A 288,358-nucleotide genomic window follows, 5' to 3' on the forward strand; every position below is an offset into this window, starting at 1 on the left:
AGCATAATTTCACTGTTCCCAACATAATGTATATTATGAGGATACTGCATGTCACAAGGAATTTTGTGACCCATGAGAAGAATGGGTCAAACATAAGCTCTTTTTTAGGGTTACAGAACTCATAGGTGACTTGCAATATTATTTTCCTGTAAGACAGGGGATACCGTATTACTTCTGATACATGGTAACGCACATTCTGCCTAATATTATCGAACAAAGGAATATTTGAAATGCCAACTCTGTGCTGCGACATCCCTTTCACGCTGACAGCAGGTGTTGTGGTATCACAAGTGGACTCTAAAAGGCTATTAACAGGAAAATAACAATGTCATTTTATAAGTCACAACTGGGTAATATTGAGATTAGTGACGTATGTGGTTATTGTAGTCTTAGATTTATTATAGGAAGGTTAATCAGGCATGTTTATGATTTTCTTTCAGGTCTTTGAACTTTCAGGAGAGAAGAGAGGCGTCAGTGACCTACAAACAAGGCATTTTGCATAGTGCTAGGAAAGTGCATTTGATAAGGACGCTGAAACAGAAGTTATTTCTAATTTACGAAATAAAGGTATTCTCTCTATTAGAAGTTACTGAACGATGTCTTGTTCATTTAAAAACTAAACCCACAAATGAAGATCTTACACTTTTTTCCTGAAAACTGAGGAAGTGGCAGTAGAGGATAGTTTATGGGAGGAGCCCACATCTAGAAAAGGCGCTACAGTGTACAGATCCTCACTCACTGACCATGACTTTATACAGATATAATTTTGGTTATGGAATTAAACATTAACGTGCTTCCTTGACAACTTAACTATGGAGGCTTCAACTAGCAACATAGACACTGGCTGGCAACTCTTTTATTTTATGTGTATTGGCAACTTTTGTTCTTCTAACAAGCACACAACACAATCAAGAGATGGAAACGGTGTTAACAAAACGTTCGGGGTTAATTTCAGCAAACTACAAGGTGCACGGACGAAGAATGAGACAATATCAATCAAAAACGTGAGGAGAAATCACACTGACAGAACGTCTGCATGGTGCCCCTCAACAGAACCAAGTAGCTATCTGCCATCCTAAAACAGCCCCCGAAAGCAATGTGCATGTCACACCTCACCACTGTTGCTTGTACTATCGAGATGACATAGGGGAGGGCAGGGAAGTAACATATGGGGTGCAAACAGGAGAAGCACATAGGTGAGTGTAGCAGGGAGGGGGCGGGCGACCGAGAGCAGCGAAGAGGGAAAGAAGTACAGGAGGGAGTCTGCCCGAAAAAAATATGCATTCTTATGGAGTTCTCAACACAAAACAGGAGTAGGGTGCCAGGTCTAAAAAAAAGAGGGGGGAAGGAGGAGACAGACTGGAAACACATGCATGCACACTAATGGAGTGTTGGGAGCAAGTACCAATGTGAGGTGGGGAGACAGTCTGCAAAAACACACACATACTCTTTAGGAGGGCTAAAGCACAAGCGCTGTGGAGAGAGCAGTAGACAAAGGGAGTGGGAGGGTGGAAGAAATAGTACCTAAAACACATCAGGAGCAGCGGACAAGCACAGATTAAGTTGAATCAATCTGTGCTTGGTCCCTGCTCCACACCAAGCGTCAGAAGTGATGTTTTGGCTGCACTGTCCAATTAGGATGGCTTTAAAGAAGAGTGGTGTGATGCCAACTAATGGAAAAGCAATGGGCGGGCTCCAAGCCCATTCTGTATACAACAGGCTTGACCCTAAAAATGATATCTTGCTTATGATTGCCATTGATCCATGTCCTGTATCAATCTTGTGGCCTAACACAAAGGAATACCACAGAATTCAGTGAACAACAAGAGCAGCTGATGACATTTTAAAGTAGTGGGATGTAAATACCTAATCCAGATTAGCATGCAAGCGAGCTACAACTATTTAAAGCAGAGTTTGAGGGTTCCCTTTGTAGGAGGCTGGCCTGATTTGTAGTGGGCACCAAAGGTACTTACACCTTATACCAGGTTTTGTCATCCCTTATTAGTGAAATGTAGTCAGTGTCTAGCAGCCAGGATGTCTAGACGTAGCTGTAGTCAAAGCAGCCAAGGCTGGACTAGGAGACATGCAAAGCTCATACAATACCACTGTAGTCACACAGTACTCACACACATGAAAGACAATACTCAGTGTTACCAAAAATAAAGGTACTTTATTTTAGTGACACAAGGCAAAAAATACTTTGGAGACTATACTCCCTTAGGAGGTAAGTAAATTACACAATATATACACTAGTAATAAAAAAAAACAGGCACGTAAACAGTCAGAAAATAGTGCAAACAGTGAAAATCACAATAGATTGCAATGGGCCTAGGGGGAACACAAACCATATACTAAAAAAGTGGAATGCAAAAGTCAGTTTCCTACCTAGGCATGTGTAGTGTGTAGAGGGGCACCAAGAGTGTAAGAAAACACAAAGGGTAAGTAAAATATCCCACCCCAGAGCCCAGGAAAGCAGGAGTAAAACACAGCAAGTTTTCTCAAATATACTAGAAGTTGTGATAGGAGACAGTGCAAGAACCAGAAGAGACTGCAAGACACCAACAAGGGGACCAAGTCCAAGAAGCACTGAAGAGTCCAGGGAGAACAGGAACCCCTGCTAACCCTGATGAAGGTGCAAAAGAAAAACCACCGGTGAGACAAAGTCAGTATTGCACCAAAGAAGATAGATGCGGGTTCCTGGTTGGTGCGGAAGATGTCCCACGCTGGATGAATGTGTGCGTTACTGGATTCTGCCAACAAGCCTTTGTAAATGCAAAGCTTGCAGTTAGCAGAAAATGGCGCTGCCCGGGACCAAGAGGGACCTGGTGGCCTCTACCCAGGAGGAGGAGGCTTAGGGGGCTCTCAGCAACTCAGAGAGCCCTCAGAAGACCAGGCAGCGTGCACAGGAGTCACACAGCACGGGGACAAAAGAAGGTGCAAATGGAGGCCCATACAGCACAACACAAAGGATTCCCACACCACCGGAGAACCACTCAGGAAGCTGTGTATCGCAGGATGGTTGCACACAAGCCTTAGCAACTGCAAGTCATGTGGTGCTCGGGGTACTGTCTTGAGTGGGAAGGCAAGCTCTTGCCTCCACCAAATTTGGACAGCTGGACGTTGGGACTGTCGGCGTCACTTTAGTCCACCACCCGTGTCACTGGATCCACGTCTGTCATCTGGAGAGGGGACCCACGCCACCGGTCGTCGCTGCAGAGAGGTGGCTGCTGAAGTAGGGAAGTGACTCCGTCACTCCATGGGAGATTCTTTCAGTTCTTCTGCTGCAGGCTGAAGACAGGCAGTCCTAGGAGGATGCACAACCTGGAAACTGTTGCAGTTGCTGGCAGGAGCTGAAGATACAATGATGCCGAAGTCATCTGAGCTTCTTTGTTGCAGTTCTGTAGAGTTCCTGGAGCAGTCAGCGGTTGGTCTGTCGGTAGAAGATGAAGTAAAGGATGCAGAGGATTCCTGCTGGAATCTTGCAATCCGAATCTGAAGAAACACCCAAAGGAGAGAACCTAAATAGCCCTGAGAGGGGGATTGGTCACCTAACCAGGTAAGCACCTATCAGGAGGGGTCCCTGGCGGCATCTGCTGGCACTGACCACTCAGATGCTCCCAGAGTTCCCTGACCATCCTGAAAACAAGATGGCAGAGCTCAGGGACTCTCTAGAGGAGCTCTGGGCGCCACCCCTGGGGTGTTGATGGACAGGCGAGTGGGCACTCTCCTTTCCTTTGTCCAGTTTTGCGCCAGAGCAGGGGTTGGAGGTCCCTGAACTGGTGAAGACTGGATTATGCAAGGAGGGCACCATCTGTGCCCTTCAAAGCATTTCAAGAGGCTCTGGGAGGATACTTCTCCCATGCCTGTAACACCTATTTCCAAAGGGAGAGGGTGTAACGACCCTCTCCTAAAGGAAATGCATTGTTCTGCCTTCCTGGGATTGAGCTGCTCAAGCCCCAAGAGGGCAGAAGCCTTTCTGTGAGGTGGCAGCAGCTGGGGCTGCAGTGAAAACCTCAGAAGGCTGGTATGGCAGTACAGGGGTCCACTGTGGAGCCCACAGAGTGCATGGGATTGTGCAACCAATACTGGAATCAGAATTGGGGTACAATTTACAGTTGTAAGACACCTTACTTGGCCATATTCAGAGTTACCATTGTGAAGCTGTACATAGGTATTGACCTATATGCAGTGCACACTTAAAATGGCGTCCCCGCACTCACAAAGTCTGGGAAAATGGGCCTGGACGACGTGGGGGCACCTCTGCTAGTGCAGGGGTGCCCTCACACACAGGTACTTTGCACCCAGCCTACAGGGTTAGAAGATCTGATATATAGGGTACTTATAACTGATCTGGTGCTGTGAAATAGTGCATGCGCTATTTCACACAGGCTGCAATGGCAGTCCTGTGGAAGCCTTTGTCTGGGCTCCTTATGGGTGGAAAAAGAAATGCTGCAGCCCATAAGGATCCCCTGGAACCCCAATGCCCTGGGTACCTATGTGCCATATACTAGGGACTTATAAGGGGGGGACCAGTATGCCAATTTGGAGTGAAATACTGAGTCACCAGTGTGTAGTAGCAAATTTCGAGACAGAGAGAGCATGAACACTGGAGTTCTGATTATCAGGACTCCAGTGACAATTTAGAAAACAGTGAAACACACTGACAAGCAGGCCATAAACCATAAGCACCGGGGTCCTGACTGCAGGATCCCAATGAAATAGTCAAAAACGCACTGCCATCCGGCAGAAATTGGGGGTAACATGCCAAAAAGAGGGTACTTTCCTACACCCTTTCAACAAATATTTTAAAAATACGGATCAATTAGTGCATTCAGCACTACGTTTTCCCAAATTGGCTGAAAAGCTGCAGCTATAATAGGCAATTATTGTGGAGTACTCCAGATATAGTACTTATGTACCGCAGAAGCACCATGATGGAAACCGCTTCATCACACCAGTGAATCATAAAAGCCAAAAGAAAGCAAGTTGTTTTCCTCAAGTCTTCACTTCATTCACCCTCTTCTGCTAGACTAAACGCCTTGGTTTGTTAGTTGGTTCAGGAATCTATCCTGTTAGTTTTAGTGACGTCACTTCCGCCAGTCCTGTTGCTGGTGCAGTTGAAAAATCATTAACACCGACAAGCTGGTTCAATCTGAATGAATCCAAACTAGAGAAAATGCGTTTGGTATTGTACACCCGAATTTAACCTGATTTTAAATATTCATTTTATATCTATTCTCATTGATGAGGCATGCCCCACGGAGTATCCCCTGTACTGGGATACACTTCACAAACAAAAACCGAGCTGTCCCATGAGGATCGACTGTCCTTCAGTGCACTGCTCATAGCAATCCAGTGCTTGAATTACTCTCCAGTCCCAAATATGTATTATTCAATGCAACGTTCTTGCCACCCATATCATTTTTTACTCTTAAATAGTCACATTTTCCAGTTATTATCAATATCGTATTGTGATTCTCATCCGTGATGTCATGCACGACTTCAGTCATTGCACTTACACAAAGCAGAACCACCGCTGAGGATCCCGTGGCGTGAGACATTCTGAACTAGCAGCTTTTAATTAGTTATGTTGATCATTTATTAATTCCTGTGTTTCATTCGCAGTCTGTTTCTTAGCTTAGGTAACACCCCCAGATCAATGATCCATGGGTCCAAAATGCACTGGGATCGAGATAAATAGAATGATTGATGTCACACCTCATGTATAAGATATTGTAATTGCAGGACTTGACAACTAGATTATTACTACTACTAGGTAGTAGTGGAATGAACACATATTTTGTGTGCATCCGCAAGCCAATACCGCTTGACCTATTATTTTTTTTCAATTGAGTAAAATTAAGGGCCTTATTTAGATTTTGGCGGATGGGCTACTCTGTCCAACTCTGCTGGATACCCTGTTCACTATGGTATAAGTGCCATAGGCTATAATGCACATGTAATATGGCAGAAGGGGCATTTGCCACATTTGTGATGGAGTATCCCATCCTCCAAACTTAAAATAAGGCCCTAAAACCCAAATACACCCTGTTACTTCAAATGACAGGTTAACCCCCCTCACCTCCCCCCCATCCTGGATCTGCTTGGCTGGTAAGCATGGAACCTCAGTGTCCACTGAAACAGCAAAGTTTGTCATTAGTGGGGGCTGCAAGCTAAAAATACTGTCAGTCACTCCATGCACTCAGCAGATAAATTAGGATTTGTTTTTGGATTCTAGTGCTTCCTAACCTAAGTTTTCAATTACTTGATAATGGTCCTCACCACTGACATGTGTTGTACCCAAGGCTCCCAAGCTCCCATGCTTCCACATCACCCCGGTATTTTATCTCCAGATCTAGAGCAGAACATGATGACACTCCTAAATACTGTGCTGCATTGAAATGTAAAAGAATAGATCTTCATGGTTGTATTTTAGTTCAGTGCCCGGATGTGCTGTTTAGCATTAGCCACAAAGATACTTTGCGTTTAATTTGGCTGTGCAAGCGATGATTACAAAAGTCTGCGTCTCTAAACATTTATTGATCCACTTGCAAAAGTGATACACCCAGCAGCCTGTCTGACTGAATTAAAAACCCAATAAAGTTGTTGCATTTTTTCCTCCTGCTTTGGCTGCATTGGTTGTGGTCAGCAGAGAGGTCCTGGACTGCTCACACTGCTAAGTGTATGCTAGGGCTGCTTGTTGCAGGCCGTCTGTATTAGCCAATACAGCTGCTGAATTTTACAGTGAAGATCACCACCAGGATTGGCTACCTGACCCTGGGCACCGCAATTTTGTGCCACACAGGAGAACTGTAGACCACGGGCTGTGTTCTTCAGCTCTGTGATGGAGCAGTGCTTGCTTCACATGCCATGAGTTTTAAAGTACGCGTGTACAGCAGGCTGAACAACCATTACTTTAAATTCAGGCTACATCCAGCATGGCCCGTTGGGGTGTGGAAGGCACGTCTTCCACCCTAAGCTGAGTTAGAAGCAGAATCTCAAGACTATTGCAGAGGTCAGGTGCACACATAGCAGCTCAAACCAGCAATCATCATGAAATGTTCATTCTTCTGAAAGCACAGTGCCGTGCCTGCTGAGTGGGTCATTGCCCATACGCCCATATGAAGGAGATGCCACAGAAAGGAGGCACATAGCTCAGAACTATTTTTAACAGTCTTCACTCCTCCCACAAATTGGTGTGACCCAATGAGTATTTCAATGTCTACGTAACCTTCAATGAAGGCTATCTCTCTTGCAACAATCTTACAAAATCAGTTTCAATATTGAGCAGCTTGAGTATTGAATTCTGTATGCACTCACTGCTATAAAAAAGCTCTCTACAAACACCAAAGAACACATATCGGACAGCCCACCCATACCCCCGACTACATCAATTATTTCAGTCCTACCAACCAGTCACACGCATAAGGTTGTTCTTCATGACAACATTGTCCAGAGTCTAAACTTTGAAACACCCTACCCCCACATTACAGACTTGAAGGAAACCTACTCAAACGGTTTAGAAGACCGAAGAACCATATTGTGAGAAATTGGGTTACTGGTTGAGGGGTATGAAACTATTCTCAAGCAACCAACAAGATCCTAGTCAGTGTGAACCACAAAAAGTCACTAAATAAACCTGTGTTAAACCCTCTGGTAGGCTGGCACAAAAGCAGTCTGGCTTAACTTAGAGGCAATGTGTAAACTATTTATACAGCAATCAAATAGCAACAAAATGAAAACACGTCAAGAAAAATCCCACACCAATCTAGAAAAATAGACAATTTTAATAAATAAAATGACAAAAATCAGTATAACCAGAGAAAAGCAATTTCCAAGTCTTAGGTAAAAGCAGAGCTAGAAAACCTCAAAACATTAAGGGCCGTATTTATACTTTTTGGCGCACAACTGCGCCAACGCAGTTGTGCGTCAAAAAATTTAACGACGACTAACGCCATTCCAAAGCGCCATGCGGGCGCCTTATTTATGGAATGACGTTAGCCAACGGAGCTGCCTGGTGTGCGTAAAAAAAAATGACTTACACCAGGCAGCGCCGGCGTAGGGGAAAATGGAGCTTGGGCGCCAAAAAATGGGGCAAGTCAGGCTGAGGCAAAATTTTCGCCTCAACCCGATTAGCGCCATTTTTTTTGACTCCCAACCCCCATTGAAATGACTCCTGTCTTAGCAAAGACAGGAGTCATGCCCCCTTGCCCAATGGCCATGCCCAGGGGACTTATGTCCCCTGGGCATGGTCATTGGGCATAGTGGCATGTAGGGGGGCACAAATCAGGCCCCCGTATGCCACCAAAAAAATAAAAATAAAATACTTACCTGAACTTACCTTAAGTTCCCTGGGATGGGTCCCTCCATCCTTGTGTGTCCTCCTGGGGTGGGCAAGGGTGGCAGGGGGTGTCCCTGGGGGCATGGGAGGGCACCTCTGGGCTCCTTCCGAGCCCACAGGTCCCTTAACGCCTGCCCTGACGAGGCGTTAAAAAATGACGCTAAAACGGCTGGACGTCATTTTTTTTGGACCCGCCCACTCCCGGGCGTAATTTTTGCCCGGGAGTGTAAATACGGCGCACATGCCTCGGAGTCATTTTTTAGACGGGAACGCCTACACCTTGCATATCATTAACGTAAGGAAGGTGTCCACACAAAAAAATGACGCAAACTCCAAGATCTTTGGCGCTAGACGGGTCTAACGCCAAAGTATAAATATGGAGTTAGTTTTGCGTCGGAATTGCGTAAAAAAAAAACGACGCAATTCCGGCGCAAACAGAGTATAAATATGCCCCTAAATGTTGTTATCTGGTTATGTGTACTGGGACAAAATCATAAGTTCAAGGTCCCCACAATGGAGTTCGGACCACTGGGCAGTGTACCTGCTTGTACCTTCAGTGATCAAATAAAGAAGGGGCACCCTGTATTCCAATGGAACTAGGGTATGAAGACCATCAATAAAGTGACAATTCAAATTTGAGAATCCTACTTTGATTTGCTTCATTTAAGGGTTCCCCTGTTCTAAATTACTGTCCTGTTAGTTAAGACTATTTTGTTTTATGCACTCTGTACATTTTCTGCACAATTTTGTCACTTACTTTCACCTTCACTGATCTGTCATACGTATCACCTTTTGAAGGACTATAAATGTCACTGTAATGATGTGATTTATCAAATCATTAAATTGAAGCAATTTCAATATCTTTTGTTGTGGTAGCAGGGTCCTTCGAATTGGACTTCCCTGCCAATATGTAAAATTTCTTCTGAATGATTGCCTCTGGAACATATGTTGAGTTTATGTACTTGGACTGAGTTGCATGTTTCTGTGTTGCACTGCGTCAAGTTGTGCCCATTCCAATGGGGCAGCCTTTAGGAGCTGCAAGGTACTCAATTGTGTTATGTAGCATGGCGTCAGATCCGGTGAGGCCACCTATCAGGAGCAGAAAGGTGCTGCAATGTGAGGTCCTGTGTCGTGATGCGTTGTGTTGCATTGTTTACATGAGGCAGCTGATCAGCAGCTGCGTAGTGCTGCGATGCAAGGCCCTGCATCAAAATGCATTGCACTGCACAGTTCCCATGGGGCCACAGATCAGGAGCTGCACGGTGCTATGATGAGAGGTCTTGCGTTCCGCTGCATTGAGTTGCTTCACGCTGCAGTTCTGAGGAAATCCACAGTTGGGCCAGGAGCAGTACACTCTGATGCCAGCCAAAGGTCTAGGACCTCGGGGGCACCTCTTGGGAATTCGGACTTACTTCAGCAGAGGTCAGAAGCTGGGAAAAGGTAGGTCCAGTTGAGTCTGGACAGCTGGGCAGATGCATAACAAGTCTTTTAGGTCAGTTAGCACTTGGAGCCACTCTGATGATTGTGGGTTCAAGGAGCAGGTCCAGTCTTCCTTTCTCAGGTAGCAGGCCAGTCCGTCTTGCAGCAGGGCACTCCTTCCAGCAGCAGGGCAGGAGAACAATCATTCTTCTGAGTCTTTCAAAGGTCCAGACGTGATCTGAAGAGTTGGTCTGAGAGTCCAATAGGGGAGTGGAAGATTCTCCTGAGTGTTCCAAAGGTCCAGAAGTGATCTGAATAGTTGGTCTGAGGGACCAACATCCGAGTGGAAGAAACTTCTAGACTTACCCCTACATCTGTGTCTGGAACTTCTTTCCTTCCCCCAACCTGGCTCCAAGGAGTTTGAAGTGACAGGAGACCAGTGTGAAGTTGCTTGTAAGTGTGCTGAGGCAGCCCCTTTGAAGTGCAAGTGTAGTAGATGACAGGTCCGCCCTCCCTTCAGTCAGAATGGCCCATCCTGTTGGCACCCACTCCCCCTTTCAGATACTATCTGGGAGAACTACACAAGGCCAGCTAAACCTAGTAATGTGACCCAGCTTACAGGCTGCAGGCACCAAATGGTTAGGACAAAAACAATTCCAACTTCTTAATAATGGCATTTTAAGAATTCTGGCTTAAAAGTTGACTTTACCCTTAAATAGGGCTTTAAATTAAAATTCATTTGAGACCTTACTTAATAGTCCCACCGGTTCCCAATCAAAAGTTATCACTTATTATATGTAATGAAGTAGTCCAATGTTATCCTATCAGAGAGGTATGCCTTGCAGGAGTGTAAAACAAATTTATGAGTTTTTCACAACCAGGACATGTAAACTGAAAAGTATATAGCCAACATTTTAAATACACTACACTTTGCTCTAAGGGCTGTTTAGGGGCTAACATAGGAGTGACATATGTATTAAGAAGAGTTTTTGAGGCCTACCGAAAGACTTATTTTTCTCACGTTGAAAAGGCAGTTTAAAACTACACACAGTTTGCAATGGCAGTTCTGAGAAATGTTAGGTGGCAAAATGAGTGCTACAGGCTCAATAGTAACATTTAATTTCCAGGCCCTGGATACATGCAGTACCAGTCTACTACAGACTTATAATTAAATGAAATGTACCAATTAGGTGTAAGTCAACTGTACCATGTTTTAGGGGAGAGAGAACAAGCACGTCACACTGGTTAGCAGTGGTAAAGTGCACAGAGTCCTTAAAGCCAACTAAAACAGGTTCAGAAAACAGAAGGGGTGAAGGCAAAATGTTTGGAGGTGATCCTGCAGAGGGCCAAGCCCAACACACATCTTCTCAACATATGACCTGAAAATGGGCCTGTCATTCTCCTCGACAAAGTCAGCATCCTGACTCAGGACGACATTGACTACATGACTGTGTTTATTCTATTCTCATTTCCCTGGACAAACACTCATCTCAGCTGCTGCCCAAAAGGATACATAGAGCTCCCTGTGGTAACTCAGCATGTGCCAAGGAGCACACATTCAGAAAGTTATGATGTAGTTTGAGTTCCGTGCATTTTCTTATTAGTACAACTAGTATCTTATGTCACGATTTGGAGAGAGTGGTGGTGGATTGCGAATGCGTGGGACAGTGGCGAGGGCAAGGTCAGCAGAGCGAAGCATTTCGGGGCGGGGTGTAGAAGGAGAGCTGTCTGTTGAGTTATTCTGGTCTGGTTTTGTGCAGTGCCTTGTGAGTGTGGATAATGAGTTTGAAGGTGGTTCTCTTGTTGAGCGGGAGCCAATATAGGTCTCTTAGGTGGGCTGTGATGTGGCAGTGGCGGAGGATGTCCAGGATGAGGCATCCCGAGAAGTTCTGGATGCGTTGCAGTCTTTTCTGGAGTTTGGCCGTGGTTCCTGCGTGGAGGGCATTGCAGTAGTCCAGTTTGCTGCTTACGAGGGCTTGGGTGACTGTTCTTCTGGTTTCAGTGGGGATCCATTTGTAGATCTTCCAAAGCATGCGGAGGGTTTTGAAGCAGGAGGAGGAGATGGTGTTGACTTGCTGGGTCATAGATAGTAAAGAGTCCAGGATGAATCCCAGGTTGTGTGCGTGGTCGGTGGGTGTCGGTGCGGTTCCCAGTGTGGCAAGCCACCAGGAGTCGTCCCATGCAGAGGGGGTGGAGCCAAAGATGAGGACCTCAGTCTTGTCGGAATTCATTTTCAGGCAGCTGTTCTTCATCCATTCGGCGATGGCCTGCATACCTTCGTGGAGGTTGGTCTTGGCGGTGTCCTTGGTGAAGGAGAGGATCAGCTGGGTATGCCCAGACGTGGGTCCCAGGCTCACTATGCCACTGGATTCAAGCTAGCCTGGCTGATGAAGGGTGATACCCTGCAACCGGTCCCAGGATGCTTGCTTCCGGGCCAGGGAGGACCTGGCCTGGCAGTTTGGGCTGGACTGTTCCCATGGGGAACAGGGTCAAGACTGATTTGCATATGGCTGGGTTCAAACTGGGGTGGCATGATGAGCAAAATAATTGATGGATTAAACCCAGATCTGTGACTGGGGGGGTGAATGATGGATTGGTTCTGCATTCCGTCCATCATTTATGTTTGTTTGCTTTTGTCACCATAAGTGCGCCGGATATGCCCAGACGTGGGTCCCTGGCTCACTATGCCACTGCATTCAAGCTAGCCTGGCTGATGAAGGGTGATACCCTGAAACCAGTCCCAGGATGCTTGTTTCCGGGCCAGGGAGGATCTAGCCTGGCAGTTTGGGCTGGACTGTTCCCATGGGGAACAGGGTCAAGACTGATTTGCATATGGCTGGGTCCAAACTGGGGTGGCATGATGAGCAAAATAATGGATGGATGGATTAAACCCAAATCTGTGTCTGGGAGCGAATGTTGATTGGTTCTGCATTCCGTCCATCATTTGTGTTTGTTTACTTTTAACAAGTTGGCATTTTCTTGCCTAAGCCATTTGGTACCTGCAGCCTGTCTCAGAGTCACAGGAATGGGTGTGGGTGACAGTTGGGCTTTGTGTATTCCTCCTAGACAGACACCCACAATGAGGAGCTTAGATGTGACTGGATGGGCCAATGCTGGCAGGATGGGAGGAAAGAGTTGGACCCAGCCCCACTTACACTTGAATAGGCTGTGTCCTGTCTCCACACAAGGGGGTGCATACCCCATGTAGTTAGTCTTGAGCCAGGGCCATGAAGGCAGGGCACCAGTGCACTTCAAATGCATGCCTCTAGAAGGTTCTCCCCACTTCAAAGGTACAACTGTGTATATATACTGGACCTCAGACACCACCACTTCAGTATACTTTTGGACCTGTGGATACTCTGCCAGGAAGAAGGACTTCTGTGCGGCTATATGGGCTGTCACTCTGCTGTACTGGTGCTCTGAAGGAACTGCTGCCCTCTTGCCTGGGGGAGAAGGACTGGACCTGCATCTCATGAACTCACAACCCAGAGTGACTTCAAAGGCTAATTGGTTGGCCTCCTGATCTGAACACTCAGGCTTTCAACTACTTTGTACTTGCACCTCGACTCTTCCATCTGTGAGTCTACCCTGCCAAGTGGTGCCACGCCAGTCATTGACCCTTGGAAGTTGGCTTAAAGTGCTCTGCCAGATCCTGTGGATCCAGCAGAAAAGATGCATCTCCTCTGCTGCTTGGCGCAAACCCATGCAGAACCAACATATCTCCACTGCAGCAGAAATTGGACCCGTCACGTAGGCAAGCATTGCCGCCACAGTCCATTAGAACCACCACTGCGCAAAGCATCATTCATGCAGGTGCTCACATCCCTCGTTGACAACAGCCTTGATGATTATGCCAGACTCAGCATCTCAGCCTCACAGCTCTTCGGAACCGACGTGTTACCCCAACTGCGCACTGCATCCTCAACGCCAGTCTTTGCATCACAAGTGCAGGCCCACGCATCACAGCCTTGCTGCATCTCAGAACCAAAGCATCACTTATGGTGTATTACTCATCCTTAAGTGGATCCTTGCAACGCTCGCAAGCCTAGCTAGGTCCCTGTAGCCAGCCCATGCTCCACTGCAGTGGACATGAACTTGTGACTGTGTCCGGTACAGTGCAACCAGAAATCCATAGCTGGGGCTGTGTGCTTTTTTTCTATTTTTCTCAAATATTTCTGGTTCACTCGAGTGGATTTTTGTTGTTTTGGTCTTCATATAATTATCAAAGAGAGTTCTATTTTACTAACTAATGTGGGTTTCTATCTGTCTGGTGATTTCACATATATATATGTGTATATATATATATATATATATTTATATATACATATAATGTGCAAAACCATAGAAATTCAGCAGTTATAGTTAGAGTTATTTCAAGTAACTATAATTTGGGCCCTAAGGTAGCTATCACTCATGCCCCTGCCATGCACAGTTTTCTCCTCCAAATATTTACTGCAAATATTACATTGATATTATCAATGATGTTATCAAAGATGTTATGAGCATTGCAATATGTGGGGTATTTAGCAGTGCATGGTAAGGACACGAGTTATAGCCACCTTAGGGCACAAGTTATTGTTTCTTGAAATAACTAACTATAACTGATTAATATCTATGGTTTTGTCCTTTTAAAATATGAGTCTAACTATAACGTCCCTGTAACCGTTGTTTTTTTAAGTGAATTTCTATGTTTTTTTTATGTAAAGTAAATTTAATTACTGTACATTAATCCAACCACCTGGAGGGCCTGCAACCAACCCCCATAACCACCAAATTCTGCGCTACACACAGCCTTTGGTCGTGCCTGGAGGAGGGAGGGGTTGGCCACAGGGCCGGCTCGCAGGCCAGGCCTTGCAGCCAACCACCTATAACCACCCAACCCCTATAACCCATCAACCCAGAGCCGCAAAAGGGGTTGGCTCGCAGCAGCAGTTGTCAAGAAACAACCCACTCGTCACAGTCACTACTTGAGATATTGCGCACAAAGAAAGCAAGAATGCAAACGCCTCCATCAAAGTTCATAGGTAACTTTTCAAGGTGAAAATAAAAGAAAAAAACCTTGCTTTGCCTTGCCCACACAGCAGAAATTAGGAAGATTACTACTTTATAGAAGTGGACCTTGAACTCGGGCACCCGCTTTGTTTATATCTGTAGAACCCCCCTATTATGATAAAAATATTTTGCCCCGGGGAGCTGGTTGTTCCTGGGGCATGGAGTAAAAGTTAATCCTGCAGAGGTGGTAGTCCCCCAGGTCTGGAGGGGGTCCACAGGAACCCCCCCATTATTTTAAAAGTATTTTGCCCCGGGGGAGGTGGCATCCCCGTGGCCCTCTGCATATTTTATAATGATCTGAGGAGGTGGTGGTCCCTGGGGCTCATGAAAGCCCTAGTAAGGGGGGCCCAGTGCGCTCCCTCTTTCTTAACCTCCTTGAAAAGCCTCCGGGACCTGGACCACCAGCAACAAAATAGAGAAATGCAGGAGACCCTTTTTTTCCCTAAATCAATACATGTAATACCACTCCCCTGTATGCAATTCCACTATATGCCACTCCACTTTACCCCACTCCTCTCAAGTGTACTCCACTCAATGACACTGTACGCCACTGAAAGACAGTCTACGTCCCTCTACTACACTATATTCCACTCTACACTATTCTACTGTATGTCATTCCACTCAACCACACTCCAGTCTAGGCTGCTGCACTCTATGCCATTCCACTGTACGCTATTTCACTGTATGCTGTTCCACAGTATCGCACTCTAGTCTACAGTATTCCACTGTATTCTACTACACTACCTCACTCTATTGTATGCCACCCCACTCTGCATCACTCCAGTCCATACCATGTATGCAGCTCCACTTTGCGCTTCTCCACTGTAAGTTATTACTCTCTACCCTAATCCACTCTACGCTATTCCACTGTACGCCACTCCCTATACACCACTCCACTGTACGCAACTACACTCTACACCACGCGACACTTAGCTATTTAACTCAACCCCACTCCATGCTGTTCCAGTCTACACCATTCCCAGCTGTGCTACTCCACTGTACGCCACTTAACTCTAAGCTGTTTCAGTGTATGCTGTACCACTGTATTCCACTGCATTGTACGCTATTCCACTGTATTCCACTCCACTCTGTTATTCAACTCCATGCCACTCTATTGTACTTTACTCTATGACACTGTACTCCATTCAATGAGTCATGCCCCTCCACTCTAGCACACTATACTCCCCTCTAATGCACTTCACTGAACAACAATGTACTCCTGGTAATGCGTCTCTACAGCACTCCACTTTTCTCATTGCCATTGTACGACACTCATCTCCTTTCTATTACAATCTACACAACTCCCTCCGTCACTCCATCCAACTTTACTATACTCTACTTTATGAGACACTACTCCACTATCTGCCACTCCACTGTACACTACTCGATGCCACTCAATTCCATGACAGTCTATGCCACTACTCTAACCATAATATACCACACTCCGTGGCACTCCACTCTATAACACTTTACCACATTCGACAACATGTCTGTCTACTCAACTGCACTACACCACTCCACTCTACAACACTTTACTGCATTATATACTAAGCCAGTCAACTCCACTCTATTCTGCAACATTCTACTCCACGCTATGCTATGCCCCTCCATTGGACTCCACTCTGTTCCACTGCATGACACTTTATTTCTCAGTCAATGGCACTATATGACACTTCACTCTACACCCTTTCACTCTACCACACTCTACTCCACTCTATAAGACTCTACTACACTCTGTGCAACTATACCACATTGAACTCCACTCTATGCCCCTACACTCCAGTGTACAAAACTCTACTCCACTCTATATCACTCCACTGCACAAAACACCACTCCAATTTAAGAATTTTTACTCAACTCTACACCTCTCCACTCTACTGCAATCCATGCCACTGTATTATAGAGCATGCCACTACAATTTATTACACTTTAGTCCACTCTACGCTATGCCACCACACTACACTATACGACACTCTCCTCCACTCTACAGTGCTCAACTTAATACTCCACTCTGCGACACTGGATTCTACAAGCTGAAACATTTTTATAAATAAAAACATTAACATTCAATGAAAAAAGCATAGTTATAGTTAGGAAAGCTTTAGTTATTCTTTCTATGCAAACAAAAATTAAACTACACAAACAGACATTTTTAAGATATAGTTATACCATAAATGTATAATTTATGCACCACCTTTAAATTACTTTAATTTTATACAAACCAACCTTAAGCTACACAAACAACAAACATTCTAAATTAATATCGGTCCCTTAAATTTATAATTCAAGCAACACCTTTAAATTATGATAACTCACTCGCACACCTTCATACGCAGTCTTAAGTTTGGTAGCCACACTACAACTATAACTCGCCACTCTACCATGCACTGTGTTCTCACTAATGATGCGATTTGCGATGTCAAGGTTTTATTGAAAGTGCTATGATTTCAGATGGTATAGCTAGTGTAATATGAAAGGGTATAGGCAGTGCATGGAGAAGGCACAAGTTATAATTATTGACGTTGTCTACCAAGTTTGATATACTGTGTTTGGATGTACACAAATTTTAGTAATTTCAAGATGTTGCGTAAATTATAAATAACGGTGGGCATCTAACGACTGTGACTATGTGCCACTACACCTGCTGCACTAATGACAGCCAGGTCTGTCCTGGATTGTTTAATTCCTTTTGTACATTTCATTTCTCGTGATCATCAAAAACAATTGCTGTCATAATAATGGATCATAATTTCATAAATCCAAAAGCTTTTGCTGACAAGCTCAGTGCCTCGCAGGCCTGCCAGGACAAGTAGCAAACCGGGAGGTGATGGGGAGGAGAAAACATAATTGAAGAAGATTAGATGTGACGTCTATCACCTATATGTTGTCAGTTGCAAATCCATTTCTAGACGCACCTGGACACAACATAAAGGCTCCGACTTGGAATGGCCATAGGTAGATATTAAGAACCCACAGAAACAAGACAACAGGAATGCACCAAACCCTATGTACTGTAAGATAGTTTATGACAACAACTAGGGAATTAATCAAAACCATGTAAACCATGTTACCATGCAAATCCTGCAATTGATTGTTGTGAAGATGAACGATAGAGGCTTTTTGACAACACTTGTACCTTGCTGTACAGCAACTCTGTGAAAATTTCAACAGTGTTTTTGAATATTAGAAAGAATCCACTGTGGCTGTTGTTAAGTTGCACAATAGTGGTATGATGCAGTCCTTGTATCTATAAATCGTATTTCACAGAAATGTTTTGGATTATTTACTTTAAAAAATATATATATATATATATATATGGAACATGTCACTTACCCAGTGTACACCTGTTTGTGGCATGTTGCGCTGCAGATTCACATGCTGTGCACTGTTCCTGCCATCTAGTGTTGGGCTCGGAGTGTTACAAGTTGTTTTTCTTCGAAGAAGTCTTTTCGAGTCACGGGACAGAGTGACTCCTCCCTTTCGGCTCCATTGCGCATGGGGCATCGACTCCATCTTAAATTGTTTTCCCTGCATAGGGTGAGGTAGGAGTGGTAGAATGACGATACTAAAGATGTCCATGCAATGGAATAGATATGTATGTACATAGTTTGTGGTAAAGGAATATTTATTTACATATATACAATTTAAATGCAACTTATACGGCTACAAGCTCCCGGGGAGGTGGGGGGGTGCGCTTGTGAATCTGCGGCGCAACATGCCACGAACAGATGTACACTGGGTAAGTGACATTTTCCATTCAATGGCATGTGTGGCTGCAGATACACATGCTGTGCATAGACTACAAAGCAGGTTTCCTCCCGAAAGCGGTGGTCAGCCTGTAGGAGTTGAAGTTGTTTTAACTAATGTTCTTAGTACAGCCTGTCCTACTGTGGCTTGTTGTGTTGCTAACACATCTACACAGTAATGTTTGGTAAAGGTATGAGGTGTAGACCAAGTGGCTGCCTTACAAATCTCTGTCATTGGTATATTACCTAGAAAGGCCATTGTTGCTCCTTTCTTTCTAGTGGAGTGTGCCTTCGGTGTAATGGGCAAGTCTCTTTTAGCTTTGAGGTAACAGGTCTGAATGCATTTGACTATCCATCTGGCTATGCCCTGTTTGGATATAGGGTTACCAGCATGGGGTTTTTGGAAACCAACGAACATTTGCTTAGTTTTACGAAATGATTTTGTTCTGTCTATGTAATACATTAGAGCTCTTTTTATGTCTAATGTATGCAGTGCTTTTCCTGCTACCGAGTCTGGTTGTGGGAAGAAGACTGGGAGCTCTACTATTTTGTTTAGATGAAACAGTGAAATGACTTTTGGTAAAACGTTTGGGTTTGTACGGAGAACCACTTTATGTTTGTGTATTTGTATAAAGGGTTCTTCAATAGTATAGTAAACGCCTGTATTTTGCTAACTCTTCGTAGCGAAGTGATGGCTATTAGAAAAGCTAACTTCCAAGTTAAGAATTGGATTTGGCAAGAATGCATGGGTTCAAAAGGTGGGCCATGAGTTGTGTAGGTACAATATTAAGATTCCACGAGGGTACTGGTGGGGTCCTTGGAGGTATGATCCTTTTTAGTCCTTCCATAAAGGCTTTAATAACTGGGATTCTAAAAAGTGACTTTGTATGTTTAATCTGCAGGTAAGCAGAGATTGCAGTGAGATGAATTTTGATGGAAGAAAAAGCGAGATTTGCTTTTTGTAGGTGTAGTAAATAACTCACAATGTTTTGTATGGAGGCATCTAACGGTGTGATTTGGTTTGCTTGGCAGTAGAAAACAAACCTTTTCCATTTACTAGCATAACAATGTCTTGTTGTCAGTTTTCTTGCCTGTTTAATGACTTCCATACACTCATTTCAAAGGTTTAGATAGCCAAACTCTAAGACTTCAGGAGCCAGATTGCTAGGTTGAGCGATGCTGGATTGGGGTGTCTGATCTGTTGTTTGTGTTGTGTTAACAGATCTGGTCTGTTTGGGAGTTTGATGTGAGGTACTACTGAGAAGTCCAACAGTGTGGTGTACCACGGTTGGCGAGCCCACGTTGGTGCTATGAGTGTTAGTTTGAGTTTGTTTTGCCTCATTTTGTCGACTAGGAAAGGAATGAGTGGAAGAGGGGGAAAAGCGTAAGCAAATATTCCTGACTAACTAATCCATAGAGCATTGCCCTTGGACGGAGGGTGTGGGTACCTGGATGCAAAGTTTTGGCATTTCGCGTTTTGTTTTGTTGCAAACAGATCTAGGTCTGGTGTCCCCCAGCGGTAGAAGTAATCTTGTAGAATCTGGGGATGTATTTCCCACTCGTGAGTTTGTTGGTGATCTCGACTGAGATTGTCGGCTAACTGATTGTGAATGCCTGGTATATATTGTGCTATGAGGCGAATGTTGTGAATTGCCCAATGCCAAATTGTTTGTGCTAGGAGGCATAGTTGTGACGAGTGTGTCCCCCCCGTTTGTTTAGATAGTACATTGTTGTCATATTGTCTGTTTTGACAAGAATGTGTTTGTGGACTAGAAGGGGTTGAAAAGCTTTTAGTGCTAGGGAGACCACTAGTAGTTCCAAGTGATTTATGTGAAGTTGTTTTTGTTGATTGTCCCATTCATATGTATATTGTGATTGTTGAGGTGTGCTCCCCACCCAATCATGGAAGCGTCTGTTGTAATAATGGCGTGAGGCACTGGGGTCTTGAAATGACCGCCCTTTGTTTGAATTTACAGGGTTCCACCATTGAAGCGAAGAGTGTGTTTGGCGGTCTATCAACACTAGATCTTGAAGTTGACCTTGTGCCTGCGTCCATTGTTTTGCTAGGCACTGTTGTAAGGGCCGCATGTGTAGCCGTGCGTTTGGGATAATAGCGATGCATGAGGACATCATGCCTAGTAGTTTCATTACAAACCTGACTGCGTACTGTTGGTTTGGTTGTATGCTTGACAATATATTTTGAAATGATTGAACTCTTTGTGGGCTTGGAGTGGCAATTGCTCTTTGCATGTGGCTCCCAAGTATTGTTGCATTTGGGATGGTTGCAAGTGAGATTTTGGTAATTTATAGAAAACCCTAGTTTGTGTAGAGTATCTATTACATATTGCGTGTGACTTTGACACCGGTGTTGAGTGTTGGCTTTTATTAGCCAATCGTCGAGATACGGGAATATGTGCATGTGAAGTCTCCTTATATGAGCTGCTACTATAGTGAGTTATTTTGTAAATACTCTGGGCGCTGTTGTTATCCCGAAGGGCAATACTTTCAATTGGTAATGTTTGCCCTGTATGACGAATCTGAGGTATTTCCTGTGAGACGGATAGATGGGTATGTGGAAATACGCATCCTTTAAATCCAGTGTTGCCATGTATTCTTCCTGTTTTAGCAAGGGAACTATGTCTTGTAGTGTGACCATGTGGAAATGATCTGACTTGATGAAGAGGTTTAAAGTCCTGAGATCTAAAATTGGTCTTAGTGTTTTGTTGTCTTTTTTGGGAATAAGGAAATATAGGGAGTAAACCCCTGTTCCTTTTTGATGGTGTGGTACTAGTTCCATGGCTTGTTTTGTTAATAGTGCTTGCACCTATTTGTAGTAGGTCTAGATGCTGTGCTGACAGTTTGTGCGTCCTTGGGGGAACATCTGGAGGGAAATGTGTGAACTCTATGCAGTAACCATGTTGGATAATTGATAGAACCCATGTGTCCGTGGTTATGTCTGACCAATGTTTGTGGTATTTTGTTAATCTTCCCCCCACTGGTGATGTGTGTTGGGGAAGTGTGACATTGAAGTCACTGCTTGTTACTGGTGGTCTGCTTGGCAGGCTGAAATTTTCCCCTTGCTCTTGGGTATTGTCCCCTGAATGACCCACAAAACACCCCTCTCTGGTATTTTGACTGGTAGGTGGGTTTTGTTTGGGAGGTGGATGGCTCTGAGGGTTGCTGTCTAAACCCTCCCCTAAACTGTGGCTTCCTAAATGTTCCCCTATACTGGGAAGAGTAGAGCGCACCCATGGCTTTGGCGGTGTCTGTGTCCTTCATTTCTTCTATTGCAGTGTCCACCTCCGGCCCAAATAGTTGCTGCTGGTTGAACAGCATGTTTAACACCGCTTGCTGAATTTCTGGTTTGAAACCAGAACTGCGTAGCCATGCATGCCTCCTGATGGTAACCGCTGTGTTTACAGTTCTTGCTGCTGTATCGGCAGAGTCCAGTGCAGAACGGATTTGGTTGTTGGAGATGGCCTGACCCTCCTCCACCACCTGTTGAGCCCGTTTTTGATATTCTTTTGGTAAATGCTGAATAATATCATGCATTTCGTCCCAATGGGCTCAGTCGTAACGGGCGAGGATGGCCTGTGAATTGGCAATACGCCACTGGTTGGCCGCTTGCGACGCCACTCTTTTCCCCACTGCGTCAAATTTACGGCTTTCTTTATCAGGGGGTGGCGCATCCCCCGACGATTGTGAATTTGCCCGCTTCCTTGCGGCTCCCACTACAACAAAGTCCAGAGGGAGCTGCTGTGTAATGAAAACAGGGTCCGATAGGGGAGGTTTATATTTTTTCTCTACCGGCGGTGTAATGGCCCTTCCCTTGACCAGTTCTTGGAAGACCTGTTGTGCATGCTTAAGCATGCCTGGTAACATTGGCAGGCTTTGATATGACGCATGTGTGGACGCCAGTGTATTGAAAAGAAAGTCATCCTCCACTGGTTCTGAGTGCATAGTGACATTATGGAATGTCGCAGCCCTGGCTAGTACTTGTGTGTAGGATGTGCTATTCTCTGGAGGAGATGGCTTTGAAGGATAAGACTCAGGACTGTTGTCTGAAACTGGTGGGTCATAAATGTCCCAGGGATCCGCATCGTCCTGCGTCTGCACAGTATGTGTGGGTGACTGTGCAGTTGGTGTACCGACTGGTGACCTTGTCCCTTGTGTCGAGTGTGGTGGTGACATCTCTGGTGTGAAATGTGGAATTGGGGACCTTTCTCTAACCACCTTTGCTCTTGGCTGCTCAGTTTCAGTCTCTGCGTGAAAAGCCGATTTCCTTTTAAACTTGAGCGGAGGGATGGTTTGAATTTTTCCAGTGTCTTTCTGGATTTGTAACCTTGGTTGAGTTTTGTCAAGCTCCTCCACATCCAGCTCCTGCTCAAACCTGTTCCTCTCTTTAAGTTGTTGGGAGAGCCCATGTTCTTCTGTATAAGAAGTCTTTTTCAGCTCCGAAGCCGTTTTTTTCGGTACCGAAACACCCATGGTTACAGTTGGTCTTGGCTCCGAGAGGCTCTTTCGAGGCTTACTCGATTCGACCAATCGATGTCGACTCTTTTCGATGCCGGTTTCTCGACCCGAGTCGGAAGACTTCGGCACGATCTTGGCCTTTTTCGGTGCCAAAGATGTTATTTGGTCACCGCTTTTCTTGTGGGTCGAGCCATGGCCCTCAAGCAGTGGCGTCCCCGATGCTTTCTGTTTTTTCGACTGACTTTGGGGCTGGGTCGGGGCAGGCGTACTCACTTTTTGTCCTGCCGTCGGTGGTCGGTCTCCGTCGGAGTCATCCGATTCCGAACCCTGGATCGAGATGGCCACCTCTTCCTCCTCGATGTTAAGGTGTTGTGTCGATTTCAACGCCATCTGCAAGCGCCTTGCCCGTCAATCTCTCAAGGTCTTCTTCGACCGAAAAGCCTTGTAGGCCTCACAGGTTTCCTCTCTGTGATCCGGTGACAAACGCAGATTACAGACCCAATGCTGGTCTGTATAAGGATACTTGGCGTGGCACGTCAGACAGAAACGGAAGGGGGTCCGGTCCATGAGTCTTCGACGATGGGTATGGTCGGGCCGACCAGGCCTCGGTTGGGTGCGGAAGCCCCGAAGTGCCACCGAAGCGGTTGTCTAGTCTGTGCTGATGTATCTATAGAAAACCGGTCCCAAACACAACAATACCGATGTATTTTCGATGATTTGTTAAACTTTCCCTATTTGAATCACGGAGCGAAGAGGAACACGTCCGAACCCGATGGCGGAAAGAAAACAATCTAAGATGGAGTCGATGCCCATGCGCAATGGAGCTGAAAGGGAGGAGTCACTCGGTCCTGTGACTCGAAAAGACTTATTCGAAGAAAAACAACTTGTAACACTCTGAGCCCAACACTATATGGCAGGAACAGTGCACAGCATGTGTATCTGCAGCTACACATGCCATCGAACACATATATATATATATATATATATATATATATATATATATATATATATATATATATTTTCTCTAAATGTTTATTGTATTGTGTGTTACATACTTGGTTTACTATTTGCTAATAGTCACTTCCTTACCACAGTGTAAATGCCCTTGAGGCACTTATTTGTAACTGCTATAGGCAAATATTTAAAACCTAGAGGCAAGATGATGAGAATGCACATTAAAAACTTCGAAACCCTGTAAGGGGAAATTTCATGACTATTTCTGTAATTAGTTCAACACAAGGATCACTGCTTAGGATAATACCGGTCATACAGTTTAAATAGGAAAGGACCCATAACAAGGGAGAAGGCCTTTAATGACTCGCGATACATGAGGAATAAGGGCCATCAAGCTATTAGAACATCCCACCTACTGAAGGTAGAGCTTTCTGATTAAACAATGAGGTAATGAATCACAAACATCTGAATGACTATGCAGATCATACCAGACACTCTGGGCCCTCTAGCACTCCATTTTATTTAAGGGCGCTCCCAACATTTTTATGTTCTAGTTAAATATGGTTGACCATATCTGCTGTCAATAAAGGCCATTATCCTCTCTGCAGTTATGGCCCGTCAGGCAGAGGTGTATAAAGAGGTAAATCAGGGGCAGCTGCTGTCAATGGGAAGTGATGGGGCAGCGCAAGAGAGAATAAATAATAAATAAATAAAAATAAGACTACTCTCCTGCCACCGCATCGTTGGTCTTCTGCTCCTGGGTTGGTGCACATTGCACAGGCTTCCAGACTCCCCTACGCCAATCCAGATGTTGCTCTCATGCTGGTAATGCTATTATCCAGCATGAGGGAAGGCCGTGATGAGTCTGAACGAGCTGGTTTGCTGCTTGCTCAGGGACAGAACTGGCTGTTCCATCACTCCTCCTTGCTGCTGTCTGTCAGGATGGCCCCGCACTGCCCTAAGACTCAGCCGGTTCAGTGAAAAATAAAACAATAAAATTGTTTTATTACCATTTTATTTTTCATCTGCTGCTGGCTCTTAGCAGTGGGGCGTTGCTCCTCCTCCCTAACGGAGGAGCCACCGCAGAGGTAAATTACATCTCTTATTACACAGCAGGCAACCAACCAAACCAAACAAAGGGTGCAGGAGGAACTGGAGCTGTAACTCATCTGGAACTCTTAAAAAAACAGCTCAGCCCAGAGGTCACTCGCCTCTGCTTTTCTCACCATAGTGATCCCTGCTGTGCCCCTCTGTCTCTCTCTCTTTCATCAAATGAACTCTTGTTACATGGGGAGGAAGGGTTGATGCTGTCACAAGAGGTTATGTGAAGAGAGTAATTCAGACAGGGGCACCGTGGGTGGGCTCCATAGAAAGAGGCGTAGAAGCACATTTCTCAAGACCCCCCCATTGAGTTTTAGCTCCAACAACTGCTATGATGAGAGGGATGTAGGAGAAGGGCTTTTGAGGAGAATTCTTGGACCAAGCCATATCAAACATATTTGATACTAGAAACTGGATTATCACTCAGCAAGTCAATAATGGTACGTGAAGCCCACAAAGGGAGCATTCTGATTGGCTGACCAGCTCCCACGATTCCAATCCGATCTCGAATTACAATTCTGGCCCTAAGGGTTACATATATGACTTTAATTATTGTAAGTAAGTGTAAAAACAAAAAAAAAAAAACAGTAGTTCTTTCGTACAACTATTAAAAAAAAATTCTGCTGCAATATTACCCCTCAAGAATAGGACTAACTTGTAAGAAGGAAGATAAGTGAACATCAGTGCGAACTGCATTGGCTAATGAAGATCTCAACCCATTACAAAAGGTTCTTCACTCTTAATAAACTTTGATAAGAAGCCGCCCAACTTGAAGGATGGTATTTTTCAAATTATGCTCTCATTTGCATTTGAGAGTGAGTTGAACTACTCACACAGTTTTAATTTTCTGCGTTTATACACTTTATTACCTTCATGTCTTCATTTTTCTATGAAACATATTCAACTTAATCAAATGAAGCATTAAAAGAACTAAATTAATTCCTCCATAGCATTTGCCTATCTAGGCATTTTGCTAGTCATTAATTAACAGATTTTACTCCATCAATCTAAGATTACTGAATGTGCGTTCACAGTCCAAGCAAGTACCTGGAAATATGTTGTAGATACATCTGTATGGTCTCCATCAATAAAGACACACCACCAAGGTTACGCTAGTATTTACATTTTATTGTTTCAACGTACAAATGTAAGCCATACAACACAAGACATAGATCATAGAATACATTAAAAAGTGTTAAAATACACATTATGCAAGTTACCAAGTGTCCTATTGTTCTCATAATGGTAAAAAGTACCTGTTCAGGGTTTACAAAAAAACAAAAAATATTATAAACCATACACAATTTATACTCGCATTTTTATCTGAGATAACTGCCTGGTGAGATTCAGGATGTAGTGGCAGCATTGTCCATTTCCAGCTTCAGCGCCCTCTGTCTAGATGCCTCCTGCATGGGGACTCTTGTCCAGACTAGAAGGGACCTGGCTTGGTAGTTCAGGATGGACTGTTCCTATTGGAAAAAAACTACTCTGATTTGCCTATAGGCAGTCTCTGTTCGGAGTGGCATGAGCGGCAAGAAAAAAGGGAAAAACTGCTGGACTGGAAAGCGTCCCAAGTAATTGTCATTGGCTCAAATTCATTCAGCCACACACACTTTTCTCCAATGACTCAATGGATCTGAGATTCTAGCTATACACTTTCTCTCTGTCCATCAGTGTGTAACAGTCATGCTTGTCCATAACATGCTTGTACATCATCCACCAGATACTTTGCTTTACTTTATTACCACTTTTGAAGATAAAACGTCCAGCTTTCTTACTGATGAGTTACCAATGATCTTAGTAGTTATGAGCTTCCATCTTCATTGCAATGACAATAACGCACTCATCTTTTGGCTTGTGGAATGCCACATCTTATTCAGATATGCTATTTGCTCCTTTTGAAGGGCCTACTTCTATTACTGTATATTTCCTTTAATTTTATTAGATAAGTATTCAATTAAGTCCTTCATCCCACTGATTACTCACTGCTATACTTGCACAACTATTTTAACAGCAATTGCAAACCCAGTCTGTCTCGTTTTGCTAAGGCCATTTGGTCCCCACTATTGGCTTTGGCATCTGTGAATGGTTTTAAAATGCACATGAATTCAAGATGCCAATAATGGTGAATAGCCATTTTGAAGTCTATCTGCCATTCTTTCACGATAGCCACCATGTTGTGTGACACAGCATGATGGCCACCTTGAAAGTAGAAAAAGTAAGGTTTTCATACTTTCTAGATGGCTACCACGTTGTGTGACACAACATTGAGGCAATTTAGAAAATCAGATTTTCATACTTTCAAGATGAGCAACTTATTGCATGCCAACATGGTGTGGCCCACCATGGTGGTGATCTTCGAGACATGATACTTCCTACACATTCAAGACGGCACCATGCTGTATCATGCCACGGGTCATGCAATGTGGCATTTACCTTTAACATAGAAGAATTAGACTTTCAAAATGGCCAGCCACTGCTATTGATTTTGCCAATGTCTGCGCATTTTTAAAAGCATCTGTCATTGGCAAAGTCAATACCAGTGTCCACCAAGTAGTGGGAAAGGAGAGAAGTATGGTGAGGAAGCATGGGGGTGAGGGGAAGAGAAGAAAAGTTAGGGGTGGCCAGGGAGAACACAACACCAAACCGCAGCTGAGTAATTTACGTGTGAGTTGGTAGAAAGATATGAGGAGAGGAGGATGGGAGAGCAAGAGAGCACGGGAATGAGAAGGACATGCACTCCCACGGAGTGTTTTTTTATTTTTAAATAAAAGTAAAAACTAGTTGCCATGTCAGCAGCTGCAGGACACAAGTCAGAATCAAAATCAAGGGTAAAGAAGAAATGTTCCATGGGCGGGCTAAGCACAAGAATAAGGAGGAAAGCTATCCAATAAAAAGCAAGAAACTGAAGTAGACAAGAAAGCCATCCAGTCATAAGCAAGGGGACAATCCAAAGCCTACTCCCTGTAACATTACATGAAATGTTGTCAGCACCCGACAACTGAAGCTGTATGTAGCAAGACTAATAAAATGATAAGAAATTAGAAAAACATCACTCCTGATGTTACTCATCTTTTCATCCATCCTCTTGTCATGAATGATCCAAATGGAAGCTAATAAAACTACTGCAGATTGTTCCAGGCTAATTTACCTTACACATCCGACAATAATAATTAAATCTAACATTAAATCTATTCCTATAGTCTTGCTTTTACAATAACTCAACTGTTCAAACAAGCAAGCTGAAAGAGTCTTGAAAGCTGGATACAAAACTAGCTTCACCAGCTATTTTCATAATTGTAGAACTATTGCGTTTGATTCCTGTAATTTATCCTTCTCAACTATACCGTGAGGAACTATTTATGTATTTTAGAAGCAATAGGTCTGTCCCTCGAAAAAATATTACAACAGAGTACTTCATTTCTTTTACTCATTGCATGAATACTTCCTTACTTCCCTCCCCCAGTCACTTCCTTTGTTGGTCTTCCTCTGACCTACACAAGGCCACAATGCACTGTAAATGTTGTTTGGTCCAGAACTCATTGCCGATCCAGTTTATTCTTTAAATTGGCATTATCATGTTGACTTGTCTCAGCTTCCCGCTTAACACCTCACTCTACAGATATTAGCCCCGATCAACCTACAGGTGCTGCAGTAGACGCCTGTTGTACACCCTTCATCCAATACGAATTGCAGGTCAACCTCACTTCTTACTGTGATAGTTCAAATCCTTGAACAGCATGTTCTAGTTCTGTTCTTTCCTGGTAATAGCAGTGAAGTACACTTGAAGACAATAAGTGCCAGTTTTGCCCCAGCGGATTCACCACGGCAGTAGCAGCCACCGAGAACATTTGCATGGCGGCCAACTCCTGTAGTGTCAATACCTTGATTCTACTCAGTCTATCAGCATCTTTGACAAGGTTGACCACTGCGCCCTGCCGGAACATTACACAAGATCAGCCTAAGCAGTCAAGTGATCACTTGGTGAACCTCATTTCTCTCAAGTGGCACTCAAGGTACGGCTTTAGGGCATTCCACCTCCACTAGATTGGACATCTCATGTGGCGCCAACTAAGGCTCTGTGCCTTCACCGTAACTCTTTAATCTGTACATCAAGCCTCTCGCATCTCTCCCTGGGCTTCCAATTTATAACGATGATGGTGGTACCCAGCTCTTTTAGCCTTAGTGGTCATCCCTCTGAGGACGCTTCTCTTCAAAGATGCAAGATGGGAAGGACCCGGCTCAAACTGAGCACCACCCAGACAGAGGTTTTGATGGTGCACAGCAGCACACACCTCTTCGTACTGATTTCCGCATGCACACTTCAGATGTGAATGTTCATAAAATCACCTCCTGCGTACTTCTGAATGTTGTTCTGCAGCAGCTGTTCTCTTAGGTCTCCACATAGATTATGGCATATAGGGCCTCATTCTGACCCTGGCGGTCCTAAGCCGCCAGGGCCGCGGGCAACGGAAGCACCGCCAACAGGCTGGCGGTGCTTCAGTGCTCATTCTGACCGCGGTGGTAAAGCCGCGGTCAGAAAAGGGGATCCCGCCGGAATACCCCTGGCAGGGCTGAACCTCCATGGGGATTCCGACCCCCTTCCCGCCACCCTGTTTCTGTCAGTTTTTACCGCCAGGAACAGGATGGCGGGAACGGGTGTCGTGGGGCCCCTGCACTGCCCAGCCCCCTAACAGGGCCCCACCATGATTTTCACTGTCTGCCTAGCAGACAGTGAAAATCGCGACGGGTGCAACTGCACCCGTTGCACCCCTGCAACACCGCCGGCTCCATTCGGAGCCGGCTTCTATGTTGCAGGGGCTTTCCCGCTGGGCCGGCGGGCGCTCCTTTGGCGGGCGCCCGCCGGCCCAGCGGGAAAGCCAGAATGGCCGCCGCGGTCTTTTGACCGCGGAGCGGCCAAATGGCGGTGACCGCCGCCCGCCGCGGTCAGAATGACCGCCATAGTGTTACTAAGATTCAAAGTAACATTTTGTACATCGTCACAGTTCTTAAGATGCAGCTCTGTCTCAGTAGCGGAATTTCATCATTAATTGAGCAGGAACAAAAGTAGTTTCAGCCTTTTTTTTGTGATATAGGAAAAAAAAAATGTAACTCCCCCAGCTGAGCTGCAGAGTTGCTTCCAATGATAAGCATTGTTTTCCTAAAACTGGGCTCATCGGATCACCTAAATTCTAAAATGTTTATTATCGTTCCGCCCACAGGCCAGGTTACTACTCCTTTGTGGGCTCAAAAAGGCAACTTTACATTAATCATGGAAAATGCTAGAAATGTGTAGTCCGTTTCTGTCCTTTTTGTGCTCTCTGTCTTCTAAAGTCATCTTTTTTTAACTAAACCAAATTAAGACTAAATTCTATTTGAAGTGAAGTTTGAAAGTACAATGATGTACATAACACTAATGGCGACTCTATTAAGGACCTCTGAAGATATATATACTTTGCTGGACCCACTCAGTGAGATGTTTATGATGTGGTTACCAATAACTTCCACCACAAATCTTCTCCGTGACTTTCAATCAGGCTTTAGATCCCAGAGAGAAACTGAAACAGACCTTTGTCCCCGACACAGAGGATGTCTTCAATAATGTACATGTCTATGTTGAATCTTGACTCTTCTGAACCTGTTGGTACCCTTTGCTATGACTGGCCTTCTGGTGTATGGTGAATAAGATGTGTGTATATGACTGCATTTCCCTTTAGACACAGAGTAGATAAAGCCCTAAGCTTGGGTTGAGGATACTCCTGCTTTTATGGGTTGAGCACTCCCATCAAACTCCACTCATCAGGGAAAATCTGCCCTTTTCCTTCGAATGCTTCACAACTTATGAGGCAGAAAATGTGCCTCAGGGAGAGAGAGACAGAAGGGCAAATGAGAGGGCATGAAATTAGGGAACAGTCTGGGGCAATAAGGGGGCACAGATTGAAGAAAACAAGGACAGAAGACAATGCACTCAAACAAGAGTCAGAGGTAGAAAAGGGTCAAGGGGGTGGGCGAGAACAAGAGCATCACAGTGAAGGGGTGAAAAAGAACAGCAAGTCTCAGCGTGTGTGTAGAATGGGATAGTCTGCAAAGGCAGCTATTAGTAATGGTGGCCAGAGGTACAGGGACAATAATGTGTCCTTGATCTTGGCACTGGTGTGCTCCCTGCACACCAGTGCCAAGATCAAGGACACATTATTGTCATGGATGGTGCATAAAGGGGAGCCCACAGGGCAGCCTAGAACAGGAGCCCTAATCAGGGCAAAACCGGTCTTGGGTTGCTGGTGTTAAGTTGAGGGAGAACCTGGCCTGCCGGTTCAGGCTGGACTGTTCCTATTGGAGCAGGGTGAAGGCTGATTTGCATATAGCTGGGTCCAAACTGAGATGGCAATGGTGAGTGATAAAACAATGGACTGGGATGAGGCCTGAGTGATTATCAATGGCTGAGATTAATTTAAGCATTCCATCTGTCATGTGGATGTTGTAGAACAGGGACTCAGCAGCCTGGAAGAGGCCTCATAAGTTGCTAATAATAGTTTAAACTACTAACACAACATAGCACCCAACAGCCCTCAAGAAGTCCCCACATCCAGGCATGATCGGTTTCAGATTCTGCATTCTACACTAAGCCCAACCAGCACTGAACAAGAGTGTGGTGAGTGGATCAGCAGTGAGCCCAGATAGATATGAAGGACCTGTGGGAGGGATGTGGGTAAACCATAATGAATAGCCCAAAACGTCTTAAGAGTTCCACAAGGAAGAACCAAAGATAGTTAGCCAGTAGAGACACATCAGAAGGGGCATCACCAATGCCAACCGACACTCATGGCAATACAGACCTTCACTCATCACCAAAACCCAGTTCCTTCCTCTACAGCACCAAGCAGCCCCCATAAGCACAATACCCCACCAACAAACATCTGTAGACAGCTGAAGAAAAAACACACACACACAAAAAAAAAGACATCTTGCAGAAATGTGCCCAGCATGCACAAGCATCTTGCAGCATGACATGTGAGCGCAGTCTGTCAAAAACACAGGTCCAGGACTTCAGGCTATGAGAGGTTTGGTCAGAAGATCACAAAAACCCTGAGCCTGCCCATGTAAGTGCTGTGGTGTTGCTACATGCATCTCCCTATTATAGTGCCCAGCCATCATTCTCAAAGCCCAGGACATGGGGATAGTACCAAAAAGGCATAATCACATAACCTGGCCTTGCAGCTACTGGAGCGGAAGCATCCAAGGCATGATCAGCTATGACGGTAGGACAATACACTAAGCAGCCTATGCAACTGATCAGTAACTAAATCTGTTGCTCCAGAAGCAGGAAATAACATGCTAATGTATATACTTTAAGGATTTAACTAGGATGTCGACTACAGTAGGACCGTGCTCAGGGGCTGAAATACTACGCCCTATAAGAAACCACAATGCGAAGGACAATTAGATCTAGCAAGTCACACAAAATCAACTCCACAATACAGCTCCCCTACCAACTAACAAATAACAAAACAGAAGCACCCAGGGAAGGCCAGGGATTGTTCACCAGTGCTTGCATTGCCACTAGTTACATCCACTTAGAGAAAACACATATTTCATAAATATATCCCTGACAGTCCTTTTTATTTATAAGATTATTTCCAAAATACTCAAAATGTATCTTTATATTATTTAAAGCATACAACAAGTTTGCAGTAGTGTTGCAAATCTGAATTTATTAACATGTTAATAACTAGAATGTGCGTCAGAATAGCAATGCTGATCTTCCATTTGAAAAGTAGGCTCGCAGGTTGCAGTTAATTTCCGTGACCAATTTGCCATGCTAGGTGCGTGCGATTTTTGTGCTCAATGCATGTAATCTGCTCTATTATACCAGGGTGTTCTATTTGAGATAGTTGTCAAGACTTACTTCCCTCTCCCCATTTAAATGTCCAGTTGGCCGTCCTTTAGGGCCAAGAAAATAAAAGGTCTGAAGTTACTTTTAGCTACTTAGGTAGAACTGACCACTTCTTCAATAAAACAAGATGGATATGAAAGAGAAACAAAGGATGTTTTAGTGTGCAATATCTTGTACCAAATGTAAATCCACTGGTGATCAGAAAGAGGATAGAGTTCACAGAGGTCATATTCTGCTGGAGGTTCACTGAATCTCAATAACGTGATAGAGGTGTCGAAAATTTGTAGACCTTCAATGGGAGACCCTTCTTCGAACACAATTCCCAGCCCTCAGATAAATGCCCTCATGTGAACTGCATGATGATGCCTCAGGAGGAGACTGGCTGGGAAGCACAGGCTAGGGAGGACACTGGTGACAGATTACACAGGTTTCTTCCTGAAGCAATCCAGGACAGCGATAAGGAAACAGCAGGTTTATCTCAAGGTAATTATCTCAGCGGGTCATCTAGTTCAGGCCTAATCTCGATGGATGCAGGACTGTTACTGTGGACAAGATCTGCACCTGCTGTTCCATCCAACCATGAGTATGTACAGAGTCCATGAAAGGTGGCACCACAGAGGAACTATCCTATTAGGAACATTCTGCTCTGATAAGCAGAACCAATTTTCACAGAGTCCAGCAAATTCAAAACATGGTTTGAGTAGATAATGGTTAATACAAGCCTGATCATATTGACTGCAGAGGAACACTTCACCACCTCCTCTTTCCATGTACTCTCCAATTCATCTGCAAGCTCTTCTTCGCTCTCAAACTAGATGGACCTACCATGCTGGACAAGAGAGATGGAATCCTCACCACTGGTGGATAGTCAGTCTCAAAGTCTTTCAGACACAGGATTTGGATAGGAAGAGCAAAACGCGATACTTCACCAAATCATTTTGTTCCTTAGTGATTTTGGTTGTAATGGTCCATTGAAGAACTACTGAGTCTGCAGCAGGAGGACACTTTATAGTGAAGGAGTCATCTGAATAAAGCAGATCGCAAACCGCTGCGGACTATCAACATTTGCCACATGTAGTCAGACCACCATGAGAGAGGTACGTGTTCCATCCAGCCTGCTGTGGCGGCTCTCTCCAGCATGTTTTCTAAATCTAGTTTTATCAGAGTTGCTTACTGCTATGCTGGTAGTTGCATCCCTGGTGTCAACAGAACAACAAAAACTTGAACATTGCTAGTTTTATCCCACAGCCTGACTCCCACAGAATATCAGTGTCATACTGTAAAATTATTTTCTTTTCCAGATATGAGATGACCACAATGATTTCTGAGCTACGTCTTCTCAAGCACAGCCAGCAAACTTGACAAGAGAGTACACGAGCCACAGTTTTAATATTTTCAGACTGGGCCCAACAAGTCACATGAGTGCAGGTAAATTCAACTGACATGTTTTGATCTGGTAAAAACATGCCAATGAGATTTTGTAAAATGTTTCTAACGAGGTCATGGGGTCAGTGAGTCTTAAAGCTTGGAGGAGGTTGTATTAAGTTCAGATGGAAATGTTACTTACATCAGTCTGTGTTCACCGCCTTCTAAAGTTGGGTACATCTGCAGTAACAAACGTACACATGACCTACCTGGCCCACCACTTGGGTGGGCCTCGCCAAAAACATGCTGATTTGTAAAGAAAACAACATTGCAACTTGCAATTATTTTATTATTACAACTGTTTCATTTTTTAAGTGTTTATCATAGAAGGCACTTACAGAACAGAAACCAAAGAGGCAGCAAAGTGCACTCATATTGACACAAACAAGTACAAGACAAGAAGAGCACCCTTTTCTGTTAACAGTACATTATTTGAAAAACTACAGCTGACTTTTTTTTTTTTTTTAAACAGTTGGGAATTTTCCCCCATAAAAGATAAAAAAAAGTGCTCTACCTTTGAATTTAAAAAAGAAAGAAAACACACACATTAGTAAAAGGAATCACGAGTTAGTGGTTCTTTATCGACATTACGCCTTGCAATTACTGTATTGTAATAGGTCTTGGTACATTTCAGTGAGGTGAGCAGCCTCCCGCTGTCCCGAAAGCAAAGCACCATGGGTAGTCGAATAGTACTTCCTGTGAGTGGCCTCACCAGAAAACATCACCTGTAAAGGCTGTGTGGAAGAGAAAACAAAAGTTGTTATGTATAAATCAAATAGCTCTTTTTAAACATTTCAATAGTACATATTTGAACATTAATTATATGCTAAAGTACACCCTATTGTATTTAACAGGGATGCTACAAGACACAAAGTAGTGATGTGATAAAATAGAGGAACAGGGCCTAAGGCAGAGCTCCTTTGTAAGGTCAAAGAACTCCCAAGTGACTTGTAATATACTTTTTAAGTCGAGCGTAGCAGCGCACAAGCGCTTTTTCGACGTGTTGGTATGTATCTGGGCTTTTAATCACGCCCACCGCACGTGCCTCATCACTATCACTCGTTCGTGGGCTTGCCTTTCAAAAATCCTTTCTTTTCATTGGTAACTACTTTACGTTTGGTCCCTCCTTAGGCAGGTTTTGTTACCGCCGTGGGGACCAACCCTGTTACATGGATGATTGCACGTTTGCCGATAACTTTGACTGCGAGTTAACTTTTTCCTTTTGTGTGTCTCCTTCACGCTCACGGCGGTGCTTTGTATCTGTTTGCTTAGGTCAACTGTTTTACTTTTTATTTTCAGTTTGTGTGGCAAGAAAAGTCCAGTTAGTAATTTACAATGCTAATAGCTCTAACTTGAATAAACGGAGACCCATCGCATTTCAAATGCTTGTTAAGTATGGTACGGGTGTTAACTATTCGTATTAATGCATGGTCCCATCAGCCTTTCTTCCATTAAAACCTGGGTCGCTTGCACCTTCTAATCAAAGAGAGTGCAGTAATAATGTTCACCCTTTAGTATGAAAATAATAAACACATTCATAAGCAGCTTTGTGTCCTGTAAACACATACCCTTCAACAGTTTAACTTTGTCATTATCAAAGATAATTTTCTGCTTGTGAATGTGCGGATAACAAGAATTAGTTAACCTCAAACAATCACTTTGTGCACTCTATTTCCACTCTCAAACTGGAATGATGACATAGCCATGCTACCATTTTCCATCCCACACCCCCACTATGAAGAACATTTAATGCAGATATTATAGGAAAGCCACACTATTCCTTAATTTTTGTAGTGGGTGTAGCAATGCCCAAAAGGAAATAAGACACATGCGGGTTGATATTTTTTGTATGCAGCCATCACCAGCATCTGCTGGGACAGAACTTGTGTACTCAGTGGTTAACATTGTGACTGCGCCAATTTTGTGCTGAATCTCCGAGCGTAGCCTTCATCTGTTGATACCCAGCACCTCCCAAGCAAGATTGAAAATGTTCAGCCTCAAGTAAAATATATGGTGGTATGTTTTCTATGGTGCTCCCTTGTAGCCAGGGAAAGGGCTTTTATACATAGCTGAGTATTACAACTTTTGAAACTTAGCTATCGTTTTTCAGCAGAACAGAAATCTGTACAGGGAGCTATTTAACTGCTGTAGATACAGAATTCAGAACAGGATGTTTAAATTCTAATAAGTGCAAGAGCAATGAAAAATGGCTATCAATATCAACCGATTGGTGTTTTATAAAGCCCCGAATGTCATCTTGCAATAAATCGGAGCGCTGAAATACCTATAACCACAAAAAAATACATACTTTTAAAATAAGGGAAACTATGCAGCAGGTTTCGAGTGCTTGGGGAGGGGATATATTTGACTGCAGATCATTACATGGAGGCACTGCAATTTAAAAAAAAAAATGGATGTGCTTATATATAAATTTGTGCAATTTGTATTTTCTTTTTTCGTATTTTTGCTCTTTTGCGATGTAGGGATATAGCAACTATTAACATGAGCCGCTGCGGAGGCCAGGAATAGCATCTCATTACTTTTAATTTCCAGTATTTGGACCGTTGCTAAGCACAGCGACCCCGGCTCTCATTCACAGGTGGAAAGTGCTCAGTGAACTCAGTGTTTAAAGAAGGCTTCTGGCGAGGCACGCACAGAACACTTCATGTAATCCTAAAGGCTGGGCTGAGCCTCTTGAACCACACAATGCGAGGCGTTCACCAGACAGCCTGCTTCTCGAGAGAACTGCAAGAATACAGAGGATTTTGAAAGGAAAAGGTTGGTGTTGCTGAACCTGCACAGACAATGCAGCTTTGCATATCAAGTTACAAAAAAGGGTTTTTGCAAAACACTCTGTAGTTTTGAAACCTGAAAGCTCACAACTGTGATTGATGAACAACTTGCTTACCTTCAGTAACGCTTTATCTGGCTGAGACACAGTCTAGCGGCAGATTCCTTATCTTAGAATTCTCCCCCATGTGTCAAACTGGATGCGGAAATTTTTCCTGAGTAGTACCTCTGTGCATCGGTAGAGGGTGTTGTGCGACTCCGTAGCAATGTCGTCCCCAGATATGACATTGACTGAGTCCATATAATCCCTCCCCTGACATGCGGACATCAGTTTCTTCTGTGACTAGAACCCGCACAACAACACAGAACCACATACAAACTGGCAATGGAACAGTGCATACAGCATAAACGTGGATATAATTATGCTGTTATAACCACTAAACTAAAAAAAAAAAACAAAAAAAAAAATGCCCTGAAGCGAAACTGAAGCCAGATAACAGGTCGCAAAGCAGGGAGGATGGGTGGGTCGATAAGGAATCTGTGGCTACTCTGTGTCTCTACCAGATAAAGCATTCGCGGAGGTGATCTGATCGAGACAAGTAGACGCAGATTCTTTATCTTACAATTAGATACCACAGAAATGTCAAACCAGGAGGAGGGCTGCGAACACATTTCACCCAGTCTCACAACAAATGACCAGTCAACTAAGGAGTAGTAGACCGGCTATGAGAGAGACAAAAGGTGATCAGAAGTATGCAGCTTACTCACAAAGAGGCGATAACCCACATATCAGAAGAAGATATGAAAAGTCATGGATTTTTAAGAAACGTCCATGAAATGAAAATGGCGGTGGAGCAGTGACAGGTAAGGACATTAAGTGCTCCCAAGAAATAGCCAGATGAATAAGGAGCAACAGGGACTGAGAGAGATAGGAACGTAACACCTATCAAGGGAAGATCCCAAGAGTAATTAAGACGGGAAGCTACACAACGCTGCTTGCACCAGAATGGTTATTGAAAATTTGCAAGAAGTAGGAGCATCATGTTGAAAGGGATATGAGCCTGACAGAGGCTTGTTTGTGTCCAGGAACACCAAAGAGAAACAAAGCATAGACAGAAACAAAAATGTAAGGCACTTAGAACCAGCCAACAGAACACCCAAAAGGTGTACCAAGAGCACATTACTAATGGGAAGAGTAGGAGAACCAGAAAAATAACATCTGGGGAACCCATACAGAAGGTCAGATCTGTAAGAACATGGACATGTCCAAGCAGAAAGTGTCTAAGGACCTGCACCGGATCAGGACAACACGGATGTCATAAACGAAAACAGAACACCATAGTAGGGATGTAATTTAAACCCTCGATGGTAAATAGCATGACATCAAAGGTTCAAAACCTGAATATTGAGCTGTGAGAAAAGAAACAACAGGGTTGTGGAGGAGCGACTACAGAGGAGGAAAATGAAGAGAGGAAAAAAAGAAAACACCCTTCAAGACATAAAAATCAACCAAAGATGAAAGCAAGGCCACTAAATCAAAGAGTACAGGGTGGAAGAACCACACGCTCAGATAAACCAACAGATAGTGTGCAGTACAGTAAGAATAGAAACACCATGTAGAGTGACACCCTTTGAGAAGAGTCTAATCACTAAAAGGACATAAGCAACAAATGGAAGAAATCCATTGAAGAACGGAAGCAAAAGCGCTAATTCCCAAGGAAGAACCAGCTAAGAAAATAGCGATCCAAGTTTAGATCAACACGGAATACTGCTAAAAGGAGCATATAAAGGTTGATTCCCAGAATGGAATCTAGATACGAGATCTTAGAAACCTGTAAGCTCATAAAGAACCAGTCATGAAAGAATAGGTGTCGACAACACCCAAAATAGCACACTATACACCTCCCTCATGAAGGAAGGGAGCTAACTGCAAGATTAGGAAGCATGTCCACGGAAGAGGTGATATATGCTGGAAATGAAAAAAAGGGTCTGAAATCAAAGATGAAGGAGGGAAATGTCTTAGACATACTCGGAAGAACCCCCTCACTACTCATCCGTGAGCCTGGCCATGATGCCACAGGGGGGCGCCCCACGCATTTCCCCGTGAGGGACTGTGACCATGACCACTACTTCACCGTAAGTTTTCATATACAAAAGGAAAATATGACAGTAAAGATATCTACATGCAGAAAAATAGAACCATGCAGGGATTAGCCTCACAACCACTCTAAAAAAGGCAGAAGGAAGGTGAAAGTAGGGGCCTCAAGGGGCAACAGCCAGTGTTCTCAATAGAGGAGAAAAGATAGCCAGAAAAGAAGATCTGGGATAAAAGTATAACTCAATGAAAATTCCAGCGAAATGGTCAGAGCAAACCTTGTCCACAATAAGATGGAAAAGAACACATGCAAAAGCAATCCAGAGGACATTAGGAAATAAACTGCTCCCATAGGAGTACCAAGGATGTTCCCAATAGGGAACAAGAAGCAGGAAAGAGTACCTAAAAGCTTACACCAATTCCTCAGAAGAGCTGTAGCTGAACACAAATCTCCATAGAAATCATAGGAGATTCGAGGCGACGCCTCCCCTAAGTAGAATACTACAGAGAACACACCATAGGTGGAATGAGACTCAGACCTGGTCTGAAATAACAAAAAAAGAACCACCACATGAGGAACAACAGCAAAAAATGAACAATAATGTTATTAAAGGTATTGCAACCGCTGAACAGAAGTGGTCTGCACCACCAGAGCCAAATAATAGTGCCACTAAGCAAAATGTCCATGATGGAGGAGAACATGGTAATAACAAATGAACCTGCAAGGAGCAGGAAGTTCACATTAGATAGTAACTGACCAGAAAAACACACTATAGAATGATAGCACAACTGCTAAAAGTGGTGAACATTTACAGACACCTGGAAGAGGACCCTCATATCTCAGTGGGAGGGTGTGAGACCGGGAGCACTATGTCACAGTAAGTGCTCCTTAAAGAAGCTCCAGAAGAGGAAGAGGACCCGACTTTAGGTCCCACCGTTAGTATCCCTGAAGCGGTGTAAAGCCAAATCGCCATGCGCACTATAAAAGACTTGCCATCAAAGGGCGTATCAAGCAACAAATCTTGTACGGGTTCTGAGAAATTAGAAGAAAGTAACCAAGCCCTACGCCGTAGCACTACCAAAGAATCCATAGTCTGCCCAACAGAATTGTGGTATCAATACCACAGCGAACACCAAGTTTGGCAGCCTACAGACCATCCGTATCAAGGGCATGAGAGCAGTACTAGGCTCATCAGAGAGAGAAGGCAAAATATGCTCCACTGAGTCCCACAGAATGTGGGAGAAGCAAGCAAGTACACAATAAGAATTAGTGGAACACAAGGCCGAACTACAGGAGGTGAAAATCCTCCTACCAGAAGTGTCCAGCTGCCTGCCTGGCTTCTCGCTCTGGTGGTACAGGAGGAATCTGCGTAAGAATGTGTGCAGCCAAAGCAGTTTGCACCACAAACCTTTGAGCGATTGGGTGCCAGCAAAGGCATGACAGATCCTCTGGGGCTGTCCTGTGTCTGTGGGAGATAAAACGCTCTATAAGGGGACCAGAAACTGTCTGGGTCCAAACTCCCAAGAGGATATCATAAAGAGCCTCACAATAAGGAAGGACCAGCTCCACAGAAGACTAGTCAGGATTAAATATGCCAAGTAATGGATTCATGGACAATTGCACTGTAGGAAGCTGTAAGTGGGCACCTCCGAAACCAGTTTCAACACATCTGCAAAAGCAGAACTAGCCTCAGTAGCCAAGACCACTCGCATTGGCTAAATCAAGCAACCAATCTGAGTGTGAAAGCGGAATGGTGCACAAATGAAGATGGTTGGGAATGTCCAGGCCCCGTTAATGGAGGAACAAGAGGTGGCGTCCCAGTCAATGAAGGAACATTTGACTCCAAAGGCGCCCCTCCCGGCGTCTGTGTCAGCATCGAGAGGGAGAAACCTCGACTTCAGAAATGGTGTCGTCCGACTCCAAAGAAACAACAAAAGAGGCGTTAAGTGAAGTCGTATGCGAAGTTTTGGCATTTTGCGTTTGCTTGTTGCGAAAAGGTCTATGCCTGGTGTTCCCCACATTTGAAAGTACTGTTGAAGTACCTGAGAATGAATTTCTCATTCGTGTATTTGTTGCTGCGTCCTGCTTAATAGGTCTGCTAGCTGGTTGTGTATCCCTGGGATGCATTCCGCTAGCAAGTAAATCTGATTGCCCATTTCCATATTGTTTGGGCTAGAAGGGACAGTTGAGATGAATGTGTTCCTCCTTGTTTCTTCAGATAATACATTGTTGTCATATTGTCTGTTTTTATTAAGACTGTTTTGTGCTTGAGTAAAGGTTGAGAGGCTATTAGGGCGAGAAAAAACAGCTAACAATTCTAAACGGTTTATGTGAAAAATTAACTGCGTTGAATTCCATTCCCCTTGTATGGTTAGGTTGTTGAGGTGAGCTCCCCAATATGTCATTGACGCATCTGTTATTATGGTCTGAGGTGTTTTCCTGCTATTACAAACCTTAGGAATTTGCAATGAGCTGGATGTATGGGAATATGAAAGTAAGCATCTTTGAGATCTAAGGCAGTCATGTAATCTTGTTTTTGTAGTAGGCGAATTACGTCCTGCAATTACCATGTGAAAATGTTCTGACAGGATATATAGATTTAGAGGTCTGAGATCCTGAATGGGTCTGAGAGTACCATCCTTTTTTGGTATGAGGAAATATAGTGAATATACTTCTGTTCCCTGTTGTGATTTTGGGACTGTTTCTGTTGCTTCTTTTAGTAATAGATTGCACTTCTTGCTATAACAGAACGTTGTGTTCTGGGGGACAGTGTGAGAGCAGGGGGGAATGTTTGGAGGAGTAGAAATGAGTTCTAGGCAGTAACCATTGCAGATAATTGAAAGCACCCACTGATCTGTGTGATGTTTTGCCATTGAGAGTGTAATTGTTGCAGTCTGCCTCCCACAGGAGATGTGTGGGATTGTGGAATGTTGAGGAAGTCATTGCTTTGGGGGAGGGGTGACACTCTGAGGTTTGAAATTTGCCTCTGGCTCTAAAGTGTTGACCTCTGTGATCAAAATGATCCTCTTTGATGGTACTGCTGGGTTTGTTTTGACTGAGGTGGAAGCCTCGGTTTGGAGTTTGAAACCTCCCCTGAACTGCAGTTTACGAAAGGAACCCCGGCAAGGTGTGGTATATAAGGCTCCCGTGGCTTTTGCAGTGTGAGAGTCTTTCCCAAGTTTCTCAATAGTTGTGTCAACCTCAGGTCCAACTAGATGCTCCCTATCAAAGGGAATGTTAAGCACTGACTGCTGTATTTCTGGTTTAAACCCTGAAGATCTTAACCATGCATGCCTATGAATTGTTATGCTAGTGTTTATACTTCTAGCTGCAGTATCGGCTGCATCAAGAGCAGATCTGATTTGGTTATTGGAGATTGCTTGTCCCTCCTCAACAATTAGTTGTGCTCTCTTTTGATGCTCTTTTGGTAAATATTGCAAGAATTCTTGCATTTCGTCCCAGTGTGCCCTGTCATACCTTGCTGGCAAGGCTTGTGAATTGGCAATACGCCATCGGTTAGCTGCTTGTGTAGCTACCCATTTACCAGCTGCATCAAACTTTCTGCTTTCCTTGTCAGGGGGAGGGGTATCCCCTGAAGACTGGCTATTAGCTCGGAGCGAGAGGAAACACGTCCGAACCTGACAGCAGAAAGAAAACAATCTAACAAAGGAGTCAATGCCCATGTGCACTATGACCGAGAGGAGGAGTCACTCGATCCCGTGACTCGAAAAAAGACTTCTTCAAAGAAAAACAACTTGTGACACTCCGGGTCCAACACTAGATGGTGGAATGGTATGCATAGCATGTGTATCTGCAGCTACACATGCCATCGAACATAAAGTTACTCTAGCCAATGCCATTCGACAGGACATGGTGCCTTCAAATATCCTGGAGGTAAGTGCAGTTCTGTATTATGAAAGTCATTTGGTGCACGGTTTCCAAATTACTAAAGTTTGTGGTGTAAGGTAAAAGCTGAGCGCACCCGACGTGGGTTGCAGATGTATGCTACAAGGTAGATTGTGGCTTAAAGCCAAAGCCAGTTTTAAAGAAATGCACTAGATCAAAGCTCAAGTTGGAAATTAATATCCTGTTAACCTTTATGTTTTTTCATATATAAATGTATATGTTAAATACAGATTGGTAGTTGCGACACTAACTAAAAGATGTTGGAGAGTACTCAACTAGTCAGGGTAGAAAGTCTACAGAAAGAACCCTTGTTCAAAGACTGGTGAGGTAAAAATGGAATTCACAAGAGATAAAAAGATTTTCAAGAGTACGATGGTGAAGTGAAACAGTTGCAGCTTCTTGTGGAGTCATGTGTTACTGTCAAAACATTTGGATATTTACTTCAGATGTAGAAAGTAATTGACAAGGACCAAATCTCAGACTGAGAATACTGCCACAGAAACATATCCTCATTTCAATAACATTTTCATTGTTTTTTTTCCCTTAACTCCAACAAAACGCAACTGAGTATTGTCAAACAGCATCTGGATGGAAGGGATTCTAAATAGCCAATCTTTCCAAAGGTTTACTAAGGCAGGCTTTTAAAAAATAAAAATAAAATAGATTTAATACTTTATTATCTATGCATCAGAGTGGTGTCAAAATATTAGTGCCTCATTCAGCTCTATTGAAACAAGCGGAAAACTGAATATACTCTTTGTTGGTGCTCATAAAACCCAACTCAGCAATGACTTTGCCCTCATCTGGATCATGGACCTGAAAGCATATAACCAAGGCGCGTTGATACCCAATCAGGGCTGCTGAAAGGTCACTCAATAGAAATATCTGAGAAGAAGGGATTAAGCCTATGCAGCGTGACTGAAAATCCCAGAGCTTTAATGCACCAGTAGGTACACTGTAAAGTCCATGCTCGTCTTATGGTGCTCTACTTATCGAACTCCAAGGTGTGACATTCCAACTGGCATTGCTTCAATCTCCAAAGATCAAAACAAGAAAATATTACTACTTATAAGAGTTAGTATTTTATGGGGCTTGATATGGCAAAAAGCATCGTTAAAGCGTTGGACAGAAATTATATTTTTAGGCAATCTATTAAGTACTACATATTTAAAGAAGTTCTGCTTTGAGAGATAAATACTACTTGGGCCTCTAATATGAATCCTGCAGTATTTGCAGGGTGGTAATTCAGGCTGGTATGATCAGAGGATAACTAGTGATCTCTCCAAGTCTCAGTGGAATAGAATCTGCAGAAATCTGTGCTACTGGATCAATTTCCGTACGTAAATCAGTATTTCTAAGCCTTTCTCTTGGGACAGATTATTCCATCTTTGACCTGGATGATCTGTCTTCAGAAATCAATCTAGTATTTTCACGTGCATTAATACCACAAGAATCGTAATACTGATTTGGGTGGAAACTTTCATCCACCCCAAGGCAGTATTAAGAGCTCATGCGTAATGAGGGCCTTAGTGGACTTACAGGCCCTAGCAGCACCAGAAAACTGAACCAGGAAGTACTTACAGCGGTTTTGGAGCTTTCGGTATAAGGCAGTGGCTTCATGAGCGTCTCCACATCCACCCCGCTTGACCCAACTTGAGTATATGAATAGGACCCACGAAAATAGGGGTTACTGCCCCATGAAGACCGCAGGATCCTTCGCGGCTTTGGAATGTTTGGATTTCCTGTTAGAAAAAAAAATAGATAATTGAGTTAAGTCTATTGGAGCTAAACAAATGATTTACAATCTAGAACAAACTTTCCAAAAGCTACTAGACACGGCACAGACCTAGCGCCAGGAAGCTGCAGAGTGCTTGCAAAAAACATTTTAATTATGGCAGAAGCAACTCAAACACAAGGTGTTATTAGAACACTATGGGCCTGATTCTAACTTTGGAGGACGGTGTTAAACCGTCCCAAAAGTGGCGGATATACCACCGACCGTATTACGAGTCCATTATATCCTATGGAACTCGTAATACGGTAGGTGGTATATCCGCCACTTTTGGGACGGTTTAACACCGTCCTCCAAAGTTAGAATCAGGCCCTATATGTTATGCTGAATCCAGTTGAAACATACAAACCTGGTACATTACCACACCACACTGTACATATTTACATTATTCATGCAGCATTTGAGACCTAGCGAATAAAGGTGAACAACACAGGATTATCTTTACATTGGAGAGAATCGTAAAATATAGCGAATATGATATTCAATCATGGCTATAAAACATATGAATTTGGAAGAGCTCAAATACAAGCCCTACATAAATGTTTGATATTTGGAATTTTCTTAGTACGCATTTGCCTGTATTGTAACATCGTAGTGCTTTCTGTACGAGTAAGGACTGCATTTGTAAAGCTTAGCGGGAGATGGAGGTTGCTCTGAAATTGGAAAATAATTGTACAAATGGAAGTATTGGTCGTTATGGAAATTAGAGGACCTGAAAGTCTAGAAATACGATGGAGGGTCAGAAACTGAGGCCTGGCCTGAGAAAGTGTGGGATTTTAGTACAGCAAGAGAATCCCTATAGTGATTCATTCATTTATGGAAATGTTGGGAGTTCCACTGAAGACAATGGAGTGGACCAGGGCCATTATTGGCTGGTACAAGACTTCTGCTCCAATCTTTGGATTTCTGTTTCGAAGTTTTACATTTAGAACAATCTATTAGCAACACAAGCTAGACAAGTTGTTAATGCCCTCCCCCTTGTTAAAGGCCATAGTTTGTGGCTGGAAACTAACTCTGTTCTGCAGGCTTGAAAAATCATTATAGGCCACAGAAGCAGGCTATAGTGATTAAATGACAGCCATCTGCATAGGTGGAGACAACATATAAACTCTTTACCTAATAAATATTCACTAGGCACGTCAGCAGTATGTGCCTCCCGGACTTCGACCACAAGGCTAACATCTCTGCCCCAAACACATTACGTGAAAAGCCACCTCCATGCTGAAGCTTTAATCTATCAAAAGGATTAATGCAATGTAGGTACTGAAAGAGGGATTAGGGACTTTGAGTTTCTGGACTAGAAAAAAGTGTGCTGTGTTAATGTCCACTACAACATCGACGGTCACCCGAAAGGAGGGTAGAGGGATAAAACCGACAGCTATCGATTTAAATGTGTCTATTACTCAGGCAGGCTCAAGAAATCCTAAAATACCTTAAAATAAGATGCCTGTGCAAGAACAACCGGACATTACTCTATATATAGTATCTACAATGGTGTCATTCTGCCGAACAGCCATCCTGCATATTAAATGCTTTGCCTAAAGTTAGTTGGAATCGAATATTTCCAAAACGTCATCATTTATAATATGGTTATAATGACTGTTGTTAATGATTGCCTATCCCTTCTGGATAACAGCAAAGCGAATGCTCACTGCTGCCTAGAGGATTTATATGGAAAGAGAAGTAGGAGAACTACAAATCCCACCTCCAATAAAGCAGGGTTAGTCTGCAAGAAATTTGAATGAAGATGATGCAACCTGGATGGTAGTCGTCCATTGGATATCCAGCTGGGCTTACTTTCAGGAGCTTGGCATCTAGCAAGGCACAAGATTTGATGCAAGTAGGCTCTGAAGCCGAGTGGTATCTCAAGGACGTTTTGGTACTCCCACACCTCCAAAACTAAATTCAGGTGGTGACATGGGATTTACCCATCTTGGCCCACGTGGAGCCTTTTCATAAAAATAATAATGATTGTCTTCTTGGTTTTAAATTCATCACCGCTTTGATCTTGATGTGTTTTGTCTAAGACTGAGAATTCCTGGTCTTAAACACTTCAACAAGCATTCTTAAAACCTACTTTGTAAGTTGCCATTGGAGTTAACAGCATTGCCAATCTTTGCAGAAGATTTGATTAAACCACTTGAAGAACTTAGTTCACAAGAGACTCCTCTGGGTATCCTGAGGGACACGGAACAAGCCATAGTCTAGGAGAAAGCTAAAAAGGCCCCAGGACCAGATTGTGTGTCCTCCAACTTCTACTTCACTGAATGTAGACTACGCGCAAGAGTTGCGAACTGCATTTTTCAATTCTATTTTGTCCAGTGGGAAGAATGTTGAGGTTTGGTACTAGCAGTAGCAGCATAATCTTCGAGGGATGATGTGCTCTTGCTACAGTGCAGAAATGAGTTGTACAAAAAAAAGAGTTGAATCCATTTTTGTTTTGTTCGTTCTACCATCTACGGAGAGGATAACTGGTACCACCTTTAATGAGTAAAGCACCAGTCCCACTAGTGGAGTTTGCTTTTTTGTACACCGTACTGTTGAGGCTCTTCGGTATGCCAATGGAGATTTTTATGCAAAGCCAGAAGAGGTAATTTTTTTTTTTAGCAAACCTTGTTGTTAGTCACTGAGAAAGGATTCGAAACACAACTTATGTTCTTCTCTTATGCGTATGAGATTTAGATTCTTTTTATTTCCCTTTTTGTAAATGTCAGGAAATTACATTGCTTTCCAATGTTCCCAATCAGCAATTTAACTTCTGTCTTATCCTGGTATTTGATGATTCTGTAAGTGTGCTGTTTTTTTAATGTGCATACTAACAATAAAAGTTGATGAATAATAAAAACCAAGGAAACACTGGTGGGGCAGTCTTACTGTACTACAAGTTAACAGATTATCACCAAATTCGGAAACCTAGAGCACCAAAAGGGAGATAGCGATGGGAAGAACACCTCCACACCCATCACTGTCCCTGTGAGAGGTGATGTACTCCTGCAGCGGAGGTCAGAGCAGCCTTCTCACTGAGGCCCTTTACAGTGAGCATAGAGGCAGGTGGGACATCTTCCATCCACAAGACCATCACACTGGTACCCAGAACTGTGCCATTTACTTCATCAAGCCATATTCTTTCATGGAGACACAGCATTTACTAATTAATCGTCTTCCTCAACAAGGAACAGTTTCACACGTATATGAATTTTATTTAATACCCTAAAAGGGAATCACTAACCGGCTATAAGTACAGGACAGCAGATAAAAACCAAAGAAAAAAAACAGACAATTATTAATGCAGGCATTCAAAACCTAAGAGGCAGGCAATACTTACACAGAACACCAAACAGAAACTACTAAACAATGGAAGAGACATCACAGTTCTTACGGACTACATAACCTGTTTGCTACCCTGCCACATTATATGTGATGCATGCAGTGCACATTAAACAAATCACAGAGAACAGGAAACATAGGAGGATAAAAATATCAATAAAAATTATAACAAATATTGGGTACCCATGTCCCTTCCTCGTCACTGGACAGAGCAATCGCCCAATAGCGCACTAGTCCATAAATACTGTACGTTTTTAATATTAGTGTCTAAACGATTTTTTCTTTTTTTTTTTTAAACACCAGTTCACCACTTCCACAAAGGTAAAAAGAATTATAATAATTGTGACCTACACCAGCAGTCACCACTCACATCTTCTGTGAAACACCTGAATTTTAATGAAGTGACTGGTGAATGAAAGGTCCCGAAAGCTCAAGAATAAGCAGCTGTCCTGGGCACACTGCCAGGCAGCCAAAGATCCGAACTGGAAACTGGCCAGAAAACAAAATATTAACTTTAAGCTCAGTTTCCGCGAACAGTAAGATAAAGCATCAAGCAGAAAAGCTGCAGGTTTAAAATGACCTGGTACATGGTGTGTTCAGCACAAATTGATAAGCACGTGGAACGCCCAGTTGTAAAGCTGCTACCTGCCCCACTAATCAATCCCTTGTCCAATCAGGCTTCAGTGACACAGTGTACAGCGTCTGGCCGACCTGGTAACGTCATGGCCTAAAAGCGTGACGCAAAGGGGCGACGTCTGCACTGGCCGGATCCATGATGAACTCTCTAAAATACATGGATTCTGTATCCCCTGCGGCAGTCCCCAATTTCCTTTTTTCCAGTCAGCGGCGTGTGACGCACCCAGCCACTGATTATAAAGAAAATACTTCAGAACTCGACTATTATAAGTTATTACAGTCGAGTTCTGACCTCTCAATGCCTGCTGCCAGAGAGGCCAGGCGAGAGGCCGGTCAGGTCATGAAGCAGCTGTTTAAAGCAAATGGAAGTTGCTTTTTTTTTTTTTGATAGCTTACAATGACCGAGATAATATGTTTATTTTTGGCACTCCTTAAAGAAAAGCTAGACTCTTTCTGTATGTTTTACACATCCAGAGGTACTGCAGCTTTTATTTTTTTAAATTTCTGTATTTTTTTTTTTTAAAGAAAAAGAACTTGGATTGAAGTGTTTCTAATATGTTTGAAACAAAAATCTATCAAGATTTTGATGTTTAATTTTTTCACTAGAGGTTTTGTTTTTAATTCTTCATTTTTGCAAACATGCTCGCTCTTTCATATGAAAGTGCTACGCACCAAGGCTTTAAGTGGTTTGTGGGAAGGTGAGGGTGTGACCAAGTATTGCATAGGCTAAAGTATCCCCTGACGTCCATAAAGATACTTAAAGTCACATCAGAGTTCTATAACCTTAAAAAGGAATGTGCCCTTCGGCATAGTTCCTCTATATGGTTATGCAACTCCTCAATGACTTGAAATATCCCTATAATATATGGCAAGGGGTACCCCTTAGGTAATGGTTTCCGTGACGTCTCCCACAAAATGCCCAGCTAGATCCTCTTTAAGAAACTCAACTTGAGGATGCCATGTTTTTCTTTTTTAAACTATTTAGTATAAGATAAATACTTATAAAGAGCTGCAAGTAACTCCTACAAATTACTTCCTATCAAGTTAAGTGCAATATCTTCTCAGCCTACTACCTATGTTCCTCCATCATCTCTGGTGACCTCTGCTCAAGGTGACCAAGGTAAATATAATACCTATAAAATCAAGTTGGAACTCACAATTAAGTCCAATTACTTCCAAACCTGCAAGTCCCAGTAACCTCCAGTAAAGTAAGCACAGTGGCTACTGTCCCTGCTGTAGTAATGTGCGCTTTTTCTCTCTGAGTGCTTGCGTACCGAAGATTGTACGTCTGAACCACAACGTGGGCTACTCAGTCTCGTAATCACCAATGGTAAACAAAATGGATACAAACGGTTACCTGATGGTGCCAAGAGAAAATGAAAACATTCATGCATTGATGTGTTTGTTCCTAGCATTACCAGGCCAGGTCAGTATCACCTGCACCCCTTGGGCATCTGCTTCAACTAGCTAGGAGTTATCAGACACCAAAATGCTACTGAGATGACTCCTTGAAATCTAATCTCAAATCCGGTATCTTTGTGAAGGTGATTTATTGTAGGCCATGGATTCCACTGTACCTGTGACTTCTTATCTGATTTTATTTTCTAACATTTTCTTTGCCAATTTCCTCACAGGGTGGAGTGTCTGGAGAGTGGGCTCCGACCAGAAAACCTTGCAGGAGCCAACGGAGAAATGCCCTTCCTGGTAGTCAAGGCAGTAGTGCTTTGTGAACGTGTGCACAGAAACTCACATGGCAGTCTGGCAGATGTCGAAGACGGGCACTTCACATGCTTAGCAGTGTCGGTAGCATTAGACCTGGAGAACACTCGAAGTGCACTAGTGATACTGAGGGGGAACATGGAAAACTGAAAATGCTCCCGGTCTATTTTGAACCACAGTAACAGCTGAAGAACCGCAGGGCAGGTATACGAAAATATGCTTCCTGAAGGACCAAGACCACCATCCAGACCCCAAGGCCCTGGTAAGACAGAACCTGCCCAGTTTTATCATTCTGAGTTTGTTGTCCTTCCGTAGGAAGGCATTCAAAGGGTGAAGATATACGATACCCGATGGCCGCCATCCCTCTTCAACATGAGAACTGCTACGACAAGCTTCCAGATCCAGTCTGGCAGCAAGGGAATATTCCAAAGGTGAGGAATTTACAGCTGGAAATAGCCATCATAAAGCGGACTTCGGTATCCAGTCAGAAAATTGAAAGTGATTTCCCGGTAAAACAACGAGGAAAAATTCAAAGAACTGTTTTCCCAAATTAGGACGATTCAACATTTTGGTATGAGGGACAATCCTTCACAATTTTCTGTAAGGAAAAAAGTTTTGGTTTGTTTGGGTAAATAATTTTTTACGACAACAGATTTGGGTATCACATTAAATACCGAAGTGTGCCATTTGTTGTAGCTGTTGTTGTGGTTTGTATATGCACATTTGTATCATCATACCAGCGAAATGCAAACCATAAAGGCACCAACTCTCAGTTTGAAGTGCCTGCAAGAACTACATGTGAAATTCGTAAAATGGCTGAAAAGGAAAACGTCTACACCGATGCACGGTCTAGTTGCAAAATGGCCAAACATATTTCAAAATCTACCTGCTCTAAAGGAGGAAGAAGCGAGAAATGCTACAAATAGGCAATTGCTATGTCAACCCCTAAGGATGTTGCTATAGGTGAGTAGCTACCGAAACATTATATGGGTCATGTTCTAGGTTAGTTATAGTGTTGTGGGCAGTATCAGAAATCATTTTTATTCACATGATAAAAATGACAAAAATAGACATCTGACCAGATGGTAATAGCAGTGAACCGATAATAATGAAAAATGTATAGTAGGAAAACTTTGTTGTAAAACTTTGTTTCAATAATCGGGATAACACTGGAGATGATCACTTAAACAAGGTGATGGAGAGGAGGATAATAAGGCATAATTTCCAGAACTATTTCAGGGAAAACTATTGTGCCTAAAGAAATACATTCACAAATAAAACAGAAAATTAGATCTGTGCCAGTAGTAAGCAAGAGACCCAACATTCCAATTAATGTGGGAGAAGATGGAGGTAAAGAACAAGCAGGATTAAGGGGGAGAAGCCATATAATGGTTGACCCTAGTTATTGCTAAGACTCCAGGAGGCAGCATTTGATCATTTCTCCTACCTAATAATGGTGAAAAGGATTCTCTCCTTCACTGAATGGAAATATTCACAACCAATCATGTCAGAGCCCAGGGAGATTGGCCAGTGTAACCACTTTACTGAAGCATCCTGAGGTTCGCAACCCGATTAGATCCCCGCGTTCCATGTGGGTACTCTGCAGCACTGATGGGTATGCAAAGTGTGGCAGGGATCCTTTCACCTTGCCACTGGTGGATGTAACCACACAAATCGAGGGAACTTCATCGCTTGAGCCAATTTCAATCTTCAGGGATGCTGCAGAGCCCCCTGTTTACATCCTAATTCCATCTTATTAAATACACCGCCTCCAGCTGCAGACTCCCTTGCCTCCCTGTATAAACCCATTTCAAATACAGTCTGAGAGCAAACTGGCAAAATTTCACCATTCACAAAGACTAGTTTTTCCAGTAGATTTCTTCCAATAGTGAACACCACCAACAATAAAGCCAGTGGCTGCATGGGGTTGCTCCAATGCCACACCCTTCATGTGGGTGAACAGAGCCATTGCTGACAGGACAGGGGGGAGACTGACCCAAAGCCCCTCACCATGGATTTATTTCTTAGCTACAGACCGCTTTAATTCAATGAGTTTGATACTACAGATACAAAGCCACAGCAAAGTGTGGATGTTTATAGTATTGTAAAAAAAGAAAAAAAAGAAGAAGAAAAAAAAAAAAGAAGCCAAGACAGCTCCCTGGTTCACCGCAGAACTTCAGACCTCCAAACGAGAATGCCGGAAAACTGAGAGACCCTGGTGCCAGGAACCATCAGTGAGCAACTTCTCCGCCCTCAAATCAGCCATGTGCAAACACCACCAGCTCATCCGGACCACCAAATGATCCTTCTACAAAGAACGCATAGACAACAACGCACACAACAGCAAGGAACTTATTACCATCATCAAATAACTCACCAAACCCAAATCCTGCGCCATCGACCCTCCGCACTCGCAAGACCTCTGCAACTCCCTCTCCAGCTTCTTCCACCACAAGATCACAGACATACACGAAAGCTTCATATCGTCGCCACCCACCATCACCACCACTGACGCAGCCAACCCCACAGCACCCTGCCGCACCAACGTACTGAGCACCTGGACCCCCACCAACGATGAAGAAACCAGAAAAACCATGAGCTCCATCCACTCAGGCTCCCCGACAGAACCCTGCCCCCCCTCACCCCCAATCTTCAACAAGGCTAGTCAAATCATCGCTCCCCAACTCCAGGCCGTCATCAACACCTCCTTCGAGACCGCAACCTTCCCAGATATTTGGAAACAAGCCGAAGTCAACGCCCTGCTCAAAAAAGCCAAAGCAGACATCGAAGACCTCACAAACTTCTGACCTATCTCTCTACTCCCCTTCCCCGCGAAGGTCAGAGAAGATAGTCAACAAACAACTATCCCGCTTCCTGGAGGACAACAACATACTCAACTACCCCAGTCTGGATTCCGCAAAAACCACAGCACTGAGACCGTCCTCATCGCCTGCATTGACGACATCAGGACCAGACTTGACGAGGGTGAAACCGTTGCCCTCATCCTTCTAGACCTCTCTGCAGCATTCAACACCGTATGCCACCAAACCCTTCGCACACACCTCTTTGATGCCGTAATTCGCCACAAAGCCCTGGACTGGCTCACCCCCTTCCTCTCCGAAAGAACCCAAAGAATACGCCTCCCTCCATTCCAGTCTAAAGCCACCAAGACCATATGTGGAGTCCCAAGGATCCTCACTCAGCCCCACCCTCTTCAATATCTACATGGCTCCACTCGCCAGCATTGTCTGCCCCCACGGCCTCAACATCATTTCCTATGCCGACGACACCCAGCTCATCCTCTCCCCCATGAGGAACCCATCTACCGCCAAGAACAACCTCCATGCCAGACTCCTCACCATCGCTAACTGGATGACAGCAAGCCACCTCAAACTGAAGTCAGGAAAAACCGAGATCATCATCTTCTGACCCAACAAGACAGCATGGAACGAATCATGGTGGCCTGCCACCCTAGGACCACCCCAACATCCACCACCCACGCAATCTCGGCTTCATACTAGACTTGTCTCTCTCCATGACTCAGCAAGTCAACAACATATCATCCTCTTGCTTCAACACCCTCCGCATGCTACGCAAGACCTTCAAGTGGATTCCAAAGGAAACCAGAAGAACGGTCACCCACGCCCTCGTCAGCAGCAGACTGGATTACCGCAATGCCCTCTACGCAGGGACCACAGCCAAGCTTCAGAGAAAACTCAGGCGCATCCAGAACACCGCTGCACGTCTCATCCTCAACCTCCCTCGCCACAAGCACATATCCGCTCACCTCAGATCCCTACACTGGCAGCCCATCAACAAAAGGATCATCTTCAAAATCCTAATCCATGCTCACAAAACCCTCCACGACACCGGACCGGCCTACCTCAACGAGCGACTTAACTTTCACATCCCGACCCGCCAGCTCCGCTCCGCCGATCTCGCAACAGTCCCCCGCAGCCAACGCACCACCTCCGGCGACAGATCCTTCTCCCACCTCGCTGCCAAAACCTGAACTCCCTCCCCACCAACCTACGCAAGACCCAGGACCTCCTAACCTTCAGAAAGCACCTCAAAACATGGCTCTTCGAGCAGTAACATTCCCCCACCCACCCCCAGCGCCTTGAGACCCTACCGGGTGAGTGGCGCACTTAGGAAATTATTGATTGATTGATTGATTGATGGTATAAAGCATCAAAAGCAAAGTCATACCACCCAGTAAAGGAACCTGCCTTATTAGCAGAGACCACATGAGTGATGAAGCAGTTTAATATTAGAGTCTGAAGATAGATGTTTGAGCTTCAGTGTTATCAAGATCCACATCGTGACCCAGGCATCTCCACTTAAGCCAGCATTTTGGGTCACAAAGACATCTTTGTAAACATGGGCCAACAAGGTGTGAAGGAGTAAGAATATAAGCAGGGCAGTGACACACCTGCAGGCATTCTGAGATGGCCCCACACACACACACACACACACTAGGTGAACACAGAAGGATGGATTCACTCACAGGCTGGACAGTGCCACTTACATTTACTTTTAGCAAATGGACATGGAATATGGCTTGTCAGGCACAGCAGGAAGATTGTCTGTCACAGTCGCACGAGAGCACACATGGCCCAAAAACATTTGTTTCTTACAGTGTTAGATTACCTGTCACTTTTCTCTCCTGCTTAAGCCCCATTCTGGAAATGAGAGCCCTGCCTCACTAGCATCCAAAGCATTTTAACCAATCCATCATCGATTGACAAGGCATGGTATGGCATAAGCCATTCAGAAAATACAAGGTAATACTTTTGTAAAAATGTGCCTTTAAAACTCCGTTTAGCATCCTAACTCTGCTTCTTTAGATACTCTGCAAAAAATGACTAAAGTCATCTTCTATGGTGGCCAAAAGCACACCCTGCACCATCTGTGTGTTCTGTATGTTATATTAATACAATAACCTGAAGAACAGAACAGAGCACTCCGGAGCAGATGTACAGCTCAAGCAAGGGATCTGATTTAGAATAAGGATACCTCCCTCTCAGTTACAGGCGATGGCAGCTTTAATCGGACCAGAGTTTGTTTGCAGGAGGGTGGAAGTTTCATTAGAAATAAAGTAATTCGTGGTTCCACCACATCATATAAAACATTGCTAAAATTATCGTCTATTACATTCTCAAAGTCAACTAAAATAAATTGGTGAGGAGTTGCATGCCCAGGCCATGTGGTAGTCACGGTCCCATGCAATAACACCGGGAAGGATTCACTTAACCATTTTGGGGATTTAAAAAATGGATTTGAGATTCCAAAATGAAATTTCTGACTTCCTAAATTAAGTATTTTTTACAAACGCAAATCTACCTCCTCTTTTAGAAAATATATCTACTTGCTCAGCATAACTGAGGAAGGAAAGGGGACGGGAACATTGGGAAACCCCGAAACCAGAACTTTTGGGGTAGTCACAAATGTTTTAGCGATGTCCTCCACTGTAAAGCGCCAAAAAGTCTAGTCCTGCAAATGGGCATGCGATTTGAGTGTGCTTCCAGGGTGGAAAAGTTATGGGAACATCCAGTTATTTGCTGAAGATGCAGGGAAAATGTTTCCCTGCAGAAAAGAAAAGATACAAGATTACATAGATTTGATTCCAAGCTCGCTCATGAGGACTGTTCACCTAGGACAGGGTTCTGCAAAGTCGGTCCTGGAGAGCCGGGTCCATGCAAGATTTTTAGCATATCCACTTTTAGAAAAATTTAGATTTCTGAAGCATCTTTTTTCTAAATGTGGATATGCTAAAAATCTGGCATGGACCCGGCTCTCCAGGACCGACTTTGCAGAACCCTGGCCTAGGAACACTCTGCGCTAAGTGTGATTCAGTAGAAAAATCAACCATAAATTAAGATTTATTCAAACAATATCCAGCACAGGGTCTGCAGATGGGGTTTAGTTGAAACATACAATCAACACAATGTTCATGGTGACACACGTGAATAACTGGGTGAGGATATTCACACAAGAAAGATGAACAGGCAAAAGGGTTAAAAACTGTATAAACAAAACACTAAAACCGCAGCCAATGGTAGAAAACATTTCGTAAGCAGAAAACCGGTGCAGCCCGCTTTAAGCAGATGAACCAGAAAAGATCTGGTTGAAGCAGGAACCCTTGCAAACCGCAGACTGATGCGGAAACGTGTCCTGTGACTGCACCAGCAAAGACTGCAGGAGAGGCAGAAGTCACTTTCAGAACTATGAATCAGCTTCTAAGGTCTCTGATAAGAATGGGTGATGATCGTGGGTCACCATCCCTCACGTAACCCGAAGCACACCAAAATTTAAGAAAAACTACAGACACTGAGAAGGTAATTACCAGGGCTGTCTCTTCCTTGATTCTTCCAGAGTGCAAGCTGTCTGGTTGCGAAAGACCAACTGTGGGCTTATGAAGACCATAAAGGGGCTTGGAGTCCGGACCTTGCTTACCATTGGCTGGCTTTCCTGTCTCTCTCATTTTAGTGCTTCTTATTTGATGCCTTTTTTGTCAATATGGTGTTTTCCCCCTCCTATAGAGCATAGGCTCTATACCCGTTTCTTTCACTGGCTGTCTTCCTCTATGTCGTTTTGCTGCTCGCTTTTTCTTTTTGTTTAAGCGCTCAATGAAAGTGCATGTGTTTTCAGCTGTCTCCCTCGTGTGATTTTCTCTCCCCACTCTGACCATGTGCTTACCACCAACCCCCATCCACTGCATGTTGCTCTAGTTAGGCCATGTGCTTCTGTTCCTGCTCCATGTTGTTCTCTTTGGCCGGTGTTTTCTTGCCGCTCTGTTGCTTCACCCCAGTCCGCTCCCCAAGCCACTCATCCATTCTTTTTCTAAAAAAGCACTGTTGTGCTATATTTTTAAACAATGCTTTCACATTACTTTTAATGTACCCATCCATTTTGGATTGATAAACAGAAAGTGTCCTTTGTAGCTATGAGTATGCACGTTGAACACAACCATGCCCAAAATGACACAGCAACATCACTGCATTTTTTAATCCATGCTGCACAGCGGGTGCGATACTGTACAGCATGGCTAGAAAATATTAGAAACCCAACAAATCTTAGAAGGTGCGACCTATTGGCTTTGTCAATGTTGGTTAGGTGTGGAATGGCAGCACATCTGTCAGCAAGATATATTGTTACTGAGTCTTTAAACCATGCACACAGTAGGCTTTGACTCCACTCAACGGAGGATAACCCTCTTACGTCAAGGTAATGGGCATTTGGCATATCAGTTCGGTATATCAATCAGTCTTCTGGAAACGCTACCACTGGAACTCAAGAGGGAATATTTTACATCTGAAAAGCACACTCCACCACCACGCTGTTTGTTACATTCATTTTGTCCTTTTCCCATAGTTGTCAGAAAGCAATCCTTTTTTCTTATATTTTTATTAGTGGTGGCAAACCCAAAATGAGCGGCTTTGAAGCGATAAACAGCATTCGTGCATCTACACATGTGAGCAACATTTAGGAACGCCCGTCTGCATGCATGGCCATGCTAAAGCCAGGCCGTAGCTTGGACGCTTGTTGCTTGAGCGTTCTGGCATGATCATTAGAAAAGTTGCTTTCAAAAGTATCTTTTTCCCGGGGGAAAATATATTTTCACATGGAAAATTGAATTATGTCTGAACTGTCAAGGTGCAAAAGCGCTGGACACCCAAATAAAAGCTGGGCCTAGTCTCAGATACATGCTACAAGACGATCCAACCAGATTTTTCGCATGAATCGTAATATGTTGCATTCACATAGGATTGTGCAGATTCCCAAGTAAATACTATATCACCATAGCTGGTCACTGTATGCGAGGCAAACTGCAGAGATTATGAGGTGGGCGTTCAGTATGGTCCCATGGTGCATCAGGGACGCACTACCCCCAAAACGTTAATCAGATCACTCATCAAAATCCTGGACAGCTCCATCATTTGTGGGAGCATCAACATTCCCCTTCATGCAGCTCTACTTGGCTCTAGACCACATTATGATCTATTAATTCAGCAGGGACTAGTCAATATTTTGGCAACATGCGGAATATGACAACTATTGTACACTGAATGCCAACTAAAAGATGACATACCCCATAATCAGACCACTTAAATCAACAACTGACAGCCTGCAGTGTCTTGCATCCCCGGAGATGACCCTAGAAACCAGCAACAGCAGCTCTCACTTGCTCTAGGTATGTGTGGTCTTTCTTTTAATGGCCATGTCTTGTGCAATATGTTTTGATGCATAAACAGAACTCACTTTGATGTCAACTGGCCTCATTAGTAACACCTTCTGTAAGTCCAGCATCTTAGTCAACAATATGCAGAGGATTCGGTTTTAGTGATCATATTCCCTGCCTATAATTCAACTGCAGTAAAGAGCTACAGGCCTAGAAAGGTTCTATTTTACAGTGCACAGAAGGCCCACCTCCAGAAGTCTGCCTCTCGCAAAGCTGTAAAGAACAATGGAAGAGCCATTTAGATGCACAGAAGAGCAGCAAAAACTGGTGCCAAAAGATCTGATGTGTCAGGCACTGAAAACGTGTTCAATTTTAATATGCCCAAGTTACATATCTTATTAGTTTCTGGAATAATGGTGAAAGGCATGCCCACTGCGCAGAGCTGAAGGCCAGGCCCAAAGGATACTGGAAAGAAGGTACTGCTTATGGCATGTGTAAAGGCCAATAATTGTGGCCAGTGCCTACTAAGCATATATATCCCTGGCCTGTATGGGAGGAATGGGTATTTTGGCTACAGGGCTTATCTGAAGTTTATGTTGTGTGATTTCTGGGTGTGTTGAATGATTCTCCATCTAAAGCCTTTATCCTAAAAGCATGACTAATATCTGTAGAAGATTCAATTCCAGTTAAAGTCATTAAAATTGAACTATGAGAAGATTTGGTTGTCATGCATGGTCCCTCCTCTATCCAGATCTCTACTTCAAGGCTCCAATCTTGGCATGTCACACTCAGAGGAAGACAGTCTAAAACCAGGGTATGCTGAAATCGGGTATGACGTTTATACCAGGGGTAAATAAGCTAGTCTCTACCAGTTTTCTCATTCTCAGAACAATGAGTCAAGTTTTCAGTTTCTTCACATGGATGACTGAAGACTTGTTATTCACTCAACTATCTAGGTAAGGTTAGATTACGAAATACCCACATCTTCTGTGAGCAGGCTTCAGATCGTCCACAATGTGCCTGCCTACTGTTGGACCCGAGAATTATTAAATCAATGTCTTCTCATCTCACAAAACTGCACTCCCAGCAGCCAAGGGAATTTCTTGATCGACATATTATAGCCTTAGAACCCACCGTAGCGGGCTCTACCGGCTATTAAAGGCCTGCTCCTGCGTTAAATGCTCGAGCCGAAGGCGAGGGCATTTAACAAGGGAAAGGGCCTTTAATAGCCGGTAGAGCCCGCTACGTCGGGTTCTAAGGCTATTAGAACATTCTGCCACTCAGAGCAGAATGTTCTATTAAAAAAAAAAAAAATTGCTCACGGAGCCCGAGGGGATTAAAATCCCCTCGGGCCCCGTGAGGCTTTGTTCACAGCTGTTGCTGTGAACAAAGCCAACATTGGAATGTTGGCGCTGCAGGCTTTTACCGGCCAGTAAAAGCCCGCAGCACTCCATTGTTTTCAATGGAGCTGCCAACGTTCGAATGTTCTAATTACGAATCACATAGCCACCCATGTGGAGGCAAGAAAGAATCTTGTGTAGTAATTCCCCACATGCATCCTTAAATCCCCCGATAGGATTTAATCACAGTTCTGTATCCCAGACATTCTTGCTTGGGTTTAGGTTTGTGAAAATTACTCATCCTGTCTTTGTGCCTGAACCAAGGTCTGCCATAACTTTGCAAGAACTTCAAACCTATCTGTTCAGAATTTAAAATCTTCACTGTTCGTGCCAGGCAGTCACTGGTAACACTACACCCGTCAAATTTAAATTAATTAAATGCATTCACTGATCACCTTAAAGAACAAACTTCTCCAAGTTCTTATGCTCTAGCCACATTACATGGCACATATAATCAACTTGGCCTACGTATACCTTAGTAAATGGTTAAAAAAAAAAAAAAAATCCTCTTCCATTTACGAGAAAACATGTTAAATGGGTTAAAATCATGTGTATAGCTTGGATGTGCACGGGAAAAATATATTCACATTCCGCGAGTAGCTTGAAAGCATTATGTGGTGAATTCTCCAAAACATCATGACCAATTCAAATTCAGTTACTATCAGGTGAAAATGAACTAGCATTATCCAGTGTACAATCTCTGTAATGAATGTAGATTCAGACAAACTAGTGTAGAATCACTGACTAACAAATATCCATTGAAACCCACAAAGCACATCTGAACCTATCAATGTACAATCATAGTGTACGGTTTGAACAAAGAAAGCACGTTCACAAAAACAAATGCACATCGATGCAGTATCCACAAAACAGTCCATTTATAGGGCACAGCTTAAAATGTTCCAAATGAACCAACCATAAAAGAAGTCTTGTTTGTTCACAAAACAAAACTGCATGTTTGGTACCCGCTGCGAAACGAATATGGAAAAGTTATTCAGACTGAAAAACCCACGTACCTCTGTTTGTTTACTGTAATGCATTAAATATACGGTTTACAACAGGTTTTAAGATCTGGAATGACTGCAGACTAAAACCTTTGGAAAATAGCTCAAACTACCTGAAATGCAGCAGACAGTTGACCACTGAAAAAAAGAGGAAACAAACACATAACAGTGCTGTACAAAAACCTTAACTAGTTCTGAATGAACCTGCAGGGTTTATGACTCTGCACACATCAACACTGCTATCCAGTGCTAAAGTATTTGTGCTCTCCTCCTTAAACATTGTAAAATTGGCTTACATCCAATTGCTGTATTTATGTTTACTGGAGTGTCTAGTAAAGTTGTACTACATGTCCCCAAGGCCTGTAATGAAATACTACTAGTGAGCCTGCAGCACTGAGTGCGACATCCATTTAAGGTAGCCTTTTGAGCATGCCTCAGGTCTGCTACTGGAGTCTGTGTGCAGTTTTAAGCTGCCACTTCAACCTGGAAAATACACCTTTTGCCAGGCCTAAATGTTTATTTTTAATACATACAAGTACCCCTGGGGAAGGCCCTAAACGGCCATGAAGCAGAATGCGGTGTATTCGAAAATTTGGACATGTACTTTTAAGTTATGTCCTGGTACTGAAAAACTCTTACATTTGTTTTTCACAACTGCTAGACCTACCTCTCCCACAGGATAACATTGAATTCCCCTTTTATATTTATAAGTTATAACTATCAATTAGGAAAAGGTTAGAATATCAAGTTTGGTGTCTAAAGAACTGTAATTTAAAGTCCTCTTTAATAGTAAATGCAGTTTTAAGTCACAATTCTGAAAATGTCACTTTTATAAATTTACCATGTTCTTGCCCCTACCATTTGGTGCCTACAGCCTGTTTACTGGGTCACAAGGCTAGATGTAGCTGGCAGTTGTCTGAGAACAATACACAAAGGGTCTTGGTAGGACAGGCCATTTCTGACTTGATTGGGGGGGGGGGGGGGGGGGAGGGGTCGGCGGAAGCAGTCACCTACCACAATTGCCCATCAAAAAGGCTCTGCTGCCTAAGCACACTCACAAACGGCTTGAAACTGGTCTTTTGTGATCCCAGACAGTCTGGGGCAAGGGCAAAGAGGCATAGAATTCCAAGCTGAAATGGGGGTGGAAACCTCTAGAAGGTTATATGACTGAACAACGCATTCCGTTGCAATGCACGCTGTTACCACGCACTTGTTACAATGAGAATGCCATTTCCATGCACAGCCTTTACCATGCATGCTTTTACAACAATTACGTTGTAAAAGCATGTATGTTAAAAGGTACATCGTTGTATACTATGCAACCTACCTTAAACCCTTAAACAGTACGCGCCTACCCCCATCCTGAGCCCTAAAATTGTCCCCCCTGCCCCAAACCCAAAAACCGCCCTCCTCCTCGTCCCCGAAATCTGTATGATAGGGGCACTATAAAATATGAAATCAAGCAGAATACTTAAGTAAAGAAGAATTTTCACTGCGTGATATGGCTCTACTTAAAACAAAGGAAACTCTGTTGGGTATACTTAGGTCCAAATGGGAAAAGCTTAGTGCCTATGCGCATGTTAAAAAAAAATACAGAAATGTTACTGCTGGAGCACTCCCCAAAAAATTGTTGTGAGGAAGGAACTGATGACCGCACTGGAGGCCAAGCTTGCTCACGCTGTCTGAGCAGCTTATAAAGTCAATGTATTTTCTCACCACTTTTTACGTATTTTCCTGCCCCGACCTAAAACCAAGCCCTAAAACTGTCCCCCCACCCTGAACCCTAAAACTACCCCCACCCCTTTCCTAAAGCAGTAGCCTTCCACACCCAGGCCCAATCCCCATTATCGCTGAGGCGCAGTGCAGGTCATTCTAAAATTCAAATCCACCTCAAGCTCTAAAACTGTCACCCCTGCCCCCCCACTCTAAACCCTAAATCCGTACCCACCCCATCCCCTTTCCTAAAACAATAGCTTCCTCCTCCCCCACCCCTAGGCCCAATCCCCATTACCTCTGACGCGCTGCGCTGGTCGTTCTGAGGAAAAGGAAGGATCTCTCAGTTTTCTCTAATGAAGTTGATGGCCTTTATCATCATTACCACGCATAGCCCATATCATTACAAGATAATTTGTTGTAATATTAGGCGTGGTAAAGGATATTTATGGTAATGACGCATGCGTTGTAAAGCATGCATGATAAAGGCTAGTCGGGAAAACAGCAGCATTGTAATGGCTGTTTCCCCCTCTAGAACCTACTTCTAATTCACAGTGGTAATGAGGTATACACATTTGATCCTTAGACCCAAATCTTCAGTACACCTCTGGGCCTGTGAAAGACTCAAAGACTGCTGTGCTGCTCTGCAAGAAGGACTGTGACTCCGTTGCCCAGCTGCCCGAGTGAAGGACTGGACCAGCATCTTGATCCCAGGACAACCACAGTGACTCCAGGGGCCAGTTGGGTGGCCTCCTGATCAGAGGCTCAGAGACAGAACAGGATCCAACAACCTTTAACCCAGCACCTGGACTCTGCCAGCTGCAAGTAGTGTCTCTCCCACCCCGCAGTCTGGACCCTATAAAGTGTGCCTAAAAGTGCTTTGCAGGCCAAGCTGTAGTCCTGCGGACAGAACCGATGCAGCGCAATGCATCTCCTTGCAACTTTACTTCAAAATAACTGCTGCTCAAAGCATCCCCGATGCAGGACCTTGCATCGCAGTACTTCTGAACTACCGCTGTGCTATGCATCCTTGCTGCAGGATCTCGCAACGCTCCGCATGCAGGATTTAAGGTACTCTTGTTCAGCAGGCCTAACTTGGTCCCTGTATCCGGTCTGCCCCCATCACAGTCTTCCTAAACTTGAGAATTTGTCCTGGACTGGTGCGACCAGATGACCACAGTTGGTGCTTTGTGCTGCTGAGCACTATTTTTACCTATTCCTTTAAAATTGCATATCTTCGGTTCTGTTGATTGAATTTCTGTCATTTGTCTCAAATAATGTATTACATTTAACTATTCTTCTAAATTGGTGAAGGATTTTTGTTGGGTTTTCACTTTTCTTTACTGTTTCAAGTGATTCATGAGTACTTTACACATTGCCTTTAAGTTAAGCCTGACTACTTTGTGCCAAGCTACCATAGGGTTAAGCACAAGTTAGTTTGGGGTTTTGCTTGTTTTTCACCCTGAAAAAGATTGTGGTTTCTGTTTGAGTAGGGTTTGACCCACTCAACCAGTAACCCAATTTCCAACAGTTTCTATTAGTCAACACAGCAATACCCATTTTGAAAATCTGAGAAGGATAAAATGCTGAGATGCCTTTGCTGGAATTTTAAGTCACTGACCTGCATGTTCCATGGAGCTCTCTGAAGAAGCTACAATTTCGTGATATGTAATCATCTACATGTCCATGATGATCATGTCAATTAAGTTGCAAGATGTACAGAATGGTCTTTTTAACCTCACGTCAGGATTAGGCCTCTGAGAAAATTTCCATCACACTGTGATCCATGCAGTTTCGAGTTATGCAAATTAATTTAATTGTCTTAAATTGCAGTAGTGTGAAATGTCACACTTTAGCTGCAAGGTCTGGTTCGAGAAGAAAATGTCACAAGACATGTTCTCATTAAACATAATAGGTTTAAGCCCTGAAGCACCCAGGGCGAGTGTCAATCAGTGACACCTCGTCACAGAGTGGGGTGGGGTCAGCAGTCTCAGTGACCCCATCCCACTCTGTGACGAAGCTGGCACTGCCAGTGAGGGAAAGCAGCAGTCCCAACCCTCCTGGGCCTCCGAGCTGAAGGTAAGTGTGTGTATGTGTTTTTTCTAAATGAATGTTTGGTGCATGCGTGTATGTTGGAATGTTGATGACTGCTGTGAATGGATGTGCATGCATATGTGAATGAATGAGTGTGCTGCCCACCCGCACCCCCCCCTCCTAAAATTGCCAGCCGCCACTGTACTTTACCCATTCCAGTACTAGGTGTTTTGGTGTCTTAACACCAAAGTACTGGGGTTCTTGGCCTGCTAAAACAGAAAAGATGTTTGCCTCTGGATCTCAGCACTTGTTACTTATTTCTCAGTGTTTATACTCTACAGAAGTTCCTCTCTGAGGAACTGAATGTTCAGGGTCTTAGTGAAACTCAAAATGATTTCAAAAACCTATCTTTGGAAAAACAGCAACCTAGGACTCCTGATCCTGTTGCTCATCAGTGATGGATAATATCTCACCCTGCTTATCAAAGCTTTCGTTGATGCCAAATCATGTGTGTGACTTAGAGGTTTGACCTTAACTGGACTTGGGCCAAAGCCAAAATCCCCAGCCTTTGTCTTTCTCTGTCCTAAAGGTTTTCAGTTGGAATAGCTTAGAAGTCTGGCAAAAAAGTGTCATCAGTAACTTGTGAAAGATGCAAATTACAATCTGTTATCCACCCACAAGTATTCAGTGCCAACACGATGGACAGAGCCTCAATCATGTTCTGTTGATATTCAAGACTGAAGAAATGTTAGCACAGAACAGACAAAACAAAATGATGCAATTGATATACAGCGGGTGCCATGCAATATTTAAAGTTCACCAACGTGCTGCCAGCGCATTTTGGATTAAAGTACTTCCTACAAAATATAGGGAGCACTTTTGTCAGAAAAGTAAGTTTATGTCAAGACAGTTGCTTGGCATTATGTGTGTTTCTTAGATACCCATAACAAATAAGGAGACTTGTTTCTGAGTAATTGAAATGGAAGCCCTGATGCACAGGGAGTTTTCACCCTCCGCATAGTGGTCCATTGATTATTTTTCTGCCCAGCATTGCCATGCTCTCTTGGAGGTCCTAAACATGACAAATGTATGTCAGACTTCCTACCCACTTCTGACTTGGAGTGGCAACCTTGTGGCAGTCAAAGGTCTCCAAAGGCTGAGTCAGTTGACAACAGGGTAGTAAAAATCTCACTGTTCTCCAGACACTAAATCAGGTAGCAGCCGAATATTTTGTGGGGAGGGTGCCCTGCCAAATCACCCCAGCCCCAAACTTTAAATGACCCCCATAGTCTCTATTCATAGTCATATGACTTGCAAGACCTGAAATGCTTGAAGGTCCAGAAAACGAGTTGAAGTCACTGAGTCTTGCTCTTTGGCATCTTCAAGTGTTGGCACGGACATTCTATAAATTTATGACATGGAAGTACAATGGATTTATTTCTCAATCCCTTCCAGGGCAATGCTTCTAAATCCTGCCACATAAAAAGCTGTATGATGGCTGCACCGTGGACCTATGGTCGATGTCCTCAGGAGTTATACAGGCTTCGCTTATGATCAACACTCAAAACACTTCCTTTACATGCATTCCGGAGCACAAACACCGCAGACGGAATAATGCCAGCAAGTGAACTTAGAACAGCGTCATGCTGCAAAGTATGGGCTGCCACGTGTCCAATTGGGCACAGGAGTCCAACCCGAAACCATATTGGATAGGGGAAGGCATGAGGCCCATTGAGAAGAATGTGGAGTTACAAGGAGCCAGAAGAGACTGACCACCTTATTCCCACCCCCCATTTAGGAAAGTGGGTGGTAGAGGAGGCATTTTTGGAGGCAATAGGGGAAAATGAACTGGTAAACAATGGAAGACGTAGGTAGGTCACAGAGGAAGGCATGCGGCAGAAGACATGAAGACATGAGCGTTACTTTAAAAATACCAAGGAAAATTGGTAAACAGCGAGGAGCATCGATGATATAGGAGTGGAATGGACAGACCTACGAGGCGTGCTTAACAGACATGATTAGCTCTAAGAACAAAGGGCAGACATAGGGGAACTGACTGGAGGCTAACTGAGAAACATGGCGGTGAAATGGGACAATGTCAAAAAGAAGAATTAGACTTGTAGAGTTGCCAGTAAGAGAAATGTGCAGAAATCCATGATAATATTAAAAAAGCAGGACATTCAGAAGCTCGTGGTGAGAACCTTAGTGCAGGAGAACATACATAACAAGGAGACATTGCTTCTCAACACATCCACAGACAGGACACCAGTCAGAGTGGAGATTAGGAACACCACAAATAAAAACCAAGTCAATGGGTCTTCATTATCTATATACCTAGGTTCTAGAACAATATCCCCGTATCCATCAAGACTGCTCCGACCCTGCTCCAATTTAGAAAAGCGCTGAAGACTCAACTCTTCAAAGAACACTAGATAAACATGCAGTAACACGCCAGCTAACCCTCTTATTACATGTTTGCCTTTGGCTCTGTATTGCGCTCTTCTGCATTTCAGCTAGGCTCAGGATATATGGAAAATGTCACTTACCCAGAGTACATCTGTTCGTGGCATGTTCTGCTGCAGATTCACATGCTGTGCATTAGTCGTCCACCATCTAGTGTTAGGCTCTGAGTGTTACAAGTTGTTTTTCTTCGAAGAAGTCTGAGCCACGAGATCAAGTGGTGACTCCTCTTCGGTTCCATTCCGCATGGGCATCGACTCCATTGTTAGATTGTTTTCCAGCAGAAGGTAAAAGTAATAGTGTATATAGGTATAAAGTAAGAGATGTCCATGCTAATGTAAATGTTTATACATATGTACAAATGTTTGTAACTTAAACGACTACAGGCGTCCGGGGAGGAGGGAGGGTGCATGTGAATCTGCAGCAGAACATGCCACGAACAGATGTACGCTTGGTAAGTGACATTTTCCGTTCAATGGCATGTGTAGCTGCAGATAACACATGCTGTGCATAGACTACAAAGCAGTTTGTCCTCCCATAAATTAGCGGGGGTTAGCCTGTAGGAGTTGAAGTGGTTTGAAATAATGTTCTTGGAACAGCTTGACCTACACTGTGGCTTGCTGTTGTGATAATACGTCTACACAGTAGTGTAGAGTGAATGTATGTGGTGTTGACCATGTGGCTGCTTTACATATTTCAGCCATTGGTATATTACATAACCATTGTTGCACCATTTTTCCTCTTAGAGTGTGCTTTAGGAGTAACTAAAAGCTGTCTTAGTTTAATATAGCATGTTGTGATCCATTTTACAATTCATCATGCTAAACCTTGTTTTGATATTGGATTCCCTGTAGGAGGTTTTTGGAAAGCGACAAATTGTTGTTTAGTCTTTCTAAATGGTTTAGTTATGTCTATATAGTAAATTAAAGCTCTTTTGATGTCTAATGTATGTAGAGCTCTCTCTGCCACAGAATCTGGCAGTGGGAAGAAGCCAGGCAGTTCCACTGTGATATAAAATGGTGATACTACTTTAGGTAGAAATTTTGGATTTGTTCTTAGTACAACTTTATGTTTGTGTACTTGGAAGAAAGGTTCTTCAAGAGTAAAGGCTTGGATTTTACTTACTGTTCTAAAAGAAGTAATTGCCACTAGAAAGGCAACTTTCCATGTTAGAAATTGAATTTGGCAGGAGTGCATAGGCTCAAATGGTGGTCCCATGAGTCTAGTAAGCACTATATTTAGATTCCAAGAAGGAACTGGTGGTGTTCTGGGTGGTATGATGCATTTTAAACCTTCCATGAAAGCTTTAATGAAAGGAACTCTAAATAAAGAGCTATGTTGTATATTTTGTAAATATGCAGAAATTGCAGTAAGATTAATTTTAATTGAAGAGAATGCTAAATGAGATTTTTGTAAATGAAGTAAATAACATACAATATCCTGTATTGATGCTGTAAGAGGGTCTATATTTTTGGATTGACAGTAATATACAAATCTTTTCCATTTGTTTGCATAGCCCTGTCTAGTAGTGGGTTTTATTGCTTGCTTAATAACTTCCATACATTCTGATGGGAGTTGTAAATATACAAACTATCACCTCAGGAGCCAAATTGCTAGATTGAGTGTCTTGGGATTTGGATGTCTGATTTGACCTCTGTTTTGTGTCAACAGATCAGGTCTGGATGGCAGTTTGGAGTTTGGTACTACTGACAGATCTAATAACGTTGTGTACCACGGTTGGCGTGCCCATGTTGGTGCTATGAGTATCATGTTGAGTGAAGTTTGACGCAACTTGTTGACTAGAAACGGAAGGAGTGGGAGAGGGGGAAAAGCGTATGCAAATATCCCTGACCAAAAGATCCCTAGAGCATTGCCCTTGGGTAGGAGATGTGGGTGTCTGGATGCGAAGTTTTGGCATTTTGTGTTTTCGCTTGTTGCGAACAGGTCTATGTTTGGTGTTCCCCACTTTTGAAAGTACTTTTGAAGTACTTGAGGATACATTTCCCATTTGTGAGTTTGTTGGTGATTTCTGCTGAGGATATCTGCCAACTGATTGTCTATCCCTGGAATGTATTGTGCTAATAGACAAATTTGATTGTGGATTGCCCATTTCCAAATTATTTGTGCTAGAAGGGACAGTTCGGGTGAATGTGTCCCTCCTTGTTTGTTGTGATACTACATGGTTGTCATGTTGTCTGTTTTTATAAGAACATTCTTCTGTGTGAGAAGAGGTTGAAAAGCTTGGAGTGCTAGAAAGACAACTAATAACTCTAAGTGGTTTATGTGTAGCTGTTTGCGTTTGACGTCCCATTGCCCTTGAATGTTGTGATTGTTTAGGTAAGCTCCCCAACCAATCATTGATGCATCTGTTGTAATTATGGTCTGAGGCACAGGGTCTTCAAATGGCCACCCTTTGCTTAGATTTGTGGAATCCCACCACTGAAGGGACATGTATGTTTGGCGGTCTATCAACACTAGATCTTGAAGTTGACTGTGTGCCTGTGACCATAGTTGTACAAGGCACTGTTGTAAGGGGCGCATGTTTAGTCTTGCGTGTGGTACAATTGCAATACATGATGCCATCATTCCTAAACTTTTCATGACAAATCTGACCGTGTATTGTTGATTTGTTTGTGTGATTTTATACTGGAACGCTTGTATCGTTTGTGTATTTGGATATGCTAGAGCTTGCTGAGTGTTTGGTATTGCACCCAAATACGGTTATATTTGTGAGGGTTGAAGGTGTGATTTTTGGTAGTTTATTGAGAAGCCTAGTGTGTGTAAGGTTTGTATTACATAATGCGTATGATTTTGGCATTGTGTATGACTGTTTGATTTTATTAGCCAATCATCTAGATATGGAAAGACTTGTATATGTTGTCTTCTTAGGTAGGCTGCTACTACTGCCAAGCACTTTGTGAATACCCTCGGTGCCGTTGTTATTCCAAAGGGTAACACTTTGAATTGGTAGTGTTTTCCCTGAATGACAAACCTGAGATATATTTTCTGTGTGCAGGATGGATGGGTATGTGAAAATATGCATCCTTGAGGTCTAATGCTGTCATGAAGTCTTGTTTTTGTAATAGTGGGATGACATCCTGTAAAGTTACCATGTGGCAATGTTCTGACAGGATGTAAAGATTGAGAGGCCTGAGGTCTAATATTGGCCTGAGGGTTCCATCCTTTTTGGGAATTAGAAAATATAGTGAATAAACTCATGTTCCTATTTGAGACTGTGGAACCATTTCTATTGCTTGTTTGAGTAGTAGAGATTGGACCTCTTGTTGTAACAGAATAGTGTGTTCTGTGGATAGTTTGTGTGACCTTGGTGGAATATTTGGAGGCATGTTTATCAATTCTAGGCAATGGCCATTGCGGATAATTGACAGCACCCAGTTGTCTGTGGTAATATTTTGCCAATTTGTGTGGAACTGCTGTAGTCTTCCCACCCCCCCCCCCCCCACAGGAGAGGTGTGGAGTGGAAGGGAATGAGGGAAGTCACTGTTTTGGGTGCTGAGGAGGCTGCTTAGAAGCCTGAAAAATCCCCCTATTTCTGGGGTATTGTCCTCTATATGTGCCCCTAAAACTACCACGTTGGTATTGCAGTTGGTAGGTTGGCTTTGTCAGCGAGGTGGATGCCTCCAAAAGCTGTGTTCGGAAACCACCTCGAAACTGAGGTTTACGAAAGGACCCTCTATATGGTGCAGAGCAGAGTACACCCATTGCTTTTGCTGTGTCAGTCATTTTGCAATTGTTCTATGGCTGTGTCTTCTTCTGGACCAAAAAGATGTTTTTTTGTCAAACAGCATGTTCAACACAGCCTGCTGTAGTTCTGGCTTGAATCCAGAAGATTGGAGCCATGCATGTCTGCGTATAGTGACTGCAGTGTTGACACTCCTAGCAGCAGTATCTGCTGCATCTAGAGCAGATCTAATCTGATTGTTCGTAATGGCTTGCCCTTCCCTCCACTACTTGTTGTTCCCTTTTTTGGGTTCTTTGGGAAGATGCTGTATTATGTCTTGCATCTCGTCCCAATGGGCTCTGTCATAGTGAGCTAATAGTGCTTGTGAGTTGGCTATCCTCCACTGATTTGCTGCCTGGGACGCAACTCTTCCCTGCAGCATCAAATTTCCTGCTCTCTATCAGAAGGGGGTGCATCTCCTGATGACTGACTATTTGCTCTTTTCCTGGCAGCGCTAACTACCACAGAATCAGGAGGTACCCGATGGGTGATATAATCAGGGTCAGAGGATGCAGGTTTATATTTCTTCTCTATCGTAGGTCTTCTGATGTGTGCCTTAACTGGTTCAGTAAAGATCTGATATGTATGTTTTACCATGCCTGGGAGCATCGGGAGGCATTGATACCAAGAATGTGTTGAGGATAGAGTGTCAAATAAGAAATCCTCTTCTAGGGGCTCTGTATGCATGGTAACACCATGATATGCTGCAGCCCTAGCTATGACTTGATTATAGACAGTACTATCCTCTGGTGGTGATGGTTTAGAGGGATAGCTGTCTGGATCGTTACTTGGAATGGGATCAGGGTCATAAAGATCCCATGGATCCACATTGTCCTGTCGTGAATCGTAAGAATGAGTGGGTGACTGCACTGGTGTAGGGCTGGTAGGAGGAGAGGTAGGTAAGTGGGGAGAGTGAGGAGGAGAGTGAGGAGGAGAAGATTGAGGAGGTGGTGGTTTCTCCTTCTGTTTTGGCACTTTAGCTGGAGACTGCATAGTGTCCAATTCCTCCTGAAAAGCTACCTTCCTCTTTGTTTTTAAAGGAGGTGCTGCTAGAATTCTCCCTGTTTCCTTATGGATGTGGATCCTGGATTGCCTTTCATCCGTAATTTCTATAATTGGTTGTACCTCTAAGTCCTCTTCAGAGGTTTTGTGGCTTTCTTTAAGTCTCTTTGAAAGTCCATGCTCCTATGTGTAAGTTGGCCTTTTCGCCTCTGAAGCATGCTTTTTCGGGATTTAAAAAGATGAAGAGGACGAAGGTTTCAGCTCCGAAACTGGCTTTCTAATTTTCGACTCCGAAAAGTGGGGTTTAGTGGAGTCGGAAACAGATCTCTGTTGTTTCCAATGTTTTCGGAGGAGTGGCCTTTTTCAGTGCTGAACTGGGAGGTTGGTCACCGACAGTCTTTTTTTGGGCTGAGCCATGGCCTTACGACAGTGGCGTACCCAAGGCCTTGTGTTTCTGCTTTTGTCGGGGTGCAGGGGCAGACGTACTCACATGTTGTCCTGCTGTGACTGGTCTGTCTTCTTCAGATTCCTGCTTGGGCTCGGAATCTAGAACCAAGACTGCAGTCTGCACCAACTCTTTCTCTTCCACGTGGAGATGTTCCCCGCTTCTCAACGCCGTTTTGAGCCTTCTTGCTCTTCTGTCTCTAAGAGTCTTTTTTGATCGGAAGGATCTACATGCCTTGCAGTTTTCTTTCCGATGGACTGGGGAAAAGGCAGAGGTTGCAAACCAGATGCTGGTCTGTAAACGGGTACTTCGCATGGCACCAAGGACAGAATCTGAATGGAGTCCAGTCCACGAGGCTTATACGCAGTCGGCCTGAATAGGCCAGAGTTGGGCGTGCGCGCCCCGAAGGGCAAACAAAGTTGTTTTCCTGATGGTAGTGCTGTGTCGATGTAAGATTATGAACCCAATCGAAACAATACCGACGAAAAGAGAGTTTTCACAAGTTTTCCGAATCAAAATGTCAGAGCGGAAGGAAACACGTCCGAACCCGACGGCAGAAAGAAAACAATCTAACAATGGAGTCGATGCCCATGCGCAATGGAACCGAAGAGGAGGAGTCACTCGATCCCGTGACTCGAAAAGATTTCTTCGAAGAAAATCAACTTGTAACACTCCGAGCCCAACACTAGATGGTGGACTAATGCACAGCATAAGTACCTGCAGCTACACATGTGATCAAAGTACATATATAGAGACATACACACACACACCTCTAATGCACATACAAAGGCCAATTATCATATTAAGTGACAGTGCAAACAAATTATATGGTGCCAAGAACATACACTGTGTGACACGAACACATGCCAACTTAAACTCCTATTACGTGAGTAACAAGACCTTGCATTATACTGCAACAAACCTGGTGTAGCATTCCTCCAGTTTATTTTCTACATCCATGTTAAAATGCATATTTATTCAATACTACCTCCGGATATAAAGTACATGGCCATACATGTGGCAATGCCTGTGTTAGGAATCTATGTGCTTTTATATACATTAAGATACGTGCAAACAGTGCAGGGTGAGACAGAAGTTGTTTTACCTGTACACTTGATCTAAGATTTACTATTTTCATGATGCCACTTCCTGGTATGTCAAGAGTCATTTTATATCATTTCAAATGAATTCCCGGGTCACTGGTCACCCAATGACACTGGGGTCAAAAGTTGCAAAGACATGTCCTGTGAAGCCACGTGGATCAAAACTCATATAATGTCAATTCCTGTAGAGAAATGGTGTGCAATGTCACTTCCACCAACCCCTTGACTCCGCTGTGGATGACAAAATGATACCACTTTTGAAATATATCAGTCTGGAGTAAAGACTCACCGCCTGTGTGAAACACACCTAAGCAATGTACGCTTGTATAGCCAGTTGTCTAGGGGCATAAAATCAACTCGGCTTAAAAATATTAGAAAAAGAAGCTTGAGAGTATGCAACAATTAACATGGCACCCCTTTTTCATGGTGATGGGGGTGTCTTTCTCGAGGTCTGGGTTAAAAGGACTACAGGCTGATAAAATAGAGATCATTGAGCAACACCCAACCAGAGAGGGAAGAATGTTGAAGAACAGGATTTATATATTATTCTAGTCTTGTAACTGAGAGCCAAGTTTGTATCAATAGATATTGATGTACACTTTCCCATACTGCAAAATGGAAACACGGCCAATACCAACCTGTAAATCTACGCAGAAGTTCAGTGCAGGTCTCTGCAACAGTTTCATCATCATATTTCTCCATCATCAGAGCTTCTTCACCACAGATCCATCCACTCAGCACATAGCCATAGCGCTGGGGTGGAAACAGGACATCAAAGCTGCAAATCTTCCTATACCACATCTCTTCCGGATAAGTCAGACTCTCAATTTCAGCCTCATCCTCCCAGACAAACTGAATGCTGTTACACTCAGGACTCCAAAACGGCTCTTCAAACTCCAGAAATATCTTGTCGGTGGTACTAATTCCTAGTTTTTGAATGGCGACTACTTTATCCTCTGGGAGATCAGGATGGAACAAACTTTCATGATACTTCTTAAGGACCCCAAGGGAAACTGTCACAATGACATGGTCGGCAGGGATAAACTCATAGTCCTCACACTCAACAAACACTGGGTAGCCATCTTCTGCCTGGTCACTGTTATGGTCAGCCACCCTTTCGATGTCCTTGCTGATGGACCGATTCCAGTGAATGCATTTCACAGGTTTGCAGAACTGGACAACAGATTCTGGGACTGACCGGGCGAGTAGCTCCACAATCCTGATAAAGCCACAAGGAATGACGTGATGGGCGCCAGGAATTTCAGTCCACTCTCCGAACTCACTGAGGGACACTTCATCCATACTGTGTGAGCTGCTCTCGCAGCTCTCGACCTGGAGGAGAAAAAGAACCTGAGATTATGAAAATAAAACCAAACAAGAAAAAAAAAAGTACATTAACTGTAATAGACAAAAGAACATTTAGTAAAATGATTTTTTTTTAGCATTTGGCACAATATACTGTATTATTCTGATAAACAATACGACTTGTAGATACCCTTGTTTTCCCAAACTACTATATGCGGCAAAGGAGGATAGCATAGCATGTTTGGAAAGCAAATCTGCAAATGCACTATTTAATTCAGAATGAATAGGACATATTTCACTCAGTCAATATACCTATAATACCTTGTTGTTCTGAATGTAGTTACAAATTTCAACACTATACAAAGCAACTTTTAAGTCCAAAAACCTTCAAAAAGCAAGAAACTGGAAATGAGGAAAAAGTGGAAAGATAAAAAATGCCTGAGGCAAGTAAAAGGTTGACCCATTCCACAGCAGAACTGAAGTGATTAATCCTAAAACAACAATGCAGGCTTGAGGTGGGGAGATGGGAGATGGCTTGGGGCCACATAGCATTTGAGTCACAGGTTGTTCTTCCAGGAAACCCGAAATTGTGGTGAAAAACATGGACTGCAGGTAGAGACGATGCTAATCTGTTTCTTAGAATCCTGCAGCTCGGGTTGTGTTCTAAAGTTCTATTGAAAATTATGAAATAAGAAAATGTTTACGTGAAAAAGGAAGCTCTACTTTTTAAACCTGTTTAAAGCGTTTGTATTACTCGAGAAGCTTTTCTCTGCACTGAAAAAACTCTTACGCTGTTGTCCACAGTGTTTTGCTTTTAAACTAGGTGATAATGCATTTGTTTTGTGATTCAGATCTACATATATAACAAGAAATCAGATAGATACTTACTCTCTTTACCTCTCACAAAACTTCACCATTAAGTTAAGTCAGTGCGCAGTTTAGCAGTCAGATACGGGGAGGCGGCTCCATTTGGGTAGGGGTTCAGACTTCCATGCACAATTGTGGCTGTCCAAATAAGGTATAGGACCAGCATTCTGAGGAGCCTTGAGGAAAGACGTCTATTGCTTCAGAATTGTCTCATGAACACACCTCCCCCCACTCCCTTTTCAAATCAAAAACCATCAATAACTGGAGCACCCTTCAAAGGGAAGGTCTAGACAGCATGCCCTGGCCTCTCATCTGGTCTTATTTTGGAAACAGCTCAACTCGGTATAGTGTGATCTTTCATGGTGCACTTGATATCTGAAGGAAGGTCATTCAATGAAGATCAGATAGGAAGAAGGCCCACCTACTGGGTCCCTAAAGAGGAGTTCCTATTTTATCTGCTACCGAAGACCATTTTTTCCAGTGAAGGAGAAAACAAATTTGAGCTAGCACTCATTCTGTGGCTCAAGTTCAGTATGACCTTCCTAATCATCAAATCGGTCCTCATAAGACATGCATTTGGTATCACAACTTTGAAGGTTCTTCACTGTATCTCACTTTGAACATGCTCTACTAAAAACACAGGCAATACTCCGGATGCAGTAGGTTTCTCCTGCACAAATACACAAGGGGCTAACAGCCTAGTTGAGAATAGGTCTTAATGGAGGAATAAAATCACCTGAGAGGCGCAAGACCGCACCCCCTTACAGCGACTGCTATGTGTATCTGACAGAGCACTGAAAGGGCATTAGAGAAACTGCAGCTCAAATCTAAAAGTCATTTTCATTTAATATTTTTATTTCAAATGAGGACTGATTCCAAAAAGCTTTCGAACCAGATCACATTATGGGCAAGTAATGGTTTCAGTGCAAGTCCTCCAAATGTAGTAGGAAATCAAAGGAAGCGGATGTGTGTGCCTAATGCACTATATTAAACAGCAATGAGCACTTGCTAGCCTAGCTGTCCTCTTTTGTTAGCCTAACAGGATTTATTAAGAAAAGCAGAAAGAAATCTATGGCAGGAAACCGAAGTCGCAAACCAGGAAATGTGGAACAAAGCAGATGTCAGGATGGAGCATGGTGAGGAGGGGCTGCAATAACATATTCACTGCTGATGAGGCTCTACTGGCCAGGTCACAATGACCATCCCTGAAATAGCCTTTACAGTAAGATGCTTAAAGGTACATGAAGTACGACATCAAGCTTCGAGCACTACAGATGCGGCATGCAGATCTTCGAATGCCAGCAGAAATACCAAGGCATATGCTCTAAAACAGTGGTTCTCAACCTTTTCACTTCTAGGACCCCCACTTTATCATTACGGGAACCCCCACTGAATCATTTTGGAATCCTGGGACCCCCCACTATGTCATCAGTGAAAGCTGGGGACCTAATTTGTTAATATTTAATTTTCTAAGCAGTTGCAGACCCCCTGGGGAGGCTTCACGGACACCCAGTGGTCCCTGGACCACAGGTTGGGAACCACTGGTCCAAGCTATGTAAGGACATAAAAAAAGCAGGTTATTTATGTTTTGTTTTGTTTTTTTTAAAACACCCATTGAAGAAGGCGCGCCCTGCTCATGTTCGGGAGAGTATTTTGCAAAATTCGAATATAAGGACCATCTTACAATGGAAGCAGTCAGTTGCATCCATTTACTTCATCAGAAAGTGATATCACATTCGTTCCACTTCATGCAACATTTCAGATTTATTTATATAATGATTTCATAGCTATTATTTAAAACCATACTGCAAAATGTGAACAAAGAGCTGAGGGGACAATTGTTTCACAGCCAAATTATGAACAGCATACAGTGGATAAAAGTAATGTGAAAAATAGGTGGAAGATGCAGTTAGATCAAACAGCCATCATCAGAAAGTAGGACAATTACTCATACAGTTAAGTGTAACTTTCTCTTCTGTATTTAGTAAAAGTGGGGGATTAGTATCAGCCCAGAATTGCAGAATCAAGTGAATGAATACTGATTTCTACGTTACAGTATACCTCAAAAGGGCCACATACCTTCAGATATTGCTGGATCATGGCCAGTTTCAGCCTCTTTGTGGTCTCCGATTCGTCCGGGTCATCTTTGATGCGTTTGCGCACAACATCTCGCGTGAATACACCCACGCTATTCTGGCTCTCGGCATTGACTGGTTTACCATTTTGGAAGAATTCCTGTGTCAGGGAATAGACCTGAAAGACAGATCAGAGAAAATAGCTATTGATCACAGCGACTACCCAGACACCTGCACGAAAAGTGAAAACTTAGAGACATGAGGGGGCCATAAATCATAAAATATGGATGTGCAATTCATTTTTATAATGCATTCTAATCAGAAACAAATTATCACATGGCACTTGAGAACTAGTCATTGATTGAGAACATCATGCAAGGATGCAGGTGGAGCAGCAATGGTGAAAACACTAGATCACAGCCTGGAGGTCAAAAGTGTCGACTCTTTTGATATCGAGAAGTCTAATCAGGTTATTCTAGTCCTTGGTCGAGTAAGGTGGTGGTGGGATGATTCTTGCAAACATCTCTTCAAGCTGAAGGAGAAGATACTTTTGGGAGGCATGAGTACCTGACCACTAGTTGGTGTGGAAACACAAATGTGGAGAGACAGAAGAAAATGATCACAAGACGAAGGAAAGACAGAAGTCAGGGGTGCAATGGGTTTGATTTATTACCTTAAGGGGCTTCTTGACTGTAAAGAACACTAGTGGAGCACAAGAAGAGGCAGGATATCTGAAGCAAAAGACTAAGAAGGTTTGTAAATTATTTGATAATAGACAAATTGCTTTACACAGACCGAATGTGAAAAGAATGTTGATTTCAGCTCTTGAGATTTATGTAGGCAGGTGAATGGTCAGCCAGGTGAGACAGTCATATTCAAGGAAAGGGCAACACGTGAAATATACTCACGTGATGATGAAACGCATGGGATCAGAGAGGGGGGCTTGAGGTGTAACAAGAGACAGTGTGGTCAGAATTATTGTTGGACTTCTAGACTAAGGTGAGAAATGTCCAAAGGCAACTGATGTAGTCAGAGAGACAGCCTGTTTGGTTCTGCTTTGTTCTACCAGGCTGGGCTGATTTCATTTTTATGACTGATACAACAACAAAATAAAGCAATTTATCAATGACAAAAGATTGGTTTAACTTAATTATTACACCCCAAAATCTTTACTGGAGTAACATTCTCTCCTTACATTCGAGAAACTTTGTACAAACTGTTGCTTCGTACTAGACTTTGGACTGCTTCCCACAAACAGATTTGTGGAATGCATCATATTATGTTAATATATTAATAATAAAGAGCTATGCAGGCTTCTTGGTGCTAAAATGAGGCACAGAGCAGATTAGGGGATACGATCACAGTAAACATTATTGCGTACACAACCATGTTTTCGGACCTTCTGAAAGTGGAAAACATTGCATGTTTTGCACAATGTCATTGGAAGTGTGTTCCATAATTTACAGCTAAGACAAAAAAAACAACAAAAAAAAGGCCTGGCTCTGATGCGCACCCGACTGAACCTTGGCATCCCGAATAGCAGCGCATCCGTAGAATGAAGAACACGACTAGGTACATACCAAGTAAACTTCCTCCTGAAGTTGATAGATCTAGCCTCATAAAATGCTCTGAGAACAGGACAGTAAGGGATTTAAAGACTAACCCTCCTAGCTTCACTGGAAGCCAATGTAGAAAATCCAGTTAAACCGATGCAGAAGTGTGTTGAGATAAATCAAGGGGTAACTTGGCTGCTGTATTTTGAATGTGTTGAAGCATTTTCAGCAGCCCTGTAGATGTTACCGGGAAAAGAGCGCTACGATAGTCCTGGTAAATCAGAAGGGTGGTTTGGACCTCCACCGGATGTACAGTAAGTGGAAGGAGGGGAAAGATTTTCGTCATTACCCAGAGCAGCACGAAACAGGTGGAAGATAGAGGATTCGTCCATTTAAGAGATAAGTCATACTCTAGATAGAAGCCTAAATTCTTCACCGTAATGATCAGGCACGGATGATTAGACCAAGACAAAGGGAGAAACATCAGATGGGGGAAAGGATCGGCTACGTTGAGTGTTGTTGATCCACAAAACCTCAGTTTTGTTAAGAGTTCAATTTTGGTGCATTCTGCATCAGCCAGATGGTCAGCTGTCAACAGGCATTGATGGAAACTCTCTGCGGAAGGGTGGGGCTGAGGGGAGGGTGGGAGAATCCATGACGATGATTAGGTGAGCACTATATATATATATATATATATATATATATATATGGAAAATGTCACTTACCCAGTGTACATCTGTTCGTGGCATGAGACGCTGCAGATTCACATGCTTTGCACATCCCGCCATCTAGTGTTGGGCTCGGAGTGTTACAAGTTGTTTTTCTTCGAAGAAGTCTTTCAAGTCACGAGATCGAGGGACTCCTCCCCTTTCGGCTCCATTGCGCATGGGCGTCGACTCCATCTTAGATTGTTTTCCCCGCAGAGGGTGAGGTAGGAGTTGTGTATTATAGTAATAGTGCCCATGCAATGGAGTAAACATGTATGTACATAATTGTAGTTTAAAGAGATATATTTAAAAATTTACAAATGTTCAAGATCAACTTCGAAACGGCTACAGGGTCCCGGGGAGGCGGGTGGGCGCATGTGAATCTGCAGCGTCTCATGCCACGAACAGATGTACACTGGGTAAGTGACATTTTCCGTTCGATGGCATGCGTAGCTGCAGATACACATGCTGTGCATAGACTAGTAAGCAGTTATCTCCCCAAAAGCGGTGGTTCAGCTTGTAGGAGTTGAAGTTGTTTGAAACAAAGTTCGTAGTACTGCTTGTCCTACTGTGGCTTGTTGTGCTGTTAACACATCCACACAGTAGTGCTTGGTAAACGTATGAGGCGTAGACCATGTGGCTGCCTTACATATTTCAGTCATTGGAATGTTTCCTAGAAAGGCCATAGTAGCACCTTTCTTTCTGGTTGAGTGTGCCTTTGGTGTAATAGGCAGTTCTCTTTTTTCTTTGAGATAACAGGTTTGAATGCATTTAACTATCCATCTAGCAAGGCCTTGTTTGGAAATTGGATTTCCTGTATGAGGTTTTTGGAAAGCAACAAATAATTGTTTTGTTTTCCGAATTTGTTTTGTTCTGTCAATGTAGTACATTAACGCTCTTTTGATGTCTAATGTATGTAGTGCTCTCAACTACAGAATCTGGCTGTGGGAAGAACACTGGTAGTTCTACTGTTTGATTCAAGTGGAACGGTGATATGACTTTTGGTTAAAAAAAATGGGTTTGTCTGTAGAACTACTTTATGCTTGTGTATTTGAATAAATGATTCTTGTATGGTAAATGCTTGGATTTCACTAACTCTTCTTAGAGATGTGATGGCAATTAGAAACGCAACTTTCCATGTTAAATATTGCATTTCACATGAGTGCATGGGCTCAAAAGGTGGCCCCATGAGTCGTGTTAAGACAATGTTGAGGTTCCATGAAGGAACTGGTGGTGTTCTTGGTGGTATAATTCTTTTTAGGCCTTCCATAAAGGCTTTTATGACTGGTATCCTAAACAGTGAAGTAGAGTGGGTAATTTGCAGGTAAGCTGAAATTGCAGTAAGATGTATCTTAACCACTTCTGTGCCTTGGACGAGATGATCTCGTCCAAGGCTACAGTTCCCCTGTGCCTTTGACGAGATCATCTCGTCCATGGCACAGGGGAACTTGGGGGCGTGCTAGCGCGCCCCCGTGCACCCCCCTCCCCCCCCCATGTCGGGGATGGAAGGGGAAGACCTTCCCCTTCCACCCCCGACACCCCCCACCCCCCCCCTGTGATGTCAGCGCGCGAGCGCTGATTAGTCACAGGGGCCTCCCTCGTCGCGCTGGAAGCTCTGCTTCCAGCGCAATTGAAATCACTTGGGAGGCCCGGAGGGGCTTCAAAGGGAAGGAAAAGTATTTCCTTCCCTTTGAAGTCTCTCCGAGGGTTTCAAAAGCCGGATTGCTTGCCATCCGGCTTTTGAAACCCCACTAGACACCAGGGATTTTTTTTTTTTACTAATCTTCACATAAGGGAGCGACCCCTTGGGCAAGGGTCGCTCCCATGGGGGGCATTTTTTCAGGAAGGCCTTTTCTGGGGGGGCAGAAACCTCTAGGCACCAGGGACCATTTTTTTTTTTTGTTTAATGTTTCATTTTTTTTTTTTTAGGTGGGGAGCGACCCCTTAGGCAAATTTATTTTAGGGCATTTCTGCCCCCCCCCCCCCCCCCACCCCCACCCTCCCGGGTCCGGCTGAGCTAGAGGCCAAACTCCACAGGTAGGGACTTTGCAAAAAACACCTCTGTTTTCCACCTCTCGCGGGCGCTAGGCCTACCCACGCAAGTGAGGTATCATTTTTATCGGGAGACTTGGGGGAACGCTGGGTGGAAGGAAATTTGTGGCTCCTCTCAGATTCCAGAACTTTCTGCCACAGAAATGTGAGGAACATGTGTTTTTTTAGCCAAATTTTGAGGTTTGCAAAGGATTCTGGGTAACAGAACCTGGTCCGAGCCCCACAAGTCACCCCTCCTTGGATTCTCCTAGGTCTCTAGTTTTCAGAAATGCACAGGTTTGGTAGGTTTTCCTAGGTGCCGGCTGAGCTAGAGGCCAAAATCTACAGGTAGGCACTTCGCAAAAAACACCTCTGTTTTCTTCCAAAATTTTGGATGTGTCCACGTTGCGCTTTGGGGTGTTTCCTGTCGCGGGCGCTAGGCCTACCCACGCAAGTGAGGTATCATTTTTATCGGGAGACTTGGGGGAACGCTGGGTGGAAGGAAATTTGTGGCTCCTCTCAGATTCCAGAACTTTCTGCAAAAGAAATGTGAGGAACATGTGTTTTTTTAGCCAAATTTTGAGGTTTGCAAAGGATTCTGGGTAACAGAACCTGGTCCGAGCCCCACAAGTCACCCCTCCTTGGATTCCCCTAGGTCTCTAGTTTTCAGAAATGCACAGGTTTGGTAGGTTTTCCTAGGTGCCGGCTGAGCTAGAGGCCAAAATCTACAGGTAGGCACTTCGCAAAAAACACCTCTGTTTTCTTCCAAAATTTTGGATGTGTCCACGTTGCGCTTTGGGGTGTTTCCTGTCGCCGGCGCTAGGCCTACCCATGCAAGTGAGGTATCATTTTTATCGGGAGACTTGGGGGAACGCTGAGTGGAAGGAAATTTGTGGCTCCACTCCGATTCCAGAACTTTCTGCCACAGAAATGTGAGGAACATGTGTTTTTTTAGCCAAATTTTGAGGTTTGCAAAGGATTCTGGGTAACAGAACCTGGTCCGAGCCCCGCAAGTCACCCCTCCTTGGATTCCCCTCGGTCTCTAGTTTTCAGAAATGCACAGGTTTGGTAGGTTTCCCTAGGTGCCGGCTGAGCTAGAGGCCAAAACCTACAGGTAGGCACTTCACAAAAAACACCTCCGTTTTCTTCCAAAAATTTGGATGTGTCCACGTTGCGCTTTGGGGCGTTTCCTGTCGCGGGCGCTAGGCCTACCCACACAAGTGAGGTATCTTTTTTTATCGGGAGACTTGGGGGAACATAGATTAGCAAAACAAGTGTTATTGCCCCTTGTCTTTCTCTACATTTTTTCCTTCCAAATATAGGAGAGTGTGTAAAAAAGACATCTATTTGAGAAATGCCCTGTAATTCACATGCTAGTTTGGTCACTCCGGAATTCAGATATGTGCAAATAACCACTGCTCCTCAACACCTTATCTTGTGCCCTTTTTGGAAATACAAAGGTTTTCTTGATAGCAATTTTTTACTCTTTGTATTTCAGCAAATGAATTGCTGTATACCCGGTATAGAATGAAAACGCACATCAGGGTGCAGCTCATTTATTGGCTCTGGGTTCCTTGGGTTCTTGATGAACCTACAAGCCCTATATATCCCCGCAACCAGAGGAGTCCAGCAGACGTAACGGTATATTGCTTTCGATAATCTGACATTGCAGGGAAAAGTTACAGAGTAAAACGTAGAGAAACATTTATGTTTTTCACCTCAATTTCAATATTTTTCTTTTTCAGTTGTTATTTTCTGTAGGAAACCCTTGTAGGATCTACACAAATGACCCCTTGCTGAATTCAGACTTTTGTCTACTTTTCAGAAATGTTTGGGTTTCTGGGATCCAGCATTGGTTTCATGCCCATTTCTGTCACTGACTGGAAGGAGGCTGAAAGCACAAAAAATTGCAAAAATGGGGTATGTCCCAGTAAAATGCCAAAATTGTGTTGAAAAATTGGGTTTTCTGATTCAAGTCTGCCTGTTCCTGAAAGCTGGGAAGCTGCCGAGTTTAGCACCGCAAACCCTTTGTTGATGCCATTTTCAGGGGAAAAACCACAAGCCTTCTTCTGCAGCCACTTTTTCCATTTTTTTTGAAAAAAACGAAATTTTCACTGTATTTTGGCCAATTTCTTGGCCTCCTTCAAGGGAACCCACAAAGTCTGGGTATCTCTAGAATCCCTAGGATGTTGGAAAAAAAGGACGCAAATTTGGCTTGGTTAGCTTATGTGGACAAAAAGTTATGAGGGCCTAAGCGCGAACTGCCCCAAATAGGCAAAAAAAGGCCTGGCACAGGAGGGGGAAAAGGCCTGGCAGCGAAGGGGTTAATGGATGAAAAAGCTAGTTTTAACTTTTGCAAATGTAGCAAGTAGCTTACGATGTCTTTAGCAGATGCTAGCAGATGCGTGTAAGGGTTGTATTTGATTAATATGGCAATAATAAACAAACCTTTTCCACTTATTTGCATAGCAATGTCTAGTGGTTGGTTTTCTAGCTTGTTTTATGACTTCCATAAATTCCTGTGTAAGGTCTAAGTGTCCGAACTCTAAGACTTCAGGAGCCAAATTGCTAGATTCAGCGATGCTGGATTGGGGTGTCTGATCTGTTGATTGTGTTGCGTTAACAGATCTGGTCTGTTTGGTAGTTTGATATGAGGCACTACTGAGAGGTCTAGTAGTGTTGTGTACCAAGGTTGTCTTGCCCAAGTTGGTGCTATGAGTAGGAGTTTGAGTTTGTTTTGACTCAACTTGTTTACTAGATATGGAAGGAGTGGGAGAGGGGGAAAAGCGTATGCAAATATCCCTGACCAACTCATCCATAACGCATTGCCCAGGGACTGATCTTGTGGGTACCTGGATGCGAAGTTTCGGCATTTTGCGTTTTCTTTTGTTGCAAACAGGTCTATTTGTGGTGATCCTCAATTGTGGAAGTAAGTGTGTAGTACTTGGGGGTGAATCTCCCATTCATGGATTTGTTGGTGATCACGAGAGAGATTGTCTGCTAATTGATTCTGAATCCCTGGAATAAATTGTGCTATTAGACGAATGTGGTTGTGTATCGCCCAATGCCATATTTTTTGTGTCAGGAGACACAACTGTGTTGAGTGTGTTCCTCCCTGTTTGTTTAGGTAATACATTGTTGTCATGTTGTCTGTTTTGACAAGAATGTGTTTGGGGCTTATTATTGGTTGAAATGCTTTTAACGCTAGAAATACTGCCAATAGTCCTAAGTGATTTATGTGAAACTGTTTTTGCCGAGAGTCCCATTGTCCCTGAATGCTGTGTTGATTGAGGTGTGCTCTCCACCCTATCATGGAGGCATATGTAGTTATTACGTATTGAGGCACTGGGTCTTGAAAAGGCCGCCCTTGGTTTAAATTTATATTGTTCCACCATTGAAGCGAGGTGTATGTTTGGCGGTCTATCAACACTAGATCTAGAAGTTGACCCTGTGCTTGTGACCATTGTGATGCTAGGCACTGTTGTAAGGGCCACATGTTCAATCTTGCGTTTGGGACAATGGCTATGCATGAGGACATGATGCCTAGGAGTTTCATTACTATTTTGACTTGTATTCTTTGGTTTGGATACATGACCTGTATTACATTGTGAAATGCTTGTACTCTTTGTGGACTTGGAGTGGCAATCGCTTTTGCTGTGTCGATTGTTGCCCCTAAGTATTGCTGTGTTTGACACGGCTGAAGGTGTGACTTTGTGTAGTTGATTGAGAAACCTAGTTTGTGTAGGGTTTCTATGATGTACTTTGTGTGTTGTAAACACCGTTGTAGTGTGTTGGTTTTGATTAACCAATCGTCTAGGTACGGGAACACATGTATTTGCCGTCTTCTGATATGCGCAGCTACTACTGCCAGGCATTTTGTAAAAACTCTTGGTGCAGTTGTTATTCCGAATGGCAAAACCTTGAATTGGTAATGTACCCCTTGGAATACAAATCTTAGGTACTTTCTGTGTGTAGGATGTATTGGTATATGGAAATATGCATCCTTTAGGTCTAGTGTTGTCATGTAGTCTTGTTGCTTGAACAGTGGGATTACGTCTTGTAATGTCACCATATGAAAGTGGTCTGATTTGATGTAGGTATTTCATGTTCTGAGATCTAATATAGGTCTCAGTGTCTTGTCCTTTTTGGGTATGAGAACGTACAGAGAGTAAACTCCTGTTCCTTTCTGTTGAATTGGTACTAATTCTATTGCTCCTTTTTGTAGCAATGCCTGGACCTCTAGTCCTAGAAGATCCATGTGTTGTTCTGACATATTGTGTGTTTTCGGTGGAACGTTTGGAAGGAATTTGAGAAATTCTATGCAATAACCATGCTGGATAATTGCCAGTATCCAAATGTCTGTTGTTATCTCCTCCCAATGTTTGAAAAAATTGCTTAGTCTCCCCCCCACAGGTGTTATGTGTTAGGGATTTGTGACTTGGAAGTCACTGCTTATTTTGAGGAGCTTTGGAACTCCCCTCTATTCTTTTGGAATTTTCCCCCTCTATATTGCCCCCGAAAACTTCCCCGCTGATATTGACTTTGATAAGTGGGCCTTGTTTGTGAGGTTGTGGGTTCTGTAGCTTGTCCTCGAAACCCCCCTCTAAACTGTGTTTTGTGAAATGTGCCTCTGCTCTGTGGGGAGTAGAGTGCGCCCATGGCTTTGGCCATATCCGTGTCTTTTTTAAGTTTTTCTATAGCAGTGTCCACCTCCGGGCCAAACAACTGCTGCCAATTAAAAGGCATATTCAGCACAGCTTGTTGTATTTCCGGCTTGAATCCTGACGTACGCAACCATGCTTGTCTCCTTATTGTTACTGCAGTATTTACTGTCCTTGCAGCTGTATCGGCTGCATCCATTGCTGACCGTATCTGATTATTTGAGATACTTTGTCCTTCCACCACTTGTTGTGCCCTCTTTTGGAACTCTTTGGGTAAGTGTTCTATGAAATGCTGCATTTCGTCCCAATGAGCCCTATCGTATCTTGCCAGACGTGCTTGTGAGTTGGCAATGCGCCATTGGTTTGCTGCTTGTGCTGCAACCCTTTTTCCTGCAGCGTCAAATTTGTGACTCTCCTTGTCTGGAGGTGGTGCGTCTCCCGAGGAGTGAGAGTTTGCTCTCTTGCGAGCTGCCCCTACTACCACAGAGTCTGGTGTTAGTTGCTGCGTGATATACACAGGATCTGTAGGCGGTGGCTTGTACTTTTTCTCCACCCTTGGAGTTATGGCCCTGCCCTTCACAGGCTCCTGAAACACCTGTTTGGAGTGTTTCAGCATTCCCGGTAGCATAGGTAAGCTCTGGTATTGGCTAGGAGTGGAGGATAGTGTATTAAACAAAAAGTCATCCTCAATCGGTTCTGCATGCAAGGTGACATTATGAAAAGCTGCTGTCCTTGAGACCACCTGCGTGTAGGATGTACTGTCCTCAGGTGGGGACGGTCTCGCTGGCTAACAGTCTGGGCTGTTATCCGATACTGGCGCATCATAAAGGTCCCATGCGTCGGGATCGTCTTGACTTATTGCGGTATGCGTTGGGGATTGCATCAGTGGTGGAGTGTCTACCGGTGATGTGTGCATTGATGGTGGTGGAGATGGTGGCGGAGTTGTTTGTCTTGCCACCTTTGCCTGTGGCTGCTTGTCCTTTTCTTGAAAGGCAAGTCTTCTTTTCATTTTAATTGGGGGAAGAGTGCTTATCTTCCCTGTGTCCTTTTGAATGTGGAGCCTCCTTTGAGTGTAGTCTGGCTCCATTGATTCTAGTTCTTGCCCGAACTTATGTCCTTGCATTTGGGAGGACAATCCCTGTTCCTCTGTGTAGGAACCTGATTTCGGTTCCGATGCTGGATGTTTCGGAATGGAAACCTTTTTGGTAGCCTTTTTCGGCTCCGACGACACTTTCTTTAGTTTCGGCATCGTGATCTCTCGGTGCCGACCCATTTCGGTGCCGCGCTCTCGGTGCCGAACTTGCTCGGAGCCTCTGTCTCGGGCTCGAGATTGCTGTGTGCCGGTATCTCGACCGGAGTCGGATGACTTCGACACAAGCGTGCCCTTTTTCGGTGCCGATGGTCGGTCAACTATTTTACAGGTTAAGCCATGGCCTGTTGGCGGTGGCGTCCCCTGGGCTTTTGTGGTCTTCTCGTGAGTTTTATGTTTTGACGTCTTACTCACGGTTTTAGGCGTTTCTTCGGGATCAAGCTCATCCGAGTCAGACTCCTGGATGGAGAAGTTTTCCTCTTCCTCCTCCAAATGCCTTTGTCCTGTCGGCGCCGACGCCATTTGCAGTCTTCTTGCACTTTGCACTTCGGTCTCTTAATGTCTTCCTCGACCGAAACGCTCGACAGGCTTCACACGTCTCTTCTTTGTGTTCGGGAGACAAACACAAGTTACAGACCAGGTGCTGATCTGTATACGGATACTTGTGACATTTTGGGCAGAATCGGAATGGGGTCCGTTCCATCAGTCTTGAAGAGACACGTGGCCGGGCCGACCAGGCCCAGACGGGGGAAATCGAAAAAACCCCAAAGGGCCACCGGAGCTCTTCAAAAATCGGTGTCGATGTGTAGTAACTAGCCTGATACCGAACGCAAACAATACCGTCGATTTTTCCGAGATTCTAACTAACTTTCCGAACCGAAACACGGAGCGAAAAGGAACACGTCCGAACCCGATGGCGGAAAAAAAACAATCTAAGATGGAGTCGACGCCCATGCGCAATGGAGCCGAAAGGGGAGGAGTCCCTCGATCGCGTGACTCGAAAGACTTCTTCGAAGAAAAACAACTTGTAACACTCCGAGACCAACACTAGATGGCGGGATGTGCAAAGCATGTGTATCTGCAGCTACACATGCCATCGAACATATATATATATATAAATAAAATTCATACTGCTGAGGCCAAATGATCTGACCAATTTCGTCAATGGACGGATATAGATTGAGAAGGGTGGGATTCTGTGCCAATTCTCGAGGCATTCAGTGCCTTAAATTCCAACAAGAAAGAGGCCAGATGTACCTACCGCCTGACATCTGCCCTTCAAACAGAATTCACACAACTCCAATGCTGACCCACGGGCTCTGGCCTCAGAGAGTCCGGACCACAAGGTGGAACATTTAACTGTATCTGAAGTGGCAGACAAGTCCAGTAGCGCTAAGGCTACTGGATATCATGTGTCCGCTGACGTTCTGAGATTGTTAAGGACCACCATCAGCGAGGAATCTGTGTCCTTATAAATACATATTGTATGTGCTCTATTATCTCAAATTGCTCCAAGGAAGAGGAAATCACCTGGTTTAAACAATCCAAAAACTCTGATCGAGAAAGGCAGCAATGAAAGTTGGAAAGAACAGTTTGACCAGACGGACATCAACGGTTTTGCACACACCAAAGAGACATTCAGCCAACTCAAAGCTGGCCACTTTCCATAATTTAGGCGAAATGGGATCCATAGGAGAGCCAAGAATTATGGAGCATGTAGTTTCTATGAACTGTTCCAAGGAGAGATCAAGTACAGGTGATCTAGATAAGTAACTACTGAAAGATCTCCAGCAGACATGACCTGATCATTGTTCAGAGTCCCCAAATTGGTCATGCATGGAAGCGGAGAAATGTGGATTGCTAAGGGCCCGGTATCTGACACGGTGCTGAAGGTGCCAGTGAATTTCATACAGCAACAATGCATTATACAAAAAAGGGCAGCTCCTTGGTAGATAAGCCGATAGGGGATCAAGCAGTCAAAACTGAAAATATGGTTACTATGCATGTGTGACACACTATATCACTGCTGCACTTTGTCCTTTCTGTATTAATCATACATTCTTTTTAAATTCATATTAAGTCTGTACAATACAGGCGTCTTCTAAAAAAATAGTAGATTAAAGGTCCCAATTTATGGGACGGTAGAGTGATTTGCAGACTCCTAACAGCAAAGCAGGAAACAAGACCGAGCCAGTAATGCAGCGAGTGCCAGCAACAAACTGCAATGGCATGGATCCAAGAACTAGCGCTGGCATGCCTTGGCATTCACATCATGTTCTACTACCCTTCTAAAGGAGTGGGACATTACGGTGGGAAATAAAATTCAAAACATGCTACGAGTGGGCAGGAATAGAAAATGGAGTGTTTAGAAGACTCTTACGACTTTCTTTGTCAGTTTTACTTAAGCCTGCATGGCCACAATGCAGTACACATTAATGAAAGAAGTGGACTATATAGAAACTCAGATATTTGGTGACCGAGTGCACGGACTCTCAAAGTAACAGAGAAAACAATATCAAATGGTTTGGTTTGAAGAGATATTTTACATCTGAAATGCGCTATATTTACAGCCTAGGATTTAAAGAGTAATTTGTGAAATAATTATTGAATATCCGATTTTGACAAAGAGCAAAGTGAAGAGAATCCCAAGCAATACCACAAGTCTAAGGAACTCAATCAATGAGCCGGGAAGGCCAAATGTACTCCATTCTATGACTATAAATTTAGCAGACTGCAGATCAATCTGGTTTATTCCTAATGAAAAAGTTGAATTTGTCACCTTTTTTGCTCATTCAATCAGGAATTTGTAAAGCACACTACTCACCCGTGAGGGTCTCAAGGCGCTGAGGACGGGGGAAGGAGGGCGGGCTGCTACTGCTCGAACAGCCAGGTCTTGAGAAGTTTCCTGAAGGTGAGGAGGTCTTTGGTCTGGGGCAGGTGGGTGGGAAGAGTGTTCCATGTTTTGGCGGCGAGGTGCGAGAATGATCTACCGCCGGTTGTAGATCTGCGGACGCGTGGGACTGTTGCGAGGGCGGCGGAGTGGAGATGCCAGGTCAAAGGAACAAGGCCGGATTTTTGTTAGAACATGTGTTTGCCACATGCACAATTAATTGTGGCTGCACTGTCCTAAACTCCTCTATCAAGTCACAGAATTTATTATCTAGTTTTCTGCAAACCGTAGGCTTCAGGGGTGTGTGAAAAAGTAGCCTCTTTCTAGCCTTGTTACCCCCACTTTTGGCCTGTTTGTGAGTGTATGTCAGGGTGTTTTCACTGTCTCACTGGGATCCTGCTAGCCAGGGCCCAGTGCTCGTAGTGAAAACCCTATGTTGTCAGTATGTTTGTTATGTGTCACTGGGACCCTGCTGCCAGGACCCCAGTGCTCATAAGTTTGTGGCCTATATGTATGTGTTCCCTGTGTGATGCCTAACTGTCTCACGAAGGCTCTGCTAACCAGAACCTCAGTGGTTATGCTCTCTCTGGTTTCCAAATTTGTCACTAACAGGCTAGTGACTAAAATTACCAATTCACTTTGGTATACTGGTACACCCATATAATTCCCTTGTATATGGTACTGAGGTACCCAGGGTATTGGGGTTCCAGGAGATCCCTATGGGCTGCAGCATTTCTTTTGCCACCCATAGGGAGCTCTGACAATTCTTACACAGGCCTGCCAGTGCAGCCTGAGTGAAATAACGTCCACGTTATTTCACAGCCATTTACCACTGCACTTAAGTAACTTATAAGTCACCTATATGTCTAACCTTCACCTGGTGAAGGTTGGGTGCAAAGGTACTTAGTGTGTGGGCACCCTGGCACTAGCCAAGGTGCCCCCACATCGTTCAGGGCAAATTCCCCGGGCTTTGAGAGTGCAGGGACACCATTACACACATGCACTGTACATAGGTCACTACCTATGTACAGCGTCACAATGGTAACTCCGAACATGGCCATGTAACATGTCTAAGATCATGGAATTGTCCCCCCAATTGGGGGGACAATTCCATGATCCCCCGGGTCTCTAGCACAGAACCCAGGTACTGCCAAACTGCCTTTTCAGGGTTTGCACTGCAGCTGCTGCCAACCCCTCAGACAGGTTTCTGACCCCCCCTGGGGTCCAGGCAGCCCTGGCCCAGGAAGGCAGAACAAAGGATTTCCTCTGAGAGAGGGTGTTACACCCTCTCCCTTTGGAAATAGGTGTGATGGGCTGGGGAGGAGTGGCCTCCCCCAGCCTCTGGAAATGCTTTGATGGGCACAGATGGTGCCAATCTCTGCATAAGCCAGTCTACACCGGTTCAGGGATCCCCCAGCCCTGCTCTGGCGCGAAACTGGACAAAGGACAGAGGAGTGACCACTCCCCTGACCTGCACCTCCCAGGGGAGGTGCCTAGAGCTCCTCCAGTGTGTCCCAGACCACTGCCATCTTGGAAACAGAGGTGCTTGTGGCACACTGGACTCCTCTGAGTGGCCAGTGCCAGCAGGTGACGTCAGAGGCTCCTTCTGATAGGCTCTTACCTCTCTTGGTAGCCAATCCTCCTTCCTGGGTAGCCAAACCTCCTTTTCTGGCTATTTAGGGACTCTGCTTTGGGGATCTCACCAGATAACAAATGCAAGAGCTCACCAGAGTTCCTCTGCATCTCCCTCTTCACCTTCTGCCAAAGGATCGACCACTGACTGCTCAGGACGCCTGCAAAACCGCAACAAAGTAGCAAGACGACTACTAGCAACCTTGTATCGCTTTATCGACTGTTTCCAGGTGGTGCATGCTCTGGGGGTAGCCTGCCTCCTTTCTGCACCAGCTCTGAAGAAATCTCCCGTGGGTCGACGGAATCTTCCCCCTGCAACCGCAGGCAAGAAAAGACTGCATCACCTGTCCTCTGGGTCCCCTCTCAGCAGGACAAGCGTGGTCCCTGGAACTCAGCAACTCTGTCCAAGTGACTCCCACAGTCCAGTGACTCTTCAGTCCAAGTTTGGTGGAGGTAAGTCCTTGCCTCCCTACGCTAGACTGCATTGCTGGGTACCGCGTGATTTGCAACTGCTCCGGCTCCTGTGCACTCTTCCAGGATTTCCTTTGTGCACAGCCAAGCCTGGGTCCCCAACACTCTAACCTGCAGTGCACAACCTTCTGAGTTGTCCTCCGGTGTCGTGGGACTCCCTTTTGTGACTTCGGGTGGACTTCGGTTCACTTTTATTCTAAGTGCCTGTTCAGGTACTTCTGTGGGTGCTGCCTGCTTCTGTGAGGGCTCCCTGACTTGCTGGGCACCCCCTCTGTCTCCTCATCCAAGTGGCGACATCCTGGTCCATCCTGGGCCACAGCAGCATCCAAAAACCCTAACTGCGACCCTTGCAGCTAGCAAGGCTTGTTTGCGGTCTTTCTACGTGGGAACACCTCTGCAAGCTTCTTCCCCTTTGGAGGATGGATGTCCCGCATCGTGAAGTTCCTAGTCCTCTTCCACCAAGCTTCTTCCACCCGGTGGCAGCTTCCTTGCACCCTCAGCTGGCTGTCGCACTGTCGCGACTCTTGGACTTGGTCCCCTTGTCTTACAGGTACTCAGGTCCGGAAATCCACTATTGTTGCATTGCTGGTGTTTGTTCTCCTTGCAGAATCCCCCTATCATGACTTCTGTGCTCTCTGGGGGTAGTAGGTGCACTTTACACCTACCTTTCAGGGTCTTGGGGTGGGCTATTTTTCTAACCCTCACTGTTTTCTTACAGTCCCAGCGACCCTCTACAAGCTCACATAGGTTTGGGGTCCATTCGTGGTTCGCATTCCACTTTTGGACTATATGGTTTGTGTTGCCCCTATACCTATGTGCTCCTATTGCAATCTACTGTAACTTTACATTGCTTGCATTACTTCCTTTTGCTATTATCTGCATAATTTTGGTTTGTGTACATATATCTTGTGTATATTTGGCATCCTCATATTGAGGGTACTCACAGATACTTTTGGCATATTGTCATAAATATAAAGTACCTTTATTTTTAGTATATCTGTGTATTGTGTTTTCTTATGATATTGTGCATATGACACCAGTGGTATAGTAGGAGCTTTACATGTCTCCTAGTTCAGCCTAAACTGCTTTACCATAGCTACCTTCTATCAGCCTAAGCTGCTAGAAACACCTATTCTACACTAATAAGGGATAACTGGACCTGGCACAAGGTGTGAGTACCTCTGGAACCCACTACAAGCCAGGCCAGCCTCCTAATGTGGGGCTCTCTAGGGAGACCACCAGCTTCATGCACTGCCACATCAAAGTTACTTGCAAGAGTCCAAAAAGCTGGTACAGCTGCTAAATGTCTTCAATGGCCAGTGACAGTTCAAAACCTACTTACAACTGTGTAATAAATACTAACATTTTTAGCAGTTATAGAAATTACTTAAAAGTTTAAAAAGTGTTGTGACAGGACTTTGTATTAAGTTTTTCTTTGGGTTAATGTGCAATGAACCTCAAAAACACTGTTTTAATTTTAGGTACGGACTAATCTGCTTTCCAGTAATCTGGTCTTGATAAAATTATCCTGAATTGAGAACTATGAATCCGCATGTCACAAGGTTTGAATTCAACAGGGACAACACAGCCTCTCGTGCCACTGATTTGCATTAAATGGAAACTACATTTTACTAAGATACTTTTGAAGCCCCCCATCCTTCAGACAACAACCATTCTCCTGACAATATTCACCTCTATGGCACGAATCTACACAGTAATCACTCAACCACTGAGGAATCATAAAAGACTGACGTTTCAAGGAATGATGATTATGGCCCTCATTCCAACCCTGGGGCAACGTAAGCACCGCCAACAGGCTGGCGGTGCTTCCAGGGCAATTCTGACCGCGGCGGTAAAGCCGCGGTCACAAAAGGGGAACCGGCGGTTTCCCGCGGGTTTTCCCCTGGCCCAGGGAATCCTCCATGGCGGCGCTGCTTGCAGCGCCATGGGGATTCCGACCCCCTTCCCGCCAGCCTGTTCTAGGATGGCGGGAACGGGTGTCGTGGGGCCCCTGGGGGCCCCTGCACTGCCCATGCCACTGGCCCCATGAAGATTTTCACTGTCTGCTTTGCAGACAGTGAAAATCGCGACGGCTGCTACTGCACCCGTCGCACCCCTGCAACACCCGGATTCGGAGCCGGCTTCTATGTTGCAGGGGCTTTCCCGCTGGGCCGGCGGGCGGCCTTTTGGCAGTCGCCCGCCGGCCCAGCGGGAAAGCCAGAATGGCATCCGCGGTCTCTTGACCGCGGAGCGGCCATTTGGCGGTGACCGCATGGCAGGCGGCGACCGCCGCCCGCCGTGGTCAGAATGACCGCCTATGTGTCTCTATAGCAATTTATGAAGAGCTCAGCCGCATTAACACGAGTTGCACCCACAATTTTCCACCATGAAAATGTGTAAAAACGAGTTCGATGCTGCAGTGTTTCACTTCTTTGCCTGTAGAGGTTCCTCCTGTGTGAAACATTTGTGTTCACACAGATGTTCCAAGCTCAACAGCACTACCACACCACTGTAAACCGAATCTCAACAGTACATGCAATGAAAACAGGAAACGCCAGAACGAAAGTGTTGTCTGTACAAACACACGTCCTAGCGAACCACCACTGAAAGCAACAAGGAATAACAAATTTAAACTCGGTAAACGCCATTCCGGAGCTCGCACACCTCTCTTTCTAAACCAAGTGCAAAGCAACCCCATAGCCAAATCTGCAATTCCATTCTTTGAATGTCGTGTGCAGCACTGCAACAGGTTGCACATCAAACCTGAAAAGGACTAAATCACCCTGAAACATACCGCTTTCTAGACAGAACAAATGGTGTGAAAGTTTTATTTCTATGATTTAGACGTAAAATGTCTAGCTTCGTTTTGCAAGTTAGGGACTGATTGAGACTTTGGCAGACAGGTTACTCCGATGAGACTGTCCACCTCGCAGACGGGTGGGCTGTAAGCTTTTTATTGGCTCAGTCTCGGAAAGGCTAGCTCCGACTGCAGGACAAGGTAGGGTCCGTCACATTAAAGCCATCACACTGCACGCTCTATTTACAACAGACTTTTTTTATTTTTTATTTTAAAAACACACTGTTGGTCAGTGCCAGGCAACGGAATCTAAAAATTACCAGCACACGCTGGGGAAACTCCTACGGTGTGGGGTCAAGAGTTTATTTTTCATTCAATAAGTCAATTACCAGATTTATAAAGCATGGCTTATAACCCCACGGGGGTATCCAGGCACTGATGGTTGTCGCTCCGAACTGGTAGCTACTCCTCGAAGAGTCATGTTTTGAGCTTTCACCTTTAGTCAATGATGGTGTGTGCGTGGTCCGCCGGTGAGGGAGGAGGTCATTCTAGATCTTGGCAGCATGGTACGGGAAGGCGCGTCCTCTGCTGCGTCTGACTCTCTGGGCTTCAGCAAGGGTTATTGATCGGAGCTCCTTGGCTTGCTAGTCAAAGGAGAGTGGTTGATGAGGCTGGGTCCGAAGTTGTGGAGGGCTTTGGATGCGATGGCGAGGACCTTGAATTTGTACCTCTTAGGCACACGCAGCCAGTGGAGACCTCCGAGGTGGGGGGTGATGTAGGTCCACCTGAGGAGATTCAGGACACGCCTTGGGGCTGCGTTCTGAATGGTCTGGAGGCGGTGGAGGAGTTGGACAAGGAGTCCAACATAGAGGGCGTTTCCGTAGTCTAGTCTGCTGGTGATGATGGTTTGGGTTACTGTATTTCTAGTTTCAATGGGGATCCATTTGAAGATCTGACAGCATACGGAGGTTCTGGAAACAGGAAGAGGCAACTGCATTTAACTGTCGTTTGAAGGTGAATTTGTTGTCGATGATGATGCCAAGATTGCGGGTGTGGTCCATTGGGGTTGGGGGGGGGGGGGGGGGATGTCAGAGCATGGTGGGCCACCAAGAGTCGTCCCAGGGGGAGGAGCTGTTTCCGAAGATGATCACCTCTATCTTGTCCGTGTTCAGTTTCAGGCAGTTGGATTTCATCCATTCGGTGGGTGATGTGGCACCTGACGTTTCTGCAGTTGTATCTAGGGGAGGCGTCTTCTTCGGAGAGGGAGAGTACGAGTTAAGTGTCATCGACGTATAAGATGATGTTGAGTCTGTGGGAACATACAATCTCGGCAAGCTGCGTCACATAGGTGCTTTTCAGAAATAAACTTCCAAAACAGGAGTTTGTTACTGAAAAAGAAAAACATTCAAAATTTGTTGAATGGCCATCAAAACGGACAGCAGCCGTTCACCAATTTTTTTGTACTTTGAAAGGAATCACAGTGACAACAGTACTTTTCAGGGTACACAGATGACCCCTGAATCTGCAGTCAAGTAAACTGGATGGACGGGGGACATTGTGGATAATGGACGGAATGTCCTCTGCCACACTGATGGATGCTACTGTCCTTTACACACAAAATCAGGCTGTTAATTTACAAACACTAAAGAGGGTGGTTTCAAGTTTTAGGTATTCACTTGCGCTTAGTGTGAGTTTAAAAGAGGTGTTGCAGTTGTATTGTTTTTTTCCACAAATTCTAAGATTTGACATCCGCTTCTGGTTTGTAGGTTGCGGACGAAAACAATCCCTTCCTATAACACCCTACATAATAGTAAACGGCCCAGGACAACAACTGCTGCGGGCTGGCAGGTGAGCATAGTGAACAAAAGAGGTCATGGGGGGCCTATTTTGGGAGATGGAAATGAGTGCAAAAATTGCCTCTCACTCCCACACCTTATCAATTGTTTGGGTTAAGGGCATTTAGGCGATCACATCACAGGACTCAGAACTTGGAACCTCAATAATTGTTTAGCGTTCTGAAGCTTTTCTGCTCTATTTCTTTCCCTAATGTTCTTTCCTTTCCCTCCCACCTTTTTCTTTTTCCCAGTGCTCTTCACTTCTCTTGTACACTCGTTTTCCCTTCCCATAGGTTCTTTTCTCTTTTCCTAAACACCCCTTTTTTTCTTTTTCCTTTCCCTCTGCTCTTTTCTTTCTTCACTCTCCCCCAGCTCCTTTGTATAACTCCCCCTTTTTCTTTTCCCCCTCTCCTTTTCCCTCTACCACTTTCTCTCTACCCCCTACATACCCCTTCCCCTTCTTTTCCCTTCCCCCGCACCCCTTTTTTCTCCCGTTCTTCCCCTCCCTCCCCCACCATGTATTTTTTTTTGTAATTTCCCGGCAGCGCTCGCATAGTTGCAGGCTTCCAGACTCATGGGACCACAACTCCCATGAGTGTTAGCCATGTAGACATGTATGCACGACGCGTCCAGTGAGCGACAGACGTGCTGCTCGACAGGCACGTCCCAACGTTAACCAGTCGTTTTGCCAACCGGCTAATTGAGGGCCCTCACCTTTCTGGCCCACTATTGCAAACGGCTGGGGCAGGGACCTGATTAGGTTCCCATTCGGAATACTTCCTTTGGAGTAGTAAGTCCTCCGTGCTTCCTCACCCTGGGGGGCCTCATCAAGTAGACGATCCGGAACCTTTTTCACCACAGATGAGATATATGTTTTTCATGTAGTCTGTTACTCGTTTTTACTTTTTATTTCTTGTTATTTTCTTTTGTGTTTCCTTATTGTTTGTTATTGTACTCCTTCTGACATCCTTCCCCACAAATAAGTCTATTATGACTCCCAGGGGATATATATTTCTAGCTTCTTTCCTTCTGAACCCTTGTGACTATCCAGAGCACCCCTCCACTGTGTAAGGGGGTTTATCAACACCCCAGTTTGTTACACAGTCAATTCCTCTTTTTTTAAGTTGCAATTTGCCCTTCAGACAGAGTTGGGAACACTAGGCATTTATGACCTCGTGCTTTGATACCCTATTAGATCTGTCCCACTGCAATTTGACTCTCCGTGATTCTGACTTTTTATTCCCTCACAGAGTGTGACTACAAGGGGCATCCTCCCTTTTCCCAGACCAGGGGCTACTCGCCCTTCTCATATGGTAAGAGATTGAGCCCTTATGTGTTTTAGTAATTTAGGACAAACATGAGCAGTGTTTAGCACTTTTTCCACAGCAATGAGTAATTCCATGGTTGTGTGCTTCACCTTTAGCATGGTTTTTCACACCCTGTGTGCAGCGGTTTGCAGTGATTACTCTCACGCACCGTGTGTATGCTGTGTTTTCAATTTTAATTTATCCCACTATTTCTCTCCTTCATAGGCCTCCCATAACGGAGTTCATTCTCAGGTAGGCCCAGTGTGTATTATAAACGGTGCTGTTCACCTTTAGCTTAGAAAGGCACACCCTATATATAGGAGGGATCCCAGGCCCTGACCAATGCCCCAGACCAGTTCGGCTAGATGAGGGCAGAAACATGTTGGCCATTAGGATTAAGGCGACACCATGAACCATTATAGTCAATAGTGTCCCAATTGTGTTTTTAACCTTAGCAACAAACACCACTATTAAAGGTGTAAGGCACACTGGTGATTTGTTAGGTAATTTTAGTTCATATTTTCACTCAACTGGATCCCCACTTTATCCAGAAAGATACAATTTCAGCACTCCCTCAGAGTTCTTTCAATGATGAGGTTGAGTCCCCCTAGGTGGTATCATCCTACCGAGGTTGGGGATAGGTGGTCAAATGATGAAGCATGACACAATGTGTGTGAGACCACCTATTCCATAAGGGAAATACCCTCACCCCCACATAATACACGGCTACCACTACCACACCTCATGCCTAAAATGACATGATCTGATGACCAGCTGAACAGGCCAGACCTGTCTGTTCACCAAGTTCACTCAATATTAGTGACAACCTAACAAAGCAAGCTCATCGGGTGACAATGTATTGTCCTGAAATGATTATCATATCAGAGATTGAGCAGAGAGAAAAGGAAGGCCAGAGGAAATATAGGCAGGTCATTTGTTGGCTTTGTGGTCCTTTTATGGTACCTCAGGCAAGTCTTAAGGTTATTTGTTGATGCAGCTCAACCACTGGAGAGTAGGTGTAACATTCACGGATTATGACTTTGCAGCTCTGTCTATTCCAGCAAAATGATCTCTGCAAGAGAGCACTGCATCACCTGGTGGCACCCAGGCTCACCCATGCCTGCATCAGACCAAGATTTCAACCTTTGTGAAGAAGGATTCTTTGACACTAGCACTTGCGAGCACAAGAAAGCTACTAAAGTTTTAACTCACAGAAGGTTTGAGCTACTGCAGTCTATGTCACTGCTTAGAACATCACAAGTGCTACCCAGTTCCAGAGTGTTCTGCTCACTGAAGTTCCTCCTATTTTGAAGAGTGGTCCTCATCTTTATCATTATTCCTGCCAGTGGATATTCCTCTGCTTGAACTAAGTTTCCTAAATATTTATATGTCTAAGATTTCTATCTCAGTCCATGCACATTAACAGGTATCTCTTTATCTAATTCTTAATTTAAAGTTTGAAGAATACGATGTTAAGCAGTAGAAGAAATGAGTTGTTTTGAAACAAAGTTAATTTTGGGATCCTTCTCCTTTGTTACAACAGCAGAATATGGCACTAGCTGTAATATGAAGAATTCCCAGAGCATCAAATAAACTCAGATTACTAAATGCACTGATACCTATTGGACAGAACATCAGAAGGATTCCTTTTGCATGTGACCTTCTGCCAGTGATCTAGGCGAGATTATGAATGTCCTGGTCTGCACGATTTTGTTGAACCATATACCAGCATTAAATAGAAACATGCTGTGTTATAGCTAATGCCATTTGGAACGCCCTCCCCAGTTTACTCACAATTAGTTCTCATCACATACTCAGTTCAACGGTTCCTTCTCTTTTCCAGCCAACAATTTTTCAATACCCACCACACACACAAATCTACAAAAAAATGCATGAGTAATAGATGTATAAAGTGAGCAAAACCCACCTCGTTGTAGAGATCACTAAATTCTTCAACCAGATCTTTTGGGATCCTCTGACCACCATTGGTAAGATAGTGAGCCACTCCATTCTTGGAGTAAAGGCTGATGCGACCAGTACTTCTCTCTCCATCAGTCGTCTCTTCAAGTAAGCCATTGTCTTCTGCTAGATGATAGATGGGGTTGCCATTCGAACCATGGATCCACGTAGCTCCCAGTTCAAAAGTAGCGTGATCTTAAGAGAGAATAAAATCAATGAAAAAGTCACAACTTTCAAAATTCTCAGCATGACATTATGGCATCTATTAAGGTGGATAAGGCCATTTGTTAACACTGTACATGCGTACGTATGCAACTGGAATTTATGTTGCTCATTCTTTTTTAAGGTCACACTGGAATAAACAGATAGCTTAATCGCACTTTACAAGAATCTTCTAACAGAACTGCCACAACACACTTTCAGTAGGGAGGATTCTGGAAACTTGAGATTTCTGTAGAAGTTGGGGTTACACACTTTGGCCCTTATGATGAGTCTGGAGGTCCTGGGACTGCCAGACTCACGGTGGCGGTCGGACAGCAGCCAAAGCAGCGGTCCGGCCTCCACATTATGACCGTGACAGAGCAGCCACAGTCCAACCACCAGCACCTCCAGGTTGCCGCAGGTCGACAGCCTGGCAGTGCCGGCAGTCTTAATCAGCCAGGGCAGCACTACCCTGGGGATCACGAGTCCCCTCTCAGCTAGCATTTGCATGGCAGTTCCACCGCCATGCAAAGGCTGGCAGAGACAGGGGCCCCTGCACTGCCCATGCGCTTGGCATGGGTAGTGCAGAGGCCCCCATGGACAGCCCTGTCGCGCTTTTCACTGCCTGTAATTCAGGCAGTAAAAAGTGCACTTCAACATTGCTGCAGGCTCAATTACGAGCCGGCATCAATGTTGTGGCCTGTTTCCTGCTCATAAGAGGGCCAGCGGGCAGAAAACCGGAGTGGCGGTTTTCCGTCCTAAAGTGTTTGGCGGGCGGCCGGCCTTTATGTGTGGCATCTTGTGTTGCAAAGCTTATTCCTCCTTGGAACCAGCAATCTCTTGAGAGGTTCTGGGGCAGACTTTGCGTGCATGAGCACATGGAGTAGCCAACGATGGAGTATTGTAAACTGCTGCAGAGAATATGGGGGCTCTTATTTGGCTGCATTAGTTGTAAAGCACTTTATGTGCATAGGATTGTTCAGGACATTCATGACTCTAGCATGACTGGGAGTAGATAGGCCAGCATGAGGAATAGGGAGTCCTAGTCTGCTTTCCAGTCATTAGCGTAGCGGGGATGGTTTAATAGCTCTGAGACTGGAGATTTAATGCTGTGGTGGGTCAAGTTACACCTGGATCACAGAAAGGAGCGCAAGTCACCAATCAATTACCAACAAAAATATCTTGTTCTGTTTGAAACTCTATATAGCATCTGTTGTTTCAATAAACTCCATAAATACAAAAGGTTATTATTCACTTTAATGATACTGAAGGTGTGAATGGTCAAGTCTGCTTTATCGGTAATCTAACATGTGAAATTCTGATCACCACAGATGTCCCCGATTATACCAAACTCAAAATAAAATGAATCACCCTGACTGTCATGCATGGGCTGCCTTTTGATAAATTAAATTGTTTTTTTGAAAGCTACTACTTGGCCTTCTAAAGTGTGAGCTACTCACAGCCCAGAAGCCATCAGATTAGAAGAGGGGTGGGGGGGTTCAGAGGGGAATGGCATTTTAAGGCCACTTAAGACCACATATCATCAAACATGCATGGCCTGCACTTTGATAGCCTCTCCACTTATGTCCAACATGTTCTCAGGATAGACGGGCTGAAGTATTCCATTTAATTTATTGTAAGAAAGGAAGTCATTCATGCAATACTTGTAACGTTACTAAAACAACCTTTAAATACATGGTCTTAACATATCTCCAAATAATGAGAAGTCATACATTGTATTGTACATTTATCATCACCAGCCTGGTAAATTCCTTCCACCTCTAGGGGATCATTCAGTAGGTCCTTAAACATGCAATCCTCTACCCTGAAGAACCAGACCATGGACCAGATAATCCTTCCAAGTACAGGAGCATCTCTCAGGCCTTGACTCGCTAGCTACGGGGAGTCATTTTTGTATCAGGTCTGGTAGTTTTAGGACCTACTGGCCCTTTCTGGCCAGTTGAAAAGGAACAGGTGTTCTGTTCAGTCAAAGTGAAAAAGAGGTCTTTAAATCTTGTTCTTGTTACATTTGCTCTGTGTTCAGAGACAGAGGTCAAAAGTCAGTTTGTCTTTTTTCCATTCCAGAGTTCCAGGATTTTGTAAGGAGGCCTGTCTGACCTGCTGTAAAAAGTGTGAAATGAAAGGCTGTGTGGGTTTTTCTAGCACACATTTAAATAAATAATATAACTGTACACACATTTACAAATACATGTCAGTAGCTGTAAAAGACCATTTTGTTATTCTTCAGTGTGATGAAAAAAAATATTTAATAGGATGAAAACAAATAAGAACACTTTATTTGGTTATGTGTAAGTGATAAATAGGTTTCCTGAAACCCAGTTTTCACAGATCATTAATGCACTGCATAGTTTTATCAGTAAAGCTGCAAGTTAGTGAGAAGGTTTGTGGACATTTCTTGGAAATGTACTGTCTGTAAATGAGTTGTGCTACCACATCATGCTTTAGTAAAATATATTTATTAATAGTAACTGTTTAAATGTAAACTGGGAAAAAATTCTAACCTGATGGCAGCGCTTTTAGCAAATTAAGACAAGTCATGGATGTGTGTACCCTATTTGTGGGATAGCTTCTTATTATACATGGAGCAAACATTTTGTCTATTTAATCAAACAAAAGAGGTTTTTTGTACAACAGAAATGCTGAACTCACATATTTGAAGTTGCACTCATATGAAAATGAAGAAAAAAGTGACTAAGTAAAATATTTGCCTAGGGTCACACAATTTAAGACCCGTTTGCAGGTCAAGTACATTACAGTTAGGTCGATTAGATTATTCAAGTTACTCGACCTGTAGGTCTATTAACAATTTTATGATTTTTCAAGGTATGATCTCTAGTTTACACTGTGCAATTAAGGCAGTCAAAACAGTAGCCATTCACCAACTGTCTGCCCCCCCTAGAGACAAATCATCACCTCAATGACTTTCAATCAGGCTTCACACTACATTGCGGCACAAAGACCAATCTTCAGAAAAATCTAGGAAATATACCTCAACTCCAGTGGAAAGTGTCAACCCTGTGGATTTATCAGGTTGGACGGCTCAGCTGCCTTCAAGATCATTGATCGTCTTTTACTAAATCAGAAGATTGCCCACTTTGATCAACACTATAAAATATCTACATTTACATGGACAGCTCTGTCATCTTAGCCTAATTAGGTAATGACATGTAAGTGGATGACACACTGCTCCACTTTAAGCGTGTTGATGTACCCAGAAACTGCAAGAGCCTGTTCTACTGCCTTTAATTGGTTCACTAGTGAATGCAGAACAACTATGTCTCTACCTCAAAAGGGGTATAACTGCAATCATGCTCTTAAAACCCACCACCCTAAGAGGCGTTAAGCTTATCTCCACCTGAGGAAATTGGCTTTTCCTTGATCTACCTGGATAAAATGCAGAATTGGGAGTTCTCTTAAACAGTAATCTATTACAACCTCCAGTAGAAATGCAGTTTCCAAATCTCCGTTCCATCATCTGGGTCTTCCTAAATGGGTCCAGTTGTTGCTTCACTGCTCAGAGAAAATTCCGCTAATCCTTGACGTGGCCATGTCCTTACCAGATTATTGTAACAACAATTTACAAACATACATCTCTCTAAACCTCCAGATAGCCCCCATTGGTTTAAAACAACAAAACCACACCATCAGACCCCCAAAGTACCTCCTCTGGCTACCTGCAAAAGACTGGCTGTTAAACCTTTACCAAGTACATAAACTGCTCCTTGGTCCATCGCCAAACTACTGCGCTAAGCTCTGTTTCCCATACCTACTACCAGAAGCCTCATGTCCACAAAGCAGATATCTCCAGATTACCAGCTCTAGTAAATAGAGATATGAAGATTAACTTTATATGTTCTGTCTGGGTTCCTACTTGTGGAACTCTTTATCACTACATCGGAGGCTTGAGGTTGACTGTGCCAAGTTCAGAAAGTGTTTAAAGACTTGCCCCTTCGCCCTGTCATTTGGCTAATCCAATTCTTCCTTTCATGCCCCTAATAGCCACCATAGGTGTGAATTCAGACGTGCATGCCTTCACCACCACGGTCTCTCATAATATAGTTTTTTACGGTTGTCATTCTTTTGGGATAGAATCAATGATGGGCATTCCCGGGATGGTCCTCTAACTGAAAGGAATACCCAGTTCTTGAAAACTGGTATGCTCCTCCAACTGGATGCAGTGACTGATTCTTGAAAACGTGGTTCTCACCAATGGGTTCCACAAAAAGCTATCCTGTGAGCCGTATGTTTACATGTACTTCCCCCAAAGTGCTTTGAGACCACCATTGGTGGTTGGTAGTAAATAAAATAAAAAAATAAAAATAAAGTAATTGCCTATGGCATTAAAAGTCTGTTCAAGCACAGTTTGATGTATGTTAAACTGAAATGATGTTACATTATAACACATAAAACTGTGTATCATTTTTCTATTGGTTGTATGTACCCAAAGTGTTCCCAAAACCTAGACTCCCTTTATGGTTCAAAGGCTCTCATTGACTGAAGTCAAAGTGGTCTGTGACATTGTACTTGGCTGTGCTTCGTAATGTTTAGAAATGAGTCATATTGCACAGTGACTGGTAAATACAATGATTAGCAATAGATTATACTGGATTTTAACAGATTTTGTTACAGATAAATGTGAAATATATGTATTGATATGTGCATGTCAAAAGACTTTCCTTTTCATTAAGGATCCTGGGAGGGCACACTCTAAAGCATGAAACTTTTGGGAGTGGGTATTTATGCAGCTTTTCCCCGAAATGGCACCATAATGAAGGGGCAAAGGTTTCAAAGAAAAGACATCCTACTGACTGTTTTTTGCCACACAAATAACTGCTAGGCCTTGCAAATTTAACTCCATCTCAGTTGAGAGAGCTTTCAATTGTGAAACAATTTATAGTAAATATCTTTCAAACCACATCTGCCATATCTGTGCAAGCCAAGGCAGGGCTTTCTGTGGAGATGTGTAATGTTCTGACATCACAGTGTTACCTGCAAGAACACTACATCTATTAACTTATCAAGATTCAAAAGGCTAACATTTTATGCTGCATCAGCTCTTAATAGTCCCAAATGACAAACCACTCATGGGAAACATGTCCGCTGTGCTAACTGCAGCAGTGGTGCGGAACATGTCAACTAAATTAGATCACATTCACCCTCAAGTCCGCCTGCACTACTGCAAACAGGAACCGTGAAAAACTAGGTCGCTGAAATGCCTTCCGAAGAAAACTACTCGACTGCTCGCCTTCAGATCGCGCAGTCAGATGTGTGCAGTACTTCGGAGCATAAAACCAAAGTGTGATTGCTCAAAACCCAAGTGAATTATTAAAGAAGGGCTGGGATTTTAACTCCTTACAAATAGCAACCTGGTGTATTATTAAGTGAGGAGCAATAGTTCTTCCAGAGGCTGGGCTGCCTTGGAAGCAGCAAAGGGTTCATTCATCAGTATAACCCAAAGTACGGTCAATGTCACACAACCGAGCTCAGCACATGTACACTGAGCACCTTAAACATTTATACAAACATTCAACAATTACGCAGTCCAAAGGTTTCACTTGCTTCCATGCATCCTCCAAGTGCTTCTTGAGCGAAAGCTGCCAAAACATGTGTAGTCTGCACATGGTGAGCATTAATGGAACCCTCAGGAGGTATATGGTCCACTGGTGATGCATAGCATACCTAGTTAGAAGGTGTAAGCTAGTACACTGGGGCCAGCCAGTCTCCACCTTTACTTAGTCTGACAGGGTTCAAGGTAACATTTTGATTATTTCCTTTTCGAGATGCTCAGCCAATTAAGATGGGGTACAGGCCTCCATGTTAGAGTGGAGCATCAAAAGATTTCCTCCCCAGATTGCATGCACTCTAATGGGCCCTTTCTATGTGCAGACACCTGGACAATTAACTACAAGAGTCCCTCCAGACACTAAAAACAAAGAAAGAAAGAAGTGGGGAATGTTACTGTCCTCTGTGAGAAGCATACACCATCCATCTTGCAAACGGCCCTCTCACACAATAGCAAATATTTACTAATACTGATAGAAAACTGTAGTAAGTGCAGCAGCAAACCTTTAGAGGGCATATTTATCATTCAATGGCTTCGCCCTTGCGCCACTCACTGGGGCGGGGGCAAGGGCTATGCAACTACTAAGATTTATCAAGCCACGCAAGGCCACCTTGCGTGGCCCAGAGTGGCTTGATGAATTTGAGTAATGCAAGGTAGCATTAATCGCTGCATTGCAACACTCTGCCCCAGGGAGGAGTTCCATGGGTGGAGCGTGGGTGTTCCCATGCATCCGCCCATGGATTTAGCTGCATTCCCAGATTTAACATTACTGGTAGACCTGGGAATGCGTCAAAATGTTGTCTCCCCAGATGCGGCGTAACGAGGAGAAATATGTTTATTTCTCCCCATTTATCTCCTTCTTTCTGCATTCTGCAGCACACATGGAAAGAGGAAACTGCCCCAGAGGATTGTTCTTGTGCAGGAAGGTGACCGTTCTTGCACAAAAACAATCCGGTCTGGAATGCAGGCACCCTTGCGGTGCAACTGTAACTGTGTTGGCGATAGGAAGCCAAAAGGGTGCCAGCTCAAGAAAAGGACAGGGTGCCTGCAGTGGCGCTAGGCAGCACACTGTGCACCAATGAAGGGGAAAGACAGGAATACGCAGTATAATGTTAAATATGGCACATTCCTGCCCTTTCCCCATCATGCAGCGCAGCAAGGTGGCTTTTTTTTAATTTTTATGAATGTACCCATTATCATATATATGTCCCTTCTAATGCTTATTAAGTGTACTGCATGCTATTACAAAATGCGTACTTGCGTCACGCTATTACACAATATGTGCAAACAACGTCTGCACACATTACTTTTACTGTCCAAGCCTGCCCGAAGCTTCTGTATTTAATTTACACAGAAAGGCAGTATGTGTTGGACTTGGCCCTTTTCACAAGGTCATCCACCCCGTGTGGTTTCTGGATCATCGTGCGCCTGGATTTCGGACGCAAAACACCACTGGGCGTGTCCGGACCCGAGAGTGCTGATGGGTCGACGCACCGCTCTCCTGCAGAGAGAAGAAACAACGCATGCCGACCCGACTAAAGGAGTAACGCAAGGTCTCGCTTGTGAGTGATAGACGCATCACAAGCATTTTTGACGCACACTCGCCCGTGCAGGGTTATTTTTGATGCACCCAAGGTACATTTTCACACGAACAGCGTTAGTGTGTGTTTAAAATTACATGAAGACTCTTTTTGCATTTTTAGTGATAACGACTTGAATATTGTAGATTTTTGTGGTTTTGGTCTTGTTTTGTTTAGATAAATATTTTTTATTTTACTAAACCTGTGTTGTGCCATTTTATAGTGTTTTCATTAAGTTACTGTGTGTGCTGGTACAAATACTTTACATCTAGCACTCTGAAAGTTAAGCCTACTGCTCGTGCCGAGCTACCAAGGGGGTAAGCAGGGGTTAGCTGAGGGTGATTCTCTTTTAACTTGACTGGAGTGAGGGCCCTTGCTTGGACAGGGGGTAACCTGACTGCCAACCATAGACCCCATTTCTAACATTAGCCTATTTGGTTTCTCACTGCTGTGAGCACTGCCTTTGTCATAGGATTGCACGGGAAATGCCATACCTTATATCTGGGTGGTATTGTCTGATGTATGAGGGGTAGAGTAGGCATGCTTGGTATAGCTGTAATGGTAGTGAGAAATGTTGCTTACTGGTTCAGGTGGATTTTTTTATTACCATTGTAGAAATGGCATTTCTAGAAAGTGAGGATTTCTCTGTGCTTAAGACTCTGGTGTTTTGCAGCTTCACTCCAATCCACGTCTCGGGCAGAGTGACAGCTGGGCTTTGTGCATACTTTTCAGACCACCTATACACAGGGAGGTTGGAGGTGTCACAGAGGTGCATCTACATATTGAATGGTCTTCCTGGGCTGAGAGAAGGGAGAGGCGGGGCACACCTGCATTTGTAAAGACTGTGCCCTGGGCTCACACAAAGGGCTAGTTTACTCCCCACTAATGTATGCAGCCTGTGCGGAGGAGAGAGGGGACACTCCCATGACCAGTTGTAACTGGTCGGAACCTCTCTCCCCCTTTTGTGTAAAACATGAGGTAAAGACTGAGTATAGGTACAGGGAATGTTTTCCCCATCAAGACAGCACTTTTGGAACTGGGACCAAACTCCTGCCAGAGAGGCTACTGGACTGCACAAAGGACTCCTCTGGACTGCCCTTCTGGTTGTTGCCCTGCTGCCTGGCTTGTGTTAGGTGGCACAAAGGACCCATATAGATCGCTTTTCCTGGAGGGCTCCTGGCATACAGCCCCAATGATGCAAGAGGGGCAGCATCTGCATCGTGAGGAGGCAGGCAGGGTGCCAGAGCAATCTTTGGGTCTATTTTTGTGTTGGCGGTACCGGAGCAGGCAGAAGCTGTCGGATTCCTCCTACCCCCACCCCACAACCACATTGCCACAGTTCTCGAGGAATGTAGGGTTACCGTATTACCTGTAATGAGAACACAGGAGGCTCTTGTGGGGGAAAGCCTGCTGATGATCGGTGCAATGTTGGCTGTGGGATGGTGTTTTTATGATTTATTTGGTAAGCTATGTCCGAGGCACTCATGATAATGTCTCATCATTGTAGATAAAATGTGCTTTTTTGACATGGGCGTATCGGGAAATGTTTCACCTTGTGCATTCATAGTGATACCTAGGCATTCCTAATAGTATGATTACTGGGATGTGTATTTTTGTAACAATGACAACCTGACTACTGCCTATATTGCAGGACAACCAATAACCTACATGTCTTATGACTACTGTTGGCCTTACAGGGTAATAGTACCCGAGTAATGTTCTGAGAACTGCTTGTGTAGCAGGGCATTACTGATACTTGTTATATTTGGTCTAATGATGTTTTGTGCAATACAGTTATTGTTACATAACTTGGTGTTGTGCTTCCTTTGTGGTGGGGATAGTGTGTCACGAGTGTTGTGCAATCGATTTACGCATTGCCTCCGCGTTAGGCCTGACTGCTTGTGCCAAGCTACAAAAAAAGAGGGGAGGGTGCAGGGATTATCCACGGTGTGTAACCCCCTCGCCCTGAATAGAGTGAGTGGGTTCTGCCTGGCTTAGGTGCGTACCGTAGCCAACCAGAACCCCCATTTCTAGCAGGATGCAACTCTTCTCAGTTCTTCTATGGACCCCAAAAACAATAAGCGACCACTAGCCAGGGTTTAGGCAGATTTGTGACGATCTAAAGTTACCAAGTGTAATAATGAGGAACAGAAGTGGCATGCTTTCCAAAAATTGATAAGAATTTTTTTTAGAGATGACTACCAATTATCCATGTAAGGTAAGCTCAACTTGTAATTCATGTAGCCTAAACATGGTCACCTGTTAAAATTAGACTGAAAATGTTTACAGAACACAAGCTTGTAAAACAGCAGCACTTACCTAGTTTCACACTTTGCACTCTGCCTCCAATTCGGTCAGAAGCCTCGAGGATGGTTACATCCGTGAAACCGTTCTCTAGGAGGGTTTTCGTCGCCGAAAGGCCTGCGAGCCCAGCACCAATCACTACTATTCGAGGCTGCCGCTTTCTACGTAGGCCACTACTAAGAGGATCATCAGTGCTGTCTGAAGATATTTCACAACTTTGCATGCCGTCCAAGCTCTTTCTTTAAGGGATCTGTGAAGAGAAAGAAAACAAAACAAGGTCAAAGCATGAATCTCAAATGTCATTTGCAACAATCTATCCAAAGCACACAAGAGCAGACACCAGAGGCCATATTGCACAAAGTGCCCTGGGGGCACAACAGGCACGCACACCCACTTTTATTGTCCCTCAGGGCCCTTTGGTATTACAGAAGGGGGACGCAGGTGCTTGTGCAGCCCCTTCTATAATACTGATAGAGCTGGGATGTATGTGCATGAGTACTACCGTGTGTGGGCGTTCTTTGATTTACATCGGGGCATGGTCCCATGCAAATGAGGGAGTCTCTTGGCCTCTGCACTGTAACATTTTATGGATGCGGTCACAAAGGCAAAGTAGTACTGACAGTGTGCTACAAAAAAGGTAGCACACCCTCAGAGGGCAGCCCTTAGGACTGGGGAAATGAGGTCCCAGGGACCCCCACAGACACCATCCCCCAAAGATGCAGACTCTCACTGCACCCGTCTTCAAATTAATCTCTCTCTACCCTATTGGAAGTGCAGGCAGGTTGCTGCCAGCACAGTGAAACACTGAGCGGCTTGTAAACAGCTGCTCCATATTTCACCTGAATGCACTGCCCTCAGGGCAGCTGGAGTTCTCGATTGGCCTGAGGGCAGTGCATTTCACCATAATAGGGCGCATTTTCCATGTTTGCGCTTGGCTCACCGTTAGAAAGGTGCAACGTAGCACAAATGGGAAAAGTGAGTCCTGTTAGTCTGAAGATAAAAGCAACACCAAAACTTTATATCCTATATTTAGTTATTTTAATTGCTATGTATCAGTTATATGGGTATCTCAGTATGGTCAACCTGTATTCTTTAGAATAACATCCAAGCCATGATCCAAACCTGGGTACATGTACATTCAATAGTACCCTTTTGGTGTCCAACATATATGTTTGGGGCTTACATTATGAGCACGGTTGTGGCTGTAGCATCACAGTGATGCTGGCTATAGATATAAAGATCTGTACAAAAAAACATTTGTTGACACTCCACTAAATCAGAAATGTTCAGCTCTTCTCCTCAGCGTTATTTTCACGTATCTTTACTGTTAGGTGTGCTAATTCAGCTGCATCAGCTAGAGAGAACCATCTTTACAAATCCCAAAATACATTACGCAACAGTACCAACGCCTTCTGTATAGTCCACCACAACTATAGTGAAAGGTTAAAAAAAAAAAACTTAAGAAAACTGCGCTGGGGGACAGGATGCTCTTTTACAAACCGGGGCAGTGCCAACCAGGCAGACCTGCCTTCATCTTCGACCACATTTAATTGATGAAGTGAAAAGACTACTTTACGCGTGTAAGCTTAAGATCATGGTTAGTCAACTTCTAGTGTAATCCTGAACCCGATGTGTACGGGGCAGAGAGAATGACAACATTAATAAATCTTAGGGTAGCTCTGCGGTGTTGGAGATTCTTTACAATTTCAAAACACGAAGATTAACATAAAAAAGAGATATAGAAATGTAATGCAGCCATGTCGTACCGACGGCTAGGGAAGAAGTGAACAGATGTCTACTTTGGCCACTTAGGTTGTATGTACTTGCCGACAATCCCAAGGTTAGTCTGAACACAGAAATTTTATATTCTAGGTCGATAGGATTGTGGTGATGAGGGCACTGGTGGGGGAGATGAATATGTTATGATGGGTTGTTGGGAATTCTAGGTTTGTATGATTGGGCATTGTACCACTTTAGTGAGGACTAACCATTCACATCCTCTTAAATACACTAAAGAGATAAGCCTTCTGTACCACTAGAAGTGTGGGAGCTCTGGGTGGTAGGAATTTTGCAGATCCCCCAGATTCCAAACCTTTCCCTTGCAGAAAAGTGAGACAAATGTGTGACTTTAGCTGAAGTTTGACGTTTGTAGGGCATTCACTCAATACATACGACCCTGGACTTCCCTCAGTGTCTACCTTTCAGAAATATCTGGGTTTAGTAGGTCTCTTAGGTTGTGGCAGAGACCAGGCCGAAATTCTGCTGCTACCCACATGGCCAAAGCAATTTTCAAGGCTGAAGTTTGATGGGTCTATTGTATTTTAGTGCCTTTCCTGTCGGGTTGGGAGTAGGCCCAGCCAAACAAGTGGGGTATTATTTTTGTTTTATAAGGATAAGCATGCAAACACAAACTAGAACAACATTTGTTATTGTCAATTGAATCTCTTTCCATTCATTTCGGGCACCTCAATGTAAGCCAGAGCGCAAGAAAACTCATTTTGCATAATGCCCACTGAATCCCATGGTTCCCCCATTGGGAGTTATACAAATAACTTCACCTCAGTAATTTGGACAAATTGCAGAAATACATAGATTCCCTTCATACTCCTTTTCATTTATTAGATTTTACCAAGAGAACTGCTGCATGGTTGGCCAACTATCAATAACTATGGGAAGCTGCAACTCACTTGTTGGCTCTGGGTAGCGCATGTTTTGGGACAACCTATTTCCCTGTGCCAGAAGGGTATCTGTTTTCCCAGTTCATACTAGGAGACTCTACTAATCTTGGGTACCTATAAAATCCCAAAAATGTGGGGGAAAGACAAAGGCAAATTTGGCCTGGATATCATTTGCAAAAAAAAATAAAAAAATAAAAAATAAAAAAGTGATGGCGGATTAAGCGTAAGGCGCCCCAAACATCAACAAAAAGGAAAAAAAGCAAAGAAAGCAGATTTTTGGAGGACCATTATAGACACACAGGAGTATGTTCACCTCTGAGATGAGCCAGATGGTGTTCAGTAGGTTTGATTAGTTCTTCTTCGGGGGAATTCGTGTGGACGCTTCTGAAGAAGAGGAAGGTCAGTATTCTCCTTTTGGATGACCATATGCAACAGATGGATAAAGGGATGGCAAAGTGATTGTCCAGTACAGTTAGCGAAGGGCATGATTGACGGGGTGAGGTTGAGTATTTTGGTTGGTTCTATAAAGTGCCTTCGAAGGATGCTAATGTATGTAACTGGATTTTTTCATTGTCTTTGTGCTGGTGGATCTGGGCAAGGAGAAATCTAAAACCAGTGTAGCAGAACTGTGGAAGAGGGGAATCATAGCCGGTTTGGCAATGTTTACCTAATGCATTAACATTTTTGAAATAGAAATCCATGAACAAACTGTAGCGCAGCTCTTTGTTACACAAATGACGCAGCGCTTAAAACTGGTAATACTAGTAATGGAGATCAGTAAACAAGACAATCACCACAAGGCAAATCGCCGAAGAGGAGTGAAAGTTGAATTAAGAAGTAACATTGCGTGTTAAGCATAATGAAATGCAATAGGTGTGGATCTAACGAAAAGTGTGCAATAATATCATCATTTGAAGAGTTTTCTATTGGAGCAAAGTTAAAATAAATCTTAAACCCTATGATCACTTTGTAATATCTCTAACAGATCATTAACGCACAGTCCAGACATAATGTAGGAATCTTCAAGCACTAGTCCCACAGGCAATTGAAGTAATATAAAATTAAAATTGACTTTTTTTTTTTTAACATATATTAGTACATATATAATAAAAATAATTTTATATATATATATATATATATATATATATATTTATTCATATTCATGGAAATGTTTACAACCACAGAACCCTGCATCAACATGGTGATGAAGCACTGAACTTGTAATCGTGTCATGAGAAGCGTGATCAAATAGCTAGGTTAGCTATTCGCGAAGTAACTATTGAGTCTGCCGAAGACCTGCATGGCGCTCAAGCTGTTCCCTTTTTTCTGCCAAATACACTGAGCACCTGCCAGGAAACTGTGGTATGATGTAGTTTATGGCTGGTGTACATCACAGCAGGGAAAGCATTAAACAAATTAGGCTGGAATACAATCCACAAGGCCAACCAAGAGCCTAATGAGAAAGAACATACTGCCACTTCTACAACGGTAGTGTCGGTCAGGACAAGGATCCCGCGTACACGCCACGGCGATCTCAGAAACAGTTACCACCAAGAGCAGCGTAAACCTAGTGCAGAATACATTCTCTTTTAGGCTTGAAGGCAACCTACTTGAATATAAATGTGTGTAATTAAAAAGAAGAGTCAAATGTTTTAGAGTTGTGGTTCTTAACCTTTTGACCTTGTGGGCCCCCAGTAAACCATTATTTGAATCTGGTGAACCCTACTAAGTCATTATTGGAAGTCAGGGTCCCCAGCCTAAAGAATGTCTATGACTTGAACCTCAAAACAATACGCAAAAATACAAAAACAAGTATACATCAAACAAATGCTCAATTATTGAAACATTTTGTTTAATTCACAATTAAATGTAGAAAGTCTTCAAATTTTCAATTTTGCTTCTTTAATTGTATATGCTTTATTAATTTTACTTTTTTTTAAATATATATTATTTAATTTTGTAAAAACTGTTGTGGACCCACCCCTTTAGTAGGCCTTGCGAACCTCCAGGGGACATTGGACCACAGGTTAAGACCACTGTTACGGGGCATCTTGTAAAGCTTCCTCTTAAAGACAAACATTGGTCTTGGTCAACTTCAAACCGAGTAATGCACTTTGCTTTCCTAACCCACATAAAATATATTTTTTGAACCCTGCTAAAGTAGTGTAAGCGCTAGGCTGAAGGCGTTGGGCCGCAGATAGCACCATGAGCGAGTTAACATGACGCAGACAGGATCGGAGAGATATGTTATACTTGAGATACCCTTTGAGAAGAAGAAAGAGCATTTCTGCTAAGCACACTATATTCTTAAGCAGAGAACTTGCAAAACCACTAGTGTGACCACCCAGACTCCAGAGGTTGGACAACTAAGTCATGAACCACATCACAATATACACAGGCTTAGCAAGCATCAACCATGAACCTACTGGGTTAAGACATTCTCCTAAGAAAACAAAAGTTGTATATATATTATATATTTAGCGCATGTTTGTTTCAGCTGACAAATTAAGATAACATGCACGGCTCTCACTTGCCCACTATATTGAGCCCACTAACTGAGGTAGCCAATTTTCCCAGAAGCAGAGAACTCAAATGAAGATACATGCTCCAGTTTTCAAGCACACATCCAACTGGTTAATAACCTGGAGCTTCAGCAAGCCACAGCCAAAGGCACTGCCACAGTCCACTCAAGGGCAAACAAAGGCAATGCAATGAACAATTTTAGACGCCTCAGATGACAAGACAAGGCTATCCAGACGGCTGTTCCTTGATCTCTGCTGGAACTTTTGGATGCCACGTTGCCTCATTAGAATCGCTGAGCACTGGTGGAGACCAAGGATGAAGTAGAAACACGTTCAACATGGTACAGTCTATGTCTCTTCTAATAGTAATGGCAGAATCCATCCCTCTTGGATTTTACAGTGGAATAGCTCACTGGAACAACTGGATAATGGAGTGTAGTACGCGTGTGCACAGCACAGGGACAGCGGGGATTCAGGAGACTCTACCCAGGACACCCACAGCAGAAGGTGGTGCTCAAAGGACCCTTTGAACTGTGAGAGTGGGCACTAAGTCTACACCCTCGGTCATAAACCTGCAACGTGTGGCTGTGCCCAGAAGACTGAAGGGGCATAGAAGGTGGGCAAATGGAATGTTCACAGACCACAGATTGCTGTGTCAGGTGGTGGGAGGGGGCGCAGGGGAGGGCACCGCTTTAAGCCACATACTATGCTGAGGATATAAGTGCTGTAGCAATGGGCACCAGGTATGGTTAAAGCAAGCACCCTATGTCCAGTGCCTGGGGGAATGGCTGCAGGCAGTACCCAACCAATGCTTGAAGGGGCACTGGAGCGTCTAGGCATGCGCTAAAGTATGACAAACTCTCCAATCACCTAATACATAAAAAGGTGTACTTGTCTACTTATTCTAGATGATAAATCAGTGTAAATAAATAAGTTGTTGGCATTGTGGTTATGATGCAAAACGAAAAAAATACAAAACACTGTAATGGCCTGGAGCAGCAAAGGAGGCGTGTGATAGATTATTGTAAGAGGCGCCTAGGAGCTTGTAAACGTCACGAGCACCAGATGTCTGAGTAATCCTAAAACACCTTTAGTCTCACCGTCTCCTCAGATGACCTTGTGTTATCGCAGCAGCACATGTCGCAATAACCAACTCCCACACAATCTAGTTAATTGAGGAAGTCACCACTTTCAGATATGTAGTGCATTCCAAGCGTCAGCATTTGGCACTTGTTCAGATCTCAGGATCCAGCTCCCACTTGCACCGTTTCCTGTGCGGGAATCACACGTGTGAATGTGCATGTAGGCAGGAGTACAGATTTACAACGGTGGGCACGATCTATGGATAGAAGGCAACCTTTGGACTGTGTGGGACTTTTCACCTTCAGTGCTGTAACGTGTGTGGCTCTTTTAAACACTAGGAGGGAGGGAGCACACTGCCTCTCATCCCAGCACAGTGCAACCCATTGCATCCTCTACACTTAAATCACCAAAGTTGGTGCATAGTGTGGTTATCTCTAGACACGCATTTCAGGGTTTAGCCCTTCATCAGTAGAGATCCGAAGTAGTTGAGCACAGAGAAAAGCCATCTGGGGTTGCTGAAATAGTCTTCACAGTCACAGTACCACTCCAAAGGCACACAAGTGCATTCCAGGTAAGCTTGTCAGCTCATTGGCTCAAGGGAGCCTTTTAAACACACAGAGGGAGGAAGCACACTGCACTCATCCCAGCACAGTTCACCCCATTGCATCCTGGTACATGCAGTACGCTTACTTCAATGTTGCTATAGTTTTTCACCAAAGTTGGTGCAAATAGTACTGTTGTCTCTAGACACGCGTTTCATCAGTAGAGAACAGAAGTAGCAGAGAGCAGAGAAAAGTAATCTGGGGGTGCGGAAATGCTGCCCAAATCTTCACAGGTCACACATGTGTACTTCTGTCTAGAGTACAATATAAACTGCTCCTGGATATTTTTCCTATGCATCTCTCCAACCTGTTCTCAAACAGACTCTTTGTAAACTCTACTTCTACCAACAAACACCAGCGCAGCGCATGAAACGCTTAATAAACTACAATAAAAAGGAAAGGACAACCACAGCACTTTTCTCTGGGCTTTTTTTATTGTTGCTGTTTTATATACTGCAAACTTGACCCAAAGGCATCAGAGCACTTTACATGAGCGCCATTTATAAATTATTTTTGTTAGGCACAGGGAGTTTATGTGATTTGCCCAAGATCACAGGATGTTGAGGCGATGCGAAGACTTGAACCAGGTTCCCCAGCTCTGAAGTCAGTAGTCCTGGCCCTCACGGCAATTGGTGGGAGAATAGGTCAGGGTATGTCAATTTATGCCACCCAAACATTAAAGGCGAGACAAAAAAAAAAAAAAAAAAAACACATACACACAATACCAACTACAGCAGTATGTTTTTGTAGAGGTGAGCCCAAAACACGGGTCACAATTTGTGTACCCTTTTAACTCATTAGGGAGGTTCCTGCCATTGTAACTTGCAAAATGGGGAACATTCGTAAAGGAGCATCTTCTGGTAAGGTTTCATACTTTAGCCAGTGGCTTGTGTACACTGTCTCTTGCCAAGAATGAGTGTATTCAAGAGGATGCAAAGCTATTGTTGGCATGGCAGTGTGGGGCTGGGAGGTGGTAGGAAGAAATAAGTGCAAAAATACAGACACTGTCAATGCAAAACCATGAAGACATTCAATTCATGGTTGCCAGTGGGGATGTGCACACCCATCCATTCAGCCCTCCATCCACCCCTCCTCTAATCTTCAACCTAATATGTGGTTTAGTAAATACAGATGACCAATTAAAACCTCTTTGGTGCTTCGGTGTCATTGTAGATGATGGAACATCAAGGAAAAATGCACAGTTGCACCTCCAACTACACCAGCAATCTTTGTATCTTTGTATCCAAGTTGGTATTCTCATTTTAAAATAGTTCCACTTCACCTACAATTTCAGTGATGGGCAAAGTCACCCATTTATTATCACATCTAATACTGCATTTCACCAGTGAAAAAAGTCCACAATCTAGATTAGGGTGTAGAGTTCTCTTGGCCTATTACCATATCTAAAACACATCTCCAGCTCTTTCTAGGCTGTGATGTAGGACAACTATTAAAGTATTCACCTATGCATCAGTTTATTCTTGTCCAGCAGACACCCCCTGTATCTACTTCATATTACTTCTTAATCCTTCACAATTTTTTGTAAATACGGACAGCAGGTCTATTTAGGTCAGGCCTACTAGACAGCGCATGCGCAGTTTGTTGCAAGACATTGTGGTCTTACCAAGACCACACAGGGTCATACAGCCTGCCCCTTGCTGACCATGGCTGCCTTTCCTGTTCTATTTTACCTGCTTCTTATTCTTGTTTCAGTTGTTCGTGTTTGTCTCGCCCATGGAGCATAGACTCTTCACTGTCAGTTTTGATTGACTAGCTTCTATGCTTCTACTACTTGCTATTCAAATGCTACTTTTTCCTTCTAGGTTATGCGCTCCTTGGGAATGCATGCGATTTCCAGCTGTCTCCCCCACGTAGCACCCAATACTATGTTGCTGTCAGTCATGTGCTTTTCCTAGTTCCCTCGAAATTGCTTCACCTCACCCCAGCCCCAAATGCGGATTCCCCCGGCATAAAAAACAAAAACACAAAAAAAACAAACACACACACACACACACACTTGGGTCACTTATTTTTATTTACAAATCCCAATCAGAACAAAAAAAAAAAACTTGTAATTTTGCAAGTGTGTGCATGTTGAGTGGCTTTATAGGCAACTCAACTACACAATAATTTACTGAAAAAAGCTGACTGACGTCTCTTAAATTTCAGAGCATCCAGGGCAACCTGAAATATCACTCACCACTAGACACGAAAACCCTTCGTCTCAAAATTATGCTGGGGCATCCTGGGCTCTGAAGTGGTCCAACTTGTAATTTACTCATCATTCCACCGCCCTACCTCATCTCATCATTTACCAAGGATAGTCCTTCTGAGCTGCGGCACTCAATAGATTTCTGATTGGGGTCCCAAGGTCGGAGGCCCTGTGAGAAAGTAGCCTCTTTCTAGCCTTGTTACCCCCACTTTGGGCCTGTTTGTGAGTGTATGTCAGGGTGTTTTTACTGTCTCACTGGGATCCCGCCAGCCAGGGCCCAGTGCTCATAGTGAAAACCCTATGTTTTCAGTATGTTTGTTATGTGTCACTGGGACCCTGCTAGTCAGGACCCCAGTGCTCATAAGTTTGTGACCTATAGGTATGTGTTCCCTGTGTGATGCCTAACTGTCTCACTGAGGCTCTGCTAACCAGAACCTCAGTGGTTATGCTCTCTCATTTCTTTCAAATTGTCACTAACAGGCTAGTGACCAATTTTACCAATTTACATTGGCTTACTGGAACACCCTCATAATTCCCTAGTATATGGTACTGAGGTACCCAGGGTATTGGGGTTCCAGGAGATCCCTGTGGGCTGCAGCATTTCTTTTGCCACCCATAGGGAGCTCTGACAATTCTTACACAGGCCTGCCACTGCAGCCTGAGTGAAATAACGTCCACGTTATTTCACAGCCATTTTACACTGCACTTAAGTAACTTATAAGTCACCTATATGTCTAACCTTTACCTGGTAAAGGTTAGGTGCAAAGTTACTTAGTGTGAGGGCACCCTGGCACTAGCCAAGGTGCACCCACATTGTTCAGGGCCAATTGCCCGGACTTTGTGAGTGCGGGGACACCATTACACGCGTGCACTACATATAGGTCACTACCTATATGTAGCTTCACAATGGTAACTCCGAATATGGCCATGTAACATGTCTATGATCATGGAATTGCCCCCTCTATGCCATCCTGGCATAGTTGGCACAATCCCATGATCCCAGTGGTCTGTAGCACAGACCCTGGTACTGCCAAACTGCCTTTCCTGGGGTTTCACTGCAGCTGCTGTCAACCCCTCAGACAGGTTTCTGCCCTCCTGGGGTCAAGCCAGGCTTGTCCTAGGATGGCAGAACAAAGGACTTCCTCTGAGAGAGGGTGTTACAGCCTCTCCCTTTGGAAAATGGTGTGAAGGCAGGGGAGGAGTAGCCTCCCCCAGCCTCTGGAAATGCTTTCATGGGCACTTTTGGTGCCCATTTCTGCATAAGCCAGTCTACACCAGTTCAGGGACCCCTTAGCCCTGCTCTGGCGCGAAACTGGACAAAGGAAAGGGGAGTGACCACTCCCCTGACCTGCACCTCCCCTGGGAGGTGTCCAGAGCTCCTCCAGTGTGCTCCAGACCTCTGCCATCTTGGAAACAGAGGTGCTGCTGGCACACTGGACTGCTCTGAGTGGCCAGTGCCACCAGGTGACGTCAGAGACTCCTTCTGATAGGCTCCTTCAGGTGTTAGTAGCCTATCCTCTCTCCTAGGTAGCCAAACCCTCTTTTCTGGCTATTTAGGGTCTCTGTCTCTGGGGAAACTTTAGATAACGAATGCAAGAGCTCATCCGAGTTCCTCTGCATCTCTCTCTTCACCTTCTGCCAAGGAATCGACTGCTGACCGCGCTGGAAGCCTGCAAAACTGCAACATAGTAGCAAAGACGACTACTGCAACTCTGTAACGCTCATCCTGCGCCTTCTCGACTGTTTTCCTGGTGGTGCATGCTGTGGGGGTAGTCTGCCTCCTCTCTGCACTAGAAGCTCCGAAGAAATCTCCCGTGGGTCGACGGAATCTTCCCCCTGCAACCGCAGGCACCAAAAAGCTGCATTACCGGTCCCTTGGGTCTCCTCTCAGCACGACGAGCGAGGTCCCTCGAATCCAGCAACTGTGTCCAAGTGACCCCCACAGTCCAGTGACTCTTCAGTCCAAGTTTGGTGGAGGTAAGTCCTTGCCTCCCCACGCCAGACTGCAGTGCTGGGAACCGCGACTTATGCAGCTACTCCGGCCCCTGTGCACTTCCGGCGGAAATCCTTTGTGCACAGCCAAGCCTGGGTCCACGGCACTCTAACCTGCATTGCACGACTTTCTAAGTTGGTCTCCGGCGACGTGGGACTCCTTTGTGCAACTTCGGGTGAGCACCGTTTCACGCATCCTCGTAGTGCCTGTTTCTGGCACTTCTCCGGGTGCTACCTGCTGCTGAGAGGGCTCCTTGTCTTGCTCGACGTCCCCTCTACCTTCTGGCGCAATTTGCGACATCCTGGTCCCTCCTGGGCCACAGCAGCATCCAAAAACACTAACCGCACGATTTGCAGCTAGCAAGGCTTGTTGGCGGTCTTTCGGCGGGAAAACACTTCTGCACGACTCTCCACGGCGTGAGGGATCCGTCCTCCAAAGGGGAAGTCTCTAGCCCTTGTCGTTCCTGCAGAAACCTAAGCTTCTTCTGTCCAGTAGAAGCTTCTTTGCACCCACAGCTGGCATTTCCTGGGCATCTGCCCATCTCCGACTTGCTTGTGACTTTTGGACTTGGTCCCCTTGTTCCACAGGTACCCTCGACTGGAAATCCATCGTTGTTGCATTGCTGGTTTGTGTCTTTGCTGCAGAATTCCCCTATCACGACTTCTATGTCCTTTGGGGAACTTTAGTGCACTTTGCACTCACTTTTCAGGGTCTTGGGGTGGGCTATTTTTCTAACCCCTCACTATTTTTTAATAGTCCCAGCGACCCTCTACAAGGTCACATAGGATTGGGGTCCATTCGTGGTTCGCATTCCACTTTTGGAGTATATGGTTTGTGTTGCCCCTATCCCTATGTGTCCCCATTGCATCCTATTGTAACTATACATTGTTTGCACTGTTTTCTAAGACTATACTGCATATTTTTGGTATTGTGTACATATATCTTGTGTATATTTCCTATCCTCTCACTGAGGGTACACTCTGAGATACTTTGGCATATTGTCATAAAAATAAAGTACCTTTATTTTTAGTATAACTGTGTATTGTGTTTTCTTATGATATTGTGCAAGTGACACTTGTGGTACTGTAGGAGCTTCACTCGTCTCCTAGTTCAGCTTAAGCTGCTCTGCTAAGCTACCATTATCTATCAGCCTATGCTGCTAGACACCCTATACACTAATAAGGGATAACTGGGCCTGGTGCAAGGTGCAAGTACCCCTTGGTACTCACTACAAGCCAGTCCAGCCTCCTACAGGCCCCTAGTGGTCTCTTCCCCCAGTGGCAATTCGCAGCCATGAGAAGTTCGATTGCACTTTATCATGAGATTTACATGGCTTTGACGCCATATGTAATTAGCTAGAGGAAACAGCACCGACACAGACTACATCCACTCAGGCCTCTCTTCATCATTTCTGTGGATTACTAGTCTTCTAGGAGTCACTTGATGAAGACCATTCCACAGATGTCCTGATCTCAGCACTTGCTAAAGCAGTTCATTTCCATTTGTAGCCTGTGTGTAGCTTACTTCAGTATTTGGCAGGTCAGGAGTTGGTGGTGGCAATTCTGATCATTGTACAAACTTGAATCAATGTCTCGATTGGTGTCTATTTTGGTCTGACAGAAAATCAAGTGATTCATTTCCAGAGATTGTAGATTTCACAAACCTGCTTTTTATTAGACTAAACCTAAGACATCATGTTATCCAGCCACTTGAGATGAGTCACTGGCTCCCTGATCAAGTTTATAAAATCTAGGTAGAAACTGGAGGATTATAATCGGGACTGCTCATTTCATGGTCAAAAATCTACCATGCATCAGATAGCTATCCTGTGGTATGCTATTGTTTTACTCAAAGTGCAGCATATGCAAAACTATATATATTTTTTTTTTTCCCCCCAGTTGAAAATTATATATATTATTATTTTTTCTCCATTAAAAAAAGGTTAAGTGATGTTACAGTTGAGTGAAAAAGTAGTGTTAAAAAAGCCACTGAAATTCACCAATTACAGGTATCCCTAGTAACTATAACTCGTGCTCTAAGGTAACTATAACTCGTATACTCACCATGTACAGTCTTGTCATCAATAATGTAATTTCAAATGATGTTAATGTAATTTCAAATGTTGAAGTGATCTATGGGGATATAGAACATGTCAAGTGAGGTACTTAGCTGTGCATGGCGAAGGTGCAAGTTATAGTTACCTCAGAGCACATTGTGCCCCCTCCATGAGCATTTATGCCCCCGGTGATGCCATCCTACGGGGCCCACATCTATTTAGAGGAGAGAGGCACCCCCTCTCCAAGGCCACTATGCCCCAGGGACCCCATCACCTGGGGCCTCAGGAGCTCTTGGGAGGTGCCCTGGTACACATCCTGGGTGCTGCAGGAGCCAGCTTTACTCCTGGCCAATTGAGCAGCTGCTTCTGCTTGCACTTGCCAGGTGGGAGCAATGTGAATTTCCCAGCGCGCAAGAGCACAGGAGGAAAACAAAAGTCTACTCAGCCAAGCAGGAGCATTTTCAAAGCTCCAGCCAGGTGGAGGCACACATACTTATCCTGTGTGCAGGAAAACACTGTGTACCAGGGTGGGCTTCCCAGGATACAGTGTATGAGCCAGCACAGAAGGATGGAATCCCCAGGGGTTTTAAAGGCTCATGGAGAGGGCACATGCCCCTTCCCCTAAAAAAAAAAATGTAATTTGATCCTAGGGGATGGGGTCCTCGGGCCCATTGGTTGCTTGGGAACAGGGGGAGGGGGGCACAGGCCCCCCCCTCCCACTAATTCAGACTGAGGCATGGAGTCCCCGGAAACGAGACAGGCTTATTTTTTTCTTTTTTAAATGTACTGGCCTCGGGGGATGGGGTACCGAGGGGGTCATAATCTGCCAAGAGAGGCGGGCCATGTGCTCCCCCTCCTTTATTTTTAAAATCCGGACCCAGGGGATAGGGCTTTGGGAGGTGGTGGGCACATGTCCTGTCTTACTCTTTCACAGTGGCCCCAGGTCACCATTTTTTTTTTTTTTTAAACATGCTGTGAGACAATGGGACCCCCCACCACCACCCCACCTCCCCATGCCAGGGCCTAGGAGAGCGGGGTAAAAAATTAAGTCGGGGCAGGGCACCAAGTCCCCCAGTCCTGTAAAGGCTGCACATATTGTACTTCATAAATCAGGTAGCCAATTAGAGCGTTGCATGCGTATGAGTGAATTGGCCCAAGAGGAAAAAGCCCCCTGGGCCAATCAAAATGCTTATTTTTTTTTACAAAAATTAACTGTCCCTCAAACCCAACCATTCACATATACAAATATTTTTCATCTTTAATATCACGAAAACTTTAAAAAATATATATGTCTATCAAAAACTCACTTTTTAGACCAAGATCTAGTTTCCTGCAAATATGGTCTCATTCAGTTCAGCAGTGTTTTGCAATATCACTTTCTAAAAACGTTTATGGATAATGCATGGTGATTTTGTGTTCTAGGATATATACGTCAGACGCCGAAAGACATCCTGGGCCAGACACTGCTCTGTCCTTTGAATTCAATTCCCAATCACAAACAAAAAACATAATATACCGAAACACCTTCAAGAAATGCTTAAAACCAAATCTGTTTCCATGTTATCAATTCCACTGCGGACTCTAAGTTACTCAGTTGAGAAAACGTTGGGATATTAGCCTTGCAGGACAGGCCACGGGAACGATATATTGATGGGAATACACATGTACTCCCTTATGGTTAGTGGTCTCTGGTTGGGGGTTCCACTCGCTGACAGTTTACTAAAACTTTCGAGTGTACAACAAGTGGCGCTCTAAGAAAAACAAAACCCTCAACGCTACCTCTTAAAAAATAGCCGAGTCATTTAACACATCTTCCTACCTCCTCTATAGAAGGTGCAGGTTTAGAACAAAGCCTTTCGTAAAGTAGCGTTGCTCGTAGGCTCATTTCACTTTCTCTGCATTCGTGACAGTGGTTTCCTGAACGTCCTCTGGCCATCTTGGTCCAAGTGTGAAGAGAAACCCTAGCCTCCGGGGCTTTGAGTAGAATGGAGGGAGCTTCCAGCTATTGTGACACGGTGTGACGTCACCAGGGTCCATGCTGGAACCCTGGATGCAAAGTCCACCTGGTGGCTGCAGGGGATGGGAGGGAATTGCTCATTGTGGCGTCGACGTACAAATGCAAGAAACTAAAAATATATTTATTTGCTTGATCTTCGATACAAAATATATAACACAATAAAAGAAAATATGAACGCTTACTAGAGAAGATCTGCAATTTACACAGGAACAAAGACACAAGAAAATTTATGAATATTGGCTATGTTTTTTCTTAAGTTTCAGAGGATCCCTAAACCTCTGCTTTTCTTCTCCTCTTTGCAGGTGAGTGGTAGAAGTTATTCTGAGGAATATAAACAGCTGCAAAGGTAGTTGATTATTTGGCTTTAATCTGCAAGAATGGTGTATCCTTTCATCACAGAGTGTGCTGCATTAATCCTTTTATGTTCCTCGAGACAGTGGGTCGTACACACCTGAACTAAGTAGTGCATGATTTCTCACCTTTAGAAAATCGATGCATCTTTAATACGAAGATTAATATTTTGCTAATATTTGATCTTTAGAAGTAGATTAGTATGCGCCAGGTGCCTATGCTTTATTTCCCAATATGCACTGCTTCTTTTGGTAAAATATTTGCATTACTGAGACAGGGCAGTTTACAACCCCAAAGACTCCGGAACTGGTTATCAGATACAGACTTCTCAAAATTGCACTTGTTTTATTTTTACAGATTAAGTGGCCTTCTCCTCAACGTTTGTATGCTTTAAACCCTTGGGTTCATTTTCAAATAAGTGCAGGGTCACCTTTTCCTTTTGAAGTTAAGGGAAGCCCCTGTTTATTTTACTTTATTATAATCCAGCTGCAGATAGGGCCTGATATTCAGCAGTGCTCAGTCAGATTTATGACCAGGCTAGGGTACAGATATGAGGTATTTAACTCTTAAATAAAAATCCATGTAAACTCAAAATTGGAGCTTCAGAACAAAATGTTTCTGAATGCTTTTAAACGGGAGAAAATGAAAAGTTATTTTTATGATCGAGTTAATTAAAAAAAAATCCCATTTCAAAATGATGCATTACTAATAGCAGACCACTTGCTCTCAGTGGCCAGTAGACACTGCCATATTTAACTGAAATACATTAAAAAAAATTAAATGGGAGAAATTTAAAACGAAGAAAAGAACTTCCTATGACAGAATAAATCTAATGTTTTTCTCTACTTTCAATTAAGCCAATTAAATCTTGATATTTTATGACGCATGTTTCTTCACTTTAAATTCTTCCCGTTTAAACAAAAGGCTACATTTTCCAGTTATGAATATGGCACCATGTCTGCAGGCCACTGCGAGCAAGATGCCTGATGTTTGTAAACGTGACTCTTGGAAATGGGAAAAAAAATTAAATCATGAGTGTTATGGAATATAAACTCTTCAGTTTAATTTTCCACCATTTGAAAATGTCAACGTTACATACAGTAGGCATCTTGCTCCCCAGTGACTGGCAGACGTCTGCCATATTTATAACTATATAATGCAGCCATTATTTTAAGTGGGTGAAATTTAAAGTGCAGAAAAATGTTCCATATTATGAGCATTTTTGCAGAACATTTTTCTGCACTTTAAATTTCTCTCATGAAATAAAATGGTTTGATGTTTGTTCTATTTTTCGCCACATGTGGCACTTATACATTTAAGTCTTAAGCCACAAACACATATGACACAAGCTCTCAGTCATCCATACATATATATTCCATTCACAAGCACAAACATGTTCATACATCCCAAAGATAATGCTCTCGCCGACACACATGGCAGCCATGTCAGTGTCTCAAGTCAAAGTATTTTGCTCAAACAATAGTTTCTGGCTCTATGGATGTTAGGCTTAGAGGTCAATGGAGCTGTGTGTGCAGGCGACTGGTAACAATGCACAAGTTGCTTAGACTACAGTAACTCATCATGATTTTCCATTGATCAGAAGTAGTTCTCACAACAGAAAAGGTTGGAGACTCCCGCTTTACAGAATGTTGCCGCGGCCAAGGAACACAGTAAACCATTATTGCCTCCAAGTGTGCTGAAACAGTATTCACTATTGGTGCAATTATAGAAAATTCCTCACATTACTTGCTTTCAGATCTTTAATACACTTCATACATTGAGTATTAAGGAACAATCAAGGAGAAAGATGCTTCCCATCTGTGAGTATTACATACCCCAATCACCTAGTAGAGAAGCTGGTGTCGGACATGAATGAGGACTACATTTCATATATTACTAATCTGTATTCTGATCTGTGTGCTGCAAAATATGTACTATCAGGAGGCAGCCAAATCATGTGCAATATATATATGCAACGTTCCCATTCAAAGTGGAACTTAAATGATGCAATGAACGTCCCAATAGACCTTTAGTTACTATGAGGGGCTCATGGCCGATCTTTTACAAACATTGGTAAATGGCATAGCAAGCGAAACATCCAAAGCAGGTATAAAGTAAAGAATACAACACAATAAAAGTCGCATACCAAATGAAGAAAAAAAATTTATTGAGCAAAAAGATGCCAAGATCATCAAAATAGCTCGGGGGGGTGGGGAGGGTAGGGGGCAGCGATTTGGAGCCATCTAATTTGAAGGCAAAATGCACCTAGGGAAAGGCAAGCACTAGGGAAAAGTAAGAGTTCATGGTGGACTAGTACTTACAGTTTCAGGCCAACCACAATAAAGCAGAGGTTGGAAAACCCCAAGCGAGTTGCCCTGGTCAAAAGGTTTTACCTAGAGACTTAGGGCATCATTACTCGCGGTGGCAGTCCAACTGCCGCATTATGAGCTTGTGGGGTGGAGCTGCCAACAGACCGTCGTCTCCGCCAGGATCCCGACAGGGTGACGGCAGTCCTGGTTGTAGTCACCCAGGGCGGCGCTGAACTCGGCGTCGCCCTGCTGATTACAACCTTCTTCTCCGCTGGCCTTTTCATCGCAGTTTCCCCAACCATGAAAAGGTTGGCGGAGAACAAGTGCAGGGGCCCCCCAGCCGAGCACTGTCAGAAGGCGCACGGTCTGCTTTGCACATTCCAAGGGCGCTGGACGGCCCCCTCTGTGCTACAAGATCGCACTCTGCTCCCTTAAAGGAGCCAAGTGCTATCTCGTAGAACTGTTCCGGCCGGTCAGACGGGGAGAATGCTCTATTTCAAGGTTTCCACCGGTTAGCCAGGACAGACTGGTGGAAATCTTGTAATGGGGGAGGGGGGGCACCGCCATGACGGTGGCATCCTCCACATGAGTTTGGCGGACCTGCGTTGGGACTGTCAAATTCGTAATTAACCCCTAAGTCTCAAGCTGCTGGGAAGCAGCTTGTTGTCATTCCAGTGGCTTCTGAACTCCTTAGGGCAGTATTCTGGGCATCGGGTCTTTCGCCAGATAGGTCTCCTGCAGGGTCGGGTCCTCTGTAGTCAGTTGTACTCCACTGGTATCAGGAGTCCTTCTGCGTTTTGTGTCGTTGAAGCAGGAGCCCCAACCACTTGACCTTTAGAGAGCGGTTACCGTCCATGGGTGCAGAGCAAGAGGCCCTTGAGTCCTTGTGTGAGTCCTCTTCTTTCAGCAAGAGTCTGAAGTCAGGATTCTTCTGACAGAAAGCCGCCTTCAGACAGAGTATTTCCAGGTCCAGGAATGTTCTCAGGAGGTGGTGATGGTGCCAAACATATCCTGTGCACTAGACAGTGATTGTTGAAATTCTACAGTCCAATTCTAACAATCTTTTCACAGCCCCTCATCCACAAACTTCTTTTGCTGTACTTCCTCTTTATCCTACTGTAAATTTACCTAGGGACTCAGGTGTCCCCACTCTGGTTTGTCTTCAGCTTCTTGCCCACTCTCCTATCCAAAAGGAGGAACACTGATTGTCTTGCGAGCCAAAATAGTTCACTCTCCTAGCCAAGGAGGTGTTCTGCAACCAGGAAGAGGTATGAACCCAAACAGTGTGCCTGTTTTTATATATTAAACACCCTGCCCTTTGACCTTATAGGCACTCTTTAGGGCTGACTAAGACAAAGATATGCTTTCATACAAGGCAAAGCCATGGCAGTGCATTTCAATTGCTACCCGACCACACCAGTTGTGCTCCTGCCAGAAATATGGAAATGTGTTTGTCACGTAGGTGGATGGTGTAAATATAAACTCCAGCCCACATATGGCATTTAACTTTCTGTGCCACAGGTGCACTTTAGGCACCATTAACAATGGAATTTTAGGGAAGTTAAATAGGCAATTCCAATGTACAGCACATGGTTTTGAGGGGATGCACACTTTATTGTTGTTTAGCAGTAAAGTGCAGAGTCCTAAAGACAAATCAAAATAGGGTCCAGAAAAAAAGTTTTAAAGAATCTGGTGAGAGACGCAGAAAAGGTGGATTCGCTACAAAAATCTGACTAGTAATTGTAAGGTCATATCAATATAAACGCAAAGGGTGAACTACAGTAATTTGTAGAATACTGCTAACATTTTTTAGATCAAGAAGGAGCAGACATCTCATTGGGTGTTTCAAAAACATTGACAGGCTTCCCTCCAGGATTAAGTGTGATCCGTGTCATGACACAGAGTGACAACATGGCACTTGTTATGGAAGGAAATGCCATGAGAAGAAGAGCATACCACCAACTCAATCAATTCACAAAGTCTCTTGGGTTTCAGGTTGGGAGTCAACGTGTACAGAGAGAGTCTTATTGTGTTATTGAGCAATCAGTTTAATTTCAAAAGAAGAATTAAAGCTCAGCTTTCAACCAGACAATTTCATGTACGTAAAGTATCAGGCAATCTTAACTGCAATACTTTAAGATAATCAGCATACAGAGTACTCAGTGCAGTCTTACCAAATTCCTATAAATTGGAATTAATGTTCCATCTGTACATTATATCTACTAAAGCTGATCAGTCAACTTGCTGCATTGGCTGGCAAATCCCACTGAAGGCCCTTTAATGCACCTGGAACCTTCCCTGAAATGCTACACCCAAGCGGAACAACATCACAGAAAACCGCTGTATTACCCATTGATAGCAATTTATAAATATTTTAAGAGTGCACACAATAAAATCAATTATCTCTTGGTGTCGAGAGTAATATCACATATGTAATTGCTGCAAATAGGTTATGTAAAAACAATTGTAGTACGAACATTTCAGATACTCCATCAGTATTCCGTTACGAGCCTGATGAAGTCCCATCAAGTATTATTAATTGTAACCTATTTATTAGCAAAACCAGCATATATGAAGAAGGCCACACTTTTATGAGCTTACAAGGGCCTTTATGAAATGTTTTACTGAACCCAAAGAGAGTCAAGTTACTGATACCCACTTGAGATAAATTGAGATTCATTGTTCAAAACCTTAAATTTCCATCTGAGAACTGTGCTGATGATCAGTTGTTCCACTGCTTTAGAGACATGTTAATAATTGCCTAAACTCGTACGTTTCACTTCCACTGTTTGAAGGGATCACATCTGCTCCTCTAAAGTCTCCCAATGACATGAGGAAGGACTCATACCTTTCCTGCAGAATGCAAGCTCTAGTCCTTTAGGATCACAGTGGATTAACCATCAGCATTCCTGCTCTTTCACAGCCATCTACGCCAAGGGCCACCGTGTGTAGTTCTAGGAGTGCTGGATTTATGCTGACATTTCAGTATAGTCATATAAAATCCTTCCATGTACTACACAGAATTATAGGTGGTCCACTGTGAATAATGAGGGTGGTTTTCACCAAAGGGTCCTGAGTGATAGAGACATGAGAGCTAAGTCTTCTATAATGTGGCCCGCCTCAAAATGATTTAAAAAAAAAAAAAAAAAAAAGTGGCCATCTGCCTCCCACCACCACTAGCGTCTGAAACAGCCCTCCCCGTCCAAGTATAAAAGGAATATAGGCCCCTCTGCCAACCACCCGAAAATGCACTGTGCCTTCATCCCCCTTCTTGTACAAAGGAGGCAGCTCCACGAGGACAGCATCTCTGTTGGAGTCGTTGGTGGGTGCAAGTTGCTTTCTCCTGTCATTGCGGTCTGCAAGGACCACCAATGGCAGCGAGAAGGCGGATGGTACAGGCACACCACTGCATGTTATCCCACTTCTGTAGAGATCCAAACAACGCAAGGGAAACCACCAAACACCTTTCCGCTACTGAGTACGGGCCTCTAGACACAAGTGGCAGTGGATCAAAGGGGGAAGAAGGCATGTCTCCTGGTGATGTCCCAACAGTGGGTAATCACTTTGGGTACCCACTGTTACGTCACAGAAGTGGATAACAGAATTTACATCTGGCTGTTCACGACAGATGCTGCCAACAGAAGATGGATATCTATCAAATTTAGTTTACCAAATCAGTAGTTATGCTGTAAATCTGCTATATATGTATAAACCCGGCCTTACTGTTCACACTATTATGAACATCAAGAATAAAAACCCAAGTAAAAGAAAATCCATTTAATGCAAACGAATCAAGCTACGTAAAAAGGATGCTAAATACACTTCAAAGCTGTAATTTTGTCAGCCTTTGGTACTAGTGAGTTTTTCAGCCAAGATTTTAACTTCTCTAGATTGGTCAGGAACGAATATTTGCTACAGAGCCATGAAAACTGCAAAGACCTGATGAGAATCCACTCAGAGAAAGCCACGTGAAGTTAACAGAGCCCCTTGGACTTGTAAGTAGTACATGACAACACGTGTAGATAGCTGGTAACGCAGTAGCGTGCTGACAAGTTAGAGATAATTTGCAAGGCGGGAAGGCTGCTGGCGGCCAGTGTAGTCCAAACACGTTTCAGTCATTAAAAACACGCGGATGAGCCTGTCCTCGCCAAGAAGCCCTTGCAGATCGAGCACCCCATGATCAAAAGAATTGCACACAAATAGGAAGCAACCCACCTCCAGGCTATACTTATAACACGCAGGCTATCCTGCAAAAAAGTGAAAACGGAGTCTGCAAAATGCTCCGAATACACACTTGTGCCTATGGAATCTCTGGTAGAGGACAATAAATGCTGCAAGAGTGTAGAAGGTACACAAAGTACCATAGAGACCAGGAGTAAGAACCCCAAAGGGGTAATAGAAAGGGAGAGGGAAGGACAACGGGGAGGGAAAGTATGTGCCCCACTGCTGTCAAAATAAACCTTTTTAGATGTCTTTCCATCCGACGTAATTAACATGCCCATGACAAAATGAATCAGTGCGGAGAACTAAACCAAGCGTTGCCCAGGGAGCTGATGCGTTTAAATAATAAGAAAGAACAACAAAACAAAAACAAAAAAAAAAAAACCTTCAGAGCATGAAAGTGTCCGTCCGGGCTACAGTAAGTTTGAAAAGGTCCTTTGCCAAGATTTTCTCTTTCAAAAAGCTTTAACTTTAATTGCAGGAACATTATTTTGTCCCATTTTTCGTGTTTTAAGTTTAGCTTAATCAGAAGTACTTTTTATTCAGGAGATTCAAGATAACTTATTTGGGTCTAATTGTGTAGGTTCTGATTTTTTTCACACTGAAAGCTTTCAGTTAACTACCTATACTTCTTTCATGGAAAATAAGGTTTATGATACAGTGAATAATCTTTGACTTAGAGGTTACGCAGAAGGACAGCAGCGAGTCACCATCATGATTCCAAAACGAAGAAACTACTAAGAAGAAATGCATTTTTTAATTATCACTGAAATAAGGTATTTCTGAAGCTCTCCCTGCGACGGAGAAATAAAAATAAAAATATATTGTTTCCCGGTGCATGTAAGATCACTGATATAGTGCACCATACGGGACAAATGCTCTTGGGATGTTATTGACCCGAGTGTTAAAAGTTCGAACAAAAAGTATCTTAGAACTATGCTGCCAAAGACTGAGTCATGTAGCCAAGCTGGAGTTTACCTTGATATGCCCTACGCCAAAGAGACTGCATCACATTTACACAGGTCTATCCAACACTGAGGTGCATCTTTGTGCTTCCAGTGACTGGAGAATTTGAAGGCTAAAGTTTTGTGCACTAGATCACAAAGGCCAGAATTACAAAGAATGGATAATCCAAGTACAAGGTCTTTACCTCTAAACTGCAATACCTGGGCCGTCCTTTCAGCAGAGCAAACTCCATCACCTGAGGGGCTTCTGACATCTTTCTATCAATGATGAGGTTACAGCCTGGATTAGTCGGTGCTTATAAGACCAAATCAAGGGTTGGCCGATGGATGGTGGAGTCTTGTTTTATGGAAGGTTTGGAAGGCTCAGCAATGCTTCAATTGACCTAAACCAGAGGCATCCAGCATTGGTCTGAAGAGGGGGATCCCTGCCAAATTCTCACAAACGCAGATTATCAAACATCCAAACAGCACCACGAGGAGTGGATGAGTAGAGGAGAGGCATCATATCAGAGTCCATTGAGAAACTTTGTAAGACTCGAAGGCACAAGAACACAATCTCGCATGGTAAGATCGATCAGAAGTTAATAAACTGAGCTACTTTACACAATGGCCATGGCACTGTCCGACTCCTCCTGGAGCACTGATGGGCCACAGACTGATGGAAGACAGCCAGAGTTGCAAAGTACCAGTCATTCATGGACATCAGACAGTCATTCGAAACAGTTATCTTGGATGGCTACGCCATGTGATTGCAGCAGAAGGCAAACTAAGTTTCTGCCACCAGACTGAAGGAGTCGGTGCATGGAACCACTTACGAGCTGACTGTGCAAAGAATATACAGCATCCCAACTAAAAATACTCCAATGGGGGGCAGAAAATAGCCAAGTTTGTGATCCTCTGACCCAGGAGTGCCCGAAACACCTTGTTTTTTGGCAAAATCGCCCTCCCAAGTGCAATTATATATGCTGGCCACTCCTCAACCCTTTGGCCCAACACCCTGGCCCGAGACTGAGACCCTCTCAAGCACCTAGAAGCAAGCAGGATGCTCAGTGCGTAATATACAAATCAACTTAAGAAAAAAAAAGTGAACAACTGCATATTCCGATTTGGAAAAGAAGCTTCCAGTCTGTCAACCAGGAGACTGCTATAAGGTAGACTAGATGATGCCTCCACTAATGTGGGACAATAGTTTGAAGGCAGAGATCAGAAGAGGGCCCGAATGAGTCTTAATGGAAAGAGGTTAGTTCATTTTGTTTAACCCAAGCTTCCTTAACCTGCTATCCAGCCTACATCTGTCAAAATCAGCCTGTATTATTCATAAACACCACTCAAGTTGCATATTCGTTTCTTTGTTTTTTGCAAAGGGTGCAGTTGTTTTTTCGATTTGCTTTCCTTCCCAAATCCTCCGTGACACACTCGGATATCTCCATCCATGTCACTGTTAAAACGCAAAACTGTCAGGTTGACAGCACCAGGGCAATCCATCATGTCAAGAAACAAACTCGGTGGTATTTATAGCAGCAGTCTGTCTGATCACCTCTTCACATGAACAAGAGCTGGTAAAAGGGAAACTGGCTAACAGTGCATCAGTCCTGTTGCACAGATCAAGGCTGAAAGCAGTCAACAGCGGCAAGTTACTAAGTTCAACCAGAAACCCCAGACTTATCAGTTTAGAATGTAACACACATGCGATCATTTAAAGAACAAATTAAGGACTCATGCATACGTTCTTGCTAGAGACTGTAGTCTGTAGGATGGTGTATGTACACAACACATACATCACCGCAAAGTGCAGACACTGCTGAAATCCACTAACACAAGGTCCACGTGCAATCTGAGCTCACAGGTTGCATATTGATAATCTCTCTCCTAGGTGGATGAAAAGCTGACTGGTCGAGCTGGGAACATTTATTCAAGTACTATCAGAATTGAGTTTGAAGGTTGAGATGGGTAACATTTCCTGAGGTTCTGACGGTTGTCTCCTGATCCGGGCAACTCCTTACTGCGTAGACTTCTTGCTGCTGAAGAGGGATCACAGCAGACTTCACTTTACAGTGAGACTGCAAGGCGCAGAAGACAGGCACTGGAGTCCATCCGGGGTACACAGGTGAATGATGCTGCAACATCCTCCATTTCTCTATTCAAAGTAACTAATTGGCTTACTTCTTCCATCGGGGTCTGCAGACAGGCTGATGTCTCCTGTGGTACAATGCTTCAAATGATACCTCCTGGAGGAATCCCGAGCAAGGGACAAATCACAGATCTATGAAGTGTCCGCAGTAACCGTCAGCTGGCCAGTGTCTGCTGCATGGGAAATACCTGCCTGACCTGGCCCTGGCATGCGCTTCTGAATCATCTAGACTCAGGATGATGCCACAGCAAGCTTTGAAGAGCATCTCATGTGCAATGAGCACATATACACTTGGCAACAACCGAGACTGTGTACCTTTAAAACCCACATTACACTGAAAATGCTTTTTTTGAGTAGTTTGACGAATATGTGCAAGATCTGGCAGACATTTAGCATAAGTGGCTAAATTGTGGCTGGTCAGGTTTCATGCTGTTTCGGACCAGGGGGGGCATAGATGGGAAGCTTTAAGGAGGTGGACCAAAATATGTTTTTTGTCCATTCATTGTCCCATAAACCTGATTATTCGATGCTAGTTCAAAAACAGCTAAAAACAGGATTACCAACATAAATTCTACTGAGGTGTGTATGTGACAGTGAGGTTCTATAGTAACATCACATACTCGTTTATGCTACAAAACTTCACTAATTGCCTGAGCATACTTTATTAGAATGGAGGTTAGTATTATTACTTCAAACATTAAAATAAAAAAATAAATAAAAAATAAAAAAACAAGAAACAAACACTGAATGCAGCCATTTATAGCTTATTACACAACCGTAGCCCTTGTTGGTCAGGACTTAACACAACACAGATTATGTAAGGAATTACTTCATCGATGGCATAACTGTTGACAAGACTGTTTTAGAACTGGCACAAGGTACATAGCGGATGCCCTGCAACCAGGCCCTTTGTGCAGCATCGCTAGAATAGGGGTAAAACCAATGCCCTCCGCACAGAAGGGCATGAGCACTGACAAGAGACCATGCCTTGTGCATGGCAGGAACAGGACTTGCCGCCCAATGAACACACGACGGAGGGCACACAGCAGAGTATGTTCTGCTGCCAATGCTGTATGTACCCCACACAGGACAAGGCCTTCACCAATGCCATGCGTCTCATGCGTAAAGCACATCTCTATGTAGGGATCTCTATGTAGGGTACTCGTGACTCGATCAAAGGCTGTGTCCTGAGGCGGCAACAGTCAGTGGTACGTGGCACAATGGGCACAGCATGAACCCATTGCCCAGTAGGTAGTCTGCACATGGCCTGTGCAATTACTACATGAAACAGTATAACTCTGTAATACTTTAGCATATGGCGTGTTTCCACATAATACAATGAATGGAAGTAATAGATGGAAAACAGACTGTGCCAAGTATAAGGAGGGCTAATATAGGGAAAGTGTTACCCTGCATTGAAGAGAATTATAAATAGACTCAAACAGATTGAATCACTCACACGAGTCTCCTAATATCACAACATCCATGGATGCAGCTCTCAGAGGTCAGCACTACAGTGAGTGTGTCTGTGTGTGTACACATATACAACAAAAATCATTTAGTTATTCACATACTAAGTAACCATGTGAAACAGTAAATATTGGGTAAGAGACATCGCCCTTGTCCTTGACACGCAGCACAAGCACGGTTGCTGAAACCTGTTAAAACAAGCATTTGCAATGCAATGGGTCTCGCATTTGCTTGAGTTAGAGCTATTAGCATTGTAAACACCTAACCAGACTTTTCTTGCCACACACTGAAAGTAAAACAGTTTCACATAAGCGAGCCCATGGCCACCATGAGCGTGAAGGAGACACACAAAAGGAAACAGAAGTTCACTCGCAATCAAACGTATCGTCAAAAGTGCAATTATCCATGTAACCGGCAAAAGTGCAATTATCCATGTAACAGGGTCGATGTCATGCAATGGCTTGACTTCTGCCCACAGAGATCGCGCTGCATAGGAAATAAAAAAAAAAAAAAAGAAGTCCAGAAGCCATGTAGAAAACACGGGCCTTGTATGTTTTCACTAGTTTACCAGTGCTCTCGAGAAGGGCTAAACACCAGAAAAGGCATGACATATGCATGCCTTTCACTAATGAAATCAACCAAATTTTAAAAGGCAAGCCCACGAACCAACCAAACTGATGGGCATGGTTAAAAGCCCACAGAAAGATTACAACAGGGGCCAGAGCGCTTGCGAGCGCGACCCTAAAAAGTGATGGAATATGGTGGGAAAAGTGAAATATACAGCCAAGCGGAGTAAACAGAGGCTTCAATGTTCTAAGTGGAGCAAAACTATATTACTCAAAGCTAAGCCTCAATGGCAGGCTAATCCGTCTGCCTAAAAAAGAAAAGGAGAATTAGAGCCATGAGTAATCTTCACCGGAGGCTAGCTACCTCCCGGCTACTAGATCAAGGTCTCCTGGCATACTAGGTGACCAAGTTTCTTTACCTGTTACAGACAAGCACATAGGGCACTCTGTGACCATTACACCGAGTGGCCATTCCTGGCCCTGCTCTCAGTCCTCGTAAGGCACAGCCTGACCCATGACCTGAGCACAGTACCCTTGCACCAAGTAGCAGTAACACAGGAGACATAAGCTGCAATTACTGTTGTGTATTTGTAAAGCGCACTATCACCCGTGAGGGTATACTGAGCACAAGATGTGGTAGAGAGCAACATGCGGTTCCCACGGCTACTGACAACATTACCTAAGTGTGCTCCACAAAGGGACCAGAGATGTCACAGCTGCACAAAAGGCCAGGTGCCCTGTATCCCTAACTGCAGGGCATCGCCTATGTTCATGCACAGTGACCTACTGGGCACAGCGGTCATGTCTTGTGCCCAGTACCCTGTCAGTGCCTGGAGGTTATAGAATCTCCAGACTAATGAATGCAGAAGGGGAAAAGAAAATACAGAGGAGCTTTTTAGGAATGGGCAGTGTGATTTCGCTGGTGAAGCATTGCACTCAACTACACAATATAGTCCAGGCTCAGTTTTGGCAATTTTTGCCTTTCCTTTGTGTACTTCCTATTTAGGATTTGTAAAAATATACTTTGCTTCTCTCAATGAATGAGAATCGAAAGAATGAAACTCAACAATTTCCAAAAGTACTGCACGAACTGTAGCACAATCTGTCTAACAAACTGATGAATTACCATTGAGTTTCAAGCACGAAAAGTCCTCAAGAAAAACTGAATGAAAATTGCCCACTTTTAGGTTTTTTTTTGGGGGTGGTGGGAGATTGAGGAGATGGTGTGGTTAAGATCAATCAGTGACCACAGATATGACGGAACAAACACCTCAAAAGAACGTTCTTCTGTTGAAGCATTTCCCTTTTATAATGCGCTCACATTTTAATGTTATATCAGCATATTGGACCTTACACCTCTAATCAATAGATAAGCGTTAAAGAAAATGCATTAATGTAAATGTGGTCACAAACAAGGACTAATATTTACAATATGCAAACTGACAGACCACTTATTAAACGGTCCTTTAGGAGCTGAACATGTCCAGTTCCAAGAGTTTCACAGTAACACCTTGCAAATAAAACAAGAACAAACATTGGCAAAGCCAATAGATCTCGCCTTTGTTTTTTCTTTTGCATTCTAACTAAATTATAAATATTAGAATAAGGTTATAATAATGTTTGTTTTAAATTTAACAAACCGTTAAAAGTTGTTTATGTTGTGATGCATGTTGAATATCGCAGGGTTCCAAACTTGTAATTAGTAACTTACTGAATATGGCATTGTATTAGAGTATAATAATGTGTAGTTAGTAAAGTGCCACTGCACCTCCTGCACCATTCAAATCATGCCCCTTTTACCTGCAAGGTAACCACAAATGTGACTGACTGTTTAGTAGTAAGATATAGCAATATATGGTATTTAGAGGAGGTATAATAAATTTTGGCCCCCGGTGCCATTGCACCTGCTGCACCATTCAGATCATGACCTTAATGCCTGCAAGATAACTGCACCGGACAGCCTGTTTAGAGTAACATTCAGTAATTATTTGTGTTTAGTGGGGTTCCTAGAGCGTTTAGGCATGGTGCCACTGTGCCTGCTGCACCAGTCAAATCATGACCCTAATGCCTGCAAGGGGACCGCACTTCTGACTGCCTGTTTAGCAGTAAAATATAGCAATATTTGGTGTTTAGAAGAGTTCTGACAACTTTTGGCCTGGTGTCACTGCACCATCCAAATTGTGACCCTAGTGCCTGCAAGATAATTACAGTTGTGAATGACTCATCAAGTCACTGAGAGAATAACAATTCAAAATAAATCGTCGCCCAATTATACAAGTTACCTTTCTATAAAAATGTGTGGTAATTTAAGAAACAATATTTACAACTGTTATTCATCAGAAATATAATTATTAGGTAATGAAATACACAACATTATGAGCCCACTCGCTGCTTTTACAACTGCACTCAATACTCCTTTGCAAGATGGGCATCATGTTTACCCACATTTTAGCACAAATTGACTTTGGTTCAGTTCATCTTTCGCATACAAACACTAACAAGTAACCAATCACCAAAAACCAGAAGGTGTAGTTAGTGCACGCTCCAGCGATGGCAAAAGCAGAACAGAAAGCAGAGCAGACGAGCAGGAAGCGACCTGTTAGCCAACAAAAAGCAAGTAAATTCGAGCAACCTTTGAATGACCAAACAGGAAGTTTGGGTAACTAAGGGGCGAGGTAGGGGGCAGGTTCTGAGTTCCTTTATGGATTTTTTTTTTTTTTTAGTAACAAAAGACTTCACAAGCACAGCGCAAGCGCTGTACAGGCGAAACCCAAGTATTAGAAGGACTCAACAATACACAGTCCCAACAGCAACCAGTACGCGTCTTTGGCTGGAACACGAGATTTCCAGGTATCCTCTCTGCATGGATGCCCCAGAACCCACTCAAGATTGTGTCATAAAAAGATAACACCCGGCTGCTCCAAGGGCAATAATACCAGAGGTCTGAAACATGTTCTTGTGAAGCAGTTGTAGAGTTAGTTTGCTTGCCTGCAATAAGTTAACCCATCTTCCTTCAGATCACAAGCTCCTAATGCTCCCCAGTTCTGTTAGGAATGCTGGTTACCGGGTGTGTAGTTCCGCTACGCTTAAAGCAAATCACAACAAAGTCCCACAAATTATTAGGTTCTCAAATGAAACTCCAGGATGGAGAATCCTGCTAACACAGTAGGCCCGAAGTAGAATGCTAAATGCAGCCTGTTGGCTCAAGGCAAACACTGCACACGCCCCTCTACACAATACGCATAATGACTAATTTGTAGCCAGTACTAGAAGGAAGGAAGGAAGGAAGGAACCTTAGCTTTTCAGCTTGCCTCAGTGAAGAAAACATTTTGCATAAAGAAATTTAAAAGGAATGCGCGATACACACATTAAAATGCAAATGTTTGGAGTGTGGGATTCGGAACTTCTATGGTTTTCACTTATTTTTACGCAGCAGCAGAGCGAAAGGACCAACCAGGTCAGCAGTCGCTGTTCAGACAGATGGACCGTGTAAGCAGTGTGCGGGATGCAAAAACAGCACCTGCGAAAACAAGACGCCTACATGTTTCTTGGGGCACTTGTGTGTTTAAAAAGACTTGCCACTGAAATATACGAGTATTGTTCGATAATGAACAGATATTGTTCAATGAACTCGTCACGTTGCAACCTGGAACGAGCACTTCCGAAACGCGAATAGTCTGTGAAAAACATGCACGACATCGTGAAGGTTTAGTTACTGCGGGAGACAAAGAATGGGTTAGTCATTGGGACTGTGGCCTATTTCTAGGGAAGGGTGATTCATACTTTCTGGCGCCAGTGCGAAAGGTGTGTCACTCGGACGCGCATCCCTTTCCGGGAACATCAGTGGATGGAGATGTACAGTTACGTAGGGAGTAAAGAAAACACGACCGTACGTGGCTCGCGCCTCCGTCACGCTACGCATAACGTGAGAGACACGGAGAGGGACGTTCTTGCACGGTTTGCACACTAAAGGTAAGCACGGCACACAATGATGAACTTACCCGAGGGACGTTTCACAGACACACTTAAAGCCTACGTAGGGCTGATAGGAGTGCAATGCAACAGTTAATTAAGTTTGACGTTAGTCAAGACATTTTGATTTTAATAAAATTACATGCATAATCTTTTTACTTAAAGGGACTTTGGCCGGCCCTCTTTGCCCGTGGGACTGTTTCAGGGTCATTCACAATTTCCATCCACCACCCACCACAGTGTAGGATGGACGGATGAGTCAACCTGCTTCCGCCATTGGCTAATTTCACTGTCATTCGGGGCATTTTAACCGGTTTACAAGGGACACTTGCACGCAAAGTAAAATCCCTTCAGTGCTGGTACACACGCTATACCTACACTATAGAGAAAGGTGCTTTGTGAGGCCCAAAAAATACTTTCGCCTCAGACAAGGTTAATTTTGTAATATCAACGAGGGCCTGGCAGCCCCTTAAAAATAAATGTTTGATAAAAGCTATGACAAAACAAGCACTGACAAAGAAAAATGATTGACACATGCCAGATCTACTGGCTTCCCGAAGGCTTGCTTTTAGATATCAACTTTTACTGAATTCTTATTAAACTCATAAGATAAAGGAATTGTCACTGAATGAGGCGTGTCCTAATTATCCCACATTTAGGGTAACCGGATGCTGCATGGGTGTGCAAAGCAACTAACGAGAGGATCCTGGAGAGGTTTCCTAAATGTGGGCAAAACAACCAAAACGACGCATTTAAGGGGCACTGGCACTTTAAAACTTCATAAAGGTCTGCGGTTAGTTTTCAAGCGTAAACGATAATCCCCGACGTGCAGTAGCTTGTTGCACTAAAGGAGACAGATGAGGGTGTTCTGGTCCCTCCAGCACACTAGTCAACTGGAGGCACATTACAACACGTCACTGCTGAATCCCGGCAGTACATCCGGACAAAAGGGTTTGGCATTCTTGGCTTTGAATTAAAATGGCTGACGGTATTGGCACACTTGCAGGGGCACAGGGTCCATCCATGCTGCAAATGAGGTTAGGAACCCCAAGTGTTTTAAGGGACTTCCCAACGTGAAAAGCCTACAGGATAACAACGTTACACACATTCCTTATTCCATAGGCCCCTACCTGGAAGTTTTAGCTAAACAGTTTTGTGCATCTCCCAAACAGGTTTAGAACTAAGGGCCAGATGTAGTAAACTCCAATTTTGCGACTTGCAAAATTGGATGCAGAAAGGTGTCTCAGACACCTTCTGCGACTCGCTATGGAGTCGCAAAGACCCACCTCATAAATATTCATGAGGTGGGTCGCAGTTTGCAACCCCATAGCGAGTCCCTTCACTCACAGGGATGGTGGCCTGCTGTAGTCAGCAGACCTCCATGTTTGTGACTGCTTTATAAATAAAGCAGTTATTTTTTTCATTTTGCAGCCAGTTTTCCCTAAAGGAAAACGAGCTGCAAAATGAAAACTAAACCGAAACCATTTCGTTTTTTTTCCCCAGAGTAGGCAGTGGTCCATAGGACCACTGCCTGCTCTGAAAAAATATATTTTTCGGCATTCACAAAGGGGAAGGGGTCCCATGGGGACCCCCTCCCTTTTGCGAATGAGTTACCACCAGTGTGACACTGGTGGTAACTACGAGTTGGTTTGCGACCGCATTCGCGGTCACAAAGCAACTCTGAATGGCGATGCGGTCGCAAATATGAAGGGAACACCCCTTCCTATTTGCGAGTCGCATCCCCAAATTGCGAGTCGGTACCGACTCGCAATTTCGGGAGGAGCATTGCGTTCGGCAACATTTGCAACATGCAAAAGGCTTCGTACATCTGGCCCTAAGTATCTTCACTGCAAAGTCCACTTGGCAGCTCTATACAGGCAGAAACTTATGAAACTTTAGGCGCAATGTATGAATAGAGGTACTAACATTTATATTGTTGCAGCGCATACGATTCATATGTTTGAGTTGCTGTAAATTCCACTACCTCAGTGCACGTATCAGCAATACACATTTTGCAAAGGGGTATTTGTTCAGAATTAAAGCTGTAGGTCCAAGCCCTGGCTTTTATTTCATTGCCAAGAAAGGCAGTTTTCCAAAGAAACAGGACATCTGTAGAGGAGCACGACAGTTTGCATAGAGATCTTAAGTGACATACCACAAACTGGTCGGTGAAGGAAACATTTCATAAGCACCCGGCTGCTTAGAGCCCAAGGCCTTGTATAAGACAGAGGAGGAAACAAAACACAAGTGTCCTCGCACCTGGAACACACCTGCAGTCCTTTCTGGTGAGATCAGTGATGCTAATCGAAAGGTTAGAACAATATCACAATGTAAAGGCATTGTCAATGAGATCCGAGAGTCAAACGTTTAGACCTGTGGCGTTTACCTTAGATCCAACAGAGCTAGGTCCATGGCAAGTCTCCGGATAGTCATAACTACTGAAATGTTAGATTTAGTGAGTGTGTACACTTATCTCATATGCATAGTCTGAAAATCTTGCCAGGATCTTGACTTCTCTGGACCCATTTCCAGGAAGGTCACTTCCTGAGATTTCTTTTTTTGGTTTGTTTTTAAAGGGCCAAATAAGTGCCTTTTATACCATTATGTCCACATGAAAGGACTTTAGACCTAGAGACGCTGTAGTGGAAGAATTGAAACATTCAAATACTTTTCCTACCCAAGCTTAAACTTTCTTAGGGTAGGATGGGCTGACCCACCTGAAGAGAAGCTAACTGGTGACCAAGTAGTGGACCGTCCAGTACAATTTTCCATAGCAATTGGTTAAACATCTGTACGCATTACAAGAAATTAACGCCATTCGTGAAATGCCACATTGCCTATCTTTATTCAGAAAGCATACAGCATCTTCTTTTGATGGTTCTATTCTCCCCTTCTCAGTCTCCCATATTTTAACAGTGAGGACCTATTTGGACGGGGCGGAAAAAAAAAAGTTATGCAACAAACTTAACAATTACTAGCCACACGCAATAGAACTAAACAAACCTTAGAAGCTAACAATATGATACTACTCAATTAATTACACAGCGCTTAGAGGCTCAGACCCCAGAATGGCTACACCAATTTTACATGCTTCGAGCCTAGAGAGAATCACTGACACATTCAAAAGCTTTATCAATAAAGAGGATGAGATGCCTCCACACAAATCATCAACTCATAGCGATAGGTGGCAAGTGTCCATTGAAATCAAGAACCCAACCCCCTCATGTGTCCTTTAAACTCACCATTAATCACTCATCATATAATCAGCGTAAACACATTTTAGAAATGTATTGATCTTGAATTAAACACCAGATTGTGATTTCTAACAACCCAGTCACAAAATCTTTAATTTCGACAAACCTTAGTTTCCATAAACAGAGGATTGTCACCACCATGAAAAACAAAAAGCATTATTAAACCCAAGTGTCAGTATTTTCAATACAAATGTTTATTTCCCAAATATCAGCTTATTGCAACTGAGAACTGGCATGTACTGTGGTTCAGCAAAACAAAAGGATGATGGACGGAGTGCTGAACAATGCAAACACTCACCCCCATTTATCATCAGATACAAGCATGGCACGAAATACGGCAGAATTTTCACTACCACTGTAGCAGGAACAACCATAATTATGTCAAGAATTACCACTACAAGTAGTCGTGTCCATGCCACCACAATGCAACTGATAACTACGTAAATAGGCACCCATAACTTATCAAGGATGGGCCACTATGATGCCACAAACAGCTTTAATGAGATCATCAGAGAACACCTTTTCAGGTATTAGGCCTGAGAAACTCAAAGACACGTCCACACCCATTCACAAGTTGGCACACGCACAAACTCAAACATGTTCACACAGGCTCTTTTTCACCCCCTTAAGCAGGTGTTGTTCTGCCAAGTATACATCAAGGCCAGATGGCAGCGTCAACTGCACAGCAGCAGTGACGGGCGAAGCCGGTCATGGCTGGGAGTTACCGCTAGCCCCACCCAGGCCCCTGCCTCCCCTGCCAATCAAGGAAGGAGGAAAGCGTCAGGAGAGGTCTTGGCCAGATGTGTACTTGCGCGGTCTCTTGCTGAAGCATATCTGCAGGTTTTTTTTTTCTTTTTCTTTTTAAATGCACACCAAGAAGAAAAGCTGTACCTCAGCTGCCTCTTGCATGTACTGTGCATGTGCAAGGGACTAGGACCCCTTGCAGACCTGCAGTGCATGTAGGAAGGCAGTCCCGATGAGGCTCTCAGCTTAGCTAATGAATCCCTCAATGATAACTAGTTGTGGCAGAGCTCCATTAGTCTGGCTACAATGGTCAGCCACCAAACGAACCCCTTATGGGATAACTCAGTGTAAGATACTACTCCTTAATAGTCTTAGCTGCTTAGCTTTTCAACACGTCATCCCTCCACGGTACCAATACTGTTACACTTTATCAGCTACTGCCTTCTGTTGAGATCGGGATGACTGGCAAAGCCTAGTCTCTTCAAATATTAATATCAGTTAAACGTGTGAAATAGACCCCCATTTTGCAAGCAGACACCCTGCGCTGACCAAAGCACGGCACCTTAAGTCTCTGGTTTGGGATTCTCCACCCTGTTGAACTGAATAACACACTATTAGCTTTCGTAATTTCACAATGTTCCACGTAAACCACGCTTTGTTTACTCCCAGGGCATTCATTAATCCTTCCTCCTGGTTGAGCTGGTTTTGACAAAGGCAAGCTTCAACAATGCCAAGATACATTCCTAGAAAGATTACTACATTATACAAGCAGGGAGGGACGGTTCTGGATTCAATTACGAGTTAGGCAACACCACTTGGCTCCTTTCATAAGATGTCTACGATGCAACCATACCCCTGGTAGGGTAGAGTCAAGAGGGTAACCAGAGACCTTACAAGTGTCCAAGCTGAACTTCCAAAAACTTCATGCTAGAGTTTTCCCAGAAGGCCTATGCAAAGTATCCTTGCATCAGCATGAGCAAGTGCGTGCTGAGCTCAAGTCAGGGTCTTCAGTGCAAACTAGCAATACAGTTCGGATAAAGAAGTCTCGCGCATGAAATTTTCATTGGTAAATCCCATGCAAGATTGCAAGAAAATGGCAAACTGAAAAAAATAGTTTTGTCCTTTTCACTGTCCATTGATGGGAATCAACATCAACATGAAGGTCTATGGAAACCAACTCTATCTGTAGGAGAACGTTAGAAATAATTAATAATAATTAAAAAAAAAAAAAAAAAAAAAAAAAAAAAAAAGGTACAACTAGACATTTTCAGTGCGAGCAAAAGTGCAGAGATTTTGACACAGTGTAAAGATTTAGTTGGTTCAAAATTTCCTCAGGACTTGGTCTTTTTTTGGAGCTCCCCTTCAGCTTTGGAAACAGGCTCCATGCTACAGGAGATGGAAACACTGGTTGGGTTATCGCCCGGGGAAATGAAAACAAAATTCTGCAAACTGGCAATGGCGCTTGGCAATGCCCCATACTCTGCTACTGCCATCATTAGAAACACTGATCCCGCTTTTGTTTTGCTTCTTTTTGTGTTAAAACTGAGATTTTCCCTAGCCGGCAAGGATAAGGATCTGGAAAACCAGAGGAAGTAATATAGTCTTTGGACCTATTCAAGGCACCTTACCATAGCCTTTCAAGAGATTCAAATCATAAGAGACAGTAGCTCACAATGATCAACATGATCCCACATTTGATATTATGAAGGCTTGGGTCATTGAAATGAGGAAGGAACATTTAGGCACAATGTTCAGTGCATTTGGTTTCTAAACTACCAGGAGTGTTCCTTCCAGGACAAAGGACACCCTGTTCCTCTTGCATTCCGCAGCAACAATGGTGCCTCACAAATGTGGCTCTAGCAGCAGACCGGCAGGAATTTGGAAATTCTCTTTTTGCCCTAAATGTTTCTGCCAGAATTGTGGGTCCATCTTTGTTAATTTCCAAAGTGAACTCCTAACAACATGATCATCAGTTTCAGGCTATCAACCCTAGGTTTATCGCACGCTCCTTCGCAGCACGGTGAAACATACAACTACTTCACAAAGTGGGTGGTATTCCGGCACTTGGAAAATGTGTTAAACTATACTTGTAACTCAAGATAGGGGTTTATCAGACGCCGCCTGAAGGTTTTGGCGTTTCAGACATGCTAGCATACACACATGGAGGAAAGTGAATATATCACTCAATTTCCGTTTTAAGTGTAGCACAGAGACCAATGTAACCGGCATCAGCAAAGCAACGCATGTGTGTGTTGGCTGCATCAGGAGCGTGTGTCTAGTGACGTTTAGCAGGGCTTGGTGACAACTTAGGCCCCCAGACAGCGAGAGAGGTGGGCAGTGTGTTTACAAATTAGCATGTCAGGGAACTCACATCTTCAGTTTGAGGTGAGTAGGTTTGCTTGGAAATAAAATTTAAGTGCAACATCACCTGTGGGGCAATATTAGCAGGAGAGTGAAAACACTTAAGTGCAAAAGTCGAATTTAAGATATCAGCAAAAGTGCAACACAAGGAGGCATTAGGAAACAAGTGTAAAAGCAACACACATTTAGGTGCAGCGATCACACTTCGGTTCAGAATCAGGAGTGTGGAAACACATTTATGTGAACAATCACAGGGTGGCGTATCACAGTAGGTGCGAAGCCCCACAACACACAAATAAGATGTAGTTTTAAAGTGTCACATTAGGGGTAAAAGGTGTGACTTGGTATGAGATCGCATTAGGGTGACAAGCACACAGGAGGTATAAAATCAACCTAGAGCAACATCAGCCCCAAGCTACCTGAGCACACAACGAATTTATGTGCAAAATCGCATAACTGCGCACAGATCGCATTATGGAGCATATTCAATAGGAATGATGCTAGTCGTGTATGAGCAAAGAAAATAAAATTAGGTGTGAAAACACATTTAGGCACACAATGGACCTAGGAGCAAGATCAGCAGTAGTGTGAAAACACGTTTAGGTGCAAAACGTAAGGAGCAGAATCCCCTTGGGGCAAATCCAGCAAAATGAGACATCACACTGAGGTACCAAGGAAAACAAGCCCTTCTTGGGCCAAATAATTCCTGAATTCGTTCATGAATGGAATACCACCGGGTACCAAATTTTGCTGAAAAACTCTACTTCTCAGGCATAGGCCTAAACCAGCCTGATTAAAAAAGATAAATAAAGATAAAAAAGTCTAGCATAAGTGTGGTAAGCTACCTAAAGAAACGAAGACTGACAGTTTGACTCTTTGCTTGCAAAAAATGATGCTCCAACGTCCTAGTAAGAGAACAATAAAAAGAAAAGGGGTACACAAGACTGTCCTGGCAAACATGTGAAAAGGAGGCAACAGTGCAGGCCACTGAAACAAAAAGCTACATCAGAAAGAAAAGCCTGTTTGAAGTATGATTTCGGCGAATATACAGATGCACCAGAATACTACTTGTGTGATATTTTTCAATAATTTCATGTGGTTTGCATTTTTCCAAAGGCCCTGTTTTGCACCCAGAGCACTGTTGATAATGAGAATTTAACAAGTAGTATAGAGCATTTACCCACTTTTTACATCGAGAGGCAAGAAACAATTTAACGCTCAGAACGTGTTCCTTATTGGGAAGGAGTGACAACACCACGACTCGTCTTTTGTTTGTGTGTAAAAGGCCGCTTTATTGGAACAGGTGCCCCTAACACATACCCCCACCTAGGCCTTTGCCTCACAAAACTGAAGCCTCACTAGACATGGAATAAACCTATCCAGCGTGCCACCCCCTCTCCTACCCCACCCTCCCCTTCCCCCTCCCTACTCTCGTCCTGGCTTTTCCTTCCCCTCTCATCTACTTATTTTTCCCCATCCTACCCACTTCTTTTGAACCTGTCCGCTAATGAGCATTCTCCTGCCTGTCCATCTCCAACTAATGCTCCTTCCCCTATAATACCTGAATTGCCCTGCCATCTCCGTCCTCCACCCAGCGCTATCTAGCTTCGGCCACCAGGTCACCTTCCACAAAATGGTGACCTGGACCACAAAATGTCCGTTTTTATTACGGACCCCACCCACCCAAATTGGCACCCCGGACGCCCAACCACGTTGCAGGTCCTACCACCCCTCCCAATAAACCCCGGGGGGGGGGGTCCTCGTTCCTCCTCATCCCCCCGGGACCCCATTGTCGCAAAGTGCGTTCCTTTCAAGGTGGCGTCTGTGTTCACCAAACAGTCCCTGGGCGCTGCTCCTGAAAGCACTGTTGATGCACTGGCATGGAAGCCCCCGCAAGGAGCAGAAGACTAAACAGCCAAAAGCAGGAAACAGAAAGAAATATTCTTCTGCGAAATGTGAATCACACAGTTTTCTAACAATGGCTTAAAGGGGATGACAGATTGTCCTCTTGCTGTTCAAAACAGAAAGGTATTTGGAGCCCTAAAAACTGCTGCTCGTTTGCAGAGCTAGCTGGTAGCAGATCACCAGCCAGCATGTGGGTGTAGGATTGTAAAAGAAAGAAAAATGTGTGCCAACGCAAAACTACAGATCTAAATGAGGCACAGAGAAGCAAAACATGTTGTTTGGCAACAAAAGTAGACCAGACCCTTATGATCAAAGACTAAACTCCAGACATTAGATTTTTACTCATTTGAAGAACTCTATACTGTACTGCAAATGATGTTACTGCTCAACAGTTTACTGACTGTAACAGGTCATTGCAGAACCAGTGAGTCATCTTCACCCAGCTCTTGCCTCTTGGGCCATGGAGGGTGGCAGAACTCATCTCTGGTAGTCATTCACATTTCATTGAAGTGCCTCATCACATATCCTAGTGCCAGAATTTTAGCAACTTCAGTGTTCAGGTACTTACCCTCCTGTCTTCCTCACATATTAAATGAATGTCTAACTTTCTCCTTCAGACATGAGTGACAGCTCATTTGCAATAAACTCTGAACTGGGCATACCCGTTTAATCCTCTAACTCCAGGCATCCTCTCATCATTGGAGTACCCAAAAAAGCCTTCTCTCAGGTATCTATGTGCCTCGTTAAAAGCAATTTCTAAATTCTTCTAACTCAGATATCCAAATCACTTCATGTCAAACGTCTTGAGGAGATATTACCCTTCTCAGAGAATTGTCATGTATTGTATAAATCTAAACTAGTTATGATCAAACTACCCAAGTCATTAAAACAAGCACCCAAAGTTCCCATCTAGTACTAACCTAAATCTGACAAGTATCAGCTACCCCCATATCCCAGGTCAGATCGGTAAACCACACTTGTTTTGTTCAACTACAGCTTTGAAGAACAAGCCTTTTTCAAATGAGAGAATACCTGACCACAAATATTTTGTACTCCACTTCTCAAAGTATGTCCCTGCCCCCGATAACTTGCTCAGTCTTGGTTATTAATAACTTGCTTCCGGCCAAGATGCAAGGTATCCAAACTAACCTTTTGCTCTCAAAGACCAGGCGTTAAACTCCTACGCTTACAACTATGGCTCTTCCCCATCCATAACTAGAGTGAAATGCCCCTGCCCATCTAACATTACAGACAACACTATATCAATATTTGTAGCAAAGAAATGTGAACAAATATTAGCTTTACTAGAGAAGCACTGTATTCACGTTAAATCTGGAAATGTGTTCAGGTATATTAAAACTTTCTTTAACCCCACAGTGTTGACAAGTTACTTCCTCGTAGCCGGCCCTTCCCATCTCTCAATAACACCAGTTAAAAAAAAACAAAAAAAAAAAAAAATTATAATTTTTTTTGAAACATAATAAAAAAATAATGAAAAGAAAATTAAGAAAAAGGTGACTGATATATTCTAAACACGAAACCTCTGAAAGTCAGCAATTCTTATTAGAAACTGATAAAAATAAATAAAAAAAAACGACCAAATGTAAATGTAGAGTTGGCGTAGTTGTATTCAAGTAAGTGCCATGTTATACTGCAGTCAGGATGGGAGTGCCATGCTCTTCGGGCCTTCTAATGTGACAGCCTGCACGTAGGTGCTGTCAGAAATTGCTAATTCAAGGATCTAAAACTCCATTTGATTCCAAACCTGTTAGTGTATTAACGTCCGAGGTGAGTGCTCATCGTTTGGGGGCGTTTTTGTCACAACTTTAAGCCAGATAGAACTAAATTACGCTGTTATTGAGCAAGAGGCATTGGCAGCAGCATGGGGAGCGGAGTATTTCCACGCATACTCATCGGGCGTCTGTTTCAAGTTATGTACAGACCACAAGCCATTGGTTAAAGATATGCAACCTGGTGGCACTAACAGGTTCAGCTAGGTTGACTAGATTTGCCTCTCGCTTACAGGAGCATCTGTATAAAGTGGAGTATGTTGGCGGATGGGGGAATGTGCAGGCTGACTGCTTATCAAGTTTGCCACTGGCCGCAGTGCAAAGAACAAAGATTTGGGGACGTGCGAGATGGAGTGTGTGGTGGGGAGTACTGAAAATGTGTTTGAAGTTGACTTTGGTGCTGTCACGTGTGAGAAAGCTGTACAAAAAGATTTCAGATTTCAAGAGTTAAGAAATATTAGTGATGGATAGAAAAGAGAGGCCAATGTGACTTTCCCATTACAAAGTTTCGTTGAGTTGCAAGATGAATTGTGCAAGGTGATTATGTGAAAGTAAAATTGGGAAAGAGGAGGGATGGGTCAACAAGTTTTCTGATCCAATGGAGGTGCAAAGAGCGCACAACTGACATGTTTTAAAGAATTGGCAAAGGTGGAATAAGAGGAGAGTGGTGCTCTATTGTAAAAGTAATGATGATGTGTGGGAAAGGTGGGAATGGAGCAGTGAGGATAAGCATGTGTGTAGTTGTCGCATGTAGATGGAGGATGAAGAGATGCTGAAGCCAGAGTGCAACCGGGAAAAACGAGATGGGTTTGGGAGAAAGAGGGGTATTACAGAGGGGAGGAAGAGGGACTGTCCGTTCTCAAGGAGACATCTACAGGCGATATTGCGTTCCTAACAAATTTCAAAACTTTGCAATGAACTGATAAGTTTTGTAATTTGTGTTCCTGTCTTCGTTCAAGATTTTGTAATGAACCGAATTCATGTTTTATGTTGTACTTGGGGGATAGGTTTATGAGCTTAATTCCTACTGAAGGATGTGGTTTGTATTTTGTATTTATACAAAATCTAGATTTTGCCGTTTACATTGTCCATGTTTGACAATCTTTGGATTTTGCTTTTCACTGCAAAGAAAGGAGACATGTTATAATGTAGTTAGTATGTTAGCATCATACTCTTCTGGTCTTCTAATGTGACAGTGTCTATGTGCTGTTGCCACAACTCCCACCAGATTTCAGGGTGTTGTAAAGGGATTCTGGAGGTTGAGGAGACAGGTACTAGAGAGCAGGCGAGAGGACTACGTAGGTGGTTGCTTCAGAAATAAACTTGAGCTAAACAGATCGATTTGGCTTCGTTCATCCCATCATGCCCCCAACCATTCCACCTATGTTGATACAAGTGACAGACCAACAACCAACCTTAACGTGCTGCACCACATCAATGTCAGGGCTGAACATCTAGCTGTTTTCTGGGCACAAGAAATCAAACAAGTGTTCCACACTTGTCTCAAGGTGCACAAGAAAGTAAGAGATAAATAAAAGACCATAAACAAATTAATGACAATTACCAAGAATCCCTAGGATGGTTGCTTCAGTGATCAAAAACAGAACAGGGTAAAGAAAGTCAGTGCCCAACTCAGCGGCGACTAAATGCCATCATGAGCAGGCTCGATGAGCTATTGTTACCACAAATGTTATCGAGTCTCGCATCTGTAGCACCACTTTACACACAGTTTCTTGACGTTGGAATGTAAATGTCAGTAGGTGATCAATAGGAAAGGGAGTATTCCTACTGTAGAAACAAGCTTTGGAAGTGGGTGTGCTCTTTGCAGCTAGTGCAGTGCTCCCCATCCTTTCATGGTCCTTGGGAATGAAAGCTGAAGATCCTGAGGAGGTTGGTAGATCATATGTTTTGCATAATGGTCTCTCTTTAAGGCTTACACTGTTGGGTATTTCATCAGTCCTTTTTGAAATCTCAAAGTTTTCCAAAAATATTACATTACAAACTGCAATTATACTGAAGGTGGAAATCTACAAATGCCAGTAGAAGCACAACATAACCTGGTGATAATTGGACAAGTGGAGTAAGGATGGGTCAGATGGCTGCATTTGAAGGATGCTTTGCATTCAGTTTACTCAGAAAAGTTTACAAACAATACCACAATTCACAGTCCACCAGGCAAACTATTTGAAGCAGCCACTGCAAAGACCTGGCGGTGATCAGAATGAAGCAAAAGATAAAATGATCATTACTATATAGAAGTCACTGATGCTCAGAACACAGTTATAAGCTATCAAACAATGCGAGAGGAGTTCATCCAGACGGCTCTCCTTCTACACCCCGTCCCGACAGCTCCGCTCCGCCGATCTCGCCCTCGCAATCGTCCCACGCATCTGCAGAACTACAACCGGCAGCAGATCATTCTCGCACCTCGCCCCCAAGACGTGGAACACTCTTCCCATCCACCTGCGTCAGACCAAGGACCTCCTTACCTTCAGGAGACTTCTCAAGACCTGGTTGTTTTGAGCAGTAGCAGCTCCCCCCACCCCACCCCAGCATCTTGAGACCCTCACGGGTGAGTAGTGCGCTTTACAAATTCCCTGACTGATTGAGTACCAGCAAAATATTGTGCACATAATATTGCTTGGCATGATTTGATTTTTTTTTTTTAAATGGTGTAACTGTTTTTATTCATTTCCAAGGTACACATACCATCGCCTACAACCATCTGGCCGGCGAGGAGCTGTTGAGCATGCAAGCACAACATTTTATAAAAATCAAACGTCCCACACACACCCTCACCCCAAGGTCGACTAGCCATTATGCTTGAAACAACATGAAGCGGTAGGATGTACAAGTGTGGCATGCATACTTTTACCAAAATAAGCACCACTGCTGTCCTGCCATGCTATGGTTGCCCAGCTTTGATATTACTTAGACTTCCATACACTGACATTATTCTTACCATATCACTGGTACTGTTAACGATTGTCCAGATAGGTCCCAAGGGAAGCCATGATGTCTCGTGGTCTAGACGCCTGTGGGAAACTCATGATATAGGTTTCTTGAAGCTGGTCCAACTGGAAAGGTCCACATTAACTCTTTAATGGTCAGTGTGGGTTTTTTAACCAGTTCTTATCAACCTGACATTTTGCTACCAACAGACAAAGTCCTATAACTCACGCGCTTGTGGAGGAACCTGGTCCTTGCCAAATCGAACAAGAGTCGTAGCTTGCTGGAGATACCACGTAGTAAGTTCTGAAGTTGGAAGCCATCACCTCCCCGTCACAGAAGGCCTTTGTAATACTTTGCATTTCACCATCTCTAATCCTAGAATGAAACTGCATGGGTAGCTTCATTGGGATTTTGTGAATACAAAACTTGAATAAATACAAAAATCTAAATACAGATGTGGTCTATAAAAGATTAACAGCCTGGCCCACCCTCTTCCCTGAAGTCTCAAATTTTTGTGGTGTGCTACAGTTGCCACGCTTCAGTAACAAGTCTAAAACTCAACTAATGCCCATTTCCAAAATGCCTGATCTTGTCTACACGCCTTTGACTTCACAGCCCCACCTGTACCCCCACTGCACTCCCTCAAAAAAAGGCTACTGGGGCTCCTACTGGGGCAAAAACTGACAAGATGGCAGGAGCTCCCTGCACCCAGCCTCCAGGGGCGGTCTCAAAGGCCATCATGAGGATAAATGCAAGTGCAGCACCCACATTTGTGCTCACTTTCATGACATCCCCATGGTTAGTTGTGCAGAAACAGCAGTAGGCTCTGTGTCTGTACGGCATGTGACAAGTTCCTGAGCAGGAGCACCCTCTTGTGACAACTTTTTTTCCTGATAATCTGGCACACAGCCCTGGTGAGAGTTGTGCACACAACGAGGGTCCACGCCAGCACACATCTGAGCCATGCTAAGCCACTGATCAGGCACTGGTTTTACATGACCCTCCAGTGACTCCTTTCACCAGTTCCTGGCACGTCAACCAGGTGGAGGTAAGTCATACCTTTCTTCTCGTAACTGGTCAGACTCCCCCAAAATATAGGCAGCCAGGTGACCTTGTGGCACGAAGCTTGGTGAATGGGTAGACTTAAGTGCAGAGTTAAGAAGAGCCCCCCTGCCCCCCACCCCCCCAATTCACTTAATAACACTGAAAGGATACAAATACCCCAAATATGATATGTGCTGTGAATAGAATTACATTTTTTGCGGCAGTTGACGCAGATTCACTTACATTACAAGTACGTTGACACTTAAAGGTAAACCACTCTGTGACTAACCTGCACATAAGGGCAGGTTATGAAACAGGGGCGCTGGAATTACGATAGTTTGTGGTCACAGTATTTTCCGCATAATTAAGGGTGAACCACATTATCAATCACCTGCTGCATAATTTGTAGATTTTATGCAAACAGTTGTTTCTAGGTTAAACGGATCAAAAGTTACTAAAATGTACAGTGGAAGGTCCAGAGCAATGACTAGTCATCTATCTGGTAACTCTTACTGTATTTGGGTGTTAAACTGATTCCAATAAGGTGAAACCTTTCCCCAGACAGTGTTAACATTTCTGAAAATGACAAAACAAGTAGTACTATCACAAAATGTGCCGCATTACGACACGTCATTTGCGGTTTTTTTGCATAATGTAATCTACTTTGCCGCATAATTTGTTCCGCCCCTGCCAGGTAATTGCAGTGGGCCCGTTTATGAAGCAGAAAAGATAGTTTAAGAGCGATATACATGTACTAAAATCTTTACCTGCTCTCACCCTTACATACAATCCAGTGACGCTGTGGAATCAAAGTTTTCAAACGGGACTTATAAACAGACCACTTCATTCAACTCAGTTTGTTGCTCTGAAAGACATATGCTCAGAGTCTGCCTTTAAAATACCTGCTAGGGGGTAACTGCATCACAAACTACTCATACCGATATAGCAATATTTCTGAAAGATAAACTCGTGTAGTGTTACAAAATCATAGTGCCTTTAGGAAAATATTCTCAACATGCGAGAACCACTGCCAGAAAATAGCACTGCTTATTTACTAATTGATAAGGTTTCTTAAACCGTAGACGGGGAACTCTGCGTGAGGGGTTGCGATGGGTTAGGTCGCCATAATGGCGAATGCAAGCCCCTTGTCCAGAAACAGGCCAAACAATCGCAAGGCTTCTGGTTTCTCTTCAGAACTGCATTTTAAAACAAATAGCTCTTCATCAATATATTTAGCTCATTGGGCTGTAAAGTAAACATATTGTCCAATTTAAAAAAAAAAATCTTGAGGATTTGATCACTCCCACAACACTACAGAATAGCAGGGGACCCACTGGCCACCATGCTGGTTCTGTGGAACAAGAGGCTTTGAGCTCACACTTCAGTTATTTAAGTAAGGAGAAGCCAATTAGGACCATCAAATAGCTTGTAGACAAGGATTTGACCAAGAAATCAATCAGTTATTTGTAGAGCGCACTACCCACCCATAAGGGTCTCAATGCGCTGTGGGGGTTGGCTCTCTGAGCTTCAGTCGAAAAGCCAGGTCTTAAGGTCCTTCCTGAATTGAGGAAACGATGGCGAGAAAGGTACAATGCACCCTTTTTGGTGTACACAGGAATACATAACACATGATATTTGGTTATCACTTGTGGTCATGGCCTCACGGGTGGCCAAGCCACTCCATGGACCACATAGGTCCCTAGCAATCATAGCCTTATGTACAAAGATGGCTTACAAGTGTAGGTGACATCTTGAACAAGAGCCTACTTCTCGAGGCCTGCTGCAAGCGTATCAAAAATCAAGGCCATGCCTGCAACTGTCAGACCCCTGGCCACCCATCTTCTAACCTTAGTTACGTACCTACATGGCATGGAAAAATCATTGGAGGGTGATCTGAAGTATGTGGGCTTTTGTTGAGTAGTGTCAACTGTGTGGCAAATCAAAGGGAAACTTTGTATTCACGTTATTGTGAAGGCAATCTCTGGTTCCACCTGTGAAGTCCTATTGTAAAACAAATGTTTCTTCCCATTTACCCATTGGCTCCAGCAACAAAATCTGCATCCTTTTAGAACTGCAGACACGCTAACACTAAGAAGAAACACTAATTCCTGGGTTTCAATGGCTGAAAGATTGTGGGATGACTAGAGAACCCACTGTACCACTAACACCGAAAAAAGAAGTCGTGCTTGCTGGGAGCATCGCCCATGTGTTACTAAGGCCATTCACACCCGTCCTCAAAATGTCAAGCAAACAAAGGTATACTCAGGGGTGTAGCTTCAGGGGAGTGGGATGTATTTGGGGTGTTACCCCTTCCCTAAAATCACCCAATAAATATATTTTCTGGAAAATAGTTGGGTACAAGTGCTTTCAGTCAGCATGGTGAGGTGTCTGTCGGATTTCACAAATGTTTACACAGAGAAAAAACGCACACACTCTCCCTTCTCTGCTTTGAAAGTATCCAAAAATGTTGGTTATTTTACAAAACATTGTGTTTTCTCTCAGTACGCCTACGAATCCCAATTCGGCTCATTTTCCACTGCCCCTTTAACCCGTCACTTAGCCTATAATATATTAGACATGATATGCCAGCCTGATTGATGGAAAATGTGAAGCTCACACCTCCCCCAATCTTACTGACCAAGCTGACTGAGCTACAGGGCCAGCTTTTGGGCGGTGCGACCGCACCGGGCGCTGACCTCAGAGGGGCGCTGTGTTTAGCAATAACTTCAGAAACTTGCGATTTAAAAGCACCTGCTGAGAAGTTCCTTGTGCATTTAGCCTTCAAAAAACAATTGAAATGTCAATAGATATCTCTTATGATTAATGTTCCTGCTAGAGAGAGAGAGATGGGAGTTTTGCCTAGTGGCAGCTTTGACTCAACATAAAGTAGCATAGAGGGTGAATATGCCTGCTGCAAAAAACAGAACTATGGGGCATATTTGAAAAAAGTGGCGCTGCACACAGTGTTGTGCCACTTTTCCTGCACCCTTTAGCACCCCTCTAACACCACCATGTGTGCATCATATTTATAATACGATGCACATGGTGTTAGTTAGGGGACTAGCGTCAAAAATGTTTATGCTAGTCAGGCACTTTGCAGGATTAGCATCAAAAATGTTGACGCTAATCCTGCAAAGCACCCAGAGGCCCACTGTAACCAATGGAAGCCTCCATTTAATGCCTGCTCTGAGCAGGCATTAAAAGTGCCGGAAAAAAAAAAATGTAAAGAAATCTAACAGATTTCTTTGCATCAATCTTTTGGCCCCCCTAAGTGGGGGATGCCCCCTTTGCATACATTATGCCTGGCGCAGGCACAATGTAGCGCAAAGAGTTACAAAGTGGCGCAATGCATGCTTTGCGCCTCTTTGTAAATATGGTACAGCATTTTTGGCCTTCTAATGTCACATTAATGTAAAAAAAAAAAAAGAAATTTTAAAAGACACTAATGTGGAGTTAGAATGGCACTAGGGGCTCTTAAATATGCCCCTATGGCAGTGCTTAGTTTGTGCTTGTTGTTTCCGGTGCACAGCACCAGCACCTATTTTTGAGGGCCGGCGCTTATTTTTCTGCCCAAGCATTTACTGCGAGAAAAAGACACATGGGGAAGAGAAAAACAAAAAAGCGTCACAATGGGAAAAAGCAGAAATCCACAAGAGTGAGCTGAACGGGCAGGGAGTGCCTGTAAATGGATTTAAGAGGCCCAAGATGGCTTCAGGATTACGCTGCCCCTGTATTCCGTGTTCACACATTTAATTGCAGTAGCTGCGTGCTTAAGAGGAGGGCTTTGGGCACCTGCAACTTTTTATTTACAAATTAATCACTGCCCTATGGGGCATATTTGAAAAAAGTGGCGCTGTACACAGTGCTGCTCCATTTTTCTTGCGCCCTTTAGCACCCCCCTTCCCCATCCCCCAACAGGGCCAGCTTTTGGGCAGTGCGACCGCACCAGGCACTGACCTCGGAGAGAGCTGTTTTTAGGAATAACTTCAGAAACTTGTGATTTAAAAGCACCTGCTGAAATCTTCCTTGTGCCTTTAGCCTTCAAGAAACAATTGAAATGTCAAGATATTCTTGTGATTAATGTTCCTGCTAGGGCGAGAGATGGGAGTTTTGCCTAGTGGCAGCTTTGACTCAACATAAAGTAGCATAGAGGGTTAATATGCCTGCTGCAAAAAACAGAACTATGGGGCATATTAAGGAAAAGTGACGCTGCACACAGTGCTGTGCCACTTTTCCTGCACCCTTTAGCACCCCCCCTTACACCACCATGTGGGCATCACATTTAAAATACGGTGCACCGTGGCGGTAATTAAGGGACTAGCGTCAGGATTTTTTATGCTAGTCCAGCGCTTTGCAGGATTAGCATAAAAAATGTTGACACTAATCTTGCAAAGCACCCAGAGGCCCATTGTAACCAATGGAAGCCTCCTTTTAATGCCTGCTCTGAGCAGGCATTAAAAGTGCCAGGAAAAAAAAATGTAAAGAAATCTAACAGATTTCTTTGAGTCAATCTTTTGCCCCCCCTAACTGGGGGATGCCCCCTTTGCATACATTATGCCTGGCACAGGCACAATGTAGCGCAAAGGGATACAAAGTGGCGCAATGCATGCTTTGCGCCTCTTTGTAAATATGGCACAGCATTTTTGGCCTCCTAATGTCACATTAATGTAAAAAAAAAAAAAAAAACACACGACACTAATGTGGATTTAGAATGGCACTAGGGGCTCTTAAATGTGCCCCTATGGCAGTGCTTAGCTTGTGCTTGTTGTTTCCGATGCGCAGCATCGGCACCTATTTTTGAGGGCCAACGCTTTTTTTTCTGCGAGATAATGACACATATGAGAAAGACAGAGGAAGAGAAAAACAAAAAAGCGTCACAATGGGAAAAAGCAGAAATCCGCAAGAGTGAGCTGAAGGGGCAGGGAGTGCCTGTAAATGGATTGAAGAGGCCCAAGATGGCTTCAGGATTACGCTGCCACTGTATTCACACATTTAATTGCAGCAGCTGTGTGTTTAAGAGGAGGGCTTTGGGCACCTGCAACTTTTTATTTACAAATGAATCACTGCCCTATGGGGCATATTTGAAAAAAGTGGTGATGTACACAGTGCTGCTTCACTTCCCTTGTGCCCTTTCCCCTCTCCCTCTTACCCACCCCCCCCCCCCCCCCAACAGTGCCGGCTTTTGGGAAGTGCAAGTGGTGCGACCGCACCACCTCGGAGTGGGGGGGCGCTGCGTTTAGGAATAACTTCAGAAACTTGTGATTTAAAAGCACCTGTTGAAAACATCCTTGTGCGTTTAGCCTTCAAGAAACAATTAAAATGTCAAGATACCTCTTGTGATAATGTTCCTGCTAGTTAGAGAGATGGGAGTTTTGCCTAGTGGGAGCTTTGACTCAACATAAAGTAGCATAGAGGGTTAATATGCCTGCTGCAAAAAACAGAACTATGGGGCATATTTAAGAAAAGTGGCGCTGCACACAGTGCAGGACCACTTTTCCTGCACCCTTTAGCACCCCCCCGTACACCACCATGTGGGCATCATATTTAAAATACGACGCACATGGTGTTAGTTAGGGGACTAGCGTCAGAATTTTTTATGCTAGTCCGGCGCTTTGCAGGATTGGATTTAAAAATGTTTACGTTAATCTTGCAAAGCACCCAGAGGCCCATTGTAACCAATGGAAGCCTCCTTTTAATGCCTGCTCTGGGCAGGCATTAAAAGTGCTGGAAAAAAATAACGCAAAGAAATCTGTCAGATTTCTTTGCACCATTTTTTGGGGCCCCCCTAACGGGGGGATGCCCCCTTTGCATACATTATGCCTGGCTCATGCATAATGTAGTGCAAAGGGTTACAAAGTAGCAAAATGCCCGATTCGCTCCACTTTGTAAATATGGACCAGCGTTTTTGGCCTTTTAACGCCACATTAGCTGAAACAAAATTACACTAATGTGTTGTTAGAATGGCACGAGGGGCTCCTCAATATGCCCCTAAGGTGCATATTTGACAAACGTGGCGCTGCACACAGGTGCACTACTTTTCTTGCACCCCTTAGTGCTCCCCTAACACCACCATGTGTGCGCTGTATTTAAAATATAGTGCAACATGGCAGTAGTTAGGGGACTAGTGTCAGATTTTTTTTTTTTAACTAGTCTGGAGCTTTGCAGGATTAACGTACAAAATGTTGATGCTAATCCTGTAAAGCATCCAGAGGCCCATTGTAACCAGTAGACGCCTCATTTCAGGCGTTAAGTGCCAGGAAAAAAAAAAATGATGCAAAGAAATCTGTCAGATTTCTTTGCGCCATTTTTTTTGGCCCTCCCTAACGGGGGAATGCCAGATTTGCATACATTTGCATGCATTGCGCCACTTTGTAAATATGGTACGGCGTTTTGGGCCTTCTAACGCCACATTATCGTAAGAAATGACACTAATGTGGCATTAGAATAGTGATAGGGGCTCTTAAATATGCCCCTGTATTTTATGTGGCTAGCTGAGTGGATTAGCAAAGCCAGCCTTTACAAGTGCTTTAAAACACATGAATGTATGTGAAACGGGAGAGATGAGGGGCACGTTTGCCGGGTGGTGGTGAGTGAAACCGAGGAGGGGGTCATGTGGTAGAGGGCACAATAAACTGTCGCACAGGGGGCACCAGTCCTAAAGCCCTCCTCACCTACACCTACACCCACCTAGACACAAGACCCCTCTCGTGAGGATGGCCGGATATCCCTGCCCGCGGTTACCTCACGCCCTGGGCTGCCTCGGGTGGGTGCCAGGACTATGGTCCACATTTACCCAACGTCAAACTAGCATCAGATTGACGGGTGTGAATTATTTATCGCAGCCGAGGACGCACGCACGCTTGAGGCACCTGTGCAGCGCCGCGACACCTGAAGCGATGACAGCCAACTAAACGTTAATTCATAGCAAACAACGCCCAGGCGCTACAGCCCGGAGCAGCGCACTGATGGCTTTCTTCACCTGCTGGTGAGGTGCGTGTAACACGCACAACGTGACAGCCCGAGCAGGCAGCGCGCTCCCGTCTTTGTCTCACACACACGACAACAACACTGCACCAAAGGACGTGCGCCTCCGAGGAGGGGGCACAGCGGGACTCGCCGAGCAGCCTAAGCGCCTTAGCGGCGGCGAGGAGCTGTAGACAGGCCAGCTTTGTGTCAATTACTGAGCCACCAGCACGTCAGTGAGGGTTAAATTACACACCCTTTGGGAAGAGGGGGAGAACTGTGAGGGGACCCCCCACAACCGGGCCACCCCTGCGGCGGCCGAGGGGCTCGGGGCACCGGCTGAGCCCCGGGAGGTGGTGGTGTGGATGGAGGGGCCCGGTGTCCCCCGCCCCGGATAAGGACGTCGGCTGAGCGGCTTGTTTCCCTTTTCTGTTTACAGTAGCAGCCGGTGTGTGGTGGCAGTGCCAGGGGGTGGAAGGTAAACACGGCTCCTTCCTCTCGGCGCTACGGCGGCTGCGCGGGGGGGGGGGGGGGGGGGGGGGAGAGAGACAGGAACAAGTTGTACAGAGGGGGGGTCATGCTAAGATGACAGGGCACAGCCGGGGGCGCGCGTACATGGCCGCATGTGATGAGGGGCAGCAGAAGGGTGAAGGGGAAACCAGGTGGAAATGGGGGGGGGGGCGCGGAAACCAGGTGGAAATGGGGGGGGGGGCGCGGAAACCAGGTGGAAATGGGGGGGAGGGTGCGGAAACCAGGTGGAAATGGGGGGGGGGGTGCGGAAACCAGGTGGAAATGGGGGACGTGTTTGAACCCAGCTGGTAGACCAGAGTGCCCTCGAAAGCAGGGCAGTGCAGCCCACAAGGGACCCTAGGGTGTTAGACAGGGCACTGCCAGTCTAGACGGGGTAATTCCCCAAGTCCGGCTGCCAGAGCGCCTGCACACAGGTCACCCAGGGCCGTGTAAATAAAGACAGATACTGGTAGAGCGCACAGGTATGTAAACGGAGCCAGGGGGTGATAGATCAGAGAGTGTGTGTGAGGTACAACCGGCACAATGACTATTCCACGGTGTAGTGCTGCAGGTAGGGTCCAGCTCTGGGCAAGAGACCAGGGCTCCGGTTCAGTGCTTTAAAAGAGAGGGACACGGCTATAGCGCTGTATGAGAACAGTGCTCGTTTGGCGCTATAAAAGCCAGGGGCTCCGGTACAGTGCTTTAACAGAGGGACACGGCTATAGAGCTGTAGGAGAGCGGTGCTGGCTGGGCGATATAAGAGATGGGCTCTGGTACAGTGCTTTAACAGAGAGGGACATGGGTATAGCGCTGTATGACAGCTGTAAGAGGCAGGGCTGTAAAAGGTAGGGGCACAGGCGTAGTTTAGTCGGTAATATGGCGGCGGGGGGAGGGGGGGGGGTGTAAACGTCAGATGTTCCTCCAACTATCATGCTAGCATATCATTAAAATATATTATATGAGAACCAGTGACTAAGGGGGGCTTAAGAGAGGGGGAGAGATAAGTGCGGATTGTCAGGGTTATTTAATATACAATTTGTAAAATAATGTTATTTAAGACCTGCAAAACAGAAACGATAGAGAGAGCGTGTTGTGTGTGTTTCTGTGTATGTAAAAATACCAGGTGAAATCGGACAGACACCTCACCATCCCCGACTAAAGGCACCTGCACCCACATATTTACTAGATTACACATTTATTGGGAGTGTTACACCCCCAAGCAGCCCCCCACAAAGCAACTGGGTAGGAGTCCGGGTGCAGCACTGTAGGACAGGAGAGCTGGCTAGTACAACACACTGTAAGGGGGGGCGTATAGCGCTGCGAGAGGACGGGTGCAGCGCTCTGGCGGTACCTTTCTCCGATCTTGAGCTCGGTGCTGCCTCCCCCTGCCCTGCCGCCGGTCCTGGCCGCGGTGTCGGTGCGCAGCCGCCTGCCTGCTTCCCTGCCCGCCGGTGCTGCGCCTGCTCCTGCTGCCTGCTCAGCCCCACAGACGCCGCTGCCGTCTCGTAAGCAGCAGCCGGTCCGGAGCTGTCGGGTATTTGATTGCGCCTCTCCTCCCCCCTTCTTCCCCTTCCCCGGGCCCTCCCCTCTTTCTGCAGCCCCTCCTACCCACTCGCACTCCCTCCTCTCGGCCCCTGAATGTTCCCCGGCCACTGATCTCAATGCCTTGCCTGTACCCTCCCCTCTTCCTTCCGCCTGACTCCTCCTCCTTCCTCAAAGCCCACCCCCTTTAAATTTGTTACCCCCTCTTCCTTCCGCTTCACTCCTCCTCCTTCCTCAAAACCCTCTTCTTTATCTTTTACCCTCTTCTCTTTCTTCCCATTTACTCCTCCTTCCTCAAAGCCCTCTTCCCCTCTTTTGTATTTTTACCGTCCCCTCTTCCTTCACTACTCCTCCTTCCTCAAAGCCCCTTCCTCCTCCTTTATCTTTTCTCACCCTCCTCTCTTTCCGTGCGTCCGTCCTCCTTCCTGCGGTCCTTGCTTTCCCCTCTTCCTCCCTCACTCCTGCAAGCTTCCTCCTCCTTCCCTAACTCTTTCACTTTCTTCCCTACCCCTCTTCCGCCTCCTGTCCTTCCTTTCTCCCCACCCCTCTTCCCGGGTCCCTCCCCACTTCCTCTGGCGGCGGCTGGCCTGGGAGGCGCCGCTGAAAGAGGGAGGTCCGGGCCGGGCGGGCCGAGGGCGGCCAGGGCCTCTATGACGCGCCCCTGCGCGGCCGGCCTGGGCGGGTGGCCTCCCAAGTGCCAATGTGGCATGTGTGTGTTCCTGTGCCACCTCACGCATGCCAGCATCGGCAGGTTCACCCCGGGGAAGGCTGCGCGTGGATGTCTGCACTGATCCCACGTACGCCCCTGGCCTACCACAGAACTCCACAAATAGTTTTATTTTCATAAGCAGTTTTATATAGCGCCAAGAAGGATCGGTCTTTCACAAACAACCAGTGCTTGAAATGGAAAAATTAAAGTGCTGGTACTCTGTGCCAGAGTACCTGCTTGTTCCTGAGAAGTGCCGGTACTCTCCTATTAAAAGTATTACGTTTTTCTTGAAATGTGCCGGTACTCTCCCTCTCAAAATAAAAAAGTGCCGGTACTCAGTACCGGACAGTACCGGCCCATTTAAAGCACTGCAAACAACAGAAAGAGCTGTGCGATATATAATAAAAATACTGTGAATGCTAGATTGTATAATATAACATGAGACAGTTACGTGTGCAAGCTTCCCTTCATTTCCCAGAATAAGCCTCCAAGAGTCGCAGTGGGTTAAAGTCCAAAGTAATTTTGATCCAGAACAAAGAAATATGAACATATGAATGTGATCATGTGTAATATAAGTAGTGTTGACGAAAAGTGCTTCAGTACCTGCGGCTGGAATTCACGCTATATAAAACTGCAAAAAAAAAGTCAGTAGATTCACCAACAGCTATCACCAACTGAATCCACATTACTCCCCAGGATTCAGTTAGAACACGCAAGGTCATGCGCATTCCACCATCCCATGCTCTGAAAGATCTACATATGATACCTGCCAAAACCAGAAGAACAGACACCCAAGCCCTCGTAAGCAGTAAACTGGACTATGGCAATGCCCTCTGCGCAGGAACCACAACGCCTCCGCACACCTCATCCTGGACATTCCACGCCACTACCGCATCACAGACCACATGAAAAACCTGCACTGGCTCCCAGTCAACAAGAGAATCACTTTCAAACTCCTCACCCACGCTCACAAGGCACTGCACAACACCGGACCAAAATGCCTCAACAGACAACTGTACTTCTACACCCTGACCTGGCATCTCCGCCGACCTTGCCCTCGCAACCGTCCCACGCATCCGCAGAACTACAACCGGCAGCAGATCATTCTCGCACCTCGCCGCCAAAACATGGAGCACTCTTCCCACCCACCTGCGCCAGGCCAAAGACCTCCTTACCTTCAGGAAACTTCTCAAGACCTGGCTGTTTGGGCAGTAGCAGCACCTCCCCCTCCCCACCACTTTCTCCCCCCTCCCCTTCTCAGCTTCTTGAGACCCTCACTGGTGAGTAGCCTGCTTTACAAATTCCTGATTGATTGATTGATTCCATGACAGCGAGCAGGGCTACAATACATACAGATGTGGAAGCAGCCACTTGAAGTCGAAGTGGATGCAATATACTCAAGGCTACTGGAATTATGCGGTAGTGGTGGGCCAAATTATATAGCAGAGCTGGGTAAATTGTGCAGCTGCATAATGTGGCATATTTTGTGTTAGTATTACTTCATTAATTTGACATTTTTAGGGTCGAGCCTGCGTTGCATGCGCATGCGTATCGCAGCAAGACTCTTTTGTATTTAGAAAATGGCTCGGAGCCCTGTCAACTTCACGTCAGTGTTTTTTTTATTGGCTCGTGGACTTGCTTAATAAAATCTGCTTGCTTTCATTAGTTGAAGGCACGCATATGGCATGCCTTTTCCGGTGGCTAGCCCTCCTCGAGCGCAGCCACCAAGTACAGAAAACATGCGAGGCTCGCTGTTTTCCATCGGGCTCGTGGACTTCTTTTTCTCTAATTTAGGAGCCGATCTCGTTTAGCAGAAGTCGAGCGCTTTACATAGTTAATTTCACTTTTTTGGGTTATGTACATAAATGCACTTTTGCCCGATAGGTGAAAAGTCGGGTTAGGAGTTTACAACGCGATCAGCTCTAACATGAGCAAACGCGAGACCCGTTGCATTGTAAATGCTTGTTATTCTTGTTAACATTGTCTGGGCATTGGTTGCACCTCGTTTTAATACCCACATAAAGTAATAATCAACCAATGAACCTTATTCAATGGCCTTTCAATGCTTGTCAACACGTGTTGCAGCGTTTTTAGTAACTTTTGAACCGTTTGAGCTAGAAACTTTTTTTTTAATCAAAAACTGCAGATTACACAGCAGATGACGGATTAGGTGGCAAATGTGAATAATCAATAATTTATAAATAAAAAGAGAAAATTGTTGCGGCTGCACAATCGTATTATTTCAGTGACCCTGAATATACCAGGTGTAAGGGATACAGTGTGATCAGCAGTGCTATAACTGGAAGAGTAGAAGAGCAAGGTACTCATTATTTACAGTGCCTGTTTGATCCTGTGAAGCGCCAGCACTCTGCTATTAAATGTATTGCAGCAGTGCTGAGGAGTGCAGGTACTCTCCCTTTCAAAATAAAGAAGTACCAGTACTCAGTGCTGGACAGTACCTGCCCATTTAAAGCACTTGTGATCAGGATCTGTTCAGTAACAGTGTATGTTCCTGAGGATTACAGTGAAATAATTGTAGATGTTTTGAGCGCGGGCTAAAGAACCAGCACACCAACACTCTGTTGCCGGAGTCTGTGCGCAATTTCTTCTTCTCTGGCTGTCACATAGGGCCAGCTTTAGCGCTGGTGGCACCCGGTGCAACATTCTTTTGCCTCCTTCTCCACAGATGGTAATCACCACCTCACTACTATCCTCCAACAGTGCAGCTCATTTCTCAATAGCCCCTCTCTGATATACATTTAGGCCCTCATTACGACCCTGGTGGTCTGTGATAAAGTGGCGGTAATACCGCCAACAGACCGGCGGTAGTTACCGCCAAATTATGACCATAGCAGAAAGATCTCCATAAGACAGCCAATGTACCACACCGACCGGCAGGGCGGAAACAACAGCCACCACGGCGGTAGCCGCCTACAGCCAGGCGGAAGCCAAAGTTCTGCCCACCATATTAAGACCCTGCAAACCGACACCTTTTCCGGGGCGGTACCAACAACATCAAAAGCCTGGCGGAAACAGAGCTCAGAAGTGAAAGAACTCACAATTACAGGCACAGGGAAGAACCATGCCGCCATGGAACCCAAACTGCATGTATTTCCGATGATATTCTATGTTCTGCTCCACCACGAACACCAAAGCCGGCAAAAACGGTAAGTACAGCCGCCTACCACACAAGGGAGGTGGGGAGGAAAACAAGAGTGACACACACATGCACCACACACACCCAATACACACAACCAGATGCACAAGAAAACAAGTTGATCCCCGTAAATTGGCTGAATAATGCAAGGACAAAACAAATTTACTAAAGTGAGTGTAATAATATCAACACAGTATAAATACTAATTTAGCCAATGTTACAGATATCCACAAATGTACAGAAAAAGGGACACTGCCCAGTCCTCAGTTTGCGTGTGCCACATGGCCACAGGGCAAAGTCTAAGGCCCCTCTTGTCACCTTTATCAATACAGACAGAACACTGCAGGGGCATCAGTTGGCAAATAGGCAGGCACCTCAGGGGGAGAGGGAGGAGCACCTCAGCCGGGAGCGGAACCAAGACCACTGGTCTTAGAGGGGGCAACATGCCCTGTGCTCTGTCCTGGGGAGTGATGGGCCACAGTCTCTCGAGTGGGTGTCTTGCCCACTGGTTCTGGAGCAATAAAGTTTGAAAGTTAATTGAACAACAATGTAAAATCTTCATGAGACTTCCCTAGCCGTACTCCGTTTTCTTCTAGGTAATAACCCTCTTTCTTCTTCTACTGGGGCCTTGGAAATCTTCCAAATTCTCGATCTCAATCAATGTAATGTCTCTAATGTGGATGCAAACTAAACTCATAGAGGACAATGAAAGTTCAAGGTATAATTCAATCACAATGTTCAGTTTATGGAGGTTCAGCTGAACCTGTATGTTGACTCCAATACTCCCCGATTTCTTGATCTGTGTCATTTGCAAAGTAGGTCCTCTCTGGTGAAAAATACATATGACTAGGGACTCGTGTTCTTTTTGATTTTCTCAATGCCACAAGTTCGTCTTCACTTTCACAGAGTTCTCAGTTTCCTCAGCAATCACTGGTGGCACACATTCTTTAGACAGACTCACTTTTTCTCCTTCTTGTCTTCTTGGCCAATGGTCTTCACCTTCCATTCGCTTTCTTCCAGCACTTGTTAGAAATCTGGGGTCTGATTCTGAATCTGACTCATTTGCGACAGAACAAGACTCTACTGTTTCAGCTTCAGAGTCAATCATGACTTGCTCAAGACCCTCTTTAACTTGACTGAGTGCCACTTCTGGCTCTTCTTGGTCTCTGACAGCATGGCTGACCTGGTCCCTGGTCTTTCTTGCACCACTGTTCCTCTGGGACAGGCTCTGTCATTTCAAGGGGAACATCAGTTCTGCGAATATTGGAGGCATGGATCCAATTGGGGAGTCCTCCACACTTCACAGAAGTCCTGGCCACTAGGATCACTTGGTTAGGTCCACACCACAAAGGTTCTAGACACGTTTTTCTAATGTGTTTCTTCACCAAGACCCAGAAGCCAGTAATAAGGTTATGGCACTGTTCCTGTAGAGGAGAAACTGTAGTCCTTCCAACCTGATGAGAACACACCACATCAGCTAGTCCTTTGCCATATTCTAGGACCATATCATCTGTTGTATTCACAAGTGCATTCACAGGAACTGCTGGCAGTCTCATTGACCTCCCCATCAGGTCTTCGTGGGGGGACAATCCAGTCTGTCGATCAGGTAGATTTCGAAGACTCATCAACAGAATGGGCAAAACATCAGGCCATTTCAAAGATGTCAAAGCGCACACTTTTGCCAGTCTCAATTTCAGCATGCCATTTAATTCTCAACAAGACCCGAAGCCTCAGGTCTATAACTTCAGTGCAATCTCTGTTCCATTTCCAATGCTGAACACAACAATTTCTGGACCTCATTTTTAAAATGAGTTCCTCAATCTGATTTTAAAGAGGTTAGAAAGCCAAGCCTAAGTATGAGTTCCCTCAACAGTAGTTTGTATACAGTAAGGCTATCATTTTGCCTAGTTGAGTTTGCTTCAACCCAACAAGAAAAGATACACACTGTTAGAAATGGGCTCGCTAGTTGGCAGTCGGTTTGAACCCTGTCCAAGTAGGCACCCTCACTCTAGTCTGGATAAGGGAAATACCCGCACAGAGAACCCCAGCCCACCCCCTCCGTAGCTTGGCACAAGCAATCAGGTTTATCTCAGAAGCAATGTGTAAAGCATTTTGTACACAACACACAGTAATGCAGTGAAAACACTACAAAAGGACACCACACCAGTTTTAGAAAAAGAGCCAATCTTTATCTGTGGAAATCAAGACTAAAACGAGAAAAATCCAGTGCTAAAGATATGAATTTTGTAAGACTTAACCTAAAAATACAGTTCCTTGAAGTTGATAGTTCCACCTGGGGCTATCACGGCATTGTGATCAAGAAAACCAACAGTTCGGGCCGGCCACAGCATCGTGGGCCAGCTACGGTGTCGGGAAGACCCGCAAACAGTACCTTGGAATTGCAGGGCGTTGTGATCTTCGCAATAAGAACCAGAGATCAGCGTCGCATGGTTGTTTCCGGAGTCGGTGCCCTTGAAGTTACACACGTTGCGAATTGAACTCTGGGCTGATAAAGTGAGGAGTGCTGGCGTCGGGGTTGCAGTGCGAAGTGGGACGATGAGACGTGCAGTGCCCACAGGTTACGGTGCAGGCAGCGGCTCGGTGACGGCATCCAGCGGCCTCGGTGATACTAGGGCTGTGGTGTGAAGCGGGGCGGTGCGGCGTGCAGTGTCACCAAGTCACGGTGCAGGCAGCGGCGTAGTCATTTCTGAAGTGCTGTCGTCGGTAGGCCTGAGTCGGCGGTGCAGCACGGGACGGCTCTGGGCGGCGTCTACGGGTCGCAGTGCAGACAGGGACATCTGCTGACGACACTGAAGTCAATGGTGCTGGCCTCGTTGGACTGGGGCTGTGGTGCAGGACGGGGTGGTGCTTCGTGCTCCTCACGAGCGGTGTCCACAGGCCACAGGCGTCTGCGGTGTCAGCAGGAGTGGCATCATCGGGGATGCCCAGGCTGCGGTGTGAGCAGGCAATGCCAGAGGACGGAGCCCACAGGCCGCAGTACAAGCAGCGGCTCAGTGAAGTCGTCTGATGACGGCGTCGGTGAGACCAGGGTCGCAGTGCAAAGCAGGGCAGTGTGGCTCCATGAGGTGTGGGCAGATTACGGTGCAGGCCAGCGTCATCGTTGGCAGCATTGCAGTGCTTTTTTCTCTTGAACAGCACAAAACACACAATAGTTCCCAGTGCTGCAGGTCGAGGAAACTTAAGTCTTTGGAGTTCCTGAGACTTCCAAAAGGAAGCAAGCTCTACTCCAAGCCTTGGAGAACTTTCACATACAGGATGCACAGCAAAGTTCACCCTTTGCACTCTTTTAAGGCAGAAGCATCAACTGTAGGCCAATCCAGCAAAGCAACACAGCAAAGGGACAGTACTCCTCCAGCTCCTCAGCTCTTCTCCTTGACAGAGGTTCCTTTTGATTCCGGAAACACTTTAAAAGTCTGGGGTATTGGGTCACATACTTATACCCCTTTCTGCCTTTGACGTTGGCATACTTTAAAGCAAAGTCTCAAATGTTTGCAAGATCCTTCCTTGTCAAGGCCAGGCCTGAGACACATACCAGGGGGGTTGGATACTGCATTGTGTGATGGCAGGCACAGTCCTTTCAGGTGTAAGTGACCACTCCCTCCTCCCCTCAGATGGCTCATCAGGATATGCAGGCTACACCCCAGGCCCCTTTGTGTCACTGTCTAGAGAGAGGTGCAAATAGCCCAACTGTCAAACTGACCCAGCCAGGGAATCCACAAACAGGCAGAGACATAGAATGGTTTAAGCAAGAAAATGCCTACTTTCTAAAAGTGGCATTTTCAAACACACAATTTAAAAACAACCATTACCAAAAGATGTATTTTTAAATTGTGAGTTCAGAGACCCTAAACTCCATATTTCTATCTGCTCTCAAAGGGAATCTGCACTGTAATAATATTTAAAGGCAGCCCCCATGTTAACCTATGATAGAGATAGGCCATGTACAGTGAAAACCGAATTTAGCAGTATTTCACAGTTAGGACATGTAACCCACATAAGCACACGTCCCCCCTTTAACATACACTGCACCCTGCCCATGAGGCTACCTAGGGCCTACCTTAGGAGTGCCTTACATATAGTAAAAGGGAGGTTTGGGCCTGGCAAGTGGGTACACTTGCCAAGTCGAATTAGCAGTTTAAAACTGCACACACACACTGCAGTGGCAGGTCTGAGCCATGTTTACAGAGCTACTTATGTGGGTGGCACAACCAGTGCTCTAGGCTCACTAGTAGCATTTGATTTACAGACCCTGGGCACCTCTAGTGCACCTTACTAGGGACTTACCAGTAAATCAAATATGCCAATCATGGATAAACCAATCAACAGTACAATTTCTATGGGGAGCACTTGCACTTTAGCACTGATTAGCAGTGGTAAAATGCGCAGAGACAACAAACCAGCAAAAACAGAGTCCAGTACACCATAAAAACAGGAAGTCAGAAGGCAAAAACACAGGGGAGACACGCCAAAAAGCTGCCAGGCCTAACACACACAGTAACCAAAACATACCTCAATCAGTTGCAAATAGGCATCTCAATGAAATCCATCTGTATCCTGTTAAAAACGTCCTCTTGACCTTCCTGTGTGACTCACTGTAACTGCAGTTCTCTTTCCAACATTGTTTCATTGACACACAACACATTGATGACACAACACTTCAGCAATCAATCTGAGTTTAGGATTGAACCAAGTCTGTCTAAACAGTCTCACCATAGCATCCCTACCAATACGGGCAGGACCGTAAAAATGTCAAGCCATAGGAGGTAATAGGCTGTTTGGCAACACTGGTTTTCCGTCTATTGAGACCAGAATTTCATCTCTTTTGACATAACCTGCCCTGACCCAACTCTGCTGATCATCTTCAGGAACCTCCTCTTGAAGCCTTTTCACGTCATCCCAAGTATCAGCTGTTGTCAAGAAAAGGTTAACATTAGTTTCATGTTATTTCCTCATTTGCGAATTCACCATTAAAGATACAGATATTATGGGAACAGTACCTCACAACCTCATCGGCATATCTATTGCCAAAGTCACATGATCATCTCCAGAATGATGTGCGGGGCACTTGACCACTGCAACTTGTTGAGGCAATTGAAGTGCGTCGAGGAGGTTTTTTTACTTGTTTTCCGTTCCAGATCGGAGATCCAGAGGATGTCATAAAACCCCACTGAGACCACAGTTGCCCGAGGTCATGAACGATATCAAAGCCGTACTGACTATCACTAAAGATTGTCACTCTCAATTGATCAGAGACACAACATGCTCTATTAAGAGCAATCAATTCAGCTACTTGGGCAGAAAATATTCCTTGAAGCCAAGAAGCTTCGACAACTCCAGACAGAATACCGATGTGATAGGCTGCTCTCAAATTTTCTGCATTCTCTCTAAAGCATGAACCATCAAAATAAAAGACATAATCAGATTCAGGTAATGGTTCATCTCATATGTCTATTCTCGGTTTGGTACATATTTCAGTAACATCAAGACTAACGTGGTCCCCTTCACAAACTGCATTAGTTCCCTGATCCACTATTGGCAGCAGAGTAGCAGGATTCAAAATCCCCCAATGTTTGATCGTCACATTCTGTGTGGCCAATATGATCTGCTTGTACTTAGTAAGTCGGCAACTTGTCAGGTGCTGTGTTCTAGCTCTGGTCTATAAAAGCTTGACTGAGTGAGGGACGTACACAGTTAGTGGATAACCTATAACAATGTTTTTGCACCTCTCTATACTAGTGCTAACCCCAGCTACTGATTTTAAACATCCAGGAAATGTAGAAGCAACAGGATCTAATGTGGGGGAAAAATATGCCACTCTTAGTGTTTCCATGCATTTGAGTCAATACTGAGAGAGCACAGCCCCCCCTCTCACAGCAGAAAGGTGCAAAATATTTGTTAGCATCCCTAGAGCTTGGGCACTACAGAGACATTCTCTTAGATTTAGAAATGTGACAATCATTATCCCATGGTACGGGATCAGACACATCATTGTGTGTCAGCGTCTGTAAAGGCTTAGCCACCAGGGAAAAGTTGGGTATCCGCTGTCTACATTAGCCCACCATTCCCAAAAAACATCCTGACTTCTCTCTGTGTAGTTGGCAGACCCATTTTCAGTATAGCTGAACACTTGAGCTGTGACACTTTTCTCACTCCTTTCACAATGTTGTGTTCAAGGTATTGGACCTGTTTTTGACAATATTGCAACTTTCCTGGGGATACTTTATGTCCATTCTCATCCAGACAGTTCAGTAATGCAATTGTATCCTGTTTACGAGCTTCTTGGGTATTCAACACTATCATGAGGTCATTGATATACTGAATCAGAACTGAATTGCATTGCATGACAAAGGATGGCAATTTTTTCTTTAAGTTCTGATTGAAAATCGATGGTGTCTCAATATACCCCCGAAGAACTCGGCACAATGCCAAAACCCTGTTTCCAAGCTGAAATGCAAAGATGAATTGGCTATCCTCATGCAACGGTACCGAAAAGAAGGATTGACACAAATCAATGACAGTGAACCATTCAGCCTCACATGGAATCTGAAACAATATTACAGCCGGATTCTGTACAACAAGGCAACAAGGGACTACAATATTGTTTATTTTCCTAAGATCCTGTACAATTCTATATTTTCCATTTGGTTTCTGAAGACCCATGATGGGAGCGTTACAAGGACTTCCCATTATCTACTAAATAATTCCCTGCTGCATCATGGAGTCGATCACAGGAATTATTCCAGAATCATTTCAGGGGTAAAGTTATATTGTGGGGCTTTTGGAAAGTCAGCATTTGGTTTAACATTAATTTGGACAGGTTCTACACCTTTTATCAGTCCGATATCTTTTCCTGAGAAATCCCAAACTTCAAGATTAACAGTTTCTCTCAAATCTGGAGGCAAATCCTCATCAAAGTCAATAAAGTGCAATGCTTTTCATTTTTCATCAACTTAAAGGCAGCATTCTCCTCTTGAGTGTGAAATGCTATTCCTGCTGGGGTACAATAGATGACACAATTTAATTTTGACAGTAAATCTCTTCCCAAGATATTCACTGGACTGCGATCACATATTATAAACTTGTGCTTCTTTTCAAAAGGTCCTATTTTACTGTGACTGGGGCAGTTTCTCGAGCTGCAATTTGTTTATTCTTCACACCAATAACTTGGACTGTTTTTCCCAAGAGGGGTAAATTTGGGACTTCTACTGTTCTCAGCATAGAATGGATAGCACCAGTTTAAACCAAAACTGACATGGGACAGCCATCCACTTCACTATCTACGGATGGCCCGCTATGATCTACTTCTAATGCTGTACTAAGTACACAGTCTTCCTCCCCTCTCGGGCACCATCAGGCTGACTAATCGGAGACATTCCTTTCACCTGTGTCAAACAAAGGGAACTGTTGAAACATATTATTATCCTGTACCCCATTCACATCATTCTCGTGCCCAGATTTACACTTTGGCATGATCCAACAGCATTCTGCTGTGGCATTGGGGGATGGAGAACATGCATCACCGGAGCTTGGGGCACATTAAAATGTTGGCTTCTCGGTCTTTGAACAACCTGCATCTGGTAAGGATTGTGATTCTGAGAAGGCACAAATCCTGCATTTTGAACCTGATTAGCCAGATTTAAACGCCATTCCCACTTCCAGTGTCCCAGCCTATTGTAGAGGTGACACGTAGTTGATCTGTTTAGACTATTTACATCCATTTCTGTACTCAGGTCTAGTGGGACGCCTCAACCTCTTCCTTGCATTGGATTCTGTGGCTGTTGATATACATCTTGCATTGTTCACAGCTATAGGCATCTGACTAGTCCTTTGAGCTGCTTTCATTTGGGTGAGCATCAGCTTTTACTTCAGCTTTTTCTGCTTCATCTCTATCTCATCATGGCAGTATTTTGCAAAATCTAATCAATAAACTTATTCTGCCAACAAATTAAATGCTGCTGAATCTTTAGACTTATCTCTGGCCTCAATCCTGTCACAACCCTCAACACAAAATGTCTCATATCCTTTGCCTCTAAAGTCTACCTACCACTATACTGTTGAAATGCTTGTAACAGCCTTTCATAGTAAGCATGGGTTGACTCAGTTTGGTTCTTTAGCTGTTCTATCAGTCTTGACCCAATCAACATCTTGAGGAGGCACCTTCCCTTTCAAGAATGATATGACCTCCTGATATTTCTTCATCACCAAGGCTAAGGGCCCTAAGTTACCACAATCCTAGTCCTTTCTTTCTCAGGCCATCAAACAGCTACTTTAGACTCAGTCCACAAGTCACTTGGAACGACAATGTCAAACAATGTATTCAAATCAATCCACAACACCTGTGAAATTTAAATAAACCTTCACCTGTCGATACCATTCCCGTGGCTTGTCTCGCAACTTTGGAAAATCCTTGGTAAATGTTGCATGATCACTTTCGCTCCATGGCACATGAACATAACCACCACCAGGCACTTCTGCTCCAAGTGATGGCGGATCACCTGACGGTTTCTTAATCTCTTTCTATTCCACCCATTTGGCATCCCACTTTTCTAATGAATTTAATTTCCTAATATGCTGAATTAATTCCAAAATCTGAGTTTTTAATTGCAGAATTCTCATACTAGCAATGTCCTTTTCACTGAAACATACCCGATAGCTCCTTTGCAAAGCCTTGGTTTTATTTAAATCTACCTCATATTTTTTAGCCAATTCTGCCAATTTATCATGAACTTGGCCCCTTGGCTTAGTTATATCCCTACATATGAATGCAAGCTCATCTTCTTGATAAGTCTCTAGCTGTTCCAAACCAAGATTTTCAACAATCATTGCATCCAATTCTGTTGTCAATTTTGGCACGTTTAAAGTCCTCTTTCTCGGTGTGGACGGAAGTGTTCCCAGACTCAAATCGGAACTAGTACTCTCTCTAGATGGCATATTTCCATTAAAGAATTGGCCCTAGTCATCTACCTCTTTCCACTAATGGATCATGTCACCACAGGAATTTTAAGTGTGGAATCACATCCCTGAGAAACCGATTCTCAAATTCAAAAATGGTTCCCATGCAGAAGAAGTATGCGTGGCTATCTTCTGATAAGTACCTAATGAAGTGCATCCTGACATATCCAGTGTCATATATGCAGTTGCTCCACATGGAGTGCTAGTGTGTGATGGAACTAAAGGAATAAACTCCCTAATGCCTGGAGTATTTGGAACTCCACTCTGCGTTTTAGCATTATTAGGCACAGTCAAATTGTACGTATGTCTCCCAGAGCCTTCTGTTTTATACATAGGGACTACCGTGTCTATTGTAACTAGAACTGTAAGAGCATCAACAACACTCACTGTAGGATCAACTGGGGCACATTCTCTCAAACCTTCACTTCTTAACTCACAAGGTATGCTATTGTAAGTAACTCCTACAGGACTAGGGGTCATCTTAGTTGGAGCATTCATGACAGTAGTCAGGCCACCATCACCAACAGTCTGAATTCCACTTCCATCCCTAACTACATTACATGGAAATGGACGTTCAGAAAGTAACACATCCGAAAGGCTATCTCCAGAGTCTTCATCCCTGTCCATACTCATATTATCAGGCTCTTTTTGTTTCCTTTCTTTCAGTTTTCAGGTTGTTTTCCCTTCTTCTTCTCCCTCAACCGCATCTATCATCAAAGCTGGATACAGTCTAACTCCTTCTGTCATGTCCATTCTCCACCTTTTCTGCTCAACATCCCATCTAGCATCTACATAAGTTTGAGTGGAAAACAGAACTTTCTTCACTTTGCCTGATATTTTTCTCTTTCTTTCGCATGAGCAGCACGTTCACAAGCATTAAGGGCTTCGCATAGTGTGGGTCTAGGAGGTGGCTTCATTTCATATAACACTCTTCTAAAATTTTCAATAATCCTCAAGTTAAATGTGCCATATTGTGGGAATCTCAAAGGACCACCCTTTTTTGTGATCTTGTACCACTGACCAAGCCGAACACATGTATGGAGCCCTAAATTAATCACCATATAGTGACCTGGAATACCGTCCAGAGGCGCCACTTTTCCCTCTCTACTGGGAATATGAACATCTCCTCTAAATATATCTTGTATAACTATTAAGCATTTCATGTTTCAAAACTTCTCACAATATTCCAATTCGATTAAAAATTAACACAGTAGAAACAATCCTTTCCTCTGACACGACCACCAATAGCAGCGGGGTACCACCCAACCGACCTATACCAGCATGGCACATTGTGACATAGATCTCGCTCCTTGCAGCAGTTTCCCTCCTTTATAATCTGCACGCACACTTTCTTCAAAATATCACAGGCACACAAATACAATACAACAACCTTTGTCTGCTTCACTAAAGAATGAGTAGTTTCAATCACACAAGAAAGTTTACAACCACTTCTGCTGAGATCTCGACTTGCGGGGGTAACATCTAAATCAGTACAGTTTTGTATTAATATCCACTATATCTATTGTCTCACACTCACACAAAGTAAGTTCCTATTTTAACTGTGAACTCAATGAACACAACTATTTAGCAGACAATATAAAAAGGTGTTTTCTGCACCTTTTAAACTATCCCAGGATCTTAGGCCACGTCAGACCCAATAACCATTTCAACGTCCCTACAAATCACCACGCTCACACAACATCCAAAACATCTCCGCAAAACACCATCCAATTTCAAAATCACAGCAAGCTGAATACAAACCCACTGGACTCCTCAACCCTATTAATACTCACTCTTCCGCTGCCAGTACAATTCTCTTCTGATCCTCCGCAACTTTGCTGATTCTCCAAATCTGGACATGGACACTAGTATTTGGGCTCTGGGGACTAACTACTCTAGAGTACGGTTCCAGTTCTCACCACATCGTAAAGAGAACCGTCCTCTACTAACATCTGATCCAGCACTGGCCCTATTTCTCTATCAGGGGTCCGATGAATCTTTCTTCCCTGTTCCGAGAGGAGAGGGGAAGAAATAATTTTACCAGATTATTCAAATAAAGAACAGTGCAACCCAGTAGTCATACATTAAACCTCACAGTCCAAATTAAAGTTTCAAAGGGCTTTTTTAGAGACTTGAAGCCAAAGTTACATAAGTGAGTCTCAAAACCATAGTATAGATACACAGAATAACAAATGGAGAATTAAGGTGTCACACAATATTGAATAGAAGCAACATATAAAAGACTGAGACTTCAATAGTAACAATGCAGAAAATCAGGCAAAGTACATAATGTCTGAATTCTAAAATTAAGTTCTCTTGCCTAACCATTGAATCTAGCTCCTAAACTATTCTGAAACAAAAAGAATATCTGAGAAAGGTTAGCAAACAGAACCTCTGTAGAAGAATCTGTTCAAGAGAGGTACGGTGGCATAAAGCCACAGAGAAAGTATGAGGTTGGTAGCTCAAAAGGTCTGCTCTCAGCAAAGGGAATCTGAATCTCTTGCCAACTAAACCAGACTTAAATCTCTATTCTTCCAGGTGTGATGACATCATAACTAAAACTGTCATTTGGAGAACAAAACCGCAAATCAATTATAATTGACACTTCAGCCTTCGGCATTCGACCTTGGTACACCCTTGCATGCTAGAATTAACTTTAGCACTTGGAGCTTTAGGAAAAACAAGCTTTCACACTGATGATCAAAATACACAAAAATAATGCAGCCTTCACTCACACCAATCTAAAATGAACACAAATATACTGTCAGTTCAATAGGTTTTAAACATTATACTTGTCGAAAATAAAATGATTAAAAAGAATAAAATTTCTAAAGTACTATAACTTTGACATTCTTGCAAACAAGGATTCAATATGGCATACATGAAACATTAACTTAATTGTGCACTTTTATTGATATGTTTCAGCACACTACATTTAACAATTTGTTTTACACATTACAAAAATAAAAATAACCTCCCCTTCGTTTCACGTTTTGAAAGGCACAATGGCACAGCCAGGTTATGCTCTTTCACTACCTTTTGCATTCATTACGAAGGCTGTGGATTTGGGTGTAGTTGGTACTGACCAGTACTTTGCCTTTCTGGTGCACTTGGTTTGCTCCTAATGGGTTCAGCAGGTAGTTGGCAAGTGCTTTCTTCCTGTATCCTCTGTAATGGATGCAGGCTCTCCCTGGTTGTAGTCTTGTGGTCTTCTCCTTTCTTTTCCCACCAGCCTTCCTCACTGTCTTGTGGGCGGGCGGGCGAGTGCCATTCCTGTGCCACTGCTGGCTGGATTCCATTTTTAAAGAACAAGAATTACAGGTAATAATTTAGTGGCTCCATCGAACTCCATCAAGTGGCTATCACCGTAGTCCCTTGTGTGTTTTCGGAGTGTCTCTGAGATGGCCGCTAGGTTTCAGGTAAACCTCCTACAGTATATTGCCATCCAGAGAAAAATCCTGACTTCAGTCACTGATGAAGGTGATGCTGCTTTTTTGATGTTGGATACTTTAGTGAGATACATCTTCACTCTGGCTCATGAGAATACATTTCCATAAAACTCAATGTCTGTTTTCATGAATTCATATTTCTTTCTGTGGCAGGGTAGCCCCATATCCAACAATATTTGTAGTGTTGCTCTTATGTATGTATGCGTTCCTGAATGCTGCAGGCTTAGACAAAAGATGTCATCACTGATGTTGACTACCCTTCACAACCAGACAAGGGTGGTATTTTGAAAATCTCAGAGGCTGGAAGAGACTCCAAAATTCAGACACAAGTAGCAGCAAAGGCTGATAAATGTTGAGAAGGTGGTTTTGTATCAGCAACCTTCTTCCAGCTGGAGCTGTGGGTTATTATGGAAAACCACCTCACTCTATTTAAATTGCTGATAAGGTCATCTTTCATTGGTGTGATGTGTCTCTCACATTTGATTGCCTTGTTCGATAGCCTTATATCAATGCATGGGCATATGGTGCTAGGCTGCTTGGGTTTGCTGGCAAAAACCATTAGTGACATCGATGGTGTAGGCCCAGATACCTTCTCGATGACCCTTAGCTCCTCAAGCATCCTAATTTCTTCTTCCAGTGCCTTCCTCAGATAAAACAATGCTTTCTGATGGCACAGTGCCATGAGTTGTACTTTTGAGTCATTCTGTAATTTGACTGGAGGCGCTTTCAGGCACCCTGGCCCTTGGAGGAGGTTGTTGTAGTCGTCTAGGATGGTGTATATTTACTCACAAATGGACACGAAAAGGAAAGCACAACAGTTTCAGGGCTTCGGCCGTCGAGCAACTGGTAAGTGGACCTGTGTTTGCCATGGTCACAAAAGAATTTGTGCGGCAGCTGTTGACATCGTGCTTCCCAGTGTGCCGGTCAAGGATAGTGGTTCTGAACCAGCGTATGCAGAAATTCATATGCTAGTTGGTGTCAACCTTAGACATGGCCTGATTGATTTGTTATGCTATGCGACTGTTGCTCGGGCTGCTTTACCGTCTCATTTCAGGTGAGTGGAATGATTTATCCGGACATGTATTGATGTACCGTGACCTTTAAGAAAACTGTTAATAAAACACATTTACAAAAAAAGAAACCTTAGACATGATCACAGACATGCTGTTGTTCAGCACTCCTTATGTTAATAGGTGCTCCTGTGTGGATGAGTGCCATTACTGCCAGCCCTCGTACTTCTACTCACCACATAGTTTGCCTCTTTTTTCACTTGGGTTCTCCTTCTTTGAGTGATATTGGGAATTCTTTGTTTTCTTTCTCCTCCTTTTATTCGATCGTACGGTATCTCCGGCTGTGTCCGAGTGGTTTGTCTTCATTTGTTTCCTTGACCATGTGTAGGCCTACGGACCAGCCATTTTTGCAGACTCATGCAAATTGATTGAATCAGCCACAGTTTGAGCAGGTATTTCCATGTGCTGTGTATTCCTGTGTTCATTGTGGAGCCATTCCGCAGTACTTGCTCTCTACTTTGTCTCCTTTTCCTTCTCTTGGAGTTTTTAAGGGACTTTCAGCCAGGTGCCACTTTTTAATAATGTCAAGTGTCTTTGTCTTACTTGGTCAATAGTCTTGTGTCCCCTTTTTTGTCGCCACATTCCATCGTGCCAATTCCATCTGTCCTGTCCTGGATTTTTTTGCCTCTTGAGACCTCCCTAGAGCAACTATTTGATTATTTGGGTTTGTATTTCTTTCTTGAGTAGAAGTTCTGTTGAAGTTTTTGAAAGTTCTCAGCCGGAAATGAAGCAGGTTTATTGACTTGTCCTATTTGGTGGGCTTGATTCATTTTGAATCTTTCCAAGCTTGGATTCAAATTTGGTTAAATGTGAGCAGCAAGTGGAGTGATGGTTCTTTCATATTCATGTTCACACCTTAACTTTGAGAGGTTGTGGAAGAGCTCACTATTCTCCTTGTTTACATAGTGTGGTTGGAGGAAGCATTTGGACTCCCCGCCCGACTCCTTCATAGCTTTAAAGTAGTTGTTTAAGAGAGCAAACCATACATCCAATCTGGGTGCTGCAGTGGCTGGGTCCTTAAGGTGACTGATTGGATGGAGCTGATTGGAGTTGCCTCCTCCTGGGTGTACTGAACGAAAGGCACCTTGGCTGTGGAGCTGGTACTGGTGTAGCTGCGGAACGATGCCCTTGCAGGTTTCACACTTCATCTTGTTCATTACCCCACATGTTGTGGAGGCGCCAGGTTCAGAGTGAATCACTTCAGGTAATGTAATGTGAAGAGCATTTATAAAGGGTGACTAAAAGCCAGGGAATAGTCTTCTGGGCACTAAGACTGACAGTCTACTACACGAGCAAACAGCTAGGCCATGTAATAGCTGTTTTATGTGTTTTCTAGCATTTTTGCCAGTATTGGTAACAATGTCATAGTAAGATAATTGGCAAGCATTGTGGGATCTGCATTGGGTTTCTTTATAAGCGGTGTAACTTGAGCTGCTTTCCAAGATTCAGGAATAGTAGCCGCAGAATGTTCTGCTTTAGTCTCTGTACCTCAAGGCTGTGTATACATGGGAATCTTCCTTCTTTAGTTATGAGTGCCGCACTTTGATTTTGGCTGGGGTGCAGCTGTCACTGGCATTTGATCTTTTGGTCCTTTTTTCTTGTTTCACCCAGTTACTTGTAGATGTTTGGTGTGTCCCCTTTTTAGGTCAAGCATAGCAGCATGCAAGGGCTGCTTTCCGATGTGTAGGTATGTATCTGGCCTTTTAACCACACCCACCACAAGCCCATCACTATCACTGGTTAATGAGCTTGTCTTTCAAAAATCCTTTCTTTTCATTGGTAACTGCTTTACGTTTGTCCCTCCTTAAGTCGGTTTTGTTACCGCCTTGGCCATCGACCCTGTTACATGGATAATTGCACTTTTGCAGATGACTTTGACCGCAAGCGAACTTCTTTTTCCTTTTGTGTGTCTCCTTCATGCTCACGGCGGCGCTTTGAATCGTCTCGTTTATGTCAACTGTTTTACTTTTTATTCTCATTTTGTGTGGCAAGAAAAGTCCAGTTAGGAATCTTCAACGCAAATAGCTCTAACTCGAGCAAACGCGAGACACATTGCATTGCAAATGCTTGTTTCCACTGTGGTTGATGTAGACTATGCCTGTGTCCTCAATGGTTCTTTTTCCCTATTTCTTTTTCACCTTCAGCCTCATTCACTTTAAGCGAGAGGGGGGCACCTTCGCTGGCCGGGTTGAAGGCACTGCAGGACTTACTATCAGGATGCCAGGGCCTTCACAGCCATGTACTGTGTTTGTATCGTGGCGAAGCAGGCAGAGCTCTCTACATGCTTAGCGGTGGAGCCCTGGTTGGGCCCAGAGCAGGTTTTCTCAGCAGGGGCATGTGGAGAGCCGGTCTGCTGGTACTCAGCGGGTCAAGTGCCTGACTTCTTGCCCCAGCCAGTAGGGGCTGGCAATGTTGTCCCTTTTATAGTCTCCTGATCTCATGCCCTCAAGGAGTGTACATGTGTGAGCACGTGATGTGGGTGCCAAGTGGCACGTTACAGAGAAAAAGATCTTTAATTATTGGAAATGTTAAAATTACAAGCTTTGTAACTATTTTTTTTAAACTTCACAGGACAGAATGGTCATAATGTCAGGTAGGATCGCAGGCCACGCTGCCAGAGAAGGATGCTAAATCCCAAGGTGTTTCACAGAGGATGTTGTGCCTGCTCCGAATGAGGGGTTTACCATCACATATGCTCCTTGCTCGTGCACAGTAGTTCAGCTTTCCCATACACTGCCTTGTTTGTTATACAACTTCATTTATTCATGATCCTTGCTTCTGTTGTGAGCCACCACAAACGAGACAAGGATAGATCAGTACTTGAAATAAAAAGAGAACAGCACTGGTACTTACTGTCCCAGAGTGCCTGTTTGCTACCAGGCACTGGTACCCTCCAGTTAAGTGTATAGAATCCATATCAGGACAGGTCTAGTGCCTTCAATATGCCTGATGCAAGTTAAGTATTTACAAAATGCAGATATTATATGAGGCAGTAGAGTCATAAAAAACACATATGTTGCCGAATCAGGCTAATCTATTATTATCAACTAACTATGAAACATAAGGCATGGTCAGGATTGTAAACACACTTAAGGAGAACAATAGCATGCTTACACATAAGTGAATCTTAGAGGAGGGCTTTAAAGCAGGCAAAACATAAAAAAAAACACTTGACAAATGTCTAGAAAAAGTTTAAAAGATTGGGCGACAACAGTTGATATATTTTGGTAACTACATGACCTTGTCTGTCTGCCTTGCGAAGGACAAAGGGGTAAATCAAAAGGCGTCGAATCACGGACTTTTGAAATTGCAATTTTCATTTCAAGTACTGAAAAGTAAAAATTTGAAAGTTATAGTACTTATGGACTTTGGCAAATAATGTTGTTCTGTTCCCACTATATAGATCATTCCCGGTAGACATACCAGCTCTAATCTAATTAGCCCATCTAAATTTGTCCCCTTTTTTTTTGATGTGTCATTTTCCCAGATAAATAGCAAGGTAGATTTGGCTATCTTACCTTGTAATTTCTTATTCAGTTAGGGTAGGGACAGCGATTGATGTCGCATATAATTTGGGAATGTGCAGGCTTACTACACTTATTAGTTAATAGTTAGATGATAGAAGAATATATTGATCTCTCTCAATCATTGGCCAGTAGGGGGGATGATCCTGTAAAGTACAGGACCAAAGGCTACCTTATTTCATCAGAAATGCATTGTGTCCTCTTCAACAACTTAGCTATTTTAAGTTTCTTGATAGCAATTCTGGGCTTCTTATTCTTCAATAGAAATCCTCCTATTGCAAAACTAAAGGCCTGATTCAGAACTCAGCAGACGGGTTACTCTGTCACTATGGGGACGGATATCCTGTCCGCTGAAATATAAATCCAATTATATTATATGGCACCCACACCCTGGCAGAAAACTCCTAGGGTGTCAGGGTCATTAGCTTTTTCTTTTTTAAGAATGTTCTTAAACAAACTCCTGCTTTGGAGTTTGTTTAAAAAACAAACATTACTTAGAGACTGCCTGAAACATTGTGTCTGCTTATCCAAATCTCAGTTTTCTCCTCTGAAAATGGGCGTTTGTCCGCCCAGGGTGGTGAAGGTAATTGCTTCTGCCACCCTGATGGATGGCTGGCCATCCATCATAGTCTAAATGAGGCCTGTTATCTTCAATGGAGGACCATATCTAAAATTAAATAGAATAATAAAAAGCTGCAAAGTGAACTATACTTTAGGATAAAGAATCTACTTTATGGCTTACCATAAGAAGTATATACCCAGCGTAGCCTATGCAAAAGAAGCCACAAAGTGTGGGCTGAACAAACCAACCACATAGGGTACCAATAGATTAATCCAAAAATTAGGTTAACTTCTCCAAGCACTGAATAAATACCCACATCTAGCACCTGGCATCCTGGCAACATGAAGAAAATGTCAAAGAAACAGCAAACATGAAACATACTAAGAACCTATGCCCAACCCTAAACCTAAAGTTCACATTCCTTACATCGACCTATATCCTGTCCCAGTTGTGATACAAGAAGTTTTCCCATTCCCACAACCAAGCCCAATTAGCCCACAGGGAATGACAAGGACTACTATCTGAAATCCCAACAATTTCTGCACTCTATTTATAACATTAAACCATCTGTACCTTTTAAGAATGACAGTAGGAATCCATATTAATTACACTATACCTCAATAGTTATCAGAAGCCTGTAGCTGGTGAACCATGAAAATAACTCAAGTGGCTTTTGAATATTAAAAAGGCAATCTCACTCTAACAAATAAATATACTGTGAACCAATATAAGCTAAATCTGACACAAACTTCCCTTTCTATCAACCAGCCCCGCGTACTTAATTTCTTCAACATCATCTGTTTAACTACCCCCACATATAACAACTCAAATAAAGCCACCAGTCAGGGATCCTAAACCACACTGAATCCATTATCTATTATTTAGTACCCATCTGAAAGTATCTTATAACATAAAAACACACAAAAAAACAGAACTCTGCTTTAGTTAACCACGACTTCCTTGTTTGGTGCCTTAACTACGCATGTGCTGAACCACGCACATGCATGGTTAAGGCACAGAAGAAGGGAGTCGGCTGAGGAAGACGACGTGATCTGGTAAGTGGGGCTGGTTTTTTTTTGGGGGGGGGGGTTGGAGTATTTTTAGTTTTAGAGGCAGGGGGGTCGGGGTATTGTTAGTTTTAGGAGGTGAGGGGTCAGGGTGGGTTAGGTTTAGGGGCGGAGGAGGGGGGGGGTTGGGGTATTTTTAGCTTTAGGTGTGGGGTTGGTGTGGTTTAGGGGCGGGGAGGGGGCATTGGGGCATTTTTAGTTTTGGGGCAGAGTATTTTTAGTTTTTGGGGGTGGGGTCAGGGTGGTTTAGGTTTTAGGGGTGGGGGGTTGGCTTGGGTAATTTTAGGGTGGGGGATGGAGTGTTGGGGTGTTTTCAGGCCTTAGGGGTGGGGGTGGTGGTTATTTGGGGTAGTTTAGGTTTTAGGGACGGGTGGGGGGTTGGGGTTGTTTTAGGTTTTAGGGGTGGGGTGGGGGTTGGGGTGTTTTTAGGTTTTAGGGGCGGGGTGGTGGTCTCAGTAATTTTAGGGGCGGGTGGAGGTTGGGGTAGTTTTAGGGACAGGGGTGATTTTAGGTTTTAGGGGTGGGGGGTCAGGGGTGACGCGTGCTGGAACCATGCATGCCGTTCACTAATGCCTTTACCAGGAATGCCTGTACAACGAAAAATCGTTGTTAAGGCATTCATGGTAAAGGCATTAGTGGTAACAACGCGGTCGTTGTTCCAACCGCGTTGTTCAGCATGTGTTGTTCCAGCATGCATTGTTCCGACATACATTCCGTCTGAGGGCCACCCATTATATTTCAAATATCCTTACCTGAATGAGGATTTCTAAGGCACAAACATCTTCAGAAAGGAGTGTCTCAGCAACTCCATTATGTTGGACATTAAGGAAGCCAGTTCGTTTGAGTCCTGGAAGATGTGAGACTTACCTTTGTACATGATCCTACAATGCGAGAGAGCTGCAAATGAAAAGGCAGTGTTTATGTTTTGTAGTTTCTCCCTTAAAGCCAAAAAGCCTTTCCTGATCAAGACGCATTATTTAACATAATTGTGAGGCATTCTGATCTTGGCACTCTCCCAAATAGAATGTTGCATTTTCTTCACATGTTTGTGAATTAATTCTGACTGCTGGTGCCTGAGAGTATGAATGAAAGTAGCTATTGGAAATGTAGCGTTTTTCAAATTCTGTATTGGGATCTTATGAGCTCTTTCTATTTCAAATTATCTGAGAAAGAAAATGGCCAAAGTTTCTGGAATCCATGAAATACATGATTCAAGAAACTCCACACAAAAATTCACTCCATCTACTCCTTCTGTAATTCCAGATATCTTCAGATTGCCACTCCTATTACGATTTTCCAATTCGGTCACCTCTTTTCAGTTCAGACATTTTAAGCTGTGTTTGGTAACTTTGTTTCTTCTGTTCACTTCTGTACCTTCCAGTTGACTAATCTTCAATTCATCTTCTGCCCCTCTTCCTCTTGGGCTTTAAAATCTCATCTCTCCTGATATCAGACATTTCCTTGTGCATCATGTCATGTTGTCTCTTAGTTCTTTCAACCAGGTTATGTGTGGCTGCAAGCTTTACAAATTCCATGTTGATCTTGGATTGACATTTTAAGGTGCTTCTTAGGTATGAGACCGGATGGACTCCAGAGTATGATATCCGGACCTCAGCATCATCTCGGAAGGAACTATCTACATTTATCTGCATCTCAGACTTCAGCATGATGGTTCTGCAGAAGCCTCAGTAGTGCATACCTTCATGCTTAAAATAACCATAGCTCTACTCAGCAAATTGTATACTGAGAACCAATACACTTCGGGCTCAGTTTACACCCTCCCAGTTCTAACTTTCTTTATTAGACCATGAGTGGCAATTAACTTTTCAAACTAAAGAGGCACTTTTGCAGCAGTGGAGGAGATGGGCTCTACGTCAGGGAACAAGTGTAATCACCAATTTAAGCCATATGGTGTCAGCCCTGACTCAGGCTTCCGAATTATGCACTTGCTTTCCCCCAGGGAGTTCAGTGTTGGCAGAAGCTCAAGATTCCCCACTGTCTACAGTCAGGTATTCCAAACAATGTTGTATTACATATTTGACCAAGGTCCAGAATTGAGATCTACTGCAGCCTTGAATACATGTTTTTGTCTTGAATTAAGCCTTGTTGTCCAGCAAAGCTGAGTTACAGATTTCTGCTTATTAACAGTGCAGGGTGTCAGCCTCTTACTCCATAGGAGTAGACCAGGGAGTACCAGCCACTTGCCCCTTAGGAGTAGACCATCAGTGCGACTTTGAGGTTCCTATTGCACACGATGAGGTTCTTCAATTTATTAGATCTGCCCTGCTTCTTGTTAAGGTGTTGGGTGAGGGTGTGTTGATAGGCTGATAGGTGTTGATAGGTAATATGAAAATGTCTCTAATCCCAGGTATATACAGTATCTGGAAAGAATACTTTTGGAGTAGGAGGTACCACGTCTCTTTTGGTGGAGGTGGTACTGACAAAGATCCATAGAACTGATAAATGAACAGTTTATGGAATGTAGAAACATGGGTGAGGGCATCTTAAAGGTAACAATGAAACAGTGACAAGCCCAAAGAATTGTAAAGGATTCCTTCTTAAGATGTGAAAACCTCTTCTTTGTGGCAATGGGGGCATAGCAGCCAGCGGTACTCAAGCTCAATCAACATTAGTCTGCTGCTGGAGTGCTCCATTGAAGTCGTAGAGCCTCTATTTTAGATGCTATCACACATCAAGAAGATTCCTAGCAACGTATCATTATATTTCTGTCCCTGGTCGTTTTGGTTCGCACCCATTATTGCATCCCCCACATTTCTAATTTTCTTCACTTTCAATTCCCTTACATTCTTCGATCCTTTCTGGCTCCTTATTGTTGTCTATATGTTTGTCTGTGATACCTTTAAGTATCCTTTCTTTCATGCTTGCTTCCTCAGCTTATGTCTAGTCTGGTTTGTGGTTGCCTCCAGGGACTCTCTCTTGGTATCTCTCTTGGAAAGGGTTCATCCCAACAACATCCACCAAAAAGTCAATAAGCTTGAGTCTAAATTGTAATAGTGCTAAATTCTTCAAATCCATTCTCATCTATCATTACAGGCAGTGCAGAGTATGCCAAAATCCCAAGTAGTCAGAACTTAGTTACTGCTTCCAACCCATGAAGGGTCCCATTCAAGAGCAGGGACGGCTGGTGTTGAGGGGCATGATAGGTATCGCACTGCCACCTTGGGGAAGTAATAAAATGTGAAAAGGAAGTTGTAAAACTGAGCGGCCAGCAATAAATTGTGCTGGCTGCTCGCTGAACAAACGTGTAAATCTGTTTTGCTTTTTTTGAGGGAATGGGGGAGGATGGCCCTTGGCTCTGAGCATGCTTTGGCTAGGCAAAGATTTCTTCGACCTGGAGGCATAAATCAGAGCAGTGACGACACACTGGTGGTTGTGGTGTGTGTGTTACTGCAGAGAATAAAGTTTTACTTTGGGTGCTATTCACATCACCCAGGAAGGAGTCGGAAGACCTCCATTAACTTCATCAGCTAGGGGCAGGGCATCAGAAACAATGTAGGAGTGAGTGTGTAAGTGGCCTCTGACGCAGCCACCCAGACCCAGCAACTCTTGTTTATTTTACCATTATAGGTGGGCTGGGGACTGATGGAGGAGTCCAACTCCAGCAGCTTACTACCAGGTTCGTGCCACTGTAGTTTAGTCACGAGGAGCCCGTGGAGTAATGCAAGCCCCCTGATATACCCCCTTAAAAAATTGTTGTCCAGAGATTTTCATTTTTGATTTGTGTTTTTGGATCATTAAGGAAGTAATTTAGCTTGGGTAGACATTGCTGATCTAGGCCAGATTATTCTGGGCAGCAATTTTAAATATAGTGGATGGGTTGCAGTGATGATGGAATATTTCAGGAACCATGAGACCTATATATTTAATTTTGGGGTAAAAACATAGGTTTTAGGGGTCAAGTAGTCTTATAGAGACAGAAAATAACTCCACAGAGCAACATTTCCGCCGTTTTCCAAAATGGCGGCTGTAATAGAGGAAGAAGAGACATATATAGATATGAAACAAATAATAATGTTTTTAATCCCTTATGTATACACCAAGCAATGTTTATGATCTGAATATGAAAAAAATGATGTTTATCACTCCTGTTTTAGACACATTTTCATAGTTCACTTTATTTGTTTTGGCAATTGCTCGAAGTACATTTGTAGAATGTTGAACATTTGAGAAGAGCGTATCAACAGGGACATCTTTTTGTAGCACAGGTTTTGCTAGTACATGTATGTTCTGTGGTAGAGGCTTTAGAAATGTCATAGATTTTAGCACCCCATCAATATCTTCCCAACCAAATTCACACCAATCTTTCTCTACATATGCATGATCCAAAATGCGTATACATCTTCTGATCAAGTAGAATGCTCTTTTAATGTGTCCCCGCACAGAATATGACATCGGTGGAAGGTCACTTAGTGGGACTGATATCTTGAAATCAGTTTGCCAAAGATCAGCAAATGTGTGACAGTCAACTTGTTTTCCACACAAGCACAAGGTATTTTTCTTTGTCTTTAAAGTCACATTCTTCTCTTGTCTCAGTAAAACCTTTTAGAAACTTCACAGGTTCAGCAGTTAAAGCTCTAAGCTTTGTACCAATTTTGCTCATGGGATCATTACCCGTAAAAATATGTGCCCTGATAACAACACTGGGCATCTCTGGGTCAAGTTTCTTGTACAGAATATGAAGCGGGATGAAGTGTCTTTTCTCACCTGTTCCACAACTTATCCATAACTCTGACAATCATTGACTTATGAACATTGGAACAAATCTAAGTAGCACAATAATAACATCTGTGCCATTTGACAGTGCAATGACTCGATTGTAACCAGTTCGAACAGCCCACACAATATGTAACACAGCACGAAGGTCAGCTTCCTCCAATTTGTAGTTAAGTTCTTGAACAGTATGGCCTGTACCTTTTGAATATATGTGTGCAGGTATCAACTTCTCATTGACAATCATTCCACTTGCAATAATTGGAAAATCAGTGTTCACTGAAGCATCAACAATGTTTTGGCAAGTTAACATCTCCAAGTTCATCTTCTTCGATGTTGATGACCAGAATTTATCAAGTTGTACAGGTGAATGTGTTGAATTTTGATGCAGGCAAGGTCAATTGTTCCACTTGTAGACATTCGTCTGATTCTCTCATATTCTTTGATAGATAGTTCTAGTGAAAATGATCGAGAAGGTAATTGGGAGCTCCAAAATCCCAATTCCAAAATCTAAATCTTTCAGGACGTTTCTTAAAATGGTTCCTGCTGATTGCACTGCATCCCCTGTGATTCTATTTTGGCAGCATTCTTTTTGAAAATTTAGAAAAACAAATTCTGTCATTGTAAATTCTCACCATTCTCACCAGAAAAATGTTAAGTTCATTATTTTGGATCAGTACAGTTTCATCAAAGTTGACCATTATGTCTCTGATCTCACTGAGTTTGAATCAGGAGCCAGCACTCAAGAGCAGCTTTAAAACTTAATTTGGTTCTTCAAAGACTACAAACTTAACTGAAAGCTGGTGGATATGTTGCTGCTAGAAGCTCATTGTACATTCATGTTTTCGAATGCATGCACACAGGCAGTTCGGATGGGCATACAAATCCGCTCCAAATACATTCACCTCGCTGTTTAAATCAGCTACTGGGCTGAAAACTACAACTGGGAAGAGAGTAGCTGCATATAAAAACACGTTTGCCCTTTGAAACTCACATACTCTGTACTTTGTTCTTCCATCAATCCCTTAGCCCTTGTTCTGGCTAAACCACAGATAATGCATTGAAGATCCTCTGCTTTCTGATCAGTTGTTGGAAGTGGACAAGGGTAGCCATCGATCTTCTAAGTGTATGGGTATTAGGTTTGGTTGTCGTCACTTTCTCAGAAGAGTTTGATTCTTGTTGTGATTCATTGGTTTCTGCTATTTTTTGACAATTTCTTTCCAGCCTTTCTTTCATTGTATATGACTTGTAGCACTTCTTGTTACACTGATAATAAAATATTTGATCCTCTTCACTCATCAGTTTAAATTGTTTGTGAACTTCACCTTGCTGTATTTCTGCAGCATCTCAAACTCTCTTCTGTCCAGCCACAGTTGATGTTAGCTTTTCTTTCCAATTATTTTGGCACTTGACACATTTTTCTTTGTTAAAGAAGTCGTCAGATTTTGTAGTTATCAACACTCTGTCTGGAGGTAAGGATCCTCATGTTCATGAATTTGAATCAACGGAAAACCTGAAACAAAAACAAAAAATTAAAATAAATTACTAATATGATGGCTAAAACACATAATTATAGAGCTGCTATTTTGTAAAATGGTGGAAGGGTTGCTCTGAGCAGTTATTTTCTGTCTCTATTAGACTTCTTGACCCACAAAGCCCAGGTGTTGACACCAAAATTAAGTATATAGGTCTCATGGTTTCTGAAATATTACATCATCACTACAACACATCTGCCATTTTTAAGAATGTCGTCCACAACAAAAAGTCCTGGATTAGCAATTTCTACCCAATCTACATTACTTCTCTAATGATCCAAGAACACAAATCAAAAATGAAAATCTCTAGACAACAATTTGTTTGCAGAGGTATATCAGGGATGAGGACTAGAGTACATTCCGTAGCTGTAGGTGAGTAAGTTAAGGAAGTTTTGTTTGTCTGAAGTTGCTCAAATCGAGAGACTGTTTTATTCTCCTACTGCCCTTGAGCGCTAGCTCTGCTGTCGGCTGTCGGAGGTAATTAATTTAGGAGAAGACCAGCAGGGACAGATCAGAATACAAAACCACCTCAGACAAATACAAAAAGTATTAATTATGTTATTTTGCTTTATCATGACAAATACTGTGCACATTTTAACACAATGGTTTTTGTTGCTGCATCTTTAACTTTGCCTCCGCCTACATAAATGAACCCATGGAGACTGGGTGCAGACTAGAGTATGAAACCCTTGGCCTGGGGAGAGGGTTTTGCACAAGAGGAAGAGGGTTGAGCACAGGGGGCAACAGGGTAAGCTGAGCCTGTTAGTTAGCACAGCTGCCCGGTGTGGTCCACTCCAAGGAGTGACAAAGTGGGTATTTCATTTCCAGAATCAACCGATGCCCGGTTTGTCGCCTGGACACCGGTGGAGGGTGCACCTGGACACTGTCAGCAGTGGGCTGACACTGGAGTGGGTTCTGGCTATTACTGCTATATGGCACTTAAGTAGTGCCTGATCAGCCAATGGTATGGCATCAAAGTGCTTTCGGTAGTCCGGGTATGACTTGTGTGCTTCACGTGTATGATGCTGCCCTCTACCCTTTGAACATGTTAGAGGCACATGACCAATACCCATGCAGGTCAGCATCAGTGAAGTGCCGAGATACCTCCAATGAGCCAACTTTACAGTACGGAGCTCTTCCTATTGGAGACTTTTGCTTTGAATTGAGTCTTCGGGCTTTGCAGTTGCATCTCCCCACCTTTCGTCACCAGCGCTCGAGTTGAGGGTATACGTGGGTAGACACCATCTACCCACTTTATTCACAGGGTGGGCGCCGTCTACCCTGCAAAGAATGTGGGCCACACAGAAATATGCTAAGTTTGTCCCGGTGTAATTTTTGTAGACACCGGGGCACATTCAGCAGCGCATGCACGTTGTCTGCTTTCGTTCTGAGAAGAGACGTGTAGGTGGGGAAGTAACTTGTCAGATTCCTGCTGGGCCCATAACAAAGGCCAAAGTTGAGGGGCCATCAGGCCTCCTTTTAATGTTATTGGGAGCCTCACCCATAAAAGTAATTGGGGGGAAACAAAGACACATGGCATCTCTTGACAGGAACTTGAGAGGTATGTTTTCGGCTTTGGTCAGCCCCTGTACATAAGAAATAAGCATGCAGTTTAAGAAAGTCAGATGTTCTGGTCTGTCCCAGTATTTACACAAATAAAGATTTAAATTCTCAAATCCTCATCCCAATGCAGGGTATAAGAGCTTTTTCCATCATAGGTACATTATAACCATTACCAATAAATCATATGTGTGTAAATCAATGTACAGGAAATGTTACATAACACAGCGAGGGTTACAAGGTGTAGGAGTGACATGTCCTTCATAGCTCACTGTGACTTACAATTTATTAACTGCAAGTAACAAAAGAATCTCAGTGTTAAAAGCAGTAACCCACTTACCTATTTTTATAAAATAAAAATCTGTTATCCGCATGTTACATAATGTGCTTTGAAGGAGACATTAACTCTCTATGCTACTTTGATTGAAAACTGGGACACAGATTTCTCTTTCCAGCAAATGCGTTAACCACCAGAGGTATTAGTCTCCGAGATTTTGTTGGCACACAAAGATCTCTGCACCAGGTACCTCAACCCCATAAGATATTTTAAAATGCACACTTTGCAATCAATTAAGCAGAACAGATTTACTGCCATGTTTCTCCTTGTTTCCAATTTTTTTGGCAGAGTTTTAAAAAATAAATGTAAAGTTGAGGCCCAGATTTTGCGTTGTCGTGCATCACTTTTTTTTAGTATAACCCAGATGCAAAATCGAATTTGTTAAATACTGCAATATACTCAAATGTACTCATATTAGACCTGCTAAACATATGTTTGAGGTCTTAAGATCTGATGTCACTTCTTGTGATGACAGTTTCTGAGAGGTCATGTGTTGTGCTGTTACACCCTGTGATTCCACGTGCAATGTCATGCGCCATGATGTCACTTGCATACTGCCTAACTTAGTTAGGTCTTGTGCCCTGACTAGCGCTCTCAGTTTTTGTTTTGTTTCCTGCATTTCTTATGAGATGAAAGCTTGCCTACAAGTCTGTAGAATTTCTGAAGCCAGGTTACCATTTGTATATCACATTTGTATTTCCTATGAGTGTGGGGAAGGAGCCGGACAAGGTAGGGCTTTAAAAGGGATTAAAAAGGTATTAGTGGGGGGCATGTCTGTGAAAGGGACATAGCCTAAGAAGAGTAACTAAAAATATTTTTGAAAAAATAGATTTGTAATTCAAGGCATAGCTAACATGTAAAGTAAAATCTTGTGCTTCACACAGCATGCCACCTGAAGAGCGGTGGCTCCTCTGCAATTGCCGAGGAGCGTCGCCCATCCCCCGCCAGCAACAGCAGCTGAAAATCCTTTAATAATGAAAGGATAATAAACCAGGTTTATTATCCTTTTGTTGTTAAAGGGAGGGCACTGGGAATGACGGGGACGAGGGGAGTGCACTGTGCACTCCCCTTAGTGCTCATGTGTGTTTTGCTGTCTATTTCGGGCCGGCCAAACACACATGCGCACTGTGGTCTCTCCAGCCGGGCACTGTGTTGGGGGGCTGGAGAGAGCAGGCACAAGCTCCCAGTCTGCCTGGGAGAGCCCTGGCTCCCAATCCTAACACTGCTCTGGGCAGGCTGGGAGCCTGTGCTGCCTGCTGAGTAGACGGAGGAGCGGTGGTGCGGTGCAGCACTCAGATACATTTTTTATCTTTATATTTTTATATCATTATGTACTATTTCCCCCGCGCACCGCGCAGCCCCTTGTAACCCCCGCAAGCCGCGACTGCATCTGAACATTATTAAAGTGCGCTCAGACATATCACACAAGGATAAACATATGTCTGAAACAAGCCAGTCCCATAGATGCCAACTTACCTGATTCAGGCAGGAGACTTCTGATTTTATGTGGGCTGTCTCGCATCTGAAATTGCCTCTCCTTTAACCCCTTGTACGCCACGGACATAACGGTTAAGCCCGTGACGGCGCCTCTCAGGTGCCACAGATGTAACCATTATGTCCGCGTACAGGGCCTCGGGGGAAGCGCTAGCTGTCCCCCTAACCAAGGAGAATCGCTTCCCCTTCCACCCCCCCATTCCCTATGACATCAGCACGCAATCGTGCACAGACATCATAAAAGGGTGCGTCAAGAGGAAAGGAGGTAAGTTTTACCTCCGGGTTGGGGGGGGTGATCCCTCTGAAAGAGGCATCGGGGAAAAGAAAGGGTTTGCCTTTCCCTCGATGTCTCTTTTAGCATTCCTGCTGCTCAGTGCTGAAGAAGGGCCTGTTTTAGAAGAGGACACTGATGTGCCAATGGTGCTGCAGCCAGTTGCTGAAAGGCTTCCCATTGGAAGACCTGACACGTAGGTTGCACCAAACTTGGAGCAGCCACAGTTGCCTGCGTTTACTGGTTTCCCAGGGTGTCAAGTTAATATGGAAAACTTTTTGCCTGTCAACTTTTTTGAGTTGTTAATGGACAATATATTTTTGGAAAAGATTGTTGAGCAGACTAATTTGTATGCAGAGCAGTTTTTGAGGGACAACGCTGCCAGACTTAGACCACACTCTAGTGCTAGCCGGTGGATTCCCACAAATCTGGAAGAGTTGAAAAAGTTCTTGGGTTTAACCTTTTTGATGGGGCTGATAAGGAAGCCATCACTGTCTTCATATTGGTCTACTAGTCCCTTGATGGCAACTGCTATATTTCCTGCAATCATGAGTCGTAACCGGCATGAGCTTCTTCTTCGGATGTTGCATTTTGTAGATAATGCTTTAGCCTTGCACGAGATCACCCTGATTCTGACCGTCTTTTTAAGAGTAGACCTATCCTTGATCATTTGGTAGATCGGTTTTCAGAGGTCTCTGTTCCAGGCAAAGAAGTATCTGTAGATGAGTCTTTGCTCCTGTTCAAGGGTAGTTTGGTTTTTAGGCAGTACATTCCTAGCAAGAGGGCACAGTATGGAATTAAATTGTATATGCTGTCTAAAAGTAGTACAGGATATGTTTATAATTTCTGGGTCTACACTGGTAGGGATTCCAGTATTGACCCTGCTGGTTGTCCACCCACTTTTGGAGTTAGTGAGAAAATTGTGTAGGAATTTGGTAGACGACTGCTTAACAAAGGTCACCATTTATATGTGAATAACGTCTACACTGGAGTTCAGTTATTCAAGGAGTTGTTCAGAGTGGACACTGTTGCTTGTGGCACAATCCTCTCTAATCGGAAAGGCTATCCAAGAGAGCTTGTCTGTAAAAAACTTGAGAAGGGACAGTGCAGTGCCTTGCGGAATGATGAGCTGCTAGCTCTGAAATGTGTACACAGGAGGGATGTGTACATTCTAACTACCATCCATGATGAGAGTACTTCACCTGTGGCTGTTTGGGGTCAAGTTGCTGAAGTGTGCAAACCTGTGTGCATTTTAAACTACAATAAGCACATGGGTGGTGGTGATAGAGTAGATCAGAGGTTGGAACCTTACACTGCTGCTTGTTTGGTATAAGAAATTAGCGGTTCACCTGTTCCACTTGGCAACTTTTAATGTTTTTGCTGTGTTCAAGGATAGTTCTCCGGAGTCAAGGTTGACATTTGTGAAATTTTAGGAGTCTATCATAGCAAGCATTGTTGTGCTGGAAAAGGCAAGAGTTCCTAGGGAAGCAGTGGTGGAGGATGTGGCTAGATTGAAAGATCGTCACTTCGCTGAGCACATTCCTCCCACGGCCCAAAAAAACTTTCCTGCTAAGAGATGTAGAGTCTGTGCTCGAAGAGGTATCAGGAAGGAGACTAGGATGTACTGTCCTGATTGCCCTTCAAAGCCTGGGCTGTGTGGGTGGCTGTTTCAGGAGCTACCACACACAGAAGAATTATTGGGAAATACCGTGAGCGTAAACTGCTGTTTTATATTTTCATATGTTCAGTTTCACGGTTGGCATTACTGTCATGTATTCAGTTCGAGCTTTTGTGTTTGTAGTTTTGTACTTATGTATAATTAGTGGTTTCTTTGTTTAAAAACAAAATAAAAGTGATGGTGGTGTGCGTGGGGTGGCGCTTGGCTGGCGGTGTACGTGGGGTGGCGCTTGGCTGGCAGTGTGTGTGGGGTGGCGCTTGGCTTGTGGTGTGCGTGGGGTGGCCCTTGGCTGGCAGTGTGCATAGGGTGGCGCTTGGCTGGCGATGTGAGTGGGGTGCGCTTAGCTGGCGGTGTGAGTGGGGTGGGGCTAGGTGGAAGGAAATTTGAGGCTCCTCTCAGATTCCGGAACTTTATGTCACCGAAATGTGAGGAAAAAGTGTTTTTTTAGCCAAATGCTGAGGTTTTCAAAGGATTCTGGGTAACAGAACCTGGTGAGAGCCCCCACAAGTCACCCCATCTTGGATTCCCCTAGGTGTCTAGTTTTCAAAAATGCACACGTTTGCTAGGTTTCCCTAGGAGCCAACTGAGCTAGAGGCCAAAATCCACAGCTAGGCACTTTGCAAAAAACAGCCCTGTTTTCTTTGGGAAAATGTGATGTGTCCACGTTGTGTTTTGGGGCATTTCCTGTTGCGGGCACTAGGCCTACCCACACAAGTGAGGTACCATTTTTATCGGGAGACTTGGGTGAACACTAGGTGGAAGGAAATTTGTGGCTCCTCTCAGATTCCAGAACATTCTGTCACCGAAATGTGACGCAAAAGTGTTTTTTAGCCAAATTTTGAGGTTTGCAAAGTATTCTGGGTAACAGAACCTGGTGAGAGCCCCACAAGTCACCCCATCCTGGATTCACCTAGGTGTCTGGTTCTTAAAAAATGCGCAGGTTTGGTAGGTTTCCCTAGGTGCCGGCTGAGCTAGAGGCCAAAATCTACAGCTAGGCACTGCAAAAAACAGCTCTGTTTTCTTTGGAAAAATGTGATGTGTCCATGTTGCGTTTCCTGTCGCAAGCATTAGGCCTACCGACGCAAGTAAGGTATAATTTTTATCGGGGGACTTGGGGGAACACAGAATAGCAAAACAAGTGTTATTGCCCCTTGTCTTTCTCCTAATTTATTCTTTCCAAATGTAAGACAGTGTGTAAAAAAGACGTCTAATTGAGAAATGCCCTGTAATTCACATGATAGTATGAGCACCCCAGAATTCAGAGATGTGCAAATAGCCACTGCTTCGCAACACCTTATCTTGTGCCCGTTTTGGAAATAGAAAGGTTTTCTTGATACCTATTTTTCACTCTTTATATTTCAGCAAATGAATTGCTGAAAACCCGGTATAGAATGAAAACCCATTGCAAGGTGCAGCTCATTTATTGGCTCTGGGTACCTAGGGTTCTTGATAAACCTACAAGCCCTCTATATCCCCTCAACCAGAAGAGTCCAGCAGATGTAATGGTATATTGCTTTAAAAAAATCTGACATCGCAGGAAAAAGTTACAGAGTATAACTGGAAGGAGGCTGAAAGCTCAAAAAATAGTAAAAATGGGGTATATCCCAATAAAATGCCAAAATTGTGTTGAAAAATGTGTTTTTCTGATTCAAGTTTGCCTGTTCCTGAAAGCTGGGAAGATGGGGATTTTAGCACAGCAAACCCTTTGTTGATGCCATTTTCAGGGAAAAAAGCACAAGCCTTCACCTGCAGCCCTTTTTCCCACTTTTTTTTAAAAAAAAACGAACTTTTCGCTGTATTTTGGCTAATTTCTTGGTCTCCTTCAGGGGAACCCACAAAGTTCGGGTGCCTCTAGAATTCCGAACTGCCCCAAACAGCCATAAAAAGGTTTGGCACCTGAGGGGGAAATGGCCTGGCAGGTAAGGGGTTAATAGAAGTCAATGGGGGAAATACACTTATTATTTTTCTAGAATCTTCCACTTTCCTTTACTAAAATGTTGTCTTGTATGCAATCCTATTGGCTTTGCCAATGATGCTAGCAGAATTAAATAAATGAGGAATACAATTGTTTTGTGAAGCATTAGAATTGAAGATGTTTCAAAAATGTTAAATATGTGACTGCGACTAAAACATTACTAGGGGGCGTGGAAAGATTAGTAGTCTTGTGAGTCTTTCATTCACTCCCAAGCTCCCCCATATCTCTTTTCTCCACAGTCTCTCACTCTATTAGACATTAACACTCTTTTTCTGTCCACATGGTTCTAAAATCCTCCCTCTGAATATCTCACATAATTTCTCTGCTTTTTAGCACCCTGTTTTCACTCTCTCCTTCTGCACATACTTCCTTTCATCTTTTCCAGTTCACCATGCTCTTCCCACACGCACAACCCAACTAGAACCACTGCAGTTTTGTTTGCTTTTTAGTGCTCTCTAGGTTTCAGTAGTCTTGGACCTCCACACATTTTCTCGCAATCACAATTGGCACATATGTGACCATTCCAGTGTGCGGTCTGGAGGGAGGCTAAGGATTAGATGTGCTTGTAGTCTGGCCACCTCTTTGACTCCCTGACAGGCAGGGCTTGAGTTGAGAGTAGACCCACTATTTTCACTCTACCCTGCTGCAAAGCTGGCCACTTTCAGCAGAGTGCCACATTACTTTCCTACTTCTCCTGGAATTCCCACAAATATGTTGAACTCATCCCGGTGTAATTTTCTGACACTGGTAAACTTTCAACAGCGCCTGCACATTGTGTGCTTTTGTTCTAAACAGCAACACGCAGACGGGAAGAGGGCTTATCACAATCCAATTGCGCCTAAAACAAAAGCTGAAGTTAAGGGGCCATTAGGCCTCTTTTTGTAGGAGTAGGAGCCTCACACCTAGATGCAATGAAGAGAAGACAAAGGCTCACATCTTATCACTTCACAGGTAAGTAAGAGCGAAATGCTTTTGACTTTGTTCAGTTACTGTATATAAGAGATATGCATACACTGTAAGAATGTCAGACGTGTTGGTCGCCCCAGTATTTACACAAATACCAATTTAAATACCACTATTTTGTTTTATTTCCTTCACAGTAATGCTAAAGTGCTATAAAAGAAATAAAACAAAATAGTGGTATTTAAATTGCTATTTGTATACGTGTGATTTAAAGCGCTCTGACACCCTGCATTGTGATGAGTAGTGCCATCACTCATCCCAATGCAGGGTGTCAGAGAGCTTTACATCATGTATACAGATTATAAATTGACAATAAATCATATGTGTGTACATCAGTATAAAGGATGTGTTGCATAAGGCAGTGAGGGCCACAAGGTGTAGGAGCCCCTTGTCCTTCATAGCCCACAATGCTACATTAGAAAGAGTACAATTTATGAACTGAAAGTAACAAAAGGATCTCTGTATTAAAAGCAGTAACCCACTTACCCATCTACGCGCTCAAATGTACTCATGAGAGACCTGCTAAACTTATGTGGGGTCTTAACCCCTTCTGTGCCGGGGACGTAATGGTTACGTCCACAGACACAGTGCTCCTGGGACATGAGCTCAGAGAGAGTGTTAGCGTTCCCTCCGTGGGCTTCCGTCCCAACCCCCAAGGCAGGGCTGGAGCCCCTTCCCCTTCTACCTGTGGCCCTCCCACCCCCCTAATGACGTCATTGCGCACCTACATCATTACTGGATGCCGGTCACGCTGGAAGCCAGTTGCTTCCAGTGCGCAATCCGGAGAAGCAGGTAAGTTTCTCCTCCGGCAGGTGGGGAGTTTCAAACAAAGAGGCATCGGGGGAAAGGAAAGGGTTTTCCTTTCCCCTGATGTCTCTTTGAGCATTCCTGCTGCCCGATCACATTGCGATCGGGCAGCAGAAATGCCCACAAGATGCCAGGTATTTTCTTTTTTTTGTTTTCCAGTTTTTTGTGTGTGTCTGGGAGCGGCCCCTTAGGCAAGGGTTGATCCCTTTTGGGGGGCATATGTTTTATGGCCATTTCTGCCCCTCTTGGGGGCAGATCGGCCTATTATTTGTAGGCTGATCTGCCCCCAAGGGGGGGAAGAAACCACTGGAATGCCAGGGATTTTTTTTATTTGTGTATTTCTGTGGGGGGTGTACCCTCTTGGGCAAGTGTTACCCCCCCAAGGGAGGCATAGAACTGTTGGCATTTCTGCCCCTCCTTGGGGCAGATCGGCCTATTTATTTATTTTATTTTATTTATTTAGGCCGATCTGCCCCCAAGAGGGGCAGAAGCACATAGGCACCAGGGATAATGTGTGTGTGTATTGAATGGGGAGGGCGGCCCCTTGGGCAAGGGTCGCTCCCCTTAGTGGGGATATTATTTATGTCCATTTCTGCACCCCATGGGGGCAGCGCGGCCTATTATTTTTAGGCTGATCTGCCCCCAAGGGGGGCAGAAACCACTGGAACGCCAGGGATTTTTTTTATTTGTGTATTTCTGTGGGGAGGGGGGCATAGAACTGTTGGCCATTTCTGCCCCCCTTGGGGGCAGATCGGCCTATTTATTTTTAGGCCCATTGCACCCAAGGGGGGGCAGAAGCCACTTAGGCACCAGGGATAGTGTGTGTGTGTGTGTGTGCATGTTTTTTTTGTTTGGGGGGTGGCCACTTGGGCAAGTGTCGCTCCCCATGAGGACACACTACTAAAGGTATTTTCTGCCCCCCCTTGGGGCAGATAGGCCTATTTTTTAGTAGGCCCATCTGCCCCCAATGGGGGCAGAAGCCACTTAAGCACCAATTTCTAAATGCTTGATGGTGGAGTGTTTCTCAACTGGCGAAGTATTTGCATTTGTGATCATTTTTTTTCTCCTTTTTGTTCTAGTTCAAAGCTTTTGCTTTCTTTGCTGTGGCTCCTTGCGGTTTTGGCGGTGGTTGACCTGCGGTTTGCATAGTTGCATGTTTTAGGTAAGTAAAAACAATTTTCTCCAAAGGAGTATTGTTGCCATGTATGAATGACATGTTTGTTGGTGGTGTACTAAATGCAGGATTGTGTGTGAAATTGTCCTTAGATTTGTGTGCAATGATATTTGTGTTGTCTTATTTCTAATTTGCTTTTCTTTCTTTCTTTTTAGTGGGATATCATTAGTGATTGCTGTGTCTGTGCAGAATAGTTGCTGGTGAGTAGGTTTTTCTGGCAAGTGAGCGGTAGCGTTTTTCAGTACATAACTCTTTGTATAAAGCCACACTTTGTTTATTACTTATCTTACACAGTGCTGGTTGTTGGTGGTGCATGTGTCCAGTTACTTTTTGTAGGAAGGATCATGGCTAGCTGCAGGATCACTGCTCAGCAGGTTGTTGGTATGCTTTTTAAGTCATTGTCTGATCATGATTATGAGATTGACTCTGCATCTGAGGCAGAGGAGGAAGTGAGAGATTTTGGTAGTGAAGTTTCTGTCGGAGAGGAATCATCTCATGAGGAAGGCACTCTCAGTGCAGATGAAGGGCCTGTTTTAGAGGAGGACACTGATGTGCCATTAGTGCAGCAACCTGGGGCTGAAAGGTTTCCCGTTAGAAGACCTGAACTCTGGGTTGCCCCAAACATGGAGCAGCCAGAGTTGCCTGCCTTTACTGGTCTCCCAGGGTGTAGAGTCAATACAGAGAACTTTTTGCCTGTCAATTTCTTTGAGTTATTTATGGATGATGTGTTTTTGGAAGAGATTGTTGAGCAGACTTATTTGTATGCAGAGCAGTATTTGAGGGACAACCCTGCTAGACTTAGGCCACACTCGAGAGCTACCCAGTGGATTCCCACAAATTTGGAGGAGATGAAAAGGTTTTTGGGTTTGACTCTTTTGATAAGTTGATAAGGAAGCCATCACTGGCTTCTTATTTGTCTACTAGTCCCTTGATGGCAACAGCTATATTTCCTGCAACCATGAGTCGTAATCGGTATTTGCTTCTTCTTAGGATGCTGCACTTTGTTGACAATGCTTTAGCCTTGCCATGAGATCACCCTGATTCTGGCCGTCTTTTTAAGATTAGGCCTGTCCTTGATCATTTTGTAGATCGGTTTTCAGAGGTCTATGTTTCTGACAAAGAAATAGCTGTGGACGAGTCGTTGGTCCTCTTCAATGGTCGTATGGTTTTTAGGCAGTACATTCCTAGCAAGAGGGAACGATATGGAATTAAATTGTATATGCTGTCTGAAAGTAGTACAGGATATGTGTATAATTTCCGGGTCTACACTGGTAGGGATTCCAGTATTGACCCCCCTGGTTGTCCTCCCACTTTTGGAGTTGTTGAGAAAATTGTGTGGGAACTTGGTAGACGACTGTTTAACAAAGGTCACCATTTGTATGTAGATAACTTCTACACTGGAGTGCAGTTGTTCACGGAATTGTTTAGAGTGGACACTGTTGCTTGTGGCACAGTTCATTGTAACCGGAAAGGCTATCCAAGGGAGCTTGTCTGTAAAAAACTTGAGAGGGGACAGTGCAGTGCCTTGCGGAATGATGAGCTGCTAGCTTTGACATTTTCAGACAGGAGGGATGTCTACGTGCTAAGTACCATCCATGATGAGAGTACTTCCCCGTGACTGTTTGGGGCCAGGTTGCTGAAGTGCGCAAACCTGTGTGCATTTTAGATTATAATAAGCACATGGGAGGTGTAGATAGAGTTGATCAGAGGTTGGAACCTTATACTGCTATTCGTAAGTCTTACGTTTGGTATAAGAAGTTAGCAATTCACCTCTGCCACTTGGCTACTTTTAATGCTTTTATTGTGTTCAAGGATAGGTCTCCAAAGTCAAAGATGACATTTGTGAAATTTCAGTAGTCAGTGATAGAGAGCCTTATTTTTGTGGAACAGGCAAGAGTTCCTAGAGGAGCAATGGTGGAGGATGTGGCTAGATTGAAAGATCGCCACTTTGCTGATCACATTCCTCCCACGCTCAAAAAAGAATTTCCAGCTAAGAAATGTAGAGTCTGTGCTTGAAGAGGTATCCTGAGAGAGACTCGAATGTACTGCCCAGATTGTCCTTCAAAGCCTGGGCTGTGTGTGGGTTGTTGTTTCAAGAATTACCACACCCAGAAGAATTACTGGGAACTACCATGAGTGTAAACTGCCTGTTTTATATTTTCATGTGTTCAGTTTCATGGTTGGCATTTCTGTCATGTACTTAGTTAGAGCTTTTGTGTTTGTAGTTTTGTAATTATTTATAATTAGTTAGTGGTTTCTTTGTTTTTAAAACAAAAAAAAAAGTGATGCCATTGTGTGTGGAGTGGCGATTGGCTGGCGGTGTAAATATTGACTTGCTGTTGGCTACTGCAACCAACTGCCAGCCAAACGCCCGTCCACACAATCCCATCAGCTGGTGTGATTGCTGTATCAGGCATGTGGGCGCATGTAAGTGATGGGCCCTTGAGTGGCGCTGTCTGTCAATGCGAATGTTGTAATGTGCTGAGCCCATGAATGGTCTTGTGCATGTCATGTATGAAAGGTGTGTGAATGGGCTGTAAAGCCGTTGGTGCCTTCGCGTGGCTTTACAGCTCACAAGCTGTGAGAAATTGGTTCAGTTTTTTGGCCTTTCAGTTATTAACAGTGCATTTCATTTTTGTGAAATCTCTTGTTAATAAAATTTGATCCACTGAACCATCACTCACCCTCGTGCCAAATCCAACCAGTATGTGTGGTAAAAAATGACAAAACCTACTCTGCTGTAATCAGGCGTCGCAGCACACCTGTGACACGCTAGGTGTCTCGGGTGGGACCCCGATGATGAAGCATGCCAACAACTTGGTTGGTGGGTGAGGGGTCTTTTTAACATAACCTAAGTGCGTTTCTTTTCACAATTTTAGTGTTTGGAACAGCACATAAGTAAGTGGACACATCAAAACGATCTATTGCAAAACTACCTGTGTTTGGGGGGGCCCCTCTGTTTTTGGTTCCGGGTGCGGCCTTCATCTAGGGAAACCTACCAAACCCAGACATGTTTTAAAAATAGACACCCCAAAGAGTCCAAGGAGGTGTGGCTTGCCTGGCTCCCCCAACATTTTCTTACCCAGACGCCTCTGCAAACCTCAAAATTTGCTTAAAAAAGCATATTTTCCTCAGTTTTCTTTGTAGGATCACACCTGCGGCACAAATTTCCTACCACCAAGCAATCCCCTCAGTCTCCCAAGTAAAATGATACCTCACTTGTTTGGGTCGCCAAAGCAGAGTCAGCCTAAAAGATGTATAAAAGAAAAATATGAGCTACCCCCTCAATCTCTACAGGTTTTTGGTATTTTTCTGTTGCAGGCACCTGGGTCACCCACACAAGTGAGATATAATTTTTATTGGGAGACTTGGGTAAACTCTGGGTGGAAGGAAATTTGTGGCTTCTCTCAGATTCCAGAACTTTCTGTCACTGAAATGTGAGGAAAAAGGTTTTTTTGGGCCAAATTTCAAGGTTTGCAAAGGATTCTGAGTAACAGAACCTGATGAGAGCCCACAAGTCTCCCCATCTTGGATTCCCCGAGGTGTCTAGTTTAAAAAAATGCACAGGTTTTCTAGGTTTCCCTAGGTGCCGGCTGAGCTAGAGGCCAAAATCCACAGATAGACACTTTGCAAAAAACAGCTCTCTTTTCTTTGTGAAAATGTGATGTGTCCACATTGTGTTTTGGGGCATTTCCTATCGTGGGCGCTAAGCCTACCCACACAAGTGAGGTACCATTTTTATCGGGAGACTTGGGGGAATGCTGGGTGGAAGGAAATGTGTGGCTCCTCTCAGATTCCAGAACTTTCTGTCACCGAAATGAGAGGAAAAAGTGTGTTTTTGGCCAAATTCGAGGTTTGCAAAGGACTCTGGGTAACAGAACCTGGTCAGAGCCCCACAAGTCACCCCATCTTGGATGCCCCTAGGTGTCTAGTTTTAAAAAATGCGCAGGTTTGCTAGGTTTCCATAGGTGCCGGCTGAGCTAGAGGCCAAAATCCACAGCTAGGCACTTTGCAAAAAAAACTGCTCTGTTTTCTTTGGGAAAATGTGATGTGTCCACATTGTGTTTTGGGCATTTCCTGTCACAGGCGCTAGGCCTACCCACAAAAGTGAGGTACAATTTGTATCAGGAGACTTAGAGGAACGCTGGGTGGAAGGAAATTCGTGGCTCCTCTCAGATTCCAGAACTTTCTGTCACTGAAATGAGAGGAAAAATTGTTTTTTTTGGCCAAATTTTGTGGTTTGCAAAGGATTCTGGGTAACAGAACCTGGTCAGAGCCCCATAAGTCACCCCATCTTGGATTACCCTAGGTGTCTTGTTTTCAAAAATGCGCAGGTTTGGTATGTTTCCCTAGGTGCCCGGTAAGCTAGAGGCCAAAATCTACAGCTAGGCACTTTGCAAAAAACATGTCAGATTTCAATGTTAAAATGTGATGTGTCCATTTTGTGTTTTCTGTCGCGAGCATTAGGCCTACCCACGCAAGTTAAGTACCATTTTTATCGGGGGACTTGGGGGAACACAGAATAGCAAAACAAGTGTTATTGCCCCTTGTCTTTCTCTACATTTTTTCCTTCCAAATTTTAAGACAGTGTGTAAAAAAGACATCTATTTGAGAAATGCCCTGCAATTCACATGGTAGTATGGGCACCCCGAAATTCAGAGATGTGCAAATAACCACTGCTTCTCAACACCTTATCTTGTGCCCATTTTGGAAATACAAAGGTTTTCTTGATACCTATTTTTTCACTTTATATATATCAGCAAATTAATTGCTTTATACCCGGTATAGAATGAAAATCCATTGCAAGTTGCAGCTCATTTATTGGCTCTGGGTACCTAGGGTTCTTGATGAACCTACAAGCCCTATATGTTCCCACACCCAGAAGAGTCCAGCGGACGTAACAGTATATTGCTTTCAAAAATCTGACATTGCAGGAAAAAGTTACAGAGTAAAACGTGGAGAACAATGGCTGTTTTTGTTCACCTCAATGTCAATATTCTTTTATTTCAGCTGTTATTTTCCATAGGAAACACTTGTAGGATCTACACAAATGACCCCTTGCTGAATTCAGAATATTGTCTACTTTTCAAATATGTTTAGCTTTGTGGGATCCAGCATTGGTTTCTTACCCATTTCTGTCACTAACTGGAAGGAGGCTGAAAGCACAAAAAATAGTAAAAATGGGGTATGTCCCAGTAGAATGTCAAAATTGTGTTGAAAAATTGGGTTTTCTAATTCAAGTCTGCCTGTTCCTGAAAGCTGGGAAGATGGTGATTTTACCACTGCAAACCCTTTGTTGGTGCCATTCTCAGGGAAAAAACCACAAGCCTTCTTCTGCAGCCCTTTTTCCACATTTAAAAAAAAACAAACAAAATTTTCACTGTATTTTGGATAATTTCTTGGTCTCCTTCAGGGGAACCCAGAAAGTCGAGAATCTCTAGGATGTTGGAAAAAAAAGGATGCAAATTTGGCATGGGTAGCTTATGTGAAGAAAAAGTTATGAGGGCCTAAGTGCAAACTGCCCCAAATAGCCCAAAAAAGGCTCGGCAGAGGAGGGGAAAAGGCCTGGCACCGAGGGGGTTAAGATATGATGTCACTTCCTGTGATGCCACATGTGATGTAGTGTGCCGTGATGTCACGCAATGGGCCATGATATCACTTACATACTGCCTAACTTGGTTAGTCCCCTACTTCTGTTTTTTTTTCCTAGGACTTGCCCTGAGAGGAAACGTTGACTGGTACGGTTTGCTAAATTGAAATACTTTAAAAATGACTTTGTGCTATTTTCGAGGTATTGAGCTACAATTTGCATTGGTAACATTATCAGTCAGCACAGAGCCGCCCTGTATGAAGTGTGACAGAAGCAGCTTTGTCACACACATTTTCACACTAACCCGCCTGATTTCGCCCACTTCATTATTATATGTGGTAATGTTCTTCATGTTTTATTTTATTACTGTTTCTCACATCAGTGTAAGGTGTGGGGTTAAAGCTGACGAAATCATGTACTTGAGGACTTTGCTGCTCAAGTTATATCTTCACATATGTCCTTCATGTAACATTTAAACTAATCGTAGAAAGAACCATCCTATCAGTTCCCTCATACAAATTTGTTAGAGCCATTTTGAGTGTGTATAACTTGTGGTAGTTTATAGACAAATGGCAATGAGGGTTTGTTTACTGTCTTGGTCAGAGTCTTGGTGGATCTTGGCGAAGGCATGCTGCTTACATATGTCCTCGTTGATTAAGGAATGGGACAAGGATAGGGATGAGGATTTAATCATTTGATTACTTACTGGTAATCATCAGAGCTCTGATTCTCACTCCTTCGTGCACATCCTTCCACCTGTAACTTTCTCACTACATGGGCAGGTGCTATGAGACCAGATCTCCAATGCATTTTCATTATTCCTTGCGCCAGGGACCACAAATTGCTCCATGGAACCTGATTTAATTTTCACTAAGGGCAACATGCTACTCCTTCAGCAGCCAAAATCCCTTCAGCTCTTTGGAATATTATTATTTGTGGGTTCCAGCTTGATGGATATCCATTAAATGCCTATGAAGTGTTTGTAAGGAATGAATAACCAGACCAGCATGATATCATCTGTCCTTCAACTGCCAAAATGCTTACAGTCTTTTAAAATGTGTAGTCTTTTTTTTAATGTGCCACAACTTAAAGATATGATGTCGGGTGCCAGACAATTAAACAGCTTCCTGCTTACATGTTCGCCTGAAGCTTCATTTCTCTGACCTGCACACACCTGCTGTGGTCCATCCTCCAATACAGCATGGCCGCATCGGGTCTTATGCACACCCTGAAGACAACACAGATCGCCATGCTCAGAATATCAAATACAGTGAGCAACTTGCATTTTTTTCTTATAATGATCATTGTTTATCATTGTTGGTGTATACAATGGTGCTGTCTTGGGTAGATTATTACATGTTATAGTTCACAGCTGCAGTTTCTAGCATATTATTTACAGCAATGTGTGAACTGCTTTGTTCTTGGTGCCAAGTTTAGTATGCCATAGGCTTAAATACTGATCAGCATAATACTTGTTATACCTCTTTATAAATTGAAGTGTACTCATGATAGATCAACTGAACATGCATGTCACTTCCTGTGAAGTCACTTCCAGTGATGTAACTTCCTGTGATATCACATGCAGTGATGTCAAGCGCAGTGATGCCACGCCCATTCTGCCTAAATTGGTGAGTCCCCCCACTTCTATTTTTAGGGCTTGAGCCCTGTTTGTCACATATGGTTATATTTCAATAATATTATCAAACATATAATGTTATCAATAAAAGAAGAGATGACTGTTCCATTTTGTACCAGAATGAAAGCTTATTTGAATCTGTATATGAAAATTCCCCTCCAGTTTTCATTCTTGTTGTTGCATAACAGCCTGACCTGTCGACTTCAGAACGGAGGGAGGGAGAACCAGGTGCAAGTCTTAGTGCCAGCGTTAGCTCAACATCCTGTGATTCTGGGCAAATCACTTAATCTCCCCATGCCTACAATTCAGTGCCCTGAGATCCTCTGATTTGCTGCACTTTACAAATCCCGATTTATTTATTCTTTTTAGTTTAAAATGCATTTTACAAAAGGAACATTCACAACCGGGAACATATAATTTAAAAAGAACTATTACATTGTAATTTCAAGCTATATCTGTATATTGGTGAGTGTGACAAACTATAACTTTATGTTTAACTGTGCAAGCAGTGATAAGGTCTAGGTACTGGCAGGATTGTACCCAATGGACAGAATAAACTACACTGAACACAGACTCAGGGGCATCCCGGCATCATCCTGTGCTGAGTCCGGGAGCCAGGAAATATCCTGGGAAAGTGGTCATTTGCAGACACATTGTACATGCAAGTCCCAAACCCTGGGCATACCCTTGCCCCAAGTGGGAAGGGTATGCCCAGACGTGGGTCCCGTGCTCACTATGCCACCAGATTCAAGCTAGCCTGACTGAAGAGGGGTGATACCCCGAAACCGGTCCCAGGATGCTTGATCTGGTCCAGGGAGGACCTGGTCTGGCAGTTCGGGCTGGACTGTTCCCATGGTGAACAGGGTCAAGACTGATTTACATATGGCTGTTGTCAGAGTCACCAGATCCTCGGGGTCTGCGCACGTTCCCAACACGTCCACCACTGAACAACTCCAAGACTCTGATAGATAAATCACAGAGGCTAAGAGAGTTCAAGAGGGGAAGAGGGGATTAGGAAGGGAAACAGCTGGGAAGGAGACCTGTAGTAAGAAAAAGGTTAGAACACACAAAATGAAAATTATTTCTCCTGAAATCAATACTAGACTATGATTCTAAGCATAGTCATTATGAAAACATGAACAATCTAAGAATTAAGTTTAAAATGACTAAGTTTCAAGATGGCCGGATACCTGTAGGGGATTCAAGATGGATTAAATGTAAACTTTCATATTCAAGTACTTTCCTTTACATGAGAATCAGAAAAACGTTCTGACTAAATTTTAAACCATTCATATAAATCCTTTTTTGAGAATGCATACTAGGACTATACAATATTGCATCTAGACACTCTGATCTTCTGTGTACTCTTAAAATGTTTCAACACAAATTGCGCATATTGTAGATTTATATATATATATATATATATATATATATATATATATATATATATATAGTAAACACCGTAAAAGGACTGTGCACCATGAATAACACAATATGGATTCAGGAAAAACAAATCACATAACTTGTCAACTCGAATATTACATGATAAATATCTTAGAATAGTGGCATACAATAAACAACATGAATTAAACTTGAGGAGAGAATTGTGCGTCTTGCCGATTCGTAAACCACGATGTAAATGCCAAGAAATAACAGCTCACAATGAATAACAAGATCAAAGTACAATGAAATGAATCGCCCGTCTTTTGCCAATTCTTAAGCCACCATGTAAATGTCAAGAAATGGTAGCGCGCAATGAACAACAAGGTTAAAACACCATAAAGCGAATCGCGCGTCTTGCCGATTCTTAAGCCACCATGTAAATGTCAAGAAATGGTAGCGCGCAATGAACAACAAAGTTAAAACACCATAAAACGAATCGCGCGTCTTGCCGGTTCTTAAGCCACCATGTAAATGTCAAGAAATGGTAGCACGCAATAATTAACAAGATTAAATTATCATGAAACTAATCGCGCGTCTTGCCGATTCGCAAGTCACCCTGTAAATGTCACAAACACTCACGCGCATATTTCACACGCGCAAAGTACTCTGTCAAATCATAAAAGAATTAGCCCAAGAACATGAGACTTCTCGATAACGGCGTCGGGAGGCCAGCCCAACCACTGTCTTACCGCCCAGAACAAGGATCTCCAAATGAAGAATGAAAGTCAGATGTCTGGAAGATCAAATAGGCCACCGGGACAGGAGCTCAGGAAGTAGCTGCTGCTCTGCACCGGGACCTCTGAATAGTGAGCACCTGGAGCTGGGCTGGCTCCTTTTTATAGAGTCTTGGCCTAGCCCACAACCACACCCAGGCATGTTGCAGGGAAAGTCTCTAGAAGGCCCTGGAAAGGGACCACACCCTAACACACTCTGGAAGCCTGCAGCAATACATTGCAAATGAACAGCATTTGTAAGCACATTAAAAATAAGTCTTCAGGATTGAACTCTGCAATGCAAAAGGTTATACAACAACATATCAGCACAATGCATAAATTACGTTGTTTTGAGAGTGCTGGGTTTTTGCATTCTAGTCGCCAATAGAGCGCGCACTGCTCTGGTGTTGACAGTACTCCCCTCTCCCAGACGTGCTCTAGGGCCTGGTTTGCCTGGATTAAGACGATGAAAGCGTCTCACAAGTACTGGAGCATGAACATCAGATGCGGAAGCCCATGAGTTACTTTCAGGACCATAACCTTTCCATGAGATTAAGTAATATAGATTATGCCCTCGTAGTTTAGAATCCAACACTTTCTTAACTTCATATTCTTCTTCTCCCTGTAGTAGAACAGGAGCTGGATGAGGGTGGAACTTTTGGACTGCCCTTTTCAATAAGGAAGTGTGGAACACTGGATGAATCCGTAAGGATCTGGGCAACTGTAGTTTATAGGTTACCGGATTGATTTGCTGAAGGACTGTGTAAGGACCTATAAATTTGGGATTAAACATGTGCTTCTTCTTGAAGTCTATATGTTTTGTGGAAAGCCACACTTTGTCACCTGGTTGATATTGCGGTCCCTCACAATGTTTCTTGTCATAATGCCTTTTGTATTTTTGTTTGGCTTTTTCTAAATGCTGTTGAATCAGTTTCTGGGTTTGATGCAAATGCTGAATGGTTTCTGACACAGCTGGAGTAAGAGAACTTTCTTGAGGAATTGTGATGGGCAGGGTGTCAGGATGATAGCCAAATAAACCAAAAAAGTGTGTAACGCCAATAGAAGTGTGGAATGAGTTATTGTAAGCTAACTCAGCTAACCAGAGCATAGATGTCCAAGAATGAAGTGCCTTTTCAGCGTAGGCACGTAGGTATTGTTTCAAAGTCTGATTTAGTCTCTCCGTTTGACCATCTGTTTGAGGACGGTGACTAGTAGATAGCGTAGATGTCACTTGGAGTGTTTTACACCATGTCTTCCAGAAATTGGAGGCAAATTGCGACCCCCGATCGGAGAGGATAACTTTTGGCAGTCCATGATAACGAACCACTCTGTTCAGTAAAATAGTTGCCAGTTCACTAGAAGGGGCCAATTTTTTACAGGCAATGAAATGTCCATATTTCGTGAGACTATCTACTACCACCAGAATTACTGAATGCTGTTGAACCACTGGCAGACCGGTAATAAAGTCTAAAGAAATGTGCTCCCATGGACGACTTGGGATTGGAAGTGGATGTAACAACCCATTTGGTTTTGAATGACTTGTTTTAATGCGAGCACAAACTTCGCAGTTGTTTACCATGCTTTTACATCTTTTGTTAGGGTAGGCCACCAAAAATAGCGTTGGATCAGTTCAAGAGTTTTAGGAGTACCTGGGTGACCTGCCGTCGGTATAACATGTAACCAATGAAACACTATCTTGCGAAGTTTGGTAGTAGGTACGAACAAACGAGCGTCATGAAAGGGTAGTCCTTGCTTGATTGACCTTTTGGGATCTGCTTGGGCCCATGTTTGCCATTTTTTAACAGTGAAAGAGTTGCGAATTTCTTCAAAGAAATCTTCAGTTTTTATGATACATAGAACCAGGAGCAATGATAGCTCTGGAGGCTTGAAATGCAGGCAATGTTGTAGACTCTTGACGGGACAAGGCGTCAGCTTTGCGATTATCTTTACCAGGCCGGAAGGTTACTACAAAATCAAATTCGGCAAAAAACAGCATCCAGCGTAATTGCCGAGGGGTCAAAAGTCTGGCGGAACTCATGAATTGAAGATTACGATGATCAGTATATACTGTGACAGTGTATTTGGCACCCAACAAATTATGTCTCCATTCTTTAAAGGCGTCACGAATCGCCAGAAGCTCTTTTTCAGCAATGACATAGTTCTGTTCGGCTTCGTTCAACTTCCGAGACATATAAGCTACAGGATGAAGTTGACCAGTGTCTTTATTTCATTGTGATAAGACGACTCCTATTGCTACATCTGAAGCATCAGCTTCCACTATGAAAGGTCGATTTGCATCAGGATGAGTCAAGACTGGGGGAGTGGAGAAAGCTTTCTTCAAAGTCGAGAAGGCTTGATCAGCTTCTGGGGACCATAACAACTTTTCTTTCTTTCTTAGTAGCTTAGTGATTGGAGCCACTGTCTGGGAGAAATGATTTATGAATCTCTGGTAAAAATTTGCAAACCCCAGGAAACATTGTACATCATGAACAGTCTTTGGGATGGGCCAATCAGATACGGCTTTTACTTTCTTTTCTGCCATCACCATACCTTGAGGGGTAAGAATAATCCCTAAAAACTCAACTGTGGTAACATGAAACTCACACTTGGTTAGTTTGCAATATAAATGGTGCTTTCGAAGGGCTGCAAGAATTTTCTTCACATGTTGGACATGTTCGTTTTCATTGTCAGAGTAGATCAAAATGTCATCGATGTAGACTATGGCAAATATGTCGAGGTACTCCCTAAGAACGTCATTCAAGAAAAATTGAAATGCTGCTGGAGCATTACACAGACCAAAAGGCATGACGGTGTATTCAAAAAGGCCATATCTTGTCTTGAACGCTGTTTTCCATTCGTCACCCTCTCTCATTCTGACCAAATGATAAGCACCTCGAAGGTCAAGCTTCGTGTAGATTTTTGCTCTCTTTACTTGTTCCAATAATACCGGAATTAGGGGTAAAGGATACTTATTCTTGATGGTGACTTTGTTCAAACCCCTATAGTCGATGCAAGCTTGAAGTTCTCCATTAGCTTTTGGAACAAAAAACAAAGGCGAAGCTGCAGGAGACTTAGAGGGGTGAATGAATCCATTCTCCAAAAATTGATCTAGGTATTTTCGTAAATGTTGATTTTCATGTTCTGACAGGGCATATACACGACAGTTGGGAAGTATCGCACCTTGGGCTAGATCAATTTGACAGTCATAAGATCTATGAGGAGGTAGAGTCTCTGCTCCTTTCTCATCAAATACATCTTTGTAAGATGAATATTGTTTGGGCAGCTGAATTTCTTTCTCCGCGGCAGTAGCTATGTAAGAGTTACAAACTTTCGGTACTTCAATCTTTTGGAGACATTGTTCATTACATAGCGCAGATGAGAACCCGATTTTTTGTTCTGCCCAATTGATCTCTGGATTGTGATGAGTTAACTATGGCAAGCCAAGGATAATCCCATATCGGGGAGCATGGATCACGTCAAGAATGATTTCTCTTTATGTTTCTTTCTTTGATTCTTATCTTCACAAATCATCGACAAGGGGATAGTCTGAAGAGTTACTGGACCTCCAGTCAAGAGTTTTCCATTGACTGCCTGGATGATTTCTGGGGTCTTCTTTTCAATACATGGGATCCCCCATGCACGAACCAATTGGACATCAACAAAGTTCCCAGTAGCCCCAGAATCGACTAGAGCCTTTTTGAAATAGATCTTTTTCTTGACCTGAACTCTTATTTCCAGGTTAAGATGTCTAGATTGTGAAGGGTCCACGGTGACACCCAAGAGCAACCCTTCTCTGCATCTTGGGTGTTTTAGTTTTCCAACTCGACTGCTGCATTGGCTGCTACCTTCTGAACTGGACCTTGCTTGTTCTTTGGTTTGATTGGACAATCTTTAGCAAAATGACCCTTCCGCCCACAATAAAGACATTGTCCATTTTTTCTGCGTAGGTCCTTTTCATCTTTGGTCAAAGGTCTTCTGATGGTTCCAATTTCCATTGGTTCCGGTGTTCTCTCTTTCGGAGTTCTTGAGTCTCTGTTATCATGAACACGCCATGAATATTTTTCAATCTTATTGCGCGTTCCTTTACGTTCTGCTAAACGATGATCAAGCCTCAAGACGAGGTTTATTAATTCTTGACAGTCTGTAGGTTGTGGGTCGATTTGCGCTAAGATATCTTTTAGTTCCTCTTTGAGTCCTTTGTAAAACAAGACCGCTTATTTTTCTTCAGGCCAGGTTGTCTCGGCAACCAGCCGGTTAAAGTTGGCTAAATACAACACTAGGTCTTGATTCCCTTGGCGTAAATCTAATAATTCACGATCTGCTGACTGTGTTACAGTTCTACGATCAAAAACTCTCTCAAACTCACGAACAAAATTTCTCCAGTTGTACAACAAGGGACTATTTTTACGCACAAGAGGAATTGCCCAAGTAGCTGCATCCCCAGCCAAATATCATAACAAGAAAGCTACTTTGGACTGGGCATCGGGGAAAGTATGTGGTCTGCAGGTGAAGTGTAGTCCCACTTGAACCAGGAAAGATTGCGCTTTCAAAGGGTCACCTGAGAAACGTTCTGGGGGAGCTAAAGGAATTGCTGAAGGAACATTTAGGGAAATGTTTGTCGGATTACTTCCAGAATCCTGAGAAGAAGTACCTGGCCAGGACACACCTGTGGGACTTTGTTCCTTCTTCTCTACCTTATCTTGCAACTGACTCACTCTCTCAGCTAAGCTAGTTGTCAATTCTTTGGATGATACCACCTCTGCCTGGAGCTGGGTGATAGCCTTGACTAACTCGTCCAGCATGGCAATGCTGAGAACATACACAAACCAGGAGGATAATAATTAGTGGGCTCACTATTCTGTCAGAGTCACCAGATCCTCGGGGTCTGCACACGTTCCCAACACATCCACCACTGAACAACTCCAAGACTCTGATAGATAAATCACAGAGGCTAAGAGAGTTCAAGAGGGGAAGAGGGGATTAGGAAGGGAAACAGCTGGGAAGGAGACGTGTAGTAAGAAAAAGGTTAGAACACACAAAATGAAAATTATATCTCTTGAAATCAATACTAGACTATGATTCTAAGCATAGTCATTCTGAAAACATGAACAATCTAAGAATTAAGTTTAAAATGACTAAGTTTCAGGATGGCCGGATACCTGTAAGGGAATCAAGATGGATTAAATGTAAACTTTCTTATTCAAGTACTTTCCTTTACATGAGAATCAGAAAAACGGTCTGACTAAATTTTAAACCAGTCATATAAATCCTTTCTTGAGAATGCATACTAGGACCATACAATATTGCATCTAGGCACTCTGATCTTCTGTGTACTCTTAAAATGTTTCAACACAAATTGTGCATATTGTAGATTTATATATATATATATATAGTAAACACCATAAAAGGAACTGGGAGGGAGGTGGAGGAGGAGGGGGAGACAGTGGAAATTGGACCCCATCCACCAGTCTCTCCAACTCCGACGAAGTGAAGGCAGGGGCCCTTTCCCCAGTCACACAGGCCATGGTAGGTTCCAGACACAAGTCACAGCAGCACATGCAGTGTAGGTCCTCTCCTGTTGAAGATCAGGTAGCAAGTGAGGAATCTGATATAAAATGTCAGTCACATCCGCAGCGGTGTATACCGTCACTGCCGACGTAGATCACCATTGGCCACTGTAACCCATAGGGCCTAATTATAACCAGTGAGGAGTTGCACAGCGGTTCCCGACATCAGCGGAATTACCTCACTTCCACCTATCCCTCCATGACGCCATTTCGGGGGTGGGGGAGAGGCCCTTGATAATTGCTGAGTCACAGTTTAAATTTGGATATACTGGACAATTCACACTGACCCATTACAAGTTAACAGCATGCATTGTTCTGTTGTAGCCCCATTGTTCAGTTTGTGACCGGCTCCTCACTCATTTGCCGCATAGATTGCTACTGCTGCAGATTAATAGGAGATGGAGACATACCCCTGTGTGCAGACCCCTGGTGGACTTGGCAACAATGGAGGACAGGCACATCATCCTCACCTATAGACTTAGCAGGCCCACAATTACAGAGCTGTGTGTCCAATTGGAGCCTGACCTGATATCTGCTATCCGTCACCCCACTGCAAAGACAATACTTCCAATGACACACAGGTAAGACAGTGTTACTTCACTTTTCATTGTAATTATTTTGAATTTCTGTGGCACAGGCATGCTGTTATTTCCCACTTCTATGCCCACTTACTGTACCCTGTGGCAATTCATTTTACAGATGTTGGTGCCTCACAATAGCTCCTGGTGTGATCAAGGCAGCCAGCTACAGGTCATTAACATATGCTCATTTACGGTACAGTTGAATTGCAATGTTTGAACCTGGTTAAATGAATACATACTTGAAACAGTTGACATACTCCATACTTCTATATTTTCCAAGGGTGTTTATTAAGTGCTAAAATATTGAGGGGCATGTGCAATGGGATGAGGTGATGTTGGAGGAAAGTCCAGGGTATTGTTCCAGTCTGTTTGTAGCATATGTTCATGGTCCAAGGGGACATAGGAAGGGGAGCAATGGCAGTTTAAGGTTGACAGGGTGACTGTGTGGGACGCAAGGGTGACAATGAGGAGAGTCTCATGTCCTGGCGGGGGTGTTGGCAAGAGTCTCTGGCTTCTGTCTGGATCGCAGGGAACGTTTGCAGGGTGGTTCTCCTTCTGCAGGAGAAGGGGTGCTGGTAGCCTGTTAGTCTTGTCTGTCCATAGCGGCAGCGGAGGTGGAAGGCAGTTCAGATGTCTGGCTAGTGGCAGGGGCCCGCTGTTGTGTGACTGCCTCCCTCATAATATTGGCCATGTCTGCCAGCACCCCTGCTTTGGAGACCAGGGTGGTGTTGATGGCCTGCAAGTCCTCCCTGATCCCCTGGTACGGTCCCTCCTGCAGCCGCTTGTTCTCCTCCACATTGTCCAGGATCTGGCCCATTGTGTCCTGGAAATATTGAAATGCTCCCAGGATCTCTGCAAGTGACTCCTGGAGAGTCGGTTCCCTTGGCCTGTCCTCCCCCTGGCCCACAGCAGTCCTCCCAGTTTCCCTGTTGGCCTGTGCATCTGTCCCCTGAACCGTGTGCCCACTGCCACTGACCCCAGGTCCCTGATTGTCTTGAGTATGAGTGTGGCCTGGGGTCCCAGTAGAGGTGGACACACTGCTGATTGACGTGTCCTGGGCACAGAGGTGTGGGTACGCTGGGGGGGGCGGGGGTGATGTGATGGTGCTTCCTGATGGGGGAGACTCTCTGGTGGTGTGTGACTGTGCCTGGGTAACCAACTGTGCAGAGGTCCCTGATGGGCCAGATTGGTCATCCAGATCCAGAAGACCAAAATTGTGTGTCATCACTGTGGGCCTCTTCAGTTGGGGCACTGGATATTGCTGGCACCTCCTAACTGCTGACATTGGCTGGGGTACCTGTGGGGATGTAAATGTTGTGTTATGATAGTTTCTGTGTCAGACATATTGTGCATCCGTGGCTTGCCCTATAAGGTTGTATTTGCCCTGGCAGCTTTCACTTGTGTAAGTTGGTATGTGGTGGGATTGCTGATTCTCTCTAGTGTGCATGCTTTAGTGATAGGTGTCCATGCAGGGCTGTGAGTGGTGTCCATGCATTGGTATGGCATACAGGGCTTGGCATTGGGATGAGTGAGATGTGATGGTGGGGTGTGTGGGACGTGGTGGAGTGATGGAGTGAAAGTGAGGGTGATGGTGGGGGTATGTGATGGCATGCAGGTAGGGGGGTGATAGTAGTAAAGAGTTGACTTACCAGAGTCCAGTCCTCCTCCTACTCCAGGCAGGCCCTCAGGGTGCATGATTGCCAAGAATTGCTTCTCCCATGCTGTGAGTTGCGGGGGGAGAAGCTGGGGGTCCACCGCCAGTCCTCTGTACAGCGAGTTGGTGTCTTGCTGCAATGGAACTTACCTCGCCCCGTAGATTGCCTACCTTTTCCTGATGTCGTCCCTTGTTCTTGGGTGCTGTCCCACGGCCTTGACCCTGTCCACGATTCTCCGCCATAGCTCCATCTTCCTAGCTATCGATATCTGCTGCATCTGTGCTCCCAACAGCTGAGGCTCTACCCTGATGATTTGCTCCACCATGACGCTTGTCTCCTCCTCTGTGAATCGGGGGTGTCTTTGTGGTGCCATGGGTGTTGTGTGAGGTGTGTAGGAGAGGGTGTGTAGGGTAATGTGTTGGGGTGTGTGATGTGGTGTGTGTGGGTGGTGTATAGGTGTAGGTAGTGTGTGGCTCTGGTTGTCTGTGGTCTTGCTGTCTGACTATTGCAATGGTTTGTAATGGTAAAGGGTTGTGGGTAATGTTCGTGTGTGTTTTATAGTGGTGTGAGTGGGTGGGTGTGGTGTGTGTATGGGTGTCAGGTGTGTGTTGTTTGAATTGTCCAATGTGGTGGTGTTTTGTTTGTGTGTGTGTATTTTGAGCGCGGCGGTATGTACCGCCAATGGTTTACCGCCATTGAATGTCCGCCATGGTGATTCATGGGTCATAATGTGATGGGTGTAGTTCTGTTGGCGTAACGGTGTGGGTTTTGATACCGCCAGTTTATCACTGACCTTTGGTGTGGCGGAATTGTGTATGTGGCTGAATAGTGACAGATTGGTGTGTGTGTGTGTCATAATATGGTGACTGGATATCCGCTGCGGTAAGTTGGCGGCAGTCAGCGTGGCAGTAAGTGGGATTTACCGCCAATGTCATAATGAGGGCCTTTATCTTTCCATAGCCCTTTCGCCACAGACTGCTTCCTATCAGCCATCTTCTCTTATCACTCGCTTTGCCTGATCTTTCATGTGTACTTTTTGCCACATATTATACTCTCCCCAGTCTATCATGTTTTTTTTTTAAATGTTCTACCTACTGCTACCCGCTATTCTGTTTACATCCTGACTCTTTTCTCGCCATTCTGTCTTCTGAGCTATCCCTGCCTTTCTTACTGCCTCTGACTTCTCTACTGTACATCTGGCTTCACATTCTCACACCTGTTTTCAATTATATATCCAGCTGTTGTTGAGTTGGAAACAGGACGCTATTTTTTGAGAGGGCATTGTTTCAATAGTGTCTTGTCAGAGCTACAATCCCAGATATCTCAGCAAGATGAGAAACTTTGGGGGCATTACAGCTTTGGAGAATGTTATCACTGCTAGAGCTTCTTGCAGCATATTTAGTACGAGAAACAATTTAACGATTTGCAAGTGCACATTTTTGTGCAAAACCTGTAGTTTACCTGCACTTTGTACATTCTCTGGAAACAGTACAGCAAAATGTTAATGTAGGAGGCACAGTTGAACATTTTGAAAGCAGTGAGTCAGATTGTATTTTCTTTTTTATTTAGCCACCCCATCAATGTGTCCATTTGTGCACCTATCCGTGTATCCATTACCCATCCACTCACTAGCACATTCCTGCATGCATCTGTATTTATGCCTGTGTGCATGTTGTCTGTGTGTGATCTGTTTTTGTGCTTATCATATATCTGTGCTAAAAATCTATAATAATGGCCGACACCCTGCCTTGACCTTCCAGGCTCTGCCTTTTTGTAGATAGATAATTTGTTTCTAAGCATTAAATTGAAGATAGTGACTTGACGTAAATTGAAGTGAGTTGATATATTTGTTTCTGTAAGAACATTAAGGGCTGGGGTACAATAAGGGCTGTTTTTATACCAAAAATGGTGCAGGATAGGTAATGTACTAAGTACAAGTAATATTGCAAACATGCAAGTTAGCTATAAGGATCATTTTGGGATGGAAGATGATTGCCAGCAGGGTTTATTTTGTTAAAAAACTTAAGTTCTTCAGTAGAGGGTCTAATGCAGTGTGTCTGCAATGTGGTATTTAGTTCTCTGGTTACACCAAATAAGCAGCTACCAACATCATTATCATAAGAAATCTCTTTATTGATGTCATAACTACAATTTTACATTGATTTGATTAATCTTGCCTTCTCAAATTTGCTTGAAAATGCACCATTTGCCCATTCTTTTTCCAAAATTTTCCCAGGGGAAGAACCCCCCCCAAATCTTCCTTATGATGGTCGGGCTCACTCACTACGCTCGCTCGCTCGCTCGCCACAGGGCACTCATCCCAAACATTTACGCCCCACTATTTTCAATAGTCACCAGCCCCACTGTCCAGAGTTGACTCCAGTCCATTGTTTCTCTCTCTCCTTTCCCCATCCATCCTCGTATCTCTACTTTGAGACAGTATTTCACTCATTGAATGTTCGCACAGTAGTTCAGGGACAGCGAGGACGTTCTGTGGGTCAGCATACCAGAGACCTGACGCTGGCATGAGAACAGTCGAAAGGTACACAAGAGTTCATTTCTATTTATGTATTTTATTTCTATCATATTTAATCCAGACCATTGATGGTAGATCAGTATTCACAACATTACAATAATGAGAGATACAGTGTTTCTGCTGGTCCTGAGGGTACCGTGGCAAACTTTAGGGACTTGAGAAAAGAGTGTAAAATGATGGGTCTTAAGTACCTTTCAGAAAGTTAGAAGTGAGGAGCAGGTTAATTTCCCTAAGGCGCTGGATCCCCAATCTTAAATTAGCATAAGATTAAACTTGATTGAGAATTTTGCTAAAATTCAGAATTTTTAGATCCTGGTACCATGTAATCCTGTAACAATGCCAATGCTTTTCAAGTAAAGTGGTTGTCCAGGGCATAGAACATTGTGTATTATGCAGCATATCTTAAGGACAATTTACACCTTTGAGGCTCTCATTGGGATTTAAGGGTTAAATTCTGATCCCCATGCAAACACGTGTTTGTACAGGGATCTCAATTACGAGCTGTGTGATAACTAACACATCCTCCCAGTTTTCCCTTGATAATTTCGAACAGATCAAACCTGCTGAAATGTATCGGGGTGTGAAAGCATTTTTAATAATTAGAAAATAATGCCTAATTTAGATATGTTTAAGTGAGCCTGAAGCAGCTTGGCCTCAAATAGCTTGCACTGACACAATTCCCCATTTGCAGAAAGAAAGTCCACTTTTATTTTATTTGAATGAATATTTTCCATGTGCATGTATTTCTCTGAGTACTTTTCCATTTCAGAAAATCTGCGAAATAGAAGCCTTGGTCCTGGTTTTGTTTATTGTATGAATAAATTGCATAAATGTATGTTCCCTAGAGGAAGCCATGTCCCGGATGTTCCTGTATGTTGCAATTTTCAAGGCCCTTTTGCTTAGGCATAAACGAAGGAACCTTTCATTCACTGACTGTGCTATTGTTTGTAAAGGTACAACCATAGAATTGAAGTACTTCCATCAATATCTGATGGAACCATCTCTGGGGCATTACACATTCTCTGAAATCTTGCATAGCAATAACAGTTTTTTTTATTTTCAGAAGGTAAAATGAATAATGGGCAAGGTTAGGCCTTTGCCATTCGCACCTGCAACGGTATGTATCTGTCCAAGATGAACTATGTTAATTTATTATGAAGAACCAGTGTAGGTTAAATTTAATGATGAGTGAGTTTAGCAAACCAGAGCTGGCAGAATAGGTAGGAGATTCTGTATGGAATACAAAAGGAGCAACTGTCTTGGAAGAGTTAAGTATACAGGAAAATTAATGCATCCAAACTTTAAAGGACCCTAGGTATCATTTCTGGTCCATAAAAAAACTGAGGGATGGAAAGACTTTGAGCTGAGTGTCGTCTCTGTTTGTAATGCTCCTCACCAGTTCTATTGACCTGGTAAGCAGTACATACTATGGAATCAGAGGGTCATTATCATTTTAAGGAAGATGGATAGAAAAGCTCAATAAATGATAATGAGGGCGGGTCTTTAACAGTAGAGGACCTGATGTTATTGTGCAAAAGTGGTAGCTCATCTCCTGTACCTTCAGGCTTGTCGTTATAAATCACTGAGTACTCCCTAGGTATTAGAAGGTCAAAGATAGGGGGTGAGGTAGAAAATTATGGCTCCATAAAAAATTAGCAGGTTAAGTTAGTTTGTGGGTGTCGATGAGCGTAGACAGAAGGAGCTTTGAGAAGCATAATGAAAGTTGGGAAGATAATGGTATCTTTATAGTGTAGAGTCATGTTCCCCTGTCCTCGGTGTTGAATTGTGAGAGACTGGTATCTACATTTTCACCCCTGCCGCATGGTAATCTAATGCATATTTGAAGGCCTGACCTTTGACATGAGTGGGATTCTGGATCTTGTCCTGATTTTAATGGACTGTGGATTACCATTCTGGCCAATGATCAACAACCTAGAGCAGTGGTGGAAGTGAACCTTTTCACCTGTGCCACTGGTGTAGAGGGCTACTCACCCACTTGTGTGAAGTACCACTTCTGTGCACTAACCCAGAACCTAGTGCTAAGTTCCCAAGTGTATGTTAGACGTGCACATATGTGTTGCCTCTGTACTACATTTATTGTATGTATGAGAGAACTAGAGTAATGAAGGCATGCAGATTCCATTTTGGAATTTCCTTGCCTATGCATGTGCACAGGATAGAGGTAAGGTTGTTTTTTTCAGGCAGTGGAAGTGAAGTGCTGACATTCATGAAGCTGGAAGGAGGGGATGTAGACAGTGAAGTGTGGAAAGAAGAGACAGCTCCCTTCAGAAGTTCGATTAGGTGGTTTTGCTGATGATTAGTCTTCCTGAGGACGGCCACCGGAAGGATGGACAGAAGTCTCTGATGTTCACAGGCTAGTTTGGGTGAGTTCCCTTTCCTTATCATCGTCTAATGTAGTTGTTGATATCCAGGTGCAGAAAGGTCACAACTCTTTGTGCCTTCATTGTGGGTACTGTAGCCTGGAGACCTCCCTGCTATGAGGAGCATCACTTTGCACAAAGGCTGCGTCTGGAGGACAGCCTTGAATGGACACATTAAGAAGAACAACTCAAAGTGCTTCTGAAAATAACAGAGAATACCCTATCTGCTTTGACTGAAAAAGAATTGGGAGCTGCCGACCCACATGTTGTTCTAATAATTACAAGTTCCTTTTATCTACGAAGAGAGAGCACATAAAGTACTCAGCGTACTGCAATGCAACTAGAGCGGGTGTCTGCCTAATTGCCAGCTTCCCAGAGGTGACGGTATATCACCTGGAGCCTGATGTAAGGATGGAATGAGTTGTTTCCCCACCTTGAAGTGCCTGGAAACTAATATGCCTTTGGAGAGGGAAGAAGCCTGCCAATGTGGTATGTGTGATTGTCCAGGGCAACCTAGAAGCAGCTCACCTTGCAGTGTGAGGGTCCATTTATCCAGGAAAGCAAAGGAGAGTAATCAGCATGCTCCAGATACATGGGTGTCTCTCCTGCCATACAGTTTCAGTCAGGAACCGCAGCAATCATGTGAAGTTGTTCTTAAGTGGAAAATGCCACTGCAACATAGTTAAATTTAGCTACAGAGGACCATGCCCCTGCGACATCTTGAAAATGAATCAGAGCAAACTGAGCTGCTGCGACATCATGAAGCTGTTCCAGAGAGGACTTTGCCACTGCATCATCATTAAGTTGTGCCCAAGCAGACTGTTCCATTGTGACATTGAACTGTGCCAGAGTGGACGTCACCATAAAGGCAAACTGTACTTGAGTGCCAGTATCTCAACCACTTATGCCATGTCAGGGTTGTGCTGCTGGAAGAAGACTGCCTCAAGATAGGAATGTAACCTTTAACTCCACGCCAGCCAGTGCCAACTCACCAAAAGCCCAGAAGCGGGTTTACAACCAGCTGGAGATCTGCATTAACACTGAAGTCTGCATACCTGTACACACTTCGGGGGGCTGCCTCTGCTGCTGCCTGCCATAGTTGTGACTCAAGCACAGGACCACTTTCAGATACACACATCTCCTCAGAGAAGAGGGAAGGAACCAGGCGTGTGATGTGGGTTCTAGCTGAACACCCCTGAAGAACAAACTGAACTCCACTATGGTGAGATCAGAACAATGGATTAAAACCAAAATGTGTCAGCCACCAGTCAGGCTTCCGAAGTATGCATTTGCCTTCACCAAGGGAGTTCAGTGTTGAGAGGAGCTCAAGATTTCCCACCTCCTGCAGTCAGGTAATATCAGCCACTAGCCCTTTAGGCATAGACATCAGTGTGAATGTGAGTTCCTATTCAACATGATGAGGTGCATTGACAGTGCAACCGGGCTCTACTAGGATAAGAGAGCACACAAACTCAAAGACAAGTAAAACTGCACCACACCTATGTTTGATATCATTCCAAGCCAGAACACTAGCCAGGGAGAAGTAGAGAGATAGGGGAGGAGTAGGGAGAATACTGGCCCCTCAGTACAGTTGCCCCATGCCAGCGAAGCATTTCTATCTGTTGCCTGTATTGTGCAGTACTGAGTTTTTTGTGTGTATGAAAGTATTTTCTTTTAACAAAGGCAAGCCCTGGGTTGGAAATGTATTATTGCACTGCTGGCTGATTGTTGACTTCAGAGCTACAAGCACCCACTTACGGTTTCTTCAATCCCTGAGAAGCCTTTGTCTGCTCACCATCACTACCACTGAGAGTCAAACATGGAGGGGTTGTGCTTGGCCCAGTTTGCAAATCCTTATAAGGGGACCTCAGGACATCAACGGTAAACACCGCTACAGAAGAGGATCAATATCCTGTGCTTAGATCATGACCCTCCAAATGGGGTCTGATAGTGGATAGATAACTGGTGATGGTTGTAGCAGTTTTTTCCAGGTATATGGTCCTCTCATGAAAGGTGAGGGAATGGGCATGTGGTCAAAGAGGATATCACGGGGTACGTATAGTCCTATATTTGAAAAAAAAATACAGAAAAGCAAAAAAATACACAGATAAGTGGCATCAAAAGCAGAAAGTCAAAAGGAAGAGATAGAAAGATAATTCAGGATAAACAGGAACATGGATGAGTTATGAGAGTGTTGGATCTGGCTCTTTTTGTGGGGTTATGCCCATACTTTTGGCCTTCTTCCTTCTGTTTGTTCTAACCTGTTTTTACTGGCTTTAGAAGTCTGGGTACTTTAAAACTGCTAACCAGTGCTAAAGTGCAAATGCTTCCTGTCCAAATTGCATTGGTGTTTGGTTTATCCATGACTGGCATACTTGATTTGCTAGTAAGTCCCTAGTATAGTGCGCTCAGGGTCTGTAAATCAAATGCTACTAGTGGGCCCGCAGCACTGATTGTGCCACCCACATGAGAAGCCCTGTAAACATGTCTCAGACCTGCCACTGCAGTGTCTGTGTGTGCAGTTTAAAACTGCTGTTTTAACCTGGCACGTGCACCCAATTGCCAGGCCCAAACCTTCCCTTTTACTACATGCAAGTCACCACTACAGTAGGCCCAAGGATCCCCATAGGTAGGGTGCAGTGTATTTAGAAGGTAGCACATGTACCATCCCTGATACACGTCCTTATAGTGGATTACTGCTAAATTTGTTTTTCACTATTGCAAGGCCTATCTCTCCCATCGGGTAACATGGGGATTGCCTTGAAATATCTTTTAAGTGTAAATTCCTATTAGGAGCAGATAAAGATCTGGAATTTGGGGTCTCTGAACTCACAATTGAAAAATACCATTTTTGGAGAAGTAGATTTTTGAATTGTAAGTTTGAAAATGCCAATTTTAGAAAGTGGGTATTTTTTTGCTTAACCATTCTGTGCCCATCCCTCTCTGTGGAATACACATCTGGGTCAGGATGTCAGTTGGGCTGTTTGTATATTTACTCTAGACAGTCACACAAAGGGAGCTGAGGTGTGCCCTGCATATCCTAATGGGCCTTCCTGGGCTAGAGTGATGTAAGGAACTAACACTTGCAGCTGAATAGGGTTGTGGCTCTTCTTACACAAAGCAGTTTCTAACCCTGTGGAATGTGTCTGAGGCTAGGACAGGAAAGACATGGCCTTGTGCACTACAAATCCTTTTCTTTGAAGTTTGCCTGCTTTCAAAAACAGAAATGGGTATAAGTACTGGACCTCTGACCCACAAAGTTAGAATCCTTCTGGACTCAGGACATTCTGCCAGGAAGAAGAGCTGGATGCTGTAAGAGGCACTGCCCTCTGCCTGTTGCTTTGCTGTGCTGGCCTGCTGCTTGCTGCTTCTGTCCTGGGAGTGAAAGGACTGGACCCTTCTTTTTACATTCTGTTTTCCAAGGTTCTTCAAGGGCTTAAACTAAGCTTGCCTCTTGTTAAGAAGTCTCAGGGATATCAAATACCTCATTTGACAGTGCCTTGGCTCTTCTGCTGAGAGTCCTGACTTGCCAATTGGTACCAACTCCAATCCCTAGGCCTTCGAAAGTGTACGTTGGTGACCTGAAGAAGAAAAGCCATGCACCAACTCTTTGCAGCGGAAAAAATGTCAGAGAACATGTCTCGCGGCTGGAGAACCGACACATCGCCTGTTTCCCCGCATCTCCATCAATGCGTCTTAATTTTCCATGCATTGTCCCCGGGACGCCAATTTCTCACCGACTCAACACCGCAGTAAGGAACAAGGCTGCGTGTCTTGAAATCAATGGGACAATTGAGCGCATTTCCTGCGAAGTAAGAATTGACGCATCGCCTCCCCTGCTAGTAAGAAACTAATGCATCGCCTCTCCTCAGAGGAAAGAATCAACCCATCACCTCCCCCGCAAAGTACGGAACTAGTGCGGCATCTTTGTTTTTGATGCATCCCAGGTACTTTGTGCTAAAGAGATACAATCCTTGACTCCTATGGCTTAAGACTCATTTAAACTTTTAAAAAGTGGTATCTTTACTTGTGTATGTTGGATTGTTGCCATTTTGGTCTAGTTTTACTCAGATAAGTATTGGCTATTTTTTCTAAAACTGTGTGGAGCCCTTTTGTGGTGTTTTCACTGTGTTAACGTGTGTGTGTGTATACAAATACTTTACACATTGCCTTTGAGATGAGCCTGACTGCTCGTGCCAAGCTCCAAGGGGGTGAGCAGGGCTTGTCTTAGCTGTGTGACTACGTTATCATGATTAGAATGAGGGTCCCTACTTGGACAGGGTGCAAACCACTGCCAACTAGAGGTCCCTTTTCTAACAGAGAGTTTAAGGAAGAAAGTAAAACAGGTCTTAGCTCCATAGTAGTGGACATTTGGCTACAGAAGAGGTGACCAAGACACCAAGGTGGGGGAGGAATGGAGAGACAGATCGGGTCACGCTCCATCGCAGGTAGGTCAAAGGAACAGAAAAGGAGCAAGGTTTACTTCCAGAATGAGGGGACAAGCAATGTTGAATGAAGCTAACTGGACCCCTCCAGTCGGGCCAAAGAAGAGAGAAGGTTCTCTGGTAGGATCTTCTATATATAACTAGTCCTTTACTAGACTGAAGAAAGGCCTTCATTGAAAGAAAAACAGTTGACCTCATTTATTTTCACTTTTAATTTTGACTGCTAATTTTGAGAGTAGCCACAAATGTGAGATGAGGAAAATAAATATTTCTCTCTAAAACAGTTGGAAAAAGGAACAAAGAAAGGTCTAGCACAGAGTATAGCAGTACAATAATACTGACGACCTATGCACGTTTTTCAAGGAAGAAATAAAGAGGATCCTAATGGGAAAGACAATCCAAGATGAGAGGAATGGAAAAGGGCAGTTTTTATTCTATTTTATTTTCTACTTCTCCTGTTCTAGGCAGAACTCAGCTGTGCTCTCTATGAGGAGACACCCCTGGCATAGAGTGCTCTGGCGTTACCACTGGTGCAACATTAGAGCCTGTAACAGAAAGTAAAGAACAATTTGTGAAAAAATGTTTTTATTTTTGCTTTAAATGTTTAAGTTCCAAGAAATAGACTGATTTAAGTTTTTTTAAAGGAAAGCAAACTAAAATAATGAGCAGTTATACATTTTTATAACAAAACTCTGTGTACTTAGTCATCATTATAACCCACAAGCTATGCCTTCACAGAGGAGCATTGAGAAACACATGATGTTTGGTGGCATATTGCCAACACCTGATGAACTTTGAGGGAACTGTGCTGGAAGAGTGAGGATGTAAGAGGCCTAAATAGATACTTAAGTTACCAATGTGATAAAATATATCCTGCAGATAAGAGGCTGTTGGGGGGCAAATTGTTGCTTTACGTCACACCCTGGCCAAACTCATGTTCATGTCCATCAGATTGGGAGCTGGACTCTGCTAATTTATAGCAACCAAGCCATGCTGAAATCAGAATATTGTAAAGATAAACAGAACAGTTATGTTAGCAGTGTCCATTGTAGAGAAATTCACAGAGCAATAGACAATGTTATGCCATAAGGAAGGGTGGACCACAACATCCACTTAATGCAGTGTAGCTGGAAGAATCCTCACTGGTCTTCTGACAGCAGTATTTATGGTATGTATCTCCTGATAGTATAACTGTGGTATATCTATAGCACAAATCTTTAGCACAAACCTAGCCAAAAGGCAGTGGAATGCTGTGCAGGGTCACAGCCAAGCAGAAAGTCAACAAGTGATAGGGGATGCAGCAAGGTTGTGGATGATTAATGCATTGTGATGTAGTGTTCTTTAAAGAGGTGGGCCTTCAACTTTTTTCTAAAGTGGAGCAGCTTTGGGGCCATCCTGACGAATATGGGGATGTTGTTCCCTGTCCTAGGTGTGTAGATGGAAAAGGCCTCCTGCCCTGTTTTGTCTTTTTTACACTTCTTGGTCTGTAGTCTGATGGTTTTCTGGCTGTAGGTATGCCGAGAACTGTCAAAGATGGTGTACTTGGCTGGAAGATAAGCAGGTTTGCTGGTTGTGATGGCTTTTTAAATTATAAGGCTGGTTTTGGAGATGGTGTGAGGAGTCAACGGGAGCCGAATGGGTTCCACCAGGATGTGAGCAATGTGATCATATTTTCTGAGGCCCTCGATGAGGCATGCTTCTTATGTAGAATGCCCTTAAGGGGTGCTAGTATGAAATCTGAGAGGCATGAAGCATGGCGTTACAGCCAGTCGGATGTGATGTGAAAGTGAAAGGGCTTGAACAGCAGTTCTGAAGTCCCTTTCTGAAAGATATGGTTTCACTTTAGAAGAGAGAGCTGGGGACCTCTGTTTTTTCTGCAACGTGTTTTCTGTCTCCGAAGGCAACACCACAACCAATTTCCACAACTGCATGACAGACGTCACCAACTCGATGAAGGACAACTGCCTGAAGTTCAACATGGACAAGACAGAGATACTGATCATCAGAAACAAAAGCTCACCAGGGGATGCACCCTGATGGGTTTCAGAACTCAGACCTACTCCTACCCCCACTGACCCGCTGACCACGCTAGGAACCTAGGCATCACTCTGGACTAAAAGCTAACCATGATGACTCAGGTCAACTCTATCTCCTCTTCCTGTTTCTTCATCCTCCACATGCTTCATAAGATATTCAAATGGCTATCCCAAAGCTCAAGATGCACCATCACAAATGCCCTCATCTCCAGCTGACTGGACTACGGCAGCACTCTCTACGCAGAGATCGCAGCTCACCTCCTGCAGCAAGTACACACCATACAGAATGCTGTAGCCAGACTTGTCCTTGATCTCCCTAGATGAACCTGCATCACCCCCTACGTCATTACAGGGAACTCCACTGGCTCCCTACACAGAAAAGATACTAGTTGAAGCTGCTGACCCACACATACAAGGCTCTACACAACTGTGGATCAGTCTTCTTGAACCACCACCTGAATTTCCATCAGCCTACCAGACTTCTCTGCTCCTCTTCCCGTTATCTAACCCTCACTCCCCACATCTAACGTGGCAGATGTGGATATCGCCCCTTTCCCTACCAAGCAGTGATGACCTGGAATGAGCTACCCTTTCATCTCAGGACTTCCCTTCAAGAGACATGGATATTCAGCTATTCAATTGGACTGTGCCAGCACCTGGATACCCTCACAGGTCACAAGATGCGCTCTACAAATCTACTGATTGATTGATAGACTGAGGGTGAGGTTAGTATCCAAGGTGAGTCCCATTGACTTGGGATTCAGGAAATGTTGTGGTTCGAATATGTCAATGTTCATGTCAATGAGCAAGCCTTATAGTTTCTTATTTTCTGAATAATCATATGTTTGCTGATACAGTGGCATGGATATTCCCAATGTTCTTTGTAACAGCTTGTGCACACCCTTAAAAGACAGAACTGGTACCAAAAGATGTATAATGCCCTTAGCAGTGCACATCCTTTCATACTAGCACTGTCTGCTTAAGTGTATAACCTACCCATAGCATGCCGCAAGACAGCCATGTAACCCGTAACCCCACATCCCTCAATCCCAAATCACCCAAAGCCCAGAACATCTGCTATGACAACAAAGTCTGCATTCCTGCACAAACTCCAGGTGGCAGCCTCTACTGCTGCCTGCCACGGTTGTGACCCAAGCATTGGAGACCCCTCAGTTGACGTATCTCTTCCCTGAAGAAAGACGGAGCCAGACGTGTGCAGATGCATGCTCTGGGTCCTTGCTGGTCACAACCAAAGAACAGACAGAACTCTGCTTTGGTAAGTTCAGAACAACTGAGGACTACTGGAATAACTGAACACACAAACTCAAAGGCAGGTGAAACACTGTGCTGTAGATTTGCAGATAGAGTGGAATGGGTATTCCCAATGTTCTCTTTAACAGCATGTGCACGTCCTAAAGAGGCAGGACTGGTACCAAAAGATGTATATCATTTCATACTAGTACTATCTGTTTAAGTGTATAACCTATCCATGCCATCTGAACATTCACACCTCTATATATGGCGGGCACTTACCATACATAATATCATAGCAGTGTGGCACAACACATGAATCACCTTCTGCTTTATTTCTACTAGACCTTTCAAATATGCCTCATCCATTGTGTGCTGAGTTGTTTTCACTGACAATTCATTGATCTTCTAGCCCGAATTTCTAGCTTTGATACTCTCTATCTTTGGGGATTTTTCTGATTACAATCTAACTTCAACTTTCCAAGTAGCTATGAATGTGGGATGATGAATGTGATGCAGGAGACATAGTAAACTAATAGAAGGAGACACACTACTTTTTCTGAGGGCATTGAACACACTTGAGTCTCTGCACTGCTCAAGTTGATCCTCTCCCAGCTAGCATCTTTGATTGCAATCCTTAATACTGATCCAACCGGACTCGACAGGCATCTCTCGAAGCATGGGCAGGTGGTCACAGCCTTCAACTCACTTTCCTCAAAGCAGTGGCCAACTGTAATGTCACATAATACTAAAAGCACATGCTCTAGACTTTTTTGTTAATTAATTAGTGTGCTCTGTAATCTGTATTCTTGGTCCATTACGGCTTGCTACCACTGTCAGGTCAGTTCACTCTGGCTTATGGGACTTAGGAGCAACTCTGCAATCCATGTAGCAAGTAATGCCTTTTGTCCCTAGAGCCATAGGAAGTAGACACAGCTGTAAATGCAGAAATTCCCAAGTACTCAATTTGTAGGTAATGACCCTTTTGTGTACTATCAGTCAATCAATCAACCAATCAGTTTTTATAAAGTGCAACTACTCACCTGTGAGGGTCTCAAGGCGCAGCTACTAAGGTCAGATAATCAAAGTGTATACTCTGAGAAAGGTGCATCTTTAAAACTCAGGTAAAGGAAACACAAATGACCCCTCATAAATGGATTGTTCAGTCAGCTGTATTCTTTTTAGAGGGGGTGGGTCTTTTAAAGTCAGCAATATGGCAAAAAGTAACAATGAAGCACTGTGGTTTAACATCTTTATGCAATACTTATGTTTCTCTGTTTTTTCTTAATGGAACAGATCTATTTAGTTGGAATATGCAATGAAATGAGGAGCAGGGAGCACTTGCAAATTCTAAAGGGTGTTTGTGGCCAGTGCACTTTGCATCATGTCTGTGAAGAGTATGAGGGTGCACACACAGTCTCTTTTCTCTCATGGCCTTTCAGACCCTATTGGCTGTCTCATTGGTGGCTCTGCATCCTAGTGCAGGAGAGGATGACGGAATAGGTAGCACAGTGCTCAGTGCCAGAGAAGGTTTCAACCCAGTCAGTGCTTATTTTGTGCTGGTGTTTTCTGGTGCTTGCAACCTGTTTATGAGAGTACACCACCTGGTGGTGCCCCCAGTCTTTTTTGAGCACAGCATGTCTGTTTAGCAATTCAGTGTCATAAAATATTATGAAACCTGCACTTAAAGGCCATTCCTACAGCTTTGGTGGCCTGCAATAGTGTAAAATGTCCCATTTAGGTGTGATGGTTTGGAGGTAATGCTGGCGCTGCCATTCAGGAGCAGTAGCAGGAGCTGTGGGTGGTGCTGGCTACACGCAGGTACTCACAGAAAATGTTTTTGACTCAGACCAGGATAATCACTGAAACTTCCTGCTGAAGTACAGCAGCAAACTACTGTAATTGCACATGGAATGTGAACATTACATAGTGCACTGGGTAGACAGGGCAGGCACTCAATATTTGCAAGCCTGATAAAGGAGGAAAAGATAAACAGATTTACCTCACCATACCCAACAAAAAAAGTGGGAATTTCAATCAAGAAACCAGGCCTATACTGGGAACAAAAAAATCTCCTGTGGCAAGAACGTGCAAATTAGCCCACTGTGCACCATTCAAGTGAGTGCAATAAGTGTGTCTTGGCATTTTAAACTAAGGCAGAGACAAAATGCTGCGATGTGGGGAATCAAAGAAGACTCCACCTAACAAAAAGTATGCACTGAAAGAAGACGTCTGATTCCTGCTGGAAGAGGAGGACTCTGGCACCTAGGGACTGGAACTGGTTCAAATGGTTGTCCTCCTGGTTACCTGTGTCAGGGATACATAAAACCAGGAGCGGCTCACAGGGTTTTGTTGGGACGGGGCGGCACAAATTAATTTTTTTTTTAAATCACCTGCTTTACTACCGCTGCGCTGCTCCTCTCCTGCACTGCAGACACAGGCTCCGAGCCTGCCTGCAACCAATCCTGATGCTGCTCAAAGCTGCGTTAGGATTGGCTGGAAGCGCCCGGCCACGGCATCCCCAGACAGACTGGGAGCCTGCTCTCTCCAGCCCAGAGAGCCTGCTAGGCATGTATGTTTGGCCGGCCCATACACCCCAATGTATGTGCACTCCCATCATCGTCGTCATCCCCAATGCCCAGCCGTTTTAACAAACGAAACGATAATAAACATGGTTTATTATTATCGTTTCGTTTGTTAAAGGATGCCCAGCGGCTGCTGCTTGTGAGGGGCCAACGCTCCTCCGCCCTAATGGAGGAGCCACGCCTGCATAAAACAGAAAGACTCCTGACTACCTGAGGACCCAGCTCAATACAGAAGGTTGGACCCAGCAGGAGAACTTGCTGGAGAGAAACCTGGGGGGTAATTTTGACCCTGGCGGTCCGAGACCGCCAGGGCTAAAATGACGGAAGCACCGCCAACAGGCTGGCGGTGCTTCCTGCCCTATTACGACCACGGCGGAAGCGCTGTGGTCGCACTGCCGGGGCCGGCGGTTTCCCGCCGTTTTAGCCCCGGCGGTGATAATCCGCCAGGGCAGCGCTGCAAGCAGCGCTGCCCTGGGGATTATGACACCCCTACCGCCAGCCTGTTTCTGGCGGTTTGCACCGCGAGGAAGAGGCTGGCGGTAAAGGGTGTCCTGGGGCCCCTGGGGGCCCTGGCCAGCTTTTCACTGTCTGCATAGCAGACAGTGAAAAGCGCGACGGCTGCAACTGCACCCGTCGCACGGCCGCAACACCGCCGGCTCCATTAGGAGCCGGCTCCTATGTTGCGGCCTCATCCCCGCTGGGCCGGCGGGCGCAAACTTGGTTTGCGCACGCCGGCCCAGCGGGGATGTCGTAATGGGGGCCGCGGGAGTGCGGCCGCATTGGCGGCCGCACGCCGGTTACCGCCTGGCGGGCGGCTACCTTGGTGCCCAGATGCCTTCCTCAGGTAACAGGGGCTGCAGAACTGAATAGAAGGAGCTTTCCCACCAGTTGAAGAATAAGGGCCTGATTTAGAATGTATGGGTGCCTGTGTAGCAAACGTGACTCATATCCTGTCTACTGCATTACAAGTGCATTATAACCCACTTCCTGAATTAATAACCAAATGTCTGACAGTCTGCATTAGTCCTACCACGACTTTGGTTTTTTGAATTGGCATTAATATGCTCAATAAAAAGGAAACATTGAGAGCTGTTTTTTTCTTTTTTACAATTACAGCAATGCAAGGTATTCTATGGCTCTAGTCAGTCACAATACTACGGAAAAGGTATGAGTTCCAATCAATTATCTCAGCCATGCAGGTCACGACATAGAGCTTAATCCATCATAGCAGGACAGCGATTGCATCAATTCCAATCCATCATAGCTGTGCAACACAGAGGTTAGATTTCAGCCATTCAATCAGTGCCAGGCAGTTCATGGTTCTAAACAATCATAGCAATGCAAAACAGGTCCTGCTTCCATTCAATCAGAGCAGTGCAAGTCAGGGCATGCTTCCAGTCAGCCAGAGCACTGCAAAACAGGTTATGCTTCCAATCAATCAGAGCAGTGCAAGGGCATGCTTCCATTCCATCAGAGCAGTGCAAGACATGGCATGCTTCCAATCAATCAGAGCAGTGCAAGACAGGGCATGTTTCCATTCAATCACAGCAGTGCAAGACATGGTATGCTTTCAATTAATTAGAGCAGTGCAAGAACAGACATGGCTTCTAAGCCATCAGAAAAGCAAGGCAGGGCATACTTCCATTCAATCAGTCGCGGCTCGTCCATTAGGTTGGAGGAGCATTGCTACACCCTCCCTCCCTCGCCAGCAGCAGCTGCTGCAAATCCTTTAACAAATGAAACAATAATAAACCATGTTTATTATCATTTAGTTGTTAAAGGGGCAGGGTATTGGGGATGACGAGATGAGGGGAGTGCACAGTGCACTCCCCTCACTGCGCATGTATGTTTGGCCGGCTGTCTCAGGCAGGCCAAACAGACATGCTCAGTAGGCTCTCTCCAGCCAAACAACACAGTTGCCGGGTTGGAGAGAGCAGGCACAGTCTTTCAGTCTGCCTGGGAGTGTCCTGGATGGGCGCTCCCAGCAAATCCTAATGCTGCTTTGAGCAGTGTCGTGATTGGTCGCAGGGCACGCTGGGAGCCTCAGCCTGCCTGCAGCGACGGGAGAGGTGTAGCGCTGTGGTGGTGAAACAGGTAAGTGATTTTTTAAACATCTTTTTAAATTCATTTGTCCCACCCCCAAGCCCCCACCCATTCATCCCCATCACCCCCTGCGCCGCCCCAACAAAGCCGCACGAGCCGCTCCTGCATTCAGTCAGAGCAGTGTAAGACAGGACATGCTTCCAATCAAGACAGGGCATGGCTTCCAATCAACCACAGCAGCCAAGTACAATGTTTAGCTGTAAGTTATTCACAACAGGGAAGGAGACCTCATGTAGGAAAGTACCATCTTGCCTGGCATGTTACCCCCAATCTTCACTGTATATATGTTGTTTTAGTTGTATGTGTCACTGGGACCCTGCCAGCCAGGGCCCCAGTGCTCATAAGTGTGCCTGAATGTGTTACATGTGTAGTGACTAACTGTCTCACTGAGGCTCTGCTATCCAGAACCTCAGTGGTTATGCTCTCTCATTTCTTTCAAATTGTCACTAACAGGCTAGTGACCAATTTTACCAATTTACATTGGCTTACTGGAACACCCTTATAATTCCCTAGTATATGGTACTATGGTACCCAGGGTATTGGGGTTCCAGGAGATCCCTATGGGCTGCAGCATTTCTTTTGCCACCCATAGGGAGCTCTGACAATTCTTACACAGGCCTGCCACTGCAGCCTGAGTGAAATAACGTCCACGTTATTTCACAGCCATTTTACACTGCACTTAAGTAACTTATAAGTCACCTATATGTCTAACCTTTACCTGGTAAAGGTTAGGTGCAAAGTTACTTAGTGTGAGGGCACCCTGGCACTAGCCAAGGTGCCCCCACATTGTTCAGGGCCAATTCCCCGGACATTGTGAGTGCGGGGACACCATTACACGCGTGCACTACATATAGGTCACTACCTATATGTAGCTTCACAATGGTAACTCCGAATATGGCCATGTAACATGTCTATGATCATGGAATTGCCCCCTCTATGCCATCCTGGCATAGTTGGCACAATCCCATGATCCCAGTGGTCTGTAGCACAGACCCTGGTACTGCCAAACTGCCTTTTCAGGGGTTTCACTGCAGCTGCTGCTGCTGCCAACCCCTCAGACAGGTTTCTGCCCTCCTGGGGTCCAGCCAGGCTTGTCCCAGGATGGCAGAACAAAGGACTTCCTCTGAGAGAGGGTGTTACACCTTCTCCCTTTGGAAAAAGGTGTGAAGGCAGGGGAGGAGTAGCCTCCCCCAGCCTCTGGAAATGCTTTCATGGGCACATTTGGTGCCCATTTCTGCATAAGCCAGTCTACACCGGTTCAGGGACCCCTTAGCCCTGCTCTGGCGCGAAACTGGACAAAGGAAAGGGGAGTGACCACTCCCCTGACCTGCACCTCCCCTGGGAGGTGTCCAGAGCTCCTCCAGTGTGCTCCAGACCTCTGCCATCTTGGAAACAGAGGTGCTGCTGGCACACTGGACTGCTCTGAGTGGCCAGTGCCACCAGGTGACGTCAGAGACTCCTTCTGATAGGCTCCTTCAGGGGTTGCTAGCCTATCCTCTCTCCTAAGTAGCCAAACCCTCTTTTCTGGCTATTTAGGGTCTTTGCTTTGGGGAATTCCTTAGATAACGAATGCAAGAGCTCATCAGAGTTCCTCTGCATCTCTCTCTTCACCTTCTGCCAAGGAATCAACTGCTGACCGCGCTGGAAGCCTGCAAAACTGCAACAAAGTAGCAAGGACGACTACTGCAACTCTGTAACGCTGATCCTGCCGCCTTCTCAACTGTTTTCCTGGTGGTGCATGCTGTGGGGGAGTCTGCCTCCTCTCTGCACTAGAAGTTCCGAAGAAATCTCCCGTGGGTCGACGGAATCTTCCCCCTGCAACCGCAGGCACCAAAGAACTGCATCACCGGTCCCCTGGGTCTCCTCTCAGCACGACGAGCGAGGTCCCTTGAATCCAGCAACTGTGTCCATGTGACTCCCACAGTCCAGTGACTCTTCAGTCCAAGTTTGGTGGAGGTAAGTCCTTGCCTCCCCACGCCAGACTGCATTGCTGGGAACCGCGACGTTTGCAGCTACTCCGGCCTCTGTGCACTTCCGGCGGAAATCCTTTGTGCACAGCCAAGCCTGGGTCCACGGCACTCTAACCTGCATTGCACGACTTTCTAAGTTGGTCTCCGGCGACGTGGGACTCCTTTGTGCAACTTCGGGTGAGCACCGTTTCACGCATCCTTGTAGTGCCTGTTTCTGGGACTTCTGCGGGTGCTACCTGCTGCTGAGAGAGCTCCTTGTCTTGCTCGACGTCCCCTCTGTCTCCAGACGCAATTGGCGACATCCTGGTCCCTCCTGAGCCACAGCAGCATCCAAAAACCCTTATTGCATGATTTGCAGCTAGCAAGGCTTGTTGGCGGTCTTTCGGCGGGAAAACACTTCTGCACGACTCTCTACAGCGTGGGGGATCCATCTTCCAAAGGGGAAGTCTTTAGCCCTTTTCGTTCCTGCAGAATCCTCAGCTTCTACTGTCCAGTAGCAGCTTCTTTGCACTCACCGTTGGCATTTCTTGGGCATCTGCCCATCTCAGACTTGCTTGTGACTTTTGGACTTGGTCCCCTTGTTCCACAGGTACCCTCGTTTGGAAATCCATCGTTGTTGCATTGCTGGTTTGTGTCTTTCCTGCAGAATTCCCCTATCACAACTTCTTTGTCCTTTGGGGAACTTTAGTGCACTTTGCACTCACTTTTCAGGGTCTTGGGGTGGGCTATTTTTCTAACCCTTACTATTTTCTAATAGTCCCAGCGACCCTCTACAAGGTCACATAGGTTTGGGGTCCATTCGTGGTTCGCATTCCACTTTTGGAGTATATGGTTTGTGTTGCCCCTGTTCCTATGTGTCCCCATTGCATCCTATTGTAACTATACATTGTTTGCACTGTTTTCTAAGACTATACTGCATATTTTTGGTACTGTGTACATATATCTTTTGTATATTTGCTATCCTCATACTGAGGGTACACTCTGAGATACTTTGGCATATTGTCATAAAAATAAAGTACCTTTATTTTTAGTATATCTGTGTATTGTGTTTTCTTATGATATTGTGCAAGTGACACTAGTGGTACTGTAGGAGTTTCACTCGTCTCCTAGTTCAGCCTAAGCTGCTCTGCTAAGCTACCATTATCTATCAGCCTATGCTGCTAGACACCCTATACACTAATAAGGGATAACTGGGCCTGGTGCAAGGTGCAAGTACCCCTTGGTACTCACTACAAGCCAGTCCAGCCTCCTACATTGGTTGTGCAGTGGTGGGATAAGTGCTTTGAGACTACTTACCACTCTTGTCATTGTACTTTTCATAAGAGAAAAATATACAAAACAAGTTCAGTGTGTGTACACATTGCTAAAAAGTTTTGCATTTCCTCTTTTCACTCTTTTCTAAGTGCTGAAAAGTACATCTAAACTATCTAAAAGTTCTTAAAAAGTTTTAAAAGTTTTTTTCTGTCTTTCTAAAAGTTCTGAAAAACTTTTTCTTCACTTTTTCTGTCACTTAAACTCTTTCTAAAATGTCTGGCACAGGCCAAGCTGTTGATCTGTCCAAACTTGCATATGACCACCTTAGCTGGAAAGGAGCAAGGAGTCTCTGTGTAGAAAGAGGTTTGAGTGTAGGGAAGAATCCTTCTTTGGAATTGTTGCTTAACATGCTTAGAGAACAAGATAAGGCCAAAGGGGCCACATCTGTTGAAAAAGTAGCTAATGGTTCCCAATCTGATCCAGGGACTCCCCCAGGAAAAGATTCAGGAAAGATACATCCCAGCCTGCCCATTACTAGACAGTCTAGCATAGTTGGTACTGATGTTGAGGTACACCATACAAATAGTGTTATCTCACATCATAGCAAGAGCATTGTTTCTCACCACAGTAGAACTGATGTTTCTGTTAGCCAAGCTGTTAGGGTGCCTTCTGTAAGGGACAGGTCTCCTTCTGTCCATTCGCACCATACTGCTGTGTCTAGGAATGTCCCTCCCACCCACCCTGATGACAGAAAGTTAGAAAGGGAGCTCAATAGATTGAGAGTGGAGCAATCCAGACTGAAGCTTAAACAGCAACAGCTGGATTTAGATAGACAATCCTTAGAAGTAGAGAAGGAAAGACAGAAACTGGGTTTAGAAACCCATGGGGGCAGCAGCAGAATTCCCCATAGTCATCCTGCAAGAGAGCATGATTCAAGGAATCTGCATAAGATAGTTCCCCCTTATTAGGAGGGGGATGACATTAACAAGTGGTTTGCTGCACTTGAGAGGGTCTGTGTTGTACAGGATGTCCATCAAAGGCAGTGGGCTGCTATCCTATGGCTATCATTTATTGGAAAAGGTAGGGATAGGCTCCTTACTGTGAAAGAAAGTGATGCCAATAATTTTACAGTTCTTAAGAATGCACTCCTGGATGGTTATGGCTTAACCACTGAACAATACAGGATAAAGTTCAGAGAGACCAAAAAGGAGTCTTCACAAGACTGGGTTGATTTTATTGAACATTCAGTGAAGGCCTTGGAAGGGTGGTTACATGGCAGTAAAGTTACTGATTATGACAGCCTGTATAACTTGATCCTGAGAGAGCATATTCTTAATAATTGTGTGTCTGATTTGTTGCACCAGTAGTTGGTGGACTCTGATCTGACCTCTCCCCAAGAATTGGGAAAGAAGGCAGACAAATGGGTCAGAACAAGAGTGAACAGAAAAGTTCATACAGGGGGTGACAAAGATGGCAATAAGAAGAAAGATGGTAAGTCTTCTGACAAGGGTGGGGACAAATCTAAAAATGAGTCTTCATCAGGCCCACAAAAACACTCTGGTCAGGGTGGTGGGCCCAAATCCTCTTCCAATCAAAACAAAGAAAAGAAACCATGGTGCTATTTATGTAAAATAAAAGGCCATTGGACAACAGATCCCAGTTGTCCAAAGAAAAGCACCAAGCCTCCTACCACTACAACCCCTACTGCTACACCTAGTGTCCCTACTAAAAGCAGTGGTGGTGGGAGCAAACCTACTAATAGCCAATCCAAGGGAGTAGCTGGGCTCACTATTGGTAACTTAGTTGGGGTTGGTCTGATTAGGGAGACCACAGAGGCTGTGTTAGTCTCTGAGGGGGCTATTGATTTAGCCACCTTAGTTGCTTGTCCCCTTAACATGGATAAGTACAAGCAACTACCCCTAATAAATGGTGTTGAGGTTCAGGCCTACAGGGACACTGGTGCCAGTGTTACTATGGTAATTGAGAAACTGGTCCACCCTGAACAACACCTACTTGATCACCAGTACCAAGTAACCGATGCTCACAACAACACACTTAGCCACCCCATGGCTGTTGTAAATCTCAAATGGGGGGGGGGTTACTGGTCCAAAGAAAGTTGTGGTAGCCTCAGATGTACCTGTAGACTGGTTACCTGGTTGAGACCTCTGTAATCTACACAAAACCGCATTTCCTTCTTTCCATCTTTGGAATGAGGTTTTGGTACAAGTACCACAGGAGAAGCCCATGGACTTTCAGAGTGCTCAACCACTCCCAGTCCTAACATTTTCTGCACCTCTTGCTTTATGCAGTCTCTGACATGGTCAGGCTGCCTATAGATCTTACTTTTGACAGGCAAGCTGTCTCCAGTATCTATAGTGTGCTCACACCAAGAAGTGGTACCTGGCACGGTAGAGAAGAGTTCAGAAAACTGACCCAGGAGATTTATGCAGTGGTCTTTCTGCTCAGCAGTAAGACAATCTGCAAGTACAACACCTTCCACTAGAGCATCTTGTTCTGTGGAAGAGAAGAGATCAGGTAGAGGATCACTGTCTTCTTCCTGTCCCTCATCAGTTGCCATGAGCAGGGTGAGATCAGCCCTGTCATAGTAGGGTTTCAGGCGATTGACATGGAGCACCCTAAGGGGACTCCTGGCAGTCCCTGAGTCAACTAAGTAGGTGACTTCACCCTTTTTCTCAACAATTGTGTGGGGTCCACTCCATTTATCTTGGAGTGCTCTTGGGGCCACAGGCTCCAATACCCACACTTTCTGTCCTGGTTGGTACTGAACCAAAACAGCCTTCTGGTCATGCCATTGCTTCTGGAGCTCTTGGCTGGCCTGAAGGTTTTTACTGGCCTTTTTCATGTACTCAGCCATCCTTGATCTGAGGCCAAGTACATAATCCACAATATCTTGCTTTGGAGCTTTTAAAGGTTGTTCCCAACCCTCCTTGACAAGTGTGAGTGGACCCCTAACAGCGTGTCCAAAAAGAAGTTCAAAGGGGCTGAAGCCCACTCCTTTCTGGGGTACCTCCCTGTATGCAAAAAGGAGGCATGGTAACAGGATATCCCATCTCCTGCGGAGTTTTTCAGGGAGACCCATAATCATGCCTTTGAGAGTTTTATTAAATCTCTCCACCAGTCCATTTGTTTGTGGATGATAGGGTGTAGTGAACTTGTACGTTACACCACACTCCTTCCACATGGCCTTCAAGTAAGCAGACATGAAATTGCTTCCTCTATCTGATACCACCTCTTTTGGGGAGCCCACCCTGGAAAAGATTCCCAGGAGGGCCTTTGCCACTGCAGGAGCTGTAGTGGTCCTAAGAGGAATAGCTTCAGGGTATCTTGTGGCATGGTCCACTACCACCAAGATAAACCTATTGCCTGAAGCAGTAGGAGGGTCAAGGGGGCCAACTATGTCAACCCCTACCCTTTCAAAGGGAACCCCAACCACAGGCAGTGGAATAAGGGGTGCCTTTGGGGTGCCACCTGTCTTGCCACTGGCTTGACAGGTTTCACAGGACCTACAAAACTCTTTTGTGTCCTCAGACATTCTAGGCCAATGAAACAAGGGAACAAGCCTGTCCCATGTTTTCATTTGTCCTAGATGCCCAGCTAGGGGAATGTCGTGAGCCAGTGTTAGGAGGAACTTTCTGTACTCCTGAGGAATCACTAATCTCCTGGCAGCTCCAGGTTTAGGATCCCTTGCCTCAGTGTACAAGAGGTTGTCCTCCCAGTAAACTCTGTCAGAGTCACTGACATCCCCATTAGCCTGTTTGACAGCTTGCTGTCTTAGACCCTCTAATGTGGGACAGGTCTGCTGTGCCACACTCAGCTCCTCCCTGGCAGGCCCCCCTTTACCCAAAAGCTCAGCAGTGTCTGCTTCAAGCTCCTCTGGTGTAGGTTCTGCACAGGGAGGGAATTCTTCTTCCTCAGAAGTAGAATCCACTGTTGAGGGAGGGATAATAGGTAGTGCTTTACTTCTACTAGCCCTAGATTTAGGGAGCACTTGGTCCATTGTTCCAGGATCCAAGTCACCCTGTCCTTTTTGCTTTTTGGCCTGAGCCCTAGTTAAAGCAAAAATATGCCCTAGAATGCCCAGCATTGCTGCATGGGCCTCCAACTCCACATCTGACCAAGCTGATGTCTCCAAATAATTTCCTAGTAGACAGTCTACAGGTAAATCTGAGGCTACCACAACTTTCTTTGGACCAGTAACCCCCCCCAGTTGAGATTTACAACAGCCATGGGGTGGCTAAGTGTGTTGTTGTGAGCATCGGTTACTTGGTACTGGTGACCAAGTAGGTGTTGTTCAGGGTGGACCAGTTTCTAAATTACCATAGTAACACTGGCACCAGTGTCCCTGTAGGCCTGAACCTCAACACCATTTATTAGAGGTAGTTGCTTGTACTTATCCATGTTAAGGGGACAAGCAACCAAGGTGGCTAAATCAATAGCCCCCTCAGAGACTAACACAGCCTCTGTGGTCTCCCTAATCAGACCAACCCCAACTAAGTTACCAATAGTGAGCCCAGCTACTCCCTTGGATTGGCTATTAGTAGGTTTGCTCCCACCACCACTGCTTTTAGTAGGGACACTAGGTGTAGCAGTAGGGGTTGTAGTGGTAGGAGGCTTGGTGCTTTTCTTTGGACAACTGGGATCTGTTGTCCAATGGCCTTTTATTTTACATAAATAGCACCATGGTTTCTTTTCTTTGTTTTGATTGGAAGAGGATTTGGGCCCACCACCCCCACCAGAGTGTTTTTGTGGGCCTGATGAAGACTCATTTTTAGATTTGTCCCCACCCTTGTTCAGACAGACCACAAACCTCTACTTTGGCTAAAACAAATGAAAGGTGAAAACCCTACATTGTTGAGGTGGTCCATATCCCTACAGGGAATGAACTATACAGTGGAACATAGACCTGGGAGTAGCCACTCCAATGCAGATGGACTCTCCAGATATTTCCACTTAGACAATGAAGACTCATCAGGTCATGGCTAGTCTTATTGTCCTTCGTTTAGGGGGGGGGTTGTGTAGGAAAGTACCATCTTGCCTGGCATGTTACCCCCAATTTTCACTGTATATATGTTGTTTTAGTTGTATGTGTCACTGGGACCCTGCCAGCCAGGGCCCCAGTGCTCATAAGTGTGCCTGAATGTGTTACCTGTGTAGTGACTAACTGTCTCACTGAGGCTCTGCTATCCAGAACCTCAGTGGTTATGCTCTCTCATTTCTTTCAAATTGTCACTAACAGGCTAGTGACCAATTTTACCAATTTACATTGGCTTACTGGAACACCCTTATAATTCCCTAGTATATGGTACTGAGGTACCCAGGGTATTGGGGTTCCAGGAGATCCCTATGGGCTGCAGCATTGCTTTTGCCACCCATTGGGAGCTCTGACAATTCTTACACAGGCCTGCCACTGCAGCCTGAGTGAAATAACGTCCACGTTATTTCACAGCCATTTTTACACTGCACTTAAGTAACTTATAAGTCACCTATATGTCTAACCTTTACCTGGTAAAGGTTAGGTGCAAAGTTACTTAGTGTGAGGGCACCCTGGCACTAGCCAAGGTGCCCCCACATTGTTCAGGGCCAATTCCCCGGACTTTGTGAGTGCGGGGACACCATTACACGCGTGCACTACATATAGGTCACTACCTATATGTAGCTTCACAATGGTAACTCCGAATATGGCCATGTAACATGTCTATGATCATGGAATTGCCCCCTCTATGCCATCCTGGCATAGTTGGCACAATCCCATGATCCCAGTGGTCTGTAGCACAGACCCTGGTACTACCAAACTGCCTTTTCAGGGGTTTCACTGCAGCTGCTGCTGCTGCCAACCCCTCAGACAGGTTTCTGCCCTCCTGGGGTCCAGCCAGGCTTGTCCCAGGATGGCAGAACAAAGGACTTCCTTTGGAAAAAGGTGTGAAGGCAGGGGAGGAGTAGCCTCCCCCATCCTCTGGAAATGCTTTCATGGGCACATTTGGTGCCCATTTATGCATAAGCCAGTCTACACTGGTTCAGGGACCCCTTAGCCCTTCTCTGGCGCGAAACTGGACAAAGGAAAGGGGAGTGACCACTCCCCTGACCTGCACCTCCCCTGGGAGGTGTCCAGAGCTCCTCCAGTGTGCTCCAGACCTCTGCCATCTTGGAAACAGAGGTGCTGCTGGCACACTGGACTGCTCTGAGTGGCCCGTGCCACCAGGTGACGTCAGAGGCTCCTTCTGATAGGCTCCTTCAGGTGTTGCTAGCCTATCCTCTCTCCTAAGTAGCCAAACCCTCTTTTCTGGCTATTTAGGGTCTCTGCTTTAGGGAATTCCTTAGATAACGAATGCAAGAGCTCATCAGAGTTCCTCTGCATCTCTCTCTTCACCTTCTGCCAAGGAATCGACTGCTGACCGCGCTGGAAGCCTGCAAAACTGCAACAAAGTAGCAAAGACGACTACTGCAACTCTGTAACGCTGATCCTGCCGCCTTCTCGACTGTTTTCCTGGTGGTGCATGCTGTGGGGGTAGTCTGCCTCCCCTCTGCACTAGAAGTTCCGAAGAAATCTCCCGTGGGTCGACGGAATCTTCCCCCTGCAACCGCAGGCATCAAAGAACTGCATCACCGGTCCCCTGGGTCTCCTCTCAGCACGACGAGCGAGGTCCCTTGAATCCAGCAATTGTGTCCAAGTGACTCCCACAGTCCAGTGACTCTTCAGTCCAAGTTTGGTGGAGGTAAGTCCTTGCCTCCCCACGCCAGACTGCATTGCTGGGAACCGCAACTTTTGCAGCTACTCCGGCCTCTGAGCACTTCCGGTGGAAATCCTTTGTGCACAGCCAAGCCTGGGTCCACAGCACTATAACCTGCATTGCACAACTTTCTGTCTCCGGCGACGTGGGACTCCTTTGTGCAACTTCGGGTGAGCACCGTTTCACGCATCCTCGTAGTGCCTGTTTCTGGCACTTCTGCGGGTGCTACCTGCTGCTGAGAGGGCTCCTTGTCTTGCTCGATGTACCCTCTGTCCCCAGACGCAATTGGCGACATCCTGGTCCCTCCTGGGCCACAGCAGCATCCAAAAACCCTTATCGCACGATTTGCAGCTAGCAAGGCTTGTTGGCGGTCTTTCGGCGGGAAAACACTTCTGCACGACTCTCTACGGCGTGGGGGATCCATCTTCCAAAGGGGAAGTCTCTAGCCCTTTTCGTTCCTGCAGAATCCTCAGCTTCTACTGTCCAGTAGCAGCTTCTTTGCACTCACCGTTGGCATTTCTTGGGCATCTGCCCATCTCCGACTTGCTTGTGACTTTTGGACTTGGTCCCCTTGTTCCACAGGTACCCTCGTTTGGAAATCCATCGTTGTTGCATTGCTGGTTTGTGTCTTTCCTGCAGAATTCCCCTATCACGACTTCTTTGTCCTTTGGGGAACTTTAGTGCACTTTGCACTCACTTTTCAGGGTCTTGGGGTGGGCTATTTTTCTAACCCTTACTATTTTCTAATAGTCCCAGCGACCCTCTACAAGGTCACATAGGTTTGGGGTCCATTCGTGGTTCGCATTCCACTTTTGAAGTATATGGTTGTGTTGCCCCTATCCCTATGTGTCCCCATTGCATCCTATTGTAACTATACATTGTTTGCACTGTTTTCTAAGACTATACTGCATATTTTTGGTACTGTGTACATATATCTTGTGTATATTTGCTATCCTCATACTGAGGGTACACTCTGAGATACTTTTGGCATATTGTCATAAAAATAAAGTACATTTATTTTTAGTATATCTGTGTATTGTGTTTCCTTATGATATTGTGCAAGTGACACTAGTGGTGCTGTAGGAGCTTCACTCGTCTCCTAGTTCAGCCTAAGTTGCTCTGCTAAGCTACCATTATCTATCAGCCTAAGCTGCTAGACACCCTATACACTAATAAGGGATAACTGGGCCTGGTGCAAGGTGCAAGTACCCCTTGGTACTCACTACAAGCCAGTCCAGCCTCCTACACCTCATGCCTGTCAGTCAATGACACAAGTGCTGGAAGGGCTGTGTCGAGATCGGGGCGTCATTTGTCTCTGATTTGTAAAATCTAATGAATGACTCAATTATGATTGTGTAACGCTGACTCGTGCCCGGTCATAGGTTTGTGAAATCTTCTCTGCTAATAATAGCACAATTAGTCACGTTTAATGTCGCTAGGTCTTGTTTTTACTTAGCTGGACTGCTGACAGTCGCTTCGATGGTGAATCGCCACGTGCGATCAGTAGGACATTTAGTGGCCCTTAGTGGTACTTCGAGTTTCAAGTACGAAGTTGTGTCAACTATTTTCACAATATTTTCAAAGAACTTGAGCCTCGCTAATGAATCAGTGGCCCGTTTAGTGGAGACAGCTCGTGGAAGAAAAACATGCCTTCGGCTATTTCTAAATGAGTTGTTTTGAAACCACTTAGCACAGCCTTTTCTAGAGGTAGCATTTAGCAACGTAATGTCACACATATTTCGCTTTGTTTTCGTAACCCCTATCTGAAGGCTAAGGATAGTGTTTTACGAGTGACTATTTCAGATAAACGTTTCTAATTTTTCCTATGCTATAATGGGGAGATTAAGCAGTCGTGATAAGGATTTTATATGCTAAAGTATACGAAAAGTAAAAATTTTGATCCTAACTGTTATTATAAATTAATTTTATATACTTGTTTAAAATGTAGAACCAAAGAAAAACAAAATCTACAGGACTGTTGACTTGAATCGGATGTTTAATTAGTTTAAATCTATTAAAATTATTAAAATTGATTTCAAGAATTACAATTATAATAATAATAATTCCTACTTAAAGTAAAAATATATGCATTAGTAATTATTAAAAGTGATGTATAGAATTATTGAAAGTGAATGAACTATATTTTATTAAAACTTTATCTTGATTTCATTTTAAAGGTAAAAAATGTTCAAATAATGTATAACTAAATAATACATATATTCTCTTTTTATATATTTATTTCGACATCAAATTATTTTTTGGAACTTTTCAACTATCTTAAATAAGTTAATTTCATGTAACATTATTTCTTATGCAAGTTTATTTTGAAGTCCCTATCTCCATTATGTTCTACTGGGGAGTGTTGCATCATCAGTGGAAGGCCATGTATGGTGCTGGATGTACTACGGATTTATTTTGTTGGCAGTAGTAATGAACAAAGTAATTTGACACTCAGATTTTGTTAATTGACAAAAGTAGTAAAGTTGCTCAAAGTGTAAGAGTAAATTACCCATTTAATTACTCACAATTGTAAGTTACCCTTGTGGATAGCCCAATTTGTTGGGATGCATTATGTAAAGAAACTTGGAAAAAATGTATCCTCTTGTGAAATATTAAAAATGTTGGAAATGTACTTTCTGAAAGTCACATCAGGCACATTTTGAATGAGGGCATTATACCAATTGACTTCATTTTCAATTTTACTTAGAATGCACTTTATCAATAGTCACATAGTTTTCATAACTATGGTCCGTTTGAGTGATTATGTGATGAGCTTTTTATATGTGAAGCATTCTTGGCAAATTTAGATGTGAAAGAATTTTTTTTATTTGACTGAGGATTTTTTCTGCTTGGACTGCCTCAAGTCTCAAAGGTTGTCTTTAGAGAAAATCTGCAATATTGGCATTTAAATGCTGGATTAAACATTTATATCTTGGGCAGTTTTGCTGTATATTTTTATCTTTTCTTGCAAAGTAACTACAAATACAGACTTTACCAGTGAGTCATCTACATCCTTTTGCATAATTTAGAATATTGTTTTTTTTATATCCTGTGCCCAGAGAATTCACACAACTGTAACTTTTCATAATTAATTCTTCATTGCTAAGCTTTGACAGTGTGATACTACAGGGTTTACAGAAATTTCCTGCAAGAGCCACTCTAAAAGGAGTAACCACAAGAAACAACATAACAGAAATACACATCAAGAGAATAGATGAAATGAGTAACAACTGTAGTATGAACAGTTCTGTCTGTGGTACTGTGCCTGGTTAGCCTCCTGTGAGGGATGGTGGAGGTTGCTAATTAAGTATTTGTTTCTGATCATGTTGTTATTGAAGACTGACCACTTTATTTGCACTTACAACTAGCTAGGCAGGATAAGAGGTAGGGTGTTATTCAATCTATTCATTATCTGTGAATAAATGTTTAAAGGGATTAGACCAAGGGCCATTGTGACCAGGCATATGGAGCAGCATGTTTAATGAAGAGCTTTTTGACAGTAATGCTATATAGACCTGTAGACCAAATGCCAGGACCATATCAGTCTTGCTTAAAATGGTACCGTTTAAAGTACAGGTTGAAAAGTCTAGTTTGTGGTGGCGGAGGGCACAAGGAGCAGGGAGAGCCTAATGGATGTTTTTTGATTTATCATGAAGAGCAGGCCAGGCATGGTGGAAGGTCATTATTGTAGCACAAAGATATGTCAGGCGTTGTGGATGGTCGCTGCTGGAGATGCATGTCAGCAGTGATGGTGGGCTGTTACTACTGTAGCGCACAGTGCAGATCTTGCGTTGCAAGTGATCGCTGGCAGTGGCTGTAGCATAGAGCAGGGTTCTTCAAAGCTTTGTGTTGGCGATTGGCAAGATCGTGCGATGAATGGGCCTGCTTGTAGTTGCAAAGAGCCCAGAACTTCAGGATTTCTCCTTTTTGAGTCAGATAAGTGCATTCTCATTCCAGCCAAGGGACCAGGACCTGAAGAGCGACCTCTTGGGGATCAGCGACTCACTCTCGCAGGGGCCAGCAGAACTCAGGCAGTTGCAGGTCCAGGCCGAAGGTCAGCTGGGTAGATACAGGGAGGCGTCTTATGGTTATGTCCCGTAGCTCAGAACAGGAAGTTAGTCAGCCTACCTTTGGAGTCATTCAGCCTGGGATGAAGGGTGCCGGTCCAGTCTTCCTTCTCAGCAAGCGTGTGTGTAAACAGGGCCCATGCCTTTTAAGTGCGAGTGTGGTACATGGCTGCTCCACCCCCATCCCCCATCAAGCAAGGTAGCCCATCCTGCCAACATGCAGGCCCTCTAATATGGTACTGTCTAGGAAGCATGCACAAAGGCCACCTGCCAACTATACCTAGTCATTGAACCCAGAATATAGGCTGAAGCCACAAAATGGTTGGTGTTAGAAATTGAGTCTTTGGTGTGCAGTCAGGTTACCCCCTGTCCAAGCAAGGACCCTCACTCTAGTCAGGGCAAAGGAGAAACACACCTGGTTAACCCCAATTCACCCCCTTGGTAGCTTGGCACGAACAGTCAGACTTAACTCAGAAGCAATGTGTAAAGTATTTGTACCAAAACACACAGTAATACAGTGAAAACACCTCAAAATGGACACCAAACCAGTTAAAAAAAAATAGGCAATATTTATCTAAATCAAACAAGACCAAAACGACAAAAATCCAACATACACAAGTTAAAATATACATTTTTCAAAAGAATATGAGTCTTACTCCATAGAAAACAATAGAAACCATGATTTGAACAAAGTACCTGGTTAGCATAAAAAATAAAGTTGCACTGGTGAGCGTCGTCGGAAAAGGGCAGCAATGCGTCTATCCCTTCCCCGCAATGGAGGTCGTGTGTCGTTTCTTCGCCGGTCGGGTTGCCGATGCATTGTTTTTCTCCCTCGCACAAGAGAGAGGCGTTGATTTCCGGATGGGTAACCTTGGATCCGTACAGTCGGGTTGATTTTGACACCCAGGGACGATGCATGGAAAATCCTGTCACACAGTGTTAGAAAACCGCACTGCGTGGGGTTTGCGTTGTTATCAGCAGCAGGAAGTGGGTGTTGCGTGTCGTTTTTCCAGCCGCGATGCGTCACTCTCCCAGCCGCGATGCAGGTGGAGCCTCGATTTTAGCCGCGAGGCCGGCAGCTCGTCGTTTATCAGCCGGGTTGCGGATGGTGTATCGAAAATTTCCCCGCACTGCGTTCTGTGTGTGGAGTTTCAGCTCTTGTCTGCCAACATAACCTTTCAAGGGTACAGGGACTGGCTAGGACACCACTTGGCAGGGCAGGAGTCTCAGCAGTGAGTCCGGATGTTAGCAGAGGAAGTCTTTAATGGCCCTGAAACTTCAAACCAGGAGGGAATCTCAGTTCAAGCCCTTGGAGATTCTTCTCAAGCAGGAATGCACAACAAAGTCCAGTCTTTGTCCCCTTTCACAGGCAGAAGCAGCAACTGCAGGACAGCCCAGCAAAGTATAGTCACAGGCAGGGGCAGCATTTCTTCTCAGCTCTTCATCTCTTCTACTTGGCAGAGGTTCCTCTTGAATCCAGAAGTGATCTTGAAGAAATCTAAAGTAGGGGGTTTTGGGTCCACTACATATACCCCATTCTGCCTCTGAAGTAGGGAAACTTGAAAGGGAAGTTTCTCTTCTTTGCAAGATCCTGTCTTGTGCAGGCCAGGCCCCAGACACACACCAGAGGGTTGGAAACTGCATTGTGAGAGAGCAGGCACAGCCCATTCAGATGTAAGTTCATCAGGATATGCAGGCTACACCCCAGCTCCCTTTGTCTCACTGTCTAGAGGGGATTCACAAACAGCCCAACTGTCAAACTGACCAAGACAGGGAATCCACAGACAGGCAAAGTCCCAGAATGGTTTAAGCAAGAAAATGCCTACATTCTAGAAGTGGCATTTTCAAACTAATAATTTAAAAACCATGTTTACCAAAATATGTATTTTTAAATTGTGGGTTCAGACACCAAACTCCATATTTTGTCTGCTCTCAAAGGGAATATGTACTTTTAAGTTATTTAAAGGCAGCCCCCAAGTTAAATTATGAGAGAAATAGGCCTTGCAACAGTGAAAACTGAATTTAGCAGTATTTCACTGTTTTTGACACGTAAAACACATCCATACATGTCCCACCTTTAACATACACTGCCCCTGGGGCTACCTAAGGCCGACTTTAGGGGTGCCTTACGTGCATGAAAAGGGAAGGTTTACGCCTGGCAAATGGATACACTTGTCAAGTCGAATAGGCAGTTTAAAACTGCACACAGAGACACTGCAGTGGCAGTTCTGAGCCATGTTTACAGGGCTACTTTTGGGTGGCACAACCAGTGCTGCAGGCCCACTAATAGCATTTGATTTACAGGCCCTGGGCACCTCTAGGGCACTTTCCTAGGGACTTACTAGTAAATCAAATATGCCAATCATAGATAAGCCAATTACAAATACATTTTACATAGGAGCACTTTAGCACTGGTTAGCAGAGTATCAAAAACAGCAAAAACAGAGTCCAGCACACATCAACAACGTGGGAAGCAGAGGCAAAAAGTTAGGAGAGACCACGTCAAGGATGCCAAGTCTAACAGTTAGGACAAGGAAATGCCAGCTTTCTAAAAGTAGCATTTTTAGAATCGTGACTTAAAATCTGACTTTATGATCAAGAAGAGATTTTAATTACAATTCCCAATCAAACGTTAGCATTTATTAAATGTAATAAGGTAACCCACTGTTATCCTATGGGAGAGAAAGGCCTCACAAATTTGTTTTTTACTGCCAGGACATGTACAACTTTAAAGTAGATGCCCAACTTTTTTATTACAAAGCACTCTGTCCTACAGGCTGTCAAGGGGCTACCATAAGGGCGACTTATTTGAATTAAAAAGGGAGTTTTAGGCCTGGCAAGGGAATCATTTTGTCAAGTCAAATTGACAATTTAAAACTGCCAACAGGCTGCAATGGCAGACCTGATTACTCTTTTGAGAGTTACTTAAGTGGGTGGCACAATAAGTGTTGCAAGCCCACTAATAGCTTGTTTTGTACCTGACCTGAGTATATGGTTGTAGGAAAGTACCATCTTGCCTGGCATGTTGCCCCCATATTTCACTGTATACATGTTGTTTTAGTGTATGTGTCACTGGGACCCTGCCAGCCAGGGCCCCAGTGCTCATAAGTGTGCCCTGTATGTGTTCCCTGTGTGATGACTGTCTCACTGAGGCTCTGCTAACCAGAACCTCAGTGGTTATGCTCTCTCTCCTTTCTAAATTGTCACTAACAGGCTAGTGACCAATTTCACCAATTCACATTGGCATACTGGAACACCCTTATAATTCCCTAGTATATGGTACTGAGGTACCCAGGGTATTGGGGTTCCAGGAGATCCCTATGGGCTGCAGCATTTCTTTTGCCATCCATAGGGAGCTCTGACAATTCTTACACAGGCCTGCCACTGCAGCCTGAGTGAAATAACGTCCACGTTATTTCACAGCCATTTACCACTGCACTTAAGTAACTTATAACTCACCTATATGTCTAACCTTCACCTGGTGAAGGTTGGGTGCAAAGTTACTTAGTGTGTGGGCACCCTGGCACTAGCCAAGGTGCCCCCACATCATTCAGGGAAAATTCCCCGGACTTTGTGAGTGCGGGGACACCATGAAACGCGTGCACTGTACATATGTACAGCGTCACAATGGTAACTCCGAACATGGCCGTGTAACATGTCTAAGATCATGGAATTGTCACCCCAATGCCATTCTGGCATTGGGGAGACAATTCCATGATCACCCGAGTCTCTAGCACAGGCCCGGGTACTGCCAAACTCCCTTTCCCGGGGTTTCACTGCTGCTGCTGCCAACCCCTCAGACAGGTTTCTGCCCTCCTGGGGTCCAGCCAGGCCTGGCCCAGGAAGGCAGAACAAAGGACTTCCTCAGAGAGAGGGTGTTACACCCTCTCCCTTTGGAAAAAGGTGTCAGGGCTGGGGAGGAGTAGCCTCCCCCAGCCTCTGGAAATGCTTTGATGGGCACAGATGGTGCCCATCGCTGCATAAGCCAGGCTACACTGGTTCAGGGATCCCCCAGCCCTGCTCTGGCACGAAACTGGACAAAGGAAAGGGGAGTGACCACTCCCCTGACCTGCACCTCCCAGGGGAGGTGCCCGGAGCTCCTCCAGCGTGCCCCAGGCCTCTGCCATCTTGGATTCAGAGGTGTGTTGGCACACTGTACTGCTCTGAGTGGCCAGGGCCAGCAGGTGATGTCCGAGACTCCTTCTGATAGGCTCTTACCTGTTACTAGCCTATCCTCCTTCCTAGGTAGCCAAACCTCCTTTTCTGGCTATTTAGGGTCTCTGCTTTGGGGAATTCTTCAGATACCGAATGCAAGAGCTCACCAGAGTTCCTCTGCACTTCTCTCTTCACCTTCTGCCAAAGGATCGACCGCTGACTGCTCAGGACGCCTGCAAAACCACAACAAAGTAGCAAAGGCGACTACTGCAACCTTGTATCGCTTCATCCTGCTGGCTTTCTCGCCTGTTTCCTGGTGTTGCATGCTCTGGGGGTAGCCTGCCTCCTTTCTGCACCAGGAGCTCTGAAGAAATCTCCCGTGGGTCGACGGAATCTTCCCCCTGCAACCGCAGGCAACAAAAGACTGCATCACCGGTCCTCTGGGTCCCCTCTCAGCACGACGAGCGTAGTCCCTGGAACTCAGCAACTCTGTCCAAGTGACTCCCACAGTCCAGTGACTCTTGAGTCCAAGTTTGGTGGAGGTAAGTCCTTGCCTCCCCACACTAGACTGCATTGCTGGGTACTGCGTGATTTGCAGCTGCTCCGGCTCCTGTGCATTCTTCCAGGATCTCCTTCGTGCACAGCCAAGCCTGGGTTCCCGACACTCTAACCTGCAGTGCACAACCTTCTGAGTTGGCCTCTGGCGTCGTGGGACTCCCTTTTCTCACTTCGGGTGGACTCCGGTTCACTCCTCTTCCAAGTGCCTGTTCCGGTACTTCTGCGGGTGCTGCCTGCTTTTGTGAGGGCTCCCTGACTTGCTGGGCGCCCCCTCTGTCTCCTCATCCAAGTGGTGACATCCTGGTCCCTCCTGGGCCACAGCAGCATCCAAAAACCCTAACCGCGACCCTTGCAGCTAGCAAGGCTTGTTTGCAGTATTTCTGCATGAGAACACCTCTGCAAGCTTCTTCACAACATGGGACATCAATCCTCCAAAGGGGAAGTTTCTAGCCCTCTTCGTTCTTGCAGAATCCACAGCTTCTACCATCCGGTGGCAGCTTCTTTGTACCCTCAGCTGGCATTTCCTGGGTATCTGCCCTCTCTCAACATTGTTGTGACTCTTGGACTTGGTCCCCTTGTTCCACAGGTACTCAGGTCCGGAAATCCACTTTTGTTGCATTGCTGGTGTTGGTCTTCCTTGCAGAATTCCCCTATCACGACTTCTGTGCTCTCTGGGGAATATAGGTGCACTTTACACCTACTTTTCAGGGTCTTGGGGTGGGCTTTTTTTCTAACCCTCACTGCTTTCTTACAGTCCCAGCGACCCTCTACAAGCTCACATAGGTTTGGGGTCCATTTGTGGTTCGCATTCCACTTTTGGAGTATATGGTTTGTGTTGCCCCTATACCTATGTGCTCCTATTGCAATCTACTGTAACTTTACACTGCTTGATTTACTTCCTTTTGCTATTACTGCATATTTTTGGTATTGTGTACATATATCTTGTGTATACTTGGCATCCTCATACTGAGGGTACTCACTGAGATACTTTTGGCATATTGTCATAAAAATAAAGTACCTTTATTTGTAGTATATCTGTGTATTGTGTTTTCTTATGATATTGTGCATATGACACCAGTGGTATAGTAGGAGCTTTTCATGCCTCCTAGTTCAGCCTAAGCTGCTCTGCTATAGCTACCTTCTATCAGCCTAAACTGTTAGAAACACCTCTTCTACACTTATAAGGGATAACTGGACCTGGTACAGAGTGTAAGTACCCCTTGGTACCCACTACAAGCCAGGCCAGCCTCCTACAATGGTTGTGCAGCGGTGGGATAAGTACTTGCAACTACTTACCACTTTGTCATTGTGTACTTTTCATAAGAGAATAATATACAAAACAAGTTCAGTGTATGTACACCTAACCAAAAAGTTTTGCTTTTCTTCTCTTACACTATCTGTTAAGTGCTGAAATGTACTCCTAAACTTTCAAAAAGTTTCTAAAAAGTTGAAAAAGTTTTTTTTCTGTTTCCTTAAAAAGTCCTGAAACTTCTTCTCTCTTTTATCTGTCTCTAAACCTTTTTCTATCATGTCTGATGTAGGAACTCCTCTTAATTTGGTCAATACAGCTTATGACCACCTTAACTTTAAGAGCCCAAAGAGTCTCTGCATTGATAGAGGTTTAGTGGTAGGAAAGAACCCCTCTAGAGAATTATTGTCTAACATGCTTATTGAAAATGATAAGGCCTTAGCTGGCAGTTCAATTGAGAAGTTAGGAGATAGCTCACATTCTGTCTCAGGGGAGACCCCAGTAAGAGTGTTAGAGGGTGCCCTTCCTAATCTGCCCCTTAGCAGACCACCTAGCAATGCTGGTAGTAATAAGAGCTCCCATCACAGTAGGGATGTTTTTGTTCCTGTAGGCCAGGTTGTTAGAGTGCCAACTGTTAGGGACAGGTCTCCCTCTGCTCATTCAAATCTTTCTTCTGTGTCAAAACATTCCCAACCCACCCACCCTGATGACAAGATGTTAGAAAGGGAACTCAATAAGTTGAGAGTGGAAGAGTCCAGGCTGAAGCTTAAACAGCAACAGCTGGCTCTAGACAGGGAATCCCTAGACTTAGAAAAAGAGAGACAGAGGTTGGGGTTAGGACCCCATGGTGGCAGCAGCAGTATTCCAGATAGCAATCCTGTGAGAGAACATGATTAAAGGAATCTGCATAAGATAGTTCCCCCTTACAAGGAGGGGGATGACATTAACAAGTGGTTTGCTGCACTTGAGAGGGCCTGTATGGTACAGGGGGTCCCTCAAAGGCAGTCGGCTGCTATCCTATGGCTATCTTTCAGTGGAAAGGGTAGGGATAGGCTCCTTACAGTTAAGGAAAGTGATGCCAAGAATTTTACAGTTTTGAAGAATGCACTCTTGGATGGATTTGGCTTAACCACTGAACAATACAGAATTAAGTTCAGAGAAACCAGAAAAGAGTCCTCACAAGACTGGGTAGACTTTGTTGACTATTCAGTGAAGGCCTTGGAGGGGTGGTTACATGGCAGTAAAGTTTCTGACTATGAAAGCCTGTATAATCTGATCCCGATAGAGCATATTCTGAATAACTGTGTGTCTGATTTGTTACACCAATATCTAGTGGACTCCGATCTGACCTCTCCCCAAGAATTGGGAAAGAAGGCAGACAAATGGGTCAGAACAAGAGTGAACAGAAAAGTTCATACAGGGGGTGACAAGGATGGCAAGAAGAAGGATGGTAAGTCTTCTGACAAGGGTGGGGACAAAAGTAAAACTAAGTCTTCATCAGGCCCACAAAAACACTCTGGTGGGGGTGGTGGGTCCAAATCCTCTTCTAATCAAGTAAAGAAACCATGGTGCTATTTATGTAAAGTAAAAGGCCATTGGACAACTGATGCCAGTTGTCCAAAGAAAAGCACCAAGCCTCCCACTACCACAACCCCTACTGCAACCTCTAGTGCCCCTAGTAATAGCAGTGGTGGTGGGAGCAAACCTACTAATAGCCAATCCAAGGGAGTAGCTGGGCTCACTTTTGGTAATTTAGTTGGGGTTGGTCTTGTTAGGGAGACCACAGAGGCTGTGCTAGTCTCTGAAGGTGCCATTGATTTGGCATGGATAAGTACAAGCAACTTCCCCTAATACATGGTGTTGAGGTTCAGGCCTACAGGGACACAGGTGCCAGTGTTACCATGGTAATAGAGAAACTGGTACACCCTGAACAACACCTACTTGGTCACCAGTACCAAGTGACAGACGCTCATAACAACACTCTTAGCCACCCCATGGCTGTTGTGAATCTCAACTGGGGGGGGGGGGGTTACTGGTCCAAAGAAAGTTGTGGTTGCCTCAGATTTACCTGTAGACTGTCTACTAGTGAACGATTTAGAGACATCAGCTTGGGCAGAAGTGGAGTTGGAGGCTCAATCAGCAATGCTGGGCATTCCTGTGCATATTTTTGCTTTGACAAGGGCTCAGGCCAAAAAGCAAAAAGGACAGGGTGACTTGGATCCTGGAACAGTGGACCAAGTGCTTCCTAAAGCTAGGGTTAGTAAGGGTAAATCCCTACCCACTATCCCTCCCTCTACAGATGATTCTACTTCTGAGGAAGAAGAATTTCCCCCCTGTGCAGAACCTTCACCAAAGGAGCTGGCAGCAGACACTGCTGAGCTTTTGGGTGGAGGGGGGCCTGCAAGGGAGGAGCTGAGTGTGGCACAGCAATCCTGTCCCACATTAGAGGGTCTAAGACAGCGAGCTGTCAAACAGCAAAATGGGGATGTCAGTGACTCACATAGAGTTTACTGGGAGGACAACCTCTTGTACACAGAGGCAAGGGATCCAAAACCTGGAGCAGCCAGGAGATTGGTCATTCCCCTGCAGTACAGATAGTTCCTCCTACCTCTGGCACACAACATTCCCTTGGCTGGACATTTGGGTCAAATGAAAACATGGGAAAGGCTTGTCCCCCTGTTCCATTGGCCTAGGATGTCAGAGGACACAAAAGACTTTTGTAAGTCCTGTGTGACCTGCCAAGCCAGTGGCAAGACTGGTGGCACCCCAAAGGCTCCCCTTATTCCACTGCCTGTGGTTGGGGTTCCCTTTGAAAGGGTAGGGGTTGACATAGTTGGCCCCCTTTACCCTCCTACTGCTTCAGGCAATAGGTTTATCTTGGTGGTAGTGGACCATGCCACAAGATATCCTGAAGCAATTCCTCTAAGGACCACTACAGCACCTGCAGTGGCAAAAGCCCTCCTGGGAATCTTTTCCAGGGTAGGTTTCCCAAAAGAGGTTGTATCAGACAGGGGTAGCAACTTTATGTCTGCATACTTGAAGGCCATGTGGAAGGAATGTGGTGTAACATACAAATTCACCACACCTTATCATCCACAAATAAATGGACTGGTAGAGAGGTTTAATAAAACTCTCAAAGGAATGATAATGGGACTCCCTGAAAAACGCAGGAGGAGATGGGATGTCCTGTTACCTTGCCTCCTTTTTGCTTACAGGGAGGTACCCCAGAAAGGAGTGGGCTTCAGCCCCTTTGAACTCCTATTCGGACACCCTGAAAGAGGTCCTCTAACACTTGTAAAGGAGGGTTGGGAACAACCTTTAAAAGCTCCTAAGCAAGACATAGTGGGCTATGTACTCGGCCTAAGATCCAGAATGGCTGAGTACATGAAAAAGGCCAGTAAAAACCTTCAGGCCAGCCAAGAACTCCAAAAGCAATGGCATGACCAGAAGGCTGTTCTGATTCAGTACCAACCAGGACAGAAGGTGTGGGTATTGGAGCCTGTGGCCCCAAGAGCACTCCAAGACAAATGGAGTGGACCCCATCTCATTGTTGAAAAGAAGGGAGAGGTCACCTATTTGGTTGACCTGGGCACTGCCAGGAGTCCCCTTAGGGTGCTCCATGTCAATCGCCTAAAACCCTACTATGACAGGGCTGATCTCACCCTGCTCATGGCAACAGATGAAGGACAGGAAGAAGAGAGTGACCTGATCTCTTCTCTTCCACAGAAGAGGATGCTCTAGTGGAAGGTGTAGTTTTGGCAGACTGTCTTACTGCTGAGCAGAAAGACAACTGCATAAATCTCCTGGGTCAGTTTTCTGAACTCTTTTCTACTGTGCCAGGCACCACTTCTTGGTGTGAGCACACTATAGATACTGGATACAGCATGCCTGTCAAAAGTAAGATCTATAGGCAGCCTGACCATGTCAGGGACTGCATAAAACAAGAAGTTCAGAAAATGCTTGAGCTGGGAGTGGTTGAAAATTTTGAAAGCCCATGGGCCTCTCCTGTGGTGCTTGTACCAAAGCCTCACTCTAAAGATGGGAAAAGAGAGATGAGGTTTTATGTAGATTACAGAGGTCTCAACCAGGTAACTAAAACTGATGCTCACCCTATACCCAGGGCAGATGAGCTCATAGATACACTGGCTTCTGCCAAGTATCTAAGCACCTTTGATTTGACTGCAGGGTATTGGCAGATCAAGTTATCAGAGGATGCTAAAGCAAAAACTGCATTTTCGACTATTGGAGGGCACTACCAATTCACAGTAATGCCCTTTGGTTTGAAAAATGCACCTGCCACTTTTCAGAGGTTGGTGAATACAGTCCTGCAAGGGTTGGAGGCTTTTAGTGCAGCATATCTAGATGATATAGCTGTCTTTAGCTCCACCTGGGATGATCACCTGGTCCACCTGTGGAATGTTTTGGAGGCCCTACAGAAGGCAGGCCACACTATCAAGGCTTCAAAGTGCCAGATAGGGCAGGGGAAATTGGTTTATCTGGGACACCTGGTAGGTGGAGAACAGATTGCACCACTTCAGGGGAAAATCCAAACTATCATGGATTGGGTTCCCCCTACAACTCAGACCCAGGTGAGAGCCTTCTTAGGCCTCACTGGGTATTACAGGAGGTTCATTAAGAACTATGGCTCCATTGCAGCCCCACTTAATGACCTCACTTCCAAGAAAATGCCTAAAAAGGTATTGTGGACAGCTAGCTGTCAGAAAGCTTTTGAGGAGCTGAAACAGGCCATGTGCACTGCACCTGACCTTAAAAGCCCATGTTACTCCAAGAAATTCATTGTTCAAACTGATGCATCTGAATTAGGGGTAGGGGCAGTCTTATCACAACTCAATTCTGAGGGCCAGGATCAACCTGTTGCTTTTATCAGCAGGAGGTTGAACCCTAGAGAAAAGCGTTGGTCTGCCATAGAGAGGGAGGCCTTTGGTGTGGTCTGGGCACTGAATAAGTTGAGGCCATGCCTGTTTGGCACTCACTTAATTGTTCAGACAGACCACAAACCTCTACTTTGGCTAAAACAAATGAAAGGTGAAAACCCTAAATTGTTGAGGTGGTCCATATCTCTACAGGGAATGGACTATACAGTGGAACATAGACCTGGGAGTACCCACTCCAATGCAAATGGACTCTCCAGATATTTCCACTTAGACAATGAAGACTCATCAGGTCATGGCTAGTCTTATTGTCCTTCGTTTGGGGGGGTTGTGTAGGAAAGTACCATCTTGCCTGGCATGTTACCCCCATATTTCACTGTATATATGTTGTTTTAGTGTATGTGTCATTGGGACCCTGCCAGCCAGGGCCCCAGTGCTCATAAGTGTGCCCTGTATGTGTTCCCTGTGTGATGACTAACTGTCTCACTGAGGCTCTGCTAACCAGAACCTCAGTGGTTATGCTCTCTCTGCTTTCTAAATTGTCACTAACAGGCTAGTGACCAATTTCACCAATTCACACTGGCATACTGGAACACCCTTATAATTCCCTAGTATATGGTACTGAGTTACCCAGGGTATTGGGGTTCCAGGAGATCCCTATGGGCTGCAGCATTTCTTTTGCCACCCATAGGGAGTTCTGACAATTCTTACACAGGCCTGCCACTGCAGCCTGAGTGAAATAACGTCCACGTTATTTCACAGCCATTTACCACTGCACTTAAGTAACTTATAAGTCACCTATATGTCTAACCTTCACCTGGTGAAGGTTGGGTGCAAAGTTACTTAGTGTGTGGGCACCCTGGCACTAGCCAAGGTGCCCCCACATCGTTCAGGGCAAATTCCCCAGACTTTGTGAGTGCGGGGACACCATTACACGCGTGCCCTACACATAGGTCACTACCTATGTACAGCGTCACAATGGTAACTCCGAACATGACCATGTAACATGTCTAAGATCATGGAATTGTCACCCCAATGCCATTCTGGCATTGGGGAGACAATTCCATGATCCCCCGAGTCTCTAGCACAGACGCGGGTACTGCCAAACTACCTTTTCCGGGGTTTCACTGCAGCGGCTGCTGCTGCCAACCCCTCAGACAGGTTTCTGCCCTCCTGGGGTCCAGCCAGGCCTGGCCCAGGAAGGCAGAACAAAGGACTTCCTCAGAGAGAGGGTGTTACATCCTCTCCCTTTGGAAAAAGGTGTCAGGGCTGGGGAGGAGTAGCCTCCCCCAGCCTCTGGAAATGCTTTGATGGGCACAGATGGTGCCCATCTCTGCATAAGCCAGTCTACACCGGTTCAGGGATCCCCCAGCCCTGCTCTGGCGCAAAACTGGACAAAGGAAAGGGGAGTGACCACTCCCCTGACCTGCACCTTCCAGGGGAGGTGCCCAGAGCTCCCCCAGCGTGCCCCAGACCTCTGCCATCTTGGATTCAGAGGTGTGCTGGCACACTGGACTGCTCTGAGTGGCCAGGGCCAGCAGGTGACGTCAGAGACTCCTTCTGATAGGCTCTTACCTATGTTACTAGCCTATCCTCCTTCCTAGGTAGCCAAACCTCCTTTTCTGGCTATTTAGGGTCTCTGCTTTGGGGAATTCTTCAGATACCGAATGCAAGAGCTCACCAGAGTTCCTCTGCACTTCTCTCTTCACCTTCTGCCAAAGGATCGACCGCTGACTGCTCAGGACGCCTGCAAAACTGCAACAAAGTAGCAAAGACGACTACTGCAACCTTGTATTGCTTCATCCTGCTGGCTTTCTCGCCTGTTTCCTGGTGGTGCATGCTCTGGGGGTAGCCTGCCTCCTTTCGGTACCAGGAGCTCTGAAGAAATCTCCCGTGGGTCGACGGAATCTTCCCCCTGCAACCGCAGGCAACAAAAGACTGCATCACTGGTCCTCTGGGCCCCCTCTCAGCACAACGAGCATGGTCCCTGGAACTCAGCAACTCTGTCCAAGTGACTCCCACAGTCCAGTGACTCTTCAGTCCAAGTTTGGTGGAGGTAAGTCCTTGCCTCCCATGCTAGACTGCATTGCTGGGTACCGCGTGATTTGCAGCTGTTCCTGCTCCTGTGCACTCTTCCAGGATCTCCTTCATGCACAGCCAAGCCTGGGTCCCCGACACTCTAACCTGCAGTGCACAACCTTCTGAGTTGTCCTCCGGCGTCGTGGGACTCCCTTTCCTGACTTCGGGTGGACTCCGGTTTACTCCTCTTCCAAGTGCCTGTTCTGGTACTTCTGCGGGTGCTGCCTGCTTCTGTGAGGGCTCCCTAACTTGCTGGGCGCCCCCTCTGTCTCCTCATCCAGGTGGTGACATCCTGGTCCTTCCTGGGCCACAGCAGCATCCAAAAACCCTAACTGCGACCCATGCAGCTAGCAAGGCTTGTTTGCAGTCTTTCTGCATGGGAACACCTCTGCAAGCTTCTTCACGACGTGGGACATCCATCCTCCAAAGGGGACGTTTCTAGCCCTCTTTGTTCTTGCAGAATCCACAGCTTCTACCATCCGGTGGCAGCTTCTTTGCACCCTCAGCCGGCATTTCCTGGGCATCTGCCCCCTCTCGACATTGTCGTGACTCTTGGACTTGGTCCCCTTTTTCCACAGGTACTCAGGTCCAGAAATCCACTTTGGTTGCATTGCTGGTGTTGGTCTTCCTTGCAGAATTCCCCTATCACAACTTCTGTGCTCTCTGGGGAATATAGGTGCACTTTACACCTACTTTTCAGGGTCTTGGGGTGGGCTATTTTTCTAACCCTCACTGTTTTCTTACAGTCCCAGCGACCCTCTACAAGCTCACATAGGTTTGGTGTCCATTCGTGGTTCGCATTCCACTTTTGGAGTATATGGTTTGTGTTGCCCCTATACCTATGTGCTCCTATTGCAATCTACTGTAACTTTACACTGCTTGCATTACTTCCTTTTGCTATTACTGCATATTTTTGGTATTGTGTACATATATCTTGTGTATACTTGGCATCCTCATACTGAGGGTACTCACTGAGATACTTTTGGCATATTGTCATAAAAATAAATTACCTTTATTTTTAGTATATCTGTGTATTGTGTTTTCTTATGATATTGTGCATATGACACCAGTGGTATAGTAGGAGCTTTGCATGTCTCCTAGTTCATCCTAAGCTGCTCTGCTATAGCTACCTTCTATCAGCCTAAGCTGCTAGAAACACCTCTTCTACACTAATAAGGGATAACTGGACCTGGTACAGAGTGTAAGTACCCCTTGGTACCCACTACTAGCCAGGCCAGCCTCCTACAATGGTATACCACTTTACTGCAGACGTATAATTAAATTAAATGTGCCAATTGGATATAAGCCATTTTTCCATATCTAAAGGAGAGAGAACAAGGACTTTAGCACTGGTTTGATGCAGTAAGTTTCACAGAGTTCTCAGAGCCAACAGAAATGGGTTCAGAAAACAGGAGAGGTGAAGGCAGAAAGTTTGGGTAGACACTACAGATAGGACCAAGTCCAGTACATAGCATCAGCCATGCTGTACAGCTTGGATAAAAACCATTGACAAAGCCAATATGCCTCAAAGGCGAGACCTATTGGCCTTGCTAATGATTGTTACTCACATGTAATGAGCATTACATTGTATGTATGAGTATGATTATTTGTCTTTTTTAAGTAAATACGCTAAATACTATTCCGTATTTCACATGTTAGTTCAATGCTCATGTTATAGTTTTAATATTTAAAAGAAGGTTTACTTTTCAGACGTATGGCTGTCTCCTGGTTGTTACGGCACCTGGTCAGGGTTAATTGACCTGAGGCACAGTGAGGTTCTGTAGCATAGGAGAGGCAGAGAGCCTTTATCAGCTACTTTACCACGAATCTGAAGAACTTTAAGATAATAAAACATTCCACCTATTGAAGGTACAGGGCCCTAGTGAATAAATATGAAATACTTTGGAATGCTGCACCAGCTTTTCTCTATATGTCATTTTCTAGCCAAAACAACCAGAGCGTTCTGAATGATACTCTAAATATAGTAGTTTATTTTACTGTAAAAATGTGCTTCTTTTTCTGAATATTTCAATGTATACGTATTGTAGTTTTCTTGGTTCGCTGTTTTAATCACTTTACATTTTTATTTTATTTTTTCTGAATATTTTTCTGTGGAAATAGTTATTTACTTTGTGCCTTTGTCTGTTCCACTCTATACCTCCATGCTTTTGGTAGTCTCTATCCATGATAATCGCATATTGTAAATTGTTTTTATGAATGTGACTGAGTCTCTGTATGTCTGATTTCCTGTGCATGTTTGACTGCAATGTTTAGTGAGCAACTAAATATAAATGCATGTGTTGTGGGTATGTATGAGTGTATGTTGAGTTCTTTTGGTTGTCTACATGATATCATGCTTGTTAGTGTGACCTATTGATTTGCCATTATGATTATGGGTGGGAGTCAGTGGTTTGGTCTTTTTATGTATTCCTGCCTGTGTATTTGATGGTGTTACCAATTTGACATGACTCTATGAGCTATTGGTCATGTACAAGTGGTATTGCATTTTTTAAATTTTTGTTTTCTGGTGTAAACTTTTATACACTTTTAGTTTCAAATATGCAGTGTTGTCATCAGTTATGTCATTATTGAGGTCATATGTGATGGCATTGATGATGTTACCTATGATATCATCAATCATATTATGTCTGATGTCATATACAGCGCACCTAGGTTGACATAAGTTATGGTTCAAGCAGTGATATCAACATTAATCTCATAAGTGATATTTTAATTGTTGTTAGTAGTGATATCATAAATGATGTGATGGTGATGTTACAAGTTAAGGAGGGCCCCATGTGCCTTAATGGGCACATTTTATGTGTTTGAGCAGGAAACAATAACATATTTTTCCAGTGAATTTCAAAGGTTTTTGATATAGACATATGAAAATTAAGGGGGTCATTCCGACCCTGGCGGTAAAATACGCCAGGGCCGGGGACCGCGGATGCACCGCCAACAGGCTGGCGGTGCATCCCTGGGCATTCTGACCGCGGCGGTCAGAAACGGGAAACCGGCGGTGTACTGCCGGTTTCCCGCTGCCCTGGGGAATCCTCCACGGCGGCGCTGCTTGCAGCGCCGCCATGGGGATTCCGACCCCCTTACCGCCATCCTGTTCCTGCCGGTTTTTGCCGCCAGGAACAGGATGGCGGTAACGGGTGTCGTGGGGCCCCTGGGGGCCCCTGCAGTGCCCATGCCAATAGCATGGGCACTGCAGGGGCCCCCTAACAGGGCCCCACCAAGATTTTCAGTGTCTGCCATGCAGACACTGAAAATCGCGACGGGTGCAACTGCACCCGTCGCACCCTTTCCACTCCGCCGGCTCCATTCGAAGCCGGCATCCTCGTGGAAGGGGGTTTCCCGCTGGGCGGGCGGGCGGCCTTCTGGCGGTCGCCCGCCAGCCCAGCGGGAAACCCAGAATAACCACGGCGGTCTTCTGACCGCGCAGCGGTATTCTGGCGGCTCCCGCCGGCCCTGCGGTTACCGCGGCCGGCGGGAGTCAGAATGACCCCCTAAGTATGCATTTAAATAATTGTGTAACTTAACCTGGCCATGTGCCTGAGACTGACTATCTCTCTGTGGCCATCAATCCACAGATGTGTCACTGAGTCAGTGATGATGAGCATGTTCTGGTCGCTGCATCTGCCTTTCAGTTCACATCTAAGTGAGTGGCCGAAAACAAAAACGTGTTTCCGTGTGTAACCTTTAATATATTGTTGTCAATGTATCACTTAGTCAATGATGGTAAGCATGTTGTGCTCATTGTGCCTCTCTGAGTGAACCTGAGTGAGTGGTGGTGGACAAACACATATTACTGTGTGTAAATCTGACAACAACGTGTTACCTTTTTACTCTACTGGTGTGTCACTGAGTTAATGATGATGAGGATGTTTTGCTCATTAAGGGCCTGATTTAGGGCCTCATTACGAATTTGGAGGCTGAACCGCCTGAACTCCAATACGGTGGTGGGAAGGCGCCCGTCAAGCCGACGGCTTCACCACCGTCGTATTACGATGTTTCCGCTGGGCTGAGCAGTGTGGCTGCATTGGCCTCAGCTCCCTCAAGGTGGCCCCTGCACTGCCCATGACATGGTTGTGAGCAGTGTAGGGGCTCCCTGTGGCCCCAACTCTACCTTTCTGCCAACCTTTTCATGTCGAGATCCCCGTCATGAAGAGGCTGTCGAAAAGGAAAGTCATGATCAGTGTAGCGGTGCCAAACTCGGCACTGCCGTTGCCGACCACGACTTTCACTGCTGCCAACCCATCGGGACCCCTGATCCCAGAGATGGCAGTGGTCTCCTGGCAGTCCGACCACCAGGATCATAATCTGGCGGTCGTACCGACAGGATTGCAGCTGTTGGACTGCCACATTGACTTCAGCGGTCCTAGGACTGCCAAACTCGTAATCAGGCCCTTACCAAAGAAGTGATAGTTGTGGCATATTGATAACATGGAGGGTCAAAACAGGTAAGAGAAGGCAAAATGTGATGGAGGACAGAAAGGCAGCAAACAAAGGGTAAATTGTTGGCAAAATGGAACAGACAAGTGCTGTGAGGAAGCGAGGATCAGAAGTGAGAAGCTGGTGAGAAGACATACAGCACAGATAATGAAACATGGATAAAGGAGAGATGGCAGTGTATTACAGTAATAAGCGGAAGAAGTATACGTAAAAGAAGGTAAAAGGTGACAGAACTTAAGGTGTGGTGAAAAGAAGGGAGGCATAGCAGAAGGGGAGAGGAGACAAAGCATGAAAGAGATTGCAAAAAGTATCCTGAGGAAGAAGCGGTGTAGAATGGGAAAAGGTGCGAAGAGTGAAACAAGGAATAGGAAAGCTACCATAATAAAGAGGTGAAGCATGGGAGGGAGTGAAGAAAGGCAGAAAAGCTAAGGGGAGACTCTGTTGTTGGAAGAAGAGAGACAGGAAGAGATCAGGCATCTCTCTTACACCACATTAAAATCCAGAATTTGTCAACCAGACTGATGCGTTTCCAGACCCATATTTGTTTGAGTATCTTTCCCCGATATTTCAATACGAGCAGCTTTTGAAGCTATGTCTCATATTTGTATTTCCAAAATCTATACTGTGAGAACTTTGATGTGAGTAGCAACTGAAATGTAAGCTGTACCTTTAACTTAGCCTTTGTCGAAGAACTAAACATCAGCAAACACTCCCAGGCATTGCTGTTGAAAGGCATTATTGATCTCATGAGGGAAACATATGTGATTCCTCTCCACGTTTGTCTAATCCAGTATGAAACAAACACATACCTCCTTTCCTTCAAAAATCATCTGCAGCATGCCGCGGACAAGAGAAATGGCGACAAGAATGGATATTTCTTTTTAATTTCAATGAACTTTATTGAATTGTATGTAAAAGAAAAGAACAAACAAGGTCACATGGGAACTCAGTTACTTCTTTGATAGAGTAGGACCTTTGAGGAATAGTCTTCATTGTATAACAGTACTTGTGACTATAATAAGAAAAATCCAAATAAATTGAAATACATAATAAAATATAAAACAGTAAAATAAATAATTGGCAGGTCAGAACGGGTATGAGTAGCCTGAGAGTGGTCTAAGCCAAGAAAAAAAAAGGTGAAGAAAAGGCATAAGTGAAAGAATTCTGACTATAGGCATGATAGCATAGGAAAGTAGGGAGAGGATGTGGCATATCGGCCAGAGGTGCCGACTTTGGAGCTGGGGGACCAGGTTTGAGTCTAGGCATCGTCTCAACACTCTGTGATTCTGGGCAAATTCCTTAATCTCCCCGTACCTACCAAAAAGGAATGTGTCCTTGTGTAATCTAACTAGTGCTCATGTAAAGCGCTTCAATACCTTCAGGTCGAGTTAGTGCTGTAAAAAAATGCAAAACGAAGAAAAAAAAAAAAATTTAAGAAGTATACTGTAGAGGGCCCTGGTACCACTCAGAGAAAAACTGGCTGTGAACCATAGGGGGAAACATGAGTAATATTTATAGAAAACCAGCTCAGAATATATATATCTATCTATATTGAGGGGTTAATGGAGGTTTGGTGCTGGTGAAGTAATCATCTAAAGTTTTCCAAAGTGCTCTGGGCTGTGGTTTCAAAGGGGAATTTTGAAGGGAAACATTGTTGCCACCTCTTAAATAAGAGATCCAGTTCATCCGCGACTTAAAGGAGTGGCAGCCGTGTTCTTTCAATAATTGAGAACAAACTTACAAGCAGCCGTCATTAAGATTTCTAAGCGGAGACGGTTGTCATGTGATTTGAGTGTTGGGTCAAGAAACTCCTAAATGAGTAAGAGAGAGTCCTGTTTCAATTGAATTCTGAGGAGGATACAGATAAAGTCAAATATCTGGTACCAAAAGTGTGGGATAGCACTACAGAAGAAAAGCAGATGATGAAGGTCACCTCTAGCATTATTACAATTCCAGCATGTTGGATCCTCTCTAAGAGACAGTTTATGGAGACCGAAGAGAGTCCAGTATGTTCTGTGAAGAAGCCATTATTTAGTTTGGAATAGGATGTCACGTACTGCGCTGGACTTCTCACCTCTGGACTTCGGATTGGCGAATACACCAAGTCTTCTACAGGTCCTGGATGCTCCCAGATAAGGGCGACCCCTTCTCGTAGCCACGGTGCCGCTTGACAGGCTACGCCAAAGCAGACCGTACCCTCCAGAAGGAGTCCCAGAGGGAAAAAACCCCAACACTGGGGAAAAAACCTCTAACAGGAACTCCTGAAGAAAAACAAGAAAAAACAGGACTTGACAACAGGAAACAAAAATAGGCAATATCCAGGGTACAAGGCAGGAAAAAAGGAACAGGCAAAAATATCCCAAGGCAAAAGCAGGAAAAAAGAACAGGCAAAAATCTCCCAAGGCAAAATCAGGAACAAAGAACAGGCAAAAATCTCCCAAGGCAAAAAAGCAGGAACAAAGAACAGGAGCGAACAGCACAACCAGAAGGAAGTGTTTGCAACGCAAGGAGGAACAAGACTGACTGACTTATATACTGAGAAAAGGGAAGTGACATCACAGGAAAGGGAAGTAACACCATCTTGGATTGGGAAAAGCCCATAGACCAGTATAGGAAAAAGGAAGTAGTATAAAAGAAAAACAGAGCATGCTGGGACAAACACACGAAGAAGACAAGATGGACACAACATGGATAGAGACAGGCAAAAGGCCCAACAAAAAACCCACCACCAACAATAAAAGAAGAAAAAGGGCTGTAGGAAAGTACCATCTTGCCTGGCATGTTACCCCCAATTTTCACTGTATATATGTTGTTTTAGTTGTATGTGTCACTGGGACCCTGCCAGCCAGGGCCCCAGTGCTCATAAGTGTGCCTGAATGTGTTACCTGTGTAGTGACTAACTGTCTCACTGAGGCTCTGCTATCCAGAACCTCAGTGGTTATGCTCTCTCATTTCTTTCAAATTGTCACTAACAGGCTAGTGACCAATTTTACCAATTTACATTGGCTTACTGGAACACCCTTATAATTCCCTAGTATATGGTACTGAGGTACCCAGGGTATTGGGGTTCCAGGAGATCCCTATGGGCTGCAGCATTTCTTTTGCCACCCATTGGGAGCTCTGACAATTCTTACACAGGCCTGCCACTGCAGCCTGAGTGAAATAACGTCCACGTTATTTCACAGCCATTTTTACACTGCACTTAAGTAACTTATAAGTCACCTATATGTCTAACCTTTACCTGGTAAAGGTTAGGTGCAAAGTTACTTAGTGTGAGGGCACCCTGGCACTAGCCAAGGTGCCCCCACATTGTTCAGGGCCAATTCCCCGGACTTTGTGAGTGCGGGGACACCATTACACGCGTGTACTACATATAGGTCACTACCTATATGTAGCTTCACAATGGTAACTCCGAATATGGCCATGTAACATGTCTATGATCATGGAATTGCCCCCTCTATGCCATCCTGGCATAGTTGGCACAATCCCATGATCCCAGTGGTCTGTAGCACAGACCCTGGTACTGCCAAACTGCCTTTCCCGGGGTTTCACTGCAGCTGCTGCTGCCAACCCCTCAGACAGGTTTCTGCCCTCCTGGGGTCCAGCCAGGCTTGGCCCAGGATGGCAGAACAAAGGACTTCCTCTGAGAGAGGGTGTTACACCCTCTCCCTTTGGAAAATGGTGTGAAGGCAGGGGAGGAGTAGCCTCCCCCAGCCTCTGGAAATACTTTCATGGGCACACATGGTGCCCATTTCTGCATAAGCCAGTCTACACCGGTTCAGGGACCCCTTAGCCCTGCTCTGGCGCGAAACTGGACAAAGGAAAGGGGAGTGACCACTCCCCTGACCTGCACCTCCCCTGGGAGGTGTCCAGAGCTCCTCCAGTGTGCTCCAGACCTCTGCCATCTTGGAAACAGAGGTGCTGCTGGCACACTGGACTGCTCTGAGTGGCCAGTGCCACCAGGTGACGTCAGAGACTCCTTCTGATAGGCTCCTTCAGGTGTTGCTAGCCTATCCTCTCTCCTAGGTAGCCAACCCCTCTTTTCTGGCTATTTAGGGTCTCTGTCTCTGGGGATTCTTTAGATAACGAATGCAAGAGCTCATCAGAGTTCCTCTGCATCTCTCTCTTCACCTTCTGCCAAGGAATCAACTGCTGACCGCGCTGGAAGCCTGCAAAACTGCAACAAAGTAGCAAAGATGACTACTGCAACTCTGTAACGCTGATCCTGCCGCCTTCTCGACTGTTTTCCTGGTGGTGCATGCTGTGGGGGTAGTCTGCCTCCTCTCTGCACTAGAAGCTCCGAAGAAATCTCCCGTGGGTCGACGGAATCTTCCCCCCCTGCAACCTCAGGCACCAAAGAATTGCATTACCGGTACTCTGGGTCTCCTCTCAGCATGACGAGCGAGGTCCCTTGATTCCAGCAACTCTGTCCAAGTGACTCCCACAGTCCAGTGACTCTTCAGTCCAAGTTTGGTGGAGGTAAGTCCTTGCCTCCCCACCCCAGACTGCATTGCTGGGAACCGCGTCTTTTGCATCTACTCCGGCTTCCGTGCACTTCCGGCGGAAATCCTTTGTGCACAGCCAAGCCTGGGTCCACGGCACTCTAACCTGCATTGCACGTCTTTCTAAGTTGTCCTCCGGCGGCGTGGGACTCCTTTGTGCAACTTCGGGTGAGCACCATTTCACTCTTCTTCGAAGTGCCTGTTCCAGCACTTCTGCGTGTGCTGCCTGCTTCTGAGAGGGCTCCTTGTCTTGCTCGACGCCCCCTCTGTCCCCAGACGCAATTGGCGACATCCTGGTTCTTCCTGGGCCACAGCAGCACGCAAAAACCCTTACCGCACGATTTGCAGCTAACAAGGCTTGTTGGCTGTATTTCCACAGGAAAACACTTCTGCAAGACTCTCCACGGTGTGGGGGATCCATCCTCCAAAGGGGAAGTCTCTAGCCCTTGTCGTTCCTGCAGAATCCTAAGCTTCTACTGTCCAGTAGCAGCTTCTTTGCACCCACCGTTGGCATTTCTTGGGCATCTGCCCATCTTCGACTTGCTTGTGACTTTTGGACTTGGTCCCCTTGTTCCACAGGTACCCTTGACTGGAAATCCATCGTTGTTGCATTGCTTGTTTGTGTCTTTCCTGCAGAATTCCCCTATCACGACTTCTTTGTCCTTTGGGGAACTTTAGTGCACTTTGCACTCACTTTTCAGGGTCTTGGGGTGGGCTATTTTTCTAACCCTTACTATTTTCTAATAGCCCCAGCGACCCTCTACAAGGTCACATAGGTTTGGGTTCCATTCGTGGTTCGCATTCCACTTCTGGAGTATATGGTTTGTGTTGCCCCTATCCCTATACTGCATATTTTTGGTATTGTGTACATATGTCTTGTGTATATTTGCTATCCTCATACTGAGGGTACACTCTGAGATACTTTGGCATATTGTCATAAAAATAAAGTGCCTTTATTTTTAGTATATCTGTGTATTGTGTTTTCTTACGATATTGTGCAAGTGACACTAGTGGTACTGTAGGAGCTTCACTCGTCTCCTAGTTCAGCCTAAGCTGCTCTGCTAAGCTACCATTATCTATAAGCCTAAGCTGCTAGACACCCTATACACTAATAAGGGATACCTGGGCCTGGTGCAAGGTGTAAGTACCCCTTGGTACTCACTACAAGCCAGTCCAGCCTCCTACAAGGGCTACAAGTAAGCTTAGTCAAAAAACGCGGGGAACGGCGCTCCGAATATCGGTAGCGCGTTCCACCCGCGAGGACAGAAAGAGACGCCGCGTCAGAGCGCGGCGTTACATAGGAACGGGGTGATTTTATAAGAAAAATCTGAATTCTAAACCATCTCCCAGTCCTCTATGGAAATAACTCCATTGTGTTCAAGTTTGATTCAGTGGTTTGGGCCTGGAGAGGTGATAAAATTTAGAGGCTTGATGGCACGACTCATTAAAGGAGTGATTGTGAGGAGAGAGAGTTCTGTACTGGTGTATTTAACTTTGGAAAGGCTAACTTTAAGTTTAAGGAAATCAAATAAGGCTATGTCCTTAAGGAAGCATTGGTGTTGTATTTCTCTATTGGAGAGTGTTTTTTTTTAGAGTTTAAGTTCATGAGGTGGAAAGGAATGCCCTACTGGCCCAAGAAGGGAGTGACAGGCAGGGGTATCCCCACATCAGAAAGGCCCTGAGATAAAAGTATAGTCTCACCCCTGAAAACTACAGGTTGAGGTTCAGAGGCAGCAAGAAGCGGTCTCAACAGTCTTGGGAGGATTTCATGGGGAATTGTTGCAAAGCACTAGAAGGATGGGTGGAGAGTAGCACAGCAACCACTTATGAAGGGCTGTTTAATCTCATTTTAAGGGAGCACATGTTCCGTTGCTGTTTTTCCGAGCTACGCCAATACCTGTCACACTGTGAGTTCTCTGATCCCAGAGAACTTGCAAAGGAGGCCGACCTCTGGCTTAGTGGTAGAGGAACTGGTCAGGCACTAAGGGCTGTCTTAAGTTCACCCCGGTAAGGGGTGGGGAAGGTTTTGGGTAAACCAGGCCAAGTTCTGAGCAGGGAGGGTACAGTATCTAGAGGGACCTGTCCTCTTATGCTAGTTTTGGACAGCACCCACAAGGGGTCCTAGGGCAGGAACTCAACCGACCCCGACAAGATCCAGAGCGGGGAGGGTGTAGGATCCAGAGGGACCTGTCCTCTTACGCATGTCTTGGAAGGCACCCAAAAGGGATCCCAAGGTGAGAAATTAGTCATTACCAAAGGCCAATCCACTGAAAGGGATCCCCTGGTGTCTGAAGGAGTGGGAGGGACAACTGGAACCAATGTCCCGCCAGCACTGGAGACCAGCAGCACCACCGCGCAAAGGGGGGTGCGGACACTTCCTTTGAAGGGTTTGAGGGAGAGGGAGGACTCTCCCCTAATTCGTGTCCAGCCCAAGGGTACCGTCCCTAGGTTGGAGAACCAGGTCATGGGCAACACCCCAGATCTGGAAGTAGAGACTGCTGTACCTAGCATCCCTACTCTTTTGTTTCCTAGGAATTCCACTTCTGAGGGGAAGGGTTTGAGGGAGAGAGAGAACTCTCCTCTAACTCATGTCCAGCCCAAGGGTACAGACCCTAGGTTGGAGAACCAGGTCATGGGCAACCCTCTTGACCTGGAGGTGAGAGACAGCTGTCCCCGGTCTCTCTACCAATACTTCTAGGGGTATCACTCCTGGTGGGACGATGCACAACTCTAGAAGGAGGGGCAGGAGGAGGAAAGGCACTTTCCTGACCCCGGCTCAGCCAGAGGGGAAGGACCCTGGGTTGGGAGACCAGTTACAGAGGGGCTCCTCTGAACTGGTGGGTGAGCTGACCAGGACGACTGACACCAGCGCCCTGGCAGTTCTGAATTCTGGGGTTACCACTCCTCCACGGAGGGTGCGGAACCCTAGAAGGAGGGGCAGGGGGAGGAAAGACTCTCCCCTGACCCCTATTCAGGCTCTGGGACCAGTCCCTAGGCTAGAAGACCAGTGGCAGGGGGGAACCCCTCAACTGGTGGAAAGGAGAGTGGAGAGAGGATGCTATGCACCTGGGGCTCCCGCCCCCCACTCAGAGAGGTTTCAGAGACCAGAGGCCCCGGTATGGCCTGGGACCTGGCTCTGGCCAGAGACAACTAGGAGGCCTCCATGGGTTAGCTTAGATTGTCTGGGGACCATAGACAGAGGGATCCAACTGGGTTCAGATTGGCGTAGAACGGTATCATGCCCCTGCAGTTTCGGGCCAGAGTCCTGGTTCTATTGCTCAAGCGGGGAAGTTCATCAAGGTATTGATTGTTCCCCCCCGGCTTTAGGCTGGTAGGGGATCATGTTGTACCTGGCCCTTTCACAGGGTCATTCCCCAAACATTTTGCCTTTTCCCTCCTTATTTTTCTGACCCTAGTGTGCTGACATTATGACTCTGAGCACTGATAATTAGTGCTAAAGTGCATGTGCTCTTCCTTGTAAACTTGGTATGATTGGCTTGTACCTAATTGGCATATTTGATTTACCTATAAGTCCTTTGTAAAGTGATATCCCTATACCCAGGGCCTGTAAATTAAATTCTACTAGTGGGAATGCAACGCTGCTTGCGCCACCCACTGAAGTAGCCTTTCAGACCTGTCTCAGGCCTGCTAACGCAGGGCCTGTGTGCGCAGTTTTCTGCCACAGAGACCTGGCATCTAAATTTACTTGCCAGGCCCAGAAACTCCCCTTTTACTACATGTAAGTCACAGCTAAGCTATGCCCTTACTAGCCCTATGGGTAGGGTGCCATGTAGGTAGAGGGCAGGACATGTCTAGTAATATGGCTTGTACTGGTAGTGCCAAACAGCCTGTTTGGTTTCTCACTGCTGTGAGTGCTGCCTTCTCATAGGATTACATTGGAAATGCCCTGCCTTAAGTGTAAGGGGTATTGTCTGATTTATGAGGGGTAGCGTAGGCATGTTTGGTATGCTTGTAATGGTAGTGAGAAATGCTGCTTACTGGTGTAGGTGTTTTTATTTTTTTATTATCATTACAGAAATGCCACTTCTAGAAAGTGAGTATTTCTCTGTGCTTATGACTCTGTTGTTTTGCAGCTTGACTCCAATCCACGTCTGGACAGAGTGACAGTTGGGCTTTGTGCATACTTTTCAGACAGCCTGTACACAGGGAGGGTGGAGGTGTCACAGAGGTGCATCTGCATACTGAATAGCCTTCCTGGGCTGAGAGAAGGGAGAGGTGGGGCACACCTGCATTTGTAAAGGCTGTGCCCTGGCCTCACACAATAGGGTCGATTACCCCGCCCCTGATGTTTGGAGCCTGTGCTGGAGGAGAGAGGGGGCACTTCCAGGACCAGTTGTAGCTGGCTGGAACCTCCTCTCCCCTTCCTTTGAGAAACCCACAGTAAACTGAGTATAAGTACAGGGGATTTTTCCCCACAAAGTAGACATGAAGACTTGAAGAGACTTAGTTGAAACTGGACACAGAACGCTGCTGACTGGACATACCAGGACCCACCTTGGACTGCTGCTGCTGTGCTAACCTGTGACCTGCCTGGTCACTAGGAGGAACTGCCACCATCTGCATCCCTTGTGCTAGCTTGTTGCTGTTGCTGAGCCTGCTAACCCTGTGTCTCACGTTTCAACAAGTGCCCCGGCGGCTAGGCCCGCTCTGAAGCCGCCCCCGGGGCACCATCCAGCATCTACGTCTGGGCCAAAACACCGCCACGGCCCGGGAAGAGTTCACACACCAGACTCGGGTGTGGGTGGGGCCAGGAACAAGCGAACGCCGGGCTCTGGAGAGCCCGCGGCGCACCCACTCTCCTTTCCCTCTTTACTCAGGGGTAACCCTAGCCAACAAGAAACCCCATTTCTAACAGCTAACTTTAAGTGTAAGGAAATCAAATAAGGCTATGTGCTTAAGGAAGCATTGGTGTTGTATTTCTCAAATAAAGAATGGAGAGTGTTTTTTTTTAAAGTTTAAGGGGTGCTTCAAGAAGTGAATACCTTTAGAAGCCCATGAATGCCAGAACATGGGTGCACCTTGGACTTTGATTCTCAGCTAATACCAAAGTGAGGACATGTTTAAACAGGAGAAAGGAACTTCAAGCAGCTTCTCAATCTTCAAAAGAGCTCTCATTGTATTGTTTAAAATGCATGTAGCCGGAGGGAGGGAAATGTTACTTCAAGTTAGAAGCACTATAGGGTGCAAGTCGCCAATAATCTTTTTTTCCACATTGGTACAGATGGGAGAGTAGTCTTGAGATACTGATAACTTTGAGTCATCAACATGGATTTTAGTCAGAGAACATCACAGCTCCAGTGTTCTGAGTGTACAAAATGAATGTTGATGTGCTAACAGTACATTATCTCAGAAACCTAAATCAACAGAGTGTTTAAATAAAGGATATTTAGCAGGTTACCTTGTAAGGTATCTGGAGATGCAAATAAACTTCATGTGCTAAGAGAAATGGTGATCACAACTGCCTTCACCCCATAATTAGGATTCTAAATTCCAGTTTTCTCTACATGTATTTTTGTTTTTATAGAATAGATCACTTGGTGATGTGTCACCAGTATACCACTACTAAATGAAAATGTTCTGTGTTGGAAAGGAAATGGCCTTGTAGATAAATAGTCCAGGGTACTTTGGTTCACACCACAGCTCTGCTGTGTGATCCTTGCAAATTAATGAATCTCTCAGTGGCTTTACTCCTGTGCCAGCCGGCATCTGAAGTGCCAAAAGGTGCTTCAATTAACATTTCAGGCAGTTGGGGCATATATGTCAATCATACTGCAATGAAAGAGCTTTCCAGACTCTTTTTAGGGGACTGGGAGGTGAAGCTCCCCCACTACCAAAGCATTGGGGACATTTGGGGAGAAATGTTGCTTTTCACAAATAAATGAGTAATCCCTAAATTGTACAACTCAATCTGAAGGAAACTGCTAGTTCTTTATGGGCTGCATAATATTCAGAAGCAATATTTCTTTCTACCAGCAACTCCTGTATTAGCTCATAAAGTATGTGTCTGAAAGTAAAGCACCATACAAATTATGGGTATCATTGTAGAATAGTAGCAAATTAGTGGTGTTATTCTCTGGCAGACAAAATTGTATACTAGGTGTGCTGCCATAAAATGCCACATACCTTCCAATATATACATCTTCCTTTCAGGGTGTTCAAGAAATTCTAGGGCACTGCTAATGCAATTCTCAAATGGGCCAAACAACCCATATGAATCAAAGAGGTGTTAAATAATTAGGAAGGTCATGTTCCATATATCAGTTGTTTTACTGACTTATTGTTCTTATGACTGCTCAAAGTGCCATGGCTAGTGACTGATATAAATTATTCTTATTTTACAGATATTGCAATTTCAGGCAGCAGTTTTAATCCTCTGGTTACAGATAATGCAAGGAAACTATGTTGCACATTAACCAATACTACGAATACAGCCATATTACGCCTCTCTCTATTTTGCCACATTCACTTGTAGTGGCTTAAAGGAATGATATAGGAACACATTCGGACAACAAAGACATACAGAAGCACACCTAGTCTCAATATTCTAGATCTGCTTAAAATACAGTCTGAACAAATTGGGTTACTGGTTGAGGGGAGTGAAACCTACTCAGGTAGGAACCACAATCCTTGTCAGAGTGAAGTCACAAGCAAACCCCAAATTAACCTGCGCCCAACTGTCTGGTAGCGTGGCATACAGCAGTCAGGCTTAACTTAGAGGAAATGTGTAAAGTATTTGTGCATTGCTTCAAACAGTGACAAAATGAAAACACTCCGGACGAAGGATCATACACCAGATTTGAAAAATAGAGTACAGTTTAATACATTAAAACAAGACCAAAAAGACAGAAATCTAATTAGTGGAACCAGAGCTTTGCAATTTTAAAGATTTAAACTGTGAACATCTGGTTGCGCGGTACCTGAGCAAAGTCAGAAGTTCAGGCTGACCCAGTTACGCCCGCTCAATAAGAGTACATTAAATGCTGGCTGCAGAGCATTGCAAGGTCCCGCGTCGAGGATGTGTCACACAGTGAAGGGAATGCGTCAGTACCAGGGAGCTGCGAGGCTGTGATGCGATTTCCTGCTACATTGTCGAGGAGGCTGTCGAAGAAGGAAGCACAGGCTCTGAAGTCCTGCATTGAGGATGCATCACACAATCGCAGCAGAAGCAAGGCTTTGGTTCTGTTCGGGCTTGTGCCATGCAGCATAGGTGATGTGCAGAGGTGATGTATCAGTTTTGCTGGATCCACAGATGGGCTGGCAAAGCACCTGCAGGCCCGCTTTCAAAGGTCCAGGACTTGGGTGTCAACACTTGTCAGGGCAGGACTCAAAGTTGTAGAGTCCAAAGGAGACAAGCCCTTGGAGTCGCTCTGGTGGTCCTGGGTTCAGGTTACAAGTCTGGTCCTTGTCACCCAAACTAGAGGGCAGGTCAGCAGAGCAGGCAGCAATCCTTTTTGGCAGTCCTTTCAGCAGCACAGCAGTACTTCTTCCTGGAAAAGTCGTCCACAGGTCTGGAAGTGTACTGTAGAGTTGGTGTCTGTGGTCCAATATCTATAACTGATGCCTCCTTTGAGGTGAAGGAAAAGTGCACAGGTTTCCTGCCTACCCTGCCCTGGCTCCAGACTAACTTCAGGAGGTATGCAATCTTTTGTGTGTAAAGGCAGGACACAGCCTATTCAGGCTATGGTGCTATGGTGCTATGCCTAACCTGCCTTCCCATTTTGCCAGTGATAGTCCATTCAGGCACACCTAACCCTGCTATTGTGTGTGGCTGTCTAGGAGGAAGACACAAAGACAAACAGCCAACTGCACCCAGTCATGTAGCCCATTTGGAAGGAGGTACAGCTTATTAAACATAATAAGATAACTCCAATGTTATTCTATGAGAGGGGTAGGCCTTGCAATATTGAAAAACGAGTTTAGGACTTTTTCACAATCTGGACATGTAAAACTTAAAAGTACATGTTCTACATTTTGAATATATTGCACCGTGCCCCAGTGGGCTGTTTAAGATCTAACCTAGGAGTGGCATATGTATTTAAAAGGAATGTTTTTGTCTTTCCAAATGGTATATTTTGAGAGGTCAAAATGGCAGTTTAAAACTGCACACACAGGCTGCATTGGCAGGCCTGAGGCATGTTTAAAGGGCTACCTAAATGGATGACACTTAGTCAGTGCTGCAAGCCAACTAGTAGCATTTAATTTAAAGACACTTGGTACACAGACTTCCACATTACTAAGGACTTGAAAGTACATTAAATATGCTAATTGGAGATAAGCCAATGTAACCATGTTTTAAGGAGAGAGCACATGCACTTTAGCGCTGGTTAGCAGTGGTAAAGTGCACAGAGTCCTAATGCCAGCAAAAATGGAGGAGGGAGAGAAAAGGTTTGGAGGGAGACCACCCTAAGGCTGACAGGTCTAACACACCCTTAATTCAGCCGAGCAATATGTGGTGAAAAGAGGGGGCGCCATAATGGTAGACCTCAAAGATGACACTGAGCAACAATGTTACCTTTGGGCAATTTGCAAAGCATATTGACAAAGCAGAAATCATACATGTAACAGGTCTAACAGGTTCTCTCCCTCATTGGGAGCTTCCATCTCTCTGGCAATCTCTCTTACCTTTACCTCCACTTTATTTCACCCCCATGTACTCCACTACAATCAATGACATATTTTTTCTTTCAAAAACAGCCTCATTCGATGTGGTGCCTCCACTGCTGACCTATTATCCCATTCTTTTCTTGTCTTCCTCTCATCACCATCTCTTTCTCTGTTATTCTCATCTCGCACCTTCCCAGTTTTGCTTCTTAAACCTGTGACACTCTCTAGCTCTCTAATTTTCCCTTTTTAACTCCACAGTTTGCTCCTATTGCATCTACATATACACATACCTCTTTAAATTTACCATTAACCTTCACATGTACCTGTTGTTCATATATCTCTAGCCCATGTTTTGTGTTTTGCCTAAAACAGTCCTGCTGTTCTCATTCTCTCATCTCTAACACTCTGTTTCCCACACTGACCTTTGTATTTTCCAATTTCACTCCCATCTCTAGCTCCCACCCATTTTCCTCTGAACTACTCATCTTGAATTATTTCCGTTCTATCCATGTAGTCTAACTTTCACCTTCATTGTATTTTTGATCACTACGTATCCCTAACTCTGTAGTTACCCTTTTACTTTAACTCACATTTTCTCACAACCACAACTTAATGTCACTCTTACCTCAATTTCTACCTCTCAAATTGTTCTACCTTCACCTCTTTCTTAGTTTTCCACCTACCTCCATATGTTTCATTCTCATAACCCATCTGTTACAGTTTTTCTCACTTCTACTTTTCTGATTATATCATATACATTTTACATTTTCCTCTGTCCATCCTAAGAGTTCCCTTTTTATCTTCCCCTGTCTTTTTAGTACTTCTTGTAACTCACTCAAGCTCCCTCACAACTCAGCCTCTTCTTTGCATCCTTCTCACTTTTCCCCATCACAGTCATCAACCTTTCCCATCCCATTCCATCTGTCCACACATCCTGTTCACCCTCTCTTACATCCTTGTTAACCTTACACTGAATGCCTCTATTCCTGTTTCACTGTCTGCCCACTGCTCTCTCTTATCTACACTCTCAGGCCCCTCTCTGATGCCTGGTGAACATTACCAAAGTGAACTCTGGAAGCGGAAGTTGCATTGACTGACTTCCAGTCACTGAATTACAATATATGTGGTATGTGTGTGTAAAACACTCTTTTCCTTCCCGTAGTTGTTATATAAGGCTGATGTTATTTGTTCTTGTACTGGAGAGTGCTATTGATTGTGCAAAATGTGCATTTCTGTGACTGATGCCATGCAGCTGGGTGCTAAAGTGAGTTGTGATCACCCCATTTTGCATGTCCTACGCCTTGTCTTTTCTCAGAGATGTTGCCATTTTACCTTCCATTTGGAATATCAGTGTTTACCCCAAGGATGGATTCCACAGTTGTCCAATCTCATTGAAAGTATAGTGTTACAGCCATAAGTCTCAAACTAGGCAACTCATTCTCAGGGTATTCCAAGTCACTAGGGCTGTCTAGCAGATCACAGTAGTGTCAACTTGTACATTGCGATTATCCCCGGTAAACTATGACTTAACATCACCATCTGGAGTCAAAAAGGTCATCATAGTGAGGTACTGGGTTTTTCAGAACCGGTACTGATCCGGTAACCCAGCGGTGCCAGGGTACACCCAAAGACCTCGGGTACTTTCCTGATTCAGACTACAGAAACTCAGAGTCTTCTAGGTGAAGTCAAAGATCGAATTTATTGGCTGCAACCAATTGACAAGTGTCCTAGAAGTACAACAGCACGATTTGTATGTTCTCAGGAGACTGTGTGTCAATGCAAAATCAGGTTTCCTTATATACAGTTTTTTAAGCTTCAGGCAAACATTCTTGACATTTTGGTTGGTCATTCACATGTTTTCACTACAAAGGAAAAACCAGTGTCATGATGAAACCTCATATTTCATGTCATCCAGCCCATAATAAATTACCCGGCAAGGCCTAGAATTTCACATCAGATAAGTGTGGACCCCCAATAAAAACGGGCACCTCCCCCTCGTAAAGTAAGAAGAAGAAAAGAGCAGGTGCAGGTGTGAGCAAGTTAGGCAGGGTGTGTGAGCGATAATAAGGGTTTTATGGCCTGGTGTGCCTTGATGCTATCTGATTCGGCCACTGGGAGAGGGACTGACCAAACAGGTTTGGCCTGAGGCAATGGTTCCAGCTTGCCCAGGTCAGAGAAAAGTCAATCAAGGTGTACGTGTCCTTGGAATCAAATCTGACTGTATTATAAGCCTATGTGAGGGCAACTTTTAAAAATGGCTGCCGTGTATAAAATGGGAGCCACGAGTGCAGGACGAAAATGGCGATTTCGAGGTGAAAACGCTGCTGGAATTGAGCGAAAATGCTCATGCTTAGTGTACTAGTCATTATCGGTCTTTTGATACTAAAATCGTACTGCTGTGGCAAAGTAAATTACATGGGTCCAGAATTTTTAGAACCACAAACCCTCCTTTTGCCCTTACATAGGCAATAAACCTATTCTCATGCTAATCTGAGTCCAGGTCTATGTTTATAAGGCCATGGAGATGTTGCTGGAGCAAAATTCTAGTACTTGGTAACTCTCTCTGGACAGGTCTCCTTGAACATGAAGTAGCACAAAAGGCCACATATGGCAGGACAAAATAAGGAATACCTCTATCTGCAGTAGGTGGCATAAGATCACACACCCAACAATTAGTGATGTTCACTACTAACTAGTGTTGATGCAGAAGCTGTACAAAAGAATTGCTTACGAATTCTGATCTTCTAACCTGCTCATGTTCAGGAAAAGGGTGAAAAGAGTGCAAAGAAACAATAGTAGGAAAAGACATAGGTTGGGAAGTGGGTGCAGAAGTCAATTGAGTAGAGAAAAACAATCCTACCCATAAATGACAACGTCATGTTTAAAAGACACTAGAAAACACGTTATTAAGAACATATAGACAACGGGAGAAAGTAGTGACCACTATGAAATAATAATTTTTCACAACCCTAACCAAAAAGCAAATCCTAAAATTATCTAGTAACATTTTTAGGGCTCCTCTGCATTTCAGTAATTTTTGTATGTTCAGGTGGAACAGTGGTGACTCTCATCAATGCTCTAAGGTGAAAAGGGGGTACTCTTTCCACAGAAAATGGACTTTATTCTGCTTTTACTAAACAGAATAGTACTTTAAAACAATGCCAGCAAAACAATCAGTCTCCTAACACCTAGTCTATACAATCACACGGAAACCTCTTGTGAAACCAACTATGCCCAGAGTCCGTTCAAAAAGCCTCTCTGGCAGGCTTCTATTGTCCATCAAATTCTCTTTTGTTGTTTTCTTTCGCATGGGCCTCTCAATTCAGGCCTCTTCGTGAGAAAAGTACTGCTTAGTTGGAGTGCCCTCCTGGCAAACACCCACAGCTCACTCGAAAGTCTCAATGTCTTAAAGCAATGCACCAGTGTCTCTCCTCTGTGGCAGATACTACAAACAATGTGCTCTTCATTGATCAAGGGCACAAATCATCTCGTGCAGACCCAAGCACCATTAATTGGGAAATAGCTCAAGCTCAGCAGCACTTTCAGACTCCAACACTCATTATTTAGTGTCAGAGGACGCTCAAGCTGCTCTTTCATGGGCACCAAAATATAGTGCCTTTTTCCAAACTTGAAATCTCCGGTGCACTGCCCTTCTTCCGTTGGAGCAAAGAAAAGGGGGTGTGTGGCCAAAACTCAGGCCAAGGGGCTCAAGGGATTGCACACTGTCAGAGGTTACCAGCACATGACAGGTAGAGAAATGAAACCTCAAAACAGCTCTGCCATCAACAACAGGAATCCTTCTCTTTAGCTCTTTTACACTGAAACTTTGGTTTTGTGATGTCCAACGCCGTCTGATGGAGCAAGTACGATACCATGCGCTGGCGATCGCTGTCCAGCTTTGCTACTTTCTGGGTGCTGAGACTGTAGGGCCAAGACGTCCGTCTTTCATCTGTAGCTGTCGCTGATGGGAATTAGGCTTAAATCAATGTCCTGCAGGTTATTATGACTTGATACCTGCAGAATCTAGTGACGTAGGAAGTGTGCCACAGCTGTTAGTTTCCTTCAATTTAGTACAAAAACAGTTCATGGTTTTTAACAAGGGGACTGCAAGCAGGTGGTCTGCAATCTTCAAAGGAGTAGCCATACACCATGGGCATAAAATACAAAGACAAAGGCAGAAGGGCAAAACAGGGTCTCTAGCATCTTTAACCTCTTAAATGCGGGCGTCGGCCACTGGCCGACGCCCACACACCCTCCCTGGTGCGGGTCACGACCAGTGGCCGACACCAGGAAGGGCATTAATAAATCCTCGGGTGCGTCGCACCCGAGGATTTATTTTTTATTTTTTTTCCCCCCCCGGGAGACACGGAAGCTACCGTGTCTCCCCCCGCCCCCCCACCCGCCCCTTTGTGACGTCAGCGCGCCGCGAGGCGCGCTGACGTTGCAAAGGTGTTTTCCCCATGAAAGCAGGAAGCAGCCTTGCGGCCGCTTCCTGCTTTCATGGGGAAAACGGCCTTTTTCACGTTCGGGAAGGCCTCGTAAGAAAGGGGAGAGTCTCCCCTTTCTTACGAGGCCTTCCTGAAAGTGTTTCCTGGCCCCCGATCGCAGCACAGCTGCGATCGGGGGCCAGGAAACACTTTCAGGAAGGCCTCGTAAGAAAGGGGAGACACTCCCCTTTCTTACGAGGCCTTCCTGAAAGTGTTTCCTGGCCCCCGGTCGCAGCTGTGCTGCGATCGGGGGCCAGGAAACACTTTCAGGTTTCCTGGCTCCCCCGATCGCAGCACAGCTGCGATCGGGGGGGTCAGGAAACATTTTGAAAAGGCCTCGTAAGAAAGGGGAGACTCTCCCCTTTCTTACGAGGCCTTCTGAAACTGTTTCTGGCCCCCGATCGCAGCTGTGCTGCGATCGGGGGCCAGAAACAGTTTCAGAAGGCCTCGTAAGAAAGGGGAGAGTCTCCCCTTTCTTATGAGGCCTTCTGAAACGGTTTCCTGGCCCCCGATCGCAGCACAGCTGCGATCGGGGGCCAGGAAACCCCACTAGACACCAGGGATTTCACTTTTGGGGGGCAGCCCCCCCCCGGAAAACGGGCCGCCCCCCCCCGGATAATTTTCCTAAAAAAATAAAAAGGTAGGTGCCCCCTGGGGAGGGGGGGGGGGCGATCGCGCCCCCCCCCCCAGGGGATTTTTAAAAAAAAAAAAAAAAAAAAAAAAATGAAATGACAGGGGGTCGCCCGTGGGCAGGGTGACCCCCTGTGGGGGCATTTTTTTTTTAGATGTTGTAGGGTTTCCCTGGGGGGCATTTTGGCCCCCAAGGAAACCATACAACAACTAAAAAAAAATATATGTATATATCTATATATATATATCTATGTAGATAGATATATCTAGGTACATGGATATATCTATAGATATATCTATGTAGATA

General features: G+C 44.4%; 1 protein-coding gene across 2 annotated transcripts; it reads right to left on the minus strand.

Annotated features, from left to right (window-relative positions):
- Positions 1 to 34,677: 34,677 nt before the first annotated feature.
- SMOX (spermine oxidase) lies at positions 34,678 to 165,294 on the minus strand. 2 transcript variants are annotated; one of them, XM_069204718.1, is made up of 7 exons: positions 165,212 to 165,294; positions 110,621 to 110,855; positions 100,905 to 101,131; positions 78,008 to 78,181; positions 74,395 to 75,088; positions 44,779 to 44,939; positions 34,678 to 35,139 (listed from the first exon to the last, which is right to left on the minus strand). In XM_069204718.1, exons 2-7 carry the CDS (start codon positions 110,826 to 110,828, stop codon positions 34,993 to 34,995), a joined length of 1,611 nt encoding a protein of 536 aa, XP_069060819.1. In that variant the 5' UTR covers positions 110,829 to 110,855; positions 165,212 to 165,294; the 3' UTR covers positions 34,678 to 34,992. The 2 variants fall into 2 exon arrangements, with proteins under 2 accessions (XP_069060819.1, XP_069060811.1); XM_069204710.1 differs by lacking the exon at positions 165,212 to 165,294 and adding an exon at positions 164,628 to 164,835.
- Positions 165,295 to 288,358: the final 123,064 nt, after the last annotated feature.

Source organism: Pleurodeles waltl, chromosome 1_2 (assembly GCF_031143425.1).
Source record: "Pleurodeles waltl isolate 20211129_DDA chromosome 1_2, aPleWal1.hap1.20221129, whole genome shotgun sequence".
In the NCBI taxonomy this organism is placed as follows: domain Eukaryota; kingdom Metazoa; phylum Chordata; class Amphibia; order Caudata; family Salamandridae; genus Pleurodeles; species Pleurodeles waltl.

Excerpts from the sequence above, each read along its gene's own strand:
- SMOX (XM_069204718.1), bottom strand. The coding sequence starts at position 110,828 with ATGCAAAGTTGTGAAATATCTTCAGACAGCACTGATGATCCTCTTAGT. Across the intron at positions 78,182-100,904 it reads TTAGTGATCTCTACAACGAG|GTCTATTCCCTGACACAGGA; the intron begins GTGGGTTTTGCT and ends TCTGTCTTTCAG. Across the intron at positions 44,940-74,394 it reads ACTTCTGCGTAGATTTACAG|GAAATCCAAACATTCCAAAG; the intron begins GTTGGTATTGGC and ends TTTTTCTAACAG.